The sequence below is a fragment of the Rattus norvegicus genome, chromosome 17 (genome assembly GCF_036323735.1).
Source record: "Rattus norvegicus strain BN/NHsdMcwi chromosome 17, GRCr8, whole genome shotgun sequence".
Taxonomy (NCBI): domain Eukaryota; kingdom Metazoa; phylum Chordata; class Mammalia; order Rodentia; family Muridae; genus Rattus; species Rattus norvegicus.
Window position 1 is genome coordinate 70,841,249 of NC_086035.1, and position 288,358 is coordinate 71,129,606.

The 288,358-nt window shown below is 39.8% G+C and overlaps 7 protein-coding genes, 2 long non-coding RNA genes and 2 pseudogenes across 40 annotated transcripts; 6 read left to right on the plus strand and 5 right to left on the minus strand.

The window, feature by feature from the left end:
- The first annotated feature begins 6,505 nt into the window (after positions 1 to 6,505).
- Positions 6,506 to 17,016, plus strand: Akr1c12l1 (aldo-keto reductase family 1, member C12-like 1). Its single transcript, NM_001135744.1, has 9 exons — positions 6,506 to 6,616; positions 7,930 to 8,097; positions 8,495 to 8,611; positions 9,869 to 9,946; positions 10,441 to 10,563; positions 11,240 to 11,349; positions 11,934 to 12,099; positions 14,808 to 14,890; positions 16,758 to 17,016. Exons 1-9 carry the CDS (start codon positions 6,533 to 6,535, stop codon positions 16,798 to 16,800), a joined length of 972 nt encoding a protein of 323 aa, NP_001129216.1. The 5' UTR covers positions 6,506 to 6,532; the 3' UTR covers positions 16,801 to 17,016.
- A 6,338-nt stretch (positions 17,017 to 23,354) lies between these two features.
- Vdac1-ps6 (voltage-dependent anion channel 1, pseudogene 6) lies at positions 23,355 to 28,134 on the minus strand (annotated as a pseudogene).
- Positions 28,135 to 32,861: 4,727 nt separating this feature from the next.
- On the plus strand, positions 32,862 to 66,270 carry Akr1c13 (aldo-keto reductase family 1, member C13). Of its 7 annotated transcripts, XM_006254191.2 has the most exons (12): positions 37,478 to 37,587; positions 46,103 to 46,267; positions 52,526 to 52,623; positions 53,381 to 53,510; positions 57,444 to 57,611; positions 58,009 to 58,125; positions 59,444 to 59,521; positions 60,014 to 60,136; positions 60,796 to 60,905; positions 61,490 to 61,655; positions 64,007 to 64,089; positions 66,013 to 66,270. In XM_006254191.2, exons 4-12 carry the CDS (start codon positions 53,427 to 53,429, stop codon positions 66,053 to 66,055), a joined length of 972 nt encoding a protein of 323 aa, XP_006254253.1. In that variant the 5' UTR covers positions 37,478 to 37,587; positions 46,103 to 46,267; positions 52,526 to 52,623; positions 53,381 to 53,426; the 3' UTR covers positions 66,056 to 66,270. The 7 variants fall into 7 exon arrangements, with proteins under 7 accessions (XP_017456121.1, XP_006254252.1, XP_006254253.1 ...); XM_017600632.3 differs by lacking the exons at positions 46,103 to 46,267; positions 52,526 to 52,623; positions 53,381 to 53,510 and adding exons at positions 32,862 to 32,945; positions 35,168 to 35,235; XM_006254190.5 differs by lacking the exons at positions 46,103 to 46,267; positions 52,526 to 52,623; positions 53,381 to 53,510 and adding exons at positions 33,110 to 33,778; positions 35,168 to 35,235.
- LOC134482872 (uncharacterized) lies at positions 50,370 to 102,331 on the minus strand. 21 transcript variants are annotated; one of them, XR_010059506.1, is made up of 8 exons: positions 101,938 to 102,316; positions 101,034 to 101,583; positions 67,044 to 67,163; positions 64,448 to 66,199; positions 63,004 to 63,098; positions 61,069 to 61,161; positions 60,319 to 60,394; positions 57,771 to 58,664 (listed from the first exon to the last, which is right to left on the minus strand). It is a non-coding gene; the product is annotated as an uncharacterized LOC134482872 (long non-coding RNA). The 21 variants fall into 21 exon arrangements; XR_010059508.1 differs by having other exon boundaries at positions 66,082 to 66,199; positions 101,034 to 101,175; positions 102,028 to 102,254; XR_010059503.1 differs by having other exon boundaries at positions 66,082 to 66,199; positions 101,034 to 101,175; positions 101,938 to 102,253.
- On the plus strand, positions 72,668 to 93,711 carry Akr1c19 (aldo-keto reductase family 1, member C19). 2 transcript variants are annotated; one of them, NM_001100576.1, is made up of 10 exons: positions 72,668 to 72,779; positions 77,988 to 78,109; positions 80,239 to 80,406; positions 81,182 to 81,298; positions 82,559 to 82,636; positions 83,312 to 83,434; positions 84,770 to 84,879; positions 85,133 to 85,298; positions 92,301 to 92,383; positions 93,436 to 93,711. In NM_001100576.1, exons 2-10 carry the CDS (start codon positions 78,026 to 78,028, stop codon positions 93,476 to 93,478), a joined length of 972 nt encoding a protein of 323 aa, NP_001094046.1. In that variant the 5' UTR covers positions 72,668 to 72,779; positions 77,988 to 78,025; the 3' UTR covers positions 93,479 to 93,711. The 2 variants fall into 2 exon arrangements, with proteins under 2 accessions (NP_001094046.1, XP_038951702.1); XM_039095774.2 differs by lacking the exon at positions 72,668 to 72,779 and having other exon boundaries at positions 72,802 to 78,109.
- An 11,708-nt stretch (positions 102,332 to 114,039) lies between the features above and the next one.
- Akr1c12 (aldo-keto reductase family 1, member C12) lies at positions 114,040 to 130,164 on the minus strand. Its single transcript, NM_001014240.3, has 9 exons — positions 130,052 to 130,164; positions 127,666 to 127,833; positions 127,150 to 127,266; positions 125,784 to 125,861; positions 125,172 to 125,294; positions 124,371 to 124,480; positions 123,624 to 123,789; positions 116,310 to 116,392; positions 114,040 to 114,298 (listed from the first exon to the last, which is right to left on the minus strand). The coding sequence occupies exons 1-9, from the start codon at positions 130,133 to 130,135 to the stop codon at positions 114,256 to 114,258; spliced, it is 972 nt and encodes a 323-aa protein (NP_001014262.3). The 5' UTR covers positions 130,136 to 130,164; the 3' UTR covers positions 114,040 to 114,255.
- A 14,093-nt stretch (positions 130,165 to 144,257) lies between these two features.
- Positions 144,258 to 151,414, plus strand: Slc23a2-ps1 (solute carrier family 23 member 2, pseudogene 1; annotated as a pseudogene).
- A 28,221-nt stretch (positions 151,415 to 179,635) lies between these two features.
- On the plus strand, positions 179,636 to 196,531 carry Akr1c3 (aldo-keto reductase family 1, member C3). The gene is made up of 9 exons (NM_138510.2): positions 179,636 to 179,756; positions 185,576 to 185,743; positions 186,518 to 186,634; positions 187,608 to 187,685; positions 188,663 to 188,785; positions 192,677 to 192,786; positions 193,040 to 193,205; positions 194,108 to 194,190; positions 196,291 to 196,531. Exons 1-9 carry the CDS (start codon positions 179,673 to 179,675, stop codon positions 196,331 to 196,333), a joined length of 972 nt encoding a protein of 323 aa, NP_612519.1. The 5' UTR covers positions 179,636 to 179,672; the 3' UTR covers positions 196,334 to 196,531.
- Positions 196,532 to 224,948: 28,417 nt separating this feature from the next.
- On the minus strand, positions 224,949 to 241,936 carry Akr1c14 (aldo-keto reductase family 1, member C14). The gene is made up of 9 exons (NM_138547.3): positions 241,796 to 241,936; positions 236,751 to 236,918; positions 234,622 to 234,738; positions 232,492 to 232,569; positions 231,847 to 231,969; positions 229,840 to 229,949; positions 229,408 to 229,573; positions 227,730 to 227,812; positions 224,949 to 226,277 (listed from the first exon to the last, which is right to left on the minus strand). The coding sequence occupies exons 1-9, from the start codon at positions 241,877 to 241,879 to the stop codon at positions 226,238 to 226,240; spliced, it is 969 nt and encodes a 322-aa protein (NP_612556.1). The 5' UTR covers positions 241,880 to 241,936; the 3' UTR covers positions 224,949 to 226,237.
- An 8,213-nt stretch (positions 241,937 to 250,149) lies between these two features.
- Akr1c15 (aldo-keto reductase family 1, member C15) lies at positions 250,150 to 276,737 on the minus strand. 5 transcript variants are annotated; one of them, NM_001109900.1, is made up of 9 exons: positions 276,580 to 276,709; positions 272,242 to 272,409; positions 270,968 to 271,084; positions 269,859 to 269,936; positions 268,803 to 268,925; positions 260,062 to 260,171; positions 257,384 to 257,549; positions 253,358 to 253,440; positions 250,150 to 250,476 (listed from the first exon to the last, which is right to left on the minus strand). In NM_001109900.1, exons 1-9 carry the CDS (start codon positions 276,664 to 276,666, stop codon positions 250,434 to 250,436), a joined length of 975 nt encoding a protein of 324 aa, NP_001103370.1. In that variant the 5' UTR covers positions 276,667 to 276,709; the 3' UTR covers positions 250,150 to 250,433. The 5 variants fall into 5 exon arrangements, 3 of the variants coding, with proteins under 3 accessions (NP_001103370.1, XP_063132700.1, XP_038951850.1); XR_010058904.1 differs by lacking the exons at positions 250,150 to 250,476; positions 253,358 to 253,440 and adding exons at positions 261,535 to 261,931; positions 262,029 to 262,262 and having other exon boundaries at positions 257,482 to 257,549; positions 276,580 to 276,737; XR_005495305.2 differs by lacking the exons at positions 250,150 to 250,476; positions 253,358 to 253,440 and adding an exon at positions 261,535 to 262,262 and having other exon boundaries at positions 257,482 to 257,549; positions 276,580 to 276,737.
- On the plus strand, positions 275,736 to 286,086 carry LOC120097737 (uncharacterized). The gene is made up of 5 exons (XR_005495389.2): positions 275,736 to 276,298; positions 276,396 to 276,503; positions 278,339 to 279,252; positions 280,438 to 282,470; positions 284,182 to 286,086. It is a non-coding gene; the product is annotated as an uncharacterized LOC120097737 (long non-coding RNA).
- The last annotated feature ends 2,272 nt before the right edge of the window (positions 286,087 to 288,358 follow it).

Below are 288,358 nucleotides of genomic sequence, written 5' to 3' on the forward strand. Positions count from 1 at the left end.
TTCCCCTCAAGTGTGCCATTGTCCTTTATCTTTTAAGCAATTTGGGCCTTTTCTAAGTGAGGCCATCCCTTAGTCCGATCCTAGTTCTCAGTGGCTGTCTCTTGCAGGCCTGCAACCAGGATAGGCTCCTGCATAGCCATTTCCCGAGCCACTTTATCTGCTTTGTTACTGCCCAATGCCACTGAATCTCTTCCCTCCTGATATCCTGAGCAATGAATAGTACTCACAGTTGTTGGCTTCACCAGGGCATCCAAGAGATGGCAAAGGCATCTGCGACACTGATGTACTGGGGGGTTGAGGTTCAGCCATCCTAGATGACATTGTGTTGTTCACCATGGCAGCACCCACTTATCTCTGACCTTCATGAAGAGAACTGTTCCCGTCTGTGGACAAGGTAGCCTCGGCTTTCAGCAGGGGTCAATCAGCCAGTCGCAGATGTCTTTCCTCCACCCATGGGCTTCTGCCAGTGCTTGACACTCGTGCTGTGGTGGCTCCAGGTCAGATTGGGCAGCAAGGTGACCATATTGCCCCCAACAGGTGGAGAATCTAGTCCATGGCAGCTGACCAGTGGTCCCATCTTTTGGGACACTCTATTCAAAGGCAAACATCAGCCACTCTATCACAGTTTAAGTCCTGGATTGGGTGATAATTGTTAGTGCCCGGCTGGCAGGAGTGATATGTTCCAAGTAGAACAGCGCTAAGCCATTCATCTCCCAGCATCAGGTACTGGTGCACTGAGACAGGTCTTAAGCTCCGCATACACAGTCTGTAGATATGCATACACATGGCCTCACCCAGCCATTTCAGCCCACGCAAGCCATTTTGGGGAGCAATTTTCTCATGAGCAAGGGATGGGGGCAGTCAGGGATGACTATGAACTAGTGGGTTACCCGGCCCACGCCAAGGTCCACTGTTCTTCGGGCAGTCCATAAGTATTGTTTGTTGCCAGTAGGCCCCTGTACCCAAGGTCTTTGGATACTGGCCCACTGGAGCATAGGAGCACAGGGCATTGGGTCCCTGTATCCATAAAACAACTGGGCAGGCTTCCCTCCTATCTCTGCACATAGCCAGCACTCCAGGACCGAGAGGCTCTCCAGTGTCCCCTCTTGTTCTTTCTGGGGCAGTCCCTGACCCAGTGTCTTTTTTTCCTTTGCATTAGGCACACTGATCTTTAGCCAGGAATTCTCTTCTGTTGCCAGGTATTGTCTTCCTAGGTTCCCTAACTACTGTGGCCAGTATATGTTCCTCTCTTGTCTTTTATCTCTCTTTAGCTCTCTAGCTTCCTCTTCTTTTTGTCTCTTTTCTTCCCTAGCTTTCTGTTCTTTTTACCTTCTTTTCTCTTTCTCTTTGTTTAACCTTACTTTCTCTGTAACTTATACTAACTCTCAGCAACTTAGTTTAACCCTTCAAATTTCTGTAGCTTTCTCTTCATACCCTTTCCTTATCTTAGCCAGATTGGTGGGGCATTTTCCAGCCCCTAGGAGACCCACCCTTGGAGCCTGGGGGCAGACCTGGAGCACTCCCTACCTTCAGGCGTATTGAAGTCAACAGTCAGGAGTCTTCCATCCATGTCTGGAACATTCTTTCTGGCCTCTAGCAGGATTCTGTCTTTCCTCGGTGGTAAAGAAGATCTGTAACAGTTACTAACAAGCATCTCACATGGGATGGTGAGAAAACAAGAAGGGAATCTAGAGGAGAGAGGTCCACTGAAGAGGACACATAGCATTTAGTCACACAGCTAAACCAGGAGGCCTTTTTTTGGACAAAAAGGCCACTGTAAATATAAGCACAAGCTTTGTCTATGAAACAGAAAGGCGAGCAGAGAGGCAGCCTAGCTGTTACCAGCTGTCTCTCTGGGCTTAGATTTTCCCTTAAGGAGTACCTACCTCCCTTCAGTGTCAGCTTGGTGGCTTTGCCTCTCAAGAGAACCAGCCTCCAAATGACACTAGGCTTCTAGTAACAACTAATAACAAAAGGATGGAGAGATGGTTAGAACCTGGGTGCTAGATACTAAGCAGCTGACAAAAGAATTGTAACCAGTTCACCTGGGGCTTTCAGGACTTTAGTAACAGCCCTTTACCAAACTGTCTCAGTGGGCTATAGGCCCATGGAAAAGAAAACATTAATCCTGACTGGCAAAACAAAGTTCTTCACAGTTGTAGATTCTTTGAAACTATTTTAGGGGCTCTTTTTGTCCCCCAACCTGGGGCATTTTAACCATAGGGGCAGGAACTGGCTGCTGTGGGGATAGGACCAAAGGCACTCTCCATGTTAATGATGATCAGCGAGAAAAGTAATTTAATGTTGGAGACTGACTCCTCCCTTGGAATAAGGACAGGAGATAAGGCAGGCTTCCTTAAAGAACTTCTCTTAATGAGCGCTCTCCTTCTGTGAGCAAATGTCAGAAATTCCTTTCTTGTTTTCCTTATAGTCCTCTCCCACCTCGCTCTCAGCCTTTTTAGATAGTTCTTCCCTTAGCATTTCTAACACCGCCTGTCCCTTTTTTTATAGCCTGTTGACAGCATTTCTGATCTTTTAGGCAGCTACGCACTAAGTGCCATACCGGCTGAAACTCCGCCTTTAAGATTCCTTACTCCCAAGGAAAATTTAAATCTTTCCCAGTTCATCACAGCTGGCTGCGAGCATAAGCACAGATAAAACACTATGTTTTTGTTTTGTTTTTCTTTCCTTTTTTCAGAGCTGGGGACCGAACCCAGGGCCTTGCGCTTGCTAGGCAAGAGCTCTACCACTGAGCTAAATCCCCAACCCCCAAAACACTATGTTTTAAAAATTAACTTTGGCTATCAACCAACACACTGCCACTAGAGCGGGGTCTACAAAATTAAGTTTCTTACTCACTAAGCATTAAGGGGACCAAGTAAAACTCTTCGACGAACAAAGCAAACAGTTTCATGATTTCAAACACAGTCGTCGGTCCAAGATTTTAAACACAGTCGTCAGTCCAAATTCAAACACGAAACAAAAGTCAAAAAGACACTAACAGACACAACACGTCCAGAAAACCACAGTCAGGTCACAAAGAAGACAAACAATTCCAACAATCAAACAAGTAACAAGCAGACGCACCGCGCGGCTTCAGTACCAAAGTGAAACCAAAAATTCAGACGGTGTCAGCGAGGGTCTTGGATCCTCTACTCCAATAAAATTCAGACAGAGTCATCAAGGGTGCGGATCCCTCCGAAAACGGACGGAGGTGCCACGGATCCGGATCTCCCTCTCCTCCAACCACCCTTGGAACGTCTTCCAGGGCTGCGGGGGAGAAGTCCGAGCTTGTCAGCTCCTTCTCTGGCCCGCCCAGATAGTCCCCAGATCTGAGCCTATTGATCGATCGTTCACAGGACAAGACACAACAGACAAGACAAACGCTGGCCGGCTTACCTCCCGGTGGGTGGTCGGTGATCTCTGGGCGGAGGGTCTCCAAATCCCGGGGCGAGCCCCCATAAAGAAAGACCCCCGGAGAGGACCTTTCCCTCAGGAGGAGTCCCAAGCACCCAATGACCGATCTGAGTCCACTCGGATGCAGTCAGCAAGAGGGTTTATTGGAAAACACAGGTACCTGCGGGCACACAGTCTCTTCGGAGGACTTGCGCCTGGATGAGTTTTAATGATGAAAATTGATTTTATTTGATATTAGAATGGCTACTCCAGGTTGCTTCTTCCAACCATTTGCTTGGAAAGTTGTTTTCCAGCCTTTCACTCTGATGTAGTGTCTGTCTTTGTCTCTGAGGTGTGTTTCCTGTAGGCAGCAGAATGCAGGGTCCTCGATGCATATCCAGTTTGTTAATCTATGTCTTTTTATTGGGGAGTTGAGGCCATTGATGTTGAGAGATATTAAGGAATAGTGATTATTCCTTCCTCTTATATTCATATTTGGATATGAGGTTATGTTTGTGTGGTTTTCTTCTCTTTGTTTTGTTGCCAAGACGATTAGTTTCTTGCTTCTTCTAGGGTATAGCTTGCCTCCTTATGTTGGGCTTTACCATTTATTATTCTTTGTAGTGCTGGATTTGTAGAAAGATATTGTGTAAATTTGGTTTTGTCATGGGATATTTTGGTTTCGCCATCTATGTTAATTGAGAGTTTTGCAGGATACAGTAACCTGGGCTGGCATTTGTGTTCTCTTAGGGTCTATATGATATCTGTCCAGGATCTTCTAGCTTTCATAGTCTCTGGCGAAATGTCTGGTGTGATTCTGATAGGTCTGCCTTTATATGTTACTTGACCTTTTTCCCTTACTGCTTTTAATATTCTTTCTTTATTTTGTGCGTTTGATATTTTGACTATTATGTGACGGGAGGTGTTTCTTTTCTGGTCCAATCTATTTGGAGTTCTGTAGGCTTCTTGCATGCCTATGGGTATCTCTTTTTTTAGGTTAGGGAAGTTTTCTTCTATGATTTTGTTGAAGATATTTACTGGTCCTTTGAGCTGGGAGTCTTCACTCTCTTCTATACCTATTATCCTTAGGTTTGATCTTCTCATTGTGTCCTGGATTTCCTGTATGTTTTGGAGCAGTAGCTTTTTCCGCTTTACATTATCTTTGACAGTTGAGTCGATGATTTCTATGGAATCTTCTGCTCCTGAGATTCTCTCTTCCATCTCTTGTATTCTCTTGGTGAAGATTGTATCTACGGCTCCTTGTCTCTTCTTTTGGATTTCTATATCCAGGGTTGTTTCCATGCGTTCTTTCTTGATTGCTTCTATTTCCATTTTTAATTCCTTCAACTGTTTGATTGTGTTTTCCTGGAATTCTTTCAGGGATTTTTGTGATTCCGCTCTGTAGGCTTCTACGTGTTTATGTTTTCCTGTGTTTCTCTAAGGGAGTTCTTCACGTCTTTCTTGAAGTCCTCCAGCATCATGATCAAATATGATTTTGAAACTAGATCTTGCTTTTCTGGTGTGTTTGGATATTCCGTGTTTGCTTTGGTGGGAGAATTGGGTTCCGATGATGCCATGTAGTCTTGGTTTCTGTTGCTTGGATTCCTGCGTTTGCCTCTTGCCATCAGATTATCTCTAGTGTTACTTTGTTCTGCTATTTCTGACAGTGGCTAGACTGTCCTATAAGCCTGTGTGTCAGGAGTGCTGTAGACCTATTTTCCTGTTTTCTTTCAGCCAGTTATGGGGACAGAGTGTTCTGCTTTCGGGTGTGTAGTTTTTCCTCTCTACAGGTCTTCAGCTGTTCCTGTGGTCCTGTGTCCTGAGTTCACCAGGCAGGTGGCTTGGAGCAGGAAGGTTTGTCTTACCTGTGGTCCAGAGGCTCAAGTTTGCTCGTGGGGTGCTACCTATGAGCTCTCCGCGGGGAAGCCACTAGGAAGATCTGTGCCGCCCCTTCCGGGAGCTTCCGTGCACCAGATTTCCAGATGGCATTTGGTGTTTTCCTCTGGAATCAGTAATGTGGGCAGAGTGCAGTCTCTTCTGGCTTCCCAGGCATGTCTGCCTCTCAGTAGCTTTAGCTCTCCCTCCCATGGGATTTGGGTGCAGAGAAATGTTTATCTAGTCAGTCCCTTCAGGTTCCGGCAGTGTCTCGGGCACAGGGGACCTGCTGCTCCAGTGCCCTTATCTATGGGATCCCAGAAGCCATATACAGTTTCCTCTTGGGCCAGGGATGTGGGCAGGGGTGGGCAGTGTTGGTGGTCTCTTCTGCTCTGCAGTCACAGGAGTGCCCACCTGTCCAGGTGGTGAGGTCTCTCTCCCAAGGGGTTTGGGAGCAGCGAGGTGCTGCGGGCAGGGATCCGCGGGTATGGGGCTCCCGCTAGAAACTGGAAGTGTGATAGTACCATGGATTAACGCTTGCCCATGGTATAGCTCTCAAGTTGTGCAGGGTATTCTTTGGCCATTCTCTCAGTCTTTGTTCCACCTTTGTCCCTGCATTTCTTGTAGACTGGACAAATTTTGGTTCAAAACATATGTGGGTGATTTGTGTCCCTGTCACTTTAAGTTATCAATTGAAGAGTCTCTGTTCTTTATGTTTATATAGCATGCAGTAGCTCATTATTTTCAGTGATGCATGATCAAGTAGAGGCTTCATCATAGCCAAATGAAAATAAGTGTCTTCAGTATTACAATTATTCAACCAATCTCTTCTCTAATAATATATAATATGTGAGATGAAGAAGAGAAAACCACAGAAAACAAATGCTTTATAAGTATACAGTATGTTATTTGAAGTTCATCTTTCATATGAAAATGAAGGACCTCTCTTCTTATATGTGGAATACTGCTTATAATTTCTGATTCCTCCCTTCTGTTGGCTGTCCAGTAGACAGACAATCATAGTATTTAAAAAGTAGGCACACACCGGTGCTGTGAACCATTAGCCAGACAATAGCACTGATTAATCATTAGCTGGAAGAAAAGATGGTTAATATTAGCCAATGAGTAGTGATGGCTAACTTTTAGAAATGGAATGTTACTCATTAAGCATTAGACTGGAAGTTGATATATGACATTTACTCACTTCCCCTTCATGGAAACAGAAGACTCAGTACACGCTTAGGCAGGGGAGGGAGAGACAATGAGTTCCAAACATCACTGTGTCAAACTAAACGATGGCCACTTCATTCCTGCCCTGGGCTTTGGCACCAGTATACCCAACGAGGTAAGAATACTGGATTCTCAGTATCTCCATATTAGAGCTGGGCCATGTACAAGAGAGCAGATTCTGAGGTTTGCCCTGATCAGGGTCTGATTGTGTCCTGCTTGTTGATTATTCTTGTTAAGTAGAAGATATAACAGCAGCTACAAATGGTGGACAGGAGACTGAGCTGTATCCCTAGGTAGGGAGTATCAGGATTCAGGCAGAAGAACAGGGTCTACATTCATGTCTGCTCTTCTCTAAGGAAAGATTCCTTCAGCTCCTTCAGTCCTTCCCATAGCACTTCCATTCAAGTCCTTGGGCTCAAACCCATAGTTGTGAGTCCATGCATCTATATTGCTCAGGTGCTGGTACAACATCTCAGAGAGTCAATTAACTCCCAATTATGGGAGTCAGTTGTGAGTATCTGCATCTATATTGCTCAGGTGCTGGTAGATCCTCTCAGGGAACAGTCATATCAGGCTCCTGTCAGCAAGTACTTCTTGGCATCAGCAATAGCATGGTGGTTTGGTGTCTGGGACTGTAGAGATGATAATCATGTCTTTTTAAGACAGGTAATCTTTGGTTTAAGATGCTGACACTGCAAATGAAGAATGTCCAGCATGAAGTACACAAGTTAATTTGAATACGGATATATTCTTTGGAGAGGTTTTTTTTTATGCCTGGATTTATGTCTGTCTGACAAACCAAAGGGATATATAGAAACACTGACATAGGACATTTTTTTCTGTCCAAGACCCTCTTATTAACCTGGCCTTCTTGGAATCTGTGATCTTTGCTTTCTCATCCCTTTGTAACAGAGTCTTAGCTGGGAGCAAGAAGGAGTGTCTGGGTAATTGTGTCCTGCCCCAAGCAGGCTTCCTTGTGTTCAGTTTGCTGAGTCATCCTGCTACATACGTTTAGTGTGACTTTCTAGCAGGCCACTGAACTCAGGGTGAGCATCCATCCGTTCGAGTAAGTAGACAGGATTGCACAGGTATAAGGAGGTTCTTGGATGCAAAAGTCTTGCATTAATTAAGAAAGACCCCATGAAAGCAATTTTGCCTCATTAGCTTGAACATGGGACAAATTATGGGTAAACATTGGTTCTGTAAAGATACTTTTCTGTGACAATTACAATATCTTTGGAGATTTCATTGTTGTTTTATAGAATAGGATGTGGGAATGAAAGATTGGGGTACTAGGCTCTTCCTAGTCATCTTAGGAAGACTTTAAAAGACAAAGTTCTTTCTAGTATAACAAGCTCCCATCTTGGCTCGCTTTGAACTATCTCTCAGAACATGCATCTCTAAATACATGCTCCGGTTCCTCCCTAGGTTCCCAAGAGTAAGTCACTGGAGGCTGTACACCTGGCTATAGATGCTGGGTACCACCATATTGATACGGCCTCTGCATACCAAATAGAAGAGGAGATAGGACAGGCCATTCAAAGCAAGATTAAAGCTGGGGTTGTAAAGAGAGAAGATATGTTCATCACTACAAAGGTATAGTATGCAAGTATGCAGATGATTAAAACATAGTAAAACAGAGGAAATTATATTACCAAATCAGAAGTTGGTTAAAGATGTCAATTCCATACATGGGTAAAGGAAAGAGAAGGCAGATTTAACTCTATATAAAATTAATTTGGTTATTTGATATTATTTTATTAGTATAGATTTTATTTCTTAAGTAATTTTTACATTGTTTAATAAATGAGCAAACATTAACCCTAAAATTGTAGCTGAGTTCTCATTGCTATGGAAGAGTCAACACTGAGTTTACAGGAATGCTTATAAATTTCATTCAAATACAGAAAATATTTCAGCATTAGGATAAATGACTATGCATATTCAGGTGATCTATTAATCTAGTACAACTTCCATTCTTCCACATCTGTAGCTTTGGTGTACTTGCTTTCGACCAGAGCTGGTCAAGCCTGCTTTGGAAAAATCACTGAAAAATCTTCAACTGGATTATGCCGATCTTTACATTATGCATTACCCAGTGCCAATGAAGGTAGGTGATTGCAATTGTCAAATGTACACATCTTTTCAGAAGGACAGGAATATCATCTTTATGAATGATTGAGATAAATTTCTTTTATAATATTATACAAAGTTAACTTATGGGCCACTAAACCTCCACAAAGTATATATTGGATTATGAAATGAGTTGCCAAAGCAATGTCCAAAATCACAGATTAAAAGGAACTTCCAGGAAAACTTATATTACACATCATTTGCGTTTGCATTACTAGATGTTTGCTTAGATCCTGTCCCTGTTTTCCCTCTTGGTGGTGAAAGTGGCTTCAAGACAGTTTCAGCTTCAAGGTCATTAACACTTAGTAGCTTTTTGGCATCTGCTCTTACTAAAATCTATCTTGTGTAAGGTCCCAATTGGCCATCCTTGGCTCACAATGCCTCTCTCTCAAAACATGTGTACTCATGATTATTATTAATTCTGGGTCAGAAGTGACATAAATTCTTGCTGTATTTCAATGCTCTGCAATGACTGGGTTTCCCAGGGAACATGAAGTCTTTTCTTTTTCTAAAGGAAAGAAGAGACAAACCAAATAGGAGGTGTCATTCAGGTGTTCAAAAATATTATTTATGTGTAGACATAATATGTGTCTGTGTGTGTGTGTGCGTGTGTGTGTGTGTGTGTGTGTGTGTGTGTAAAACAATTAAAGAAAGAGAGGTCCTGGGTTTGATAGACAATAAGGACATGCATGGAAGGGATTGGAGGGCAGAAAGGGAAGAAGAGAAATGATTAACTATATTATAATTTCAAAAATAAAATTCTTATAAGAAAGAAAACATTTCATTATTGATTCAATTAATAGAAGTGAATGCAGCAGACCAGGCTTCCAAAGATAATGCAACTCTACGTGCATATCAGTGTTTAACACAGTGTACAGACTGGTGCCTCACTCACTTATGGCTGCTTACTGTCTTATTTCCAAGATATTCTTTAAAATTTTTAAAAAATATATTTTAGTTTATTGTGAATGGGTGTTTTACTTGTATGTATTTCTGTTTGCTATGTGCATGCCTGGTATGTGAAAGCCAGAAGAGGGCACTAGGTCCCATGGGAGTGGAATGATAGATGGTTGTGACCAACTATGTAGGTTCTGGAAATAAAACCCAGGTCCTCTGAAAGAGTAGCCAGTGGTCACTGGACTATCTCTCCAGCTGCTCCAAGAGAGTCTCGAACACATTACTGTAGACAAGATACATGTTTTGTGAGATTGTTTTAAGGTTGCTTCTCTTTCAGTCAGGGGATAAATATCTTCCAGTAGATGACAAAGGAAAATGGCTATTGGACACTGTGGATTTCTGTGACACATGGGAGGTGAGTACTTTTTGAAACAACAGTAAAACAAGTAGACGTAGGGAGAATCAGCTCATTTTTCCCTTGGGAGTATTAATTCATTTTTACTCATAAATATTTTGTGGAGTAGAAGTAGGGGAATGCATTCCTAAAATGTAAGGGGGTGAAATGAAGAAGGGCAAAGGACAAGAGACATATGGGTATTTTGCCACCTTATATGCTAATAACCATGAAGTCTAGAGATATTGTAGAAACTCCTCTTTCGATGACACCTTCTGCTTCATTATCACCCTATCTTGACCTCTTTGGATTTAAATCCACTGATCACCTGGGCAATACCCTCCTCCCAGCATTAGTGCCTGTGATCAACTTAGGGTCTTTTCTCACTGGCAAGTGTTCTACCACTGAATCTTATGTCTAAGTCTGGATAATTTTTCCTGTATCTGGTCAACATTCTCTTTATATCCACATGGTCAATCATAGGGATGACCATTTATGCCCCTTCTCCTCACCAGATGTTGGAGAAGTGTAAGGATGCAGGGTTGGTCAAGTCCATTGGGGTGTCCAACTTTAACCACAAGCAGCTGGAGCGACTCCTAAACAAGCCAGGACTGAAGTACAAACCTGTCTGCAACCAGGTGAGGATCCACATCCCCTCTCCATCCCGCAGGCTTTTCCTCACTTCTGTACTAAGAAGCCCACTTAGTTGCCTTCTGTCCAAGGGTCCATCTTGTGCAAAAAGACTTCTAAGAGCAGCCTCGTTGTTTTGAAGCCATGGGGAATTCTGACTTTAACCTTGGACTCTTAGAGTATTGGTGAGAAGTAAGACTTACAATGATGCCCAACTAATGTGGAGATTTAGTCTTGGTCCATCAGGCAGAAGTCGAGCGTGGGGAAAGTGAACTTCTCCCTGAAATAAGAATAACGAGTAGACGCTGGATAATTTATTGAAAAAAATGGGGAAAACAAAAATTAGTTAGTGGCCAGGACTCGCATAGAATTTATGCTTCTTGCCATCTTATTATGGTCCATCCTCAGGATTTAATAGGCTTGTATCTTTACACAATGATCTTTCTTGCTATCCACTAACTGTTGCTTTTGACACAAAAACTTGCCCACTCAAATGTTATCAGAAGAATGCTCCCAAATTAGTTCTGTCCTTCAAGAAAATTTTGTACTAGTTTGACCTGTTTAATTCCTGTGTTAAATTACATAAAATTTTCCTTATTTTACTTTACTAACTTTGGCATTTTTATTCATCATAATATGAGCATTTGATAAAGTCCGATGTCTTTTCATCACATTCTATCATAGGTTGAATGTCATCTTTATATGAACCAGAGTAAGCTACTGGACTACTGCAAGTCAAAAGACATTGTTCTCGTTGCTTATGGTGCTCTGGGAACCCAACGATATAAAGAATGGTAATCAGTTTCAAACAGGAAATCTGAAGGAAGACTGTTAATTAGTACCCCAACACTCAGTTCCCAGGGAGATGGGGATCTTTCTTTAGAAAAACCTGGTGAAGCAGTTTCTTAGTTTCTTTTCCTGTTGCTGTAATAAAATACTCTGACAAAAGCTACTTAAGGGAGAAAGAACTTATTATGATTCACAATTCAAGGGCACAAACCACAAAGCTTGGAAGTCAAGGGGTCAGGAGCTTGAAACAGGTGACCACTTCTCCTTAATATCAAGAAGCAAGGAATAATGAACACCAAGACTCACTATCACTTTCTCCCTTTATACAGTCTGGGATCCCCTGCTCAGGGAAACAGTCCCAGGCAAAATTAATATGAGTCTTCCCATATCAGTTTTTCATAACTCTCACACAGGAATTCTAGAGGCTAATCTTCTAGGTGATTCTAGATTTTCTCCAGTTGACAAAGATAGACATAACCATATGTATAACCATCATTCCCAGGCTATAATGGGCCATCTACTGTGGTTTGAAGTACTCTAACATAACCAAATGCTTGGCCTCATGAGATCATTCCTACTTTCCTTCTAGGGTGGACCAGAATTCCCCAGTTCTCTTGGATGATCCAGTTCTTTGTGATGTGGCTAAAAAGAACAAGCGAAGCCCTGCCCTGATTGCCCTTCGATACCTGGTTCAGCGTGAGGTGGTGCCCCTTGCCCAGAGTTTCAAAGAGAATGAGATGAGAGAGAATTTGCAGGTGATGAGCTCTGTTCCTTAGGGTTCTTAAACAGGATCTTCTATATTCTTGCTTCCTTCAAATCTATCAATTTCTGATGTCAAGCCTGTATTCCTAGCATTTCCTAGGCATGTGAGTTCTCAAGTGCATTGAGAAATCTTTTGTTATGAGAAATCTGATGTCTGTGACATAAAGTCACCATGGCTTGACAGATTTTGTGTTGGAAATAATATAGATTTTGGTTTGCATTATCAAACAAGTAATGTCTAACCCTTCCACATGGACTTCTTTATTTTCTGACAAAACGGACTTTGACTCGGTAATTTTCATTCCAGGAATTTCTATGGTGTTTATATTATTTCCCTCCATAGTCAAATAATCTAATATTCATACACATGCATATATACATGCATGTATACATGCATGCATACATATATGCTGATCAATTGTGTATTCCTGTCAAACTCATTTACCTAGGTTATTCTTTTAAAATGTCAAAGAAGTATATTTTATTATAACATATTAGCAGTTACTATAAAAATTATTTTACCTAGAAATTTAATTTATAGAACTTTTATTTACTTTAGTATTCATTAATTTAATAGTTTGCCTTACTTTAGCCTGAACTAGTGAAAATTATCTGTCTACACTAAGTCCCTTCACATATCTTTGAGGAACGATTATACATGTTTCTGGTATGATGAGTCCTCTCAAACTCAGATGACTGACTGAGCTCTTCCTTGGTTTCATATAGGCTTCATGTGACTGACATGTTTCCCAGAGTTTACTCCTGCACTTACCTCTAAACCAAGGCAATGAGAAACCGTTTATGACAAATACAGTGTTGATCCATCATGAGGTCTGTAAAGTTCAAATGTCCAGTGCAAGTCACACAGCAGACAGGAAGGATTCAAGGGGTAGGAATAGACACCATGTCTGTTGCTGAAGGAGATAGAATACTTCAATGGTGTGCCGACCACAACTGTGGATTATAATCAGTCTGCTGCATTTGTAGTCTCAATGGTATTTATTATGTAATTCAGAAGTGGTGGCTGGATTATCTTCTTCCAAGTTTTTATTATTTTTGATTTCTTCTCATGAACAAAGAGGACTTACTAAAGCCTTCATACATTTACTTCCTGTTTGAGATCACATCCTTTCTCTTGTTAGACAAATGAGTCTACTTCAGTATTTTACCAAGGGTTTGTTAATTCCCCCAAAACTATTCTCTAGAACGCAGTTGTGATGAGTTGTGAAATATAAACTCATATATAAATGTAATTTTTAAAGAACTCATGTAGAGTAATTACATGAGTGAGTTCTTTTCTCTGTTCAATTATTTTATTTACTCTCACCCAGTACCCACATTGTGCTTGTAGTAGATTTATCAGTTCTTAAACTGTTGACAAATTTCCTTGTACCGATCTGCAGTTTCTCTGCCTCCATATTGTTAAAATACCAAAAGACTTAACATTGTGTGTGTTTTAAGATGTGAGTATATGTTGAATATCACTTTAAAGTTAAAACATCTCATCTTTTTTCATTATTTTTGACTATTTAATTTATTTACATTTCAAATGGTATGCCCTTTTCTGGTTTCCCCTCCACAAACACCCTATTCCCTCCTACCTTCTCCATGCCTCTATGACAGTGCTCCCCCACCTACCAACACTCTCCTGCCTCAGTGCCCTAGCATTACCATGGGTCATGTAGTCTCCACAGGACAAAGAGGCTCCTCTCCCAGTGATACCCAATAGGCAATCCTCCACTACATATCCAACTGGAGCCATAAATATCTCAAATATATCTGAGATAACAAAACACTGAGGATAGCAAAAACCATTCTCAAAAATAAAAGAACTTCTGTGGGAATCACCATCCCTGACCTCATGCTATGCTGCTGCAGAGCAAGAGTGATAAAAACTGCAAGGTATTGGTACAGACACAGGCAGGTAGATCAATGGAATAGATTTGAAGATCCAGAAACAAACCCACACACCTTTGGTCATTTGATCTTTGACAAAGGAGCCAAAACCATCTAGTGGAAAAAAGACACCATTTACAACAAATGGTGCTGGTTCAACTGGTGGTCCCAATGTAGAAGAATGCAAATCAATCCAATCTTATCTCCTTGTACAAAGCTCAAGTCCACACGATTCAAGGACCTCCACATAAATCCAGATGCAATGAATCTAATAGAGGAGACCTTGGGAAAGAACCTCAAACATATTGATGTGTTGGGGGTGGGGGATGGAGTAATTTCCTGAACAGAACACCAATGGTTTATGCTGTAATATCAACAGTAACGTTTTTAAAAGCCTGCTTATTCATTCATTTTGATGTCTTAACTTGCATAATATGGAAAAAGCATTGTTTACATTTTAATTATTTATTGATGAATTACAGAAATCTAACTCCCCATTCAAGACACTGATTTGTATGTGGAATTTCAAAAATTTCCTCTAAATATGTTGGAAACTATGTATAATAGTCTTTTTATGTTATCTACTTTTCTTTCCAAGCTACTCTCGAGATCATCTCTTGTCTGTGGTGTTATGCAAGTTTAATATCTCTGAAAAGCAATTTCTTTCATTTTTACTTGGTATTGATTAACCATGAATGTTTTGGTAAACCATGTTCATCTTTTTTAGAAATGTACTAATTACATTGCCCTTGAGACATAATATGTGTATCATTCAAGTGCTAAAATATTTGTACTTTTCTGGCAGGTTTTTGAATTTCAGTTGTCTCCTGAGGACATGAAAACACTAGATGGCCTGAACAAAAATTTTCGATATCTTTCAGCAGAGTTGTAAGTAATGTTGAGGAACACCTCAGCTCAATGTGTTTCACTTCAAGTAGTTTCTTCCCTCTTCCATTCATCCCGGTGCAGAAACTAAATGCCCTATTTTCAGCACATTTCCCATGGAGATAGTTAATAAAATATTTGTTTCTGGGTTTCTGAAATGCAGACATGACAGCACAAAACACAGAGAAGGTTTTGAAAGTCATATTCAAAAGTAAGAAGAGAACCTTCCAGAAAAAGTTTAAGAGCTTAAAAAGCCACATGAAGATCTTAACAAGATTTTATACAGGATGCAGGCTTGTTGCAGAGTACTGGATCATGCTTTGAACCCCAAGTTTGAGTTGTTTACTGAAAAATCACCCACCTTTAATCCGAGAACTTTCTGCTCACTGTAAACCAAATTAAATAAAGTCAACCATAGGTCAAGTGGTAGAGCCAGCAACTAGTTGACAGGGAGTCAATCTGAGAGTTCAGGGTTCAATCCCCATGTGGGGCACCCAAATACTGTTTTTTAACAAAATCTCCATCTTTCAGTTTACCAATGAAGACTTGGGAGCTGTAAGCTGGAGTGAAATTCTGCTAACTCAGAGAAGCAGAGCAAGCATCCAGCTGACCTTCCTCCTCAGCTGATGCCTCAAAAGGAAGATTTCCTTGATGCTGTATCAAAAGTCACTCAAACTGAATGTCCTTTCGCTTCCACTTCCTGTGTATCTCTCTATCTATCCTCTTGATTTCCTCTTACTCTCTATGGTTTTTTCTATGTTCACTTCCTTTCAGCAAGTTGTTTGCTCAACCTTCTGACCTATGGTTGGTTTTATTTAATTCTCTTTAAAATAAGCAGAAAGTTCTTGGTTTAATGTAGTGCTAGAGTTGAGCCTCATCGGAACTAAAAAACTGTATTTCCAGTGAACAACAAAATTGCGGGATTCACAGTATGATAAAGTAATCTGCAACATAGATTATGAATGATGACAAACATAGAATGCACATACATGTATACACATGTGCATATGTGCATATTTATCTCAACCTGTTATCTATCATCTATGTAGCATTGTTTATCTACTTATCTGTATATCTATATTCTACCTATCTTCTGCTTATGAACATTTATTCTCAGTAGAAATAACTATGATATTTTTTATATCTACAATATAAAATTGGTGTGTATGTTTATTATCATTAGTAATGTATATGTTACTATAGAGCAGAATAGAGGCACAGGAGAGATGTAACTCAGTGATTGAATCAATGTTATTCATAATAAATGTGTGTTCTCAAATTTCACAAAATAATAATTTTTACCACTGCATTTTTTGTATTGTTAGTCACATGTATAGCAGTTTACCCATTTTGCTGATAGTTCCTTGGACTTGCGAGCCCATTGTTTTTACAGACATTCTTTTTCTAACTCAATCTAATACAATACATTGTAGATGATGGACGTGAGTGAATCATTCATGGATTAATGAGAGTTAGATGGAAGTGAAAACGGTAGGCTTCAATGTGTTCGTTAGGATATTTTTGTATTGAACTAAAGATGACATAATGCTTTTCTCCTAAAGTTGAAAAAATTTTGGCAGTTCTTTGTTTGATTGATACATAAAGGAAACTAAGGGAGATGAGTATTTATGGACACTGGTCTTTGTGTTTTCTGTTCTACGTGAAGGGACATAATTTAAAAATATATAGATAGATAGTATTTTGAAACATTTTTGGTGAAACATTGTAAATGACTTGAGACTCTCTTATTCTACATCTAATCAGAGAATGAAATGATTAGCTCTCACCTTGATTGTGGCTGCCCAGCTGTCACATTGTTACACTGCAGATACAAACCATGGGGCTCATGTTTGTCTTCTTTCCTATTTAGTCTTGCTGGCCACCCAGAATATCCATTTTCAGAAGAATATTAACATGGGGAGCTAATTATGATTTCTGCCTGACATCCCTGTATATGGACAGTGATGCTGATGATGTAGCCTAGATGCTGCTGGATGGACATATTGCTTCAGATCAACCTGGACGGCTCAGCAACTCACATTCAACTGAAGCTCCAGCTAATGGACTCAAAGAAAAGGAAAATAATTTTGATGATGCCTTGAAATATAAAATTTTCTCTTCAAAAATTATTTTCCTTGTTTTTTTTTTGTTTTTGTTTTAGTTATGTTTCTCAGGTCATATGACACAAAAGTTGGTGGTGTTTGTATAACGATTCCCATTTTATAAACATTTCAGTATTGGGATAGGTGGTGTTTTCATTTCAGTGAATGGCTGAATAACATTTTATGAGTCAGCAGTCCTCAATGATTCAATGAGAACACACTGCACATAGTCCAAGACTCTCAAAGTCCAAGACTCCCAGTCTGGAAGGTCAGGTACACTTGGCAAGGTTAACCAACTGTAGCTGCTTAGCATTAGGGTCTTAGAGCTGAACAGAGAAATTCATGAGATAATTTAGGCTAAAGAGAGGGCATGAGAAATAGCCCAGTAGGATCAATAAACCTCAAAATGGGAGACTTCATGAGGAGAGAGTTGATCATAGTTCTACCTAGAAATGACATCAAGGTACAGATACATTTAGGTATATAACATAGTTATGATTTTTTTATCTCTTGGAACTAAAGTAATAGAACAGTAACTTATTACTGGGGACATGGTGAAATTGTTCTTGATGAAGGCATCATTGGACACAGACACAGTTTTAGGGACAGAAGAAGACTTAAGAGTTTACCATATAAGATTATGAGAATTTTAATAATTTATACAAACTACACAATAAAGATCCTTACTTATGGGATACACTTTTCCATTTGTAATCACATTTACATTTTTTGAACATTTGTTTTCAAATTCTCACCATATCCTCAAAGCTTCTACAAAGAAGATAACTTAACAGTATAGATTGTGGGCAGGATAGAGCAACTTTGAAGTTGTTGGACATGGAGCAAAATGTTCTTTTCTTGGGTCCAGGACATTCAAATGGAGATACTGGTATATAGTATAATGCCTAAGTAGATGAAAGGGTACCAGGATTAAAAAAGAAAATATTCAGATGTCCACAGATGTGGACATTGGTTGGAATGTCCTGGAGGTCAGGCAAAAGGAACTCAGGAGTTATCAAAATCCATATTTCCATTTTTGAGAGCAGATTGGAGGAGTGTAACAAAGAACAGAGAAGTGATGGAGGAGGCAGAGGGACACTGAGCTTGTGGTATTGAGTAAACACAGTTGACGTAGAGTTAAGAATGCCATTTTCTGTTTGGGAAATTCCATTCATTCCAATAATTAAAGGAAATTTCTTTAACATTTTTTTTGAGAGGCCGCCAATAGCTGCAGGCCAGCAGAAGACTGTGAGAGGCATATTCAGTGCCTCTATGATGATCAAGTATGTGGTAGAGATGAGAGAGAAGTGAAGTGTTTTGTGTGATATGAAGAGAGGCACTACTGGAGAGATCACAGTAGTGAGAAACAGCCTTATGTGAATAGCCTGCTCTGCCCCCTGAGGCCATGGTGGTGTCCAGGCCCATGCTGCTGCTGAAGGCCATGTCTGGATCCATGGCCTGCAGCATCAGGGATCTGTGGGGGAGAGCTGACTCTGGTTGTAGAGACACTAGAGAGCAGGCAGGCTAAGCAGCCCAGCTACTACCCAGGCCCAGATTCAGGACTTTAAGTTGACCCACCCCAACATCTACTCTACAAGCTGCTGGAGCTTGTGAAGGGGCCAGTTCTGCAGACCTAAACTGGCAGGATCTTCATGACTCGGTACAACAGGAGGATAACAGAGATGAGTCTTGGTGAGGGTCCAGTATTGATAATATAGCAAAAGCCAGAGGCCTTGGAACAGAGCAATGACTCATTGTAATGAACATTTGCAAGAAATGCTGGTTGGGCAAAAGTGTATACTCTGTGACTAAGTGAAATTTACCACAACTTCCATGGTAAGAGTTTTCTAATTTAATATTTTATTTTTTATTTTCTATAGTGTGGGATGTTACAAGGGCAGAGGGAAGATATGGAAGGACTAGGAGATGAGTGTGATTAGGTTGCATGTTTGAAATTCACAAAGAATCAATAAAAATTATATTAGTATTCTTCCATTCATTTTTAAAAGATTTTAATATAATTAGTATCATCTCCTTTCTTTTCTATAAGCAATCCCATATACCATATATGCCTCCTCTCCTCTCTTTCAAATTAATTGTTTTTAATATTGTTGTATACATATATTAATATGTACATTTATTTCCAAACACAGAAATACACTTTTCTGAGTCTATATAATCTTACTTGTATACACTTTTTTGAGACTTACCATTTGGTATAGTATAACCTATTAGTATAGTCTTCCCTGGGAAAGACCATTTCTCCTTCTCTCAAACTTACCTAGTTGTTTGTAAAGAAACCATCCTTAGAATTGGCCATGATAAAATGTGCTTATAGTTCCTGGGAAAGCGAATAGGACATAAAGCAACCATGTACACTTCAAGACTTCAGAAATAATGACTAGGTAAAACTTCAAGTGTTCTTGTTTTTATCACACATACCATATAACCATGTGACAGTGGATGGTAACATGTTCCCTGCTCTTTGAAAAAAATCATTAAAAGCTTTATTCATGTATTTAAACATTCTTCATTAATGTAAAACCTATATGCCCCATTTATGATTATTTCACATTATGACAACAATTCAAATACTATACAAATGCTCTAACATTCACAGCCATGCAATGCTTCTCAATTCTTCTATGAATTATTTTGAATAAGACGACATTACATAGTCTTCTGTGATTTGACCACACCGATAGATTCTGATAGTTGTAGAACAGGTAAAAGTCATAATTGGTGCTAAGGTTCAGTTTGGCACGCAGTTTACAACAGTAGTTAATCATTCTACATCTAATCATGACTCTACTGCTCTTTTACTGCAATGTTCTCACTACACTGTCATGACTAAGCACAATAATTTCAAAGCAAAAATGTACTTGCCAAGTAAGGGAGGTTGAAAAGCTTATTTTTCTTTTTAATTTTCAACTTAGATTCTTGGGAGTCAAAAATCAGAAACACTCAAGTTATTTTAATGCCCTCCCTCTGTGTATTATTGTGAGCATGTCGTGTAAGATATCTGACTGCTTCAGTGCATGCCTGATTAGGAGGAGGCTTTGTAGGCTGAGGAGATGGCTGGGTGGATAAAATACTGTTAGATTACTTTTAAATTATTTTATTGGGTTCATATACCTCTACCTCCCTTCCGATCTTTAATCCACCCTAATCCCTCCCAATCCTTCAACACTAGGTAGGAGAGAAAGAAGGTTACAGGGGAAAGAGGGAGTAGACCTCTATAGGCTACTTACTACTGATTAAGGACTTGGACCTCTGGAGCCTAGTCTAATCATTGTCCATCGGGATATCCCCAGCTTCTCATCAAACTGCAACAACAACTAGGAGCAGCCAGCAGAGCAGTAGCTGGAGTAGTAGAATCAGCAGCAGCTGCATACTCCTGCTCCTCCTCCTCCTCCTCCTCCTCCTCCTCCTCCTCCTTCTGCCTTCTCTTCCTTCTCCTTCTCCTTTTCCTTCTTCCTCCTCCTACTCTTCATCCTCCTCTTCAACCTTCCTCCTTCTCTTCCTTCTTCTCTTTATCCTTCTCCTTTTCCTTCTTCTTCCTCCTCCTCTTCTTTTTCCCTCCACCTCCGCCACCCTCTCCTCCTCCTTTTCTCATTTTCCTCTTGTTTCTTTTCTTACTCCTCTCATTCCTTCTCCTCCGTCCTCTTTTCTTCTTCCATTTTTTTCTTCCTCCCCATTTTCTTTCTCCTCTTCTCCTTTTCTCTTCTTCCCCTTTTCTTCTTTGCCTCCTTTTCTTTCATTTCCTTCTTCCTCTTCCTCCTCTTCCTCATCTTCACTTCTTCATCTTTCTTTTTCCTCCTCCTCTTCCTTGTCTCCTCCTCCTCTTCTTCTGAACACCTATTGATCCTTTCCACTTTACGGCATTAATTCCTTCTCCAATGTATCCAGAATTCAACTATTTGCAGCTGGCAAAAATTGTGCCCCTCCTAGAGCACTAGACAATCATAGTTAATGTCTGTTAACAAACTGAAGAAAACCTACAGTCCACACCTGGGATTAAAACAAAAAATATAATCATATAACATAACTGTGTTTTAAAAGAAGACAAAATTCTCCCTACAGTGCTTCATGTGGAAGTATAAGGATCTGGATTCATATCCCTAGAATCCAGGTAAAAAAACCTGTGGGGTCGCCTGAGTCTTTAATTCCAGTGTCTCTATAGTGGGGTGGGAGACAGAGATGGGAGAATCCCTGGATGCTTACGGATAAGCTAGTCCGGCACACTCAGTAGTGAGCATGAAGAGCAGTGTTTGAAAGAACATGGCAGTTAAGGAGCAAGGACTGGCTCCTGAGGTTGTCCTAGGATCTCCATGCTGAGGCATGTGAATACCCACACTCACACATGTGTTCACGCACAACTCATGTCCACCCTACATCTACAAACAAAGATAAAACAAAGGGATCATGATGACCCCCCCCAAAAAAACCTACGAAAATAGTAGATCAATGCATGGTAGTCTAACAAAAGTTAATTTATTATCCAATAAATACATTGCCTAATTTACTATGATTGGAAGAAAAATAAAAGAAAATTTAGAAAAATTACATTTATCATGATATAGTACTATATTTAGGAATTCTAATTCATATAAAGTAAATAAATCAGTTCAAACTCTGGTACATATGGACTACTGTTTTAAGTTCAGCTCCTGTCATGGCGTTGCTTGAAATGGAACAAGTTTTAGATGTAATGATTTCAGTTATTCTTGTGTCTCGGGGAAAAAGTTAAAGAACCAGGATCTGTTCAGCCAGCTGTGTGACATGAAATGAATTACACACATTGGTTTGTGGCACTTCATGAACCAACAGTAATAATGTTGCTGTTGCAGGATCAATGGAAAAATAGATGGAGCCTGGGTGGGGTCCCAACTAGTTTGCCAGGTCACCTGATTCTGGTTCTGTTTCTTCAAGCTAGGACCCTACAGGAACAGGAGACGAGTTGGGTAGATTTTGCTCCACCTCAAGGTCTGATCACCTGTTGGTTATTCTGAGGACTCTGTTTCCCTAATAAAGTTGATTTTTCATCTTGGCAGAAAAATGAAAATCAACAGTCTAGAGCACAGGCTGCGGGCTTTCTGGATTCGATATGGATTGAAATGTGTTAGGGGTGGATACAGTATTCACATGGGTTCAGGAAATATTTCTTGAGAGTTGACCACTACTCATCCTTTACCAGTTTGTGCAGTGAAATGTAAAATGTTATGATTATGTTTTCACACCTTCTATAACATCTGTGTGACAAATTTTCCACTGTAATGAGAATAAAGCTTTCTTCTGATGGTGACTGTTCTTCATCAAAGTCACAGAGAGAAATCCATTCTTGTTTCAAACAAACTACGATAAATCCCACCTGTAATTTAATTTTTATGTATATCTCAAACTAGAATTTGAACTCTGAAGGATAGGAACAGTCTCTATTAGACAGTGCACTATCTGGTCCCCGAGGTCCTTCCAGACTCTTAAGACAGGGTGGTAATATTTCACCTTGATTTCTCATTCAGAGCTCACTTCTCTATGCATATTTGGAGGTTTCAGTATTTATTAAAGTTTTTATTTTAAGTGATGTTAATTACACCATTTGAAGGGGAGGAGTTAAGTACACACAGAATGGAAGACTCTATAATGTCCCCATTAAACTGTTAAAAAATAATGATGGAGCTACTAGAGGAATCAGTTAAGATTATTGTTGTCATGGTTTGACCACAATCACCTCACTAGCTCAGAGCTGGAGAACCCGAAGCTATTTGAAACTCTGGTGCAATGGCAAAAATGGGAATTAAAAAAGAAATGGAAGAAACCCACACCACAAGGAAGAATTAATTCCTGAATGACTGGCTCCATCATTGCCCACACTCTCCATGGTAAATGGCACAAAAGAAATAGCTAAGCACACCGTAAAGACTACTTTTGGTGTAAAACAGGTAACTGATGGGCTAGGATGGGAACAGGGGGTGACCATCTGTCTAAAAATGTCCCTTTCACATATACATGTACATGTTTCTGAGCAGACAGGATCAGGACACTGGGGTTCGATGTGTGGGAAGTCACAATTTCATCTGGGGACTGGATACAGATTTACAACGGGTCCACATGTTCCCAGCTTCCACTTGCAGCCTGGCATCTCTAGAGGCAATTCTCCCAAACCCACGACTACAGCTTAAAAGGACCCTTCCTGGAATGAGGGTTATGCTGTACCTGTGAAATGGTAAACACCTTAAAGACAAGTCATCCTTAGCCTGAGGTCTAACGTGGTATTTATCAATCTTGCATCCCTAACATATTGAAAGGAACACTAAATTCTATGCTGCAAAATAGTTTAAAAGTAACGATTGTACAATATTCATTTATGCTTGAAATTCCAGTCCTAAACCAAGTTTGTGGTCGGCGGCATTGACGTTCTTGCCATCCAGCAGGGCGGACAGTGTCAGTTTGATGATTTAATTTAGGGTCGGAGTGCACCCTAAGCCAATCAGGTTATAGTTATTCACCTTGGCCAAAAAGCAGGCATGAGGATCGACCTGATACCGGGCTGCTATTCCAAAGCAAGTGTTACTGTTTCCTTCAGTCCAGACGAGACTGACAACAGTCTCCAACTTCTTGTTCATCTTCAGGTAAATGGAGCCACCAAACTCTGTCCCGTCATTCACATTAGTAGGAAACTGGGATTCGTCCACCTTGTAAGCAACTGTGAAGTTGCTCTGGGTCACCCTGGACTGCGAGGTCTCAAATTCATCTGGTAGCCAGACAACACTCATAGCCAAGCACCAGAGTGCCCCGGATTGAGGGCCCAGCGATATCAAAGTCCACTTCACAGCCCAGGTTGACATGCTCCCTCTTGTACCCTGTCTTGATTTTAGCATTTTTCCCCAGTGGTATGCAAGAAACAATAATTAAAGATCAGTCTCGGTCCATGAGCATGAGTCCTGAGTCCATGATCTGTGCCCAGGGTGTCGTCTGTGTTCCACTTCTCAGTAAACGTCAGCCCATTCTCGGTCCATCCTACTTTGGTTTCCAGACTGCCATTCACTGTGGTGGTCTCCATGTTGGCAGAGCCTGAGCTAGTAAATTCCAATGCATTCTCTAACTACATATTCAAATCAAGTTTCACTATGCCAAAGCTGTAGGCCTTTATTAAGACATCACTGGTGGACTTACCAAGATCAGTGTATGTGGGAGACACAGTCCTGTTCTCAGAGGCAATGACAGTGGCAGGAGCAATGGCAGCTAAGGTTGGGGTTGCAGCAGGGAACCTGGGAGTGCAGCCAGTGGGCTCTCTTTACATTGTCTGAAGAAAACAACTGCTAAATGTAAGATGATGTTGGGTCTTTTCTCCCTTGCCATTTAAGCTACAGTAAAGACCCATCTTATTCTCTGTGTTTTACTCAACTTGATAGAAAAAATATTACCTTTCTAGATCTGAATTGATTAATGCAGTTGCTATTCTGTAATCAAATATTCAATTGGTGATAAAAATAATCACATTTAATAACTTGATATTTAGTTATAAAACTTAAGGAAATTTTATTAAGCATTTAAAATTCTTCAATCACACTTCTAGTTCATTGGTATTTGCTGTTTATAAATATGCCAATAGTCAATAAAACTGTTTTTATTGAAAAGTCATAAATGTGCTATTTGGAACTTAATTGAATGTAATTTTTTTCATGTACATGGCCAGAAACTGTAAATGGCAAACGTATGAACCCACAGAACAAGGCTCTGTTCTTGGTCTTTGAGACGCTGTACTCCTCTTTTAACATTTGCCAAAACAGATTAACTTTCACATTTTTAACTGGCTAATCACAACAAAATAGGTAAAAGTGCTCACATTTTACAAACTTGAGTTTATGGAGAGAGGAGAAGACCAAAGCCTAAGTCCAAGGCATCCCTAAGACTTAGAGAGGACTGAGTGAAAAGACACAAGAAGGTAGTCACCTCACAGTTCAAGGTCCAGGGCTAAAGGCCAGAAAAGACAAATGTCTGGAGCCAGATCTTTCAAACAAACAAGGCAAAAACCATTCTCAAAAAGAAAGGAAATTCACCAAGGGAAATAGTCATGGTGGGTGCCTCCACCAGAGACTCAGAGAAGCCCTTACACCATTGGCTGGGGATGAGGAAGGCCAAGGGATCAGTGGACTGTAAGGTGGATTTGCTGCAGGTGGAGTGGGCACATAGGGTCATAGTGTGGTTCAAAAGCCCATGGGAAGAGCACTAGGCACCAGTAGAGTAGAGGCAACCAAGTCATTGGGGCAATGTTATGATTAAGCAGCAGAAGTACCTATCAGGCCCTTGCCAAGGTATGCCATAAAGAAATCACACTAACATACTCATGTAAGAGCTTCGTACAGGTTGGGGGGAACATGAGAAAGAGACACAAAGACAGATAGACAGAGAAGGAGACAGAGAATGAAAGAGACAGGCAAGTCAACAGAGAGACCAGGAGACAGAGAAAATGGCAAAGACAGGCACACAGACTGACTGAGAACAAAAACAAGAAAGAGAATGAGAAAGAGGTAAAGACAGATGGACAGATAGGCAGGAAAGAAGACCAAGAGAACAATCTGTGATGTCCATGGAGGAAGAGGAATTGAAAGGACTGGCAGCTAGTGATGATGGAGATGCTGAGTCACGGAGCCCCTGAAGGCAGGTTTGGGAAATGTCTGATTTCTAACAACCCAGACCGTACGGAGCAAACTTCATCATTTTATACTAAGCAAAGCACTTTCAGAATTAGGCAGCTTAAAGTGTTACGTTTCTACCTGGAAACCCCAAGCAAAGTATTAACTCAATAGTTCCACTGCCTTTTTATATATAACATATTCCTCAGTATCAGAAGCAATATCATTTCATTCTAGAAATGTGAATAATACATGGCATTTTCCAAATCTGCTGTTTCAGGAAGAATAACAATGATTTGCAACAGTGATGCATAAAATATGACCACAATGTTTATTTTTGTAACATTAACAATATGAGAACACAAACAACAAGGAGCAAGAATGTGATGCCCACAAGTAACACACGGATTTCAGTAATTACTTTAAATACCAATGGCCTCATTTCTCCAATCAAAGGATACAGGATTGCTAAATGGTTCAAGGAACAAAACCTACCTACCTGTTGTCTACAAGATACACGTTTTATTTTTAAAGATATGTGTTGACTTAGAATAAAATGTTGGGCAATCAAATGGAAACAGAAAGCAAGCAGGTGTTACTATTCTAATAGCTGAAAAAATAGACTAAAAATAAACAGGAGAGATAAAAAGTACTCTTCATTCTAATCAGGGGAACAGTTAAATAAGAGGGCATTAGTATCCCAAATGTAGATATAGATTAAATATAGATATAAATATCAAACTTTTGGATGCCCAATATCATTAAAAAGAAAACCTATGATTAGATTTAAAGACATGGATTACATCAGATCATTAGTAGCTGATTTGAATGTCCTATTTTCTCCAATAGACAATTAAGGGCCTACAAGAAAAAAATCAGAAGGATCACAAACAAATGCTTTAGTGATACACTCAAAATTTGGAACAACCAATCAATAGATAATATGAAATAATGAAAAACCAGGGCAAATGTCAGTAATAATGAAAAGATAAAATGATGTAAAAAAAAAAGCAATCAATGAATTTGAAGGCTACGGTAACTTACTTTCTGGCTACTTGATTGGGTTCTTTAATCTCTACTTCCCTTCTCCACCCCAATCCTTTCCAATTCTCCAAATCCAGGTAGGCAAGACAGAAGGTTAGAGGGGAAAGGGCATCGATCTCAGACTACATCCTGCTGATTAGGGTCATCAAATTCCTAGGGGCAAATCCAATCTTCATCAGGAGGATAACTATCCAGCAATCCAGCAATCCAGCAAACCAGCAAACCAGCAAACCAGCAAACCAGCAAACCAGCAAAGCAAACCAGCAAACCAGCAAAGCAAACCAGCAAACCAGCAAACCAGCAAACCAGCAAACCAGCAAACCAGCAAACCAGCAAAGCAGCAAAGCAAACCAGCAAACCAGCAAAGCAAACCAGCAAACCAGCAAAGCAGCAAAGCAGCAAACCAGCACACCAGCAAAGCAGCAAACCAGCAAAGCAGCAAACCAGCAAACCAGCAAACCAGCAAACCAGCAAACCAGCAAACCAGCAAACCAGCAAACCAGCAAACCAGCAAACCAGCAAACCAGCAAACCAGCAAACCAGCAAACAACCAGCAAACAGCAAACCAGCAAACAGCAAAAGCAACATCAGTAACCAGCAACAGAGGACACAGCTGCAGGCTAAACAGCAGCCTCCACAAGCTCTACCATTTATACCCTCTCGAGAAAACCCAGAAATCCAAACGTAAACTATCCGCATCTGGCAAAAAATCATGCCCCTCCAAGAGCACAAGACAATTATAATTAGTGGCTGTGGCCACTCTGAAGCATCTCTATATCCCACACCTGGGTTTAAAACAAAAACAATCACATCACATAACTGGGTCTTTTAGAAAATAAAAAAATTATTACTACAGGCTAGTTCTGTGAAAGAAGAAATGTGATCAACAGACCACCCTGGGACCAACTAACCAAGAGAGGACACAAAGTAGAACATTCAAAACTAAAGAGGAAAACATGACAACAGACACCAAAATATTGTTTTGTCTTTTAAGTATTTTAAATATTTAAATTTGTTATTTATTCTTAAAACAACATTTTTGATATTTTTATTATAAAAAGAGTATTTCCAAAACCTGTAGTCAATTAAGCTGAAAAACATAACATAAATGGATTAATTTCAAGGTATATCTAACAAATTAAACTGAGAAATCAACACCCTAAATAGACGTATAATAATTTCTCTATTTGATTAATTTTTCAAAGTCAGCTTCAAGTCTCTGTGTTCTCTGTATCACAAGATCTAACAGACTGAGACAAGGCAGCTTGTCTAGTCTGGGATATAGGCAAGCAATGGTAGATCAGAAATACACGTCCAATACGGCTTTCTAGTTACCATTGTCAGGGCACTCAGCAAGCTCACAGGTCAGCATCATTCTTTGTCCCAGCATCAGCATGTCTCACCAATCACTCTGGAAGCCACCACACTCCTTCAGCATCCTGCAGAAAAAAAACACCGACATGCCTTCTTCCCCATATTAAATACCTGATCAGAATCATGCTGTATGCTAGTATGGGGATGCTTCCATTTCACCTAGGCATGAGTATACCTAGCTGTAGCGTGCCATAGACACTCAGCAAAGAGTTCCTTGGCATTCTAATTTTTAAAAAAAGTACAGCATGACTTAAACAATTGTGTGATGTACAGGAAAATAACTTCCCCCCTTTTTTTCATATATGAAGTTTTTTAAAGTTCTATAATACCTTGTCCTAGAGGATTATAAGGAATCCCAGTAATATGGGTAATATTAAATTGTCCACAAAACATCTCAAATGCTTGACTGCAATAGTCAGTTCCATTATCTGTTTTAATCTGATTTGGAACACCCAGCATAGAGAAACGACTTAAGCAATGATTAATTACAATTTTAGTCGTTTCTCCTGTTAAAGCAATTGCAAGTAGAAGGCCTGAGAAGGTCAATGGTCACAAGTAAATATTTTAATTTTCTAAGATCAGAAATATGGGTAACATCCATTTGTTGCAACTTATGAGGTATAAGTCCTCGACGATTAACACCATTACGTGGTTCAGGTAGAAATTAAGGACATTGAGGACAAGTTTTTACAATTTGCCATGCACATTCTCAAGAAATACCAAGTTGTTGTCGCAAGTTATTACTATTCTGATGATGTAAAGTTTGAGATTTTTGGCTATTGTTCCTGTGTAAGGCCTATAATCTACCTGGTATGTAAATTTTTGGTGGCATTGCTCTCACTAATGGGTTCAGGCAATCCAGTATGAGCTCTTAAATGTCCTATAAAGTAAGGAACACTACATTTTCTTTAGTTGAGCTGTATTTGCATAAATACATGTAAAATTTGAGAATTAGGACCATCTAAAAAAGGAAACAGTTTCAAGTAATTGTAAACCATGAGCTATATACTGGCTATCATTATACAAATTAAAAGCTTGATTTTTCAGCTTTTCAGCAGCTACAGCATGTATTTCAATTATTTCTGCTGGAGCAGGGGGGAACTCCAGAGAATGATCATGTGATCCAATGACATATTCTGCCTTACCATTAGATGAGCCATCTGTAAATAGAGTAAGTGCATTTTCTATGGGCTGCATCCATAAATTTACAGAAAATATAAAAGCACGCATAGAGGAAAATGTCAACCACTTGTCTTTTGGATAGTGATTATAAATTTTGCCTAAAAATTTGCACATGCAATAGGACAAATATCAGGATTTGGTAATAACCAATTTAATTGCTGTTTGGGATAAGGAATAAATATTTCACCAAGTTCTCTCCCAAAATACTTTCGTGATTCAGTTCTACAATTTTGTATTAACAAAGCAACAGCTTCATGATAGGGTGTTCAAACTTTCTTTGGAAAAGAAAGATGAATCCACATTAATGATCCCTTTTTACCAAAGGACTGCTGTGCATAAGAGGTAGCAAGAATGCAACGGCCGACAATTGATCATAGTCTACATATCTATCATTGACTAATAGTTTCTTCTACCTTCTGCAAAGCAACTAATGCTCATCAGTTGTTTGTCAAGAGGAATTAGGCTTTATATCCCTCTTAAGAATATCAGAGGTTTAAGTCCTCCTGTGGTGAGCTTAAGGTGAGGTTTTAGTTAACTAACAACTTTTGAAAAATCATTAAAAGTAAATTATCTTTTCTTATTTGAATTTTCTGTGCCACAGTTTGTTTAGGATATAACTGATGCCCCAAATTTTGAAAAGGATATTGTCTTTAAATCTTTTCTAGAGCAACAACTGTTAGACCCAGAGCCTCCTCTGCCAGTGGTACTTACTTCAAGATGGCGTGTCTCCCCACCCCCAACCTGCCCCCAAGTGAGACACTGAGATACAAATTGATATAAAAGCAAGAGGTTTATTTTTTGGCGCATCAGGGTGGACCCTCAATCAGTCCCTCAAAGCGAGTGAATAGAAGGTGACCCTGGATGGCTATTACAAGCACCTTTTATGCTTTTAGGGGCACAGGTTACCTCAGCAAATCACAGTTCAAACTTATTGGGTAAGCATATTAATTTTTAAATCTGTTAGCTAGCAAACATCATTGAGTACATTCTGAGAATTTTCTACTCAGGAATGTTCCTGAGGGTAGAGAATGGAACTTGGCCTAGGCTCAACCTGAGGTGGCAAGCTGGAACCTGGACTAGCCTTGCCCAGAGGCGGGTGGGTGTTAGGCTGGAGAAAGCCCCGATGGTCCTTCACAACCACTCCCCAATATTTTAAAGCAGAGGCCTGTAATAAAACACCTTCAGAGGGATCAGCTCATAAAATATCCATATAATGAATAATATGCACTAAAAGATTCAAACTCCTAACTACTTGCATTGAAGCAGTGACAAAATTTTTGACATAATATACAGCTATTAGCCATTCCTTGAGGCAAAACTTTCCAATGACATCTATCGCTTCAAGGGTTCTTTAAAATTATAAGCAGACATGCTAAATGCAAACCTTTTACAATCATGAGGATGCAAAGAAATAGTATAAAAACAATCCTCCAAATCCATAACAATTCAATAAGCATTTCCCGGAATAGCAGCTGGATTAGGCACGTCAGGCTGCAATGCCTCCACAAGTTCCATACCCTCACCGACCCTTCACAAACCCTGCAGCAATCTCTACCTGACCAGTGTTTTCTTAATCACAAATATGTGAGAGTTCAAATCCTAAGCCTGTGCTCAAACTGCAAACTGCAGCCAATGGAACACTGTCAGCTCAACCACAATCTTCCAGTTTCCCTTGCGACATCAGAGCACAACCACAGCTCTGGAAAGCAAAACTCAACCTCCAACCAACAATCCAGTCTGTCCAAAGTCAACACCAAGTGCCCCGCCCACATTCTAAAGTTCAGCTGCCAATTTCTGCACATGAATGCACAAGAGGGCAGCCTCCAACACCTCACCCAAGAGACACTGTCCTAAATGCTAACTTTTATAAGTCTGGTTTCTCAGATAAGAATTACATGAAATGTTCCCCAATTTAGAGGTATCTTAAAGACCTGTTTCTCCAGATAGGTTCACGCCAAATGTTGTTCTGAATGACTCCAATCCTGAGTTACCAGTTTTAAGCCAACTTTCTGTTTCCAATGTTATATATTTTTAATCATACCCAATAATTTATAAAGCAATAATCTATAACCAAGACATACAGAGCATATTTATACATTTAAACCAGTCAGAAACAAAAATGAGGTAGCCACACATTTACTTATTTAAACCAGAGAAATTTCTTACTTTCTCTAGTTGTAATTTCAAGAAAGGAACTTCTTGTCATCTGCTGAACCCAATAATAGCAGTCACATAGATTTTTCTAGGAAGGATAGCCATTATCTCTCTTACTGGCCCCTTTAAAATTGACTTGTACAGACAATCAGTACCTAGCAGGGCTTCTCCGGCTGACCTAGACTCCTAGCTACAGTTTCAGGGCTCCAAAGGCCAATCGAGACTGCTTTTTGTTTTTTAATTTTTGAAACAAGTTAAAACTAAATCAAGGGGCGAACAACCAGCAGATAAAGTTTTAAGCATTTTTTTTTTATTTTTAATATGAAACACAGAACATTCAAGCAATGAGACAGAGGCACAGACATAAATCGACAGACATGGACAGATTGGTGCACCAAGAACAGAAAAAAGAAAGAGAAGGAAGAGAATTAGATGATGTCCCACTGAAAGGATGAGAAATCCTGGCTAAGGGACCCAGAACCAGGACTAAGCATTTCTCCAATAGGAGCCATAGAGGACCTCTGTCCTGGTCTCCTCCTGTCCCTAGGAAAGCTCTGAAACAGCTTGCATTCATTTTCTTCCTCTTTCACCGAACCATCCCTGGATAGTTAGGGAGGACTGCTGTCCTGAAACCCATTCTCTCTCATGTCTGTAGTGTAAACTGTCTGTAGTCAGGGTCTAAAGATTAAAAACATCTATAAGAATTACCTTCACTTCTCTAGATTTTAGCATAACTCTAAACACACCACAAACACTTTACCATTACCTTGCCCTGTTGTTATGGGGTTTGTCCACTAGTGGCCCAAATCTTTTATTTTTCTTTGCATGCAATTCCCACAGTGTCACTGCACCCTGCTTACTTGAGCTCCCTCATTGAGCTGTCATCTTTCCAAGCCAGCTCAGTAGGTCAACAGGTTCTGCAGGGCAGGAGGTAGGATTAAAAAGAAAAAAGAAATTGGACAACATTTTAACAAGACCCTAGCCAGTTCTGAGGCTGAGGTGGGATTAACTTTATCCAATCTGCTTTTATATCCTTTTGATCACATGCAAGTTATAAGACCAGTTCTAGGTTAAGGAACAAGCAAGGCGATAAGCAAAGTCATGTGATCACTGTTTCTAAGGGTTTCCCAGGATTACACAGATACATGAACCTACTTCCCTGTCCTAAGCCAAAGTCAGATTCTTGCCTGAAGCCTACTTATTTGTTCTAGCCTAAAATCAGATTCCTGCCTGAGCTAACTTCCCTGTCCTGGTCCAAAGTCAAATTCCTGCCAAGCAGCCCCAAAGACTCCCCAGGATAAAGTTAAAGAAGTCTCCAGTTGTATGAAAAAAAATTCTTTACTGATGCAAAGCCCAGGAGTTGAATTTTGATTCATTTTACAATTTGTCGGTACATCAGGAATACTCAGTTTTAAGAATCTGTTTGCACTGATAATGATTTCCAGGTATAGTTAATAATTTAACATCTACTGAACATCAGCTGTGCTGTTTGATTCTCTGTGGTGTACTTGAACATTTTTTAGTGAGAAGAAGCAGAAGAAGAGGAGAAGGAGGAGGAGGAAGGTACTGAAAATATTTTATCTAGGACATAGTTTAAAACTCAGTTGGTTTTGGTTTTGTTCTTAACTTAATTGTAGACTTTAGAGAGTCATAATGTATGAAATTCTCAGCAGGTTTTCTTAATAAAGTTCTGTATATGGTATAAAATAGTTTATGTTTTAGGGAATATGTAATTAATAAACAAACTCATTATAATGCAAATTTTATACCAAGAACAACAACAAAAAAAATCTGGTGCTGGCAACACAGCTTACATTAAGAGAGCTTGTTCTGTGTCAGAGGACCAGAGTTCAGGTTGGCTTCTCTGGCAGGCCACGTCCAAACACTTAAAACTGCAGCTCCAGAGGATGTGAAGTCTCCTTCCCACTGCCATGTTCACTTGCATACACAGAGAAATGGGAGAGGAGAAATAAAATAAATGTTAGGAACAGTTCTGACAGCTTCTGCCTGTTGGGAATTATTCAGTGTTACTGTTATGATAGTAATGTGTAAACCATAACGAGAAAAATTATTTAAAACTAACTGTTTCAGTGTCAGTAGCTGCACCCTAGGGAAAAAACTACAATCATATAAATCATTTAATGGGTTCTGACTGCTCTCCATGGCTGCTTTGCACCAACCTCTCCCCTTCCACATGCTAATGATTAAACACTGAACAGATGCTAGAAGTAGGCACTGCCCTTCCTTTTTAACCATGTATAAAGGAAAGAAAAAATTGTGCACCCTGTGCACAATCAGAAGAGTGAAGAGCAATGAGTTTCAAACAGCAGTGTGTGGGACTCAGTGATGGCCGCCTCATGCCATTACTGGGCTATGGCACTTTTCAAAATCCAGAGGTAACAAAAGACGAAGGGTTAAGGGTGGAGGGTTTCCAGAGAAAACTGACACATGATATGTGGGAGCTGAACTCTCCCTTGTCATCTCTGGTTCAGAGTTTCTGCTAGCTGGGGCTACTCCATGGTAAGAACAAAAATAGGCAGAACTTATGTAACAGGGTCCAATAAGACTGTTTGTGATCAATTGTTCTGAGCCATTGTTAATCAGTTGTTTATGGGTATTGGTGATCGATTATTATGGGCACTGTTTCCCCCCACTTCAGTTCATTCCCCAGCTTCATTCTAAATATGAAAGTCACACTGCACAGAATAGTCTCACAGCTCCCTTGACTTGATACTAGTTAAATTGGGAGTTATTTCTTGGTTTGTTTCTACAGTACAGGACATCTTTCTTCCTTGTTTGCTTGCACTAAGGGAAAACACTAGAGAATAGGTGTATCAGAACTTACTGGACATGAGAAGCATAGAATCATGGGATGCCTCCAGCAATTCCTGGTAAATGTTGAAATTGAGATAAGTAAAATTTCCCATGTAATACCAAAAACTGGGAGATTTGTATGCATTAAAATATAAAAACTGGGTGAACTTTGACCTTATAGATTCTGTGAATTATTGGGTCCTGTAAAGTGATAAAGGTGACACTACAATGTGAAGTGTGTTATAACCATGAAATAAGTGGAGAACTTATTAGCCTAGAAGCTAGTCTAGAGTCTACAATCTTCCTCAGACTATTCGACAGTGTGACATTGGAGAGGTTAGCTGAACTTTCATTCTTGTGAAAGCTTTCATCCTTCTTGCACCGCTGTGAGGATTATAACAGAACTTTATTGTTTCTCAGTAACCAGAGTAGTAGAAAAGGCAAGAGAAAGCAATGTGTCCTTCTCAAGTTCCACCTTGATAATCCCCTCCCACCTAAGAAAGTCAGGCTGGGGTTGGGAGAGGAAAACCACCATCCTTTTATTGTAATTTATTAAGAAAATAAAGTTTCTAAAATTATTAAACTGTGTGGGCATGCATGTATTTGATTTTCTGCTCTACCCTTAAGAAATAAACTCTAGAGCCATGACCCAAATGTTAAGAAATGACAATAATTTAAAATGCTACCTTAGACAGATGTCTGCAAAGAATAAACTTGTGCTTTAAGTGATGACAGATACAGCAAAAGTCTCTTACATAATGACAGGGAGTCACATTTCTACATGCAAATTTAACGACTATAAATTTTCCCACCTGTAATTTGTTTTGTGACACGGAGTAAAGGTCTGTGTTCCAAAGATTTAAAGTATCACAGCAGAATCAGTTCAAGTCCTCTTACTGATCTCACTCTTTATTGACTTTCTATTTTATACATACTGGGAATACTAACTGTGTCTTGATTATCTCTCCTAGCAGTGAATATGTGAATCAGATTTCCTTTGGACAAGCAGAATATGTGGCATACTTACAGAGGGCTGAAGGTAATGATAGTGAGACATTTTAGTATGTGATGTAAGAGATTTTATTGCCCCTGGGGAAGAGAGCTGAACACCCAGAAGTGCAGACATCCTGAGACCTCAGGACAGACTGCCATTTCTGCACACTTCTGCCCACATTCCTTTTGACTCTGGACACAGGAACAGAGGAACAGTCAGCCTCTGGTACCTGCGGTTCTAGTCTGCGTGCCGGACTGAATGGAACCGGCCAAACAGCTCCCTGTACCCAAATCCCACGTGGGAGATTTCAGAAGGGTTCTGATTGCTCCTAGGTCGTTGCACCCAGAAGGCCCAGTTGGCACTAGGCGATTCCCTCTTGGGTCTGAATGTGGCCAGCGAGTAGTCTCTTCTGATTTCTCAAGAGTGTCCTCACTTCTGAGGGTCTGGCACCTATAGCTGAAAGACAGTCACCAGGAGCACCTACACACCTGTGATCAGAGCACCTTGTCTCAGAAAAGGCTGAAAGAAAACAGTTCTACAGGAGTGCTGACACAGAGGCCTAAAGGAGGGTCAAGTCACTCTCAGAAACAGCAAGACAAGCAAACACCAGAGACCACCCAATGGCTAGAGGCAAGCGCAGGAACCTAAACAACAGACACCAAGACCACTTGGCATCATCAGAGCCCAGTTCTTCTACCAAAGAAAATACTGAATATCCAAACACAACAGAAAAGCAAGATTTAGATTTAAAACCACTTTTTATGATAATGATGGAGGACTTGAAGAAAGACCTAAATAACCCCCGTAAAGAAATGCAGAACAACACAAGTAAACAAGTAGAAGCCCTTAAAGAGGAAACACAAAAATCCCTGAAAGAATTGCAGGAAAACACAACCAAACAGATGAAGGAATTGAACAAAACCATCCAGGATTTAAAAATGGAAATAGAAGCAACAAAGAAAGCAAAAAGGGAGACAACCCTGGAGATAGAAAACCAAAGGAAGAGCAAGGAGTCATAGATACAAGCATCACCAACAGAATACAGAATACAAGAGATAGAAGAGACACTATAATGTGAAGATACCATGGAAAACATCGACACAACTATCAAAGATAATGTGAAACACAAAAAGCTCCTTTCCCAAAACATCCAGGAAATCCAGGTCACAATGAGAAGATCAAACCAAAGGATAATAAGTATCGAAGAGAGTGAAGACTCTCAACTTAAAGGGCCAGTAAATATATTCAACAAAATTATAGAAGAAAACTTCCCTAACCTAAAGAAAGTTATGGCCTACAGAACTCCAAATAGATTGGACCAGAAGAGAAATTCCTCCTGTCACATAATAGTTGAAACACCAAATGCACAAAACAAAAAAGGATAGTAAAAGCAGTAAGGGAAAAGGGTCAAATGATATATAAAGGCAGACCTATAAGAATTACACCAGACTTCTCACCAGAGGTAATGAAAGTCAGAAGATCCTGATGTCATACAGACCCTAAGAGAACACAAATGCCAGCCCAGGATACTAGATCCAGCAAAACTTTCAATTAACATAGATGGAGAAACCAAGATATTCCTTGACAAAACCGAATTTATACAATATCTTTCTACAAATCCAGCCCTACAAAGGATAATAGATTGAAAACTCCAACATGAGGTGCCTTAGTAAAAAAAAAAGACAGGGTGACATTAGTGTCCAAACAATGCAACAGTCTGTGGATATGAATGTGAGCCAAAGGCAAAAGCATATTCCTGTGTGGAGACTGTATAAAAAGTATGTATGTCAGACAAGCAAGTTACCTACTTACAAGATTTTCAACGGTAGATGAAGCCCACTCATAGATCATTAGCTGACCTTGTTCCTCACCACATCTTAGTCCTCATCTCTTTCAGAGCTTCTGTAATCAAATCACCCATTGAAGTATGTTTGTCTTTTATTCTAACTTATTTCTCAATAACTTTCAATCACTGGTATAATCACTAATTGTGTTGTAATGTTGCATATATTTTCTTAAGTTGTATTTATTTTTCATATTACTATTGACACTTGGGGGGCTAGCGAGATAACAAATCAGTTAAGGTGCTCTTCTAAAGCTTTGATGGATCTAATACCTTCTTTAATCCTTAAAGAGCACACACACACACACACACACACACACACACACACACAGAGAGAGAGAGAGAGAGAGAGAGAGAGAGAAGAGAGGGAGAGAGAGAGAGAATAAAAATGTATTAAATGGAGTTTCTTATACTACAATATATTTCTATATTGCTCATCCATAGGTAGAATGTCACCCTTATCTGAACCGGAGCAAGCTGCTGGATTTCTGCAAGTCATGAGACATTGTTCTTGTTGCCTATGCAGTCCTGGGGTCTCAGCGTCCTATAAATTGGTAATAAGCACAAAAATATTATTTAAAATTGTAACTTAATTATAACATTTTCCCTTTCCTTTCACCAAACTCTTCAATATGCTCTTCCCTTCTTTCCTTCAAATTCATGGCCCCCTTTTCACTAATTATGATTTATTTAGAGCTGATCACTTGACACTGGACAACAAAATAGTGTGCTTTTCCCTGGGGAAGGCCACCTCTACTATTCCCAGTTTTCCTTATATAGGTCTTTATGTAGGTTTGAGGACTCAGGGATTTTCTTCATCCAGTTTGATATAGGCATTGAACTCCATTTAGTTCATAGTTGGCAGTCCTATTGATGAAACTTTATGGATGTAGTTTTGGTGTTACTAGGTTAAACAGTTTTATGAGTTCCCTGATTCTCTGACTCATGCAATCCTCTGCCCCTTCTTCTGCAATGTTCCTTGTGCTTTGTGCTCTGGAGTATTTTGCAGATGGATCACAGGGACCGGGCTCCACAATTCTTAATTGGTTGTAGTTTTCTATAGTGGTCTCCACCTGTGGCAAAGAAAATTTTCTTTGATGAGGAGGGAAGATAACACTTATGTGTGGGTACAAAGAAAGATGTTTAGATTCTTAATAGAGGTTTTGCTATTTTAGTAAAGTAATAGTTGTAAATTCTCTAATATCCATGACTTTATTAGCAATAACTAATTTGCTAGGTTTCATGTACAGGACAAGATTTCCTTATCGTTTGATGGGTCTTAAGTCTAATTATGGAATTACTGGTTATTGCCAAGGCATTTGTATTAGTTCAGGATTTACTGCTGTGAACAGACACCATGGCCAAGGCAAATCTTATAAAGGACAACATTTAATTGGGGATGGCTTACAGGTTCAGAGCCTCAGTCCATGATCATCAAGTCAGGAACAAGGCAGCATCCAGGCAGGCATGGTGCAGGAGGAGCTGAAAGGAACCTTCATATGAAGGCTGCTAGCAGAACACTGTCTTCCAGGCAGCCAGGATGAGGGTCTTAAAGCCCACACTCACAGTGACACACCTACACCAACAGGGCCACAACTTCTTTTTTTTTTACGCTCCAGAGATTTATTTCTCTTCTCTCTCTCTCTCTCTCTCTCTCTCTCTCTCTCTCTCTCTCTCTCTCTCTCTCTCAACTTGAGTATTTCTTACATACATTTCGAGTGTTATTCCCTGGCAAACATCCCCCAATCCCTCTCCCTCCCCTTCTTTATGGTTGTTTCCCCTCCCCACCCTCCCCCCATTGCCGCCCTCCCCACAACAATCACATTCACTGGGGGTTCAGTCTTAGCAGGTCCAAGGGCTTCCCCTTACACTGGTGATCTTACTAGGATATTCGTTGCTACCTATGAGGTCAGAGGCCAGGGTCAGTCCATGTATAGCCTTTAGGTAGTGGCTTAGTCCCTGGAAGCTCTGGTTGGTTGGCATTGTTGTTCATAAGGGGTCTCGAGCCCCTTCAAGCTCTTCCAGTTCTTTCTCTGTTTCCTTCAACGGGGGTCCTATTCTCAGTTCAGTGCTTTGCTGCTGGCATTCGCCTCTGTGTTTGCTGTATTCTGGCTGTGTCTCTCAGAAGAGATCTACATCCGGCTCCTGTCGGTCTGCACTTCTTTGCTTCATCCATCTTGTCTAATTGGGTGGCTGTATATGTATGGGCCATATGTGGGGCAGGCTCTGAATGGGTGTTCCTTCTGTCTCTTTTTTAATCTTTGCTTCTCTATTCCCTGCCAAGAGTATTCTTGTTCCCCTTTTAAAGAAGGCGTGAAACATTCACATTTTGATCATCCGTCTTAAGTTTCATGTGTTCTATGCATCTAGGGTAATTCAAGCATTTGGGCTAATAGCCACTTATCAATGAGTGCATACCATGTGTGTTTTTCTGTGATTGGGTTACCTAACTCAGGATTATATTTTCCAGTTCCAACCATTTGCCTATGAATTTCATAAAGTCATTGTTTTTGATAGCTGAGTAATATTCCATTGTGTAGGTGAAACACATTTTCTGTATCCATTCCTCTGTTGAAGGGCATCTGGGTTCTTTCCAGCTTCTGGCTATTATAAATAAGGCTGCTATGAACATAATGGCATCTTTGTTATATCTTGAGGCATCTTTTGGGTATATGCCCAAAAGAGGTATAGCTGCATCCTCAGGTAGTTCAATGTCCAGTTTTCTGAGGAACCTCCAGACTGATTTCCAGAATGGTTTTACCAGTCTGCAATCCCACCAACAGTGGAGGAGTGTTCCTCTTTCTCCACATCCTCCCCAGCATTTGTTGTCACCTGAGTTTTTGATCTTAGCCATTCTCACTGGTGTGAGGTGAAATCTCAGGGTTGTTTTGATGTGCATTTCCCTTATGACTAAAGATGTTGAACATTTCTTTAGGTGTTTCTCAGCCATTCGGCATTCCTCAGCTGTGAATTCTTTGTTTAGTTTTGAACCCCATTTTTAATAGGGTTATTTGACTCCCTGCGGTTTAACTTCTTGAGTTCTTTGTATATTTTGGATATAAGGCCTCTAACTGTTGTAGGATTGGTAACGATCTTTTCCCAATCTGTTGGTTGCTGTTTTGTCCTAACCACAGTGTCCTTTGCCTTACAGAAGCTTTGCAGTTTTATGAGATCCCATTTGTCGATTCTTGATCTTAGAGCATAAGCCATTGGTGTTTTGTTTAGGAAATTTTTTCCAGTGCCCATGTGTTCCAGACGCTTCCCTAGTTTTTCTTCTATTAGTTTGAGTGTATCTGGTTTGATGTGGAGGTCCTTGATCCACTTGGACTTAAGCTTTGTACAGGGTGATGAGGATGGATCGATTTGCATTCTTCTACATGTTGACCTCCAGTTAAACCAGCACCATTTGCTGAAAATGCTATCTTTTTTCCATTGAATGGTTTTGGTTCCTTTGTCAAAAATCAGGTGCCCATAGGTGTGTGGGTTCATTTCTGGGTCTTCGATTCTGTTCCATTGGTCTATCTGTCTGTCTCTGTACCATGCAGTCCAATACCATGCAGTTTTTTATCACTATTGCTCTGTAATAATGCTTGAGTTCAGGGATAGTGATTCCCCCTGAAGTCCTTTTATTGTTGAGGATAGTTTTAGCTATCCTGGGTTTTTTGTTATTCCAGATGAATTTGCAAATTGTTCTGTCTAACCCTTTGAAGAATTGGATTGGTATTTTGATGGGAATTGCATTGAATCTGTAGATTGCTTTTGGTAAAATGGCCATTTTTACTATATTAATCCTGCCAATCCATGAGCATGGGAGATCTTTCCATCTTCTGAGGTCTTCTTCAATTTCTTTCTTCAGAGTCTTGAAGTTCTTATTGTACAGATCTTTTCCTTGCTTGGTTAAAGTGACACCGAGGTACTTTATATTGTTTGGATCTATTATGAAGGGTGGCGTTTCCCTAATTTCTTTCTCGGCTTGTTTCTCTTTTGTGTAGAGGAAGGCTAATGATTTATTTGAGTTTATTTTATACCCAGCCACTTTGCTGAAGTTCTTTTTCAGCTTTAGTAGTTCTCTGGTGGAACTTTTGGGATCACTTAAATATACTATCATATCATCTGCAAATAGTGATATTTTGACTTCTTCTTTACCAATCTGTATCCCCTTGATTTCCTTTTGTTGTCTGATTGCTCTGGCTAGAACTTCAAGAACTATATTGAATAAGTAGGGAGAGAGTGGGCAGCCTTGTCTAGTCCCTGATTTTAGTGGGATTGCTTCAAGTCTCTTTCCATTTAGTTTAATGTTAGCAACTGGTATGCTGTATATGGCTTTTACTATGTCTAGTTATGGACCTTGAATTCCTATTCTTTCCAGGACTTTTATCATGAAGGGATGTTGAATTTTGTCAAATGCTTTCTCAGCATCTAATGAAATGATCATGTGGTTTTGTTCTTTCAGTTTGTTTATATAATGGATCACGTTGATGGTTTTCCGTATATTAAACCATCCCTGCATGCCTTTGATGAAGCCTACTTGATCATGGAGGATGATTGTTTTGATATGCTCTTGATTCGGTTTGCCAGAATTTTATTGAGTATTTTTGCGTTGATATTCATAAGGGAAATTGATCTGAAGTTCTCTTTCTTTGGTGGGTCTTTGTGTGGTTTAGGTGTAAGAGTAATTGTGGCTTCATAGAAGGAATTCGGTAGGGCTCCATCTGTTTCAATTTTGTGGAATAGTTTGGATAGTATTGGTATGAGGTCTTCTATGAAGGTCTGATAGAATTCTGCACTAAACCCGTCTGGACCTGGGCTCTTTTTGGTTGGGAGACCTTTAATGATTGCTTCTATTTCCTTAGGAGTTATGGGGTTGTTTAATTGGTTTATCTGTTCCTGATTTAACTTCGGTAACTGGTAACTCTAGGAAGTTGTCCATTTCCTGCAGATTTTCAAGTTTTGTTGAATATAGGCTTTTATAGTAAGATCTGATGATTTTTTGAATTTCCTCTGAATCTGTAGTTATGTCTCCCTTTTCATTTCTGATTTTGTTAATTTGGAAACACTCTCTGTGTTCTCTCATTAGTCTGGCTAAGGGTTTATCTATCTTGTTGATTTTCTCAAAGAACCAACTTTTGGTTCTGTTGATTCTTTCTATGGTCCTTTTTGTTTCTACCTGGCTGATTTCAGCTCTGAGTTTGATTATTTCCTGTCTTCTACTCCTCCTGGGTGTATTTACTTCTTTTTGTTCTAGAGCTTTTAGGTATGCTGTCAAGCTGCTGACATATGCTCTCTCTGTTTCTTTCTGCAGGCACTCAGCGCTATGAGTTTTCCTCTTAGCACAGCTGTCATTGTGTCCCATAAGTTTGGGTATGTTGTACCTTCATTTTCATTAAATTCTAAGAAGTCTTTAATTTCTTTCTTTATTTCTTCCTTGACCAGGTTATCGTTGAGTAGAGCATTATTCAACTTCCACATATATGTGGGCGTTCTTCCCTTATTGTCATTGAAGACCAGCTTTAGGCCGTAGTGGTCTGATAGCATGCCTGGGATTATTTGTATCTTTCTGTACCTGTTGAGGCTCATTTTTTGACCAATTATATGGTCAATTTTGGAGAAAGTACTATAAGGAGCTGAGAAGAATGTATATCCTTTTGCTTTAGGACAGAATATTCTATAAATATCTGTTAAGTCCATTTGGTTCATGACTTCTCTTAGTCTGTCTATATCTCTGTTTAATTTCTGTTTCCATGAACTGTCCATTGATGAGAGTGGGGTGTTGAAATCTCCTACTATTATTGTGTGAGGTGTAATGTGTATTTTGAGCTTTAGTAAGGTTTCTTTTACGTATGTAGGTGCCTTTGTATTTGGGGCATAGATATTTAGGATTGAGAGTTCATCTTGGTGGATTTTTCTTTTGATGAATATGAAGTGTCCTTCCTTATCTTTTTTGATGACTTTTAGTTGAAAATTGATTTTATTTGATATTAGAATGGCTACTCCAGCTTGCTTCTTCTGACCATTTGCTTGGAAAGTTGTTTTCCAGCCTTTCACTCTGAGGTAGTGTCTGTCTTTGTCTCTGAGGTGTGTTTCCTGTAGGCAGCAGAATGCAGGGTCCTCGTTGCGTATCCAGTTTGTTAATCTATGTCTTTTTATTGGGGAGTTGAGGCCATTGATGTTGGGAGATATTAAGGAATAGTGATTATTGCTTCCTCTTATATTCATATTTGGATGTGAGGTTATGTTTGTGTGCTTTTCTTCTCTTTGTTTTGTTGCCAAGACGATTAGTTTCTTGCTTCTTCTAGGGTATAGCTTGCCTCCTTATGTTGGGCTTTACCATTTATTATCCTTTGTAGTGCTGGATTTGTAGAAAGATATTGTGTAAATTTGGTTTTGTCATGGAATATCTTGATTTCTCCATCTATGTTAATTGAGAGTTTTGCAGGATACAATAACCTGGGCTGGCATTTTTGTTCTCTTAGGATCTGTATGACATCTGTCCAGGATCTTCTGGCTTTCATAGTTTCTGGCGAAAAGTCTGGTGTGATTCTGATAGGTCTGCCTTTATATGTTACTTGACCTTTTTCCCTTACTGTTTTTAATATTCTTTCTTTATTTTGTGCGTTTGGTGTTTTGACTATTATGTGACGGGAGGTGTTTCTTTTCTGGTCCAATCTATTTGGAGTTCTGTAGGCTTCTTGTGTGCCTATGGGTATCTCTTTTTTTAGGTTAGGGAAGTTTTCTTCTATGATTTTGTTGAAGATATTTACTGGTCCTTTGAGCTGGGAGTCTTCACTCTCTTCTATACCTATTATCCTTAGGTTTGATCTTCTCATTGTGTCCTGGATTTCCTGTATGTTTTGGACCAGTAGCTTTTTCTGCTTTACATTATCTTTGACTGTTGAGTCGATGATTTCTATGGAATCTTCTGCTCCTGAGATTCTCTCTTCCATCTCTTGTATTCTGTTGGTTATGCTTGTATCTACGGCTCCTTGTCTCTTCCTTCGGTTTTCTATATCCAGGGTTGTTTCCATGTGTTCTTTCTTGATTGCTTCTATTTCCATTTTTAATTCCTTCAACTGTTTGATTGTGTTTTCCTGGAATTCTTTCAGGGATTTTTGTGATTCCTCTCTATAGGCTTCTACTTGTTTATTTATGTTTTCCTGGAATTCTTTCAGGGATTTTTGTGATTCCTCTCTGTAGGCTTCTACTTGTTTATTAATGTTTTCCTGTGTTTCTCTAAGGGAGTTCTTCATGTCTTTCTTGAAGTCCTCCAGCATCATGATCAAATATGATTTTGAAACTAGATCTTGCTTTTCTGGTGTGTTTGGATATTCCGTGTTTGCTTTGGTGGGAGAATTGGGTTCCGATGATGCCATGTGGTCTTGGTTTCTGTTGCTTGGGTTCCTGCGCTTGCCTCTTGCCATCAGATTATCTCTAGTGTTACTTTGTTCTGCTATTTCTGACAGTGGCTAGACTGTCTTATAAGCCTGTGTGTCAGGAGTGCTGTAGACCTGTTTTCCTGTTTTCTTTCAGCCAGTTGTGGGGACAGAGTGTTCTGCATTCGGGCGTGTAGTTTTTCCTATCTACAGGTCTTCAGCTGTTCCTGTGGTTCTGTGTCTTGAGTTCACCAGGCAGGTCACTTGGAGCTGGAAGGTTTGTATTACCTGCGGTCCCAAGGCTCAAGTTTGCTCGTGGGGTGTTGCTTATGAGCTCTCCCTGGCAGCAGCAACCAGGAATATCTGCGATGCCCTTTCCGGGAGCTTCTGTGCACCAGGGTTCCAGATGGCATTTGGTGTTTTCCTCTGGAGTCAGAGATGTGGGCCGAGTGTAGACTCTTCTGATTTCCCAGGCGTGTCTGCCTCTCTGAAGGTTTAGCTCTCCCTCCCACGGGATTTGGGTGCAGAGAACTGTTTATCTGGTCGGTCCCTTCAGGTTTCGGTGGTGTCTCAGATGCAGCGGATTTCCTGCTCCTGTGCCCTTATCCAAGGGAACCCAGAGGCCGTATACAGTTTCCTCTTGGGCCAGGGATGTGGCTAGGGGTGGCCAGTGTTGGTGGTCACTTCCGCTCTGCAGTCTCAGGAGTGCCCACCTGTCTGGGCGGTGAGCTCTCTCTCCCACTGGGTTTGGGAGCAGTGAGCTGGAGGCAGGGAGCACGAGATTGGGACTCCCGCTAAAAACCGGAAGTGTGCAGTCCTAGAGGAATTTTGCCTCTGTGTGTCCCAAGGCCACCAATCAGGTCACTTGCAGCAGAAAAGTTGGTCTTACCTGTGGTTCCAAGGCTCAAGTTTGCTCGTGGGGTGTTGCTTATGAGCTCTCCCCGGTGGCAGCAACCAGGAAGATCTGCGCCACCCTTTCTGGGAGCTTCCGTGCACCAGGGTTCCAGATGGCATTTGGTGTTTTCCTCTGGAGTCAGAGATGTGGGCCGAGTGTAGACTCTTCTGGTTTCCCAGGCGTGTCTGCCTCTCTGAAGGTTTAGCTCTCCCTCCTACAGGATTTGGGTGCAGAGAACTGTTTATCCGGTCAGTTTCTTCAGGTTTCGGTGGTATCTCAGATGCAGCGGATTTCCTGCTCCTGTGCCCTTATCCAAGGGAACCCAGAGGCCGTATACAGTTTCCTCTTGGGCCAGGGATGTGGGCAGGGGTGGGCAGTGTTGGTGGTCACTTCCGCTCTGCAGTCTCAGGAGTGTCCACCTGTCTCAGCGGTGAACTCTCTCTCCCATGGGGTTTGGGAGCAGTCAGGGCCACAATTTCTAATAGTGCCACTCCCTGGGCTAAGCATAAGCAAGCCATAACAGTATGTGTGCCACAACTGGTTATTGAGCCATACTGGTCATTGATATGGTAAATAGGTGTCAGTTAAGCACAACTTTTATTTCTATAATCCTCCCTTTTCAGGACTTCACTCTGAACTGATTCAGAGAAACAACAGAAAGTCTTCTCATAATATTGATTCTTCTGATTCAGGGGAAATTTGTGGCAATCTCTGGTCCAGAGAAATATCTTGATGTGTTTGGAAGTCCCCTGGGAAACCAAACACTCAGCTTCTGGAGTTCAGTATTTCTGCCTTTTCTTCTAGGGTGGACAAGAATGCCCCATTTCTTTTGAATGACCTAGTTCTTTGTGCTATGGCCAAAAAACACAATCAAAGTCCAGCTCAGATTGCCCTTCGCTACCAGGTGCAGCATGGAGAGGTTGCCTGACCCCTACTTATGAACAATAGGAGATAAAAGAGAACATTCAGGTAACATGGAGCTCCCATTCTGCTTACCCTTTGCTTTTAGTTTCACCAGATACCACATATTAATTTTTCTTAATGCCTGTGCCAATAGTGTCATCTAGAAAGTTCTTTCCTGTGCCAGCGAGTTCAAACTAACTTCTCAATTTATCTTATATCTGGTAAAGGGAATCTGGTTTTACATTGAGGTCATTGGTTCACAACGTAGAGAGATTAAAGGACCTTGCAGCATTAAGGCTCAGATAGGATGTCCTTATCAACCCCCTCCCTTCAGGTGTGGAGATCTATGAGGAAGAGGAGGAAGAAAGATCGTAAGAGCCGGAGAGGAGCATGACTTTAAGGAATCTATCTTCCAGACACAAGACTGGTACACGTGTGAACACACAGAGACTGACTGCATATAGAAGACTTGAATAAGTTAAAACAAGACAAAATCCCAGCACTGAGGAGAGGAAATAGACACAAAGTCCTACCCAGAACCAAAAAGCTATCTTCAATCGATACTTGCTGGGAAAGGGGAAATCTATATTCTCCAGTTGAATATCACCTGACTAACCACACTCCAAAGTAGTCCCCATGCCTAGGTAGTGTTGGCCAAAACAAAATGGCATCCATAATGGATGCCATGTTTTGTTGTTGAGTGTGTGTGTGTGTGTGTGTGTGTGTGTGTGTGTGTCTACATGCACACATGTATATATTTTTTCTGATAGTTTTGTATTGTTAATTTTTGTAAAAGTTTGTTTGTCCCTTTTTTTCCCCACTCTGGACTTTTTTTTTTAATTTTTAATTTCGATGAGAGAGAAAGAAAATGAAAGAACATTAATTTGGGTAGGTTGGTAGTGGTGATGTTCCCTAAGGAATTAGAAGACAGAGAAGAATATGATCAAAACACTGCATGAAAACATTTTAAAATATTTTTTAAAAATATAAAAGACCAGACTTTTACACAGTACACTTGCTTTCCACACAGAGTCTGAGATTTTGGCAGAAGTTAGGCACACAGTGCTCACATGCCTAGTTTCAAACAAAAGACACGTGAGACCCTACTGACTTTTCTCTGTGGACATTTAGCATTCTCAAATGGTGACTATGGAGGATAAAGCAGATTGTTTTTTATGTCCTCAGAAAAGAACTGAGTGCTAGTGTCTCACCTGTTCAGTGTTCATATCCATATCTCTTTATTTCTTAGACTTTATAGTGTTCTTTCATTGAAAACCTTTATATCAAAAATTTTAAGCCTTGGTAACAGATACTTACAGTAAATACTTGAATGTATGTCTATGTGGATGTCTTGAAGTTGATCATCAACTAGTGGTCCTTTAGACTGAAGGACTTCTAAGAATGGAAAACTCATGATTAACTCTCCCAAATGTCCCTCTGAACTAGGATTTGGGTCATTTGCCAGTATAGAAAAACTCAAAGAAAGCAAAGATACTGGGAAGGTCATTGCATGTGGCATGAATCACCCAGTTCAGTGGGTAAAAGCACATTTTGATTCCATCCCAAGAGTACAATTGGATCCCAAGAGTAGCTGAGATGTTAATAAGTTAGCTACTTGTATTGACTTCTGACGCAATGATCCTGCTCATGCATTAAATGAAGAATAGATTGGTTGGGCCATTGGCGCAAAGTGGCAGATAATGGGAGAAAAAGTGAAGACACATTCTGTACTTCGAATGTTGGTATACACTGTGTGTTTATGTACCCATGTATAAAACATGATTTCGCCAAGAAAAAAATTATAGTATTAGATCTATAGTTTTTGGTGAGTTTCGGTTTTTGGTGTAAACTTAATTCAAATATATTCATTTATTTTAAATGTAGAGTTTAATAAGGAATCCTAATAACTGTTTATGTGTTAAAATACAACTCATTTAAGTTCTCTCTCATTTTAAAACTGTATTTCCTAGAAGGCAATTTATTTGAAGACTTTCCACTTTAAAATTTGTTAGCAAATGTTATCAGTGAGTCTTCTGTCTTGCAGACACAGAGGCAGTCCCCAAAGTTATCCTAATAGGCATTCTTTGTTTCCAGCTAGGAATTTATTGTCAAAATGCTTTAGTATATTGCTAACCAGTAAGTAAATGAGTAGGGCCCAGCATCATTTTCTACAAGTGCATTAGGGATGTATCCAAGAATAACTGTTAGAAGGAAAGGGGCTGCCATATGAGATCTCCTTTCTCAGTCTTCATTGCATGGGAACTTTTCCCATATGTAGTACTGAAAATTTCACATCATGAATAACTTTGTCCTTCACAGAAGCAAATCAAGGATTACTGCTTACATGTACTGAAAGTTGTCCTGTTTGTGACATGTTAAAGTATGCCTCACAACAATTTATTATATCTAGCTTAAATACTTTAATTTTCTGCTAAAAAAAACAACTAAAACTTAACCAAACCAAATTGTTGATGAATTATGTGACTTGACACTCTCTTCTTTCAGGTTTAGTATTTTACTTTACTTTGAGTTATTGGCAATCAAATTGCTGTTATGTTGTAGAGTCCTTTTAGTCACATATCATCAGTTATAAATATCTCTTGCTTATGTTTAGGTCTTTCTCAGGATTTGAGAGACTTTTTGCTGTTTCTTCATAGAATATATTTTCTATGATCACAACTTGTTATTTGTGTCCCTCAGAGATATAGTAATGGACAATACATATGACCGTGTGTGTGTGTGTGTGTGTGTGTGTGTGTGTGTGTGTGTGTGTGTGTGTGTCTGTGTGTGTCTGTGTCTGTGTCTGTGTCTGTGTGTCTGTGTCTGTGTCTGTGTCTCTGTGTGTGTGTGTCTGTGTGTGTGAGAGACAGAGACAGAGACAGAGAGAGACAGAGGCAGAGAAACAGAGAGACAGAGGGACAGAAAGAGACAGACAAAGATGAATGTAGAAGCAAGATGTCAAGGTGTTTGTCATTTTTAAAGCTCTACCACCTTTCTTTCATCCTTTCTTATTGGCCTGGAATCTCCAAATGAGACCAGGCTGATTGGAAAACCAGTTTTCAGGTGTCCTTCTATATCTGCCTCTAGAGTACTGTGATTATATGTAGATGCTTTCACCTAACTCTTTTTTTGTCACAGTCATTACTCAAAACAGAATAGCACTAACTAATGTGCTTAACTTAATGTGTCTTAACTCTGAGGTGAAGAATGCCAGTAAAGGTATACAAACATATATCTTCTTGTTATTCAATAAGAAACTACAGACACATGCCTCACTGTGGTCAGGTCACAGGGCAGAGCAAAGATCATACTGTGGTCTGCAAGTTTCCTCTGAACTCCAGTTGATTTCACTCTTCCCAAAGACTTTCCATGTTAGCTTGGAAAAGTTGTACTGCTAGGCAGGTATTTGAAACATCTGCCTTAAAAAATAATGTTCATGCCACAAACAATAGGATTCAGTCCATTAATAGGCTCATTCTCTTTGCTGTTTGAGAAGGGATAGGGAAGAATCAGAATGTTTCCTAAGTAAAGGAATCACCAAAAGGTTGAGATTAGCTAGGAGTCACCAAGCAGTGGAAGTGGAAAAGCCAGATCCTGCAGGAGCTTCAACTGAGATCCTAACTGTAGTACTCTCCTTTCTCACCCTGGAGGCACATGGAGGAGAGGGCTGTGAATGAGAAATGATACATGCTCCCATATGAGAAAAGTGAAGTCTTGTCTCGCCTGGACAGATATGATCGTTTTCACTATCTTATTCATTGAAGCTCTTCCCATTCACCATGTTGTAATTAGTAGCACAAAATCATGTGGAGTGTGAGCCTTTTGGTAGTGACATTTAAGATTGGCCTCTCTAGGAGATATGGAATATCCACATTCACTTCCAAAGGAAACTATACTCTGTCTATCTATCTCTCCCAAGACAACCAAAAAGTATATCATGGTACAATTAAAAAGAATTTTCACGTGTGCAGAAAGTGGATTAGCTTAAGTTTCCCTCAGTAGGGGCAGGTCCAAATAATATGTGGCATACATGTAAACAAATGCAACATTACTAAGCAACAACAGAATGAACTGCAGGTACTTTAAGTCACATTAATGGATCTTACAAATATGCTGCACAGCAGAAACTAGGCACAAATGAAATATAACTGATACTTTTAATGGTTCTTTAAAATACCATAGTTTATTTATTAATGTTCATTAGTTTTTCACTTTACACACTGATTGAAACCTGCACCCTTCTCCCAGTCTACCCACATGTAGCCACTTCATGTGTCCTCTTCCACTGAGGCCAGACTAGGTGGCCCAGTTAGGGGAACAGGATGCACAGGCAAGCAACAGTTAGGGACAGCCCCTGGTACAGTTGTTGGGGAACCTGCATGAAGACCAAGTTGCACATCTGCTATGTGGTGGGTGGTGGGAACAAGTTCCCAGGCAGGCTTGCTCTTTGACCGGTAGTTCAGTCTCTGAGATTCCCCAGTGTTAAGGTTAGTTGACTCTTTTGGTCTTCTTATGTAGTTTCTATCCTCGCTGGGTCTCTCAATCCTCCCTTCAACTCTTCCAGAAGACACCCTGAGCTCCAAGATGGACGGAGCCTCTCAGAGGACAGCCATACTAGGCTCATATCTGCAAGCATAACAGAGTATATTATACAGTGTCAGGGATTGGTGCTTGCCGATGAGATGGGTCTCAAGCTAGTCCAGTCATTGCTTGGCTAGTCCCTCGGTCTCTGCTCCATCTCTGTTCCTGCATGTTTCGTAGGCAAGACAAATTTTGGGTTGACGTTTTTTAGGTGGGTATTTTTATGTGAATTTTTATGTGAATAGATACTTTGCCTCCTGTGTCTGTCAACCACATGCATGTAGTGCTCATGAAGGCCAGAAGAGGGCAATAGGTCCCTGTATAAAAGAACTTTGTAAGCCACCAAGAAGTTTCTGGAAACAAAGTTGGTCCACTGGAAAAGAATATGATGTTCTTAAGAGTCAAGCAATCTCTTTTGTCCTTATGTACTTCTTAGTAAACACCTTCTTCAGATTCCAAATTGATAGACATTAATTCTAGAATATTGGATAGCCTACAGAAAAGTTATTAATAACAGTAATTGTTTCTTTGAAAAATGTTTTATAAATTTCAGGCTGCCTTGTATGTAATGCACATGAGATGGCAACTTGATATTAAAAATTATCATGTATTCTAGCCCCATATGTGTTGTTTTAGTGGAAATCTATGCATTCTAGGTTTAATTGAATAAAAAACCTTTAACATCAATACTTTCTTTATATTTATTCTCCCACTCTAAATTTCATAGTAATTTGATTATTTTCAAGTTCGCTCTTTTGTAATTAATTGTAGGATGAGGACATAAATTATAAAATATTGATCTACCATTTAACATCTTATCATAGTTATCTAAAATCAGGGACTGGAGAAATGGCCCAGTGGTTAAAAGCAAAGTCCTGGGACCAATGTTTGTATCCCAGCACCCACATAAAAAGCTAGGTTTCACATGAATACTGGTTATTACATCATCAAGTAATTAAACACGTTCTTCTGGTATACCCAGCATATATAAACACAAGTATTTAATATTTGAAGCAAATATTTTAAATTGGTCTAAGAAATGAATGCAATAGTAATGTTTAAGCCGTGTTTCATTTTGTAGGAAAAAAATTCAGTAGCTGCCAACTGTTTATGAACCAGTAAGCACTATTCTGTGCTGTCCCCTTTACTATGTCTTTCAGGATTACACTTCTGAAAATGACAATAGAAAAATTCAGGAAAAAAATTGCAGGGAGAAGAATAAGGATTTCAAATTTAATTGTTGATCTCTTTTTTATTTTTATAAAATTCTGAGAAGACTAAATTTACTTCATGAGGTATTGTTTCCTGTAATTAATTTATTTATTCACTTCACATTTTGATTGCTGTCCCTGCACCCTAATCCACATAACCCCACGCCAATCCTTCACAAAGTCCCTTTTCCCTCCTCTTCTCTTCTGAGAGGGTGAAGGTACCCTGGTATCCCCCAACCCTGGCACATCAAGTTTATACAAGGCTAGGTGCATGCTCTCCCACTGAGGCTAGACAAGGTAACAGTTACAGGGACAGATTCCACAGAAAGGTCACAACTTTAGGGGCATTCGTCGTGTTCCAGTTATTGGGGGAACCACATGAAGATTGAGTTGCACCTACTACATATGTAGGGGGGAGGGGCTAGGTCCAGCCAGAGTATGCTCTTTGGTTGGTAGTTCAGTCTCTGAAATCCCCAAGGGTCCGGGTTTGTTAGTTTTCTTGGTCTTAATATAGAGTTTTTATTCCCTCCAGGATGCTTAGTCCTCCCTTCCAACTCTTTCACAAGAGTACCTGAGCTCCATACAATGCTTGGCAGTGGGTCTCTGAATCTGTCTCACTCACATGCTGGGGTAAGCCTCAAAGACATCAGTTATGGTGGCTTCCTGTCTGCAAGTGTAACAAATTATCTTTAACAGTGTCATAGATTAATGCTTGCCCCTGGGATAGCTCTCAAGTTGTGCTGGATATTCCTTGGCCATTCCCTCAGTCTTAGTTCCACCTTTGTCCCTGCATTTCTTGCAGACTGGACAAATTTTGGGTTGAAATATATGTGGGTGGTTTATGTCCCTGTCACTTTAAGTGCTCAGTGTGGCTTCTCTGTTCTTTATGTTTATATAGCATGCAGTAGCTCATTATTTTCAGTGATTCATGATTATGTAGAGGCTTCATCATGGCCAAATGAAAATAAGTGTATTCAGTATTAAAATTATTCATCCAATCTCTTCTCTAATAATATATAGTATATGAGATAAAAAGGAGAAAAACTGCAGAAAACAAAGGCTTTATCATTATATAGTACGTTATTTTAAGTTAATCCTTCATATGAGAATGAGTAACTTTTTACATGTGGAATACTGCTTTAAATTTCTGACTCCTCCTTTCTGTTGGCTGTCCATTAGACAGACAATCGTAGTATTCAAACAGTTGGCACACAACAGTACTGTTAACCATTAGCCAGACAGTAGCACTGATTAATCATTAGCTAGGGAATAAAGATGGTTAAACATTAGCCAGTGAGAAGGCATGGCTAACTTCCAGAAAGGGAGTGTCACTTGTTAAGCATTAGACAGGAAGTTGATATATGACGTTTATCCACTTCCCCTTCAGGGCACCAGAAGACTTAGGACGTGCTTAGCCAGGGGAGGGAGAGACAATGAGCTCCAAACAGCACTGTGTCAAACTAAATGATGGCCACTTCATTCCTGCCCTGGGCTTTGGCACCTATAAACCCAAGGAGGTAAGAATACAGGCCTCTCAGTATCTCCAGGTTAAAGCTAAGCCATTTACAAGAGAGCAGATACTTAGATTTGCTCTGCATCAGGGTCCAGTTGTGTCCCGACTTGTTGATTATTCTTGTTAAATAGAGCTTACAGCAAGAGCTGCGATTGGTGGCTGTGGGTAGGAGACTGAGCTGGCTCCCTAGGTAGGGTGCATCAGGATTCAGGCAGAAGAACAGGATCTATATTCATGCCTGCTCTTCTCTAAGGAAAGATCCCTGCTCCTGGTGAGTCAGTAGGGAGACTAGCTTAATGGGCAACAAAGGGAAGGCCAAACTCTTAAAACATTTTCTCTGATGGTGCGTTCTAGTTCAGCATATAGTGGAGGTACAGGGTACATGCCTCAGTGGCATTGGGACATTAGCTCTAATTCAGTCAGCAACTTCAGGGACACGGAGAAAGTTTGTTTACCGTCCCTGCTATTTTGGCTGTGAGTGGGGAATCTGGGTTTCTCACGATGTGGCTGTGTTCTTTTCCTTGGATTTACTTGTCTGGCTTAGGCCTGCCTGTGAGTTTACTGTTCTCATTTGGGACCTGCCATCTGTAAGAGTGAACTTGGCTGTGAGCTCTGGGCTTAAAGGGACAGACCCGTGACCTAGCAATTCCAGACACTATGCTTTTCCTATGGCCATGTTTCACAGCTTCATAGAGAAGAAAGTCACCAGATTGCCTATCAGCATTCTTGGCTGCAGTATCAGAGGGGAGTCTCTGTGTCCACAACCTATGACACCGTTTTTCATTGCAAAAAGGCAAGATGCAGGGAAAGGAACATCATAACTCTGGGTGGCATCCTGTAGATCAGTGGTTCTCAAGTGTGGGTTGCAAACCCTTTGGACTTTCACAGAATTTGCCTATAAGATATCCTCGTTATCAGATATTTACCTTATATTACATAATAGTAGCACAATTACAGTCATGAAGTAGAAACAAAATTATTGTATGGCCAGCGATCACCGTGAAATGAGGACTGTATTATAGGGTCTTAGCATTGGAAATTGGGAACCTCTTCTGTAGAGTAATGCATGAAGCAAATATTTGAGAAATACTTCGGTTTGTTTCAGTGTAGCCATCAGCATCTCACAGTGCAGGTTCTACCAGAACTAAGTGAGGTCTGCCATGTCTAACTCTCAACTGTGGAATACTTATTGGTATTTATAATGCATCATTTTGATGGGGAGAAGGAGGACCCAGTAAAGATAATTATGAATTATTTGTATTCATTAGTGTATGTTGGATTTAGAGCCTGGTTGTCCTCAGTACGAAAAACATCATGATGGAATGTTTGCTAACCTGGAAGGACCTTCTTACTTTCTAGTCCTCATAAGACCATTTTATTGTGTGCTAAAGGACTTTCCCCTTGACTTCAAATTTATCCATCTCCTTCCTGTTTGACTCCAGAGTAATCTGGAGATATGAATAGGATTTGTTAATTTTGCAAAGTTGTAAAAAAAAAAAAAACAGGTCAAGGCCACTACTGGAGCCTCAGGTTGATCACTCACAGGATGGCCTTATTCTTGGATAAGTCCAGGCCGCTTTCCAGAACTGGTGGTAGAAACCAGAATTTTAGTCACTGTTTTTATTGTGAAAAGATAACTGTAGAGATTCTTTAAAAGATCACAAAAGTTACCTTGATTGACTTTTCAAACCCCTGTAAGCATTGTATGATTGTACATGCATTTGTGTGCTTATAAACAACGTATGAGGAGCTTGACATCAAAGCGATCCTCCACTGCTCTCACTTTTGTTTCTTCCTTCTTTTTATTGGATAAAATTTTTATTTATTTGCATTTCAATTGTTATCACCTTTCCTGGTTTCCCATCCATAATCCCCCTTTACCATCCCCCCTTCTTCCATGTGCGTACTATTCCACCCATCTACCCACCCCTACCTGCCTCCCCACCCTGACATTCCCCTACACTGGGGGTTCCAGCTTTGGCAGGACCAAGGGCCTCCCATTGGTGCCCAACAAGGCCATCCTCTGCTACATATGCAGCTGGAGCCATGGGTCTGTCCATGTGTACTCTTGGGTAGTGGTTTAGTCCCTGAGAGCTCTGGTTGTCTGAACGGATGTGCAAGCCCATAAAAAAAGAAAAAGAATACCGACCAACATTGCTCTCGCTTTATTCTTGTGAGGTCGGGTCTCTCACTGAGTGTGTAAATCAGTGAGTCAGCTCTCCTGGCAGGCCAGTGAGCTCCAGGGCTCACCCTGATGCTTCCCCCTCAAGCACTAGGACTGCATGCCTTACTCTGCTTTACCAGAGTCCTGAGAGTCTCAACTAAGATTCCCATAGTTGTTTGCAAGAGTGTGGCTGAGTGAGACATCTCCCCAGCTCACACCCTAAACCTTTAACAAAAGCCCAGTCATATCATTAGCCAAATATGGCAGCCAAGGAAATAATTTTAGATTTAATTCTAATCATGTCTTTATTTTTCATTTTTTTAATCATTTCATTCATTTACATTTCAAATGATATCTCCCTTCTCAGTTACCCCCCCACATACCCCCCACCCCATCCTCCCTCTTCTCCCAACCTTTTGTCTCTATGAGGGTGCTCCCCCACCTAATCACCCACTACTACCTCACTGTTGTAGCATCCACCTTCAAGAGCATCAAGCCTTTAAAAGACCAAAGGTTTCCCCTCTCATTGATGTCAGATGAGGCCATCCTCTGCTACATATATATCTGGAGTCATGGCTTCCCTTCCATATATATTCTTTGGCTAAGGGTTTAGTCCCTAGGATCTCTGGATGGTCCAGTTATTTGATATTGTTCTTCCTATGGAGTTACAATTCCCTTCAGCTTCTTCAGTCCTTCCCCTAACTCTTCTATTGGAGTCCTTGGGCTCAATCCAATGGTTGGCTGTGAATATCTGGATCTATACTGTTCAGGTGCTGGTAGAACCTCTCAGGGAACAGCCTTATCAGTCTCCTGTCAGCAAGTACTTCTTAGCATCAGCAACAGTGTGGTGGTTTGGTGTCTGTGGCTGGAAAGATGGTAATCATGTTCCTTTAAGACAAGTAATCTTTGGTTAAAGAGGCTGACATTGCAAATGAAGAATGTCCAATATGATGTATGCAAGTTAATTTGAATAAGGATATATTCATAGGGGAGGATTTTGTATGCCTGAATTTATGTCTGTCTGACAAAGCGAAGGGATATATAGAAACACTAACATAAGACATTTTTTCTGTCCAAGTCCCTCTTATTAACCTGGCCTTGCTTGGAATCCGTGATCTTTGCTTTCTCATCCTTTTGTAACAGAGTCTTAGCTGGGAGCAAGAAGGAGTGTCTGTGTAATTGTGTCCTGCCCCAAGCAGGCTTCCTTGTGCTCAGTTTGCTGAGTCATCCTGCTACATACGTTTAGTGTGACTTTCTAGCAGGCCACTGAACTCAGGGTGAGCATCCATCCGTTCCAGTAAGTAGCCAGGATTGCACAGGTATAAGGAGGTTCTTGGATGCAAAAGTCTTGCATTAATTAAAAAAGATCCCATGAAAGCAATTTTGTCTAATTAGCTTGAACATGGGACAAATTATGGGTAAACATTGGTTCTGTAAAGATACTTTTCTGTGACAATTACAATATCTCTGGAGATTTCATTGTGTTTTATAGAATAGGATGTGGGGTTGGGGATTTAGCTCAGTGGTAGAGCGCTTGCCTAGCAAGCGCAAGGCCCTGTGTTCGGTCCCCAGCTCCAAAAAAAAAAAAAAAGAAAGAAAAGAAAAAGAATAGGATGTGGGAATGAAAGATTGGGGTATTAGACTCTTCCTAGTCATCTTAGGAAGACTTTAAAAGACAAAGTTCGTTCTAGTATAACAAGCTCCCATCTAGGCTCTCTTCGAGCTATCTCTCAGAATATGCATCTCTAAATACATCCTTCGGTTCCTCCCTAGGTTCCCAAGAGTAAGTCACTGGAGGCTGCACACCTGGCTATAGATGCTGGGTACCGCCATATTGATACTGCTTATGCATACCAAATAGAAGAGGAGATAGGACAGGCCATTCAAAGCAAGATTAAAGCTGGGGTTGTAAAGAGAGAGGACATGTTCATCACTACAAAGGTATAGTATACAAGTATGCAAATGATTAAAACATAGTAAAACAGAGGAAATTATATTACCGAATCAGAAGTTGGTTAAAGGTGTCAATTGTATACATGAATAAAGGAAAGTGAAGGCAGATTTAACTCTATATAAAATTAATTTAGTTATTGAACATTATTTTATTAGTATGGATTTTATTTCTTAAGTAATTTTTACATTGTTTAATAAATGAACAAACATTAACCCTAAAATTGTAGCTGAGTTCTCATTGCTATGGAAGAGTCAACACTGAGTTTACAGGAATGCTTATAAATTTCATTCAAATACAGAAAATATTTCAGCATCAGGATAAATGACTATGCATATTCAGGTGATTTATTAATCTAGTACAACTTCCATTCTTCCACATCTGTAGCTTTGGTGTACTTGCTTTCGACCAGAGCTGGTCAAGCCTGCTTTGGAAAAATCACTGAAAAATCTTCAACTGGATTATGCCGATCTTTACATTATGCATTACCCAGTGCCAATGAAGGTAGGTGATTGCAATTGTCAAATGTACACATCTTTTCAGAAGGACAGGAATATCATCTTTATGAATGATTGAGATAAATTTCTTTTATAATTTTATACAAAGTTAACTTATGGGCTACTAAACTATACAGTAAGTTCCGCAGTCTATATTGGATAATGAAATGAGGTGCACAAGCAATGTCCAGAATCACAGATTAGAAGTAACTTCCAGGAAAACTTGTATTACACATCTTTTGCATTTGCATTACTAGATGTTTTCATAGGTCCTGTTCTTGTCTCCCTTCTTGGTGATGAAAGTGGATTCAAGACGGTTTCAGCTTCAAGGTCATTAACACTTTGTAGCTTTTTGGCATCTGCTCTTACAGAAATCTATCCTGTGTAAGGTCCCAATTGGCCATCCTTGGCTCACATGCCTGTCTCTCAACACATATGTATTCATGTTTATTACTAATCCTGGGTCGGGAGTGATATAAATTCTTGCTGTACTTAAATGCTCTGCAATGACCGGATTTCCCAGGAAACATGGAGCCTTTTCTTTTTCTAAAGGAAAGAAGAGACAAGAGAATAGAAGCCAAATAGGAGGTCTCATTCAGTTATTCAAAAATATTATTTAGGTGTAGACCTTATATGCACATATGTGTGTGTGTCTATGTGTGTGTGTGTGTCTGTGTGTGTGTGTGTGTGTGTGTGTGTGTGTGTGTGTGTGTGTGTGTGTGTATGTAACAGTTAAAGAAAGAGAGGCCATGGGTTTGAGAGACAGTAAGGACATGCATGGAAGGGATTGGAGGGAGGAAAAGGAAGAAGAGAAATGATTAACTATGTTATAATTTCAAAATTAAAATTATTACAAGAAAGAAAACATTTAATTATTGATCCAATTAATAGAGGTGAATGCACCAGACCAGGCTTCCAAAGATAATGCAAGTCTACATGCATATCAGTGTTTAACACAGTATACAGACTGATGCCTCACTCACTTATGGCTGCTTACTGTCTTATTTCAAAGATATTCCTTAAAAATTTTTAAAGAGCATATTTTAGTTTCTCGTGAATGGGAGTTGTTCTTGCTTGGATGTCTATTCCTTATGTGCATGCCTGGTGCATGCGAAAGCCAGAAGAGGGCATTGGATCCCATGGGACTGGAATGACAGATGGTTGTGACCAACTATGTAGGTTCTGGAAATTGAATCCATGTCCTCTAAAAGAGCAGCCAGTGGTCACTGGACTATCTCTCCAGCTGCTCCAAGAGAGTCTCAAACACATTGCTGTAGACAAGATACATGTTTTGTGAGATTGTTTTAAGGTTGCTTCTCTTTCAGTCAGGGGATAATGATTTTCCAGTAGATGAAAAGGGGAAAAGTCTATTGGACACTGTGGATTTCTGTGACACATGGGAGGTGAGTACTTCTTAAAACAACAGTAAAACAAGTGGATATAGGGAGAATCAGCTCATTTTTTCCTTGGGCAAAGAAATTCACTTTTACTCATAAATATTTTCTGGAGAAGAGGGGGAATTCATTCCTAAAATGTAAGGGGGTGAAATGAAGAAGGGTACAGGGCAAGAGGCATCTGGGTACTTTGCCACCTTATATACTAATATCCATGAAGTCTAGTGATATTGCAGAAACTCCTCTTTGGATGACACCTTCTGCTTCATTATCGCCTTATCTTGACCTCTTTGGATTTAAATCCACTGATCACCTGGGCAATACCCTCCTCCCAGCATTAGTGCCTATGATCAACTTAGGGTCTTTTCACACTGGCAAGTGTTCTACCACCGAATCATATGTCTAAGTCTGGATAATTTTTCCTGTAACTGGTCAACATTCTCTTTATATCCACGCGGTCAATCATAGGGATGATCATTTATTGCCCCTTCTCCTCACCAGATGTTGGAGAAGTGTAAGGATGCAGGGTTGGTCAAGTCCATTGGTGTGTCCAACTTTAACCACAAGCAGCTGGAGCGACTCCTAAACAAGCCAGGACTGAAGTACAAACCTGTCTGCAACCAGGTGAGGATCCACATCCCCTCTCCATCCTCACTTCTGTACTACTGATGCCCATTTAGTTCCCCTATGTCCAAGTGTCCTCTTGTGGAAAAAGACTTCTAAGAGCAGCCTCGTTGTTTCGAAGCCATGGGGAATTCTGACTTTAACCTTGGACCCTTAGAGTATTGATGAGAAGTAAGACTTACAATGATGCCCAACTGATGTGGAGATCTAGTGTTGGTCCATCAGGCAGAAGTCGAGCGTGGGGAAAGTGAACTTCTCCTTGAAATAAGAATAATGAGTAGATGTCAGATAATTTATTGAAAAAAATGGTGAAAACAAAAAATAGTCAGTGGCCAGGACTTGCATAGAATTTATGCTTCTTGACATTTTATTATGGTCCATCCTCACTCAGGATTTTAATAGACTGAGGAGCTGGTGTCTTTACACAATGATCTTTCTTGCTATCCACTAACTATTGTTTTTGAGACAAAAACTTACCCAATCAAATGTTATCAGAAGAATGCTCCCAAATTAGTTCTGTCCTTCAAGAAAATTTTGTACCAGTTTGATCTGTTTAATTCATGTGTTCAATTACATATAATTCCTTTATTTTACTTTACTGACTTTGGCATATGAGCATTTGATGAAATCCGATATCTTTTCATCACATTCTATCATAGGTTGAATGTCATCTTTATTTGAACCAGAGTAAGCTACTGGACTACTGCAAGTCAAAAGACATTGTTCTCGTTGCTTATGGTGCTCTGGGAACCCAGCGATATAAAGAATGGTAATCAGTTACAAACAGTAAATTGGAAGGAAGACTGTTAATTAGTACCCCAACACTCAGTTCCCAGAGAGATGGGGATCTTTCTTTAGAAAAACCTGGTGAAGCAGTATCTTAGTTTCTTTTTCTGTTACTCTGATAAAATACTCTAGTGAAAGCTACTTACGGGAGAAAGGACTTATGGTTCACAATTGAAGGGCACAGACCATAAAGCCAGGAAGTCAAGGTGTCAGGAGCTTGAAACAGGTGACCACTTCTCCTTAACATCAAGAAACAAGGAATGATGAACACCAAGACTCACATCACTTTCTCCCTTTATACAGTCCAGGATCCCTTGCTCAGGGAAATGAGCCAAGGCAAAATTAATATGGGTCTTTCCATATCAGTTTTTCATAAGATAGTCTCACACAGGAATCCCAGAGGCTCATCTTCTAGGTGATTCTAGATTTTGTCCAGTTGACAAAGATAGACATAACCATATGTATAGCCATCACACCCAGGCTAGAATGGGCCCTCTACTGTGGTTTGAAATACTGTAACATAACCAAAACCTTGGCCTTGTGAGCTCATTCCTCCTTTGCTTCTAGGGTGGACCAGAACTCCCCAGTTCTCTTGAATGATCCAGTTCTTTGTGATGTGGCTAAAAAGAACAAGCGAAGCCCTGCCCTGATTGCCCTTCGATACCTGGTTCAGCGTGGGGTGGTGCCCCTCGCCCAGAGTTTCAAAGAAAATGAGATGAGAGAGAATTTGCAGGTGATAAACTCTGCTCCTTAGTGTTCTTATACAATATTTTCTATATGCTTGCTTCCTTCAAATCTATCGAAGTTTTTCTGATATCAAGCCCATATTCTTAGCATTTCCTAGGCATGTGACTTTTCAAGTACATTGAGATATGTTTTGATATGAGAAATGTTATGTCTGTGACATAAAGTCACCATGGCTTGACAGATTTAGTGTTGGAAAAAATGTAGATATTGGTTTGCATTGTCAAACAAGTACTGTCTACCCTTTTCCCATGGACTTCTTTATTTTCTGAAATAACGGATTTTGCCTCAGAAATCTTCATTCTTATAATTTCTATGGTTGTTATATTATTTCACTGCATGATCAAATATTCTAATATTCATACACATGCATGCCTACATATATACTTACAGAAATACAGGCATATGCAGGTGCATACAGACAGACATAGTACGTTCGTACATACATACATATGTGCATATATGCTGGTCAATTGTAAGTTCCTGTTACATACATTTACTTGGGTTATTCTTTTAAAATGTCAAGTAAATATATATTTTTTTTCAGAGCTGGGAACCAAACCCAGGGCCTTGCGCTTGCTAGGCAAGCGCTCTACCACTGAGCTAAATCCCCAACCCAAGTAAATATATTTTATTATTACATATTAGCAGTTACTATAGAAACTACTTTTACATAGAAATTTAATATATAGAATTCTTATTTACTTTAGTGTTCATTAATTTAAAAATTTGCCTTAGTTTAGCCTGAAGTTAGTGAAAATTATCTGTCTGCACTGAGTCCCTTCACATATCTTTGAGGAACAATTATACATGTTTTTGGGATGATGAGGCCTCTCAAGCTCAGATGACTGACTGAGCTCTTCCTTGGTTTCATATAGGCTTCATGTGACTGACATGTTTCCCAGAGTTTACTCCTGCAATTACCTATAAACCAAGGCAATGAGAAACCGTTTATGACAAACACAGAGTTGATCCATCATGGGGTCTGTAAAGTTCAAATGTCCAGTGCAAGTTACACAGCAGCCAGGATTCAAGGGGTAGGAATAGACACCACATCCGTGGGTGAAGGAGATAGAATACTTCAATGGCGTGCAGACCAAGAACTGTGGATTATAATCAGTCTGCTGCATTTGTAGTCTCAATGGCATTTACTATGTAATTCAGAAGTGGTTGCTGAAATATCTTCTTCCCAAGTTTTTATTAGTTTTGATTTCTTCTCATGAACAAAGAGGATTTACTACAGCCTTCACACTTTTACTTCCTGTTTGAGATCACATCCTTTTGCTTGTTAGACAAATGATTCTACTTCAGTATTTTATCAAGAGTTTGTTATTTACCCATAAACTGTTCTCAAGAATGCTCCCCTCCAAGTGATTCCCAATAGGCAATCCTCTATTGCATATCCAGTTGGAGCCATAACTCTCAAATGTATCTAGGATAACAAAAAAAAAACAGGATAGCAAAAACCATTCTCAATAATAAACGAACCTCTGTGGGAAGCACCATCTCCGACCTTAAGCTATGTTACAGAGCAAGAGTGATTAAAAACTGCACAGTATTATTATAGCCACAGGCAGGCAGATCAATGGAATAGATTTGAAGGTCAAGAAATGAACCCAAATACCTTTGGTCACTTGATCTTTGACAAAGGAGCCAAAAACATCTAATGGAAAAAAGTCAGCATTTACAACAAATGGTGCTGGATCAACTGGTGGTCCACATGTAGTAGAATGCAAATCTATCCATTCTCATCTCCTTGTACAAAGCTCAAGTTCATGCGATTCAAGGACCGCCACATAGATCCAGATACAATGAATCTAATAGAGGAAAACTTGGGAAAGATCCTAAAACACATTGGCAGGGTGGGGGTATATTTCCTGAACAGAACAACAATGGTTTATGCTGTAATATCAACAATAATATTTTTAAAAGCCTGCTCATTCATTCATTTGGATAAGTCTTAACTTGCACAATATTGAAAAAGCATTGTTTAGATTTTAATTATTTATTGATGAATTTCAGAAATCTAACTCCCCATTGAAGACACTGATTTGTATGAGGTATTTCAAAAATTTGCTCTAAATATGTTGGAAACTATGTATAATAGTCTTTTTAGTGATCTACTTTTCTTTCCAAGCTACTCTTGAGATTATCTCGTCTGTGGTGTTATGCAAATTTAATATCTCTCAAAAGCAATTTCTTTAATTTACTTGGTATTGACTAACCATGAATGTTTTGGTAAACAATGTTCTTCATTTTTAGGAATGTACTACTTCCATTGCCCTTGATTCATAATATGTGAGTCATTCAAATGCAAAAATATTTGTACTTTTCTGGCAGGTTTTTGACTTTCAGTTGTCTCCTGAGGACATGAAAACACTAGATGGCCTGAACAAAAATTTTCGATATCTTTCAGCAGAGTTGTAAGTAATGTTGAGGAACACCTCAGCTCAATGTGTTTCACTTCAAGTAGTTTCTTCCCTCTTCCATTCATGCGGGTTCAGAAACTAAATGCCCTATTTGTCAGCACATTTCCCATGGAGATAGTTAATAAAATATTTGTTTCTGGGTTTCTGAAATGCAGACATGACAGCACAAAGCACAGAGAAGGTTTTGAAAGTCGTATTCAAAAGTAAGAAGAGAACCTTCCAGTAAAGGTTTAAGAACTTAAATAGCCACACGAAGATCTTAACAAGATTTGATACAGGCTGCAGGCTTGTTGCAGGGTACTGGATCATGCTGTGACCCCCAAGATTGTGTTGTTTACTGGAAATCACCCACCTTTAATCCGAGAGCTTTCTGCTCACTGTAAACAGAATTAAATAAAGTCAACCATAGGTCAAGTGGCAGAGCAAATAACCAGTTGACAGGGAGACAATCTGAGAGTTCAGGGTTCAATCCCCATTTGGGCCACCAAATATTGTTTTTTTAACAAAATCTCCATCTTTCAATTTACCAATGAAGACTTGGGAGCTATATGCTGGGGTGAAATCCTACAAGCTCAGAGAAGCAGAACAAGCATCCAGCTGACCTTCCTCTTCAGCTGATGCCTCAAAAGGAAGCTTTCCTTGATGCTATCTCAAAAAGTCCTTCAAACTGAATGTCCTTTCACTTCCACTTCCTGTGTATCTCTCTATCTATCCTCTTGATTTCCTCTTGCTCTATATGTTTTTTTTCTATGTTCACTTCCTTTCAGCTAGTTGCTTGCTCAGCCTTCTGACCTATGGTTGGCTTTATTTAATTCTCTTTACAGTAAGCAGAAGGCACTTGGATTAATGGAGTGCTAGAGCTGAGCCTCATCAGAACTAGAAAATGTTTTTTCCAGTAAACGACAAAATCATGAGTTTCATAGTTTGATCAAGTATCCTGAATCATAGATTAATAATGATGACAAACATAGAATGCACATATATGTACATATGTGTACATATATGTGCATATATGTACATATATGTGCATATTTATCTCAACCTGTCATCTATAATCTATCGAGCATTGTTTATCTACTTATCTATCTATCTACATTCTACCTATCTTCTGCTGGTGAGAAGTTTTTGTTCTCAGTAGAAATAAATATGATAATGCTTGAAGGAGGATTTGAATATCTACACTATAAAATGGGTTATATGTTAATTATCATTATTAATGTATTTGTGACTATAGAGAACAATAAAGGCACAGGGAAATTGTAACTCAGTGATTGAATCAATGTTATACATAATGAGTGTGTGTTCTCAAATTTTACAAGTTAATAATATTTATCACTGCATATTTTGGATTGTTAGTCATATATAGCAGTTTACCCATTTTGCTGATAGTTCCTTGGACTTGTGAGCCCATTGTTTTTACACACATTCTTTTTCTAACTCAGTCTAATACAATACATTGTAGATGATAGACGTGAGTGAATCATTCATGGATTATTGAGAGTTAAATGGAAGTGGAAGTGGTAGGCTTCAATGTATGTGTTATGATGTTTTTGTATTGCACTAAAGATAACATAATGCTTTTCCCTCTAAAGATGAAAAATATTTTGGGAATTCTTTCTTTGATTGATACAGAAAGGAAACTAAGGGAGATGAATATTTATGAACACTGGTCTTTGTGTTTTCTGTTCTAGGTGAAGGGACATAACTTAAGAATAGATAAATAGATATAGATATAGATATAGAAAATATTTAAAATTTTTGATGGAACATTGCAAATGACTTGAGACTCTCTTATTCTACACCTAATCAGAGAATGAAATGATTAGCTCTCACCTTGATTGCGGCTGTCTAGGTGTCACATTGTTACATTGCAGATACAGACCATGGGGCTCATGTTTGTCTTTGTTTCCTATTTAGTCTTGCTGGTCACCCAGAATATCCATTTTCAGAGGAATATTAACATGGGGAGCTAGTTATGATTTCTACCTGCCATCCCTGTGTGTGGACAGTGATGCTGATGATGTAGCCTAGATGCTGCTGGATGGACATATTGTTTCAGATCAATCTGGACGGCTCAGCAACTCACATTCAGCTGAAGCTCCAGCTAATGGATGCAAAGAAAAGGAAAATAATTTTGATGATACTCTGAAATATAAAATTTTCTCTTCAAAAATATTTTCCTTGTCCTTTTGTTTTTGTTTTTGTTGTTTCTTGGATCATATGACAAAAAAATAGGTGGCGTTTGGATAACAATTCCGATTTATAAACATTTCACTATAGGGAAAGGTGGTGTTTTCATTTCAGTGAATGGCTGATAGTCATTTATGAGTCAGCAGGCCTCAAGGATTCAATTAGAACACACTTCACAGAGTCCAGGAGTCTCATAGTCCAAGACTCCCAGTACAGAAGGTCAGGCAAACTTGGCAAGGTTAACCAACAGTATAAGGGCTCTTTACCTGCTTAGCATTAGGATCTTAGAACTGAACACAGAAATTCATGAGATAATTTGTGCTAAAGAGAGGGGATGAGAAATAGCCCAGTAGGATCAATAAACCTCAAAATGGGGGACTTCAGGAGGAGAGAGTTGATCATAGCTCTACCTAGAAATGACGCCAAGGTATATATACTTTTAGGTATATAACATAGTGATGTTTTTTTTTTAATCTCTTGGAACTAAAGTAATAGGACAGCAACTTATTGCTGTGTACATGGTAAAATTGTTCTTGATGAAGGCACCATTGGATACAGCCACAGTTTTAGGGACAGAAGAAGACCTAAGCGTTTATCATATAAGATTATAAGAATTTTAATAATTTATATAAATTACATAATAAAGATCCTTACTTATGGGATACAGTTTTCCATTTGTAATCACATTTAAATTTTTTAAACATTTGCTTTCAATTTCTCACCATATCCTCAAAGCTTCTACAAAGAAGAGAACTTACCAGTGCAGACTGTGGGCAGGATAGAGCAACTTTGAAGTTGCTGTACACGGAGCAAAATGTTCCAGTTCTTTTCTTGGGTCCAGGACATTCAAATGGAGATACTGGTATATAGTATAATGTCTAAGTAGATGAAAGGGTACCAGGATTAAAAAAGAAAATATTCAGATCTCCTCCAATGTGGACAATGGTGGGAATGTGCTGGAGTTCAGGAAAAAGGATTATGAGTTATCAAAATCCACATTTGCCTTTATGAGAGCAAGTAGGAGGAGTGTAATAATGAACACGGTAGTGACAGAGGAGGCAGAGGGAAACTGAGTTTGTGGAGTAAACACAGTTGACATAGAGTTAAAAATGCCATTTTCTGATTGGGAAATTCCATTCATTCTCATAATTAAAGGATAAGCTCTTTAGCTTAATTTTTTGAGAGGCTACCTATAGGTGCAGACTACTACAAGACTGCCAGGGGCACATTCAGTGTCTCTGTGATGATCAAGTATGTGGTAGAGGTGGAGTGTTTTGTGTGATATGAAGAGAGGCACAACTGGAGAGATGACAGTAGTGAGAAACAGCCTTATGTGAATAGCCTGCTCTGCCCCCTGAGGCCATGGTGATGTCCAGGCCCATGCTACTGCTGAAGGCCATGTCTGGATATATGGCCTGCAGCATCAGGTTCAGTGGGGGAGAGATGACTCTGGTGGTAGAGGCACTAGAAATCAGACAGGCTAAGCAACCTAGCTTAGCCCAGATCCAGGCCCAGATCCAGGCCCAGATCCAGGACTTTAAGTTGACCCACCCCAACATCTACTCTGTCTATGAGCTGCTGGAGCTTCTGAAGGGGCCAGTTCTGCAGACCTAAACTGGCAGGATCTTCATGAATCAGTACAACAGGAGGATAACAGAGATGAGTCTTAGTGAGGGTCCAGTATTGATAGTATAGCAAAAACCAGAGGCCTTGGACCAGAGCAATGGCTCACTGTAATGAACATTTGCAAGAAATGCTGGTTGGGCAAAAGTGTATACTGTGTGACTAAGTGTAACTTACCACAGCTTCCATGGTAAGAAGTTTTTATTTAATCTTTTATTTTTTATTTTCTATAGTGGGGGATGTTACAAGGACAGAGAGAAGATATGGAAGGACTAGGAGATGAGTGTGTTAGGTTGCATGTTTAAAATTCACAAAGAATCAATAAAAATAAATTAATATTCTCTCATTCATGTTTTAAAGATTTTAATATAATTAGTACCATCTCCTTTCCTTCCTCTAAGCCTTTTCATATACCATATATGCCGCCTTCTCTCCTCGCTTTCAAATTCATACTTTTTTAAAATTGTTGTTGTATACCTATATTAATATATACATATATTTATTAATACATAAATACCTTTTTCTGAGTCTATATAATGTTGCTTGTATACACTTTTTTTGAGACTTACCATTTGGTATACTATAACCAATTAGTATAGTCTTCCCTGGGAAAGACTGTTTCTCCTGCTCTCAGACTTACCTAGTTGTTTGTAAAGAAACCATTTTTAGAATTGGACATGATAAAATGTGTTTATAATTCCTGAGAAAGCAAATAGTACATAAAGCAACCATGTACCCTTCAAAACTTCAGAAATAATGACTGCTTAAAACTTCAAGTCTTCTTGTTTTTATCACACATACAATATAACCATGTGACAGTGGATGATAACATGTTCCCCGCTCTTTGAAAACATTCATTAAAAGCCTTATTCATGTATTTAAACATTCTTCATTGATGTAAAATCTATATGCTCCACTTACAATTATTTCACATTATTGCAACTTTTCAAATCCTATACAGATGCTCTAACATTCACAGCCATGCAATGCTTCCCAACTCTTCTATGAATTACTTTTATGAGCTCTAACATTACATAGTCGTCTGTGATTTGACCACAGTGATAGATCCTGATAGCTGTAGAAGAGGTGAAAGTCATAATTGGTGCTAAGGTTCAGTTTGGCACGCAGTTTACAACAGTAGTTAATCATTCTACATCTAATCATGACTCTACTGCTCTTTTACTGCAATGTTCTCACTACACTGTCATGACTAAGCACAATAATTACTAAGCAAAAATGTACTTGCCAAGTAAGGGAGGTTGAAAAGCTTATTTTTCTTTTCAATTTTCAACTTAGATTCTTGAGAGTCAAAAAGTCAGAAACACTCAATTGTCATTTTAATGCCCTCTCTGTGTGTACTACTGTGAGCATGTCCTGTAAGATATCTGACTGTTTCAGTGCATGTCTGATTAGGAAGAGGCTTTGTGGGCTGAGGAGATGGCTCTGTGGATAAAATGTTTTGTTGGCTTACTTTAAATTATTTTACTGTGTTCTTATACCTCTACCTCCTTTCTGATCTTTTCTCCACCCTAATCCCTCCCAATTCCTTAAAAGTAGATAGGAGAGAAAGAAGGTTAGAAATGAAAGGGGGAGTTGACCTCTATAGGCTGCTCTCTGCTGATTAGGGACTTTGTCTTTTGGGCCTACTCTAATCATTGTCCATCAGGATATCCCCAACTTCTTGTCAAACTGCAACAGCAAGCAGAAGCAGCCAGCAGAGCAGTAGCAGGAGTAGTAGAATCAGCAGTGGCTGCTTTCTTCTTCTTCTTCTTCTTCTTCTTCTTCTTCTTCTTCTTCTTCTTCTTCTTCTTCTTCTTCTTCTTCTTCTTCTTCTTCTTCTTCTTCTCCTTCTTCTCCTTCTTCTCCTTCTTCTCCTTCTTCTCCTTCTCCTTCTCCTTCTCCTCCTCCTCCTCCTTCTTCTTCTTCCTCCTCCTCCTACTCCTCCCCCACCTTTTCCTCCTTTCCTCATTTCCCTCTTCTTCCTTTTCTTCCTCTTCTCATTCCTTCTCCTCCTTGCTCTTCTCTTCTTCCACTTTGTTTTTCTTCCTCCCCATCTTCTTTCTCCTCCTCTCCTCCTCCTTTTCTCTCCTCCCCTTTTTATTCTTTTCCTCCTCTTCCTTCCATTTTCTCCTTTCTCTTCCTCCTCTTCCTCCTCTTCCTCCTCACCTTTCCTTTTCTTCCTCCTCCTCCTCTTCTTCTGAGTACCTATTACTCCTTTCCAATTTGTGACATTAATTCCTTCTCCAATGTCCCTAGAATTCAACTATTTGCAACTGGCAAAAATTATGCACCTCCTAGAGCACTAGAAAATCATAGTTAATGGCTGTGGACAAACTGAAGAAAACCTACATTCCACACCTGGGATTAAAACAAAAAAATATATTCATATAATGTAACTGTGTTTTAAAAGAAAACAAGGGGTTGGGGATTTAGCTCAGTGGTAGAGCGCTTGCCTAGCAAGCGCAAGGCCCTGGGTTCAGTCCCCAGCTCCGAAAAAAAGAAAAATAATTCTCATTACAGTGGTACATGTGTAAGTATAAGGATCTGAATTCAGATTCCTAGAATCCAGGTTAAAAGCCTGTGTGTAGCCTGAGTCTTTAATCCCAGTGTCTCTATAGCTGGGTAGGAGACAGAGATGGGAGAATCTTTACATCCCATCTCTGTTGGCCCAGGTGAAATAACTACTAACATTGTGTAGAGCATGTAAAACTATTTACTGTGGTTCAAGATATGGTCTTACTCTCCTGAAAGATGTTCTAAATATATCATAAATCTTTCTCCTGGGGACAAGGTTTGTCACCTGGCTAATCCTATAATCTTAGCCCCTCCTTCTCCAAGTGTAAGGTTGCTGGGAGGAATTCTAACTTCTTGTAGTCCATTGTTTTTAATATTCTTATAGCTGCAGAGGGACAAAGTAACTCTGTAGAATATCATAGCTTCTGTGAGACCTATAGTTGTGGCTCATTGTTTCTTGTATTGTGTAATCAAGTGTGGAGAGTTTTGGGGGGCCACTTTTAGAAACATGGCAGAGATTTGACATCAGGCCAAGACAAAAGAAGTGGGAATCTGACTTTTGTCCAGGACTCAAGAAATAGGCTCAGATTAAGAACATGTACATTTGCATTAATGCAAAGCTCAGAGTATGCTCTAGTGAGGTCTGTGTGGCAGTCCTTTTGCCTTGGTCATCCTGACTAGCTTCTAGAAAGTTGTTTAAAGGATTTTGTTTATTGCCTTGCTTGTTCCTTGACCCAGAAATGATCTTATTATTTTGCATGTACTTAAAGGTGGTATAAACACGACTGGACAAAATCAACTGTCTTGAGCCTCAGAATTGGCTGGGGTCACACTACAGTGTTGTCTAATTGTCACTTTTCTTGCTCCTGCCCTGGAGAACCTGTTGATTGACTGAGCAGGCTTAGTCAAATGGCACCTCAATGTTGGAGCTCCAGTAAGGAGGACACAGTGAAGAACACTGCAGGAGGAAGTGCACAAAGTAAAGTAAAGATTTGGGACAGTGGTAATTGTAAGAAGGGACAAGGTAGTGGTAAAATGGTGTGTGTGTGTGTGTGTGTGTGTGTGTGTGTGTGTGTGTGTGTGTGTGTGTGTGTTTAGAGGAGCCAAGATAATTCTCATAGATGCTTTAAGTCTTTGTACCCCAATTAGAGATAGTTAAGTCTCTAGACTTGAAAGAGAGAGAGAGAATGAGTTTGAGAAGAGCACTCCTTCCCACCTATCCAAGGATACTTTGGTGAAAGAGAAGGAAAATGAATGTAAGCTGTTTCAGAGCTCTCCTCTGGACAGGAGGAGGTTGGGAGACATCCTGCTTCCTCTCTGGCTCCTACTGGAGGAATGCTTAGTTCTGGTTCTTGGTCCCTTAGGTAAGATATCTGGGTCCCTTTGGTGGGACATCTAGTTCTCTTCCCTCTGTCTATTGTCTGTCCTTGGTGCACCAATCTGTCCATGTCTCTGTTTTTGTTTCATTGTTTGATTGTTTGTTTTGTGCTTCATGTTCCAAAGGAAAAATGGTTGGTCAATCAACTGTTAATTTAGTTTTAACTCATTTTCAAAACAAAAGAGCAGCAGCAGTCTCAATTGGCCTTTGGCCTTTGGCCTTTGGAGTCCTGGAGTCCAGCACAGCTGCAGAAGCCCTGGTAGGGACTGATTGTCTGCACAAGGCACTCTTAAAGGGACCAGAAGTTTCTTGGCTTCTATGGTAAGAGAGCTAATGGATGTTTTGCACCTAGAAAAATCTCTGTGACTGTGATTATTGGGTTCACATAACAAGATGCTCCTCCCTTGAAATTACAGCTAGAAAAAGTAAGAAAATTGTGTTTGGTCTAAATATATAGCCACTTCTTCATGGCAAAAAGATTTGAAATTTAAACAAACATAAAATTTAGGCAGGAGGGACAAGTCCATGCCTATACCCATGAACAGGACATAAATAAAAATAGTTGGTAGTTGTTGGGTCAGCCTAAACAGGCATGCCCAGGGAAGCATGCACAGTGAATTTATTTAATTTTATGTGTAATTAAAATCCTATACATATTCTTGAACTTCCAACAACTCTTTATACAGAGGAAAAAATGGGCTTCTAAACAAAGCCTCTTTTCTAGAAGTGCCCTCCCTGGAAGAGAGGCAGAAAAAGTGTTAGAGGAGAAATAGAAGTCCCTGCCTGCAAGGCTCCAGGCATTGCTGCTGGGTTCAGCCTGCTCTTATTCTGAAGAGAAGTCTTGCTTCCTTGTTTTCTAATATGAAACTCTTGGCTGCTCTCTCTGTTGTGCATTCCATCTACATTATTCACATTGGAATTCAGAAGAACCAAGAGTAAAGCTGGAGACCTCCCCCAGGACATCTGGTGCTCAATACAGGTTCAGTATCTTTAGCTGAAGGGGACCTTTCTCCCCTCCCTAGCCCACCCATCCTAAGGACTCTGCTTCTCTTTGCTACTTGTCTCTTCTTACTTCTTTCATGTTTCCTACGTGTACTGAATAACTTCTTCTTGTTGCTTTTTCTGATATGAGACTCCTTTAGCTTTAGTGCTTTTCTCTCTCTGCTTCCTCTTCTGTCACTACTTATAATCCTTTTTTAATTGCCTCTGCCACCCAGTCTGTGGGTTTCTTTCTCTCTTTCTACTCCTTCTGCTATGGCTGCTGCTTCTGCTTCTGCTGCTGCTGCTTCTTCTTCTTTTTCTTCTTCTTCTTCTTCTTTTTCTTCTTCTTCTTCTTCTTCTTCTTCTTCTTCTTCTTCTTCTTCTTCCTCTTCCTCTTCTTCTTCTTCCTCTTCCTCTTCTCTTCCTCCTCCTCCTTCTTCCTCTTCCTCTTCTTCCTCCTCCTCTTCTTTTTATTTTTTTCTGTCATTTTTTTTGAAACAACAACCTAAGGACAGCTGCCTTTGGTTTGTTCTTAATGTGATACTTACTGATAATTTGGAATAAACAAGGACATCAACTTGTTCCTTTTCCTACAGCCTTTGCCCAAATGAAACCCTTTTACTTCCTCTCTCATGTCAAAAGTCTCCAGAGCTGGTTTTTCTGATGCTGCAATCTGCTACCTGGGAAAGATACAAGTCTTTAAGTATAAGGATGAGGTCTGGAGGATCTTTGTTCTCAGAGCTGCAGAATGCAATGTCTTTTTAACCAAGCAACCTCCCTTTCTTATGAAACCCTGGCATAGCCTTAGGAAACTTGAAGGTTGTTGACCCTTAACTGCCTTCATCCCTTACAGGGGGATTCTTACTCCTACTGCTCAGATACTTGTGGTTTTCTTTGAAATTACTTTATTATTCTTAATTATTATTATGTTCATTACTTTTGTGTCTGAACGTGCATGGTGGTTATGCCTCATGTATGCCATGGCATGCATGGAGAGGTCAAAGAATGGTTTTGGAGGTTGGTTTTGTGTTTCCATCTTTATGTGAGCTCTGGGGGATCAATCTCAGGTTTCCAGTTTTCCACAGAAGTTGTCTTTACCAACCAAGCTACCTCAGGAGTTCAAATAATGGGAATTGAGCCCAGAGCCCTGTACACACTAGCCACAGACTATGCCACTGAGCCATGCTCCCAGCTCATGTGTATTCTATAAAAAGTCTATTAAATCCTCACCCCTAAACAAAGTAGGGACCCCATTGTTTGATGACAGGGTACCAGCTAAGTTGTGAGGAAACTGGCAAGCTAAAACACTAGGTCTAATCACTTGTAAAGGGAGACCATTATTTTGAAGGAGAAACTCGGATCATCGAGCTTATGTTTGAATGGGCTGGTCGATGATAGGAAGGATAGGCCAAGCATGATGGGAGAGAGTTGAGGATCAAGAGAGTGGTCACTGTTCAGTCTCAAGAGGAAGTTCCCTGGTGACACCTAAAGAGATCCAGAACTGCCCCCTGGAGGCTAGAGCAGGCATAGCAAATATGTGACCCCAACCACAGTTGGAGGATTGCTGAGTGGACAGGGTCACTTCACTTGAGGTGGTGCCTCTACCTTTCTGATTCATTTTTCCTCTATTTGTAAGACGGGGAATCAGGCCTATCCTATCCCATTGGATACCCCCTAGGCTCCACCCTGAAGAACTGGGGCAAGGCAACCTGTTTCCTTTTGCAATAAAGCCTGACTCTACTATGAACTGGGGGTAAAAGACTTGTCTTTAAATGGAAGCCAAAATAAATACCATACTACAATTATTGACATGTTTTTCAGGCATTGAAAAAAATAGCAACTTATAAAAATAAAGGCTTATGTTTAAGTCTCTTATGTTAAATACATTACCATCATCCTGCTTGATCTTCTTTGCAAGGGAAAAAGAAAGAAAAAGGTTTTCTTTGTTCTAATTTGTATCCTTAAAGGAAATTCCAACTTCTGCAAAAGCTGCAGATTGGATCACAATATGAAGTTTTTATTCATGTGAGCTAGTCTCTTCTTTTTTTAGCACTTACAAATGATATTAATTAAAAAGTTCTGTGGGGAATGAAATTCAGTACAATCTGGTCTTATTGCAACATGGAGGTCATTAAACTATTTGAAATTTGAAAGGGTGGTAGCCCTTCAATATTAAGTGTACCCTCTGAAAGTCTTATTTATGAATGAGAGCAGTGATCACTCTGAGCTGAGAAAGAACTGGTTTCTGTTGCTCATTGATACCCATTTTAATGTCTGGGAAATGCTTTGCATGTTGGTGGTAGCACAAGGGTCCTGGGTACAGCCTGCTATCACTCATCAGCAAGTCTGTCCAGCAGGCACCAGTAGTTTCTCTGTCCTTGCTTGACCCTCCATGCAAAAGTAACCATTTGCAATCATCTCTCAAAGTCCTTCACTGGGACAGACATTTCGTGTCCCAATCTGCAATTAAAAGATTAGCAGACAAGTAGGTTTTGTTCTCTCTCTCTCTCTCTCTCTCTCTCTCTCTCTCTCTCTCTCTCTCTCTCTCTCAATCTCTCTGTGTGTGTTAATGTGTTCTCTTGTGTGATAATTCATTGTTCAAGGTCTTTGGGAGCTCTTATAATGGCCACACCCATCTGGAATATAAGATTCAGTAACACTCAGAATCGTATGAAACCAATAATCAATATGAAAAACAGAACCAGGTGATTCCTAGAGTCACATGGGAAGTAGGTAACTTGACAGCTTCATCTCCTCCACCCACTCTAACCTCTGGCCTCACCAGATAAATCCTTTCTTGATTCCCATAAAATATTTTCAGATGTTCTTCTAACATTATTTACACAGGGATGGCCCTGGATAGCCTCTCATTTCTTATGTTGTTGTCCATATTCAGTCCCTGCCCCTCTTTTGATGGGCAATCAAATTGGTTTGTTCCAGAATTCAACAGATTACTTTTTAAATAGTTATTCAAAAGGTATTATTGAACTGGCTGCTATTCCAGAGGACCTGGGTTCAATTCTCAGCACCCACATGGGAGCTCACAACTGTCGGTAACTCCAGTTCCAGAGGATATGGCATTCTCACAGAAACACGCATGCATGCAAAAAAGCATCAATGCACCTTCAAAGATTCAAGGCAAATCTTTGTGCTGGAGAGACGGCTCAGGATTTAATACCGTCTGCTCTTCCAGAGTCCCTAGTTCAACTCCCAGCAACCGCATGGTGGCTTAAAACCATGTATGCTGGATCCGATACCCTCTTCTGGCATTCAACTGTACGCCTCTCCTGGACCACATCAGACACATCATAGCCTACACTGGATTAAATGAAACAAGTCTTTTTTAAGTTAAAAAATAAATTACGTGTTACGTATACTAACCGGCTCGCACGATCTTTCTCATGTTTGATTTTTGTCTTGTGTCTTTGATCCTTGTTTTATTTAGTATTCTGCTACAACTGGTGTCTTCAACACCTCCCATCCCCAAAATGTGACTGCTGGTAACTGAGTGATGCTAACCATGACCATCACAATCACCTTCTTTGGAGAAGTCTATGCTTCCTCATCTGGATGTTCTTTGTGACTGTGCCCTCACCCTGCAAGGAATAGGAAGTGAACCACTGACCCTATTCCCTAAAATTTTCAAGAGCCTAATGTTGAAAGTAGGCTAGCTGACCAATAGTGTCTTCAAATCAGGATATAAGGAGTCTTAGGTAACCCCTGAGGCTTAGGTACCAGAGTTATGTTGTAAATATGTTAGTTTGGACTGGGCTCCACAGATTGTGTGTGTGTGTGTGTGTGTGTGTGTGTGTGTGTGTGTGTGAATGTGTGTGTGAATGTATCTATATGTGTATGTGTTTGAATATGTGTGTGTATGTGTTTGAATATGTGTGTGTGAGTGTATGTATGTGTGTGTATGTGTTTGAATATGTGTGTGTGAATGTGTATATGTGTGTGTGTGTGTGTGTGTGTGTGTGTTGGTTACTTGTGATTTTCTCTCTATAATGGCCTAAATCTGCTTCATAGAGAAGTTTTCTTGATCAGGAATACAGATTAAATTTAACTCTGAGAATAAGAACAAGTATTTAGAATGTAGTTATGGGTTATAATGGTTTAATCAAGTGGTGGTTATAGGTTCGGCTCAAAGGTCTATGATTTCACTGTTCCTAGGTAGTTGGCTAGGCTTTGAACACCAGGACTGTTTCCCCCATTGTTGAGTGTGCCTTAAGTCCAATTAGACAGCTGGTGGTTATCACCAAAGTATGAGTGCTCCTACTGTGCACTCAGGGTTATTGAACCACGGTAGTGGTCACTTTAATTGAAATAACTCTGAGCCCTCAGTAGGTTCTGTAGATGCTGGTGGTGGATGAAATAGGTTTTAACATTTGTTCACTCTCACCGGGTCAGTGCTAGGCTTCCCAAACAGGACAGAAAGAACAAGGATGGTTGGCTTTACCTGGATAAGGTCAAACTGCCTTCAGGAATGTCGTCGTATGAGAGTGTATGCCTAGTGGTGTTACACTTTTTCTTAGTGAGCTTTTCAACTTTATGGTTATCTAAATTCTATCCCTTATTTATTACACTGAGTTTTGGGTAAAATAGACTTTCAAAGGATAAAGACCCCTTTTCTAAAAGTGGCCACACATAGGAAAGAGACAACAGAGAGAGAAAGCTGTGCCCGTCAGAATCAAGACCACTGTTGTCCAGCTTGGTGTGCTTTTATTCTGAAGTCTGTCCTTGCTTTCTTGTTTGCTAAACTTCAATGCTAGACTGCTGGCTCAATCGTTGTGCATAAGAACTTAGAGTGCTGTTGAGCTTGAAACAAGGGGAGACTTGAGACACTCCCATCCCTGCAAGATTTCCATCTTGAAAACAATTAGCGATTGTCCCTTAACCTGACAGTAATTCATACATCAAAAAGAAAAGTTTAATTAAAACAAATCATGGATATTAATGATTCACCACAAAATTCTCTTTTATCTTGGTACCATGATCTGTACGGTACCAAGTCACAGGTGAAGTAGTTCTAAATTTCCTATCTTCCCTTTTATATTGGTTAACCATTAACCTGTCACTAGTTAACCATTAGACAGCCATAAGTATTGTTTAATCATTAATCATAGAATAACAAAGATTATTGTCATTAGAGGAGGTGTGCCTCTGGTTATCCATTAGCCAAGAAGTTGATTGTTTCACAAATGTTCAGGAGCTGCAGAACCTGCTTAGAAAGAAGAGTGGTAAGCAATGAGTTCCAAACAGCAACTTGTAAAACTGAACGATGGCCACTTCATTCCTGCATTGGGCTTTGGCACCTATAAACCGGAAGAGGTAAGAATAGTAGTATTGTGGTGGATAGGTCAACAGACAATTGTCTGAGGGTGGGTAGAATCGATGAAGTTGTCAAGTCACTTACTTCCTATGTGACTCTGTGGGAATCAACTGGTTCTGTTTTACTGTGCAAGGTAGAAGATAGTTTGACTTTGCTCTGTATCAAGGTCTTACCAATAATTTCAATAATTGGTCTTGGCTTCTTAGAAGAATCAGTTACCAGTCCAGAACACCATCACCTTCCTTGATTCTCTGCTAATAGCGGAGGAGGGAGGAGGGTCTTCCTCTGTTTATATATTTTCCCCTATTAAATAATATAAGACTGAGGGAAATCAGCATGTTGAATGTTTATAAAATGTTCAAGGACTATTGCAGATCTATGTTAGGGAGCTGTCAGTAAAATTCACAGGTAATGCTGCACTTGGGTTAAGTAAATCCTCCATTTATGACTTTCAACTGTGGGGACTGAGGGGACACTGCAAAGGGATGATGGTGGAAATGGTAAGGGTGACATGCTGGCTGGTTTTTGCTACTGTGCCTTCAGTGTAGAATTCAGTAGTCCAGAAAGTTCTCTGAAATGAAGTGACCAAAGAGGAGAGTCTGCACACCTGGAAGGAATTTCATATTTTCAAATCTTCCTTAGATCCCGGAATTTTAAAATAAGTGAATTATTCCTTTAACTTTGAATTCGTACGTTTCTTATCTCTAAGATTGACAAAGATATGTAGGGAGGACCAATGGCCAAACTGCCCTGAATGCAATTTACCATGTCTGAAATATTCAAAGAGCAAGAGTGAAGAAATATGATGAGACTTAATTACTTTATAGGATAAAAGTAGACTACACAAAGGGAAAGAGGCAAGGCTGGAGAGCTGGCTCAATGGTGAAGAGCATTGGCTGCTCTTGCAGAGACCAGGGTTCGATTCCCAGCAGCCATATGGTGGTTTACAACCATCCATAATTCTAGTAATCCAACATGGGCCTCCAAGGGCACAGACTGCATGTAATTCGCAGACATAATGTAAGGCAAACAATCACACATAAAATTAATCCAAAATATAGTTTAGAAAAAGAAAGAGAAGACAAGTGTCACGAGGTCTCAGCCTGAGTAGGTTTGCAGCAAGACAACCTGAGGAGGCTTCAGGGCTGTGCACTGAGAGTCACCATTTAACTTACTATAACTTCATGGAGAGAAGAACTTATAGACCAGGTGGACCTTGTACTCACAGAGATCGACTTTCCTCTGCTTTGTGAGCATTGGTATTCAAGGTAGTGTACCATGCTCTTCTCTGAAGTTTTTAATATAATTGCAAAAGAGGTTTGACTCTATTCTTTAACATATGACTGTTTGCAGCATTACTCAAATCTGGCAGAGTAGGCAATAATTTTAAATTTAAGTCAGGTTATATCTTCACTAAATAAAGTAACTTTTGTTTTAAGGACCAACAACCCAACATGGATAATCATTTACAAAATGAGGAACAACCAGCTCTCTCTAAACAGATGAGATTTCCCATATATTGTTACAATTGGATGCAGAAAATAACTCAGTATTTCCTAGGAGTTTTCACTAAGGGAAGACAGATAATCTAGCACTAAACTTGTATTTCTTCTCTGTTTTGTTCCAAGCACCCTTCCTCTGTGGTGTTGTATCTGTGACCCACTGCATAAATTGTAACAGGACTATTCCTATATACTCAGTCCCGTAAACCTTTCTAGAATAATCACTGAGTGTGAGGTCTATTTGAGGTGATCTGATGTCACTGATGGACAATTGCTATGTGGGTATGCAAAGGTCATGAATGTGAACTTCTGGTGATTACCCAGGAAAGACCCAGTGAAATTAACACTACCTCAAAAGCTCACCTAACCTGAGATATGAGGAAAAGATGATTCTCCTGAATCACTCTTGTGTATTTGATCTCCACAATTCCTGTTGTAGATTCTGTTATTTTACAGGCAGTGGACAGGGATTTCAGTGGACAGGAGCAAGACTCTTATTAAGCACTAAGGCAGTATGAAAATGCCCTCAGAATGTATAATTCCTTCTACCTTAGAGAACTGACCGTTGGATCTACTTGTGCCACTCTCCTTTGTGTCTTTAAATACTTCCTTTGTTCTTCCTTCAGGTTCCTGAAAATAAACCACTGGAGGCTATCCATTTAGCTGTAGAGGCTGGGTTCCGCCATATTGATACTGCCTATGTGTACCAAACTGAAAACCATGTAGGGCAGGCTATTAAAAGCAAGATTGCAGCTGGCATTGTGAAAAGAGAAGACATATTCATCACTACAAAGGTATTGTGTGTGCAGTGCTTAGGTGTACAGATTAGTTACAATGTAATATAAGCAAGCAAACACTTACTTGATTGGATTATTAATTTGGAAAATATACATTCTTGTTCAACTCTTAATTGCATATAATTCATAGGTGAGTTCCAATAGGAAAAGCAAAAAAGAAGATTATGGCTTCCTACTATCTATGAATGCATAGTTCAAAGTCCTTTGTTTTTCCAAGCCTTGATTATATTTTATCATGGGCTATGGATTCAATAAACCATGACATTGTGACTTTTAGATCTCCTAGATAGCTTTACAATATGTTGTTTTCCAAAAACTATCTTTTACCTATAAACATCAAATAGCAATAAAAAGCAACTTTCATATTAATGATTAAAGTGAATGTACTTGTATCCATCACAGATTAGAACATTCACATGGTGCTTCTGTTCAATGGTATAGGCTGCCAATTCCTTAATGGAAGAAAAGATTGAATAATTAGATAAATAATCGGTTTCTTATCTCCGTAGGATACAATCCAGAGGCTGAAGATTATTATTAGTTGATGGGAGTTTGATCTGTTGAGAAAATGTCTTTCATTTTTGAAAGATTGAAAGCATCTTATAATGATGATGATATGGATAAATCACATTAATGGAAGCCACAGAACAAAAAAATGTATTTATTAGTACTTTCTGTATAGTGCAAAATGTATCACTATTATGTAACACAAAACCTCCACATGTGAAGAATTTACTAATCCAGGATTACTTTCACTCTTTTATGCAAGTAGCTTTGGTGCACTTTCCATAGACCAGAGATGGTTCTATCTAGCTTGGAAAAATCATTGAAAAACCTCCAGCTGGATTATGTTGACCTCTATATTATACATTATCCAATGCAAATGAAGGTAAGCAATTTAAATGACCAGACTTGATCAACTTTGGCAAGGGCGGGGCTACTATTTTTCCCAATGATCAAGAAAGGTTTCTATTATATTTTCCTGTAATCTCAGTTGCTGTGTTATGTAGTCTATTTGATGTAGATTAGACAAAAGATCATAACATGGGAAGCCCAAACAATTTCTAGAATTATAGATTTAGAACTGATCTTCAAAAATGCCACTGTTGAAGCATTTCTTATATTGCATTAGTAGATATTTGGATTTATTCAGTGTTTCCTTGTGACATTGAGATAGTTCAAGTTTCTGGGTTATTACCTTCTTATAGCATCTGTGAATTTTCTACCCTCAAAATTAGTATTGAATATCACCCTGATTTACATCCTTAGTGAATCTAGTTGCCTTTTGCCCAGATAGAGAAAGACCACTGATGGCCAGGGTCAGGACTCAAATTCATTATTGCTGGAAATAATAGGAAGTTTGTATGACTACTGAATTTCTCAAAGATAGAGAAATATCTCAGCAGATACTGTGTACTGGTCCTGCCAGTACAAAGTTGAACAGTCCTCTGAGGCGGGAGTGAGGATTATAGAAAAGACAGAAAAGAAGACTCCGAGACAAAGGTTAGAAATGGGAGGACTGTCCAGTCGGTACTGCAGCAGATTTGAGTTTAGCTCTCTTAGGCTTTATATACTTTACAGCATCGTGGTTTACAATGTCACCACCCACAGAGACAATGGCTGGTGTATATTCGATATCTGTACGCATCCCAAGGCCTCCCTATTCCTCCCTGTTCCTTCCTCCAAGATTAACAGAACATTCAGCCCCTTTCCTTGAGCTTCAAGTGTATCCTCTCTTATTGTTTTATGTATCAGCAGGCCAGGAAATCTGCTAGCAGACCCTGACCTGACTTGACTCTGCCAGACAGGCTGTCACAGAACTAGGCAAAATGGCTCCCGACACAGAAGTATCAATGAGAAGTGACAAAATAATAGATATCAGCTAGGAGACCACAGGCAGATCTGTGAGAATACTGTATAATAATAATAATAATAGTAATAATAATAATAGATATTTAAAAATGCATGATTTATTCAAGAGACTAAATCATGCACCTAAAAATACTCCTTATAATTCCATATGCAAATCATTCTGTAAATATAAATATGTAGAATGATGCTCTGCTTAATATTTAGTGTTCCAGTTCTAGCTATTCCTATGAGACACCCATGTTTACTCAGATCAACATGCAGACTGCTTCTATTCCAGTCGGGGGAAGATATGTTTCCAGAAGATGAGAATGGGAAAACATTATTTGACACAGTGGATCTCTGTGCCACATGGGAGGTGAGTAGTTGGAAGAGGAACAACGGAGGTGAGGAAGGGACCGCGGGGTATAGGAGAATATTGGAATGTGCCTATGGGTGTAGGCTTTCTTCAGATTTACAGTTTGTGTTATTGGAGTTCGTACGACATTATAGTGGGAAGTGGAGTATTCAGGACAACAGGAATGACTAGATTCTACCATGATACTCAGTGTGATCATCACTGCTTCTTAGGAGGGACCCAGGGATTCTGTATGGTTGACACTTCCTTCCTCTGTTATCTTCAGGGATCATTCAGTCAGTGTCTCCCCAGGTCGACTTTTTCAGCATTAGTGTGATGATCAAATTCAGAGTCTTTCACACTCTGGCAAGGGCTCTGCCAATGAGCTATATGTGAAGAGTTGGATACTGTTCTTTTAACTATCTTGATAAAAATACAACTCTTAACAACTTCTTCCGGGCTGGGACGATGGCTCGGTGGTTAAGAGCACTGACTGCTCTTCCAGAGGTCCTGAGTTCAATTCCCAGCAACCACATAGTGACTCACAACCATCTGCAATGGGATCTGGTGACCCCTTCTGGTGTGTCTGAAGACAGCGACAGTGTACTCACATAAATAAAATAAAGAATTTATCTAAAAAAAACAAAAAAACAAAAACAAACAAACAAACAAACAAAACAACTCTTTCATTCCTAGGCCATGGAAAAGTGTAAGGATGCGGGATTGGCCAAGTCCATTGGGGTGTCCAACTTTAACCGCAGGCAGCTGGAGAAAATTCTGAATAAGCCAGGCCTCAAATACAAGCCTGTGTGCAACCAGGTGAGAACTCTTTACCTCACATTTCCTATTTCTATTCTGATGCCTCCAGTCTGGTTGCCGCTTTTTAATTCATCTTATTTTCATAGAAAAGAAGATTCTAAGATCAGTGATACTTAGAGATTTTAAAATATAGTCTTGGATTATTAAAATTTTGTGAAAATGAGGGCATACATTGTGCCCAAGAGGTACAGAATGTGAAGATTTTAAGTGTTCCTGGAAGCAGTTGTCAGTAGGCGTATTTAAGGATAAAAGTAGATTCATCCTGATCTGGAAAATATATCTCCATATATACATATATATGTATATGTACATACATTTCTTACTACTTTTTAATTAAATAAAATGAATATACATTTATTTTTGTAATATATATTAAATATACATTTATATATATTTATATTATTTGAATTATAGTTATGATATAAAATATTTAATTATAGTTATATAAATATTTCATATCCGATTTAAAAAAACAAAGAGAAAAGATATAATACACAAGAGTTTAAATGTTTGTACCACAGAGAAGCAATAAATGTTTAAGATTACCAAAAAAATAATTATAAAAATATAATATATACACCATGTAAAATATGTAATAATATAGTAAATACAAATTAAATGTAAAACAGAAATATAAGTATTTTCTTTAATTTTTAAAATTGCATTTGTGTGTATGTGTTTATGCTTGTATGTGTGTGTGTTTATGTTTGTGTGTGTGTGTGTGTGTGTGTGTGTGTGTGTGTGTGTGTGTGTGTGTGTATGTCTGTTATGGTAGATATGTGGAGGACAGAAGATAATATGTGGGTTTCACGGAGCAAGCTCAGTTCTGGCTTGGCAGCAAAGATCTTAACCCACTGCACCATGTCACTGGCCCTATTACTGCAACATTCTTATGAACTTGCTCAAAGCAGATCCTCTGATTTTCACGTTCAGAGAGCTTAGAAAACATCTCCCAAGAGTGAAGATGTTATCAGACACTGTTAAATTTCTGTTTAGAGACATTAACAATAGTTCTCTTACATAATTTGAATATGCCTATATTTAAATTTCTCAGTGATTTCTAGAGGCATCTTCAAGCCAGCACTATGCTTTCTGTTTGTAATGCAAGATAGAATTAAACTCCAAGATATGATTCATAGAATTGGATTGTCACAGGAAAATTATTTTGTGTCATATCGATCATATAGAAATGAAATTAAGTGTTAAAGACACAGAGGAAATTATATTGATAAACTAAACACAATACATTTTCTTATTAAGCTACTTACCTTTAATGTTTCTCTGTTACATTAACGTTAGCATCTCATATAATCATATATCTTTGTCCGTCTACAGGTGGAATGCCATCTCTACCTGAACCAGAGCAAGCTGTTGAACTACTGTAAGTCAAGGGACATTGTTCTAGTTGCCTACTGTGCTCTTGGATCTCAACGACCTAAACGATGGTAAGACATTTATTTCAAACACCAGTTGGGGAAGTCTTCCCAGTACTATAAACTCAATTTTCAGAAGCTCAGTTTGAACTTGCTCAGAGAGAGGGTAGAATTTGCATTTTGTGGGAGATCTCAATGGTGGAAATATAGCTGGTCCAAGGAGTCCTCTGAAGACCCCCTGGATTTGAGAAGGTACCCTATGAGTTCCAAAGCCTCCTAAAGACTCTCAACTTTTGAAACTAAAGATTTCTGCCTCTTCTTCCAGGGTAGACCCAAGCTCCCCAGTTCTCTTGAATGATCCAGTTCTTTGTGATGTGGCAAAAAAGCACCAGCGAAGCTCTGCTCAGATTGCCCTTCGCTACCAACTTCAACGTGGAAATGTCGTTCTTGCCCAGAGTTACAAAGAGAATGAGATAAAAGAGAACATACAGGTGAATAGGGAGTCCGTGGACATCTGGGACTCTATACACTGTCTCACTATCTCGCTACTATTTTCTTCTTTGAAATCTCTCAAGGCATTTTTGTTTTTTGAGTCAATCTCCTTCGCATTTCCTAAACATGTGAAATTTCATTTGCATTCAGAAGTGCTCTGAACTAAGCTCAAATGTCAAGCTAACCTTGATAGACTTAGATTTAGAGAGAGCACAAAGATTTAGGATCCAGCATTAAGTCAGACTTGCACTGTGAACAGCACCTTTGCAGTGGATCTCTGCACTTTGCTGAAATGAGACTGTAAGTGTGGATAGCTATTTTGATATGATTATTGTTGCTTTATTTTGTACTCTGCCTGCATAGTCACATATTTTATTTTTTATTTTATTTTTGTTATTCATTTTTAAGTTTATGTATATAGATGTTTTGGCTGCATATATATCTATATAGCTGTGCATGCCTGGTGCTTGCTGGCAGAAGGCAGAAAATGGTATCATACATACTAGAACTACAGTTGTGGATGGTGGTGGGCTGCCCTGTGGGCACTGGAAATCGAACTTGCCCAGAAAGAGTAGCTGGTGCTCTAAACCACTGAGCCCTCGCTCCAGGCCTGTACTCATACATTGTAATGTGGATGTATTTATTTCTTGTGAACTTGCTTCACTGACTAAGTGAATATTCTTTTCTTGAAGATTTGCCTATGCAGATGATCTTTAATTTTCTTTTTATTGGATATTTTATATATTTACATACTGAGTAGATTAAGCAGGGTGTATTTGTGTGTGCGTGTGTGTATTTGTATATGTGTAGTGATAGAACAAGAGAACATGAATATGGGAGAGACTAACAGGGATACATGTGAGACTCCTAGAGAGGAAGAGAAAAGTGGTAGTGAAAGTATGTAATTATATTTTAATTAAGAGTTAAAAATATGGGCTGAGCCAATCCCACAGCTTTCTGTACCCAAATCCCATGGGGGAGAGAACTGGACTCTCAGAAGTACAGACAACCTGAGAGCTCAGAGGAGACAACTACTTTTGCTCATATCCCTGGCCCAAGAGGAACCCACCTAGTGCCCTCTGTGCCCTCTGTGCACAGAAACCTAGGAGCAGTTAGGGGCCGGACTCTTCCAGTTTTTGCCACTCCCAGAGCTGAAAACCAGTCATCAGAAGTGCTGACACGCCTGAAAGCAGAGGTAAGACCAGTTCTTCTGTTCCAAGCAACCTGCCTAGAAGCCTCAGGACTTATAGGAGCAGTCTCAAACAGGACCCTTCCAGTTTCTGCTGTGCCCAGAGCTGACCCAGCCCCACAGCGATCTGTACTGAGAACTGGCTGAGAGAAAACAAGAACATAGGCATGCTAACACACAGGCTTACAGGTGGGTCAAGTCACTGACAGAGACAGCAAGACAAGCTAATACCAGAGATAACCTGATAGTGAAAGACAAGCACAGGAACCTAAGCAACAGAAACAAAGATTACTTGGCATCATCAGGGCCCAGTTCTACTACCAAAGCAAATAATGGATATCCAAATACACCAGAAAAGCAAGATTTGGATTTAAAATCACATCTTATGATGATGATAGAGGATGTTAAGAAGGACAAAAATAACTCCCTTAAAGAAATGCAAGACAACACAGGTAAACAAATAGAACCCTTAAAAAGGAAACACAAAAAAATCCCTTAAAGAATTACAGGAAAACACAAGCAAATAGGTGAAGGAATTGAACAAAACCATCCAGGATTTAAAAATGGAAATAGAAGCAATAAAGAAAGCAAAAAGGAAGACAACCCTGGAGATAGAAAACTTTGGAAAGAGATCAGGAGTCATAGACACAAACAACACCAACAGAATACACGAGATAGAAGAGAGAATCTCAGGAGCAGAAGATACCATAGAAAACATTGACACAACTGTCAAAGATAATGTAAGATGCAAACAGCTCCTAACCAAAAACATCCAGGAAATCCAGGACACAATGAGAAGATCAAACCTAAGGAAAATAGGTATAGAAGAGAGCAAAGGGAACTTAAAGGGAAAGTAAAAATCTTCATTAAAACTATAGAAGAAAACTTCCCTAACCTAAAGAAAGAGATGCCCATAAATATAGAAGAAGCCTACAGAACTCCAGATGGATTGGACCAGAAAGGAAATTCCCCCCATCACATAATAGTCAAAACACCAAATGCACAAAACAAAGAAAGAATATTAAAAGCAGTAAGGAGAAAAGGCCAATTAACATAAAAGGAAGAACTATCAGAATTGCACCAGAATTCTCAACAGAGACTGTAAAAGCCAGAAGACCCTGGGCACATGTCATACAGACACTAAAAGAACACAAATGCCAGCCCAGGATACTATATCCAGCAAAACTCTCCATTAACAGATGAAGAGAACAAGATATTCCATGACAAAACCAAATTTACACAGTATCTTTCCACGAATCCAGTCCTACAAAGGATAATAGATAGAAAACTCCAACCCAAGGAGGGAAACTACACCCTAGAAAAAGCAGAAAAGTAATCTCCTTGTAAAGAAACCAAAAGAAGAGAGCCACACAAACATAATTACACTTCTAATGCCAAAAGTAACAGGAAACAACAATCACTATTCCTTAACATCAATAGACTCAATTCCCCAATAAAAAAGAAAACATAGACTATCAGACTGGATATGTAAAGAGGATCCAGCATTTTGCTGCATGCAGGTATCACACCTCAATGACAAAGACAGACACTAGCTCAGAATAAAAGGCTGGAGACAATTTTCCAAGAAATTGGTACCAAGAAACAAACTGGAGTAGCCATTCTAATATTGAATAAAATCAACTTTCAACCAAAAGTTATCAAAAAAGGTAAGGAAGGACACTTCATATTCATCAAAGGAAAAATCCACCAAGACAAACTCTCAATCCTGAACATTAATGCTCCAAATGCAAGTGCACTTATATTCATAAAAGAAACCTTACTAAAGCTCAAAGCACACATTGAACCTCACACAGTAATAGTGGGAGACTTCAACACCCCACTCTCAGCAGTGGACAGATCATGGAAACAAACTAAACAGAGACACAGTGAAACTAACAGAAGTTATGAACCAAATGGATTTAACAGATATTTATAAAAAATTTCACCTTAAAACAAAAGGATGCACCTTCTCAGAACCTCATGGTACCTTCTCCAAAATTGACCATATAATCTCAACAGATACAAAAAGATGGAAATAATCCCACGTACCCTATCAGGTCACCACAGACTAAGTCTGGTCTTCAATAACAACAAAAACAAAAGAAAGCCCATATATACATGAAAATTGAACAATGCTCTACTCAATGATAATTTAGTCAAAAAAGAAATAAAGAAATTAAAGTCTTTTTAGAATTTAATGAAAATGAAGGCACAACATACCCAAACTTATGGGATACGATGAAAGCAGTGCTAAGAGGAAAACTCAGCTCTGAGTGCCTGCAAAAAGAAACTGGAGAAAGCATACATTACCAGCTTGACAGCACACCTAAAAGCTCTAGAACAAAAGGAGAGAAATATATCCAAGAGGTGCAGATGGCAGGAAATAGTCCAACTCAGAGCTGAAATCAACGAAGTAGAAACAAAAAACGTATACAAAGAATCAACAAAACCAGGAGCTGGTTCTTTGAAAATATCGACAAGGTAGATAAACCCTTAGCCAGACTAACCAGAGGGCACAGAGAGTATATACAAATTAAGAAAAATCAGAAATGAAAAGGGAGACATAACAACAGAATCTGAGGAAATTCAAAAGATCATCAGATCCTACTAAAAAAGACTATATTTGACAAAAAATGGAAAACTGGAAGAAATGGACAATTTTCTAGGCAGATACCAGGTACCAAAGTTCTATCAGGATCATGTAAACCATCTAAACAGTCCCATAACTCCTAAGGAAATATAAGTAGTTTTTAAAAGTCTCCCAACTGAGAAAACCCCAGGACCAGATGGGTTTAGTGTAGAATTCAATCAGACATTCATAGAAGACCTCATACAATATTGTCCAAATTATTCCACAAAATAGAAACAGACAGAGCACTAGCTAATTTCTTCTATGAAACCACAATTATGCTTATACTTAACAACACAAAGACCCAACAAAGAAAGAGAACTTCAGACTAATTTCCCTTATCAATATGAAAACAAAAATACTCAATAAAATTCTTGCAAACAGAATCCAAAAACACATCAAAACCATCATCCATCATAATCAAGTAGGCTTCATCTCAGGAATGCAGGGATGGTTCAATATATGCAAATACATGAACATAATACACTACGTAAATAAATTCAAAGAACAAAACCACATGATCATCTCATTAGATGCTGAGAAAGCATTTGACAAAATTCACACCCCTTAAGGTCTTAATGTTAAAAGTCTTAGAAAGATCAGGAATTCAAGGTTTATACCTAAACATAATAAAAGCAATATACAGCAAACCAGTAGTCAACTTCAAACTAAATGGACAGAAACTTGAAGCAATAGCACTAAATCAGGGACTTGACAAGGCTACCCACTCTCTCCCTACTTATTTAATTTAGAACTCAAAGTCCTAGCCAGAGCATTCAAAAACAAATGGAGGTCAAAGGGATATAAGTTGGAAAGGAAGAAATCAAAATATCACTATTTGCAGATAATATGATAGTATACTTAATTGACCACAAAAGGTTCACCAGAGAACTACTAAGCCTGGTAAGTTTCAGCAAAGTGGATGGGTGTAAAATTAACTCAAACAAATCAGTAACCTTCTTCTACTCAAAGAATAAACAGGCTAAGAAAGAAATTAGAGAAATAACAACCTTCACAATCATCACAAATAATCTAAAAACCTCTGTGTGACTCTAATCAAGCAACTGAAAGATTTGTATGACAAGAACTTCAAGTCTTTGAAGAAAGAAATTGAAGATTTCCAAAGATGGATAGACCTCCCATGCACGTGGATTGGCAGGATAAATATAGTAAAAATGGCCATTTTGCTGAAAGCAATTAAATGCAATTGCTATCAAAATTCCAACTCAATTCTTCATAGAGTTGGAAAGAGCAATTTGTAAATTCATTTGGAATAACAAAAGACCCAGGATAGTGTAAACTATCCAAAACAATAAAAGAACTTCAGGGGGAATCACCATCCCTGACCTCAAGCTGTATTACAGAGCAATAGAGATTAAAAAAACTGTGTGGTATTTGTACAGAGACAGGCAGGTAGATCAGGGGAATACAATTGAAGACCCAGACATGGCCCCACACACCTATGGTCACTTGATCTTTGACAAAGAAGCTAAAAAAATCCAGTGGAAAAAAACATTTTCAACAAATGATGCTGGTTCAACTGGAGGTCAGCATGTAGAAGAATACAAAATGACCCATTTTTTCTCCTTGTACAAAGCTCAAGTCCAAGTGGATCAAGGACCTCCACATAAAACCAGATACACTGGGACTAATAGAAGAAAAAGTGGGAAGAGCCTCCAACACATGGGCACGGGAAAATTTCCTGAACAAAACACCAATGGCTTATGCTTTAAGATCAAGAATTGACAAGTTGAACCTCATAAAACTGCAAAGCTTCTGCAAGGCAAAAGACATTGTCGTTAGGACAAAACAGTAACCAACAGATTGGGAAAAGATCTTTACCAATCCTACATCTGATAGAGGGCTAATATCCAATATATACAAAGAATTCAAGAAGTTAAACTCCAGAGAGCCAAATAACCCTATTAAAAATGAGGTACAGAGCTAGACAAAGGATTCTCAACTGAGGAATATCAAATGGCTGAGAAGTACCTAAAGAAATGTTCAACATTCTTGTCATCAGGGCAATGCAATCAAAACAACCCTAAGATTCCACCTCACACCAGTGAGAATGGCTAAGATTAAAAACTCAGGTGACACCAGATGCTGCCGAGCATGTGGATAAAGAGAAACACTACTCCATTGTTGGTAGATTTGCAAGCTGGTACAAGTACTCCAGAAATCCGTCTGGAAGTTCCTCAGATAATTAGACATCGCACTTCCTAAGGACCCAGCTATACCACTCCTGGGCATATACCTAAATGATGCTCCAACATATAACATAGACACATGCTCCACTCTGTTCATAGCAGCCTTATTTATAATAGCCAGAAGCTGGAAAGAACCCAGATGCCCTTCAACAGAGGAATACAAAAATACAAAAAATGGATACAAAAAATATTGTACATCTACTCATCTATCAAAAACAATGACTTAATGTATTCTCAGTTCTTTAGTTCTTTAAAATCTAAAGAAAAGTTCACTCACTGCTTTTTACTAGGTGGATCCACTGTTAGAGTGTTGACATTTTCAGCTTGCTTTCTTCCCTTCTTCCCTTCTTTCTTCCCTCTTTTTTCCCTCCCTCCCTTCATCCCTTCTCATTTCCCCTTCTGTTTTCCTTATCTCTCCCTACCTTCCTCTGTTGTATTTATTTATCACTAATTTTTAGAGAAAGAAAAGGATTAGTTTTAAAAAAATTAGTAAAAATTATTTTATATTCATGGAGGATATCCTCTACAAGTCAAACCCTTTGTTCCTTGGAAATTATAAAATTAATACTTGTCTAATTCTTGGATGAAGTTGTGTTGTAAAGAACATTGTTAATATTTTGACAGTTCATCATGTGGATTATAGAAAGCTGATTGCACTCACATAAATATTCAAATTTTATGGTTCAGAAAATTGCTTTAGTGTCCTTGGAAACCATCTCTGTGGTCTTTGAATAGCATCAAATTTGCATCAGCTGAAGCTCCCTTTGTCTATATTGTGCTGCTTCATCATGTGAGAAAAATGATTTCTTTAATCTGCTATCTGACACGCTTTGAATACTCGACATCTTTAATACATTTTAGAACATGTTTTGTATATTTTTAAAAAATCGCCTTCCAGAATGAAATGTGATTCACTTGGGTTTTGAGAATCGCAAATGTGGAGTGTCCTAAAGTGTTGCTAATTCTTCAACAGGTGTTTGAATTTGAGCTGCCTTCAGAAGATATGAAAATCCTAGATAGCCTGGACAGAAATTTAAGATATGCACCTGCTCCATTGTAAGTCACTCTGATTAATATGCCACAATTTATTTTACTTTGTGTCTTTTCCTTTCCAGTGAATGCTTGTTCAGAAAACCAAAAACTTCATTAGTGTTTTGAAAGCTGCCATTAATACAGTTATTTTAACAATTGTTACTTTTCATTTTTGACTTAAAAATGTTAATACTGAAGATAAAAGTTATGCAGAAAGAGATGTAAAACCAAGGGAAAAATAATTGGGGCAGGGGCAACCCCTCATTGATTAAAGACAGTCACTAAAAATGTTTCTCGCCAGGTTTTGACACATATTGTCCCATGGAGGCCATGGTATTAAAGGGGTAAATGGTTTGCAAAGACAAACATGTGTACTATCATTGCTAAATGTGTTGTTTATTAATAGACCAAAATGAAGGATAACATGGGACATTGGGTGGAAAGTCAGAGAGTGGCAAACACTCAGGAATTCCGACCACCTATTAAATAGTTTAGTAAGTAATGATTTTTGTCAGTTTATGGTTTTTAAGGTTGCTAAGGCATAAAGATCTACAAATTATCTGATAACCTTGCTCATTAGACAGAGAAATCTATCTTATCAATGACATTCTTTATCCGAATGAAACAAAATGTGTTGCATTTGATGGGTAGTGCATAAAAATGAATGAATTAAAAGCTGCATTATCCACATTACTGTGTAATGGCTAATGTTCAGACTCGATATAACAGGATATTCCCTTTACGCCTTTACTGGCTGAATGAAATGTGGCCCGATCTTGCCTCTGTGCTTTGGCAGACTGACTGTAGAAGCCAAAAGAAAGGAGCGTTTTGTGAATGTCTGTCTCCCTATATCATTCTGATCTTGGCAAGGACATTTAATTTGAAATTTTCAGTTATAATATTTTTAAAACATTTCCTTCATAGTCAAGTTTATGAAAATAAAAAAATAGCATATTCCACAATCGGGCAGGAAAACAACGTGGTCAACTCGAGTGATAACGTCATAGATTTCTGCTTTTGCCACCATAGAAATAAATCCAAGTGTTAATGTTTTACACTTTTCTTTTCTTTTTTAGTGGCCAGGGACACCCGGAATATCCCTTTTCTGATGAATTTTAATGTGGAGACCTGTGACCTGATTTCTCCACACAGTCTCAATGTCCCCAGTGCGAATGCTGATAGGCATTACATCCCAGATGCTGCTGAGTTGACATATTCTGTCACTTCTACTCAGACTGAGCTGCCTGACCAGACTCTTTCATCCAGAACTGGGTCCACCAGTCCAGAATATAAATCATTACATTTTCAACATTCTTTGAAAGAACGCTTGTTATAAAGTTCTTTGGTCAGGATTGTCAGTGTTTCTTGTGTGGTTTGTTTCTTTTTGAATCATTGATACCAAAGATTAACTTCTGTGGAAGCCTGGGGATAGAGTTTAGGAAGGGATAACCTATGGGGAAGTGGTGGATGGAGACATTTGGGTCTAGGGAAATTGCACTTAGCAGGTATTTAGGAAAGGGCTCATCTGGCCTGTGACACATTGCATGTAGTTCATTGTTCTCAGTATGGAAGGTGAGAAATTCTTAGAAAGACAGACCAGAAATGCCTGGCTTTCCCTCACAGCATCTAAATAATAGAGTTCTGGATTGGTGGGTGAGACACAACAGAAATAGTATGGACCCATGAGGTGACAGGAAAGTTGAACAAGGGCCTGATCTTTGGGTATAGCAATATTTCATTCAGAGTCATTCTGATGCTATGTTGCTTTAGCAGGGTAAGAGTTCTAAGTTCCCCCTGGTTCCCAGGACCTATCTAGTCCCAGGTTCTAGGCCTCACAAACAGTGTCAGGTATGGGTAGAACTTGTAGAGTAGGCCTTAATTCTAACAAAGCATAGTTGGCTCCTTCCATAACAATTGTACCACTGTTCCACAACTATGTCTTGCAGGCAAGTTACTGTTGCAGGTTTCAGGGTTGTAGCTGAGTGATATTTATTGACGATCACTTTTCTCCTCTGAGAGCATAAAAGGTACTCTCTAGCACCGTTAATGCTATTCAGTAGGTTGAAACTCATAGTTGGGCCCCAGATTTATTCCTCCATGTTACCTGACATAAGTATCCTCTTATTTGGTTTCATTTTCATAATAATAAAGTACAACTTCAAGTAAATGCAACTTCCATAAAAACACCAAAAAAATAATAATAAAAGTGTGGCAGTATGAAGTTTCACATTCACTTATGGAAACATCAATGATCTACTTGATGTTGGCTAAGTAACATTATCCAGACTCTTGAAAACAGCCAAAAGTCTACAGCAATAAAATAAATTGCCAAACAAGAAATGAGATTTCACTTGGTAGACAATATGACTGTGTTATACCCAGCCTTACAAAACATGCCCAGTGAGATCTTCACCCTGGGTCCCATCCACAGCTGCATTAGTCAGGGCTCTCTAGAGTCACAGACCTCATAGAATGAATCTCTCTATAGGAAGGGAATGTATTGGAATGACTTACTGGGCACAGTCCACTTAACCCAATAATGGCCAGCTGTGAATAGGAAGTCCAAGAATCAAGTAGTTACTCCGTCCCAGGAGGCTGAGTGGTTCAGTTGGTCTTCTGTATAAGCTGGAATCCTGAAGAAGTAGGTGCCAACAGATGTGTTGGCAAAGTAAGTGCAAGCAGGCAAAGAAGAACAAAGCCTTGCTTCTTCCATTGTTCTTATGTAGGTCTCCAGCAGAAGGCATGGCCCAGATTAAAGGTGTGCCTCAAGATCTAGATTAAATGAGTGCAATTTCCAGCCTCAAGATGTGGGTTGTGCCTTCCATTTCTAGACTGTGGTTTATTCCAGATACAGTCAAGTTGTCAGCTAGAAGGTAGTCATCACAATGGTTAACTAATTGCCCTGGAAGTTGCAATAATTATCTTTTTGGTCCCAGGCTTTGAACATGCATCAGAGCAAAGTTTATCATCTGTAAGATGATATATCTTCTTCTCTCAGCCCTGGAATCATTCATAGAAAACTGATGAAACCAGGAATAATGTCTTTGGCTTATGATGTTTTATTTATTTATCTTGGAAATAATTTACCATAGAATCTTCATAAACTACAGAAAGTAGATGCAAATAAACTTGGACTGTATTTACCCCTGAGAAAATTATTGACCAATATCTGTTATTAAAATATGAAAAATAGAATCAAGAAGGAGACAACAGAGTAGGATGGTCTAGGTCCAGGTGGATTGGGTGGATTTTGTCTTATCTTGGAGGGCAGTTTAAATCTTTATTAATTGGCAGTGAATTTGTTGTATGTATGTATTGTGGAACGGGAATTCAACGTATAAATCTAATTGCTAAATTACAAGTTTCTGGAACCAGGCTAAAGAGGACAGCATGTGAAAGAAATGACTGAGAGACAGTTAAGCATCTGGTTCTGTTGCCTGCAAGGGCCTGCAGAATGATGTGTGTGTGTGTGTGTGTGTGTGTGTGTGTGTGTGTGTGTGTGTGTGTGTGTGTGTGTGGTGTGTAGTGGTGGGAACCACATGGAAAGAGCGGCTAAAGGGAGACAGCCAGAAGAGGGCAGTTTGTGGACCTTGTGGTAGGGTAGCACCTGGGGTGAGTGGATCCAGCTCACAAGAACTGATAGAAAATGTTCCTTTTTAATCTTACCACAACATTCTCCATTTTGCATCTCCACCTGAAGTCCTTATTTTCTCTTGTTTTGGGTTTTAATTTATCTTGGCCCCTCTTCCTCCCCTCTCACATTTTACAGCTCCCACCCCACCTCTTACTTTGTGATAAACAGCTGCCCTCTCTCTCTTCAGCTCAGGCAGCAGTAACATAATAACACAGACAGGAGGCAGAAACAGTCACTGAAGTCCACTGCTGGCAAGTCTAGAAAGGCCAAACTCACGCCTAGTTGAAGCCCAGTGTGGTGATGCATGCCTCTGATCCCAGCACTGGGAGGCAGAGGTACGAGGATGTCTGAGTTCGAAGCCAGCCTGGTCTACAAAGCAAGTTCTAGGACAACTATGGCTCCACAGAGAAACCATGCTTGAAAAACCAAAAATAAAACAAATGAGTAAGCAAAACCCCCACAAAATGAAATGTGTTGAGTTGGCTCCTTGTGGGTTACCCAGTTTGGATGGCTGCCATCTTGCTGCTGTGTGGTATCCCTTACGTGGTAGAAAGACAGATTAGCTTTTCTTCCTTCAGGTAGTCTTCCCCTGAGTTACATCTCCTATCCCTTCCTCTTCCTACAAGGGCTCTAAACAATCCTAGGGTGTGCTCCCGTGATCTTTTCTTCACCAAACTGCTCCCCAAAAGCCGCACCCCTGAGTGTCATCATATCAGGCTATAATGTTATAGTTTCAACATGTGCTTGTTTGTTTGTTTGTTGGTATTGAGACAGGGTCTCATCTAACCCAGACTGGTCTTGAACTTAATATATAGTCAAGATCGACTTTTAACTTTGAATCCTCCTGTGTCTAACCCCTGAGCACTACCTTCTCCAATTTATACAGTGCTGCAGACCAAATTCAGAGAGCCAAGCATGCTAGGCAAACCCTTCCTCAACCAGCTACACCTCTAGCCTCATGTATGGATCTTAGAGGAGGTCACTTCCCTAATACAGAGGCTTATTACAAAAAAAATAATTTAAACAACCTTGGCCTGGTGGCTCACATACATACATACAATCCTAGTATGTGAGAGGCCAGGGTGGAGGGAGTCTCAAAAGTTAGGAGCCAGCCTGGAGTACAGGGTGACTTTCTAGCAAACCTGGGAGACCAAAGTAAACATGGAGAGTTGGGTTTGGGTTGACAGCTCAGGGGTTAGTGGCATTTGCTGCTCTTGCAGGAGACCTGAGTTCTGTTCCCAGCACCCACAATGGGCAGCTCTCAACTCTCTATGGTTCCAGTTCCACGAGTTCTGATGCCCACTTCTGGACCTGCCTGACCTTTCACATACATGGTGCACATACAGACAAGTGGGCACACACATGTGCAAATAAAGAAAAAGTATATTAAAGTAAAATAGAATACTGTAGGGAATCTGGGCTTAGCGGCACAGGCCTGTAGCACCTCAGCTACTTGGGAGCCTGAGGCAGAAGGATTCGAGGTTCAAGCCAAGCCTGGTCCAATTATGGGGTGGCTGGAGATGTGTCCAGAGATAAAAGATCCTGCCTAACATGTATAAGGCCTCTAGGTTAAATCTCCAGGTCTGCACCCCATTCCCAAAAATATTCCGTGTGGTGGGGGGGTGTTGTGTGTGTGTTATGTGTGTGTGTGTGTTATCTTTTATATACCCATGTAGATACTGCAGCTTCTAATTACTCCCTTAAAGAAGAGTCCCCAGACTGGTAAAACCATTCTGGAAATCAGTCTGGAGGTTCCTCAGAAAATTGGACATTGGACTGCCTGAGGATCCAGCTATACCTCTCTTGGGCATATACCCACAAGATGCCCCAATATATAAAAAAGACACGTGCTCCACTATGTTCATAGCAGCCTTATTTATAATAGCCAGAAGCTGGAAAGAACCCAGATGCCCTTCAACAGAGGAATGGATACAGAAAATGTGGTACATCTACACAATGGAATATTACTCAGCTATCAAAAACAATGTCTTTATGAAATTCATAGACAAATGGTCGGAACTGGAAAATATCATCCTGAGTGAGGTAACCCAATCACAGAAAAACACACATAGTATGCACTCCTTGATAAGTGGCTATTAGCCCAAATGCTAGAATTACCCTAGATGTCTAGAACACATGAAACTCAAGACAGATGATCAAAATGTGAATGCCTCACTCCTTCTTTAAAAGGGGGAACAAGAATACCCTTGGCAGGGAATAGAGAGGCAAAGATTAAAACAGAGACAGAAGGAACACCCATTCAGAGCCTGCCCCACATGTGGCCCATACATATACAGCCACCCAATTAGACAAGATGGATGAAGCAAAGAAGTGCAGACCGACAGGAGCCGGATGTAGATCGCTCCTGAGAGACACAGCCAGAATACAGCAAATACAGAAGCGAATGCCACCAGCAAACCACTGAACTGAGAACGGGACCCCCGTTGAAGGAATCAGAGAAAGAACTGGAAGAGCTTGAAGGAGCTCGAGACCCCTTATGAACAACAATGCCAAGCAACCAGAGCTTCCAGGGACTAAGCCACTACCTAAAGACTACACATGGACTGACCCTGGACTCTGACCTCATAGGTAGCAATGAGTATCCTAGTAAGAGCACCAGTGGAAGGGGAAGCTCTTGGTCCTGCTAAGACTGAACCCCCAGTGAACGTGATTGTTGGGGGAAGGGCAGCAATGGGGGGAGGGTGGGGAGGGGAATATCCATAAAGAAGGGGAGGGGAAGGGATTAGGGGGATGTTTGCCCTGCAACCAGGAAAGGGAATAACATTCAAAATGTAAATAAGAAATACTCAAGTTAATAAAAAAAATTAAAAGAAAAAAAGAAAAAAGAAAAAAATAAAGGAATCAAAAAAAAAGAGTCCCCAGATATTTCAAAGGAATTTAATAAGAAATGAAATCTCAGTCTCAGCATATTAGAATTTACTGGCTACCTCCCAAGAAGGCTCAGAGGCATAAACAAATTGATCCCTAGGGGTGAAAAGAAGAGGGTTTGGCCACACCCCCTAGATTATCCTACAGAGCCAGAATGCTAGTTTACTAAAAAATGGGTCAGTAGCATGAAGACCAGAAAGAAGGCCTGCCCCCAGCCAGAGCATCCTCTGCTCTTCAGCGGAGGAGCTGTGGAGAGATTGACTGGGGATCTGGAGCAAGGGTTTAAGTAGCCTTAAGTTGCATACATCTATGGGGCCAATGGGACTGGGGATGTAGCTCAAGTCAGAGCACTCACCTGGATGAATGGCTGCAGCAGTGGGCTTGATGCTCAATGCAGAGAAAAGGGAAAATGACATCAGGGGCTGGGGAGATGGCTCATTGAGAAAAGCGCTTTTATGCAAGATGAGTTCCAACCCACCCCTCCCCCATGCCCTATGTCCCCTATAAAAAAGCTGGGGGTGGTGGCAGATGTTTGCTTGTAATCCAAGCATGGAGATGGAGACAGGACCCCTGGCCAGTTAACCTAGCCTGCTTGGCAAACTTCTGGCTAGTGCAATGGCCGCCATCTCAAAACACACATCCAAAGTTGACCTCTGACCTCCAGAGACTCATGACAATGTGTACACATGCATATGTACACACACCAACATGCATACATATAAACACGCACAAAAAGAAAAGAGGAAGACATCAGCCAAAGACTCTACTGAATATGTTCATGGTAGTACGAAGCCATTGCTGCCAGGGACAAATGCAGGGGCTTAGGGGTCAGGGTACCACTCCCTCTGCAGTGCTTGAAAGGGCCATCCTATATTGGTCTGTTTCTATTTATGGGATTCAGTGGTTTGCTGACTCCTGTCCATAAACACATTGTTCCTTCAGGCATGTGAATATTTGGCAGTAAAGCTATTTATCCTGTCTCCTAGCACTTGTACCCAAATCCCGGTTCAGTAGGTTCCTAAAGACTATTCACTAACTGCAGACAAAACAGGTCCTGGTCAAATGTGTATTTTCGGGGGAGTTTATAGTGTTTACCAGAGTTTTAAGAAGAGATTTCTATTCGATAGTGGGGAGTGTTTGCCACTCTCTCACTCCATCCCCCACCATGCCAGTCTTTGACAGGAATTGGGCTTTTCTGGATGTGATCCCATCTAATCCCCACTGAGCGCAAGCCTGAGCAAGCTGAGGAAACATCTCCCTAAAGTGACTTAGAAAATATCTTACCTGGACTAGTCAGTGTTTGTGCTGTGGGTGAGCCTTCCTTATCCTTTGGTATTTCTGCATGAAGGGGCAGAAGAAACACAGGCAACATATGCCACATGGCACTGTGGATTTGTTCTAACCAGAGGCTGGGCCAGGAACAAACTCCTGTCACTTGTTTTCTTTTCTTGTTCACTTGGATCTGTCCATGCTGAAGTTACCTTGTGAAAGAGCACCTCCTGGCCCATCTCATGTACTGTGTTCTGGATGCCACCTTCTGCAGACACCCTTCCTTCCCAAGGCGCCCTGCTCTGTTCTTCCTTCTATCCCTGCAGTGTCTAGAGTCTCTAGGCTCTCTAGACCTTGTTGGGTTGTTATTTATCAAAAGTGGCAAGCACCAGTGATCCCCATTGTCTTAGCCACTGTTCTATTGCTATGAAAAGACAGGCTCTTTGGAGGCTTGCTTACAGTTTTAGAGGTTTAGCCCATTGTCATGCTGGAAAGCATGGTGTCACACAGGCAGACACGGTACTGGAGAAGTAGCTTAGAGTTCTACATCCAGATCCACAAGCAGCAGAAAGAGAGAGACACTGGACCTTCCTTGAGCTTCTTTCTGAAGCATCAAAGTCCACACCCCCCCGCCATGGCACACTTCCTTGAAGTAGAAACTTAAGGGTTCATTGGAAAGTCAGTTGGATGGTGCTTTGCTGGGGCAAACACATGAAGGAGTGTTTTCCTGAAGAGGACACAGGTGAAAGGCTAAGGCAGACTTGTGAAGGAACGTTTCACTGAAGCAGATACAGGAGAGAGGATGTTGTGCTAAAGCAAGCATATGAAAGGACACATGATGAAGAATTCTATGCTAACGACATGCATGATGGTCCAACTTACATTGTGTAGCTGAGATGCACTTGTCAAGGTGTCGTAGACAGAAATGGACCAAAAAACTTCTGGGGGTGTGCTGCAGTTTCTTGCTGCTTCCTCGGACTCAGGCTGATTGGCAGAGTGATGTCAGCTGAGATAGATGCATGTGCTGAGGCAAGTCCCATGGAGGACAAATGATGTTTGGAGAGTATAAATAGGACTTGCCGGACAGCTACTGAAACAGAGCTTGGCTTGCTATATAGCTGGCTATGCAAAACTTGTGGGTCTCGAGTCTTCACTGATCTTCACTCAAGAGAGGCACAGCTGAGAACTTCTCCTGCTGTCCCTCTTGGTCCCTCCTGCCAAGGCCTGCCTATCCCTGCTAGGTCATGCCACCACTTCTGATTTATGTTTGCTATTCTGGCTCTAACCAAACTGGACTGCTAGTATATCCGTAAAGTGTTTGCGAGTGGATTGAGCAGCCGCTGCTAATCTGTGAACTGAACTGCTGATTTCCAGACAACAGAGATGGGACTTGCTCCAAAGAACCTGTATCCTTTCTTCGGTGGGTGGTGGGCTACAAGGGAGGTTAAAGCATTTAAGAACCATCATGAAAAATAGGTTTAGAAAAGATTACAGTTATACTTCCTCCTAAAAAAATATGGAAAATAGATCATGATTCTACATTTGAAGAGAAAATTTGATAGCCTTTTGGATATCAAACTGTCCCCTCCTCATTCTTTTTTCTTCCTCTTTTAAGAATGTTTCCTCTTTTATTTAAGACATTCTTTTCTCAAACAATATGTCCTGATTACAGTTTCACCTCCTTATACTCCTCCAAGTTCCTCCCAGCCTACCCTCCCCTCCCATCCACTCTCCAGCTGTCTGCTCCTGATTACTGGGTTTCTTTCATTGACTCTTATCTTCTTACCTTAGCTCTGAGGTTGTTTTACTGCTGAGAGTTTCCTCTGGGATGGGCAGTCACTTTGTGTCACTGCTATTTCTGACAACTGTTTCATACCTGTGTGGGGCTCCGGCTTTAGATGGAAGCATTGCTTTGGCTCTGGCTCCAGAGCAGGCTGTGGTTTGGGCTCTAGAGCTTGAAGACTGGAAGCAGGTAGACAAGTAGATTCTACAGTTTACAGTAAGCATGTGACACTGAGCTGTGTGAGTTCTTGGCTTAGTCTAGAGGGCATTCTGGCCTCTGTAAGGCTAGATGTCCTAAGAAGACACATGGAGATTTTGCTGGTCAGGTGATCTCAATTTGGCAAGTGGATTTGCATAAGACTTCCCATAGTAGATGATTTCCTAGAGGCTGGGGAGGGATAGTGTGCTGGAGTTGCAGTTCTCCAACCTCACATTGATCTGTCTGATATGGACATTATGAAAGAACTGTACTTGAAGGTCTCAGACTTTAGGTGAAAGTCCAAGTTTGTGTTGAGAGAAAACCAAGGTTGTGGTGAAAGACTGAGAATGGGCTGGGGTTGGGATTACAGGCCTTTGACCTTACACAGAGCTGGTTGAGTTCACACAGGCTCAGGCTTTAGTGAACTGCTAAGCTGTTGCAAAATTCTATTTATTTTCTGAGCTGTTTCTTTCATTTCTGTGGACATAACTGCTTAAAGGAGCCTGAATACTGTTAATTAGCAAAAATCAATTGGTGGGTTTTTGGTGTTTCTGAGATTGAATTTGTAATTTCATAAGTCAGAATTTGTTAACATCATTGTACAGTAGATACGCAAGATTCTACTGAGTCATGACCACAAGCTACAAGTATTTTCAAACCTAAATGTTTCACTCCTCACTTTTAGGAAAGGTAAGGGGAAGAATAGTATATTTATATTTTAATTAACGTAATTTTAAATCAAGGCTTATGAATAACTTGCTTGCTCTTGTTTGTAACAATTGAGTCTGTTTCACATTCTAAAGTAGAGAGTGAAAGGTGAAAAACATTTTGATGATTATAAACTCCTTTTAGTGACTGAACTTCTGGATAAATATGCTTTCCTCTCTTTGAATCTCTCATCAAAATTTCCTTTAGCCTCTTCATGGAAACCTTTGTATCTACAAAACTCAAAACCAAAAGATCCACTGTGGGCTTCTGAACAGTCAGGCACCAGTGGAAAAGAGAGGCTCAACATTAGGCAAGTTGATATAACATGTTTGGTGCATAACCTTCTGTCTTTTATTGAAGTGACTTACATGTCCAGTTGAAAAATATGTGAAGTTTCTGTTCAGGCCATCTAGGACTTCCATATTTTCTGGAGGCAACTGGTTTTCAAATACGAATTTCACAAGGAGAAAATGTTTTCACAAATTTAACTTATAAACATGCCAATTTTGAAAACATAAACTAATTGGATTGGTACAGATGCAATTTTCAAAATATCTGATAAATCTGTAAAAGTAATGAAAGGCATGGAACAAAATAAACAGGTTATCAGGAACTATTAGTCAGAATTTTTAAAATTAGTTTTTTTGTGCATCTTTTAGTTAATACTTTCAGAAGTTCACATGATCAACGGATTATTCCCCAGCTACCACCCCTCCCACTTGCTACTTTACTCACTCTCTCTTCTAACTGAGAGTTTACTTTTTCTTTATCATCTTTTGTCATTAAACCCATTTTGTACTGTCTACTTATTTTTGGTATTGAGATAGCCATACTGTGTGGTCAACTATCAGTGGTTACATCATTAAGGCAATCAAATACACCAATAACTGCCCAATTGGTAACTTAATTACATGTGCACCTTACCCCTTCTTGCTAGAATTTTGTCTAGCTGGAGCTTGTAAATGTCTTGTGTATTCTGTTACAATCCCTGTGAGTTTAAGTGCACATCTGCCCTGTTGTGTCTGAAAAACACTATTTCCTTCATGTTATCAGCACATCCATTTTTTTTTATAATCTTGCTGCCTCTTCTTCTTCAAAGATCCCCGAGCCTTTGGGTGAAATATATTGAAAGTATTCTCCCTGAGGAGACTCAAACCTAGCTGTAGAATAAACAAAAATGATGTCATTCAATGACCACAGTGCTGTGTAACCTAAAAGTTCTGAAGAACCATGAACAAAATTTTTAAATATAGAAGTTCATCTACTAATTTGCCTAAATAGAGTTATATTTGAACAATGTGCTTTCAAGTAAACTTTAGGACAGGAGATGTCCAGATACAAATTATATGTCAGGATACAATAACTGACTTGAAGAACACCTCATTCTCTAAATATGTGGCATTTTAAACCTCAAAATGACTTTCAAGAAAAAACCCAAAAAGGTCTTAGGGAGAAAAGTCAAGGATCATCAATCAATTAGACTGAAAAAGCATGAACTGACATTCATTCAAGACAAATAAATGCATGAGCCCTGAAGTGTGTGAAAAGTTAGGGGAATTCAAAGATATGAATAATAATTTATAAAATATAATCACTCAGTAGAAATCCCCGTTTCTGAAAACAGAGCTGATATTTGTACAAATCTGACTTAGTGATAGATATAAATCTCTATGTTTTCTTTCAGATGATGCTTCCTCTATTATTTGGTATAATCTGGGAGAAGAGTTTAAATAAAAATAATTAATTTTTAAAATTTTATTTAATCTTTTTTTACACTCTAAATTTTATCCTCCTCCTAGTCCATCTGACCCCACCCCCCTCTCCACGAGGATGTCCCCACCTCCCCATCCCATTCTCCCTATCCCCTATCCCTGGGACCTCCCTTCTCTTGAGGGTTAGATACATCTTCTCTGACTGAACCCAGACCCAGAAGTCCTCAACTATATATGTGTTGGGTGCCTCATCTCAGCTGGTATATGCTGCCTGGTTAGTGGTCCAGTGACTGGGAGATCCCAGGGATCCAGGTTAACTGAGATGGCTGGTCCTCCTACAGGGTGGTCCTCCTCCTCATCTTCTTCCAGCTTTTCCCTAATTCAACCACAGAGGTCAGCAGCTTCTGTCCATTGGTTGGGTATAAATGTCTGCATCCAACTCTTTCAGCTGCTCATTGGATCTTTTGGAGGTCAGTCATGATAGGTCTCTCTTTGTGAGCACCCCAAACCTATCTGGGCATGTCACTGTACCTCTTTTTCCTCAGGCTCTTCTCCACTTTTCCCTGCAGTTCTTTCAGACAGGAACTATTATGTGTCAGAGTTTTTGACTGTGAGTTGGCAACCCCATCTCTCACTTGATGCTCTGTCTTTCTGCTGGAAGTGAGCTCTACAAGTTCTCTCCCCATGATAGAGCACTTCATCCAAGGTCTCTCCTTTTGAGTCCTGAGGATCTCTTACCTCCCAGGTCTCTGGTACATTCTGGAAGGTCCCCCTACCTCCTACCTCCCTTTTTTTTTTTTCGGAGCTGGGGACCGAACCCAGGGCCTTGCGCTTCCTAGGTAAGCGCTCTACCACTGAGCTAAATCCCCAGCCTCCTACCTCCCAAGGTTGTCTATTTCCATTCTTTCGGCTGGCCCTAAGGACTTCAGTCATTTCTCCCCCACCTAATACCTGATCATGTCCACCTCTTCCCCTCCCTATCCCTCTTTTCACCCAGATCCATCCCTCCACCATCCCATGATTGCTTTCTTCTCCCTCCCAAGTGGGATTGAGGCATCCTCACTTGAGCCCTATGGCTTGTTAAGCTTCCTGAGTTCTGTGAACTGTGTCTTGGATATTCTGTACATTTTTGACTCATATCCACTTATAAGTGAGTACATACTATGCATATCCTTTGGGGTCTGATTTACGTCACTCAGGACGATATTTTCTAGTTCCATCCATTTAGGATGTCCTCATTCTTCATTTTGAAAAACAAGGACAAATAAGTTATTTAAACTACAGAAAAGTTCTATTGAGAAGAATTTTATTCTACCAAGCTGAAATTCATCTGAAATAGCAAAACAGAGTTCCATAATAACCAACAGGTGATGATGTGATATGACCCTGAGGTGGAGTAAACTCTACCCATCTTGTCTCCTATTCCAGCATGGTACTAGCCTGAAGAGACAGAACTGGAATCAGGTGACTGGGCAAACTAGTTGGGTCCCCACTCCACCTACATCCATTTTCCATTGATCCTGCAACAACAACATCATTAATGTTGCTTCATGAAGTTCCACAACCTGATGTGTTAGATTTATTTCCTCTCATTGATCTGACTGAACAGATACTGTTTCTTTTTCTCTTTCCAAGACACGAGAATAACTGAAATCATAACATCTAAACTTGTTCCAATTTCAAGCAACAGAATGAACCCTTTTGTTTTATCTTTGTATTTGCAGGTTTGGGAATGTGCATGAACATGTATGAGAGTGCAGGTATACACATGCCTCAGCATGGAGATCAGAGGACAACCTCAGGAGCCAGTCCTTGCTACTTAACTGCCACGTTTTTTTTCAAACACTTCTCTTCATGTTCACTGCTGAGTGTGCCAGACTAGCTTAGCCACAAGAATCCATGGATTCTCCCATCTGTTTCTCCTACCCCACTATAGAAACTAGGATTAAAGACTCGGGCTACTACATAGGCTTTTAACCTGACTCTAGGGATTGGAATCCAGATCCTTACGCATGAAGCACTGTAGTGGGAATTTTGTTTACTTTAAAAACCCAATTATGTTATGTATGTTTTCTTTGCTTTAATGCAAGGTCTGGGATGTGGGTTTTCTTCAGTTTGTTCGCAGCCATTAACTATGATTGTCTAGTGCTCTCAGAGGGGCATAATTTTTGTCAGCTGCAAATAGTTTAATTCTGGGGACAATGGAGAAGGAATTGATGCCATAAACTGGAAAGGATCAGTAGATGCTCAGAAGAAGAGGAGGAGGAGGAAGAAAAAGAAATCCAGCCCTACAAAGGATAATAGATGGAAAACTCCAACACAAGGAGGGAAACAACACCCTAGAATAAGCAAGAAAGTAATCTCCAGCCATTTGCCTACGAATTTCATAAAGTCGTTGTTTTTGATAGCTGAGTAATATTCCATTGTGTAGATGTACCACATTTTCTGTATCCATTCCTCTGTTGAAGGGCATCTGGGTTCTTTCCAGCTTCTGGCTATTATAAATAAGGCTGCAATGAACATAGTGGAGCACGTGTCTTTTTTATATGTTGGGGCATCTTTTGGGTATATGCCCAAGAGAGGTATAGCTGGATCCTCAGGCAGTTCAATGTCCAATTTTCTGAGAATCCTGAGTGAGCTAACCCAAACACAGAAAGACATACATGGTATGCACTCACTGATAAGTGGCTATTAGCCCAAATGCTTGAATTACCCTAAATGCCTAGAACAAATGAAACTCAAGACAGATGATCAAAATGTGAATGGTTCACTCCTTCTTTAAAAGGGGAACAAGAATACCCTTGGCAGGGAAGAGAGAGGCAAAGATTAAAACAGAGACTGAAGGAACACCCATTCAGAGCCTGCCCCACATGTGGCCCATACATATGCAGCCACCCAATTAGACAAGATGGATGAAGCAAAGAAGTGCAGACCGACAGGAGCCGGATGTAGATCGCTCCTGAGAGACACAGCCAGAATACAGCAAATACAGAGGCGAATACCAGCAGCAAACCACTGAACTGAGAATAGGACCCCCGTTGAAGGAATCAGAGAAAGAACTGGAAGAGCTTGAAGGGGCTCGAGACCCCATATGTACAACAATGCCAAGCAACCAGAGCTTCCAGGGACTAAGCCACTACCTAAAGACTATACATGAACTGACCCTGGACTCTGACCTCATAGGTAGCAATGAATATCCTAGTAAGAGCACCAGTGGAAGGGGAAGCCCTGGGTCCTGCTAAGACTGAACCCCCAGTGAACTAGACTGTTGGGGGGAGGGGGACAATGGGGGGAGGGTGGGGAGGGGAACACCGATAAGAAAGGGGAGGGGGGAGGGGGATGTTTGCCCGGAAACTGGGAAAGGGAATAACACTCGAAATGTATATAAGAAATACTCAAGTTAATAATAAAAAAAGAAAGAAAAAAGAAAAAAAAATTAACGAAAAAAAAAAAAGAAAGTAATCTCCTTGAAACAAAACCAAAAGAAGAGAGAGAAACAAACATAATTCCACCTCTAACAACAAAAATAGCAGGAAACAACAATCACTATTGCTTACTATCTCTTAACATCAATGAACTCAATTCCCCAATTAAAGAAAATAGAATAACAGACTACATATGTAAAGAGGACTCAGCATTTTACTGCATACAGGAAACAAACCTCAGAAACAAATAAAGACACTACCTCAGTGTAAAAGTCTGGAAAACAACTTGCCAAGCAAATGGTCCCAAGAAACAAGCTGGAGTAGCTATTCTAATATCAAATAAAATTGACTTTCAACCAAAGGTTATCAAAAAAGATAAGGAAGGACCCTTCTTATTCATCAAAGGAAAAGTCCACCAAGATAAACTTTCAATCATGAATATTAATGCTCCAAATGCAAGGGCACCTACACTCATAAAAGAAATCTTACTAAAGCTCAAAGCACACATTGCACCTCACAAAATAATAGTAGGAGATTTCAACACCCACTTTATCAATGGACAGATCGTGGAAACAGAAATTAAACAGAGACATGGAGAAACTATTAGAAGTTATGAACCAAATGGACTTAACAGATTTTTATAGAACATTTCATCCTAAAACAAATGAATAAACCTTATTCTCAGCACCTCATGGTACCTTCTCCAAAACTGATCATATTATGAGTCACAAGACAGGCCTCAACAGATACAAGAAGATTGAAATAATCCCATGTATCCCATCAGATCACCACAGTCTAATGCTAGTCTTCAATAACAACAAAAAGGACAGAGAGGCCACATATACAAGGAAGTGGAACAGTGCTCTACTCAATGATAACTTGGTCAAGGAAAAAATAATTGAAGACTTTTTAGAATTTACTGAAAATATAGGAACAAAATACCCAAACTCATCAGATACAATGAAAGCACTGCTAACAGGAAAACACATAGCTCTGAGTGCCTCTACAAAGAAATAGGAGAGAGCATACATCAGTAGCTTGACAGTAAACCTAAAAGTTCTAGAACAAAAAAAAATACACCAAAGAGGAGTAGAAGGCAGGAAATAATCAAACTCAGGGCTGAAATCAACCAAGTAAAAATGCAAAGGACTATACAAAGAATCAACAAAACCAGGAGCTTGTTCTTTGAGAAAATCAACAAGATATATAAACCCTCAGCCAGACTAACCAGAGGGCACAGAGAAGGTATCCAAATTAATAAAATCAGAAATCAAGAGGGAGACATAACAACAGAATCTGAGGAAATTAAAAAAATCATCAGATCCTACTACAAAAGCCTGTATTCAACAAAACTGGAAAATCTGGAGGAAATGGACAACTTTCTAGAAAAAAACCAGGTATCAAAGTTAAATCAAGATCAGATAAACCATCTAAACAATTCCATACTGCCTAAAGAAATAGAAGTAGTTTTTAAAAGTCTCCCAACCAAAAGAGCCCAAGACCAGATGGGTTTAGTGCAAAATTCTTTCAGACCTTCATAGATGACTTCATACCAATACTGTCCAAACTATTCCACAAAATAAAAACAGACAGAGCACCTACCAAAGTCATTCTATGAAGCCACAATTATGTGTTTACCCAAACCACACAAAGACCTCACAAAGAAAGAGGACTGGAGACAAGTATCCCTTATGAATATCAACACAAAAGTACTCAATAAAGTTCTTGCAAACTGAATCCAAAACACATGATCAAGAAGTCTTCATCCCGGGTTGGGGATTTAGCTCAGTGGTAGAGCACTTGCCTAGCAAGCGCAAGGCCCTGGGTTCGGTCCCCAGCTCCGAAGAAAAAAGAAAAAAGAAAGAAAAAAGAAGTTTTAATCCCAGGGATGCAGAGATGGTTCAATATTTGCAAATCTATCAATGGAATCCACTATATAAACAAACTCAAAGAATAAACGACATAATCATTTCATCAGATGCTGAGAGAGCACTAAACAAAATTATACACCTCTTCATGATAAAAGTCCTGGAAAGATCAGGAATTCAAGGGCCATGTCTAAGCATAGTAAAAGCCATATACAGCAAACCAGTAGCTAACATTAATCTAAATAGAGGGAAAGTTGAAATAATCCCAAAAAATTGGGGATTAGACAAGGCTGCCCACTCTCTCCCTAATTATTCAATATAGTACTCGAAGTCCTAGCCAGAGCAATCAGAAAACAAAAGGAGACCAAAGGGATATAAATTGGAAAGGAAGAAGTCAAAATATCCCTATTTGTAGATGATATGATAGTATAATTCAATGACCCCAAAATTTCCACCAGAGAACTACTAAACCTGATAAACAACTTTAGCAAAGTGCCTGGGTATAAAATAAACTCAAACAAATCATTAGCTTTCCTCTACTCAAAGCATAAACAGGCTGAGAAAGAATTAGGGAGACAACAACCTTCACAGTAGTCACAAATGTCGTAAAATACCTTTGTGTGACTCTAATCAAACAAGTGAAAAATCTGTATGACAAGAACTTCAGGTCTCTGAAGAAAGAAATTGAAGAAGATCTCAGAAGTTAGAAAGATCTCCCATGCTCATGGATTGGCAGGATTAATATAGTAAAGATGACCATTTTGCCAAAAGAAATCTACAGATTCAAAGCAGCCCCATCAAAATTCCAACTCAAATTCATAGAGTTAGAAACACCAGTTTTCAAATTTATTTAAAATTACAAAAAACCCAGGATAGTGAAAACTATCCTCAACAATAAAAGAACTTCTGGGGGGATCATCATCACTGACCTCAAGCTGTATTACAGAGCAGTAGTGATAAAACTGTATGGTATTGCTACAGAGATATGCAGGTAGATCACTGGAACAGAATTGAAGACCCCGAAATGAACCCACACACCTATGGTCACTTGATCTTTGACAAAGGTGCTAAAACCATCCAGTGGAAAAAAGATAGTATTTTCAACATATGGTGCTGGTTCATCTGGAAGTCAGCATGTAGAAGAATGCAAATTGAACCATTCTTATTCCCCTGTACAAAGCTTAAGTCCAAGGGGTTCAAGGACCACATAAAACCAGATACAAACTAATAGAAAAACAAGTGGGGAAGAGTCTCAAACACAAGGGCACTGGGGAAAATTTCCTGAAAAGATCACCAATGACTTATGCTCTAAGATCAAGAATATACAAATGGGATCTCATAAAACTGCAAGGCTTCTGTAAGGCAAAGGAAACTGTCATTAGGACAAAATGGCAACCAACAGATTGGGAAAAGATCTTTACCAATCCTACATTTGATAGAGGGCTAATGTCCAATATATACAAAGAACACAAGAAGTTAGATTCCAGAGAGCCAAAATACCCTATTAAAAATGAGGTACAGAGCTAAACAAAGAAATCTCTGCTAAGGAATATTGAATGGTTGAGAAGCACCTAAAGAAATGTTCAACATCGTTAGTCATCAGAGAAATGCAAATCAAAACAACCCTAAGATTCCCCCTCACTCCAATGAGGATGGCTAAGATCAAAATTCAGGTGACAACAGATGCTAGCGAGGATGTGTAGAAAGAGGAACATCCTTCCATTCTTGGTGGATTTGTAAGCTGATACAACCACTCTGGAAATCAGTCTGGAGGTTCCTCAGAAAATTGGACATTGCACTAAGTCAGGACCCAGCTATACCTCTCCTGGGCATATACCCAAAAGATAATCCAACATACAACAAAGACACATGTTTCACTATGTTCATCGCAGCCTTATTTATAATAGCCAGAAACTAGAAAGAACCCAGATGCCCTTCAACACAGGAAAGGATACAGAAAATATGGTACATCTACACAATAGATTACTACTCAGCTATCAAAAAAATGACTTCATGAAATTCATAGGCAAATAGATGGAAGTAGAAAATATCCTGAGTGAGGTAACCCAATCACAGAAAAACACACATTTTATGCACTCACCGATAAGTGGATATTAGCCCAAAAACTCGAATTACCCAAGATACAATCCAAAGACCACATGAAGCTCAAGTGAAGGACACACAAAGTGCAGATGCTTCAGTCCTTCTTAAATGGGGGAACAAAAATATTCATAGGAGGAGATATGAAGGCAAAGTTTGGAGTAGAGACTGAAGGAATGGCCAATCATGCCTGCCTTACCTGGGGATCCAGCCTATATATACACAGCCACCAAAACTAGACAATATTGATAAAGCCAAGAAGTGCATGCTGAAAGGAGCCTGATATAGCTGTCTCCTGAGAGGCTCAGCCAGAACATGACAAATGCACAGGCGAATGGTAGCAGTAAACCATTGAATTGAGAACAGAGTCGCCATTGGAGGAGTTAGAGAAAGGATTGAAGGAACTGAAGGGGCTTGCAACCCCATAAGAACAGTAATGCCCACCAACCAGAGCTCCCAGGAACTAAACCACTACCCAAAAACTATACATGGACAGACCCATGGCTCTAGCTGAATATGTAGCAGAGGATGGCCTTGTTGGGCACCAATGGAAGGAAAAGCCCTTGGTCCTGCCAAGCTGGACACCCCAGTGTGGGAGAATGTTGGAGGGGCATGAAGGTGGGGTGGTTGGGGAGGGGGAACACCCTTAAAGATGGAGGGGAGAGGAATGGGATGGGGGCTTCTGTCTGGGAAACTGTGAAAGGGAATTTACATTTGAAATGTAAATAAAAAACCAATAAAAGAAAAATAATTATTACAAGAAAGTTTATGGTGTATAAAGGGTAGCTATTGCTCTCCTAAAATAATAAAATTTGGTCAATTTTATAAGAATTGAGAAAGACTGTTGGTCATCATTTTAGTCATTCTAAACTGTTGGTCATCATTTTAGTCATTCTTTCTAATGCAAAAAAATAAAATTTATTTTCATATATTTTCTATGGTACGTAAAGATTCTGTAGGAAATAATTTGTAAAATTTCTAAATAAAGCATCATAACCTAGACTTGCTATCTAATGCTAACTGATATTTATGAGGTTAGCCTGTATGTAGAAAGTATTTAGAAAATTGTTCTGAAATTATAAGCATAGGTTTGGTATGATGGGTCTGTCAAATATTGTGACCTATAACATCAGTTGCAGTAACTGCTTTGAGGAAAAAAATAAACAAATAGTAACTTTTGATGCCACCTACATGTCAAGACTACTAAGGCAGTTTTCAATGTAGGATATAAAACACAGTAAAACTACCTACTTTGGGGATCCTATTGTAACTAAGTATTGGTTCTTTACTTGCTTTGTGTAGACAGCTGACAGATTACCAGAATCTGGATGATGTCAGTTAGCCAGGGCCACGTGGTTTTCTGATGTTTCCATAGGGAAAATCTTGAAGCTTCCTAGTCTAACATTTCATGAACATCTTTACACATCAAATCTCAGGAACTCTTAAATACCATTCCATCACAATTTTCGTAAGTATTTTTAAAATTTTATAATTAATGTTGGTTCTGTTCTTTTCTTTTAAAAAACAATGCTGAGAATAACTCTCCCATGCAATTGGATTATATATGTAACATTGATCTTGTATGGTAAAATGTAAATACATTACATGATTATAATATTTATAATATTATATAACTACAACCTTGGCAACATAAGTATACGTGTGATCAACTCTCTCCTCCTGAAGTCCCCCATCCTGACTTTTAATGATCCTACTAAGCTAGTTCTCATGTCCCTTCTTTAGCCTAACCTATCTCAGGAATGCCTGACTCTTCAGTTCCAAGACTGTAATGCTAAGCAGCTAGAGAGAGTCCTTACACTGTTGGAGAACCTTGTCAAGTGTACCTGATCTTCCAGACTTAGATGCCGTGTATTCTTATTGAATCATTAAAGATCAATGACTGATAAATAATCACTATCAGCCATTTCCTGGACCAAAAATGCCATCTACTCCAAATCTGAAATGTCTATAACATGGGAATCATTATCTGAAAACACCACCCACAGTCTACCAACAAAACAAGTCTTGTACCATCATAACTCAAAAAAAAAAAAAAACAAAACAATAACAAAACAACAAAACCAGAGAAATGTATTTTAAAGGAAAATTTTATATTTATTTCAAAGAATCGTGAAAACGATGTTCCTGTTCTTTGAGCTGATTAACTAAATCTTCAGTTGAATATGAGTTACTAAGCAACCCAGATTGATCAGAAATGACATTTCCATCCACCAGCATCTGAGTCTCATCACCAGCATCATGGTCAACACACAGGGATGTCAGGCAGAAGTTATGATTCAGTCCCCATGCTTAATATTCCTCTGAAAATGGATATTCTGGGTGGTCAGCAAGACTAAATAGGAAAGAAGACAAACATGAACCCCATGGTTTGTATCTGCAATGTAACAATGTGACACCCAGGCAGCCGCAATCAAGGTGAAAGCTAATTATTTCATTCTCTGATTAGGTGTAGAATAAGAGAGTCTCAAGACATTTACAATGTTTCACCAAAAATGTTTTCAAATAACATATATATATATATATATATATATATATATATATATATATATATATATATATATATATATATTAAACTATGTCCCTTCACCTGGAACAGAAAATGCAAAGACCAGTGTTCATAAATATTCATCTCCCTTAGTTCCCTTTATGTATCAATCAAAGAAAGAAATGCCAGAAAATCTTTCTAACTTTAGGAGAAAAGGATTATGTCATCTTACTGGTTGCTTACTCTGCCTCTTGACCTATAGTTCACTTTATTAATTCCTTTATTTAGTTCAACACTAAAGCATCCTAACACATACATTGATGCCCACCACTTTCACTTCTATTCAACTCTCAGCAATCCATGAACGACTCACTCACTTCCATCACCTACAATGTATTGTATTAGATTGAGTTAGAAAAAGAATGTCAGGAAAAAAATGGTTCCCATGTCCAAGGGACAAACAGTAAAATTTGTAAACCTCTCTATATGAATAACAATTCAAAATATGCAGAGATGAAAATTTGTAATTAATAAAATTTGGCAAGAAACACTTATAAGTGACTCAATAACAGATATATCTCTTCCTATGCCTTCATTCTGCTCTATACTAACAAAAATAATAATGGCGATAATATATACACCAATTTTATACTGTAGATCTTCTAATTCTCCTTCAAACATTATCACATGTATTGCTGCTGAGAATGAAAATTTTCAAAGCCATTAGATAGAAGACAGGTAGGTAGGCAGTAGCTAGATGATACATAGACAGAGACAGATGATAGATCGGTAGATGATAGATAGATAGATAGATAGATAGATAGATAGATAGATAGATAGATAGATAGATAGATAGATAGGGTAAATATTTACATATTCACATATACATACATATGTGCATTCCTTGCTGATCATCATTTATAACCTATATTGCAGGATATTTGATCACGTTATGTACCTGGGAAAAACTATTTCTAGCACAGCCCTAAAACACACCTTTAATCCAAGAGCTTTCTGCTTATTGAAACCAGGATTAGATGAAGTCAACCATATGTTAAGAGGCAGAGCAAGCAACCAGTTGACAGAGAATGAACATGAAAAAAAACATTAAGAGTGAATCTGGAGAACAGAGAGTAAGATACACAGGAAGTAGAAGGGAAGAGAAGGACATTCAGATTGAAGGGGGTTTTCTGAGACAACATGGAGGAGTACTTCCTTTTGAGACAACAGTTGAGGAGGAAGGTCAGCTGGATGCTTCCTCTGACTCTTTGAGCTAGCAGGATTTCACCTTACCATCTGCCTCCTGAGTCTTCACTGGTAAAATTGAATGATTGGGATATTGTTTAAAAAAAATTTGATGCCTAATGTAGGAATTGAACCCGGTACCCTCAGACTAACTCCCTCTCAACTGGTTGCTTACTCTGCCACTTGACCTATGCTTGACTTTATTAATTCCAATCAGCAGAAAGCTCTTGAATTAAAGGTAAGTATTTTCCAGTAAACAACACAACCTTGGAGTTCACAGCCTGATCAAATATTCTGCAATAAACCTTCGAGTATCAAATCATATAATCATAGAAGGGAAACTAAAGATCTTTGGGTAGCTATTAAAGCTTTTAAATTTTTTCCAGAAGGTTCGCTTCCTATTTTTAAATCTGACTTTCAAAACCTTCTTTGTGTTTTGTGCTGACATTTCCACTTTCAGAAACTTTGAAACAAATATTATATTAACTAACTCCATGAGAAACATGCAGCAGAAAAAAATAGTCATTTAGTTTCTGAACAGACATAATGGAAGAGGGAAGAAACTACTTGAAGTGAAACACATTGAGCTGAGGTGTTCCTCAACATTACTTACAACTCTGCTGAAAGATATCGAAAATTTTTGTTCAGGCCATCTAGTGTTTTCATGTCCTCAGGAGACAACTGAAATTCAAAAACCTGTCAGAAAAGTACAAAGGTTTTAGCATTTGAATGACACACATATTATGTCTCAAGGGCAATGTAATTAGTATGTTCCAGAAAATGAAGAACATTGTTTACCAAAACACTCATGGTTAAGCAATACCAAGTAAAAATGAAAGAAATTGCTTTTGAGATAATTTAAAGTTTCATAACACCACAGACAAGAGGAAATCTAAAGGGTAGTTTATGAAGGAAAAAAAGCTGATATCATAAATAGGCTATGGTACATAGTTACCAAGAAATCAAGAACAAATTTAGGAAATACCTCACAAAAATCAGTGTCTGGAATGGGGAGTTAGATTTCTGTAATCCATCTGTAAATTATTAAAATGTAAACAATGCTTTTTCGATGTTCTGTAAGTTAAGACTTATCCAAAATCATATAGAACAAGAGAGCTGGCTTTTAAAGATGTTATTTAAATTTGGAACATTTTTATCGTTAAAATGATTTTCAATATATGCTCACATCTTAAAACATACACGTTGTTAAGTCCTTTAGTATTTTAAAAATATGGAGACAGAAAAAGATGGAGATCGGGACAAGGAAATTTGTCAACAGTTTAAAAACTAATAAATCTACAACAAAGCACAATGTGGGTACTGGGTGAGAGTAAATAAAATAATTGAATAGAGAAAAGAACTCACTCATGTAATTACTCTACATGAGTTATTTAAAATTTACATTTATATATTGGTTTATATTTCACAACTCATCACAACTGTATTCTAGAGAACCGTTTAGGGGGAATTAACAAACCCTTGGTAAAATACTGAAGTAGACTCATTTGTCTAACAAGTGAAAGGATGTGATCTCAAACAGGAAGTAAAAGTATGAAAGCTGTAGTAAGTCCTCTTTGTTCATGAGATATCAAAAATAAACTTGGAAGAAGATAATCCAGCAACCACTTCTGAATTACATAATACATGCCATTGAGACTACAAATGCAGCAAACTGATTATAATCCACAGTTCTTGGTCTGCATGCCATTGAAGTATTCTATCTCCTTCACCCACGGATGTGGTGTCTATTCCTACCCCTTGAATCCTGGCTGCTGTGTAACTTGCACTGGACATTTGAACTTTACAGACCCCATGATGGATCAACTCTGTGTCATAAACGGTTTCTCATTGCCTTGGTTTAGAGGTAAGTGCAGGAGTAAACTCTGGGAAACATGTCAGTTGTATGAAGTCTATATGAAACCAAGGAAAAGCTCAGTCAGTCATCTGAGCTTGAGAGGCCTCATCATCCTGAAAATCTGCACAATAGTTCCTCGAAGCTATGTGAAGGGACTCAGTGTAGACAGATAATTTTCATTAAGTTCAGGCTAAAGTAAGGCAAGTTTTTAAATCAATAGACACTAAGGTAAATAAGAGTTCTATATGTTAAACTTCTCCAGAAAAACTTCCTTTAGGACTATACATGGACTGACCCTGGGCTCCAACCACATAGATAGCAATAAATAGCCAAGTAAGAGCACCAGTGGAAGGGGAAGCCCTTGGTCCTGCCAAGACTGAACCCCCCAGTGAACTAGATTGCTGGGGGGAGGGCGGTAATGGGGGGAGGATGGGGAGGGGAAGCCCATATAGAAGGAGAGGAGTAGGGGTTAGGGGGATGTTGTACCAGAAACTGGAAAGGGGAATAATAAGCGAAATGTAAATAAGAAATACTCAAGTTAATAAAGATAAAAAAACCTTCCTTTAGTAACTGCTAATATCTTATACTGTAAAAAAGATACTTCCTTAACATTTTTAAAAAAGTAAAACTAGGTAAGTGAGTATGACAGTAACATGCAATTAACCGGTATATGTGTGTGTGCATGTATGAATATGCATGTGTATATATGCATGTGTGCATATGTGTTATACATGTATGTATATGAATATTAGAATATTTGAGCATGCATGGAAATAAGAGTAAACAAAAAGAAATTTCTAGAATCAAAATTAATGAGTCCAGATCCCTCATTTCAGAAAATAAAGAAGTCCATGGAAAGGGCTAGACGGTACTTGGTTGACAATGCAAACCCCTTTCTACATCATCGCCAACACTAAATCTGTCAAGTCATGCTGGAGTTTTATTGGATATTTTATGTATTTACATTTCAAATGTTATCCCCCTTTCATCCCTCTCCCATACCCCTCCCCCCCCTGCTTCTATGAAGATGCTCCCACACCTATCACAACAACCTGGCATTCTGCCACACTGGGTAAATGAACCTTCAAAGGATCAAGGATTTCTTCTCCTATTGATGCCAGATAATGCAATCCTCTGCTATACATTCGGCTAGAGCCACGGGTCCCTACATGTATACTCTTTGGGTGGTGGTTTAGTCCCTGAGAGCTCCAGGGGGTCTGGTCAGTTGAAATTCCTATGGGGATGCAAACCCCTTCAGCTCCTTCAGTCCTTTCTCTAACTCCTCCACTGGGCTCCCTGTGCTCAGTCCAATGCTTAGCTGCAATAATCCTCATCTGTATCATTAAGGCTCTGGCAGAGCCTCTCAGGAGACAGCCATATCAGGCTCCTGACAGCAAGCACTTCTTGGCATCAGCAATAGTGACTGGTTTTCGTGGCTACATAGGGCATCCCCAGATGGGGCAGTCTTTGGATGACCTTTCCTTCGGTCACTGCTCCACTCTTTGTCCCTATACATCTGTGAGTATTTTTCCCACTTCCTTTTTTTGTTTTTTGTTTTTTTTTCTCCATCTTTATTAAATTGGGCATTTCTTATTTACTTTTAAATTGTTATTACCTTTTCCGGTTTCCAGACAAACATCTCCCTAACCCCTCCCCTCCCCTTCTCTATGGGTGTTCCCCTCCCCATGCTTCCCCCATTGCTGCCCTCCCCCTAGCAATCCTGTTCACTGGGGGTTCAGTCTTGGCAGGACCAAGGGCTTCCCCTTCCACTGGTGCTCTTACTAGGCTATTCATTGCTATCAATGAGGTTGGAGCCCAGGGTCAGTCCATGTATAGTCTTTGGGTAGTGGCTTAGTCCCTGGAAGCTCTGGTTGGTTGGCATTGTTGTTCATATGGGGTCTCAAGTCCCTTCAAGCTCTTTCAGTCCTTTCCTAGATACTTTCAACGGGGGTCCCGTTCTCAGTTCAGTGGTTTACTGCTGGCATTTGCCTATGTATTTGCTGTATTCTGGTTGTGTCTCTCAGGAGAGATCTACATCCGGTTCCTGTTGGCCTGCACTTCTTTGCTTCATCCATCTTAACTAGTTTGGTGGCTGTATATGTATGGGCCACATATGGGGCAGGCTCTGAATGGGTGTTCCTTCTGCCTCTGTTCTAAACTTTGCCTCCCTATTCCCTCCCAAGGGTATTCTTGTTCCCCTTTTAAAGAAGGAATGAAGCATTCGCATTTCGGTCATCCTTCTGGAGTTCCATGTGTTCTGTGCATCTAGGGTAATTGGAGCATTTGAGCTAATATCCACTTATGAATAAGTGCATACCCTGTGTGCTTATCTATGATTGGGTTACCTGACTCATGGATGATATTTTCCAGTTCCATCCATTTGCTTATGAATTTCATAAAGTCATTGTTTTTGACAGCTGAGTAGTATTCCGTTGTGTAGATGTACCACATTTTCTGTATGCATTCCTCTGTTGAAGGGTATCTGGGTTCTTTCCAGCTTCTGACAATTATGAATAAGGCTGCTATGAACATATGGGAGCATGTGTCTTTGTTATTTGTTGGAGCATCTTTTGGGTATATGCCCAAGAGAGGTATAGCTGGGTCCTCAGGTAGTGCAATGTCCAACTTTCTGAGGAACATCCAGACTGATTACCAGTCTGCAATCCCACCAACAATGGAGGAGTGTTCCTCTTTCTCCACATCCTCACCAGCATCTGCTGTTGCTGGAATTTTTGATCTTAGCCATTCTGACTGGTGTGAGGTGGAATCTCAGGATTGTTTTGATTTGCATGTCCCTTATGACTAAAGATGTTGAACATTTCTTTAGATGCTTCTCATCCATTCAGCATTCCTCAGCTGTGAATTTTCTGTTTAGCTCTGAGCCCCATTTTTTAATAGGGTTATTTGCCTCCCTGCAGTCTAACTTCTTGAGTTCTTTGTATATTTTGGATATAAGCCCTCTATCAGTTGGAGGATTGGTAAAGATCTTTTCCCAATCTGTTGGTTACCGTTTTGTCCTAACAATAGTGTCCTTTGCCTTACAGAAGCTTTGCAGTTTTATGAGATCCCATTTGTCCATTCTTGATCTTAGAGCATAAGCCATTGGTGTTTTATTCAGGAAATTTTCTCCAGTGCCCATGTTTTCAAGATTCTTCCCCATTTTTTCTTCTATTACTTTGAGTGTATCTGGTTTGATGTGGAGGTCCTTGATCCACTTAGACTTAAGCTTTGTACATAAGAATATATTGATTTGCATTCTTCTACATGTTGACTTCCAGTTGAACCAGCACCATTTGCTGAAAATGCTATCTTTTTTCCATTGGATGGTTTTGGCTCCTTTGTCAAAAATCAAGTGACCATAGGTATGTGGGTTCATTTCTGGGTCTTCAATTCTATTCCACTGGTCTATCTGTCTGTCTCTGTACCAATACCATACAGTTTTATCACTATTGCTCTGTAATACTGCTTGAGATCAGAGATAGTGATTCCCAGGAAGTCCTTTTATTGTTGAGGATAGTTTTAGCTATCCTGGGTTTTTTGTTTTTCCAGATGAATTTGCAAATTGTTCTGTCTAACTTTCTGAAGAATTGAATTGGTATTTTGATGGGGATTGCATTGAATCTGTAGATAGCTTTTGGTAAAATGGCCATTTTTACTATATGAATCCTGCCAATCCATGAGCATGGGAGGTCTTTCCATCTTCTGAGGTCTTCTTCAATTTCTTTCTTCAGAGGCTTGAAGTCTTATCATACAGATCTTTTCTTGCTTGGTTGAAGTCACACCGAGGTATTTTATATTATTTGGGACTATTATGAAGGGTGTCGTTTCCCTAATTTCTTTCTCGGCTTATTTCTCTTTTGTGTAGAGGAAAGCTACTGATTTATTTGAGTTAATTTTATACTCAGCCACCTTGCTGAAGGTGTTTATCAGCTTTAGTACTTCTCTGGTGGAATTTTGGGATCACTTAAATATACTCTCATATCATCTGCAAATAGTGATATTTTGACTTCTTCTTTTCCAATCTGTATCCCTTTGATCTCCTTTTGTTGTCTGATTGCTTTGGCTAGGACTTCAAGAACTATATTGAGTAAGTAGGGAGAGAGTGGGCAGCCTTGTCTAGGCCCTGATTTTAGTGGGATTGCTTCAAGTTTCTCTCTATTTAGTTTAATATTAGCAACTGGTTTGCTGTATATGGCTTTTACTATGTTTAGGTATGGGCCTTGAATTCCTGTTCTTTCCAGGATGTTTATCATGAAGGGGTGTTGAATTTTGTTAAATACTTTCTCAGCATCTAATGAAATGATCATGTGGTTTTGTTCTTTCAGTTTGTTTATGTAATGGATCCCGTTGATGATTTTCCGTATATTAAACCATCCCTGCATGCCTGGGATAAAGCCTACTTGATCAGGGTGGATGATTGTTTTGATGTGCTCTTGGATTCGGTTTGCCAGAATTTTATTGAGTATTTTTGTGTCGATATTCATAAGGGAAATTGGTCTGAAGTTCTCTTTCTTTGTTGGGTCTTTGTGTGGTTTAGGTATAAGAGTAATTGTGGCTTCATAGAAGGAATTCGGTAGTGCTCCATCTGTTTCAATTTTGTGGAATAGTTTGGATAATATTGGTATGAGGTCTTCTATGAATGTCTGATAGAATTCTGCACTAAACCCATCTGGACCTGGGCTCTTTTTGGTTGGGAGACCTTTAATGACTGCTTCTATTTCCTTAGGAGTTATGGGGTTGTTTAACTGGTTTATCTGTTCCTGATTTAACTTCGGTACCTGGTATCTGTCTAGGAAATTGTCCATTCCTGCAGATTTTCAAGTTTTGTTGAATATAGGCTTTTATAGTAAGATCTGATGATTTTTTGAATTTCTTCTGATTCTGTAGTTATGTCTCCCTTTTCGTTTCTGATTTTGTTAATTTGGACGCACTCTCTGTGTCCTCTCGTTAATCTGGCTAAGGGTTTATGTATCTTGTTGATTTTCTCAAAGAACCCGCTTTTGGTTCTGTTGATTCTTTGTATAGTCCTTTTTGTTTCTACTTGGTTGATTTCAGCTCTGAGTTTGATTATTTCCTGCCTTCTACTCCTCCTGGGTGTATTTGCTTCTTTTTGTTCTAGAGCTTTTAGGTGTGCCATCAAGTTGCTGTTATATGCTCTCTCCTAAGAAGGACTGAACCATCCACATTTTGGTCTTCCTTTTTCTTGAGCTTCATATGGTCTGTGAATTGTTTCTTGCGTATTCCAAGCTTTTGGGCTACTATCCACTTATCAGTGAATGAATACCATGTGTGTTCTTTTGTGCTGAGTTAACTCACTCAAGATATTTTCTAGTTCTATTCATTTTTCTAAGAATTTCATGTAGTCATTGTTTTTAATAGCTCCATTGTGTACATTATACCATGTTTTCTGTATCCCTTCCTCTGTTGAAGGATATCTGGGTTCTTTCCAGCTTCTAGCTATTGTAAATAAGGCTGCTATGAACAGCATGTGTCCTTGTTATATGTTGGATCATCTTTTGGGTAAATGTCGAGGAGTGGTATATTAGGTCCTCGAGTAGTACTGTGCCCAAAAAAATCCCAGGACCAGATAGGTTTAATGCAGAATTCTATCAAAGACTTTCAAAGAAGACCTAATATCAGTGCTCTTCAAATTATTCCACAAAACATAAACAGAAGGAACACTACCCTATTCTTTCTGAGAAGCCACAATTGTGCCTACATCTATACCAAAAACCCTACAAAGAAAGAGAACTTCAGACCCATTACCCTTATGATTATCAGTGCAAAAATACTCAATAAATTTCTTGCATTCCAAATTCAGGAACACATCAAAACGATCATTCACCATGATTAAGTAGGTTTCATCCGAGGGATGCAAGGATGGTTCAATAAATGGAGATTAGTCATGTTGGATTATGTCATAGACAAAACATTTCTCAATGCATTTGAAAACTCACATGCCTAGGAAAAGTTAGAAATATGAGATTGATATCAGAAATGTCTCGATAGATTTGGAGGAAGCAAGAATATGGAAGATACTGTATAAGAACACTAAGGAGCAGAGCTCATCACCTGCAAATTCTCTCTCATCTCATTCTCTTTGAAACTCTGGGCAAGGGGCACCACCCCACGCTGAAACAGGTACCGAAGGGCAATCAAGGCAGGGCTTCGCTTGTTCTTTTTAGCCACATCACAGAGAATTGGATCATCCAAGAGAACGGGGGAGTTCTGGTCCACCCTAGAAGGAAAAGAGGAATGAGTTCACAAGGTCAAGCGTTTGGTTATGTTACAATACTTCAAACCACAGTAGAGGGCCCATTCTAGCCTGGAAATGATGGTTATACATATGGTTATGTCTATCTTTGTCAACTGGACAAAATCTAGAATCACCTAGAAGATGAGCCTCTGGGATTCCTGTGTGAGACTATCTTATGAAAAACTGATATGGTAAGACATATTAATTTTCCCTTGGATCATTCCCCTGACCAGAGGATCCCAGACTGTATAAAGGGAGAAAGTGATGTGATCTTGGTGTTCATCATTCTTTGCTTCTTGACGCTAAGGAGAAGTAGTCCCCTGTTTCAAGCTCCTGACACCTTGACTTCCTGGCTATATGGTCTGTGCCCTTGAATTGTAAACCATAAGTCCTTTCTCCCTTAAGTAGCTTTTGTCAGAGTATTTTATCAGAGCAACAGGAAAAGAAACTAAGATACTGCTTCACAAGGTTCTTCTAAAGAAAGATCCCCATCTCCCTGGGAACTGAGTGTTGGGGTACTAATTAACAGTCCTCCTTCATATTTACTGTTTGTAACTGATTACCATTCTTTATATCGCTGGGTTCCCAGAGCACCATAGGCAACGAGAACAATGTCTTTTGATTTGCAGTAATCCAGTAGCTTACTCTGGTTCAAATAAAGATGACATTCAACCTACCATAGAACAAATAATATATATCATATCAGATTTGATCAAATGCTTGTCCAATGATGAATATAAATGCTTAAGTCAATAAAATAGAATAAGAAAATTATATATGATTTCACACATGAATTAAAAAGATCAAACTGTTGTAATTTTTTCCTGAATACGAAAGAACTAATTTGGGAATATTCTTCTGATAACATTTGACTGGGCAAGTTTTTGTGTCAAAAAAAATAATTAGTAGGTAGCAAGAAGGATCATTGAGTAAAGATGCCAGCTCCTTAGACTATTAAAATCCTGAGGATGGACCATAATAAGATGGCAAGAAGCATAAATTCTGTGCAAGTCTTGGCCACTGAATAATTTTTGTCTTCACCCCTTTTTTTCAATAAACTATCCCATGTCTACTCACTATATTTATTTCAAGGAGAATTTCACTTTCCCCACCCTCAACTTCTGCCTGATGGACCAACACTAAAATTGTCTATCAGTTGGGTACCATAGTATGTCTCCATTTTCACCAATACTCTAAGAGTCCAAGGTTAAATTCAGAATTTCCCATGGCTTCGAAACAATGAGGCTGCTCTTAGAAGCTCTTTTCTACAAGATGGACACTTGGACAGAGGGCAACTAAGTGGGCGTCAGTAGTACAGAAGTGAGGAAAAGCCTGCAGGATGGAGAGGGAAAGCAGATCCTCACCTGGTTGCAGACAGGTTTGTACTTCAGTCCTGGCTTGTTTAGGAGTCGCTCCAGCTGCTTGTGGTTAAAGTTGGACACACCAATGGACTTGACCAACCCTGCATCCTTACACTTCTCCAACATCTGGTGAGGAGAAGGGGCATAAATGGTCATCCCTATGATTGACTACATGGATATAAAGAGAATATTGACCAGTTACAGGAAAAATTATCCAGACCTACACATATTGTTCAGTGGTAGAACAGTTTGCCAGTGCATACAAGACCCTAAGTTGATCACAGGCACTAAAGCTGGGAGGAGTGTATTGCCCAGGTGATCAATGCATTTAAATCCAAAGAAGTCAAGATAAGGATGATAATGAAGCAGAAGATTGACTGATGAGAGATTTCTGTAACTTCACTAGAAAATCAAGGATATTCCTACATAAGGTGACAAAATACCCTTATGCCTCATGTCCTTTATCCATGTCACCTAATTACATTTTAGTAATGCATTCTTCCCCTCCCACTCCAGCAAATATCTATGAGTAAAAATGAGCTTCTCCACACCAAGAAAGATGATCTGATTCTCTCTTCCTCTGTTTGCTTTACTGTTGTTTTGAAAAGTACTCACCTCCCATGTGTCACAGAAATCCACAGTATCCAATAGAAATTTCCCTTTTTCATCTAATGGAGATTCATCAACACTTGACTGAAAGAGAAGCAACTTAAAACAGTCTCATGAAACATGTATCTTGTCTACAGTAATGTGCTGAAGACTATCTTGGAGCAGCTGGAAAGATCATTCAGTGACCACTGGCTGCTCTTTCAGAGGACCTGGGTTCAATTTCCACAACCTACATAGTTGGTCACAATCCTCTGTCATTCCAGTCTCGTGGGACCCAATACCCTCTTCTGGCTTTCACATGCCCCAGGCATGCACATAGTGAACAGAAATACACACAGGTAAAACACCCATTCACAGTAAACTAAAATATGCTTTTTAAAAATTTTAAAGAATGTCTTGGAAATAAGACAATAAGCAGCCATAAGTGAGGGAGGCATCAGTCTGTATACTGTGTTAAACACTGATATGCACATAGAGTTGCATTATCTTTGGAAGCCTGGTCTGCTGCACTCACTTAAATTATCTGGATGAATAACTAAATATTTTCTTTCTTGTAATAATTTTAATTTTGAAACTGTAATACAGTTAAATCATTCCCCCTTTCCCTTTCCCTTTCCCTTTCTCAATCCCACCCTACATATTTTATTTGCCTACATATGTCCTTGACATCCCTCAAATTCATAGCCTCTCTTTCTTTAATTGTTATACATACACATACAAATACACTCACTTATATGTTACTAAGCTTCTGAGTAAGTGTGTATGTGGATATGTATTCCCTATATCTAAATATTTCCAAGCAATGAAAGTTGACCTTGTAGTTGACTTATATTGTTTCTTTTGGGAAAAAAGGCTTCATATTACCTGGGAAACCCAATCATTCTACGGCCTTGACCTACGACAAGAATTCATATCAATCCTGTCCCAGAATAAGTAATGAATATGAACAAATGTGGGCCCAGGTACAGATATGTGAGCCAAGAATGGTCAATCGGGACTGTACACAAATTTGATTTAAGTAAGAAAAGATGCTAAGAAGCTATGTGATCTTGAAGCTGAAACTGTATTGAGGCCACTTTTACCACTAAGAGAGAAAAATGGGGGAAAACGCTAAACAAACACCTAGTAATACAAATGGAAAATACATGTAAATACAAGTTTTCCTGGAAGTTCATTTTAATCTGTGATTCTGACATTGCTTTGTCATGTCAATTCATAATCCAATAAAACCTTTGGGGACCTTCTCAGAAATTGAGTAACATATAAGTTAATTTTTATGAAGTTATAGTAGAAACCCATCTCAACCACCCATAAAAATGATATCCCTGTTCCTATCCAAGGACATGTACATTTGACAATACAAATCCCCTACCTTTATTGGCACTGGGTAATGTATAAGGAAAAGATCAACATAATCCAGTTGAAGGTTTTTCAGTGATTTTTCCAAAGCAGGTCTGACCATCTCTGTTCGAAAGCAACTGCACCAAAGCTACACATATTGAAGAACAGAAGTTATGCTGGATTAATAGACTACCCAAATAATCATAGTTATTTATCCTAATGCTAAATTTTTTTGTACTTGAAGGAAAGTTATAAGCATTCCTTTAAACTCGGTGTTTACTCTACTCTTCCTTAACAATGAGAAATCAGCTATAGTTTGGGGGTTAATGTTAGCTCATTTATTAAACAATGACAAAATTACTCAAGAAACAATATACATACTAATAAAGTAATGCCCAATAACTAAATTATTGTCATATAGAATTAAATCTGCCTTTACTTTCCTTTACCCATCTATGCAATTGACATTTTTAACCAATGTCTGATACAGTAAAATAATTTTGCTGCCTTACTATATTTCAATAATTTGCATACTTGCATACTATACCTTTGTAGTGATGAACATGTCTTTTCTCTTTACAACACCAGCTTTAATCTTGCTTTGAATGGCCTGTCCTATCTCCTCTTCTACTTGGTATGCAGAGGCCGTATCAATGTGGCGGTACCCAACATCTATAGCTAGGTGTGCCGCCTCAAGTGACTTACTCTTGGGAACCTAGGGGAGGAATCAAAGAAGGTATTTAGAGATGCATGTTATAAGAGCCACCTCAAAGTAAGCCTAGATTGGAGTTAACTATACTAGAAAGAATTTTGTCTTCCAAACTCATCCTAAGATGACTAGAAAGAGCCTAGCACCCTTATCTTTCATTCCTACTTCCTATTCTATAAAAGTGAAATGTCTCAGTCAGCCATACCCTTACAAACAACTATGGGAATCTTAGTTGAGACCCCTAGTACTCTTGAAAATCAGAGTAAGGCCTGCAGTCCTGTGCTTGAGGAGGCAGCAACAGGGTGAGCCCTGGAGTTCACTGGCCTGCCAGCATAGCTAACTCAGTGATTTACAGACTCAGTGAGTGACCCTGCCTCACACAAATAAGGTGAGAGCAATGGAGGATGGCTTTGATATCTAACATCCTCATACATTGTTCACAAAAATATGAACACATATACAATCGTACAAAACTTACAAGGGGTTTAAAAAGTCAATCAGAGTAGCTTTTGTGATAATTTTAAGAATCTCTACAGTTATCTTTTCACGATAAAAGACAGTGATTAAAGTTTTGGTTTCTACCCCTATTTCTGGACCCAGCCCTGATGTATCCAAGAATAAGGCCATTCTGTAAATGATCAGCCTGAGGGTTCAGTAGTGGCCTTGACCTGTTCCTGTTTTTTTATTTGTTTGTTTGTTTGGTTGGTTGGTTGGTTGGTTGGTTGGTTGGGTTTTTTTTTTGTGCAACTTTGCAAAATTAACAAATCCTGTTTATACCTCCAGATTATTCTGGAGACTAACAGAAGGAGATGGACAAATTTGAAGTCAAGGGGAAAGTCCTCTAGCACACAGTTAAAAGGTCTAAGGAGGACAGAAAATAAGAAAGTCCTTTCAGGTTAGCAAACATTCCACTATGATGTTTTTCGTACTGAGGACAACCATGCTCTATATCCACCATACACTAAAGAATACAAATAATTCATAATTATCTTTACTAGTTCCTCCTTCTCTCCATCATAATGATGCACTATAAATACCAGTAAGTTTCCACAGTTGAGAATTAGACATGGGAGACCTACTTAGCCCTGGCAGAACCTGAACTGTGAGATGCTGATATTTACACCAAAACAAACCAAAGTATTTCTCAAATATTTGCTTCATGCATTTGTCTAAAGCAGCAGTTCCCAACCTTCAAATGCTGCGACCCTCGAAAACACTTCCCCATGTCATGGTGATTCCCAATCACACAATGATTTTGTTCCTACTTCATGACTGTAATTGTGCTACTATTATGTAATATAAGATAAATATCTGATAATAAGGATATCTTATATGCAACCTCTGTGAAAGTCCAAACGGTTTGCAACCTACACTTGAGAACCACTGATCTACAGGAAGCCACCCTGAGATACATGTTCATTTCCAGTCTCTTGCCTTTTTGCAATGAAAAATGGTGTCATAAATTGTGAACAAAACAGAGACTCCCCTCTGATACGGCAGCCAAGAATGCTGATAGGCAATCTGGTGACTTTCTTCTCTATGAAGCTGTGAAACATGGGCATAGGAAAAGCATAGTGTCTGGAACTGTTAGGTCATGGGTCTGTCCCGTTAAGCCCAGAGCTCACAGCCAAGTTCACTCTTAGAGCAGGCAGGCCCCAAATGAGAACAGTAAACTCACAGGCAGGCCAAGGACACAAAAGTAAATCCAAGGAAAAAAACACAGCCACATCCTGCCAAACCCAAATTCCCTAGCTCACAGCCAAAATAACATGGAAGAAAAACAAACTTTCTTACTGTCCTTGAGGTCACTGACTGAATTATAACTAATGCCCCAATGCCACTGAGGCATGTACCCTGTACCTCCATTATATGCTGAACTAGAACGCACCATCAGAGAAAATGTTTTAAGAGTTTGGCCTTCCCTTTGTTCCCCATTAAGCTTGTCTCCCTACTGACTCACCAGGAGCAGGAATCTTTTCTTAGAGAAGACCAGGCATGAATATAGATCCTGTTCTTCCTGAATCCTGATGCTCCCTACCTAGCGAGCCAGCTCAGTCTCCTACCCACAGCCACCAATTGCAGCTCTTGCTGTAACCTCTATTTAACAAGAATAATCAACAAGTCGGGACACAACTGGACCCTGATGCAGAGCAAACCTAAGTATCTGCTCTCTTGTAAATGGCTTAGCTTTAACCTGGAGATACTGAGAGGCCTGTATTCTTACCTCCTTGGGTTTATAGGTGCCAAAGCCCAGGGCAGGAATGAAGTGGCCATCGTTTAGTTTGACACAGTGCAGTTTGGAGCTCATTGTTTCTCCCTCCCCTGGCTAAGCGTGTCCTGAATCTTCTGGTGCCCTGAAGGGGAAGTGGATACACATCATATATCAACTTCCTGTCTAATGCTTAACAAGTGACACTCCCTTTCTGGAAGTTAGCCATGCCTGCTCACTGGCTAATGTTTAACCATCTTTACTCCATAGCTAATGATTAATCAGTGCTATTGTCTGGCACAATACAGTTAACAGTACTGTTGTATGCCTATTGTTTGAATACTGCGATTGTCTGTCTAATAGACAGCCAACAGAAGGGAGGAGTCAGAAATTTAAAGCAATATTCTACATGTAAGAAGTCACTCATTCGAGTTCTCTGCATCCAAATCCTGTGGGAGGGAGAGCTAAACCTTCAGAGAGGCAGACACGCCTGGGAAACCAGAAGAGACTGCACTCTGCACACATTACTGATTCCAGAGGAAAACACCAAACGCCATCTGGAACCCTGGTGAACTGAAGCTCCCGGAAAGGGCGGCGCAGATATTCCTGGTTGCTGCTGCCACAGAGAGCTCGTGGGCAGCACCCTGCGAGCCAACTTGAGCCTTGGGACCACAGGTAAGACCAACTTTACTGCTGCAAGTGACCTGCCTGGTGAACACAAGACACAGGCCCACAGGAACAGCTGAAGGCCTGTAGAGAGGAAAAACTACACGCCCGAAAGGAGAACACTCTGTCCCCATAATAGGCTGAAAGAAAACAGGAAAACAGGTCTACAGCACTCCTGACACACAGGCTTATAGGACAGTCTAGCCACTGTCAGAAATAGCAGAACAAAGTAACACTAGAGATAATCTGACGGCAAGAGGCAAGCACAGGGACCCAAGCAACAGAAACCAAGACTACATGGCACCATCGGAGCCCAATTCTCCCATCAAAACAAACATGGAATACCCAAACACACCAGAAAAGCAATATCTAGTTTCAAAATCATATTTGATCATGATGCTGGAGGACTTCAAGAAAGACGTGAAGAACTCCCTTAGAGAAACACAGGAAAACATTAATAAACAAGTAGAGGCCTACAAAGAGGAATCGCAAAAATGCCTGAAAGAATTCCAGGAAAACACAATCAAACAGTTGAAGGAATTAAAAATGGAAATAGAAGCAATCAAGAAAGAACACATGGAAACAACCCTGGATATAGAAAAACCAAAAGAAGAGACAAGGAGCTGTAGATACGAGCTTCACCAACAGAAAACAAGAGATGGAAGAGAGAATCTCAGGAACAGAAGATTCCATAGAAATCATTGACTCAACTGTCAAAGATAATGTAAAGCAGAAAAAGCTACTGGTCCAAAACATACAGGAAATCCAGGACTCAATGAGAAGATCAAACCTAAGGATAATAGTTATAGAAGAGAGTGAAGACTCCCAGCTCAAAGGACCAGTAAATATTTTCAACAAAATCATAGAAGAAAACTCCCCTAACCTAAAAAAAGAGATACCCATAGGCATACAAGAAGCCTACAGAACTCCAAATAGATTGGACCAGAAAAGAAACACCTCCCGTCACATAATAGTCAAAACACCAAACTCACAAAATAAAGAAAGAATATTAAAAGCAGTAAGGGAAAAAGGTCAAGTAACATATAAAGGCAGACCTATCAGAATCACACCAGACTTCTCGCCAGAAACTATGAAGGCCAGAAGATCCTGGACTGATGTCATACAGACCCTAAGAGAACACAAATGCCAGCCCAGGTTACTGTATCCCGCAAAACTCTCAATTAACATAGATGGAGAAACCAAGATATTCCATGACAAAACCAAATTTACACAATATCTTTCTACAAATCCAGCACTACAAAGGATAATAAATGGTAAAGCCCAACATAAGGAGGCAAGCTATACCCTAGAAGAAGCAAGAAACTAATCGTCTTGGCAACAAAACAAAGAGAAGAAAAGCACACAAACATAACCTCACATCCAAATATGAATATAACAGGAAGCAATAATCACTATTCCTTAATATCTCTCAACATCAATGGCCTCAACTCCCCAATAAAAAGACATAGATTAACAAACTGGATACGCAATGAGGACCCTGCATTCTGCTGCCTACAGGAAACACACCTCAGAGACAAAGACAGACACTACCTCAGAGTGAAAGGCTGGAAAACAACTTTCCAAGCAAATGGTCAGAAGAAGCAAGCTGGAGTAGCCAATCTAATATCAAATAAAATCAATTTTCAACTAAAAGTCATCAAAAAAGATAAGGAAGGACACTTCATATTCATCAAAGGAAAAATCCACCAAGATGAACTCTCAATCCTAAATATCTATGCCCCAAATACAAGGGCACCTACATATGTAAAAGAAACCTTACTAAAGCTCAAAACACACATTGCACCTCACACAATAATAGTGGGAGATTTCAACACCCCACTTTCATCAATGGACAGATCATGGAAACAGAAATTAAACAGAGACGTAGACAGACTAAGAGAAGTCATGAGCCAAATGGACTTAACAGATATATATAGAACATTCTATCCTAAAGCAAAAGGCTATACCTTCTTCTCAGCTCCTCATGGTACTTTCTCCAAAATTGACCATATAATTGGTCAAAAAACGGGCCTCAACAGGTACAGAAAGATAGAAATAATCCCATGCATGCTATTGGACCACCACAGCCTAAAACTGGTCTTCAATAACAATAAGGGAAGAATGCCCACATATACGTGGAAATTGAACAATGCTCTACTCAATGATAACCTGGTCAAGGAAGAAATAAAGAAAGAAATTAAAAACTTTTAAGAATTTAATGAAAATGAAGGTACAACATACCCAAACTTTTGGGACACAATGAAAGCTGTGCTAACAGGAAATCTCATAGCTCTGAGTGCCTGCAGAAAGAAACAGGAAAGAGCATATGTCAGCAGCTTGACAGCACACCTAAAAGCTCTAGAACAAAAAGAAGCAAATACACCCAGGAGGAGTAGAAGGCAGGAAATAATCAAACTCAGAGCTGAAATCAACCAAGTAGAAACAAAAAGGACCATAGAAAGAATCAACAGAACCAAAAGTTGGTTCTTTGAGAAAATCAACAAGATAGATAAACCCTTAGCCAGACTAACGAGAGGACACAGAGAGTGTGTCCAAATTAACAAAATCAGAAATGAAAAGGGAGACATAACTACAGATTCAGAGGAAATTCAAAAAATCATGAGATCTTACTATAAAAGCCTATATTCAACAAAACTTGAAAATCTGCAGGAAATGGACAATTTCCTAGACAGATACCAGGTACCGAAGTTAAATCAGGAACAGATAAACCAGTTAAACAACCCCATAACTCCTAAGGAAATAGAAGCAGTCATTAAAGGTCTCCCAACCAAAAAGAGCCCAGGTCCAGACAGGTTTAGTGCAGAATTCTACCAGACCTCCATAGAAGACCTCATACCAATATTATCCAAACTATTCCACAAAATTGAAACAGATGGAGCACTACCAAATTCCTTCTATGAAGCCACAATTACTCTTATACCTAAACCACACAAAGACCCAACAAAGAAAGAGAACTTCAGACCAATTTCCCTTATGAATATCGACGCAAAAATACTCAATAAAATTCTGGCAAACCGAATCCAAGAGCACATCAAAACAATCATCCACCATGATCAAGTAGGCTTCATCCCAGGCATGCAGGGATGGTTTAATATACGGAAAACCATCAACGTGATCCATTATATAAACAAACTGAAAGAACAAAACCACATGATCATTTCATTAGATGCTGAGAAAGTATTTAACAAAATTCAACACCCCTTCATGATAAACATCCTGGAAAGAACAGGAATTCAAGGCCCATACCTAAACATAGTAAAAGCCATATACAGCAAACCAGTTGCTAACATTAAACTAAATGGAGAGAAACTTGAAGCAATCCCACTAAAATCAGGGACTAGACAAGGCTGCCCACTCTCTCCCTACTTATTCAATATAGTTCTTGAAGTTCTAGCCAGAGCAATCAGACAACAAAAGGACGTCAAGTGGATACAGATCGGAAAAGAAGAAGTCAAAATATCACTATTTGCAGATGATATGATAGTATATTTAAGTGATCCCAAAAGTTCCACCAGAGAACTACTAAAGCTGATAAACAACTTCAGCAAAGTGGCTTGGTACAAAATTAACTCAAATAAATCAGTAGCCTTCCTCTACACAAAAGAGAAACAAGCCGAGAAAGAAATTAGGGAAACGACACCCTTCATAATAGACCCAAATAATATAAAGTACCTCGGTGGAACTTTAACCAAGCAAGTAAAAGATTTGTACAATAAGAACTTCAGGACACTGAAGAAAGAAATTGAAGAAGACCTCAGAAGATGGAAAGATCTCCCATGCTCATGGATTGGCAGGATTCATATAGTAAAAATGGCCATTTTACCAAAAGCTATCTACACATTCAATGCAATCCCCATCAAAATACCAATCCAATTCTTCAAAGAGTTAGACAGAACAATTTGCAAATTCATCTGGAATAACAAAAAACCCAGGATAGCTAAAACTATCCTCAACAATAAAAGGACTTCAGGGGGAATCACTATCCCTGAACTCAAGCAGTATTACAGAGCAATAGTGATAAAAACTGCATGGTATTGGTACAGAGACAGACAGATAGACCAATGGAATAGACTTGAAGACCCAGAATGAACCCACACACCTATGGTCACTTGATTTTTGACAAAGGAGCCAAAACCATCCAATGGAAAAAAAGATAGCATTTTCAGGAAATGGTCCTGGTTCAACTGGAGGTCAACATGTAGAAGAATGCAGATCGATCCATGCTTATCACCCTGTACAAAGCTTAAGTCCAAGTGGATCAAGGACCTCCACATCAAACCAAACACACTCAAAGTAATAGAAGAAAAACTAGGGAAGCATCTGGAACACTTGGGCACTGGAAAAAATTTCCTGAACAAAACACCAATGGCTTATGCTCTAAGATCAAGAATCGACAAATGGGATCTCATAAAACTGCAAAGCTTCTGTAAGGCAAAGGACACGGTGGTTAGGACAAAACGGCAACCAACAGATTGGGAAAAGATCTTTACCAATCCTACAACAGATAGAGGCCTTATATCCAAAATATACAAAGAACTCAAGAAGTTAGACCGCAGGGAGACAAATAACCCTATTTAAAAAATGGGGTTCAGAGCTAAACAAAGAATTCACAGCTGAGGAATGCCGAATGGCTGAGAAACACCTAAAGAAATGTTCAACATCTTTAGTCATAAGGGAAATGCAAATCAAAACAACCCTGAGATTTCACCTCACACCAGTGAGAATGGCTAAGATCAAAAACTCAGGTGACAGCAGATGCTGGCGAGGATGTGGAGAAAGAGGAACACTCCTCCATTGTTGGTGGGATTGCAAACTGGTACAACCATTCTGGAAATCAGTCTGGAGGTTCCTCAGAAAATTGGACATTGAAATGCCTGAGGATCCAGCTATACCTCTCTTGGGCATATACCCAAAAGATGCCCCAACATATAAAAAAGACACGTGCTCCACTATGTTCATCGCAGCCTTATTTATAATAGCCAGAAGCTGGAAAGAACCCAGATGCCCTTCAACAGAGGAATGGATACAGAAAGTGTGGTACATCTACACAATGGAATAATACTCAGCTATCAAAAACAATGACTTTATGAAATTCATAGGCAAATGGTTGGAACTGGAAAATATCATTCTGAGTGAGCTAACCCAATCACAGAAAGACATACATGGTATGCACTCATTGATAAGTGGCTATTAGCCCAAATGCTTGAATTACCCTAGATGCCTAGAATAAATGAAACTCAAGATGGATGATCAAAATGTGAATGTTTCACGCCTTCTTTAAAAGGGGAACAAGAATACCCTTGGCAGGGAATAGAGAGGCAAAGATTAAAACAGAGACTGAAGTAACACCCATTCAGAGCCTGCCCCACATGTGGCCCATACATATACAGCCACCCAATTAGACAAGATGGATGAAGCAAAGAAGTGCAGACCGACAGGGGCCGGATGTAGATCGCTCCTGAGAGACACAGCCAGAATACAGCAAATACAGAGGTGAATGACAGCAGCAAACCACTGAACTGGTTGAAGGAATCAGAGAAAGAACTGGAAGAGCTTGAAGGGGCTCAAGACCCCATATGTACAACAATGCCAAGCAACCAGAGCTTCCAGGGACTAAGCCACTACCTAAAGACTATACATGGACTGACCCTGGACTCTGACCTCATAGGTAGCAATGAATATCCTAGTAAGAGCACCAGTGGAAGGGGAAGCCCTGGGTCCTGCTAAGACTGAACCCCCAGTGAACTAGACTGGTGGGGGGAGGTCGGCAATGGGGGGAGGGTGGAGAGGGGAACACCCATAAGGAAGGGGAGGGGGGAGGGTGATGTTTGCCCAGAAACCGGGAATAACACTCGAAATCTATATATGAAATACTCAAGTTAATAAAAAAAAAAAAGAAGTCACTCATTCTCATATGAAGGATGAACTTCAAATAATGTACTATATAATGATAAAGCATTTGTTTTCTGTGGTTTTTCTCCTCTTTATTTCATATATTATATATTATTAGAGAAGAGATTGGTTGAATAAATTTAATACTGAAGACACTTATTTTCATTTGGCCATGATGAAGCCTCTACTTGATCATGCATCACTGAAAATAATGGGTTACTGCATGCTATACAAACATGAAGAACAGAGAAGCCACAACTGAGAACTTAAAGTGACAAGGACACAAACCACCCACACATATTTCGACCCAAAATTTGTCCTGTCTACAAGAAATGCAGGGATAAGGATGGAGCAAAACCTGAGGGGCTGGCCAACCAATACCCAGCCCAACTTGAGTCCCATCCCATGGACAAACATCAATCCTTGACACTATTTATGACGTTTTGTTATGGTTGCAGACAGAGGGCTAGCGTAGCTGTCCTCTGAGAGGCTCCATCCAGCATCTGACTAAAACAGGCGCAGAGACCCACAGCCAAACATTGAATAGAGCTCAGGGAATCTTATGGAAAAGTTGAGGGAAGGATTGAGAGCCCTGAAGAGGGTAGAAACCCTATAGGAAGACCAATAGAGTCAACTAAAGTGGACCCTTGGGGGCTCTCAGAGACTGAACTATCAACCAAAGAACATACTCAGGCTCTACCTAGCACAGCCCCTCACACACACACACACACACACACACACACACACACACACACACCCGTAGTAGAAGCACAACTTGGGTTTCTTGTGGGTTCCCCAATAACTGAAGTGGAGGGCTTTCCTTAAAACTGTTGCCTGTCTGTGGAATCTGTTCTGCCAACTCAGCTACCTTGTCTAGCCTCATGGGAGAGGATGTACCTAACACTGAAGAAACTTGGTGTGCCAGGGTAAGGGAATAACCAGGATACCTCCCCCATCTCAGAAGAGAATGGGAGTGGGAAGAAACAGTGTAAGGGGGGGAGACAAGGAACAGTAGCAATCAGGGTATAAAGTGAATAAATAAATTAATTAATGGGAAAAATATCTCATGAACTGAATTTAGTGTTCTCAGAATTTTATTTTTAAAAAAAAGAGGCCAACAATTAAAATTGAAATGGTTGATCTTTTTGAAATTTCTCACTGTAAATTTTTTCTATTGTCATTGTCACAATTGTAATCCTGAAATACATACGTAAAGGGGATAGCACAGACTAGTGCTTAGTGGTTGACAAAGGATTAGCAGCTACTGGATTTATTTATTTTGCAACATGCAACATGACTTAAACATTACTAACACATTTATTTCTTAGGTCAGTTTACAATATTTGTTCCAAATTTTAAATACTTTTGTATATATGCTGGGTGTACCAGAAGAATGACTTGAGGATGTAGTAACCCACATTCATGTGAAACTTAGCTTTTTATATGTATATGGTTGCTGGGATACACACACTGGTCCCATGACTTCAAGCAATCACTCAACCACTGGGCCATTTTTCCAGTCCCTAATTTTAAATAACTATAAATAAGATGTTAAAATGCAGATCAATAGTTTATGTCCTTGTTCAACATTCATAAAAGGTCTAATTTGAAAATGATCAAATTTTCAATGATCAGATTTAGAGTGGGAGAATAAATTTAACATATTAATGAGATAGATTTTTTTATTCAAGTAAACCTAGAATATATGGACTTCCACTAAAGCAGAACATGAGTCTAGAATACATGATAATTTTTAATGTCATATTGATTTCAAAGAAACAGTTACTGTGATTTATAATTTTTCTGTATGCTTTCTAATATTCTAAAATTAATGTTTATCATTTTGGAGTCTGAAGAAGGGGTTAACTAAGAAGTATATAAGAGAACAGAAGAGATTGCTTGACTCCTAAGAGCATCATCTCCTTTTCCAGTGGACCAAGTTTGATTCCAGAAACTTCTTGGTGGGTCACAAAGTTCTGTTATACATGGATCTAATGCCCTCTTCTGACCTCCATGAGCACTACCTGCATGGGGTTGACAGACACAAGCAGGCAAAATATCTGTGTACATAAAAACACAAAAACCCACCCACAAAACCATCAACCCACAATTTGTTGTGCCTACAAGAAGTGTAGGGACAGAGATGGAGCAGAGACTGAGGGAATAGCCAAGCTAAAACAGCCCAGCTTGAGACTCAATTGGACAAGAATCAATCCCTGACTATTGATAATACTCTGTTATCCTTTCAGACAGAAGCCTAGCATAAATGTCTTCTGAGAGACTTCACCCAACCTGGAGCTCAGGGTTTCTAGTGGAAGAGTTGGGGAAAGGATTAAGGGACCTAGAGGGGATCAGGACTCCACAAGAAGACCAACAGAGTCAAATAACATAAACCCTTGGGCGTTCCCAGAGACTGAACCACCAACCAAAGAGTGAGCCTGGCTCAGACCTATACCCTTGCACATATGTAGCAGAGGTGCAGCTTGGTCTTCATGCAGCTTCCCAACAACTGGAGCCAGGGCTGATCCTAACTCTCTTGCCTGCCTTTGGATCCCATTCCCCTAATTGGGCTGCCTTGTCTGGCTTCCTTGGGAGAGGATGTGTTTAGTCTTGCAGTGACTTTATGTGATAGGGTGGGTTGGGTCCTACTTTCTCAGGAGAGAATGTGATGAAGAATAGAGGGAGGGGTTCTATGAAGGGGGACTGGGAGGAGGAGGCAGGTTGTGATCAGGTTGTAAAGTGAATAAATAAATTAATGAAAATAAATAAATTATAGTATTTTAAAAGAAATATAAAAAAGTATCAGTTATATTTCATTTGTTCCTAGCTTCTTTTGTGCAGCATATCTGTGAGATCCATCAATGTGACTTAAAGTACTTGCAGTTCATTCCATCAATTGCTTAGCAATGTTGCACTTGTTTACATGAATGCCACATATTATTTGGCCCTTCCCTTGCTGGTGGAAATTTAACCTATTCCACTTGCAACATACATGAAAATCCTTTTTAATGGTATAATGATATATCTTTTGATTGTCTTTGGACAGATGAATAGATATATAAATGATAGCATAGTAGGTAGATACTAGGAGATATGATAGAAATAGATGATAGATAGGTAGATAGATAGATAGATAGATAGATAGATAGATAGATAGATAGATAGATGATAGATGAGAGAGAGAGAGAGAGAGAGAGAGAGAGAGAGAGATGACAGGTAGGTAGGTAGGTAGGTAGGGTATGGTTGATGTGAATATTCTTTATCTCCTAGAGAAGTCAATCTTAAATGTCATTACCAAAGGCCACACACTCCAGACCACATGGTTCTGTGCTACTAATTACAATATTGTGAATGTGAAGAGCCTCAATGAATAAAGAATCAGATAGTGAAAACTGGAACAGATTTGTCCAGGTGAGACAAGACTTCAATTTTCTCATGTGGGAGCATGTATCATGTCCGATTCACAGCCTCTCCTCCATGTGAGAAAGGAGATTATTACAATTAGGATCTAAGTTGAAGACCCTGCAGGAGTTGGCTTTTATATTTACACTGCTTTGTGACTCCCAGATAATCTCAATCCTTTTGGGGTTGGGTGATTCCTTTACTTAGCTAAGAATATTAAGGATTCTGACTCTTCCCTATTTGAACCTTCTCAATGAATACTCGTGTGTTTTCTTACACCAGAAAAAGAGGAGAATAAACATAACTTCTCAACATAGTTGATATGTGAGAGGTGTGTTTTCTTGCTTTTTTAAAAATTATTCCTTAATCTATTTTTATTTTGTAATCCAGATGTTTCCCCCCTCCTGGTCCACCTTCTGACAGTTCCTCATCCCACACCTACTCCCTGCCATCTCCAAGAGGATGTCCCCACCCAGCCCAACTTCACCTGACCTCTCCTATTCCTGGAGCCTCAAGTCTCTCTAGGGTTAGGTGCTTCTCTCGCTGAGGCCAGATGAGCCAGTCCTCTGCTGTATATCTGGCGGGGCTTCATATCAACTAGTATGCTGCTTAGTTTGTGGCTCAGTGTCTAAGATATCTCAAAGGTCCAGGTTAATTAAGACTGCTGGTATTCCTATGGGGTCACTCTCCTCCAAGACGTCTTCCAATCTTTTTCTAATTTAACCACAGGGGTCTCTGGCTTCTGTCCATTGGTTGAGTGTTAGTATCTGCATCTGACTATTTCAGCTGTTTGTTGGGTCTCTTCGAGGGCAGCCATGCTAGGCTCCTGTGTATAAGCACAACACAGCGTCAGTAAGAGTGTCAGGACTTAGAGCCTCCCCTTGAGACGGATCACAATTTGGGTCTGCCACTGGACCTCCTTTTCCTCAGTCTCTTCTCCTTTTTTGTCCCTGCATTTCCTTCAGGTAGTAACAATTTTAGGTCAGAGGTTTTGACTATGGAATGGCAACCCCATCTCTCCTCTTGATGCCCTGTCTTTCTACTGGAGGTGGACTCTACCAGTACTCTCTTCCCACTGTAAGGCAGTTCATCTAAGGTCCCTCCATTTGAGTCCTAAGAGTCTCTCACCTCCCAGGTCTCTGGTACATTCTAGAGGACCCCCCACCAACTTTCTACCTCCCAAGGTTGCTGGTTTCTATTCTTTCTGCTGGCCCTCAGTGATTTCAGCCCCCCACCAAATGCCTGATCCTGTTCCTCTTTTCCACTCCCTGTCCCCTCACCCACCTAAGTCCCTCCCTCCCAGTGCCTCCTGTGATGGCTTTCTTCTCCCTCCCAAGTGTGATTGAGGCATCCTCACTTCAAAGAAAAATGGGGGATAGCACTAAAAAAAAGAATTCACAACAGAAGAATCTTGAATGGCTGACTTAAAAAATTGTTCGAAGTCCTTAGTGATCAGGGAAATGCAAATCAAAACAACCCTGAGATTCCACCTTATACCAATCAGAATGGCTAAGATCAAAAACTCAGGTGAAAGCGCATGTTGAGGAGGACGTGAACAAAGAGAAACACTCCTCCATTGCTGACTGGTGTGAGCTGGACTCTGAGGGTTGCTTTGATTTCCATTGCCCTGATGACTAAGGATGTTGAACATTTCTTTACGGACTTCTCAGCCATTCACTATTCCTCATTGCTGGTGGGATTGCAAACTAATACAACCACTCTGGAAATCAATCTGGATGTTTCTCAGGAAACTGAAAATAGATCTACCCGAACATCCAGTTATACCACTCCTGGGCATGTTCCCAAAAGATGCCCCACCATGCCACGTGGACATGTGTTTCACTATGTTCCTAGCAGCCTTATTTGTGATAGATGTCCCACAATGGAAGAATGGATATAGAAAATGTGACTCATCTACATAATCAAATAATACTCAGGTATTAAGAACGAGGACATAATGAGTTTTACAGGCAAATGATTAGAACTAGAAAATATCATCCTCAGTAAGGCAACTCATACCCAAAATGACATGCATGGTATGTACTCACTAATAATTAGATAGTAACCAAAAACGTACAGAATACCCACCATACAATCCACAGAACTCAAGAAGGTTAACAAGTTGAGAAGTGTAATTTCTCAGGGCCCTTGGCCTCTTAAAGAAGATGTTGCAGAAGATTAAAACAGAGACTGAAGGAACACCCATTCAGAGCCTGCCCCACATGTGGCCCATACATATACAGCCACCCAATTAGACAAGATGGATGAAGCAAAGAAGTGCAGGCTGCAGGAACTGGATGTAGATCGCTCCTGAGAGACACAGCCAGAATACAGCAAATACAGAGGCAAATGCCAGCAGCAAACCACTGAACTGAGAATAGGACCCCCGTTGAAGGAATCAGAGAAAGAACTGGAAGAGCTTGAAGGGGCTCGAGACCCCATATGTACAAGAATGCCAAGCAACCAGAGCTTCCAGGGACTAAGCCACTACCTAAAGACTATACATGGACTGACCCTGGACTCTGACCTCATAGGTAGCAATGAATATCCTAGTAAGAGCACCAGTGGAAGGGGAAGCCCTGGGTCCTGCTAAGACTGAACCCCCAGTGAACTAGACTATGGGGGGAGGGCGGCAATGGGAGGAGGGTTGGGAGGGGAACACCCATAAGGAAAGGGAGGGGGGAGGGGGATGTTTGCCCGGAAACCGGGAAAGGGAATAACACTCGAAATGTATATAAGAAATACTCAAGTTAATAAAAGAAAAAAATTTAAGCATCAAAAAAAAGAAGAAGAAGAAGATGTTGCAGGTGCAGAGGAAAACAAGTTCTCTCAAGTTCCACACAGTTAGTAAAGTTCTCTCAGGTTTCTCACAATTCATATTTAAATGACACAGACTTGGAGCAGAACACCAGCAGGGAAAAAATGGCTATTTTTCAAGAATAGAGTCAACAGAGCTTTCTAATATAACCCATCCACACCAAGGAAGGAAGCACTGGACTCCAGGCTAACTCCCCAAATTTAGTGAGACCAGAAAAGGAAGGATGAGAGGATGAGAACAGAGCACATTTTCCCAGGATGATGATGAGTTGAATTTCACACACACTACATTTTAGTTTCCAGGAGGTCACCTGAGTACATAAGAGGACAGTGTGTCGGGTAAGTCTACAGCTATGCCAATGACACCTATTTAGAGTCAGTTGGAGCATAATTTCTAGTTTAGACATCCTGAAATTAAAGATTGTAAAATAAGCAGGTTAGTATGGACATTGATGAAGTGAGACCTGACACACTCCGTGAGTGAGTTAATGAAGGGCAATTTAAAAGGAGCAGAGACAGGAATAGAACCTGAGAAATACAGGTACGGGGATGCAACCACATGTGTGAGGGTGTCTGTTCCTTATTTCCCCCCACGTTTGCAATGAGCAGCAGTGTGCCTTTTCGTAACATAACCCACATACTCAGACAAAGTCCTAGTTGTTTGTGGTTGTTCTTTATTGTGAGGTGTAAGCTGGCACCAGAATAATGAGAGGGTGGTAACAATCATAAACTTCCAACAGTATTTTATAACTTGGGGACAAAATACAGGTTATAGCTTTGGTCCCAGATCTGGCTTATTTGACATTTCCTCAGACTAATGATGGAGACTGAGCAAGCATCTCATCATGTGGCAATGAGTCTTACTTCTACCCCCATAAGCCAATAGAGAAACAAAAAAGCCACAAGGTTTAAAAATACCACAGCAGCTAAGGTCACCTCCTCCACTGTTTCTCTTTGAATCCCAACAACTGGTCTAGAAATCAAAACCATATTCCTCATAGATTGGAAGTGTACATTCCATTAAAATGTACAATTATACCCTTTAAATTTAGAAAGCAAACCTAAAGCATTTCTCCCTGACCTAGAACCAAACAACAGACACACAGCCGAATGCAGATGTGGGAAGCTGTGAATGAGACAGGAAACGTGGGGCTGGAGGGGTGGCTCAGTGGTTAAGAGCACTGACTGCTCTTCCCGAGGAACTGAGTTCAATTCCTAGCAGCCACATGGTGGATCACAACTATATGGGAAATGGGATTCCTTTCCTTGTTCTGAGGACAGCTACAGTGTACTCACATACATAAGGTAAATAAAGGAATCTTTAAAAGAAAAGAAAAAGAGAAGTGAAACACATACGTAAAACAGGGAAACCTCAAGATTCATAGAGTACCCCAGCACTTGAGGCAGAGAAACACTACTAGAGATGGCAGAAAGGGAGTACACCCATTTAGAGAAGTGTGCAAGAAGAGGGCCCCAGTAAGTTCCCCACCATAGAACTTGCTTGTACTCCTTCTAAATCAAATATTAGGCCTGGAATCTGTATGCGTCTTTTCTGTTATTGTTAATTTTTTTCCCTTTGGAGTTTGTTTATTTGTTTTGTCGCACTGGGCATCAATCTCTCAACTTCACAGCACTTGGGAGGATGCTCCTCCACTTAACAACACTGTAAGCTACCAGAAAGAAATGTCCAGAAGTTGCAGCCATAAGCCAATCGCAAACTTAGATGGATAATCATCTTCAGAAAAGGTCAGTAAGGTTGCGGAGACCATGGATGCACTCACTTGTTATGATACTAGCACAGAAGCCTGCTGCAAGAATATTAAGAAGACCACTTTGATATTACAATGAGTAACCTCCAGACTGATTGCCAGAGTGGTTGTACCAGCTTGCAATTCCAGTGGAGGAGTGTTCCTCTTTCTGCACATCCTTGCCAGCATCTGTTGTCACCTGAGTATTTGATCTTAGCCATTCTGACTGGTGTGAGGTGGAATCTCAGGGTTGTTTTGATTTCCATTGCCCTGATGACTAAGGATGTTGAACATTTCTTTAGGTACTTCTCAGCCATTTGTTATTCCTCACTTGGGACTTCTTTATTTAGCTCTGAACCCCATTTTTAATAGGGTTATTTGGCTCTCTGGAGTCTAACTTCTTGAGTTCTTTGTATATATTGGATATTAGCCCCCTATCAGATGTAGGATTGGTAAAGATCTTTTCCCAATCTGTTGGTTGCCGTTATATCCTAATGACAGTGCCCTTTGCCTTATAAAAGCTTTGCAGTTTTATGAGATCCTATTGGTCAATTCTTGATCTTAGAGCACAAGCCATTGGTGTTTTGTTCAGGAAACTTTCCCCAGTGCCCATATGTTCAAAGCTCTTCCCCACTTTTTCTTCTATTAGTTTGAGTGTATCTGGTATGATGTGGAGGTCCTTGATCCACTTGGACTTAAGCTTTGTACAGTGTGGTAAGAATGGATCAATTTGCATTCTTCTACATGCTGACTTCCAGTTGAACCAGCACCATTTGTTGAAAATGCTTTCTTTTTTCTACTGAATGGTTTTAGCTCCTTTGTCAAAGATCAAGTGACCATAGGTGTGTGGGTTCATTTCTCGGTCTTCAATTCTATTCCATTCATTTACTTGCCCATCTCTGTACCAATACCATACAGTTTTTATGACTATTGCTTTCTAATACAGCTTGAGACCGTGATTCCCCCAGAAGTTCTTTTATTGTTGAGTATAGTTTTCACTATCCTGGTTTTTTTGTTATTTCAAATGGATTTGCAAATTGCTCTTTCTAATTCTATGAAGAATTGAGTTGGAATTTTGATGGGATTGCATTCAATCTGTAGATTGCTTTTGGCAAAATGGCCACTTTTACTATATTAATCCTGCCATTCGTGAGCGTGGAAGGTCTTTCCATCTTCTGAGATCTTCTAATTTCTTTCTTAGCCTGTTTATCTTTTGAGTAGAGGAAGGCTACTGATTTCTTTGAATTTATTTTATACCCAACCACTTTGCTGAAGTTGTTTATCAGGCTTAGTAATTCTCTGGTGGAACTTTTGGGGTCACTTCAGTATACTATCATATCAAATAGTGATATTATAGCCAGAAGCTGAAAAGAATCCAGATACCCTTCAATAGAGGAATGAATACAGAAAATGTGGTACATCTACACAATGGAGCTATCAGTTATCAAAAACAACAACTTCATGAAATTCATAGGCAAATAGATGGAACTAGAAAATATCATCCTGAGTGAGGTAACCCAATCACAGAAAAACACACATGGTATATACTCACTAATAAGTGGATATTAGCCCAAAAGCTCGAATTACCCAAGATACAATCCACAGACCACATGAAGCTCAAGAAGAAGGACGACCAAAGTGCGATGCTTCAGTCCTTCTTAAAAGGGGGAATAAAAATATTCATAGGAGGAGATATGGAGACAAACTTTGGAACAGAGACTTAAGGAATGGCCATTCAGAGCCTGCTCCACCTGGAGATCCAGCCCTTATGTACAGATACCAATATTAATGAAACCAAGAAGTGTATACTGACAGGAGCCTGATATAGCTGTCTCTTGAGAGGCTCATCCAGAGGGGAATGCTAGTGGCAAACCATTGAACTGAGAACAGGGTCCCCATTGGAGGAATTAGAGAAAGGATTGAAGGGGCTGAAAGGGGCTTGAAACCTCATAAGAACAGCAATACCAACCAACCAGAGCTCCCAGGGACTAAACTACTACCCAAAGAGCACACACGGACAGGCCCATGAATCCAGCTGCATATGTAACAGAAGATAGCCTTGTTGGGTACCAATGGGAGAAGAAGCCCTTGACCCTGCAAAGGCTGGACCTTACCCCCCCCCCTCAGTGTAGAGGAAAGTTGGTATGGGAAGGCAAGAAGGGTGTAGTTGGGGAGGGAGAACACCCTTATAGAAGAAAAGGAAAGGGGCTTATGGATGGGAAACTGGGAAAAGGTATAACATTTGAAATGTAAATAAAAAAATCCAATTAAAAAAAATACCTCTTTGGATGGTGGGAATGATAATTGCTATGGTTCCAGGAATCATCACATTGGCTACCAAAACTGGAGATGCTTTTTATAAAAAAGTTCAAAACTGCTGAATTTGTTAAAGACTGGTACATGCAGTCTCATGAACTTTGGACTCAATAAAGTAAGATAGACAGAAAAATAGTTGATTAAATAGCTAAACTGAGACAAGCAGTCACGTTCATTGAATATCGATTAGAACTATTAAAGGAACAAATGAAATTCAAATGTGAGTGAAATGTTACTTCTTATTGAATAATGCCTTTAAGATTCAATGACAGCAAACAAGATTGGGAAAAGGTTAAAATGCATTTGTTGGATCATCCTAACTCTTCTTAAATGATTTATGATTTGCTTCAAAAAATATATAAAGCCATTTTCAAATAACTGCCTAAAATAACAGGGAAAAACGTTAAAAAATGTCTTCTAGATGTTGTAGAACATGAATCATTTTAATAAGTTTCTTGTTCTTGTGATTTTTTTATAGTTCTCTTTGTAGTGATAATTTTACTGGCTTTAAAATGTATGTTGCTATATTTGCATAAAACTCTTATACAATGACATAGGCAAAAGACTGTATTTAATATACAACTTTATGCTTCTCCAACAGTAATGGCTATCACAACAAATATGTTTGAAACAAAAAGAAAGAAGATACAGTAATATTTATAGTAAGCCTTTATTTCTGCCTTTAAGTGAACTGCAGAGTAAAGCCTTTGTGTCTGGCCTTGAATAAAATGTTCCAGCAATGTCTTTTCTATGTTTGGGTCAATCAGTAGAGGCTGAGAAATTGTTAAGAAACTGTTTAAACCTTGAAGAAATGTTGTCTCTCTTAAAGGTCTACATTGGTGCTGCACGAGAGCTTGCAGCTGTACTATTCTTGGTCCTAAGACACTCCTGGGAAACCTTACGTTTTATTATAGCTAGCTATGGTTTTAAAAGGGACTGAGATTCATGTGAGTTCTCGGCTCTCATGAGCATCAAAGGGCACGATAACTTTAGTAGCTGGAACTTTTCCCCGCCCCAATTAACGTTGTATAGTGTTCACATAGAGTAACTGGAGTGAGCTACCTTGGTGTCAGTCTTCCCTGAGAGGCTATACTCCTCTGTTCATTCAGAAAAATGAAGGCTTAGCATCTTGGTGAGCTTCTCTCTCTAACACCAACATCAGTCAATACATAAATTATTAATTTATGAGAGAGAGATATTGAAGGACAAACAAAAGAAATTTTAGAAATAATGGAATTCATTAGTGCAATAAAAAATTCCAGTTTAAGTCAAAAACAATGGAACAATGAATATTAGATACTGGAGGTAATTCTTCAAAAAATTACTTTCAAAAAAACTTCAGTAGTGTGTGTGTGTGTGTGTGTGTGTGTGTGTGTGTGTTATGGTTAGTTAGATATCTCTCTCAGAATGAATAAAGAGAACATAAAAGATCTCTAGGACATTATTAAAAGACTGTTCATAGATTGGTGAAGTAGCTTATTTGGTAAAGCACTTGCTTGAAAGCAAGAGAACCTAAATTTAATTTCTAGTACTCAGATTAAAAAGGTGGATGCAGTCTCTGCCTTCTAGAGTGAGGGCAGCCCTCTTCTGCTGCCTTCAAACAACAAAGGTTCACTTTCCCAGGAACTCAGACTCAGGTCGAGTTACACCACCAACTTTCCTGATTCAGCAGCTTGTAGACCATCATCAGATATTCTGATGCCATCATTGAGTAATAAGAGATGAGGTTTATGAAGCTAATCTCTAAGAATCCAGTGTTCCAGTTACTAAAAGAGCTGTCTCAGCTCCTGAGCTCCTGACTTGTACAAACCTTTACCACAGCCACTCCAGATAAATGGTTGTTTAGATTTCTTGGATATCAACAAGAATACCACATCCAATTTTGTGGATTCTGCAGATTGCTCAGAAGGCACATATGAAGAAGAAGCCAAAACATCCTAATTTCTTTTTTTTTTAAATTAACTTGAGTATTTCTTATTTACATTTTGAGTGTTATTCCCTTTCCCGGTTTCCGGGCAAACATCTCCCTAATCCCTCCCCCTTTATAGGTGTTCCCCTCCCCATCCTCCCCCCATTGCCACCCTCCCCCCAACAATCTAGTTCACTGGGGGTTCAGTCTTAGCAGGACCCAGGGCTTCCCCTTCCACTGGTGCTCTTACTAGGATATTCATTGCTACCTATGCAGTTGGAGTCCAGGGTCAGTCCATGTATAGTCTTTAGGTAGTGGCTTAGTCCCTGGAAGCTCTGGTTCCTTGGCATTGTTGTACATATGGGGTCTCGAGCCCCTTCAAGCTCTTTCAGTCCTTTCTCTGATTCCTTCAATGGGGGTCCTATTCTCAGTTCAGTGGTTTGCTGCTGGCATTTGCCTCTGTATTTGCTGTATTCTGGCTGTGTCTCTCAGGAGCGATCTACATCCAGTTCCTATCGGCCTGCACTTCTTTGCTTCATCCATCTTGTCTAATTGGATGGCTGTATATGTATGGGCCACATGTGGGGCAGGCTCTGAATGGGTGTTCCTTCTGTGTCCAAAACATCCTAATTTCTTTATTATCCTAGTGGTGATCTGTTCTGTGACCTTATCCAGAGGTGAGCAGGACAACTAGACACTGAGTTCAAGGCAATCGACACCATGGAGAATAGTGTTGTACAGAAGCACTCTCTTCTGGAGACCCTGGATAACACTGGGAGTCTGGAGGCCTAGAAGTCAGATATGATCTAACCATAGATGATTCTCCCAGGTACTTATGCATATTTCTGAGGTTGCAGTACTGTAACCTCATGGTTCAGCAGCATGACTGTGGGACCCTTTCTGTTGGACGATGCTATGTGTCTAGGATATGAGCAGTGGACTACAAGCCAACTCCTTGGGCTCATTTTCTTCTGTGTAGTAATGTATACAAGGTTGGGGACATTTGGATGCAGGTTATTCCTGTTTCAGTCCAGAGCTTTTGCATCTGGGGACCATACTTGGGCTATCTTGCCTTTAGATGAGTGGAAATCTAATGCCTCTCCAGTTGCCAGTGGAACCACAGAGCTATTCCACATGGATATGTGATATCTTCACATCCAGCAGATCCAGGAGGCTATCATCATTATTATGTCTTCATTAATAGAAGTGGTCATCTAGCTCCTTAGCCTGCCTGGGTCTTGGTTGAGGTACAGTTGTTGTGTAACAGTTTGAGGTACAGTCTCTGTTGTGTAACTGTTTCCTCCAAGACTTCAGTATTCCACCCTGCTGGGACACTCTTTAAGCAGGAAGGCAAACAACCTAAAATAGAATCAGGAAGTCACCTAAACTGATTGGATTCACTACCCCCCAACACATAGTAAGCAATAAGAGCTGATAGTCTCTCTCACAAACTGGAGAAATAGAGCTGCCAAGAAGACTCTCAGAGAGGAAAAGCTGCAAAAACAAAAGACCCCAAGACCAGATCAGCTAAGCAGAAACTAGTTGAGCTACCTGGAAGAGATTAAGACCAGAGTCATTTGGAAAGGATGCTCTCTAGAGTTTTCTGCGAAGTGTGCAGTGTGCAGTGTGCAGTGTGACCCAGGTTTCCCAGCTTTCTGAGCTGTCCTAGATATTCTCGCCAGTACCCCTGAGTCTGTTTGGTGACTCCTATGCCTGTGCCAGGCTTTCCTGCCCCCTCCCCCACTATTATGAGATCTCCTTAAAACCTACATAACTCAAACACAAGGTCAATGCAGATGACAAAAATGTTGTAATCAAGACACCACAGATTGATTAGGGCTGCAGAACAGACTCAGAAGATGAATTGCTACAAGGAGCCAACATATCACAGAAGCCTTTTCAGCTATTGGGAAGTTCACAACTCTCCTAGGGCCTGGGACCTTGAACTTAGTTTCACCCTGTGAATAAATGAAGTCTGAAAACAAAATGGCAGTATTTAGAACAAGTTGTTTTTATTGACCTTGCTTTTTGCTTGTTCCCAACACTCACTACCTCCTGTTGATGTAATAAACAGGGGTATTTTTCTGAGGGATCTTTCCTGTATTCTCCACAGTATTTTTGGTACTAGGAATGATTCTACCTCCTCCAGTCCCAGTGTAGAAATTTTGGACATTGTTATGGTTGACAACTGCTGAGAGACACAATAAGGTGCAGCACTCATGCTGGGCTGGGGCACAATTGGCACTCTTCTTGTCCTCACCAGACCATGCTCTGAGCCCTGTTCTGCATACTCTTTAGCGTGATCAAAGATGTTGGCCTCTCTAACCTACAGTTCACTGTTTGAATTCTTCTTAGAACCTATTTGTACTTGGAATTTTTTATCTTCTTTGGACTTGTTCTTCCAAGTTACCTCAGACAAAATCCTCTAGTGACAGGTGTAACATGAATTGGTCATGTGCCGAATTCCCCCCTTACAACTATGAGGTTGGTAGGAGCCATGTGGCTTGTGTTTTGGACAACTCTTTCCCAAGAACCCTAGAGAAAATAGAAAGCAGGAAATGGAAGATGGGTGTGAGCAAAGGGAATAAATCTATTGATGGAAAATAGAGTCCTTCCACCTCCTCTTCCTCTGTCTTCCTTTGTCCTCTCTATCTCCTCGTCTCTCCTTTCCCCTTACTCTCTCCCCTCTCTAAAACCTCAGCCCCATCCTTTCCTTCCACTGCCCAATCAGAGGCTCTAGCCTTTATTTAACTTAAGGGGAAGAAGGTTTACGTGGAATCACCTGAGTATGTGATCCACAACTCTTCTGGGCAGCCCATCTTGAGGAGGCAGAATTAGCATCAAAATACAAAGATAGCCAGAGCACCCCACAACAGCAGGCTAATGTGAAAAGTCTTTGGGAAGAGTGGGAACAACTGGAATTTAGAGGAAAACTTGCAGACCACAGTATAGTCTTTGTTCTGCCCTGTGACCTGGCCACTGTGAGGCATGTATTTGTAGTTCCTTACTGAATAACAAGAAGATATATTTGTATATCTTCATTGGCATTCTTCCCCTCAGAGTTAAGACAGATTGCACAGTGCTATTCTGTTTTGAGTAATGATTGTGCAAAAAAAAAAGTTAGGTCTAGGCACCTGCATGTAATCTCAGTACTCTAGAGGCAGAGAGAGGAGGATACCTGGAGCTCGTTGTCCAGTCAGCCTGGCCTCATTTGGAGGCTACAGGCCAATGAGAGAGGATCAAAGAAAAGTGGATAGAGCTTAAAGAATGACAAACAACTTGACATCTTGCTTCTACTGTCGTGTATGTCTCTATCCTTCTCTGTCTCTCTATCTCTGTCTCTCTCTGTCTTTCTCTCTCTCTCTCTCTCTCTCACACACACACACACACACACACACACACACACACACACACGGTCTTATGTCTAGTCCATCACTATATGTGAGGGATACAAATAAGAAGCTGTGGTCATACAAAATATATTCTACAAAGAAATAGTAGAAAATCTCTCAAATCCTGAAAAAGACATAAACATAAGCAAGACATATTTATAACTCTGATGATATATGACTAAAGAGACTCTACAACATAATAGTAATTTGATTTCCAATAACACAAAGTAAAGTAAAATACTAAACCCGAAAGAAGAGAGTGTCAAGTCATACAATTCATCAACAGTTTTGGTTTGGTTAGGTTTTGGTTGTTTTCTTGGCAGAAAAATTAAAGTATTTAAGCTAGATATAGTAAACTGTTGTGAGGCATAATTTAACATGTCACAAACAGGATAACTTTCAGAACATGTAAGCAATAATCCTTAATTTGCTTCTGTGAAGAACAAAGTAGCTGTTCATGATGTGAAATTTTCAGTACTACATATGGGGAAAGTTCCCATGCAATGAAGACTGAGAAAGGAGATCTCATATGGCAGCCCCTTTCCTTCTAACAGTTATTCTTAGATACATCCCTAATGCACTTGTAAAAGATAATGCTGGGCCCTACTCACTTACTTACTGGTTAGGAATATACTAAAGCATTTTGACAATAAATTCCTAGCTGGAAACAAAGAATGCCTATTTGGAAAACTTTGGGGCTGCCTCTGTGTCTGCAAAACAGAAGACTCAATGATAACATTTGCTAACAAATTTTAAAGTAGAAAGGCTTCAAATAAATTGCCTTCTAGGAAATAAAGTTTAAAATAAGAGAGAACTTAAATGAGTTGTATTTGAACACAAACAATTAGGAAGACATCATCTCTCTTTATAAAACTATAAGTTTAAAATAGATGAGTGTATGTGAATTAAATTTACATAAAAACCACAACTGGACAAAGAACTACTGATCTAGTAATATAGTTGTTAGGTTGGCAAAATCTTGTTTTACAGATGTGTACACAAACATACTCCGTAAAGAGGCATTTGAAGTATGGAATATGTCTTCACTTTTTCTCACATCATCTGTCACTTTGTGCTAAGGGCCCAACCAATATATTCTGCATTATAGCACGGGCAGAATTATTGTAGCAGAAGTCAATACAAGTAACTACCTTATTAACTTCTCGGCTACTCTTGGAATCCAATTGTAGATGGAGTCAAAATGTTTTTTTACCCACTGAACTCGGTGATTCATGCCATATGCAATGACCTTCCCAACATCCTTTCTTTGAGTATTTCTATACTGGTGAAAGATTCCTATCCCAGTTCAGAAGGAAATTTGGGAGAGTTAACCATAAGTTTTCCCTTCTAGGAATTCCTTCAGTCTCAAAGGACCACTAGTTGATGATCAACCTTAAGATATCCACATAGACGTATATTCAATTACTTACTATAAGTATCTGTTACCAAGGCTCAAAAGTATTGAAATGGTGATTTTGCACTGAAAGAACACTATGAAGTCAAAGAAAAACAAAGGTATGTGGTCATAAACACTGAACAGGTGAGATACAAACACTCAGTTCTTTTCTGAAGACATCAAAACAATCTGCTTTAACCTCCGCAGTCAGCATTTGAGAATGCTAAATGCCCACAGAGAAAAGTCAGTAGGGTCTCGGGGTTCAGTCGTTTGTTCAAAATTAGGCATGTGAGCACTGTGTGCCTAACTTCTACCAAAATTCCAGACTCCATGGGGAAAGCAAGTATACTGTGTCTTTTATATTTTTTTAAAAAAATGTTTTTAATGTTTTCATGCAGTATTTCCTGTCCTTCAATTATTGACTGATCACCTCTAATGCCCACCTACCCAACTTAAGGTTCTTTCATTTTCTATCTCTCTCTAACCAAAATTAAAAATTAAAGAAAAATCCAGAGAGGGGTGTAAACAAAACAGACCAACAAACTTTAAAAAAAATACAAAAATATCAAAACAACAAAATGTATACATGTGTGCATCTTCACACACACACACACACACACACACACACACACACACACACACACACGCCTGTGTGGAAACCCAAAATCACATGGCATCCAATATGGAGTCCATTTTGCTTAGGCCAACACCACCTAGGCATGGAAACTATTTTGGAGTGTGGTTAGTCAGGTGATATTCAACTGGAGAAAATTTATTTCCCCTTTCCCAGCAAGTAACAATTGCAGATAGGGTTTTGGTTCTGGGTAGGACTTTGTGTCCATTTCTCTCCTCAGTGCTTGAAGTTTTTAATGTTTGAGCCTATTCAAGTCTTTTATATGCACTCAGTCTCTGTGAGTTCACATGTGTACCAGTTTTGTGTCTGGAAGATAGATTCCCTAAAGTCATGCTCCTCTCCGGCTCTTACAATCTTTCTTCATCCTCTTCTACATAGATCCCAAAGCCTCAAAGGAGGGGTTTGATAAAGACATCCTCCAAGGTCCCTCACTCTCTGTATATCATGAACCAATGGCTTCAACATAAGACTGGATTTCTTTTACCAGATATAAGATGAAGTAAGAAGTAAGCTTGAAGTCTCTGGCACAAGAAAGGACTTTCTAAATGGCATAATTGGTATAGGCATTAAGAACATAAGAGTGAGAGGAATATTGCAGCCCCTTAAAGGATAGAAACTCCACAAGAAGGCCAACAAAATCAACTAATCTGGACTCTTGTGTCTCTCAGAAACTAAACACCATCCAAAGTATATACACAGGCTGAACCTTGACCTCCATGCACAAATGTAGCAGATATGCAGCATGGTCCATGTGGGTCCCAAACAGTTGGATCACAGGCTATCCCAAAAGCTGTATGTGGAATATGTTCTTCTACCTGGGTTGCCTTTTCTGGCCACAGTGAAAGCGTATGCACCCTAGCCTCATAGAGACTTGAAGTACCTGGGTGGGGGGATACCAAGGAGGAACCCTACCTGCTCAGAGGGAAAGCAGAGAGTGTATAGGGGAAGAATTGTGGGAGGAGGTGACTGAGAGGGAGGCAGTAAGAAGGATGTAATGTCAATAAGTAAAAATTAATTAATTAAAAAGAACAATTAATATATGGGACCTCATGAAACTAAAATACTCTATACAGCAAATGATACTATCACCAAGCAAAGTTGGGAACCTATAGAATGAAAAACATCTGTAATAATTATACATCTAATAGAGGATTAATACCTAGAATATATAAAGAATAGCCACAACAAAAATGCTGAACATCAGGAAAACAAATAACTCAATTAAAAGTGGGATATAACTCTAAACAGAGAGTCCTCTTCTTCATTGTGGGTAGGACTTTAAACTTATATAGTATAGCCTCTATGGAAATCAGTTTGACAGGTCCTCAATAGACTGAAAGTTGATATGCCTCATGATACAGCTATAACCATCTTGGATATATACCTAAAGGACTCTACACGTTACTACATAGATCCTATCTCATCCATGTTCAGTGCTTCTCTACTCATAGTAGCTGGAAATTAAAAAGCAGTCTAGCAGTCAATCAACTAACAGATGAATAACAAGAATGTGGTATATTTGCACAATGAAATATTATTCAGCTCTAAACAAAAATGACATTTTCAGATAAATGGATGGAAATAAAAACACCTCTCCTGTATGAATTAACACAGACCCCAAAAGACATAGATGGTTATGTTTCCCTTATACATGGATGTCAGCCTTTAAGCTTAAAATATGTGTCTCAACCCAAACAACTACAGAAATTAGCTAGCTAGTAACAAACTTGGGAGAGAAGAGGATCTCCAAAGAAAGGGGAAAAGGATATAGTGTTATGAAAAAAAGAGGAAGAGTAGAATAGGAAGACTACATTGTGGGGGATGGGACCTCGGAGTAAAGGGAGAAATATGGAGAAGCACAACTAACACAGGACCCCAAGCACATTTGCAGGTAAAGAAGGGTGGAGAAGAGGTTATTGTTGGAGTCTTTGTTTTATTATTTATTGGATTCTTATACCTCTACCACCCTTCAAACTTATATCACCTGAATCCCTTCCAATCCCCCAACAGTAGGTAGGAGAGAATATAGACTATGGAATACTCCATGACACAATACACTTTCCCCAAGAATTGTTTTTTTCTTTTAGGGAGGAGGTTGCAAGGGCGAAGGGCAGGTATTAAGGAATGAGGACATAAGTGGGCTCAGGTGCATAATATGAAAACCACGTGGAATCAATAAAAAGTTAAATAGTGAAAAACTGTGGAGTGCTAAGACCATTCCCAATCTTAGTTGACAGAACCACAAAAAGCACTACATACATAGGTATGTATGGGGTGTGTGTGTGTGTGTGTGTGTGTGTGTGTGTGTGTGTGTGTGTGTTGTGTGCAGGTTCATGAGGAGACCTCCGATGTAAGATCCCTTGGAACTGAACAAATAAAGCTCAAATCTCATCTCTGGCACTTTAACAGAACACCAGCTGCGTCCTCTTTTCCCCTGCCTACGTCTCCTATGGATGCAGATGCAAATGAGCCCTTCCCAACCCCCACCCATCACTGACCACTCATGGGAACATCCCAGGCTCAACTGCAGGCCACACGTTCCAGAAGATCAGGTGGCCTGTCAGCTACTCTGTGTTCTCTGATCCCATAGACCATCCATCTCCTGACCTCCTTCTCCTGTTATAGCTACAGCCCAGCCTCAAACACCAGCAGGTATTCCCTGTGAACATTGCAGCTGAGCATGGAGACAAAACAGGCAACACACAGCCATCACAGCCTCGGAAAATTCAGAGATGAAATCAAAGGACGCGGAGTAACTCCTCCATTGCTGGTGGACAGGCACTCTAGAAATCAATCTGGCAGTTCCTCAGAAAAATATGAATGTATTTACCTCAAGACCCAGCTGTGCCATTATTGGGCATATACTGAAAAGACACTTCATCCTACCACAAGGACACTTACTCAACTAACTATGTTCATCGTGGCTTTACATGGGAAACAACTTAGATGTCCCTTAACCAAATAATGAATAAAGAAAATTCTTTAAATTTACACAATATAGTTTTACTCATCTGTTCAAAAAAAAAATGACATCATGAAATTCCAAGCCAAGTGGATGAAACTAGAAAATAAATCATCCTGAATGAAGTAACCCAGACCCAGAATGTCACATATGATATTATTTGTTTATTAATGGTTAATAGCAATTAAGTAAATAATAACAAGCTAAAGTCCTTAGACCCAGAGAAGTTAAGCAAAGAGGATCTAGGGGGTATGCATGGGTCTCCCTGGGAAAGGGACATAAAACAGATATTGTGAGTGGACTAAGAGCAGGTTGGGAATCAAGTGGTGGGGATCCAGTGTGGGGTGGGATGGAGGGAATGAATTCAGGGAGAAACAGAATCAGGACATTTAGGAGGGGAGTCGAAACCTAGTACACTGGAAACTTCTTGGAATCCATGAGGGTGATTCTAGTGAGGACTCCTAGAAAAGGGGGATGGTAGTCTGAACTGGCCAGCTGTAGTAGCCAAGCAAGGTTCCCAATGGTGGCACATTGTGCCAACAACGGAAATCAAACTCTAATGCTCAGCCACAGAAGAAAGAGCTTTTAACTGCTGAGTCATCTTTCCAGTTCCCAGTGTCAATTCTACAAGAACTCTTACATTTTGTAATGATATTTTTCTCAAGATCACTGTTCATAAAAAGAAGTAAGTATGCTTTAGGGACACATAAGAAATTACCTGCAATTTTAAATTAATAGAAATTTTAAAACAAAAGCCAGTTCTGAAAAGTAAACTGTAATTATAGTGATGTTTGGAATTTTAGCCTGTTCTATAAACACTTCAATGAAATTGGCCTGACCAAGTATCCACAAAGCAATCTATTTCCCATTTTTAAACTTTAATCAGAGAAGTTTTCATTTTGTAGTAGGACTAGATGGTGATTCCTACCACCCTCTCCCATTGCTAACTTTGCTGTTTCTGTATTGGTAGCAACACTTAAATCTTCTGAATTTGTCCTGCGTCTTCAATTATATGGGTCAGAACTTGGCTTAGTATCAAAATATATAGGGCATTCCACAACTCCCCTTCCTTCTGCCCTACCTGGGAGTAGACACACTTACATGTCACCTGTCAGCTTTGCTTATCTGTTCTGCTTTCTGATCACTCGACTCCTTTGTCACCTTTTCCCATTGGCATCCCATGCTCAGTGTTGAATGTGCTTCTAGAATGTTCAAACTTAGGGCCTCCTAGTTATGAATGGTTTCCTAACATGGAGAACATTTAAGAAATGATGAACATCAGAGTAAATTGTGGCTTCTGTGACTATTTTGTGGAATATTTTGAGGAATATTGGTATCAGGTCTTCTTTGAAGGTCTGGTAGAATTCTGAACTAAATCCATCTGACCCTGGGCTTTTTTAAGTTGGGAGGTTTTTAACAACTTCTTTTATGGGCCTGTTTAGAAATAGGCCTACCTAAAGACTCAGAAATTCCCACTCTTGGGAATATACCCGAAAGATGTCCCACCATGCCACAGGGGCGCATGTTTCACTATGTTCATAGCGGCCTTATTTGTGATAGCCAGAAGCTGGAAGCGACCCAGATGTCCCACAACAGAAGAATGGATAGAGAAAATGTGGGCCATTTACACAATGAAATACTACTCAGCTATTAAGAATGAGGACATCATGAATTTTGCAGGCAAATGGATGGAACTAGAAAAATTATCATCCTGAGTGAGGTAACTAAGACCCAAAAGGACATGCATGATATGTTCTCACTAATAAGTGGATATAGTCCCCACACCCCAAAAAAGTACAGAATATCCAAGGTACAGTCCACAGAACTCAAAGAGGTCAACAGCTGAAGGGCCCAAATGAGGACACCTCAGTCCCACTTGGGAGGGAGAAGAAAGCAACTACAAGCAGGGAGGGAGGGAGGGAGGGAGGGAAGGAGGGAGGGAGGGAGGGAGGGAGAGACGGGAGGGAAAAAGTATGGGGGTGATCGGAGAGGGGAACACGATCTGGTATTGGGTGGGAGTAAAGGATTTCAATCCCTGAGAGCCAGCAGAAAGAATGGAAATAGGCAACCTATTGGGAGGAAGGAGGTTGGAAGGACCCTCCAGAATGTACCACAGACCTGGAAGGTGAGAGACTCTCAGGACTCAAAGGGCAAACCCTAGATGAAATGCCCTACATAGGAGAGGGAACTTGTTGAGTCCACCTCCAGCAGAAAGACGGCGCTAAGTGAGAGATGGAGTTGCCATCTCACAGTCAAAACTCTGACGCATAATTCTTCCTGTCTGAAAGAAATGCAGGGATGGAAATGGAGAAGAGCCTGAGGAAAAGAAGGTCCAGCGACAGGCCCAAAGTGAGATCCAGCTCAAGGGGAGGCCCCAAGACCTGACATCATTACTGAGGCTATGGGGCACTCACAAAACAGGACCTATGACGGCTGCCCTCCTAACCCAACAACCCGCTGAAAGAGTCAGATGCAGATATGTGCACCCAACCAATGGACAGAAGCTGCTGACCCCTCAGGTTGAATTAGAGAAAAGCTGGAGGAGGCTGAGGAGGAGGGCGACCCTGTAGGAGGACCAGCAGTCTCAATTAACCTAGATCCCCGAGATTTCTCAGACACTGGATCACCAACCAGGCAGCATACACCAGCTGAGATGAGGCCCCCAACACATACACAGCAGAGGACTCCCGGGTCTGGGTTCAGTCAGAGAAGATGCACCTAACCCTCAAGAGACTGGAGGCCCCAGGAAGTTTAGAGGTCGGGTGGGGTGAGTGGGGTGGGGACATCTTCATGGAGAGGTGAGGAGTGGGGGTAGGGAGGAGGTATGAGATGTGGAACAGTAGGAGGGTAGACCAGGAAAGGAATAAAATCTGGAGTGTAAAAATAAATAAATAAATAAATAAATAAATAAATAAATAAATAAATAAATAAATAAAAGAAGAAATGATGTGTAAGTACTGGGTTGTGGCAGATCTTTTGATTTTAACTTCAATGAATATAAATTTTCATAAATTGCTTTCCCAGATTTCAAAGATTAAATGTTGTATTGTGAGAGGAAAACTGCTGCAATTATTCTTGTCTGTTACAAAACCAGAGAGACAAGCCATGCACCAATTAAACAAATATATCCTCATGCTCTATAGCTAGCAGTGTGGTGCTATGACCATAAATTAATTGGACTTGGGTCTCACTCCAGTATCTTCCTTTCATACTGTTTCAGAACTAATTAAGAATGTAAGGGGGCAGCTAAGTCAAGAGCAGGAGAGAGAGACATAGTTTATGCCAGGTAACTGCAATTCCTTACACACTAATGTTTGTGCCATATAAAGGTGTCTGCTAGGTATTATTAGATGTTTTAAAGTAAAACCCACTAATTAGTCAAAAGTCCTCAAAGATACTTCCTAAATATAAAACCATAAAGCAGCTCCACCATACCCAGCTATTAAATCATTTTGAAATACATAGTTTTGTCAGAAAATAGCTACATACTCTTCTATATACTCTGTATACATGTTAGAAGTATTTGGTCAAACTAATTAACATAGCCAGCATTTCATTTCACCATTTTTATTTTCTTCACGAGAAAAACGAAAACTCTGATTTCTGGGCCCACTTAGGGATTTAAGACATATGCACACACACACACACACACACACACACACACACACACACACACACACACACACAGAGAGAGAGAGAGAGAGACAGAGAGACAGAGAGACACAGAGAGACACAGAGACACAGAGACAGACACAGAGACACAGAGACAGAGACAGACAGACAGACACTGACACAGACAGACAGAGAAACAGAGATGAAGACAGACGGACCAAGGAAAAGGAGGTAGCTGTTCGGGTGGGATCTAGCGTTAGGGTAAGACCTTTGGCAGTGAACTCTAAGATAAATTACATCACTGGTCCACAGCTGTTCTTCAGCTTCTTATCAGTGATGGAATCTTTGCGTAAGAATTTTTCCACGCTGAGCTATCAAACATGTGGTCCTAGTCAGAGATGAATCATGTCATCACCATGCTCTTTCGCCTCCCAAACTGTAAACTAAATAAAAATAGAGAATACACTGTTCTACGGAATGTGAATTTACCACAATTGTTAAATAAAACATAATGAAGCTTCCTGTGCCCTCCTGTGAAAAAAAATATTAAGCTAAGCTAAGTAGCAACCCAAAGGGTAGCCAGCCACTGATGAGTAGCCATTGTCTCAGTAAGAATATAGAATGTTCGGGGTAGATAGAAATGCCATGTGTCTTGATTGTGTCCGATTGTAGATTATATGGGATACTAATTGATCAAGACTAGATATATGTACTCTAGAAGAGTAAAGCTTACAAAAACTGAGTTGAAAATGATTGAAAAGGATGGACAATAAGGATAAAAGTTTAGACAAACAGAATGTTTACACATCTGGACATATTGTTGCTCTATTCGATATAGCAAGGAAATAAACACAGCCTGGAAGTCCTCCAACAGATGAACAGATAGCAAGACTGTGTACATACAAACAATAGAATATTCTTCAGCTGAACAAAAGACAAAATGTACCAGAACATAGACGGACTGGGAAAGTGTTACACAAAGCAAGGTGACGCAAATTCAGGGGGACCCTAGCCTATAATATATTCATGCACATATATAATCAGATGTAAATATGGGTGAAGTCTCAAAATTTAGAGAAGAGACCAGGATAAGATAGTGTTATGAGATGGGAGAGGACAGAATATAGGCAAGACACATGCTTCAGAAAGGGAATAGAAAGTTAATTTTTTTTCCAGTTCCAACCATTTACCATTTACCATTTTGTTTAGCTCTGAACCCCATTTTTTAATAGGGTTATTTGTTTCCCTGCGGTCTAACTTCTTGAGTTCTTTGTATATTTTGGATATAAGGCCTCTATCTGTTGTAGGATTGGTAAAGATCTTTTCCCAATCTGTTGGTTGCCGTTTTGTCCTAACCACAGTGTCCTTTGCCTTACAGAAGCTTTGCAGTTTTATGAGATCCCATTTGTCGATTCTTGATCTTAGAGCATAAGCCATTGGTGTTTTGTTCAGGAAATTTTTTCCAGTGCCCATGTGTTCCAGATGCTTCCCTAGTTTTTCTTCTATTAGTTTGAGTGTGTCTGCTTTGATGTGGAGGTCCTTGATCCACTTGGACTTAAGCTTTGTACAGGGTGATAAGCATGGATCTATCTGCATTCTTCTACATGTTGCCCTCCAGTTGAACCAGCACCATTTGCTGAAAATGCTATCTTTTTTCCATTGGATGGTTTTGGCTCCTTTGTCAAAAATCAAGTGACCATAGGTGTGTGGGTTCATTTCTGGGTCTTCAATTCTATTCCATTGGTCTATCTGTCTGTCTCTGTACCAATACCATGCAGTTTTTATCACTATTGCTCTGTAATACTGCTTGAGTTCAGGGATAGTGATTCCCCCTGAAGTCCTTTTATTGTTGAGGATAGCTTTAGCTATCCTGGGTTTTTTGTTATTCCAGATGAATTTGCAAATTGTTCTGTCTAACTCTTTGAAGAATTGGATTGGTATTTTGATGGGGATTGCATTGAATCTGTAGATTGCTTTTGGTAAAATGGCCATTTTTACTAAATTAATCCTGCCAATCCATGAGCATGGGAGATCTTTCCATCTTCTGAGGTCTTCTTCAATTTCTTTCCTCAGTGTCTTGAAGTTCTTATTGTACAGATCTTTTACTTGCTTGGTTAAAGTCACACCGAGGTACTTTATATTATTTGGGTCTATTATGAAGGGTGTCGTTTCCCTAATTTCTTTCTCGGCTTGTTTCTCTTTTGTATAGAGGAAGGCAACTGATTTATTTGAGTTAATTTTATACCCAGCCACTTTGCTGAAGTTGATTATCAGCTTTAGTAGTTCTCTGGTGGAACTTTTGGGATCACTTAAGTATACTATCATGTCATCTGCAAATAGTGATATTTTGACCTCTTCTTTTCCGATCTGTATCCCCTTGATCTCCTTTTGTTGTCTGATTGCTCTGGCTAGAACTTCAAGAACTATATTGAATAAGTAGGGAGAGAGTGGGCAGCCTTGTCTAGTCCCTGATTTTAGTGGGATTGCTTCAAGTTTCTCTCCATTTAGTTTAATGTTAGCAACTGGTTTGCTGTATATGGCTTTTACTATGTTTAGGTATGGGCCTTGAATTCCTATTTTTTCCAGTACTTTTGTCATGAAGATGTGTTGAATTTTGTCAAATGCTTTCTCAGCATCTAATGAAATGATCATGTGGTTTTGTTCTTTCAGTTTGTTTATATAATGGATCACGTTGATGGTTTTCCGTATATTAAACCATCCCTGCATGCCTGGGATGAAGCCTACTTGATCATGGTGGATGATTGTTTTGATGTGCTCTTGGATTCGGTTTGCCAGAATTTTATTGAGTATTTTTGCGTCGATATTCATAAGGGAAATTGGTCTGAAGTTCTCTTTCTTTGTTGTGTCTTTGTGTGGTTTAGGTATAAGAGTAATTGTGGCTTCGTAGAAGGTATTCGGTAGTGATCCATCTGTTTCAATTTTGTGGAATAGTTTGGATAATAGTGGTATGAGGTCTTCTATGAAGGTCTGGTAGAATTCTGCACTAAACCCGTCTGGACCTGGGCTCTTTTTGGTTGGGAGACCTTTAATGACTGCTTCTATTTCCTTAGGAGTTATGGGGTTGTTTAACTGGTTTATCTGTTCCTGATTTAACTTCGATACCTGGTATCTGTCTAGGAAATTGTCCATTTCCTGAAGATTTTCAAGTTTTGTTGAATATAGGTTTTTGTAGTAAGATCTGATGATTTTTTGAATTTCCTCTGAATCTGTTGTTATGTCTCCCTTTTCATTTCTGATTTTGTTAATTTGGACGCACTCTCTGTGTCCTCTCGTTAGTCTGGCTAAGGGTTTATCTATCTTGTTGATTTTCTCAAAGAACCAACTTTTGGTTCTGTTGATTCTTTCTATGGTCCTTTTTGTTTCTACTTGGTTGATTTCAGCTCTGAGTTTGATTATTTCCTGCCTTCTACTCCTCCTGGGTGTATTTGCTTCTTTTTGTTCTAGAGCTTTTAGGTGTGCTGTCAAGCTGCTGACATATGCTCTTTCCTGTTTCTTTCTGCAGGCACTCAGCGCTATGAGTTTTCCTCTTAGCACAGCGTTCATTGTGTCCCATAAGTTTGGGTATGTTGTACCTTCATTTTCATTAAATTCTAAAAAGTTTTTAATTTCTTTCTTTATTTCTTCCTTGACCAGGTTATCATTGAGTAGAGCATTGTTCAATTTCCAAGTATATGTGGACATTCTTCCTTGATTGTTATTGAAGACCAGTTTTAGGCCGTGGTGGTCCGATAGCACGCATGGGATTATTTCTATCTTTCTGTACCTGTTGAGGCCCGTTTTTTGACCAATTATATGGTCAAATTTGGAGAAAGTACCATGAGGAGCTGAGAAGAAGGTATATCCTTTTGCTTTAGGATAGAATGTTCTATAAATATCCGTTAGGTCCATTTGGCTCATGACTTCTCTTAGTCTGTCTACATCTCTGTTTAATTTCTGTTTCCATGATCTGTCCATTGATGAGAGTGGGGTGTTGAAATCTCCCACTATTATTGTGTGAGGTCCAATGTGTGTTTTGAGATTTAGTAAGGTTTCTTTTACATATGTAGGTGCCCTTGAATTTGGGGCATAGATATTTAGGATTGAGAGTTCATCTTGGTTGATTTTTCCTTTGATGAATATGTAGTGTCCTTCCTTATCTTTTTTGATGACTTTTAGTTGAAAATTGATTTTATTTGATATTAGAATGGCTACTCCAGCTTGCTTCTTCTGACCATTTGCTTGGAAAGTTGTTTTCCAGCCTTTCACTCTGAGGTAGTGTCTGTCTTTGTCTCTGAGGTGTGTTTCCTGTAGGCAGCAGAATGCAGGGTCCTCGTTGCGTATCCAGTTTGTTAATCTATTTCTTTTTATTGGGGAGTTGAGGCCATTGATGTTGAGAGATATTAAGGAATAGTGGTTATTGCTTCCCGTTATATTCATATTTGGATGTGAGGTTATGTTTGTGTGCTTTCATTCTCCTTGTTTTGTTGCCAAGACGATTAGTTTCTTGCTTCTTCTAGGGTATAGCTTGCCTCCTTATGTTGGGCTTTACCATTTATTATCCTTTGTAGTGCTGGATTTGTAGAAAGATATTGTGTAAATTTGGTTTTGTCATGGAATATCTTGGTTTCTCCATCTATGTTAATTGAGAGTTTTGCAGGATACAGTAACCTGGGCTGGCATTTGTGTTCTCTTAGGGTCTGTATGACATCAGTCCAGGATCTTCTGGCCTTCATAGTTTCTGGCGAGAAGTGTGGTGTGATTCTGATAGGTCTGCCTTTATATGTTACTTGACCTTTTTCCCTTACTGCTTTTAATATTCTTTCTTTATTTTGTGCGTTTGGTGTTTTGACAATTATGTGACGGGAGGTGTTTCTTTTCTGGTCCAATCTATTTGGAGTTCTGTAGGCATCTTGTATGCCTATGGGTATCTCTTTTTTTAGGTTAGGGAAGTTTTCTTCTATGATTTTGTTGAAGATATTTACTGGTCCTTTGAGCTGGGAGTCTTCACTCTCTTCTATACCTATTATCCTTAGGTTTGATCTTCTCATTGAGTCCTGGATTTCCTGTATGTTTTGGACCAGTAGCTTTTTCCGCTTTACATTATCTTTGACAGTTGAGTCAATGATTTCTATGGAATCTTCTGCTCCTGAGATTCTCTCTTCCATCTCTTGAATTCTGTTGGTGAGGCTTGTATCTACAGCTCCTTGTCTCTTCTTTTGGTTTTCTATATCCAGGGTTGTTTCCATGTGTTCTTTCTTGATTGCTTCTATTTCCATTTTTAATTCCTTCAACTGTTTGATTGTGTTTTCCTGGAATTCTTTCAGGGATTTTTGCGATTCCTCTCTGTAGGCTTCTACTTGTTTGTTAATGTTTTCCTGTGTTTCCCTAAGTGTGTTCATGTCTTTCTTGAAGTCCTCCAGCATCATGATCAAATATGATTTTGAAACTAGATCTTGCTTTTCTAGTGTGTTTGGATATTCCATGTTTGTTTTGGTGGGAGAATTGGGCTCCGATGATGGCATGTAGTCTTGGTTTCTGTTGCTTGGGTTCCTGCGCTTGCCTCTCGCCATCAGATTATGTCTAGTGTTACTTTGTTCTGCTATTTCTGACAGTGGCTAGACTGTCCTATAAGCCTGTGTGTCAGGAGTGCTGTAGACCTGTTTTCCTCTCTTTCAGTCAGTTATGGGGGCAGAGTGTTCTGCTTTCAGGGTGTAGTTTTTCCTCTCTACAGGTCTTCAGCTGTTCCTGTGGGCCTGTGTCTTGAGTTCACCAGGCAGCTCTCTTGCAGCAGACAAGTTGGTCTTACCTGTGGTCCCGAGGCTCAAGTTTGCTCGCGGGGTGCTGCCCAAGGGCTCTCTGCAGCGGCAGCAACCAGGAAGACCTGTGCTGCCCCTTCCGGGAGCTTCAGTGCACCAGGGTTCCAGATGGCCTTGGTGTTTTCCTCTGGCGTCCGAGATGTATGTACAGAGAGCAGTCTCTTCTGGTTTCCCAGGTTTGTCTGCCTCTCTGAAGGTTCAGCTCTCCCTCCCATGGGATTTGGATGCAGAGAACTGTTTATCCGGTCTGTTTCCCTCAGGTTCCAGCAGTGTCTCAGGCAGGGGTCCTGCCGCTCCTGGGCCCTCCCCCACGGGAGCCCAGAGGCCTTATACAGTTTCCTCTTGGGCCAGGGATGTGGGCAGGGGTGAGCAGTGTTGGTGGTCTCTTCTGCTCTGCAGCCTCAGGAGTGCCCACCTGATCAGGCGGTGAGGTGTCTTTCCCACAGGGTCTGGGAGCAGAGAGCTGCTGCGGGCCCGGGATCCGCGGGCGTGGGACCTCCGGCAAACACAGGACGTGCCCGGTCCTAGATGAACTCTGCCTCTGTGTGTCCCATCTCACCAGGCAGCTCTCTTGCAGCAGACAAGTTGGTCTTACCTGTGGTCCCGAGGCTCAAGTTTGCTCGCGGGGTGCTGCCCAAGGGCTCTCTGCGGCGGCAGCATCCAGGAAGCTTCTTCTATGATTTTGTTGAAGATATTTACTGGTCCTTTGAGCTGGGAGTCTTCACTCTCTTCTATACCTATTATCCTTAGGTTTGATCTTCTCATTGAGTCCTAGATTTCCTGTATGTTTTGGACCAGTAGCTTTTTCCGCTTTACATTATCCTTGACAGTTGAGTCAATGATCTCTATGGAATCTTCTGCTCCTGAGATTCTCTCTTCCATCTCTTGTATTCTGTTGGTGAAGCTTGTATCTACAGCTCCTTGTCTCTTCTTTTGGTTTTCTATATCCAGGGTTGTTTCCCTGTGTTCTTTCTTGATTGCTTCTATTTCCATCCTCAATTCCTTCAACTGTTTGATTGTCTTTTCCTGGAATTCTTTCAGGGATTTTTGTGTCTCCTCTCTATGGGCTTCTGCTTGTTTATTTATGTTTTCCTGGAATTCTTTCAGGCATTTTTGCGATTCCTCTCTGTAGGCTTCTACTTGTTCTCTAAGGGAGTTCTTCACGTCTTTCTTGAAGTCCTCCAGCATCATGATCAAAAATGATTTTGAAACTAGATCTTGCTTTTCTGGTGTGTTTGGATATTCCATGTTTGTTTTGATGGGAGAATTGGGCTCTGATGGTGCCATGTAGTCTTGGTTTCTGTTGCTTGGGTTCCTGCGCTTGCCTCTCGCCATCAGATTATGTCTAGTGTTACTTTGTTCTGCTATTTCTGACAGTGGCTAGACTGTCCTATAAGCCTGTGTGTCAGGAGTGCTGTAGACCTGTTTTCCTCTCTTTCAGTCAGTTATGGGGGCAGAGTGTTCTGCTTTCAGGGTGTAGTTTTTCCTCTCTACAGGTCTTCAGCTGTTCCTGTGGGCCTGTGTCTTGAGTTCACCAGGCAGCTCTCTTGCAGCAGACAAGTTGGTCTTACCTGTGGTCCCGAGGCTCAAGTTTGCTCGCGGGGTGCTGCCCAAGGGCTCTCTGCAGCGGCAGCAACCAGGAAGACCTGTGCTGCCCCTTCCGGGAGCTTCAGTGCACCAGGGTTCCAGATGGCCTTGGTGTTTTCCTCTGGCGTCCGAGATGTATGTACAGAGAGCAGTCTCTTCTGGTTTCCCAGGTTTGTCTGCCTCTCTGAAGGTTCAGCTCTCCCTCCCATGGGATTTGGATGCAGAGAACTGTTTATCCGGTCTGTTTCCCTCAGGTTCCAGCAGTGTCTCAGGCAGGGGTCCTGCCGCTCCTGGGCCCTCCCCCACGGGAGCCCAGAGGCCTTATACAGTTTCCTCTTGGGCCAGGGATGTGGGCAGGGGTGAGCAGTGTTGGTGGTCTCTTCCGCTCTGCAGCCTCAGGAGTGCCCACCTGATCAGGCGGTGAGGTGTCTTTCCCACAGGGTCTGGGAGCAGAGAGCTGCTGCGGGCCCGGGATCCGCGGGCGTGGGACCTCCGGCAAACACAGGACGTGCCCGGTCCTAGATGAACTCTGCCTCTGTGTGTCCCATCTCACCAGGCAGCTCTCTTGCAGCAGACAAGTTGGTCTTACCTGTGGTCCCGAGGCTCAAGTTTGCTCGCGGGGTGCTGCCCAAGGGCTCTCTGCGGCGGCAGCATCCAGGAAGCTTCTTCTATGATTTTGTTGAAGATATTTACTGGTCCTTTGAGCTGGGAGTCTTCACTCTCTTCTATACCTATTATCCTTAGGTTTGATCTTCTCATTGAGTCCTAGATTTCCTGTATGTTTTGGACCAGTAGCTTTTTCCGCTTTACATTATCCTTGACAGTTGAGTCAATGATCTCTATGGAATCTTCTGCTCCTGAGATTCTCTCTTCCATCTCTTGTATTCTGTTGGTGAAGCTTGTATCTACAGCTCCTTGTCTCTTCTTTTGGTTTTCTATATCCAGGGTTGTTTCCCTGTGTTCTTTCTTGATTGCTTCTATTTCCATCCTCAATTCCTTCAACTGTTTGATTGTCTTTTCCTGGAATTCTTTCAGGGATTTTTGTGTCTCCTCTCTATGGGCTTCTGCTTGTTTATTTATGTTTTCCTGGAATTCTTTCAGGCATTTTTGCGATTCCTCTCTGTAGGCTTCTACTTGTTCTCTAAGGGAGTTCTTCACGTCTTTCTTGAAGTCCTCCAGCATCATGATCAAAAATGATTTTGAAACTAGATCTTGCTTTTCTGGTGTGTTTGGATATTCCATGTTTGTTTTGATGGGAGAATTGGGCTCTGATGGTGCCATGTAGTCTTGGTTTCTGTTGCTTGGGTTCCTGCGCTTGCCTCTCACCATCAGATTATGTCTAGTGTTACTTTGTTCTGCTATTTCTGACAGTGGCTAGACTGTCCTATAAGCCTGTGTGTCAGGAGTGCTGTAGACCTGTTTTCCTCTCTTTCAGTCAGTTATGGGGACAGAGTGTTCTGCTTTCCGGCGTGTGGTTTTTCCTCTCTACAGGTCTTCAGCTGTTCCTGTGGGCCTGTGTCTTGAGTTCACCAGGCAGCTTTCTTGCAGCAGAAAAGTTGGTCTTACCTGTGGTCCTGAGGCTCAAGTTCGCTCGTGGGGTGCTGCCCACGGGCTCTCTGCAGTGGCAGCAACCAGGAAGACCTGTGCCGCCCCTTCCGGGAGCTTCAGTGCACCAGGGTTCCAGATGGTCTTTGGCTTTTTCCTCTGGCGTCCGAGATGTGTGTGCAGGGAGCAGTCTCTTCTGGTTTCCCAGGCTTGTCTGCCTCTCTGAAGCTTTAGCTCTCCCTCCCATGGGATTTGGGTGCAGAGAACTGTTTATCCGGTCTATTTCCTTCAGGTTCCGGTGGTGTCTCAGGCAGGGGTCCTGCCGCTCCTGGGCCCTCCCCCACGGGAGCCCAGAGGCCTTATACAGTTTCCTCTTGGGCCAGGGATGTGGGCAGGGGTGAGCAGTGTTGGTGGTCTCTTCCGCTCTGCAGCCTCAGGAGTGCCCACCTGACCAGGCGGTTGGGTCTCTCTCTCACCGGGTCTGGGAGCAGAGAGCTGCTGCGGGCCGGGATCCTCGGGTGTGGGACTTCGAAAGTTAACTTTTTTTTAGTTTAAACTCTATCATGACAGATATGCAAATTCTGCACATCTGTATATTAAAGTAGCAAGAACCATTTTTACATTCCAGAAGAATCTGACACGTGAAGCAGATACTTTACTAGTCTCTGATTTTTTTTTTGATCCTCTTGACCATCAATATAGTAAGAATTAAACATGATTCACTCCTGAACACATTTAGTATATTTCCATGAGTCAATACTCATTGAAGACATTTCCAACAACACTAAATAATTCTTAAAATATTATTTGATACATACATTTTACCATTGTGTGTAAAATAAGCACACGGGATTTTTTAAATTTAATTTTTTGATGAATGTAGATGATCTTTGAACTTCGATGATGGGCACGTGGAACTTTTTGTTATAGTTTTGTTTATGTTCTTTATATTTGACATTTTCATTAATATACAAGAAATAATTCAGAGGATGCAAGGAAACGAAGCCCTTGATTCTATTCATAAGGGTCTACATTAGTTAAGCCACTAAGGAAATCAGCCCAGAATTTTACCATAAAATTAGAGCTGCTATGAGATCAATCTCAGAGACCTTACATCCAGGCCTTACTTCCAGGAAGACACAGTTGAGCACATGAGACATTGTCCAACCCCCAGGAGCCATGTTGCTTTTCTTGATTTAGTAAACTGGAGGGAAGTTTCCACCGCTACTGTCCCCAAGGCCTATGCCCCCAAGGTGTCACTGTTGGGGTCTCACTGTTACCACTTTCCCTGCTTCCCTATTGATGGATGACCTCTGTTTTGGCCTTTAATTGCCCAAGTGTATTTATAGCTTATTGGGTCACCAGGCCGCAAAAACCTTTTGCAAATGATTATGTAGTTCTTTTCAGTGTTAAAATAAAAATTTGTGTAGATTTCAGTTTTTCTAATCGGATATCCCCTTCGGGACAGTCTTCTCTTCAGCCTTCTTAAACCCATGTGGAATTCAGATCCTCAACCATTATAATGGGTCCTGGGCTCTACCTGTCTTGGGACTTGACTCAGGTGTTTCTTGACATTAAGGGCTATTTTGTAGGGAGTTATGTTGGAGTTATGTCATGTATTCAAACTTCTGAACTATATAAATAGACATATGACATCTAAAAATTATAAATAAAAAGACTCAGTTCTGAAACTTCTTAGTATATATTCCAATGAATCAAAATCCACCTGCACTAGAGATATATTGGTATTTATTTGGGTGCTATGCACAAGAACCAAGTTTAGAAAAAAATGTTCATCAAAAATAAATGGGCAAAAAATTGTGCAATGCATATACAATAGAGTTAGTCAACCATAAAGAAGAATACCATTATGTCATTTTCATGAAAACAGATGGAAAATAATACTGTTTTCTTTTCTTATTTTCTCCTATGGAGGTTAGAGTTTTGTTCTTTAAAGTCTTAAATCCACTGAGAGATAACTTGTGTTTTTGCTGTGAGGGAAAGTTTCAATTTCACTACTTTATTTGTAGATATAAGGGTTTCTCCTGCAATGTTTTCAAAGCAGTTGTTCCCTCCCTGTTGAATGGTGTTAGCACCAATGACAAGAAACAGAATATACATGTGTGACAGTCTATCTCTCCATTTTCTGTTCAACTCTACAGATGTATGCATCTGATGTATGTATGCTGCCAGTCCGGGGTAAATTGTGAAATGAGGAAGATGGCGCACCACCAGATAACCTCTTCCACTCCACTTGTTCTTTTAGATTTCATATCTACTCTGATCCAGTGAATTTCCCCCTTCCCAGTGGCACATCGTTTGCAATGGGACAAAAGCTGATCTGTTCAGACGAGTGAGGCTAGCCAGACTCAAAAAGAAACAAATGTTCTTTTGAATTGACAGAATCAACAGGTCAGGGGAGAAGATGTCATAAACATTAAAAGCTGATTGGATGAGAGGAAAGAAATCCAAATGAAAGGAAGGAAGGGAAAGTTCATTTAGGATAACAGGAGTGTGTGCTGTATGTATTCAACAGAAACCTCACTCGCGAAACTATAATCTATGTTCTGTAAAATTGTTACACACTAATAAAAAGTATTCAATTCAGAAAAATACCTGCATGTCCTGATGTTGTCAAACGGTGTCTGAATTTCTTCACTTCGTAAGACTGATTACTATTGAAACATCTCTATTTACCATATTGCTAATTCTCTTTATTTTCATATTTTCCATGTATTTTGGGTTTTTAAGTAAGGCTGCCTTGAACTTTGTCATACAAATATCTCTTTTAGTCCCTATTTTGAAATCTTTTTGGAATATATACCTAGGTGAGCAATGGTCTTGTGTAGTAGTTACTACTTCGTCTTCTGAGCAAAGTTTATTTCCCTTCACAAGAACATCATCTTTTAAACACAAACAATTTAGTCATGAAATGGTTTCATATATGCAAATGATAGTATATCTAGTTATAATATTCGTCAAATATTCTTATGGAATGGATAATAAGATCTCTAGAGCAGATACCACAACCTTTAATGAAGTTTAATTTGAAAATTAAGCAAAAAATTAATAAGCAAATTAGCAAGGGTAGCTCACAAAATAAAGTATGAGCACATTGTGCAGTAAGTTTGGGGTTTTTTTTCTAAAACCTAATTTCCTGCCCTGCACTGGTTTTTGTGACATGAGAAGAAGCCAATGCCTGCATGATAACATGGTGAACTGAGTAAGGTAGCACTTTAATGGTGAAATGTTTTAAGCTAATAAACCAATGTTACTGCAAGGCAGCCATTGAAATATCACCGAGGTCATCTGAAAGCAACATGCCAGTAAGTGACTTAGACACAAGTTGTTTACATGGAAGAAGAGGCTATTCCTCAGTCCCCCAGAACAGAGAGGGTTGGCACCGATTTCACCAGACTAAGGAGGACACCTCTCAAGTTAAGGCTCAAGGATTATTTATTTCAGTAATTCTATTGAATGAAATTAAACAACAGATTATTCTTGGTAACCAAAACTGAAGAGGCCAGGGGAGGAATCTGATCATGTATATGTTAGATCGATCACCTCACACTGTGACATCTGTAATACTCATTATATTGTTTAATTGCCATGTGGTGCTTAAGCTCAATGAGAAGCTGGCTCTGGAGACAGTATTGACCCCATGGATCTGTGACCTGACCACATTTGTCTCTAAGAGTTCTCCAAGATGGCTTGTTTAGGAATGAGTTGTGTCCTCTACGCAGTGATAGGGGAAGAAGAAAGAAAAGTCACTTGCCTACTTGTTCCTGATTCATGATGGGTCTGATCTAGCATTCTCTATTCATCTTCCTGTTACAGTTTTATTCTTTGGCTAGAGAGATGGTTCGGTGGTTAAGAGCACCGACTGCTCTTCCAGAGGTCCTGAGTTCAAATCCCAGCAACTACATGGTAGCTCGCAACCATCTGTAATGCAATCTGATGCCTTCTTCTGCCATGTCTGAAGACAGCAACAGTGTACTTATACATAATAAATAAATAAATCTTTTTTAAAAATGTTTAGTCTTGTTCTCCTTCTTGATATATAAGAATAAGCTCAATCAAAACCCAAAGTATGGGTATCAGGAATCATTCTCGTTACAGAACAGAACCCCTTTTCATTTCCAACATCTGTCCACATAAATTCTATTCACTTGAAACATTCTTTAAGTAGCCTTTTTTTTTTGAGTACCCACATAATAATCGCAAAATTATATCTCATTGTGATTTTGTTGTTCTTTTTCATAGTTTTTTAATAGAACATTAATAACTTGAACATTGTCTCTTAAAAAGAAACATATTAAGTTTTTGCAAATAAACAACTTGGCAGGTTGACATTTTTGGAATTATATTAATAAAGATCTTTCATATTCTTTGTACTGATCCCTCATTATATACATGTTTGGGGATATTCATCCATGCTATGAATTGCCATTGGACACCCTGGATAGTCTTCTTTGGTGTGAAAAAGTCATTTGACTGTTTGTTTCTACATTTCCGAACATCTTTTTTGATTATTTAATAGTTTCAGATATTTATATAATTAATTTTAATGTCTTATCCCTATTCTCTTTTCTCCTCTTCTTCCTTCATCCTATAAAATCTTTCTTCCCAACAGTCACCCCTTCTACTTTTATGATCTCTTTCCTCAACATGGGTGGAAGTTTGTCTGAGCAAGGACAAGTCTCCAACAGCTACACCACTGAAGAACATGGCAGTCCTTCCTTCAAGAGCCATTAGTTGTCAATAGTGCCTCAGGGAGGACTGGAATCTCATGGTTCCCTCTTGATCATGGCTGAGTCCTGTTCAGCCATGGCAGGGACAGTGTAACATGGTTCCTGCCCCTGGAACAGAACCAGCAGAGCATGAGCCTCCAGGATTGCTGACGGTTGCTGTAAGATAAGTCTTGTTTGTATACACACAAACCTACAGACACACACACACCACACACACACAAGCACACAACACACACACACACAAGCACACAACACACACACACACACAAGCACACACACCACACACACACAAGCACACACACCACACACACACAAGCACACAACACACACACACACAAGCACACAACACACACACACACACAAGCACACAACACACACACACACAAGCACACAACACACACACACACAAGCACACAACACACACACACACACACACACACACACATTATTTTATGTTCCTCTTTTGGGGAATGTCCTCTCTGTCAAAGTTATCAATGACTCCACAACAATTCAAAACAGCATGAGTCCAAGACTGAGGGTGTGTCTGTGTCTCAGCAAAAGTGGTAAAGGCTGAGAGCTTCAAGACAGCCTTTAAGTCTGTGGGAAAGAATACTGAAAACATAAGTTCAAATATATATATACATATCTATATATGTATATATATATTCTCAACTATGCAAAATATAAGGATGCAATGTAAATTATATGAGGGGCTTCATGGACTTAGACAAACAGAGGCAACTGTTTTAGGAGCCACCTTGTCAAAAAGATACTAAGGAAGGAGGCTTAGGGAGTGGTGATTACAAGGCGAGATAAAACCCAACTAATTTTTTTGATTTATGCTTAGAAAGAAATGCAAGCAGGTTCCTGAGTTCAGGACCAGGCACTGTAGAAATGGCAATTTGAGGGTAGGGTCCCAGTCAGCTATCTTATTGTCTGTGCTTAACAAAGGCAGGCAGATCTCTGAATTCTCTTGCAATATTAAAAACAAAGTGCTTGTAGTCTCTTTCTAAAAGACATTATTGTTGATGCCAAGAAGTGTTTGCTGGCAGGAGCCTGATATAGCTGTCTCCTGAGAGCATCTGCCAGAGTCAGACAAATACAGAGGCAGATGTTTGTAGACAATCATTGGACTGAGCATGGGAACCCCAATGGAGAAGCTAGGGATAGAACTGAAGGAGCTGAAAAGGTTTGCCACCCCATAAAAAAAGCAACAATATCAACCAACTGGACTCCCCAGAGCTTCCAGGGGCTAAACCACCATCCCAAGAGTACACAGGAATGGACCTATATCTCCAGCCGCATATGTAGGCCTTGTCAGGCATCAATGGGAGGAGAGGCTCTTGTCCCTAGGAAAGCTCAATGCCCCAGTATAGGGGAATGTCAGAGCCGGGAGGTGGGAAGGAGTGGGTGGGTGGGTGAGGGAGCACCCTTATAGAAGCAGGAGGAGAGGGGATGGGAGAGCAGGTTTCTGGAGGGGAAACCAAGAAAGGGGATAACATTTAAAATGCAAATGAAAATATCCAATAAAAGAAAAAAGATTTATAAAAAAGAACATTTACCTAAACACTAATAGTAAATTCCTTCCCAACCACAGGGTCTTCTTGACCAGATTTATAAAACCAGCCTGTGTTCTTCCTGTGGAAACAATTGGTCACGGCCTAACAGTCATGCCACTAGTTAGCAGGAAATCACATCTTGTCAATCAAATCATTATTGAAGACGGCAAGAATCATAACTGGGTAAAATTCCAATGACTTTTCTCCACCAGTAACCTGCAAAGCGCCTTCTGGAAATATGAAGGGTAGCCAGCCCAGAAAAAGGTTCTAGCTCAACTCCACCTTGATTTCTTTATGCTCTGTGACCTAATTGTGTAACACCTTGAATAATAAACTCTTAATGAGTGCAGGCAAGAGCAACGGCAATCAGCTGCATTGTTTTGAGAGCTCCTGGAACCTTGCTGACAACAACTCATGGGAATATATATGCCCTTCGTTGTAATAAACGTTAAGCTTTGATGAAGTTAACCCTACCTGGGTGGAAGGCTGAAGAGAGAAGTTGGTGTCTGACAGCATTTGCTGCTCCTGCAGAGATATGCAGTTCTCTTCAGAGCACCCGCAGGGTAGCTCACAACTGCCTGCACCTCGAGTTCTGTGGTATCTGACACCATCTCCCGAATTTCATGGGCTCCAGGCTTGCACGTAGTTCACAGATCTGCTTGCAGACCAAACACTCATACACATAAAATAAATACCATAGAAAATCTAATTTTTGCTTTTGCTGCCTGTTCTCAGCGTCCTACCAAGAAAATCACAGTCAAGTCAAGTTTTACTGAAGTTTTTTTCCTTATGTTTTCTTTCCTGGGTGTTGAAAGTTTTGTTCTTATACTTAGGTCTTTGGTCCATTTAAATATATTTCCTGTTTGTAAGCTGTGAGACAGTTTGAAGCTCCCTGTTTAACATGTGCATGTCAAGTTTCCCTAGCAGCACTTTCTGAAAGATGATTGCTTCCTCACCGGGTGGAGTTGGTAACAGTGCTGTGCATAACACCACATAAATAAGGGTTTAATTGCATATATCTTTAATCCCTCGGAAAGGCATATTGTCATACTCTTCTGATCAAGTTTGTGGTAAATTTCGACATAAGGACGTGGGAGTACTGCTGTGCGATTACTTTTCCAGTTTGTTGAGGCTTCTGAGGTTTTGTGCCCCCTCCATATGAATAACAGGAAGAGATTTTCTGGTTTGAGAAGTAAAAGTGTTAATATCGTGGTGAAAATTGAGGTTAGTCTATAAAAATAAACAAAGAAGCACAGACTCAAAGGAATCAGATAGAACTTCTATACTTGGACTCTATGAGGCAAATGAGTCATGAAAATTCAAGGGAGATATTAGATAAGAGGAAAGGGATTCGAGCAAGGGAAAGGAGGGTGAAGTAAGTTGGTGTCGTGTGTAGACATTATCTCATCAAAGCACACCACTGCACGTGCATGTGAGACTGACGTCTTATGGAAGCACATGCATTTTCTATAGTATACTTATTCATTCATAAAATGTTCAACTTCAGAGAAATGTCTTTATGTCTCATCCATGTGATTGGATGTTACCTGAACCTCTTCTCAAAGGCTAAATGATATTGCACTCATAGGCAGCAGTTCTGCATTCACCTCTTTGTCCTAACGTTACCTGTCTCCCACTGTTAGGAGTTTAGTGAGTGAGGCTCCTCGAACACTACCATGCAAACATCTTTCCGATGACTTCCTCTGAAGGTTTTGGCTGCAAACCTACAAGTAGAATATCTTATGGTATTTGATATTTAGTCTCAGAGAACACTTCTCTTTTCTCTCAAAGGGGCTATTTTGAATCACTTAAACATATTCAGTTAATACCATAGAAATATTATCATTATCTTATTTTTAAAGTTTTATGTGCATTGGTGTTTTGCCTGTATTCATCTGTGTGAGGGTGTTGGGTCCTCTAGAAGGAAGTGTACAGAGAGTCGTGAGCTGCCATGTGGGTACTGGAAAATGAACACAGATCTTAGTGAAAAGTAGCTTATGCTCTTAGCCATGCTCTCTAGCCTCTTAAATGGTCATTATAATTCACAAGAAAATCTCCCTGATCTAGGCCTTTTCTTAGTTGGGAAATTTTCCAAGTTATGATGGATCAGGTGTGTGATAAAATAGGAGAGATGGCACTCAGCTGTCAGCGCCACTCATAAACTTCCCCATACCACTTTGGAGTCTAGATGGCAAGATGTTTATGATGATGGTATAGCCTTAGGACAGTGTCTCAGGGAGAAAATGCCTATTATTTGAAGATTCATGGAAGGTTTGCAGACAAGGAATTTTCTCCACAAATCCAAGTTTATGTATGTAGGACAGGCGACTCCAAAGTGACTGAACAAGTTAGGACAGTGAAGTGTCTCCAACAGCAATGAACAGAGGACAATTCAAAACTTTATTTCTAAACTGCAAAAACAGCAGAATCCTCTCCTAAATATTTGTGAAGAGTGAAGATATTTCCCATAGTGCTGAATGCAAGAAAATTAAAAAAAAATCTTTGTTTTCCCCCACATGATTTTGAGGGCGGAACCCCTTTACACAATACAGGGATGACACATTAACTTGGATGTTTGTTCATGGATGTGGCAAACTGAGCTCAGTGAAAGTATGTTGCCTCAACACCAGTATGTAGCTTTGTGACAATGCTGTAACAACATTTTATGTATTGTTTTCCATACATAAAACCTCTTGTGAAGGTAGCCTTTTGACTATGTTGTAACACCAGTATTTTAGATACATAAAACCTCTTCTGAACTTAGCTTTTGGCAATGTTGTAGTTTTCTGTAGGGATTAACACATGTGTTTGTTTAATTCTACTGCATTTAATCACTGGTATAACCAGTTTTATGTCTCTTTTGTTATGTCAACCAACCTAAAATTTCACTTCCATGTCCAAAATACTCTGTGTGAGAAGTTGCAAGGATATGTCTCCAATTCTTCATTTCTCCCAGGAGTATAAACCACAAAAGGGGGAAACTACATTAAAACTGCAAACTGCAGAAAGAAGATAACAGAAAAGGAAAATAAACAAGGGAAGAGGGAACCCGGATTACCTTGGCACAGAACTGGGGATCATTCTGGCTAGAAAAGTAGTAGTAGGAAAGAAGTGGAAAGGGTTTTGTAGACACTGCCTCTAAAAAAACCAAAGAACCAAATTAAAATGGAAGAGAGACAGATATCACCATTGTTGGCTTTGACGTACTTTGCTATGCCACGTCTTGCATGTACATAGTGTGTTTTTATAACAACAGACAACTAAAGCAATAGCAAGCTTGCCACTCTAGAAATTGTCAATAATCACTTGGTCTCTTATAAAGCAACTTAAAATAATGCATGGGGTATTCCAACGACAACATTTATTAAATAAATCATTAATGGGTCATTACGTAGGATTTTTTTTCCTAGCAAATTATCTTTCATATAAAAATAAATGGACTGGTGCCAATTCTTTCCTCACAAGTAGAATACTGTCCTTGGAATTCACCCCGCCCACATGCCATTGACTACCGATTACTCACTTACTTGAAGCTATAATTCGCACTTGTTCATTGACTTGAGAAAGCAGAGGAAGAAAGCGACTCTTCTAGGGAAGAGCAGCATCTGAGAATGAATTCCAAAATTCAGAAGATGGAGTTAAACGATGGTCACTCCATCCCTGTACTGGGCTTTGGCACCTATGCAACCGAAGAGGTAACAAAACTGGTTTGGGGGTGAAGGGCTGGTGAAGAAATACCTAAAAGGATGAAGCTTACCAATTCCTGTGGCATTTTGGTAGGCTCCTCTGCCTCACCAGGTTAGAGCTGTGCTATGTAGAAGAGAGGCAAACTGTGTGTGCTCTGCCAGCATTTGATCGTTAACTATTCTGGTCTTTGGGTCTTCCTTCTGGTTTGATCTGCTTCTGAGAAAAGGAGAAAATTTGAAATTTAGTTAATATCACTGTCTGATACTATGCATTACATGAGCATTTTATTTGTTAACCACTGAAATATGCCTATTCAATCAATTCATGAATTATGGTTTACTTGGTTTTTTGTTATCTCTGTTTGATATAAGTTCTGTGCATTAGTCTTTATGAAATAATTGGGTGACACTTTTTTCCTATTCTGTAGATTGTTTCTTTACTCTGTTGACTGTTTCTACTATGATAGGAAAGCTTCTTAACTTGACATACTATCATTTTCTGCTTTTGCTATTGTGTCTTGTACTTTGAAGAACGTATCTAAAAATCGCCTATGCAATGTTTTAGAGAGATTCCTTGATGTTGTTTCTGGTGCTTTTTAACATCTCAGTTCATATGCAAATGTTTTTTGTTCATTTTGATTGATATTTATACCAGGTAAGGAACTGCAGCCACGTTTCCGTCCTCTCTGTAGGGACATTCAGAGCTCCTGGGGTCACTGGTTGAAAATCCCCTGCTTTCTCTTAGCCTTGTTTTAGTGCCTTTGTTGAGCATCACTTTGGACCATGGATTAACATCAATGAAATCTATTCCATTCCCTTCGCCTATGTGCCCAGTTTTATACCAATGCCACTGCTTGATTTATTTTCCTACAGAACCACTAATATATATATATATATATATATATATATATATATATATATATATATATATATAATTACTTGGATATCCCATTTCTTGGTATATATAAAAATAAGTATATGGGTATAGCAAATCAATACTAACATTCATAATAAATCAATTCAGTGTGCAGCAACTAATGAAAGATAAAAGAAAGCATGAGACAGACAAATTGATAGAAACACATAGGCAGGCAGACAGACAGACAGACAGATATAGATGATATAGACAGAGATAGAGATGGTGATGATACATATGTTAGGCCAGTATGCATAGAGAAAAGTAACTGTTATGTGCAGCTGAATAGATGGAACTCTGAGATATTGTGCTAAGTGAACTGTCCAGGCACAGAAAAACAAAGGTCACATGTTCCTTTTCATAAGTAGAAACTAAAAGAGTCTACTGGAATATATAATATATAATGTATAATGTACACTGTATAATGTATAATTATAATGTATAATGTATAATATAATATATAATACATAGTACATGATATAATTAATATATTATAATGTACAATAATAACATATAATTAATATATGATATGTGATATATGGTGTATGATGTATGATATATGATAAATTATATGTGATTATGATATGCAATATATGATATACAATGTTGATAACTAGAGGTTATAAAGGATAGAGACTAGGAGAGAAGGCTGGATAAAAGTCGTATAACTTAGATATACACCCAATTAGATCAAGGGAATAAACTGTGTTTCCCCAAACACTGTGGGATTGAGTATAGTGCCCAAGAGCCTACCACATTTCATAAAATATGCAAGAAAAATAAAAGTTTGTTAAAAGAAACTATATGCAGGGGAAGTGCCAATTTGAATAATTTGACTAGTGCATACTACATACAAAATGCTGAAATATGACAATTAACATCAGTGATGTAAAGTCAGTACATTAATCAAGGCAATGTTTTCAAATAATACACACATCATTGTAAAATTGTTATGCACTGAAAACCGAATGGCACTGGGTTTCACTGTACAGTCACCCTAGCTGCTCCGTGTTTGAAGCTTCCACATTCAAAGGCAGTGTCTTCCAGTCTCTAGAGGACATTTCACTTAGCACAATATCCCCAGGGTCCATCTACTCAGGTGCAGATAACAGTTGTTACAGTCAGTAACCTGGACCTTTCATGCAACTAGCAAAGCTGTAAACAGTGAAATCTATTTCAATTTGAAGATTTTTTTTTCAGTTGAGCCTTGTCATCGTAGAAATGCTCTATTAATAAAGATGACATTGACTCATTTAATGAATAATGCACCAAACCAAATTCATACGCAGTGTGCAGTTTTCAACAGACATAGGATATGGGGACACAAAATTTATGTGCAATAGAATAGACGGCTCTGCTTTTGAGAAAGGTGTGAGCAAAGTCCTTTGGTGTTTGTAGAAAGTGCTAAGCATGTTCTCTTACTTTACATTTTTAACCGACATACGGTTCTCATCTATTTCAAACGCAAATTTTACAGATTTAAAAGTGGAAATAATTGATCTGGGCCACTCATAAAATGACCAGGGAATACAAGTCAGAACTAACGGGTGGAAAGAAATCAAGAGAAGCTGCATAAGAGGCCCTGCTCAGTGGCAGGCTCTCGCACACATGAATCTGTATCATTTTCTCTTTTCCCTGAAAGAAAATTGTCCCTCAGACTTGAGGAGGAAGGGGAAAGCACGGACCTAGAGATTTTGAATCCTGAATTTAAAGTAATATTTAGGTAATAGCAATTTGGTCAGGTGTTACATCTGACAATTGTTAGTGACAATTGTTAGCTTGAAGAAACCCAGATGCCCTTCAACAGAGGAATGGATTCAAAAAAAATGTGGTACATCCACACAATTCAGTACTACTCAGCTATCAAAAACAATGACATCATGAAATTCATAGGCAAATGGAATGAACTAGAAAAATATCATCCTGAGTGAGGTTACTCAATCACACTTGGTATGCACTAATTTATAAGTGGATATTAGCCCAAAAGCTCGAATTACCAAAGATGCAATCCACAGACCACAGGAAGCTCAAGAAGAAGGATGACCAAAATGTGGATGCTCACACTTCTTCTTAAAGGTGGGGGGAAATATCCATAGGAGGGGATATGAAAGCAAAGTTTAGAGCAGCAACTGAAGGAATGGCCATTCAGAGCCTGCTACCACATGTGGCCCATATATATCCAGCCACCAAACTAGATAAGATTGATGAAGCTAAAACGTTCATGCTGAAAGGAACCGAATATAGATCTCTCCTGAGAGACACATCCAGAGCATGTCCAATACAGAGGTCAATGCTAGTAGCAAACCACTGACCTGAGAACAGGACCCCCTTTGGGGGAATTAGAGGAAGGCTTGAAAGAGCTGAAGGGACTTGCAACCCCATAAGAACAGCAATGCCAACCAACCAGAGCTTCCAGGGACTAAACCACTACCGAAAGATAATAAATGGACTGACCCAGGGCTCCAACTACATATGTAGCAGAGAATAGCCTTGTTGGAGCACCAGTGGAAGGAGAAGCCCTTGGTCCTGCCAAGGTTGGACCCCCAATGCAGGGGAATGTTGGGGGAGGGGAGGTAAGGGGTTGGATGGGGGGAACACCCATATAGGAGAGGGGGAGGGGATGGGGGCTTATGGACAGGAAACCGGGAAAGGGAATAATATTTGAAATGTAAGTAAAGAAATATATCTAATCAAAAAAATTTTTTAAAAGCATTCTTGGGTCAGCAAAATGGCTGAGCAGTTAAGGTATTTTCTGCCAAGCTTAGAACCTGACTGTCCCACCCAGATGAAGAGAACCTACCCTAGAAAGTTGTCGTCTAGCCTCCATATATTCTCTCTCTCTCTCTCTCTCTCTCTCTATATATATATATATATATATATATATATGTGTGTGTGTGTGTGTGTGTGTGTGTGTGTGTGTGCGTGTGTGTGTGCGTGCGTGTGTGTGTGTGTGTCTTCTGTCTCTCTGTCTTTCTCTCATACACACACATACACAGACTAAATAAATAATAAATAAATAAACGGTGGTATCTTTAAAAGTTATTCTTACTACAACCTCTTTTAGCAATCACTAGCAGTCACACAGTTTTCCCAAGTTCTCTTCTATTAACTCTGTATAGGTTTTATAACGCAAGCCACACAATAACATCATGAGGTAATACAAATATCTATAAATCAATAGAGTTTTGTGTATAGACTCTTTAGGTTTGCTGGAGGCAACACATAACCCATGAGTAACTGATAACTGGCGAGGTCAGAAGTCAGGTAGCATGGGACTGGAGTTAGAGCTGCCATGTATGCACTGAGAACAAAACATGGGTCCTCTTCAGGAGCAGCAAGTACTCCTCACCTTGCTATAACTCTTAACCTTAGCTATAACTTCACCCTTTCCCAAAGAAATGCATTGCATTTATTGTTAATTTCATACTCCAGAAATTTAATTTACATTTATTTAAGGATTGGGCAAAATTTTCACTTTGAGAAATGACATCTTTTTCATGATTTCTTTTTATTTTCGAGATTATAATAAAATATGATTATGTCATTTCCCTCCCCCCGCCCCAAGTTCTCTCGTATACACCTCATTATTCTCTTTCAGGTCCATGGCTTTTGAAAAAATAATTGTCGTTGAGAACATTCCCTGATTAATTTCTCAGGTGACAGTTGAGAGATTCACTAACCTCTGGATAGAAGGATAAGTGGTCAAGAGTCAGTTCAATTCTATGGCTATTCTTATAAATAAGTTAATAAATATTCTTATAGATAAGTTCTTATCTAGGGCCTATGGCCTTTCTGATTACAGGTTCATGACCCCAGTAAGGATATCTACTCTTGGGGAGTAGGGCGGGCTTACATCCAGAAAGTAGTTATTCTCATACTATCTATGCCCCTATTGTAGCAGTGAGCATTTATTGCAAAGACCAGTCATTACTGAAGCTTGCAAGGTTCGCAGATAAATAAAATTGGTGATTAGTTTTCTGGTAGTTAAATTATTGATTTAATAATTATAAAAACACCTTTAGAACTCTATGAAATGTCAAGGGTAAGAACAAGCAGTTTTTGTATATTCAACTGGTAAATTTCTACTTTTGGCTTCTAAAGGGCTTGATAAAACATGGAAAATTTTTCTTATGGGCTTTATTGCTTCTGTCTCTCATATGCAGGGTTGTCCTAATTACACAGATGCCTGCAGGAGCTCCTGAAGCCAGAACACACATTCAAGAGTTCTAGCTATGTCCCTTTGAGGCTCTCCCTTTAGGGCAAGCAACATCTGTTCAACTGGACCCTGTTTACAAACTATTATGATTTTTATTATGATAACTTGTCTTGCAAAACCTTCAACACTACATCATAAAAGAATATTTACATTTATTTTATTCTTCCTACCCTCAAAATTGAATTATGAAATAAATGCTAATTTTAATTAATCCATAACAAATAAATGATGTATTTGGTTCACAATTTTTTATTTTTTAACCAAACTTGGTGCACAAGACAATAATTTTAAATATTGCTTTATATATAATTTTCCTAAAATTATTACTTTTAATGTAAAATCTGACAATTAAATTTTCCTTTATGATGTAGATAATTTATTATGCATAAATCTGTCTTCTGAGTAATCATTTTCATTGAGCATTTTTATTTCTGATACATATATATATTACATATATATAATTTAACTGCTTATAAAAAAGATTAACAGAGCATATTAGCCACTTTTTTTAGAGTAGAGGTTGCTGTTTTCTGGGAAATGATATCTCTCATCAATGTGCTTATCGAGTTAGGAAAGACCCAATAAAACTTGGCTTGATTTATTACTCCAAGCACAACTAACTAAAAACATGGGGAGGGTTTGATTCATGACTCAATCATACAGATCTCTAAATAGTATTTGTTTCTGTTTCTTTAGAATCTCAGAAAAAAGTCTATGGAGTCCACGAAAATAGCTATAGATGTTGGGTTCCGCCATATTGATTGTTCTCACTTGTACCAGAATGAAGAAGAGATAGGTCAGGCCATTGTAAGCAAGATTGAAGATGGCACTGTGAAAAGGGAAGATATATTCTATACTTCAAAGGTATGCTCTGTATACCCTGCCTGACTTTACAGATTAATGAAAAGGGATTTAGAAAACACTGTATAACTAAACCTGTAGTTGGTAAATTGTGCTTATTGACCATCTTTTGTTCATGCATATCCACACATTGCGTTCAGCCTTGAACATGGTTAAGGGTGATGGCTTCTCATAATTACTATGTTTAAATTCATAAGCTTAATATAGAGTCCAGTTGTTTTTCTGAGGCTCGACTGATAGGACTACGGTTTAGACGTTATCAGGGAGGACTCTGCTGTGACTACACATTCCCTTGTGAGCTAAATTGTTTGCTAAAACTTATAATTATGAATATCAATCATCATATATTTAGATAAGACAGAACATTATAAAAGAACCCTTAGGTATGAAATTAAGAAATAGTTACACTACTGTGTCTACAATATATTAAAATACTGAAAAACTTCTCTTTAGTTATACAAATTAAAGGGCTATTAAATCGTTCAGTGGATGAGAGAATTAAAATATTAAACTGTTTTCTAGTGCATAATTCCAATGTGAATTGACTATGTATTTATATCTTAAGAAATCCCCTTCAATTTTTGTCATATTTACTAATAATATTTATGTATATGAGTTTATATAAGTGGACACTATTTTAAAACAGATATCTAGGGGAAAATGAGTATATTTTTTGTGATCAGTTTTTAACCACTTGAAATTTCACAATATCAGGTGATAGAAAGCCACTGAGTAACTTATTAATCCAGCACAATTTCCATTATCCATCCTCTGTAGCTTTGGTCAACTTCCCATCGTCCAGAGTTGGTCAGACCCAGCTTGGAAAATTCACTGAGGAAACTTAATTTGGACTATGTAGACCTCTATCTCATTCATTTCCCGGTATCTCTGAAGGTAGGCAATTTGTAATGGTTACCTAACTTTAGCTATCAACATGACCCTCGTTTGTGAGCACATGGATTTAATTTCTAAAAGTGTATAGAATTCTTGGTGTACTTACATGAGTTATAAAACAACAATGTATTGCTCAGAAATAATGGAAGGAAAGACCTAATTCCTATGCACATGCGCACACACACACACACACACACACACACACACACATACACACACACACATACACACACACACACTCACACACACACACACACACACACACTAAAAAAATGAATAAAATGCAAAAAAATTATAAAACACTACTCAGGATAACTTATGTAAAAAAAATTTACCACACCATGTAAATGAGCAAAGCTAAGGATATATTCACTATTAGGAGTATTCTTTGGGAATATCTCCACTTATCCATACCTTGCTTCTATATTATTAAAGGTTTGATCAGCTTTTGTTTCAGACACCTCTAATGATGGTAAACATTGCCTTTCACTCCAAGTTCATGCTCATTAATATTTGATGGCTTCCTAAATGTTCCAACATCAAAGTTCATCTTGCAAAGCAATGATTAGCTTTTTCTTACTCTGAGCTCTCTATAATTTATGCATGCAGAGTGCTGAAGGCCATCGATAAGAACCCTGATTGTCCTGGGTTAAGGTTACAACACACAATTATCTGAAATCAAAGCCATGTCACAAGTGACTTTTTCAGAGCAAACTCAGCATTGCAACACAAGTCAACAACATTACAACATATGACATGGAATTACAGTTTTTATGATCACACAGAGCATATGAAAATGGAAAGAACTGTTGCTGAAGGACTTCACTTACAATTATGCACAAAAAGCACTGTTTTAATATGTCAGGAGATGTTTCATCTATATTAGGGATTTAATTCCCAGACATAAACTTGTGTGGGAGCATAACTCCAGGAGGAAATGCTACCATGTCTCTAAAGGCTACTACTATTCCAGCCAGGGGATGAGCTTTTACCTCAAGATGAGCATGGAAACTTAATACTTGATACAGTGGATCTCTGCGACACCTGGGAGGTGAGTGACAACACTAATTGCCACTGAAAAAAATAAAAAGACAACCAGAAAATGTTATGGTTGATTATCAGCCATTCTAAGACTCAGAGAATATCTCAGGGAAGGGCAAGAAGAATTTAAAAGCCACAAGAAAGAAGCCCTGTGAAATGCTGTCTTCTGGACCTGATATAGGCAATGCAGACATGGTCTCACACCAGGTGGGCCCCATCCCCTTTGAGTAGGCCTGCACAAGATTAAACCTGTCATCATGGAGGGACACATGGAGGCCCTATCTCTCCCTGCTGAACTACTGACTATTGATGATAAATTCTTGGAAAGGGACAGTTATTGTCTTCATCTGGTATCCACTCAGGAACTCACCAGGCACCAATAGGTTCTTCCAAAGCTGTGGTCATATAGATGATCCTGGTTAAATTCTGAGGGCCTCAAAACAAAAGGATATCAATGTGGAAAGGAGGTTTGGAGGGAAGAGGGACAGGTGGTAGATATGGGAGGGAGGTTAGAGTGGGTGCAGGTTACAGTAATTTGAATGCACTATCTAATACTTGTCAACAAACCAAGTCTGTGAGTGTTACTGAAAAACAGAAGAGAAAAAGCTAGGTCATGCAACTCCACATGTAAGAAAGAGATATGTGCCCTTTGCTGTGGATATTACAGTCTTTCTCGTGACTCTTCTGCTTAAGTAATAGGGGAATTCAGGGCAGAACAAAGTGTAATAGGACTGGGGAATATAGCTTTAACCCTGTGCTCCTCCCTATATGATAATCATGATTGCCTAAGGAGAGTGCGGGCACTCTCTATCTTATAATCATGGTCTTTTCTGCCATTTCCTTTATTAATTTTCACTTCTTAACAATAAATAACCGTTAGTTGCATTTTCTTTTCTTAGCACTCTTCTTTCTAGCAACATAGCTTTGCATTCCTGTCACTGGATTCCAATTGCATATGTTATTCTTAACTAATGTCTTATACCCCAGGCCATGGAGAAGTGTAAGGATGCAGGATTGGCCAAGTCCATCGGGGTGTCCAACTTTAACCGCAGGCAGCTGGAGAAGATCCTGAATAAGCCGGGGCTCAAGCACAGGCCTGTGTGCAACCAGGTGAGAATCTTTCCCTACTTTTCTTCAGGCTTTCTTTCCTTTCTTCTTGTACTATTGACTGGTGTCTGTGTGTCCTCCCTACATGTTTGCCTTTCTTTTATATCTTTCTTCTAAGGTGGCTAAGAGCAGCACTCTCATCCAGGGTTCTGGGAGGACCAATAATTGTGTCTTTGCTTGGTAAAGCAAAACAATGACTAAGGGAGACCACAGCACTGAACTATGTGAAATAATTTAGAGAAGCCAAGGCTAACATTGGGAGAGGAAGCCATTAGTCACACTTCAGAACGAAGGCGCATTTAGTCCTGAGTTATTAATAATGATGAGACACTGAATCAGGAAAAATGGAGAGAGTATGGCAATACTGGCGTAACGTGTAGAGTTGATGCAGTACCTGAAAACATCTATTGTGTGCTGGTTGTATGATCTGACGTATTTTCATAACTTTCATAAATGAAATGCATTCTTGGTTGAAAGAATGTGACTTATATATTTATGCCTTAGATACTTAATGACATTATTTTCAAATATAAATGTCAAAGAAACAACATGAAAATAATTTTACATTGGTTTTATAATGAACCACATTCAAACTTTTATAATATTTGGAGGAATGATAAAAATAATACTACTTAGTCTAAACCACTGGTTCTCAGCCTTTCTAGTGCTGTGGTCCTTTAAAACAGCTCATGTTGTAGTGAACCCCAACTGTAGAATTATTATTATTACTACTTTCATAACTGCAATTTTGCTACTATTATCATCTGTAATGTAAATATCTGATATGTAGGATATCTGAAGTGCAACCCTTGTAAAGGGGTAACTTGACACTCCCACAGAGGGATCACGACCTACTGGTTGAGAACCACTGGTTCAAAAGAGGTTAAAAATTAAGTGTTTCAAATTTTAACTGACAGCAAGCAGCTGGAGAGAATCACAGATAAGCCAGAACTTGAATAATCTAACAGCTAGTGACATGAGACTTGATCACTTAATAAAATTAAACCTAGCCATATATCTTCTTTGTAAAGGTAAGATTTCTTTCTTTCCCCTTTATTTAGGATATCTTTTTCTCACATAATATTTCCTGATTATGGTTTCCCCTTCCTCTACTCCTCCAAGTTCCTCCCCACCTCCCTTCCTATCTGGATACAATCCCATTCTATCTCTCATTATAAAACAAAACGGCTTCTTTTTATTCTAATAAAATAAAATGGGATAGAACAACAAGAAATATGCATGAACAGAGCAAACAAACAAATGAACTAATGAACAGAAGGATCGCATACTAAGAAAAGGCACAAGAAGCTGATATAAATAGGGAGAATCACTCATTCACACACTCAGAAATCCCATAAAAAACCACCGAATCCATAATATGTGCAAAGGACCTGTGGGGTGTGTATTTTATTTATATATAAAAATATAGATATAGATAGATGTTAATGACTGACAGATAGTAGATCATAGATACATAGATATATATACAGATAGATTATGTCAGTAGATGATACATACATACATACATACATACATACATACATACACACACACACATAGGTGAATAGATACATAAATAGAAACAGGATAAACTTTTTAAAAACATGACATTATAAGACAATGAGCCTACAAAGATGAAGTTGAATTTGCTTTCTTTTGGCCACCTACTTCTGAGCATGTAGCTTTCCCTAAAGAGAAGTTTGTTTCCCCAATGAGACTCCCTCAGAGGAAACCAAATTTTCATTTGCAAGTGGCTATCAACTGAAGACAGCTTCTTGTTAGGGATGGGATGTGCCCACTTCTCTTTTCTGCTCTAGGACTCCATCTGCTGCAGACCTGCACAGGCCCTTTGCATACTGCCTCAGTCTTTGAGTTCGCTTGCATATTGATCCTATTGAACCAGCGAGCCCAGTTTTCTCAATGTAGTCCATCCCAACTGGTTCTTTGGCTCTGTCCACCCTGCTCTTCCACAGGGTTCCCTGAGCCCTGTGGCAAGGAATTTGATGGAGAGATCTCCATTAGGTCTGGGTGTCCCAAGGTCTCTCACTCTCTGTAAAACGTCCAGCCATCAGTTTCTGTATTTGGTCACATTTACTGCAGGAGAAAGCTATTCTATTGATGGCTGAGCAAGGCCCTGATCGATGATTATAGCAGAATATTATTAGAACTCATTTTATTGCCATGATCTCTCAGTAGTATTTGGCTTTAACTTAGGTCCCTGGCCAATCTAGTCTTGGTTCTAGACCCCTCAAAAAATGTCTGGAATGAGTCCCATCTCACTGAGTGGGCCCTAAGTCAAATCAGACATTGGTTGGTTACTATCACAAGCTTTATGTCACCATTGCACTAATATACCTTGCAGGGAGGCCACCATTGTAGAACAAAGAGATTGCACCTGGGCTGATGTTTGCATCTTTCCTGTGGCAGCCTGCAGGGTACCTTCCTGTACCAAAGATACTAGAACATAGGAGTAAAGGCTCTGTTGGGACACCAACATAACTTCTCCATGTTCAGTGAGTTGTGTAGGTGTTGTCTTCAACCATGAGGACTTGCTGTCGGTTTGTGAAGAGCAACCAACTCTTGGCTACAGCCTGGGTTGTATAAGAATCCCATGGACTCCTTTGGCTAACCATTCAATTAGACGTATCCCAAACCCAGTAGTGGGAGCTACATTTGCTAACAAGAGATGACCAGTTAGGACTCTGTCTCCCCCCATTGTTTGTTGATTTCATTTAGATCACCTTCACATATGTTCATCTTTTAGGAAGCCTCTGTTGTATTGGGTTTATTTTCTGCCACTCAAACAGCTCCTAGTTTTACCTGTCTCTCCCTGTATTTTCCCCTCATCACCTGTTCCTCTGTGCCTCCCCACGTGATCCTCCCATTCTAGTCCTCTGCATTTATGTTTCTTCTCTTGAAAATTCTGATGAGATCCGCACCCCATTTTTTAATTGGGTGGCTTTCTTGGTATCTAGTTTTTGAATCTGCCTTTCTTAATTTTATGTATATGGCTTCGGCTGACCACTCTGCATTAGACAACCAGTAAGGGAGCTCATCCCAAGGAGGCTAATCATTCCTCCAACATCTTTAGTTGCCTGTGTTTGTCTAGGACTGAGACCTGCGAAATTTCCCCTCTTGGACATTAATGATTCTTTTGATACTGCTATTCACTTTCTTACATGATATATTAGTGTAAAAGAACTTGATTATAAAGATCAAACTGACTGTATGATAAGCTGTACTTTGATTTCTTTTCTTTAATTATTAATGCTGTAAGAAAGGAGTTACTATAATAAACAATATCATTAGAGGACAATACTTTTGTGTTGCCTCTCTCTCTCTCTCTCTCTCTCTCTCTCTCTCTCTCTCTCTCTCTCTCTCTGTGTGTGTGTGTGTGTGTGTGTGTGTGTCCCTCCCTCTTTCCTTCTTGTGCTTATTTTAATTGTTCTTCTTTTGATATAGAAATCAACTCAATATCACTGGTCTATGTTTTTAACAATTTCCTTCAGACTTTACTTCTACTGAGTATTTGATCAAATCCTCGCTTTAGTCTGCTGTTCATTATCCAAACCTCTGTGAATTCATTCTCCTTCCATATGAAACGACATGGAACTTGGTATATCTGCCATAGTAGAAATTGGTATTAAGCATCCGAGACCTGGTTACCACAGGGTTACCGAATCTCGAGAATGCTATTTGTTTTATTTTGACTTCCCAAGAGAGATGATTCATTTATTTGAAAAAAAAAATCATGATATAGTATTGATACTTTCCATTCAGATTTCATGTTGATATTGGTTATTTTTACTCAGCTTCCTACCCTTTAATATTCCTCTTTGTTACCAATGTGAGTTTTTATATACTTTGATACCTTTCTATTCTCTTTATGTACAGGTAGAATGCCATCTTTATCTCAACCAGAGCAAGCTGCTCGCTTACTGCAAGATGAATGACATCGTTCTGGTTGCCTATGGTGCCCTGGGAACTCAGAGATACAAATACTGGTAACAACAGCTGTAGAATTCACCTCTTAGTCACAGTTGCTAACATATTCTTCATTCTACAATTGTCAGGTTTCTGGAAGTCACTCGTAGTCAAAGTGGGTGTTATTTTTGAGAGGTCCCAGAGGATGATCAGCTGCTAGTCCACTGACCACATCTGAGAATTCATGGGATTCTTGCGGCCATTTTCATCTGTGCTCAATCCTGGCACAAGAGAAAAAAAAGTGAAATTTCTGGAATTTGTCTTTCCTTCCAGTATTAATGAAGATACCCCAGTTCTCTTGGATGATCCCATTCTTTGTACCATGGCAAAGAAGTACAAGCGGACTCCAGCCCTGATTGCCCTTCGCTACCAGCTGGAGCGTGGGATTGTGACCCTAGTCAAGAGTTTCAATGAGGAGAGAATCAGAGAGAACCTGCAGGTGATGAAGAGATGGGGCATCAGGACTCTTCCTTCCTTCCTTCCTTCCTTCCTCCCTTACTTCCTTCCTTACCTCCTTCCTTCACTTTCATCCCAATACCAGTTCCCCTCCCCTCCCAGTACTTCCTCATGCAGATCATAGATGCTCCCCACCACACTCTCATCCCCCTAGCCCCACCTGATGTCAAGTCACTGCAGGTCTAGGCGCATCCTCTCCCACTGAGTGAGTGCACCAGGACTCTTAAGCTGCATCTTCCTTGCTCCCCACATCCTTCTCATTTTTGTTTTGGAAATTTTCAAATGTACAAAAATATATAAATTAAGTAGTACATGTCTTACCTAAATATGTCAGCTTTAAAATTGTTGCTATTTTTATTATTTCTCACACTAGTTTGGAATAACACCAATGAATTATGGACCCATGTGTTTATCATCATCTTGATAAAACTGGTTGGAATGATTTACAATGAGGGTCCTCTTCAAGTCAGTCCTTTGACCAGGAATGATCAATAATTGGGCAACTGCTATTTTAAATAATATGGAAGTTGACTTTTTTCTCATCCTACCTCTTCATGTATGGGATATACAAATTCAATTGTATCCATGAAAATTACTGAAGGACGTTTTCAAAACTATCTCTGCACTTTTGCATACATGACATTATCTCTTTTGAATCACATCAGCTTCATTTCTTCTTTTGCCTGTAGTATTACATACTGTGTGTGATGAAGTATTTCCACTTAATTTTTAATCTGGTCTTTAAGATTCACTTGAATGTTTTGCTTGATGGCTTTGAGAATTGGGGAGAACTTCACAGATATTTTTAATTATTGTCTCTGAAAAAGGTTGACATATATTTTTCATAAACAAATATTTAAGGTAACATTTCTTCTTCTATAACAGGTCTTTGATTTCCAGTTGGCTTCAGATGACATGGAAATTTTAGATAACCTGGACAGAAATCTTCGGTACTTTCCTGCTAATATGTAAGTAACTTTCATAGCTTTTTATAATTTTGATGGTTCTCTATTTATTCTCTTAGGAGAGTATTTTAATAGCATGTTTGTCAGAAGTGACCTCAAGATGAGGACATCAAAAACCAGTGAGTCAGAGAAGACACAGATTTGTAGAATGCTCGTTCTAGACTCTCAGAGGTTTACTCTTGAGCACAGCCAATGGGTGATGGATACAGGATCACCTTGATCTGATGCACCTGCTCCTCCTACATCCATTGATTAGAGGGCACTGGGTCAGCCAGCATCATTGCTAAGTCTTTATTCTTCCTGAAGGTCTTTTGAGTCTATGTGTATCCTGTGCATATTTCAATGTCACATGTTTGAATATTGTAATGATCAGTTTCAAAATGCCATTTTAAAAATCAGTTCCATTCCTTATCAGACCAAAGACGAGGCCACCATCGCTGTGGTACTTGGTCAACGGCTCTCACCCCTCTCCATATATTTTCTCAAGAATGTCTGGATTGCTGTGGTCAATAGAACACTTGGTATTGATGTTCTTCAGTCTGAGTATCCGAAAGCAGAGTCTGAAGAGGCTGTAGTGATAAGACATTTAGAAATAGTGTGCAGCAAAATGCCTGACTGCAAGAAACACTTTCTAATTAGCATGCAAAGCAGCAGATTTCCTTATGGCATTTTCACATAAGCTTAGTTCTGACCAAACCTCCCCTCACATTCCATTTTCCATTTCCTTGTCCTTCCCCACTTGTCCCTTTTCCCCTTCCTTGTCAAGTATGTGTTTTCAAATTCCCCATTTTCCCTTATTACACTTTCTTCTCCACATTCACCAGCCTCTCTAGTTGTCTGACTTCTGCTCGCACCCACCCTCACTTCAATACGCGTTAGTATTGAAAGTTAGTATCTAGAATCTACATATGAAAGAGAACATGCATGAACAGTCTTTCTGTGACTGGGATGTAGCCCTTAGTGTAGGACTTTGCACTTTCCTCCATTTCCTTTCATTTTTCGTAACTTTATTATTCTTTACATTTGGATTAAATTACATTGTACAAATGTACGTACATTTTCATCATGTGTTCATCTGTTGGTGGACATCTATACCTGTCCTGGAAAAATTTATAATCAATGAGAGATCATAGCTCTCCTTCATGTTACCTCGGAGTCTGTAGGATTTGAAAAAGATATAAAAGAGGTTAAGCAGGGAATTTCTTCTCCGTGTGAGAAATTTAATCATAATTAATTTAAATTAAGCAAAATAACAGATGAAATGTACTAGAATGCACAATTGCATGTGATCCAAAATCATTACCTACAATTAGCAAAACATTGCTAACATTCCAATGGTATGGAGGAAAACAATGAAGTAAGCAAACCTTTTCAAAGAGATGGAAATAATGGCAAACAATCCGTGATTTTTACTCTTATTAAAATGATAAATCATTTTATCCGTTTCTTGCTACGTCATAAGTTTCATACAGTTAAGTCCCTTGGAGAGGGAACTTCAGTCTCATGAATGACATCCCTGCTAGGTGGAAATCTAACTGTGTCGTAAGTAGCTAGTGAATAATTGATGATATTTTTAAATGACACTGGGCTGCTATCAGTTTCTTTGTCGCCTAAAAGTATTTTTAACTTTTTGTTATTTTTTTAAATCGATGTGTATTTAATATGATGTGCATAAGAGTCGGAAGACAACTAGCAGAAGTTGATTCTGTACTGCCATCATGTGGCCAGGGATATAAGTCAAGTCACCTGGGATGGCCCCAAGCAAGGTTATCTTTTGAGTCATCTCACAGCCCCTCAGAGGTATTCCTTGTCGTCAAATACATAACTAGATTTACCCAATTCAAAACAAAGCAAAAATCAGTTACTGCTTCATTGAGAATTTGCAGTAAACGTCTCTTTGCTTTATAGAAAGATGTATATCTTCGATTGTCTCTGGGCTCTCTATGTATTAAGTTCCAAGGGAAATATAATTTGAGCAGCTCACTTGTTCTTCTGGCTTTATCAAAAAACAGCTTTCAATTTTCCCCAGTGGCATCTTTGTAGAAATCTTATACTATATAAGCAGACACCAGAAACATTGTGTGTTGTTCTTTCTTATTGTAGGTTTAAGGCTCACCCTAACTTTCCATTCTCTGATGAATACTAAGATGGCAGCCCTAGCCATGAGTTCTGCTCGAAGCTCCTTTGTGTGATGCTGGACTCTCAGAGGCCAATAATACAACACACTGACTCCAATCCATACTGCTTAGCAACTCACCCCCAGTTTGAGCTGTGTCTGTACATCGGGGAGCAAATTCACTAAATTTTCCTGCTTTTCTGTAAATAAATAAAAATATTTTGCTTCAGCCTCACCTCCTCCTATGTATGACTTGAATGTTTTACTTCCTCCTGTCCCATCAGAACTCAAACTGATTCATCTGGCAATGTATGTGTGGTGTTTGAGAGATAAAACCCATTCTGCTGACATTTCTAGGGTAGGTATGGATAGAGTGCTCAACTTTTATGGAAGTAGCAATTAGAAGGGGGTTTTATCAGTCTGTGTTTCTCCTTGTGTTCAAACAACAAGAAAATATACCACATGTGGTCTAGAAGGCAAGACACACATAAGAACAGCCAGAAGCCAGAAGAACAGGATCAAGGAATAGAACTCCAAGAAACTGAGAAAGCAGCCTCTGTAGGAGGCTGAGAGGGAGCCCAGAGAGGAGTCAAACTGCAAAGAACTTGAGCTCTTTAGAATATAAACAGAACCAAACTCTGGTGTGTCCTTATTCCAACAAAGTCATCAATGGTGCCCTTCTGTTGAAACAACTCAAGGAATTCCCTTGTTTCTTCCAAGATACTTTAAAAGGCCTGTGATTTTAAAATGCTTGTGGAAAAAATGATCTTGTGGCATATGAATCTGTATAATTGTGTGTGTGTGTGTGTGTGTGTGTGTGTGTGTGTGTGTGTGTGTGTGTTACTTCCTTATAAGCCAAGTTGTAATGAAGGACTTATCTGCAGGTGTCAGTGGATTTGCTCATTCCATTTAGATTACAGAATCTTGGGCTGGAGAGGTGGCTCAGCGGTTAAGAGCACTGACTGCTCTTCCAGAGGTCCTGAGTTCAAATCCCAGCAACCACATGGTGGCTCACAACCATCTTTAATGGGATCTGATGCCCTCTTCTGGTGTGTCTGAGGACAGCTGCAGTGTACTCACATACATGGAATAAATAAATAAATATTTAAAAAATAATAATAATAGATTACAGAATCTTTACTCATACCACACCAGAGGATCACACAATGACGTAGCATACATTTTATCGGAAACCTAATTTATATTGTGTAGGTCAGAGTCCCCCAGTCACTAAATAAGCCTACCTGGTCGTCTGAGCTGATTTTACCTCTAGTCAAAACATCAGGTGATGACTGTACTCCTCTATGCTGGTTAATTTTTCTAAAGATAATCCTGGCCATAAAGATACCCAAGCTCCAGATAACTGGGACAGACATAGAGGTCACCCACGGTGACATTCTGTAGCCAAAAATAGCCATCCATAAGGATGCCTTTTGTAACAAAACTCAGCACTGATGGCTTTCTCGAGAGGAGGTCCACTAATAGATGCATTTTCTAGGTGGTGAATGAATTATATATTCTCATTGTATCACACATCAGACGCCAATGATGTGGTCAGACTCTCACTGAACAGCTCTAGCCCACTCTACATGACTCGTCTATGAGGACTCCGTAATTAAGGACCTGCTAAATCCATAACAGTTCTGTGTGCTGCATGTATTATAGATTCTCATCACAACCCCTGGCCTTTATGAGTTTGCATCTCCGAATAAGGCATACAATGGAATTTTTGACCTGCTGGATCACACTCCAGGACTATGTTGAATGGAGCACACACCATCTCTTTGAGTAAACACTCACTATATAAATGATAATCAAGCGAACAGTTCTACAAATGGTTCTTCCTCGTAACTCGGGCCTTGGCACTATTAAGTGCTAAATTTCAAGGACATTTACAGATCATCACATGCTCCCTTTAAGTTTCAAGAAATATTCTTTAAAGTTCCCATGTTCTCAGAGATGTTATCGGTATGGAACACACTCCCTTCCTCCCACCCTCCTTTATAAGTCATTCTATCTTCTTCTTACAGAACAGATCACATAACTGAGGACAGATGTCATTCTGTGTCCTAATATCAACACACTGTTGGAAAGGAATCCCAGTGGACCTTTATGGGACCCCCACACAAGGACATAACTTCACTTTGCTAGTCCTGGTACCTTTGTAAGTGATCACATGGTTCATAAGGTTCAAGCCCCACCTCTTGAAGGAAACTTTTAAAAATTGCAACTAAGACAATACCAGAACAAAGATGAGAAACTCAATTTGGTAAATTCCAATCATATGAGGAAATAATCAGGAAAGAGCTTCTTATACTTTTTGTAGAATACCTCCCAACAACACCTCCATATTCACCGGGGTCCTTGTGCTTATGTATCAGGTATTACACCTTGCCCTGGGTTAATACAGCTCCATAGAGGAAAGGCTACAAAATCAAGAGGCGAGTGTGTCAAATGTTTTCAAACTTAAACAGGAAACACACAAATTTGACAAAGAGTAAGTATGCCATATGCTCTTATGTTTGTCAAATGTCCTATCTCTCAAATAATTATATAAAAGGCATTCCATGTCTCCAATGGGACTAGGACAATACAGGAAACTTACAGAGTCCAATACCAAGCACAAAGGTTTTAAGTTCTTCAAGTGATACAAATATAACCAACTGTTGACTTCTGATGATCAAAGGCCAGAGATCACAAGATAAAACCATCCCAAGAAACACTCGGTTTTGACTTCCCACAGAATAAACAGAAGTGTTTCCAAATCGCAAGGCCCTCCTGTTCTATGTGTCTTAACGACATGAGTAATACCACCTACCTAATCAAAGATGGTTAAAGAAGCCTTCGCATAACCGTGCCTAAATCTGCATTTCCACAGTCACCTTACCCAGAACACAGACACTTTTCAATACATGATAAATTTGTTCCATGGTTTCTGCCCACCAAACTGGGGTGCCTTGCTGTACTTTCTGATGCAAGACATCATTGTTACTATTTTTATATGATACCTGTACTATGCTTCATTTAAATGTAATGGATATGTGTTGAACTTGATCTTGCTCTATGCCCTATAAGTGTTCTTTCCACATAGGTCTCAGCTGTCTGGTCTCCTTGATCTATAATCATTTCCCAGTTATACTAATTGTCAATAATGGTGCTGACCTCCACAGGGTGGGTTGTATTACCTGGGTGTTAAAACTTTACATATCAAAGCTGTGACATTCACAAAACAAGACACTTTCCTCATATAAACCCCGATTTGCCTAAAAATATATGGAAAGTTTAGAACACACCCTGTAAGAAGAAGAATGAGCATGAAATTTCCAGGGCTGACACATTCACCCACAGCTAGCCAGCATTAGGAAGTATTGAAAGAGGTGAAGGAGCTTGCAACCCCATAAGAACAACAATGCCAACCAACCAGAGCTCCCAGGGACTAAAGCACCCCGGAAAGACTATACATGAACTGACCCAGGGCTCCAACTGCATATGTAGCAGAGAATAGACTTGTTGGGTCACCAGTGAAAGGGGAAGCCCTTGGTCCTGCCAAGATTGGACCCCCCGTGCAGGGGAATGTCAAGGGGTGGGGGACAGTAAGGGGCATAGATGCGGGGAACACCAGTATGAGGGAGGGGGAGGGGATGGGGGGGTTGATGGACAGGAAACCGGGATAGGGAATAACATTTGAAATATAAGTAAGAAAATACATCGAATGAAAAATTTAATTTAATTTAATTTAATGTAAAAAAAAAAAAATCACTGATCTGAAGTTGTTTCCTCCAGTAGAGAAACAGTGTTGATGCTTGCCTACAATGTGAGATTTCTACCGCCACCTAGTGGCTTGGCTGTACTTCCTACAATGGGGCTGTTCTCAGGGAACTGTCCATATAATAATCCTTCTAAAGTACCCAGCCATTCTGAGTTGTGGGGAGGCTTTGGGTCCTTTATTCTCATAAATTTATGCTTTCTGTAGATAAAACAGATATATCCAAAAGGCGACTTAACCTCCATCTTTTCAAGTATTTATCCGAACTCAAACAAGTCTCCTGAACTGAGAATGTTCACCACCAATACAACACATAGGCTTTGTAATAAGATCTGAAGTCCAGGGAAACTAACGTCCCTTATATTTTTGTAAGCATGTATACAGATATATTTCTGTCCATTATTAATGTTTTATATACATTTGATGAAAATTGAATCTCGTTAAAAATAAGACTACTAGAATATAAAAACGTATGAATGTATTACTTTATATAAATTTATATTTTATTATGTCATCTTCCCTGTCACAAAAGTAGAGTACATTTTCTTCCACGTGTTCAAATATAAAACAAGGGCCCCCAGGGACTGCCTCCAAAAGGATATCACTGTTTAAATTTGTAACACTTTAAGTATCAAAGTGATTTTTACTCATTACTAAACCATCAGTCTTTAAAGAGAAAGAAAGAGAAACAGCAAAAGGTATCCCTAATTTATTCGCTGATGAATCTGAGTGATCAGTATCATTTTATTTAAACTAACTTTTTTTGTAAATTTGAATAGTATCAAAGCAAAATGATCAAAGCAAATCGATCAAAATTTTTAAGTACGATCTGACAGAATAAATACTAATGTTTCAGTGGGCAAAGTAAAAACGTTTTTAATAATATTAAAGGGTGATATGAAATTTAGAAATGTATACCAAAATCATATTAGAAAGATTAACTTTGTAAAAAATTAGAAAAAAATTAAATTAAAATTTAAAAATTTTTTTTAAAAAATTAGATTGTGTTTCAATGCAGTAAGACACTATTGGGAGAAGGCGACTCTACAATTTATCTAACCAGAGGAAGTCAAGTAAAAAGTAGGGGGGGAAGTAGCAATACTGCAAGCTTGGTGACATCACTCAGTGGTAGAGAACCTGCTGTCCTGCAGGAAGCCCTAGGTTCAATACCTAGTACTAAATTGAAAGTAACAAATCAAACACTCAGTTTCTAATATAACAGAGAAAGGTAATTGCATTAGTCAAAAAGGAAAGTAGCCAATTTTATTCCTAGAAACCTTTAAATGCCATTTAAAGGTTACGTTTCATTACAGTCATCCTTAAAACTCAAAAACTTCTATTTGGAATAAAGACAAGTTGGGAAAATTATCACCTGTATCTAACGTAACAAAACTCATTTTGCTCTCCATATAAGACATAAATACTCAATGGCCACAAAGCGAAATCATAAAAAAACTGTAGCTACAATAAGGGAGAGATTTTCGTACACAAAAATATATCATGAAACTAGTGAAAATGGGTAAATTGTGGGGAAATAATTTTGGATGTGAAAATCAAATATTCAGAATATATAAAGGTGATAGACGGAGAGTAAAGCACACACCCCACACACATGCAAATTCTTATATCTGAGGGTGTGCACTTTTGTGATATGAACTTGCAAATCTTCTCAGTATAAAGTGGCATCTCTCTCCCCATCTCTTGAGTCTTACCTGGCCTGGAGCTTACAATGACCCATGGAGCATAACAAAATGATTATGTGATCATCTTACATCTACACATGAAATGAGTTTCCAAATATTCAGTGACTAATATTCATGTGACTAAATAGGACTAAATCAGTAAGACGGTCATGATATGGAACAATTTCAGAACTGTAGATTTCCCTTCCTCCTTTGAGCTTGTTGAGTTAATGCCAAAATCTGGAGTTGCAAAACTAAAATTATACTAAACTCGGTGTGTAGCACACTTGTAAACCCAGTTCTTGGGAGGCTCAGTGTAGAGAAAAGTGCATCTGAGGATAGCCAGGATTGCCTACAGAGATTATGCCTGGCAAAGAAACAGAGGTAAAAGGGGCTTAAAAATTAATGTATTTGTTTTAAACATATATTAAAATTGGCCAAATGAATAACTATTAAAAGTAACAATATTTTCTTACTTGAAAATAAAGATAATTAATCCACAGACTGGATCAATACATGAATACTATTCTTTATGATCATCAAGGATATACATAATAAAGTTTTAATATGGGTGGATGTCTTAGTCAGGGTTTCTATTCCTACACAAACATCATGTCCAAGAAGCAAGTTGGGGAGGAAAGGGTTTATTCAGCTTACACTTCCACATTGATGTTCATCACCAAAGGAAGTCAGGACTGGAACTCAAGCAGGGCAGGAAGCAGGAGCTGATGCAGAGGCCATGGAGGGATGTTACTCACTGGCTTGCTTCCCCTGGCTTGCTCAACTTGCTCTCTTATAGAACCCAAGACTAGCAGCCTAGGGACAGCACCACCCACAATGGGCTGGGTCCTTCCCCCTTGATCAGTAGTTGAGAAAATGCCTTACAGCTGGGTCTCATGGAGGCATTTTCTCAACTGAGGCTCCTTATTATGATAACTTCAGCTTTGTGTCAAATTAACACACAAAACGAGTCAGTACGGTGAAAAATCACATAGTTCAGATCCCTCAGTGCAAGGAATGAATGAAAGGTGTTCACTTGAACAAGACTACTGAGTACATTGCTAACTTAAAGATGAAACCCTGTCAATCCTAATATCTACAGCCATGATCCAAGGGTGCTACTTTAGAGGAGAAAATTCTCATGCATCTAGATGCCTAGGGAATGCCAAGTACATTCACTCAACAAGGGAAACTGGGAGCTTGCAAAGAGGTCTTTAAGAGAGAAACACTGTACAGGAGCCCTGATGCCTGTAGCCTGCTCTTTGCATTCTTGATCCTCTTCTCTTTGAAACTCCTGGCAACAAGTACAATCCCACACTGAAACAAATACCAGAGAGAAATTAGGGCTGGAGTTTGTGCTTTTCTGTCATAGCACAAAGAATTAGATCTTCAAAAAGATATGGGGCATTCTTATGTATTCTGACAAAAAGGAATATTGGCTATTTAACATCAAGATATAATGTGTTAGGAGGCTGACAAGACACATGAATGAACCCACCCTAGAGCCAGGACTCTTAAATGTGACTAAATAGGACTAAATCAGTAAGACTGTCATGATATGGAACAATTTCAGAACTGTAGATTTCCCTTCCTCCTTTGAGCTTGTTGTGTTAATTCCAAAAACTGGAGTTGCAAAACTAAATTATACTATATTTGTCTTAGGTCTTAGGTATGATTAAGGCACAATCCTTCTTACCAGCTCTTATATCGTTATATCGGCCTAGAGCACCATAGGCAAGCAGAACAATATCTTTTGACCTACAGTAACCCAGTAGCTTGCTCTGGTTCAGATTAGAATGGCGTCCCATAGGGGGACAAGATAGAAAGATATCAGATTATAGAATAACCTTGTATGACTATGGGGAAGAAGAGACATTTACAATTGGGGTCACCATAACTCAAGGAACTGTTGATTAAAGGGTTGAAGCATTAGGAAGTTTGAGAACTACTGATTTAAGGTGACAGGTTTCTTTTTTTTTAATTCTTACTTTTATATTTGTTAATTCACAGCATTTCCCTAGGCCTTAACAGGTATCCTATTTCACTTGCTAACTGTTTAATGCCAGTGTGCTTTTCCCTGGAGAAACATCTGTCACTGAGAAAAATCCGTAGTTAGGTGGTCGTGACATCAGCAACTAAACAATTGTAATCTCTGGTTATAGAATCAATGTTTTCAATAGTGTTCATTTCCCTGAGCATAGCAAAGGTCAAAGGTTAGAAATGGCATCTAAACATTGTCTATCAAGGAACTGGGGATACAGCTTAGCTGGTAGGTAGAGTGTTTGGTATAGTATGCACAGAGACTTAGATTTAATCCCCAACGTTGCTTATATCAAGTATGATAGCAAGTGGTTATTGTTCTAAATCTTAGGAGAAGTAGATAGAGAGAGGAGAAATTCAAGGATATCCCCCACTACTTGGTGAACTGCATAAGACCTTGTCTCAAAAATAAGGAAGTGAATAGACAAATAAATACTGGGACCTGTGGACTTTTTTCAGTTATAAAAAGTATAAACTAAGAAAAGAGAGGCTATGGAAATAGAAAAATAGATAGGACACTGGGATCAGAGTCCCTCTAGAATAATTTTCTCTAAAATCAGATAATTAAGTCAGGAGAAAAAAATGAATAGCAAAACTTCTCAGCTGTAGATTCTAGAACTTACAAAAACGCCTCAAGATAATAAGTGCTAATTATAGCCCTTTCAATGGTAGACAGATTATAGGTAAATTCTGGTCCACCTAGAAAGTGTGACCCACTAATTAATTCTTGGGGCTCTGGATTCTGTTAGGAACACTAAATGAACATATTTACTGAGGAATTTGTTTTCTAGGTCATAAGATCAAATATTTCAATGAGCAAATATTTTCTTAACCTTAATCAATGTCTTTCAAAAGGCGACATTTCAATGACTTACATTTGTCATCCTTTCTCTGATTGTAAGGTTTGGTTTTGTTTTAATTTTTAGTCCAGCATGTCAAGTGGACTGAATCATAGGAGAAACATCTGTAGTAAATGTCATTTTTTTATTGACTAAACAGTATCAAGATAGTTAGATTTTCCACTATTTCTAGACATGGACTAAGTTTATCATTTGTTTTGTTGCATATTATTTTACAAATATTAAATCACATACATTTACCAACTTCCTGGCACTATATTAATTCACTTTAAGCTACTTTTTCCCTCTGTGAGTTATGTGGTATTATTATTATTGGTATTTACAGATAAGAAAATTGAGTCATGGGTTTTAAAGGACTACTCAATGTAAACCAGCCAACTAAAACAAAAACTTCAATAACATTCCGAATGAGCCTAGCCAGTTGACACACATCTGTCATCTCATGACCCAGATGATTGAGAAAGAATAATCAAAAGCTTCAAACCAACATAGTTAGGACCCATTCAAATACAAGATTGTTCAGTCTGCTAGGGCAGTGCTCATATCAAAGAGACACCATTTTATTTATTAAAATCCTCTCTTGCTGACTACAAGTCACCTACATTTGTGCAGTTTTCAAATGCTAGAAGGCAAAATTTTTCAAACAAAAACAGGTCAGTGGGCACAATAATACATTTCCATAGCCCTAGCTATGGAAATGTGGAGGCAAGATAGAATATATTCAATGTTAGCCTTGGCCTAACAGCAAGTTCAAAGCCAGCCCCATCTCAAAAAAAAAAAAAAAGATGAACTTTAAAATAAAAATTTAAAAGAAGAGGTTATTTTCAGGATTAATCTTTACACTGGAAGATGTAAATAAGTCACTGAATATAAACAACTGTGAACTATGAACAAGCTGTATTTGTTCCCAATGGAAAAGGAAGGAAGCAATGAAAGAAAGCCCTAAACTAATAGGTTTAAAAAATGATAAACAAACACATTTCTAAAGACTTTTCCAAATACATCAATCTAGTGTGATCAGGGTTTCTTGTCTTTCACATAAATTATCTGGAGTAGTTCCCATGACACATGCATTAATGTTTTATCAGTTTATCTAGGTTGAAATAAATCATCCATGAGACTAATGGCCATGCTGACCTCTGAGGTAATGTAAGGATGACAATGCCAATTACTTATCTTCATTGCACTGGGAAGTGAATAACACAACCAAAGGTCAAGATAACCCAACTGAAGCTTTTTCAATGGCTTTTCCAAGCAAGGTCAGTCCACCCCTAGTCTATGACCAGTGGGGGAAAGCTGCAAATATTAGAGTCAAAGTCGTGCAACATTAACATATTGTCCAAATTTGGGGATTTCTTAAACCCAAATTTGAGACTTTTTCAGCAGATCTGATCAGAATCTGACAACCGCAGAGCAAAAATATTCTGTCCAGTCTTGAATTCTCCTTTGTATAATCTATTAATGTCAAGTCTGATACGTACTTAGATTTTATTAGTCTATAGAATAATGGAAGGAAGTTATTAATACTTGTGTAAAAATCAGATCTAATAATAATAACAACCATTCTCTGAGTTATATTTCACAAGGGTTTACAAACTTTTCACTATTCACTCAATAGGAAATAGTTAATAGTCCTTTCATTTACATGAATGAAAGGGAATAATTCTGTCATTTTTAATATATACTGGACAAAATGCAAGAATTGAACAAGGCTTTATGAAATACTCAAGAAGCAAATTTTTGTTCATCTCTAACACTTAACGGAAGCAAAAAAAATGGATGTTCAGAATCCATTTAGAATTGTGAATCATGAATTTTGCTGGAAGATGGGTGGCACTTGAGAATATCATCCTGAGTGAGGTAACCCAGAACCAGAAAGGCATATATGGTATGTACTCACTTATAAGCAGACATTAGTCATAAAGGTCAGGACAACCATAAAACCAAAGAAAAACCAAAGAAAAACCCAAAGAAAGTGGGTAATAAATAGAATTATGTATGTTTAACAAATGTGTTTTTACTTTTTTGATGGTAATGTTAAAATACATAATTTTATTATTTTTTTAATTTTGAGATCATAATATAGGGTTAACATTTCTCCCATTTTTCCTCCCTCCAAACCCTCCTATGTAACCCTTTCTTCTCCCTTTCAACTCCTTCATTAATTGTCATTAAGTGAAATTTATGTATAGCACTTGAACACTATATCACATGTATCTGCATATACATATTTTCTTCAATATAATCTGCTCAGTCTGTATAATGTTAATCCTATGTAAATTTTCAGGACTGAACATTTGGTCATGGATAACCAGTGAGTGTGTTCTTCCCTGGACAGGACTATTTCTCACACTCTCAATACTCTTTACTTGCCTGTAGGGTTTGTATGCAGCAAAGGGAACAGTAGAATGAAGAAAGAACAGGTGAGAAGAAAATCCTTGACAACCGCCCATCTATTCGGTTTCACTTTGTTGGCTTGATTTAAATATTTTTTAAGGAACAAAGCTCCCAGGGATTCCTGAGATACACATCTGGATTGGTGAGTCATGCTGGCATTTACAGAGGTAATTAGAGCAACAGGACTCTGGCCAGATCATTGCATTGATATATTGATTTAATTTTCTTGTTGGGGGGTGTGGGAAGTAGGGGTGTAATCTATTTGGAGAAAGTGAGATCCTGGGGCTGTATCCTAGTATCCTTGAACGGTATCTTGCCTTAGCTACTTCCTTTGCTTCTCTTCTCTCTGCTCTTTTCCACCAAGAGAAGAGCAGCTGCCTCCACATGACCCTACCTTGATCTTCTGCTCAGTCAGAGCTGGTCAACCAACAGTGGACCGGAGCTTGGGAACCATGTGGCAAAAATCAAAAAAAAAAAAAAAAGAAAAGAAAAAACAAACCACCAATCCCTTCTTTGGTTTCTGTGAGGTATTCTGACCAGTGAGGCAAGCATAACTAAAGTGTTAACTGGAAAATGAGTACTCTTCAGGGCACAGAAAGAAGTCAGAAAACTTTATAACAAAATAAGTTAAATAGAGGGGAAGTGACCTGAATAGGTATCTCTCAAAAAAATGAAAATATCCCACAGATATTGAGCTACATGACACTCAGTGTGACTAGCAATCTCCTCTTTTGTGCTTACCTAGAAATGGGTTTGTTTCAGGCTTAAAACTCAAGTGAAGGGCTGGAGAGATGGCTCAGTGGTTAAGAACACTGTCTGCTCTTCCAGAGGTCCTGAGTTCAATTCCCAGCAACCACATGGTGGCTCACAACCATCTGTAAGGGGATCTGATGCCCTCTTCTGGTGTGTCTGAAGACAGTGACAGTGTACTCACATATATACAATAAATAAATAAAGATCTTTAAAAAAAAAAACTCAAGTGAAAGGCAGTACTGAGAATTACAGTCATTAACCCCGTGGTCAAACTCTCAGATGCCACTGGTCCTGTCGGCTTTCTTCTGACCTCCAAAACCACCATCCTTACCTCTTCTGAGGCAAAGGCTCATCCCACACACAGTCACAGCCAAAGAACTAAGCAAATGGGAACTGGATAGGTAACTCGGTGACTAAGAGTGTCGTACTCGCTACACAGCACGAGGGCTGCAGTTCAGAGCCTCCACAGCTACAGAACAGTCAGAGCGTGGCTGTGCAGACCTATAATTCTAGAGATGCCAGGCAGGGACACAGGAGAACTGCTGGTCAGCCAATCAGGCTTCTGCTACAGTAAGAAACTCTGCCTCAGCAAGTAAAGAAGTGAGTAACAGAGCAATATTCTCACAATTTTCCTCTGGTCCACACACTTTCATACACCACCTATGAATACATTGCATGTGCATAAACCCACACAAACACACTAAACATATACACATACTACACATGCATATGTATACACACATGTATATGCAAATACATGTGTATACACAACACACCTACACGCATGCACACATCATCACACATATACACATACTCACATGCATAGACATGCACGCATAGAAAAATATACATACACACATGCATATATATATACACATATCAGATTTGTATTTTGTATACAATCATACACAGTCACTTTCAGCAATTCAGACACACTTGTACCACTCTTCTCTCTCACAGACATAGCATATGCTGACACTTACACACACATACACATATATACACATCAGATTTGTACACAACTGCACACAATCACTCTCCATAATTCAAACACACACTGAAGAGACACTCATCTCTCTCACACACATTAGCACCACTGACACACATGAACACACTCAAACATGCACATGCTAGCACACTGGTGTGCTTATACACACTTATAATCACAGACACAGACTCATAAACATACACTAACACAGTGCCCACTTGTGAATAATAGTCACACTCACTGAAGTACTAAAACGCCTTACAAATACACTCCACACATTTCACACACCTGAACACACAGTGCACACATACCCATGTATGAGAATACATTCCTACAAACTCACTCATCTTCTCACACACGTATGCACTAATGTGACACATACATATAAACAAACTAAAAATACACTACACACCTATTGGATTCCAAAGATTGAGCTTGGGTATCCAGGATTGTGTGACAAGCACACACTCAGACATCTTGGAACTCAATTTTTACCTTTATATTTACTTCTCTCAGTTTAAATTTCCACTTGGAAGAAGTTGCTATAACCTTTTATCAGTAATGTGGAAAAGGCAAGCTTCCCTAAGAGGCTGATTCATACTTTAAATGTACTTTCAGGTAGTGACTTCTATATTTACTGCTTGGGATTCTTTTACAAGAAAAATCTTAACACAGCACACTGAGCAATCCTTTTGCTCTGTGGTCTCTCCTAAGCCTCCATTCATCAAGTTCTAAATTCATTAAGAGCTGCAACAATTGGGCACCACTTCCTCTGCTCATTCTTTTATTCTCCAGCCTTTCATTCTCATTAGATTTAAACTATCATTCAAATGAGATGTCACCATATCCCACTTACCCTCTCTATGATTCCCTTCAAAGTAGATTTACTGCAGGGGTCCCCTGTCATTCTGTCATTGTTCTCTCTATGTATGACCTGTGTAGGACCAGTGCACACAAGAGCAAATTGTTTTGCTTTTGCAAATAGGGATTGTTTTAGCTAACCCTGAAGCCACTCCTGCTGTACAGTAAATCTAGATATTTCCAGATCTTCAGACCTTGCCAAGTGGTCTGACAACTCTCCTTCAGGAGGGAGGTCAGAATGCATATGAGCTATTCATTATTTGAAGTTCAAGGATTGTATTACTTCCGACTAAATGGATCAGATTCTCGTCTGCTCTCCCTCCTCTCTGCTCCTGCTGTCCTAGCTCCCTTCTTCTCTCTTCCCTGGGTGTTTTGTTTTGTCTTGTCTTATCTTGTTTTGTTTCTGTCTCCCATAAGACGCGGAATTCCTTAAATCTCTTCCTTCAGTGGAGCTCCTCCTGTTCAACGAATTCTACAAAAACAGAACTGAATCCTTGACAATTCCATCAAAACAGATCAAGCAGGAAAGCAGGCCATCTCCTGAGACTCAGGCAGCTGCAGGTTTGTTAGCGTGTTCTAATCTGTACTGTATGCATGACCTAACGCAATTCCTGCCCTGCCCTGATTACATGCTGCGTGATGTGGCCAGATTCTTCTACACCCATATCTTGTTTGCTTTTGAAGGAAGATATCAAAAGCACAAAAAAAAATATTTAAAGTAGGTTAGCCAATATCTGTTTGAATCTAGACAGCTTGCCACTTTGTAATTCAGTCCATGTGGTGCATGTACATATACGAGTGACGCTGAGCATAAATATTTCCCTTTCTCCCCTACATTCTTCCATCATCTTATGTGACTTCTGCCCCAGTGATCCAAAAAAACATACTGTGAGTCTCTTGTGTCTGCTTCACATACCCTTGGGCCAAGACTAATTTTCCTCACAGCTAAAGCTCACCCTCAGTTACTGATTCTGTGTCTCCCAGAAGGAGAAGGCACCCTATGTGGTATCACACTTGGTCACCATTCCATGGTTAGTTATTGCAGAAAGTGCTACATAGAGAGAAATGACTCGTTAGGAGAGTTTTGAGTCTGAGCACTGTTTAGCATATGCTCTATCTACAAAGCTAGAGTTTACTCTAGAGATATTGAATGGTCAGCCATCTGAAGCTTAGCCCTTCCTTCAAAATGTCTGGATCCCATAAAGGCACAAGTGGAGCTTGGGGTGTATCTCATTTGGTAAGATGCTGTCCTCACATGTGCAAAGCCCTGTGGTTAATCTCTAGCACTAGATAAGCAGGAATACTAGCTCATACCTATAATCCAAAGCACTCAGGTTCAAGGTCACCCTTGGCTACTTAGCAAAGGTAGAAGTCAGTCTGGATATATGAGACCCTACATCAAAGAAAAAATTTTAGAAAAAACAATAAAGGCAGAAGTGGCCAAGTTTCTTGTGATTTCTCCCTCTCCTTTCTCCCTTAATGCAAGAACTCATCACAACCCAGAGTCCTTCACAAAGTCCTTTGGTCTGAGCTCACCCTTTAATCTGTGTACTCAGCTAGAAGCAATGTGGCATTGGAGGTAATTGTACCTGATAGCCACAATCATAAACTAACTTCATAAAAAGCTTTCCAAATTGGCAGGAAATACACGATGTACCCTGTGCCCAATTCCAGACATGCTTGAGAAATCTTCAGATTGACTATGGACACCATCACTTCGCCAAAATTCATGAACTCTTACTTATACCAGCTTCAGCCTGAACTTAAGACGAACCTGGAAAACAGCTTATAGCAGCAAATTGTTTCTTTCTTTCTTTTTTTTTTTTTCTTGTCCTCCGATTCTACATAGGAGCCCAGAAATCAGAACCTGTTGTTCTTATAATGACCACATAATTTGATGCTGGTCTGGATAGGTTACTCACTTGATTAACTCTTTCAATAATGCACATAGATATCATGGGTCCTCAGTTCTTGCTGTGTCCCAGGCCCTGACAAGCCACAGGCAACGCCTACCAGAAGACCAGTAGCCTGCCCAAAGACCTTCTCTGATCTCTCTAATCCCACAGACCATCCCCAATGACTTCCCTCTCCTGACTCTTCCCTATATTCCAGCCTCCAATACCAGTAGAAATTCCCTGTGAACACACTAACTGAACAGAGAGACAAAACAGGTAACACATAGCCATAGCACTCTTAAAATCTAGTGAGGAAACAGAAACCAAGGAACAAAGCACACATGCAACAAAAATAAACCCGGAAATCAACACATAGGCCTATAGTCACACCAACCCCATATACTCAGACACCAGCATAATAACACGCTAACCGCCAGAACAATGCCTCCACTAGATTCCAGATATCCTACCACAACAGGCACTGAATTTTCAAACATAGTTATAACCCAAGAAAAAGACCTTAAAACCAACTATGTGAAGATAATGAAAGTCATTAAGGAGGAAATGAATAAATCTCTTAAAGAAATTCAGAAAAATACAAATAAACAATTGGAGAAAATGAATAAAACACTTAAAGAAAGCCAAAAATCAAACAAACAGGCAGGCAGGCAGACAGACAGACAGACAGACAGACAGGCAGAAAGACAAAACCTACGAACAAACAGTTGAAGGAAACAAAATTCAAAGCCTAAAAAAAGAAATAGAAATGATAAAGAAGACACAAATTGAGGGAATTCTGAAAATAAAAAAATGTAAGACTTTGGAACAGGAACAACAGAGGCAAACTTTACAAACAGAATATAAAAGATGGAAGAAAGAATCTCCAGTAAGAAAGAAATGGTTACATCAGTAAAGGAAAAATTTTAAATCTAAAAATTTTCTGACACAAAACATCCAGGAAATGTGGGACACTATGAAAAGACAAGACCTAAGACAATAGAGGAAAGAAGAATCCTGGCTCAAAGGTATAGAAAATATTTCCAACAAAATCACACAAGAAAAGTTTCCTAACCAAAGTAAGGAGATGCCTATCGATGTATATAGAACATGCAGAACATGAAATTTATCAGAAATTTCCCTCAGCACATAATCAAAACGCAAAACATACAGAACAAAGAAAATATTAACAGTTAGAATGGAAAAAGACCAAGTAACATAAAAGCAGATCTATTAAGGTTATCCCTCAGTTCTCAATGGAGACTATAAAGCAAGAAGGGCCTGGACAGAAATGCCACAGATTCTAAGAAACCAGAGATGCCCACCCAGACTATTATACCAAGCAAAACTCTCATTCACTATAAAGTAAGATATTCTGTAATAAAGTCCAATTTAAACAATATCTATCTATAAATCCAGCCCTACAGAAGGTGTTAGAAGGAAAACTCAAACCTACACCCATGAAAACACAAACTAACAATATCACACCAGCAAAACCGAAAGAAGGTAAACACACACACACACATACACACACATACAGACACACAAACAACAGCAAAATGACAGGAATCGACACCTAGTCATTGATATCTCTCAATATTAATTGTCACATTTTCCTAATAAAAAGTCCCAGAATATCAGAATGGATGCAAAGACAGAAGCCTTCCTTTTGTAACCTTTCTTTCCTGTCCTTATCATGAGAGTTGCATATATCCTATTTCTGACTCATTCTGTCAAATCTCTCTCTGATTCATCACTTTTTCTGCCCCTCTGTTAGATGACATTGTTTGGGGTTAAGGTGTATACTAAAGGTGTATTTGCAGTTCTCTGCACCCAAATCCCGTGGGAGGGAGAGCTAAACCTTCAGAGAGGCAGACACGCCTGGGAAACCAGAAGAGACTGCTCTCTGTGCACATCCAGACGCCAGAGGAAAACACCAAACGTCATCTGGAACCCTGGTGCACGGAGGCTCCCGGAAAGAGCGGCGCAGATCTTCCTGGTTGCTGCCGCCGCGGAGAGGACTTAGGCAGTACCCCACGAGCAAACTTGAGCCTTGGAACCACAGGTAGGACCAACTTTTCCCCTGCAAGAAACCTGCCTGGTGAACTCAAGACACAGGCCCACAGGAACAGCTGAAGACCTGTAGAGAGGAAAAACTACACGCCCGAAAGCAGAACACTCTGTCCCCATAACTGGCTGAAAGAAAACAGGAAAACAGGTCTACAGCACTCCTGACACACAGGCTTATAGGACAGTCTAGCCACGGTCAGAAATAGCAGAACAAAGTAACACTAGAGATAATCTGATGGCAAGAGGCAAGCACAGGAACACAAGCAAAAGAAACCAAGACTACATGGCATTATCGGAGCCCAATTCTCCCACCAAAGCAAACATGGAATATCCAAACACACCAGAAAGGCAAGATCTAGTTTCAAAATCATATTTGATCATGATGCTGGAGGACTTCAAGAAAGACATAAAGAACTCCCTTAGAGAACAAGTAGAAGCCTACAGAGAGGAATCGCAAAAATCCCTGAAAGAATTCCAGGAAAACACAATCAAACAGTTGAAGGAATTAAAAATGGAAATAGAAGCAATCAAGAAAGAACACATGGAAACAACCCTGGACATAGAAAATCAAAAGAAAAGACAAGGAGCTGTAGATACAAGCTTCACCAACAGAATACAAGAGATGGAAGAGAGAATCTCAGGAGCAGAAGATTCCATAGAAATCATTGACTCAACTGTCAAAGATAATGTAAAGCAGAAAAAGCTACTGGTCCAAAACATACAGGAAATCCAGGACTCAATGAGAAGATCAAACCTAAGGATAATAGGTATAGAAGAGAGTGAAGACTCCCAGCTCAAAGGACCAGTAAATATCTTCAACAAAATCATAGAAGAAAACTTCCCTAACCTAAAAAAAGAGATACCCATAGGCATACAAGAAGCCTACAGAACTCCAAATAGATTGGACCAGAAAAGAAACACCTCCCGTCACATAATTGTCAAAACACCAAACGCACAAAATAAAGAAAGATTATTAAAAGCAGTAAGGGAAAAAGGTCAAGTAACATATAAAGGCAGACCTATCAGAATCACACCAGACTTTTCTCCAGAAACTATGAAGGCCAGAAGATCCTGGACAGATGTCATACAGACCCTAAGAGAACACAAATGCCAGCCCAGGTTACTGTATCCTGCAAAACTCTCAATTAACATAGATGGAGAAACCAAGATATTCCATGACAAAACCAAATTTACACAATATCTTTCTACAAATCCAGCACTACAAAGGATAATAAAGGGTAAAGCCCAACATAAGGAGGCAAGCTATACCCTAGAAGAAGCAAGAAACTAATCGTCTTGGCAACAAAACAAAGAGAATGAAAGCACACAAACATAACCTCACATCCAAATATGAATATAACAGGAAGCAATAATCACTATTCCTTAATATCTCTCAACATCAATGGCCTCAACTCCCCAATAAAAAGACATAGATTAACAAACTGGATACGCAATGAGGACCCTGCATTCTGCTGCCTACAGGAAACACACCTCAGAGACAAAGACAGGCACTACCTCAGAGTGAAAGGCTGGAAAACAACTTTCCAAGCAAATGGTCAGAAGAAGCAAGCTGGAGTAGCCATTCTAATATCAAATAAAATCAATTTTCAATTAAAAGTCATCAAAAAAGATAAGGAAGGACACTTCATATTCATCAAAGGAAAAATCCACCAAGATGAACTCTCAATCCTCATCTTCGATTGGTTTATATACAAGTGTGCAATTTCTAGGCTTAAAAGTAAAATAATGCTATCTGGTGCTGGATAGAGGAGCCTTATTTTTTATTATGGCAACTTGCTATTTTTGTAACATGGTGATTTGGTTGAACACAATAAAGTACAGTAGTAACTGATCTCCCCCTCTTCCTGGATGAGTGAGGAGATGATTAAATGTTGATGTCAGCATCCATGAGCATATTCAGATGAGCTTCTGCTTCTGTTGAAAAGGATGCTGTGTTTGATTGTGGTCCGAAGCTTTGAAGCACTACTTGGCATCTCCTTCCTTGGAGGTCTCACTGTTTAAACATAACAGATTTGATAGCTTGTTGGTAAGGTGAGGTCCAGCTTGTCTCCACTAGGTCATCTTCATGTGAATCCGGTGGTTATACGGTTTTGTTCTAGGGATATTTCATTTTTTTAATAACGGTTTTAGCTGACATTCATGAAGAGAATGAATCCTTAGAAGTGTGCCACTAGTGAAAGGAAATCCTGTCTAGAGTATGTTTCTTTACAAAGCTGTGTCACACCATCCTTTGGGCCCTCTGTTGGAAAAGTAGAATCAAGTCTCAAATAATGCCTTTTAAATTGTATCCTCTAGTATTATAGATGTAGGACAGTACTGTATCATACCTCTGTGGATGTCAAATAACTTGTACCTGCTTTATGATACGTAGTAGTGACCGTGCTTTATCAGAGCTGTTTTTAATGATGTTGCTCAGAATGTTTTCTTTCCAGATGATGATTGAGAAGCTAATTTAAAAAAAAAATGGTGCCAGGTACCACAAGAGTAACAGAACTGTGCTGTTTTCTCGGGTTTTGTTTTTTTCCTTTTTTTTTTTTTAATGGAGTATGCTGGATGTCTCTACAGTTTTGTTCAGATGACTGCAGAACCTGGAAAAGCTGTTGCTGCTGTTGATGCATAACACACTGCTATTATTGGTCTTTTTATATAAATATAAATATATATACAGATATATAATTTGAATTTTTTGAAACTTTACCTGTGCTGTCAACTTTGGAAAAAAGTATCCCCGTTTACTGTGTTGAGTTGGCACTGTACAGAAATTAACAGCCATATTGGTCTAGAAATGTTGAACTTAAGTTTTTTCCATTTGTACAGGGGTAACACACTGTATTAAATATGTAAGGTCTTATATACGTGGGTTTGATTACAAAAACTAATAAAGTATTCTCTAAATTAAAAAAAAAAGATGGGAACTATTTACACAAACGAGGCAGGAGATTCTTGGTATTAGCATTACAGTGCCATGCTCAGGTTGAAAGAAGAGATGAGGGCCAAGAAACCAGCCTTTGAAGAACCCAACAGCCAACGTTACACAGTGTCCAAAAAACATCACCCAACAGCCACAGTGTCCAAAAAACATCATGCCTACAGATACCCAAGCTGCTTTACCCATTCAGCTAGTTAACAAGTCAAGGACTGGGAAGACCAAAGTGTGTTCACCACTGTAGAGAGCAGGTAAATAGGAAATAAGAACAGAACTGAGGTGGATGTTAACAGCAAGCAGCAGCCAGCTCCTGTCAGCTCCGTGTGTAGCAGATAGAATGAAGTACAATTTAATGATGTAATGTTAGAGCGTGATTGGCTAGATTGTGATGGCCCCTTTGCCGCAGGCAGGCAGACCTTGATGCTGTGACAATGAAGACCCTTGTGCTGTCTTGCTTTCTGACCAGAGGATAACTTACTGCTGCCCCTGGCTGCATCGAGATAGAGGATCCAGAGGAAGGAGCCACCACCCAAGACACGCTGAGGGACAGACAGATTGTGAACCTGGCCTGTGAGCCTCTCTGCCACTTGCTTCTGAGTCAGGTACCTCATGCGTGTGCTGTGGACTGATTCTTGTCATTGTACTGAATAAACCTTGAGACAAAAAAAAAAAAGTGTATTTGCATTCCAGCCAGATATGTAATCCCTTGTTAGAGCAGCCATGTTGCTGGATGAAAATTCCTCTACAATTATATCTCTCCTATCTAGTGTTAGGGGGTAAAATTGGGTAAATAAAAGGTAAGAGGGAAGAACCCACAAAGTATCAAAAAATCAGCTAAAACTGGTGCCCAATGGGGGCTCAATAAAGAAAAAAATGGAAATCTGATTTCAAATGCCATCGAGGAAACAACAGGGGATAAAGGGATGTATTTTTTTTTTCAAGAAGCCAGCAAAAAAAAAAAAAAAATATCATGGCTACTATCAGTGTGATATCCCCAGGTTTGCTCTCACAGGGAGTTTTCTGGGTTTTTTTTTTTCTTTCTCTTCTTCATATATTCAAATTTTAGAAAAGGTTGGAAGACTGGATGAGCAGTTGTAAAAAATTATGGGTGGAAATGGAGGGACCTGGCAAACAAAAAAATGTCTGAAATGGAAAAACAAAAGGGGTCAATCTGCTCTCTCATTTCTGAAAGGGTTGTAGAGTTGGCTTTGCAACTGGAACTCTTGGGAATTGAGGAGCACCACAGAAAAAAGAACAAAAAGTCTAAGTCCCTGTGACTGAGCAAGAGAGCAGGAGTTTCCTTTTGAAGGAAAGAGGAAAGGAAATTGCTGGAGGCTGTTCAAGAAAGACAAAAGCTGATGAACAATCTAGATGGAGAACCATCTGGTAAAATAGACTGGAATGAACGGGTTGATTTTGTTTTGTTTTTTTTTTTCCATTTTTCCCTTTTCTGGTTTCCCCTCTGGAAACCCCTATCCTACTCCTCACCCCCTGCCTCCATGAGGGTGCTCCCTCCCTCACCTACTCCTTTCCTTCTCTTACATGCCCTGACATTCCCCTACACTGGGGCATCCAGCCTCTCCACCCATTGATGTCCGACAAGGCCATCCTCTGATACAGATGTAGTCGGAGCCATGGGTCACTTCATGGGTATTCTTTGGTTGGTGTTTTAGTCCCTGGAAGCTTTGAGGGGGGGGGGGGTCTGGTTAGTTGATATTATTGTTCTTCTTATGGGGTTGCAAACCTCTTCAGCTACCTCAGCTCTTTAACTCCTCCACTGGGGACTCCATTCTCTGTCCAGTGGTTGGCTATGAGCATCCACCTCTGTATTTGTCAGACTCTGGCAGAGTCTCTCAGGAGACGGCTTTATCAAGCGCCTGTCAGCATGCACTTCTTGGCATCCCCAATAGTGACTGGGTTTGGTAAGTGAATGTGGGTCTCCATGTGTGGTAGTCTCTGCTCCACACTTTGTCTCCATATTTTAAACCAACTGCACTGTCAGAATCAGAGGAGAGACAGCCTGGTGTTTTAAGACTACCATCAGCTTTTCCAGTAGTCATGCATCATATGCCTGCTAAGAGTGTGGAACGAGGTTATGACAAGACAGGGTGCCATCCTATACAAACGATAGTTCTAAGGCATTTTAAAGATTTCCTATGGAAGGTACTTGCCTTATGGGAAACAAATTCTAAATAACTGGGCCACTCAAAGTATAATTACTCCCCAAGACTGGAAGGGATTGGTAAGGGCTGCACCAGAAGCAGGTTCACAGTTGCAATGGTTAACATAAGGGCAGAAAGCCATGAAAATTAAATAGTGAAGCAGTGTGAGGGGAATGGATATAGAAAAAAGGTGAGTTGCTATATGAAGAGCGATATGCTGATATACAAGAGCAGATTCAATTTGATTATGCTACTTTGCAGCAGCTCCTCTGCCCTCCTTTGTCCAAGTCACTTAGAGGCTTTAAGAGCTTGGGACAAAGGTGAGTATCCTGGGGGAAAGTTCAACTCATTACAAAGATTGTACAAGCACTGGAGAGGGCTTCACTGTTTTGTTTTGTTTTGTTTTGTTTTGTTTTGTTTTGTTTTGTTTTGTTTTGTTTTGTTTTTACAAAGAGTAGTCTGTAGTCTGAACTATGAACAAAACTGTATCAGACTGTGACACAAGGTCTCTTCCCCTCTTTCCTTCTGTGGAACCTCCTGCAGAATCTCACCAGGACTGAGACTTTGTGTTCTCTCCTTTCCAGTGCTCCACGCTTGGCAAGTGCTTCCACCCACACACACAACCTCTCCAGTTACTCAGCCAGCTCTGCAGCCCTTTCAGAAATGAGAGAGCAGAGTGATCGCTCTTGCTTTCCCATCTCAACTATTTTTTGTTTCTCCAGTCCCTTCATTTCCAATCGCATTCTTTCCAACTGCTCAGCCAATCTTCCAACCTTTTTTGAAACAGAACCTAACATATAAACAAGAAAAAGAAAAAATATAAAGTCTCTTCTAGAAGCCAAACACGAGATATCCCAGCAATATCAGCCCCAATAAAATTTTACGGCCACTTGAAAAACTATTTTTATGGACTCTTCATCCCCTGTGGTTTCCTCTACAGCATTTGAAATCAAATTTCCTAGAGAGAAACCTTGGCATTCGAAAATGTGATTATTGAATGTTAAAAAGGTATTAGATCTGGGCTGGAGAGATGGTTCAGTGGTTAAGAGCACTGACTGCTCTTCCAGAGGTCCCAAGGTCAATTCCCAGCAACCACAGGGTGGCTCACAGCCATCTGTAATGGGATCTGATGTCTTCTTCTGGTGTGTCTGATGACAGCTACAGTGTACTGATATACATTAAATAAATATTTTTTAAAAGGTATTAGATCATTAAAGGCACAAGCAGAGTCTATAGATAAATGGATAAGGGATGTGACTGATATTGGTGCTAACAAGTACCATGCTAATATAACAGGTCAATCTATAGCTAGAGATCCCCAATATCAAAATTCCCAGTGCTTCAATTATGGTAAATAATGGTAATTTGCAAAGAGACCGTAACCAAGCCACCAAAGGTCTCAGATTTCAAAATGCCCAGTCCTTTAACTGTGGAAAATATCCTTACTTACAGCAAACAAGTTACCTCTAAAGGGAATGGTTTTTTTCAGACTTAAACCAGAAAGGAAGCCTAGACGTTCCAGGGATATGCTGGTGATATGTCAAGATTACCATTGGACCACTGAGTGTAGGCCCCAAATAGATATCCAAAGTAATTTCTTATCATCAGGAAATGGTCTTGGGACGGGCCAGTAAAAATTATGAGTCGCTTTAGCAAAGGAGTGACATGCACCCTCGGCACTGGGGATTTAATGCATGTCACTGTAGACAACGCAGCTCAGGACTCGGCCACAGGTAAGCATCTTACTTTATCCCTCAAAACTCAATGCTGTAAAATCACCACTGGAATTTATGCTCCTTTGCCCTCACAGACACTAGGGACAATCTTGGGAAGGAGTGGGTTGACTTCCCAAGGATTCATGGTTCATCCAGGAATAATAGGTGAAGATTTCAACGAAGAAATTAAAATTGTGGCCTCTGTAAAGAGAGATGTGATTTTACCCAGGTCATAGCTCAGCTGCTACTGGTTCCCTAGATCAAAGGTAAAGCCACTCCATTAGAAAGAATAATGGGCTTAGAAGTACAAGAAAATATGTGCTCTGGCAAATACTTGTTAATGATCAGAGGCCAAAATTAAAATTGCAAGTAAATTATATTAAAATAGAACGTTTGGTGGATCCAGGACCTGGTAAATCTGTCATCTCATAAAAATCTTAGAATTCAGAATGGACTTCAAAAGACTTAGACTCAGTTTCTAGGAATGGAAAGTGTCTTGTTTAGGGTTTTACTGCTTCGAACAGACACCATGACGAAGGTAACTCTTCTAAGGACAACATTTAGTTGGGACTGACTTATAGGTTCAGAGGTTCAGTTCAGTATCACCAAGGCAGGATCATGGTAGCATACAGGCAGACATGGTGCAGGAGGAACTGAAAGTTCTAGATCTTCATATGAAGGCTGCTAGCATTAACAGGCTTCCAGCAGCTAGAATGAGGGGTTTAAAGCCCAAGCCCACTTTCTCTTCCAGTCCCAGGCACTGCGGGTTACCGTGAAGACATGGCCAAGTCCAAGAACCACATCACACCACACCACACACAACCACTCTCGCAAGTGGCACAGAAATGGCATCAAGAAATCCAGGTCACAAAGATATGAACGTCTTAAGGGGGTTGACCCCAAGTTCCTGAGGAACATGAGCTTTGTCAAGAAGCATAACAAGAAAGGCCTGAAGACAGGAAGATGCAGGTCAACAAAGCAAGGGCAGTGAGTGCACTTGCAAACGCCATCAAGGCCCTTGTGAAGCCTCAGGCCATCAAGTCCAGGATGCCAAAGGGCCCCAGGCGCAAACTCAGCCATCTGGCTTTCATGGCTCACCCCAAGCTTGGAAAGAGGGCTCAGACTCCCAAAGTTGCTTAGGCCCTGTGAAGGCTCCATAGAAAAGGCTCCTGCCAGTGTGAAGACAGACGGACCGCTGTGACACACCTACCTACACACTATTTGCAGACGACCAGTGTCCTATGCCATTTTTACAAGTAAACTTAAGACAAGAAAAAAAAAAAGCCCAAGCCCACAGTGACACACCTACTCCAACAAGGCCACACCTCCAATTAGTGCCACTCCCTGTGCACCACAGAAAGTTATCTTGGATTATGTTTTAAGTGTGCAAAAGTCATATAGGAACAGTAAGACCTCGTGTGCTTGATATACCATAAATTTATGGGGAAGGGATCTTTTACAACAGTGGGGTACTCAAATATAATATTCCTGCAACCCCAGAGACAGTCCATGATGAAATAAGGGGTGAAATGGCAGATGCTTCTGGGGATGTTATTGATGTGTCATCAAAAACGACCCCAGGCGGTGGCAATTGTTGAAACACAGGAGGTAACAATGATTGAGTTTCCAAATTTATAAGGAGGGGAGGAACTGCTGAAATACCAATGGCCCTACTCTAAAAATGGTTTACAGATAAAGCCTTGTGGGTAGATTAGTGGCCCTTAACTAAAGACACTGGACCAAGGTAAGCTGAAGACTCGACATTTAAGAATCTACCAGCTCATGGAATCCCTTTGTATTTGCAAAGGACATAGTCAGTAGGACAAATCATCAAACTACAGATTGGGAAACAATCCTCACTAACCCCACATCCAATAGAGGGCAAATAGTCAAAATACATAAAGAACTCAAAAAGCTAACCTCCAAAAAACCAAACAACCCAATCAAAAAAATGGGGTATAGAGCTAAATAAGAGGATTCACAGCAGAGGAATTTCCAAGGGCTGAGAAGCACTTAAAGAAAGTTCGAAGTCCTTAGTGATCAGGGAAATGCAACTCAAAACATTCCACCTGAGATGCCACCTCACACCAATCAAAATGGCTAAGATCAAAAACTCAGGTGATGACACTTGTTGGTAAGGGTGTGGAGAGAGAACACTCCTCCGTTGCTGGTGGAATTGCAAACTGGAACAACGCTGGAAATCAATCTGGAGATTCCTCAACATTAAAAATAGATCTACCTAAAGACCCAGCTATACCACTATTGAGTATATACCCAAAAGATGCCCCTCCAGGCCACAGGGACACATGTTCCACTATGTTCACAGTGGTCTTATCTGTGATAGCCAGAAGCTAAATGCAACCCAGATATCCCATGACAGAAGAATGGATACAGAAAACGTGGTACATCTACAGAATGGAATTCTACTCAGCTATTAAGAACAAGGATATCATGAGTTCTACAGGCAAATGGATGGAACTAGAAAATATCCTGAGTGAGGTAACTCAGACCCAAAAGGACATGCATGGTATGTACTCCCTAATAAGTGGATATTAGCCAAAAAAGTACAGAATACCTAAGATACAATCCACGGAACTCAAGAAGGTAAACAAGCCAAAAGGCCCAAGTGAGGATGCTTCAATCCCACTTGGGAGGGCGAAGAAAGCAATCATGGGAAGCAGAGGGAGGGAGGGATCTGAGTAGGAAAGGGGAGGGGGAAGGGGGGGACATGATCAAGTATTAGGGGTAACAGGAGAGAAGCCCTGAGGGCCAGCAGAATGAATGGAAATATTCAATTTCGTCAGGGTGTCAGGTGCGGGGATCCTCTAAAAAGGACCAGAAACCTGGGAGGTGAGAGACTGACTATCAGGACTCAAAGGGAGGGACCTTAGACGAAATATTCTACAGTGGGGAGAGGGAACTTATAAAGTCCACCTAAAACTGAAGTCTATATGATCGAGCTACAAAATTTATATATTCTAAATATTATTCCTTTTAGAACATCAGCAATACTTATTGAAATATTTTCTCGAGTAGATTTTTACTTGTTCATTTTTTACATGGCATATCTTATGAACAATACTTCACCCATTTGTGTGTACGTAAGTGACTCAGGTTCGGTTTTTGCAATATGTTTATATGTTATATATATATATATAGTTATATAGTTTTATGTGTGCGTGTGTGTTTGTGTGTGTGTGTGTGTGTGTGTGTGTGTGTGTGTATGTATGTATGTATATATTGTTCTTTTGCTTAGCAGTTATTTGGAAAATTCAAGCAGTTTAACCAAAGCTGAGAAAAAGTAGCTGGGGCCTCCTGACCTTAAGTTCCTAGAATAGAAAGTTGCATAATTTTCCCACAGGTCTTCCCATCAAGGAGATGAATTTCTAGTTAAACCTAAAATGGCCTCGGCAAGAATAAAAGATAGATGAACTTCTGCCCTGTATTTGTGTTACACTGGCCTCTCTTATTCTGGTTAGCATATTTAACTTTGTTGTGTACATGTGTGTGCACATGTGCATGTGTGGGTGTATGGAAGACAAAGGACAACCTTAGTTGTTATTTTTAATGCTATATTCATTTTCTGTTTGGGGTTTTGTTTTATTTTTGGATTTTTTTTTATTGACACTCTCACTGCTCTGGAATCTGCCAAGTAGGCTACAAAGCCGTGGATATACCTGTCTCTGCCTCCCCAACACTAAATTTACAAGTGTGGTGTTTCCATACCTGGTTTTTGAAATGTGGATCCTGGGGTCAAACTCCAGTCTTCATGACCTCAAGGTAAGCATTTTTTTGAATGAGCCAGCACTCCAGCCCTAATGTATTTAATTTCTGTACAGTCTTTATATCTTGAAAGGCAGCCTTGTTATATAGAATACAAACATCTCCATAACTCTTTCTATTTAAGAGTAACTTTATTTTTGATTTATTAATATGTTATGTAAAATTTTTATCCAACTACCTTATCAACCTCCACAAAAGAGTCTATGATCATAATATAAGTGTCTAGCTTTTAATCTGTTGTTAAATTCATTTTGAGACATTTTGAGACATATACCCTGTTATAACATTTACATATTTTATTCCATTTATTAATAAAAACATGGCACATTGTATCAGCACATTTTAATACATTTCATAGAATTTTATTATGCTATTCATTCATATTTTATGAGTTATTATTAAACAACTAGAAATTTTATTGCTTTTTGATAATTTTTTTATAATTTTTTATAAACATATAAGATCAAGTTTCACAAAACCAAGTTTTAAGTCTGCGAAAACTTGATGAATATGAAGTTTATACTCCTGTGAATTAGTTTTTCTTTCCATAGCTCAATAATGCAACTACTGAAACCCTTGAAAATATAAAGATCAAGTATAGCTGTCTGTCTTGGATGAAATATGTAGATTTCCCTTTTACTTGTCACATGCAATTGTCAATGAGGGTGCTGAGGGTACCTGGAAGAGAATGGGGGACAAGAGACGCAAAGAAGGACGCCAAGACAAAAGTCTGATCAAGGCGACAATTTTATTTTTTACCAAGGCTGAATTTATACCATAACATGGGTAACAGAGGGAGGGGGGAAGTGTGAAACATTTACACAGGCCAAGGGCACAGTATACATGTAGTCAGCTGATGTCAACAGGATGTTGGTTTTTCAGAAAGCTTACAGGTCATCACATTGGGTATCTTGATGTCAGATGTATTTCTCAGCAAGGTCAGAACTTTATCATATCATTATTCATCCTGACCACCAGATTTGTATTAGTCTTCTGCAGCTGGCTGGGGATTTTCCATGAACCCAGTCATACTTAATTCTAACCATAACATCAATAATGGAGGGTTTCAAGGGCATTGCTCCCAACATGTAATTACAAAAAGAAAAAAGATGATATATTTCCCAAAAAGAGAGACACATTCAAATTTCCTCTCAAACTCCCCACATCTGAATCATGATGATGCTTTTAGATTGGTTCTCTTCTTACCAACATTCCAACCTTCCCACAAGAACTTGCTCTCCAGGTTCTTGGAGCTCTGGTTCTTGGGCTGTTGGAGAGAACCCTGGGTCTCTTGGTCACTCCTGCCACAGGTGCCCTACCTCAAAACTAAGAAAAAGGGAAAATCTATGGAGTACTTTCTTCTTCCTCAAAGAATATGGGGAATATTGACTAATCAATAACCTCGAACAATTAATTCCCTGAATGTTGAACGTTCTTTCAACTCCCACCCAGAAATCCCTTTGCAATAACTGTCCTCAACACCCACTTCATGCCCAAGACTTCTAGCAAATCAGCTTGGTGTCAGAAGTCAGGAGAAAACAAAACATTGAGATCACAGAAATAGTGGCAGGCAAGGATCTTTAGGGTTGGACCTAATGAGATGGCTCAGCATTCAAAGGCACTTGCTAGTCTCACAGAAGACCTAGGTTTGGCTCCCAGCACCCACATGGTAACTCCATAATCAATGTAACTCCGGTTCCAAGTGACCTGCAACACTCTTCAACCCTGCATGGACATAGACATTCATGAGATACACATACATGTAGGGAAAATATTCATATATGGAAAGCAAAATAAATGAATATTTAAAAACACAAGGAAAAGCAACGTGATGTTCCATTTCAGAGTGTGACAAAAACATGGCTTCCCTCATAGCACTGTGGACATTGCTCCAGCTGACTGTGAATTAACAGAAACAGTGGTCTGATGCGTTCAGTCACCAGTATCCAAGATATCTTTCAAATCACAATGCATAAACAGATCTTCCGATAGAAATGCTGACAAAGTCCACCATGTTACTATTCATCAGTAAATGGATGATTGGGATGGTCATCAAAACTAAAATTAGAAAAAAAATGTATAGTGTAAGAAATTAATTCCTTGTTTTAAAGAAGGTAAGTCCAAATGTTGGTCAGTACTAAAGGCTAGATCAATAAACCTTTTCCTCCCCAGGTTTCTTAGGTCATGCTATATCTTCACAGCAATAGCAATGCTAACTAACATAAGGACTTAATATGTTAAGTTTATAAATGGAATATTTTTTCAGTTTTATACACAGGGTCTCATATAACCCAGGCTGGCCTCAAACCCATCTACAGCTAACAATAATGTTAAGCTTATGACCATCTCGCCTCCACCACCCAGGGTTAGTGTTACAGCTGTGTACCACCATGCCCAGTTTAAGAATGTTGAGTTCCTTACTTCAGAAGCATACTTTGGAATTTGATACTGAACCTTTACTAGTGACACAAAGCACAGCTGACAACGATCATTCTTTATAGTTTAACACTTAAAAGATTGGAACAATTCCTCTCTGCTTGTCATTCTATTTTTGTGTTATTGTCTCTACTTATCTCTTATCTGCCCTCTGTACAAATCAAAAGATTATTAATGCTGTATTAATATAAATTAAAAATAGCAGTATTTTTAAGCACATATAATTTTCCATCAGGCTATTCTCACTTCATGTACATTCTATCATTTCAATTGTGAATTTAAATTCCCATGAGCAGAAGAATTATCCCTGCCTACTCTCTTTGATAGGGTATGTGTTTGCTCAGTTCCTACAACCTTACGACAGGAAGGAGACTAGAAACCATCTGTCGGCTTCAGATTTTTCCAACAGTGACAATCTCTTCAAGATCTCCCTTTGATTTCTTATCTCACTAATCTAAGATTCCTCTGTTCTCCGCACTGAGCTCTCTGTCTGTCTGAAATGTAAAACAATGGTTTCTATTCGACTCACAAAGATTGGCTGGTTTTCATACAAATGTAGCTTTGAGAACCAAACAAATGTGAAGCCAAAGGAATTGAGAGGCCCAAAATCTATTAAAAACATCAATTTTCAAGGTGTAATTACCAATCCCATATGAAATAGATAAGAGAGTCTAACCAGGACAATAGCATTGAAAGCAACCCTTCAATCCAGTTAACAGGAAGACTCAGGAGATATTCAGAAGCAACTGTCATTAGCTGACCTTTAGAAACATTTCATTTCTCCGTATGATAATGTACATGTCTTGTGACATCGTTGTAAAAGGCAGAAACCTATACAGGGGCTGATTTCTATGAGGGCATTGTATCATGCAGAAGTTCAGTGACACGAGACTGCGGAAAAGCTAACCCTAGTTCCACCATTGGATAGAGCTCTGGAGATAATTGGTAAGAACACCCAGAGCAGCTCCTTCCCAACTCATACTAGTCTCTGTCTTACAAATATTGACTATTTTAACACGTGACAATCCTACTCAAAAAGCAAATTGAAGTAGTGCAATGATCAAAGTTACTCACTATTTTGCATTGTTGTATCTGAAATTTCTGTTCAAGCCATCCAGGGCTTTCATGTCCTCTGAAGCCAACTGGAATTCAAAAACCTATCACAAAAGTAGAAATTTTATTATTTTTATATTACATATTGCTAGTCTGGAAAATCCAAGTGAATTCAACAGAGTGTTGCAGTGGCGATATTGAAAACATAGGAGGCACATTCCAAATATCTTGAAGATACCAAACAAGCATCCAAATTATTAAAGGATAACAGGTGGAAAAGACAGAAACTCAGGTTCTTATGTAAGAGATTGAAACCACACGACTACAAGCCAAAGGAAACCTAGAGAAGAAAGAGAGATAATGAACTTAGAATACCAGAAAAAAAATTTAAAACTGAATTTTAGTACAATGTATGGGCAGAGACTCCTATATCCCATTAGTAATACAATGAGAAAATTAGGTTTATGTAGTTTAATTTATAAATTGTCAAATACTAATGAAGTCATCAGCAAAGAGCATAGGAATTGGCCTCAAAATATCTTATCTAAATTAGGGAGATTAAACATGAATATTATCATCACTAGCACCCAACATATTCAGACTAATGATCTTATGGATCTACAGTATTCCTATAAAGTATGTTGGAATTCAGTATCTGAGCAGCTGAGAAAACTATTAAGGATAAGACGCGCTGTGCTTTTAATGTGTAAGCCAAATAAACCCTTTCTGCTCCCAAGTTGCTTTTGGTCATGGTATTATGCCAGCAACAGAAACCAAATTATGACATTAAATTAACCCAATGTCAGCCATGCGCAAGAGGGACTCTGTATCAAACAAGGTGAAAAGTGAAAACTAACACCCAAGGTTGTCCAACATCTATGATATATACCATACCATGTCCATACACAACAGAGAGAGAGAGAGAGAGAGAGAGAGAGAGAGAGAGAGAGAGAGAGAGAGAGAGAGGAAATAGCAGCCATCTTTAGAATAGCCCACTCCACAACAAGTAACAAGATGCAGCCTAAGCTAGTTAGCTAAAGAGTAAAGAAAAAACTATATGAAAGAAAACTTAGGCAGCACTGACAACAGACCAGTCAATAAAGAAGCCTCACTCTCTTCCAAATGTAAGAGTGGACAGAAAAGACATGCCAAAGGTCAGCCCAGGCCAGCAAAATGGTTTAGCAAGACCCAAATGCAATCCTGGAATCTATGGTGGGAAGAGAAACTGACTCCTGAAAAAGCACAGAAATAGTCTGAGAGATCATGGAGGACCCATGTTAAGGACATGTGTTAGCTTGTCTTAATGTCAAACTTGACACAAGCTAGAAAAGTGGGAACTTCACTTGAGGAAAAATACCACCATAAGATCCAGATATAGCTTCTTAATTAGTGATTGAGCCTAGCCCATTGTGGGTATTGCCATCTCTGGGCTGGTAGTCCTGGGTTCTATAAGAAAGCAGGCTGAGGAAGTCATTAGGAACAATCCAGTAAACAGTGTCCCTGCCATGGCCCCTGCCTCAAATGTTGCCCTGAGTGAGTTCCTATCCTGACTTCCTTTGATGGTGCCCTGTGTTGTGAACGTGTAAGACAAGCCCTCTCCTCCATACATTGTGTTTAGTCGTAATGTTTCATGTCAGCAATAGTAACCCTAAGACGAGATATTTCACAAGCACTTCAAGGCCGACAGCCCAGTCGTCACCTGTGTTAGCTCTTTGATCCGCTTCGCGTTGAAACTCCTGATCAGGGGCACAACCCCACGCTGCAGCTGGTAGCGAAGGGCAACTAGGGCTGGGGTTTGCTTGTACTTCTTTGCTATGGCACAAAGAACTGGATCATCTAGGAGAACTGGACTTTTCTGATCCACCCTGGAAGGGAAGGTTAAAAGAAAATGCTGAACCCCTGAAATGCAAATTACCTTTATGTCAGGAGACTTACAAAAACAGGAAACCAGACCATAGATAGACAACTGTTCTTTGCCCTCCCCTTTGCAGGGAGAGTTAATATCATCTCAGATCTTCTCAGAAATACCAATCCCCCTGAGTCCATTGGGAATTCAATCTAGACAGTGCTATGGAACTAAACATAGTTTCAGCCATGATGTTTGAGATGCTCTGTCACCTTTGGTACTGACCATGTTTTGTCTCGTGAACTTCCCAGCGTGCAGTAGGAAACCAGAATGATGTCTTTTGACTTACAATAGTCCAGCATTTTGCTCTGGTTGAGATAAAGGTGACATTCCACCTGACAAAAGACAGTCAGATTACACGAAGCTTTGTATTAATACGAAATGGAAACACCAAAATGAAAGAACTCGAATTCTTGAAAAGCAAAATATGAAATTTGAAGTAAAAAAAAAAAAACATTAAGTAGCAATCACTTTAACAAAATGAATTTAATGTGTCTTTCTTGTAAAAAGTTTTGTTTTTAAATATTTACCTGAGAAGAAACAATTCTATAGACCATTACTTAGATTCTAAGTAATCATTTACTAGTCAATATCATCACAGATCTTCAGAAATTTAAATACCAACGCCTCTAAGCCTGTTGAGAGTTAAATCTAGAAAATTACTGAACTAAACTTAATTTGTTTAGGATTGACATATTCCAGGGTGGGAACAAGGAAAATATTCTTGCAAACTTGTACAGTATACCACAGTAGAGGCAACACTTCGGCCAAAGGCCCATAATAGCACGTGTGAAGACCAAAGTGATAGCACCCACATCAATATAAGAAGTCCATAAGTCAGCCACAAAGAGGAGAAAAGAGAGTACACAAATCCCTTTGCTCACCTTCAGTTTGGTGCTTTAGTCAGAACACCAGTATTCAAAGGCAAACTACTAATGTTTACATTAGCTTATATAGAAGTGAGTTGGGTCTTACATGTAAAAAAAAATCATATATAGCAAAATATCATGTAAGAAAACTAAAAGGAGCGGGTGCAATGGCTTAGCAGATTAAAGCACTCGCCATCAAGTGCTGATTTCAACTCCTGTGACCCACGTGGTGGAAAGAGAGAACCAACCAATTCTTACAAACCTCCAGATATGTGCTGGTCTGTGTGTGTGTGTCTCTGTGTGTGTCTTTGTGTCTGTGTGTGTCTGTGTGTGTGTGTCTGTGTGTGTGTCTGTGTGTGTGTGTCTGTGTGTGTGTGTGTCTTTGTGTCTGTGTCTGTGTGTGTCTGTGTTTGTGTGTCTAGGGGGTGGTGTGTGTGTGTCTTTGTGTCTGTGTCTGTGTGTGTGTCTGTGTCTATGTGTCTGTGTGTGTGTCTGTGTCTGTGTGTCTGTGTGTGTGTCTGTGTCTATGTGTCTGTGTGTGTGTGTGTCTGTGTGTGTGTGTCTTTGTGTCTGTGTCTGTATGTGTCTGTGTGTGTGTGTGTCTTTGTGTCTGTGTCTGTGTGTCTAGGGGGGTTGTGTGTGTGTGTCTTTGTGTCTGTGTCTGTGTGTGTCTCTGTGTGTGTCTGTGTCTGTGTGTCTGTGTGTGTGTGTGTCTGTGTGTGTGTATGTGTGTGTTTAAACAGTTGATTTGCTGTTAGAAAGCAGAAAGGAATCAACTCAAAGTGTTCTGCCCAAAATCCCCCGATACGGTTTCATCATACCCAGATAAGATATCTCACAAATTCAGATGAGTCTGATAGCTACCAGTTAATTTCCCTGTAACTATGACTTTGGTTAATCAAACTGAAGTTGAATGTGTCAGGACCAAGAGTGCAGCCATCAAACACGCATGGCTGTACCTTTGATCTTTCCTTGGACTTTATCACTATTTACTGCCCACACTGTGTTTCCAGGGCCACTCCCCCTGAACACAGTTCCCTCCACAGCACCTTTCTTCCTCCAATCTAATCTCATAGACGGAGAAGAAAAGCAACGTGCTCTCAGAAGTCACACTATAACTGCTGCCTCCTGCCCTTGACAGCATTTCCCTCTTCTCCTTCTTATAACCAGTTGGCCAGGTGGTATCCCTAAGCCCACTGGCTTTCTCACAGAGTTGTAATGAAGAGATTTTTATGTCCTCTAAGAGACTCCACTCTGAGAATTTCCATCCTAGGAAAGCGAAATGAACAGGACTAGACAACAAGTCAGTGGTACAGGAAGAAAAAAATTAGGAATGAAAGGCCAAGAGGTGGAAATAGCTCACCTGGTTGCACACAGGCTTGTATTTGAGCCCTGGCTTATTCAGAATCCTCTCCAGCTGCCTGCAGTTAAAGTTGGACACCCCAATAGACTTGGCCAATCCTGCATCCTTACACTTCTCCATGGCCTGTAGAGAAAGAGAGGGTGGAGGATAAGTTGTGCAGTTGTTCCAAGAAGTAGTGTTAAGAGAGAAGTTTTCGAGCAATGCTGAGGGAGCCGCTGGCTCTGACTGTCTAGAGGAAAAGAATTGGTGGAGAAAAGAAAGGGCAGAGGAATAGAAAACAAACAAATGAACAAACAAAAAAAGAAGTCCTGAGTCCTTAAGAAATAGCTGACATTACAACATGTGCTTGGAAAGAGACTCCTAACCTCAGTTCTCCTCCCCTAGTACTTTCCAACAACAAATTCCTCTAGCATCCCCATAGCACCACTTGTGAAAATTATACAGTTCTAGATCAAGAAAGGTACATTATGTTCTTTTTTTTTTTTCGGAGCTGGGGACCGAACCCAGGGCCTTGCGCTTCCTAGGTAAGCGCTCTACCACTGAGCTAAATCCCCAGCCCCGGTACATTATGTTCTTACAGGCGGACATCATACCTGATCCTCTCTCCCAGTGTCCCCTTCTGTGCTCTTTCTTCCAAGGACTCACCTCCCATGTGTCACAGATATCCACTGTTTCAAACAATAGTTTTCCATGCTCATCTCGTGGGAAAAATATATCTCCAGGCTGGAATAGAATCATTCATTTTAGAGACCTCTCTGAAGTCAGGTTACTATACTTAGCCACACTGCCAAGTCCTTCAAAGTCTGGACAATAAAGCCTTCTTGAGTGAGTAGGACATTATTTTAGCTACTTTACATTTGGAGTGACAAGAGGCCACTCTTTAAAGATTGGCCTCCTCTAATCTTTTATATTTTCCATATAATTAGAAATGCTTTTTTCCCCTGTCTGATGGAGTCTTGTGTGATTTTTGTCATTATTTCAGCCCCTATATTATATTTTCCTATAAAAAATGTCTCTATATTTTTGATAAATCAGATAATTACATAGACCATATATCATGTGATAATGTACTATGTTCATGACAGTTCCTTATCATATGTGTGTGTGTGTGTGTGTGTGAGAGAGAGAGAGAGAGAGAGAGAGAGAGAGAGAGAGAGAGAGATTATATCCGGATTAATGTGGCTATTAAGAAAACCAGAATAGCTCTCAAGTTCTACTAACCATGACTCTTGAATTGCCACAAGCCCATATTTTCTACCAATAGCAAATGATAGCCCCATATTAAATAAACATGATGTAGAGCTACAAGATGGAGAAATATTTCTGAAGATAGGCTACTTCATGCCTTTAAACGTAGTCGCCATGGCTTGGACTTCCTGGTTATATAACATAATCACTTCCACTGTACAAACTAGCTTAAAGTTTTGGTAATTTTATAGCAAGAATTCTGCATGACACAGTTATTTTGGGCTAAGTGCCATCTACAAAGCCCTACCACGAAGCTATCCAAAGGAATACTATTCGCCAAATCTCCAAGGGCTGGTAATATGAGAACCAGATGTTCTAGTTTTCTTTCTGTTTCTGAGAAAAACACCATGACTGAAAACAACTGGAGAGGAAAGGGTTTACTTAACGTCTTACACTTCTAGATCACGACCCATCATTGAAGGAAGGCAGGACCAGGATTCAAAAACAACAAAAACAAAAACACTGAAGCATTAAAAATGGTGGTACACTGCCTACAGGTTTGCTCCCTTCCTCAGTCTTAAGCTAACTTCCTTATACAGGCCAGGACTGCCTGCAGAGAGATGGCACTTCCCACAGTGGGGTGGGCCCTCTCCCATCAACCCATAATCAAGATCATTTCTCAAAGACATGGCCTTTGGCAAATATGAACTGAGCAATTTCCCAACTGAGACTCCCTCAGATGACTTTGGGCACTGTCAAAAATGACAGCTAAAACTAATGAGGACACCCAGGGTGTGTAACACCAGATCTGCTCTTAGAGCACAGTTATGAGAGATGATGTCATCTCAGTATGAAGCCTATGTATGGCAGTTTGATTAATCTCCACAACTGCATGTACACACCTTCCAAAGACTAAGGCGGACTGAGGAGATGGCCCAGAGGGTAAAGCATTTGACTTGAAAGCCTAATGACCTGAGTTTAAACTCAAAAAGGTAAAAAGGTGGAGACAGGTGGATTACTGGGCAGTCTACCCTACTCAGAATTCTAGACCAGTAAAAGACCTTGTCTCAAATAATCTTTGGACAGCATCTAAAGAACATTAGTGGCTGTGTTCTGTCTTTTATATCCATTAGCACACACAAGCAATGTGCAGTCACACACACACACACACACACACACACACACACACATGTGCACCTTCATATACATGAACACCCACAGAAAAATACACACACACACACACACACACACACACACACACACACACACACACACACACACACAAAGAGAGAGAGAGACAAAATAGGGACCAAGACCAGAAGTATGCCTTGAATGTAGCTATTGGGTTTTTTCCAGGTTTCTAATGCAGACGCCAGCTAAATTATTTTCTTTCACAAGCAGAAAGCATGGTTTTGAGGCTTCAAAAATAACATTAGGAAATGGGACTTAGGGATTACTGTGTCTAATTTTCACTAGAACAATGATTATCCATATATTTACTCAAGAAGATGAATCTCGAATTGTCCGATAACTGTTGGTTGTAGCAGCATCACTACTGAGAAAATTTTAAGCATAGCAATTGCTCACCTGCAAAGCCATTGGGAAATGAATAATATAAAGATCCACATAGTCCAGTTGAGTGCTTTTCAGTGTCTTTTCCAAGCAAGTTCGGACCAGCTCTGGTCTATGGAAAGTGCTCCAAAGCTGCAAAGTTAAAGAATGATGCTTTAACCTCAGAACGCATCTTCTTTGGTTGGGTTACTTTATCGAATGTGGAGACACTTTTATCCACACCTAAAAACAGCCTCCCTGCTTTCCTTCCTTTTCCTTAGGTTTTTCACATGTCAACTTCCCTGAGTGTATAGTCCAATGCTATGTCACTATGACATGTTAGGATACTGTCACGTATCTATTGAACATGGAATGGAACGTTTAAGAGAGAGTTGTTTTCTCTAATAATAAGGCTCAGTTTTCAAAGTAAGGGACAGCTTGGTCTAAGTCACTCAAACATTTGAATACACAGGGAAGAGGAATTATTCACTCACAGTACATAACTGAAGGTTATAGAGAACCATCTTGGGGCCGTGTGAGTGTGTGCTGGACTTAACTGTGTATACTTCAGCTATGAGTGAACAGAAACTCCTGCAGAGTGCTTAACTGTTTAGAACTTCAGCATTGGGGTTGGGGATTTAGCTCAGTGGTAGAGCGCTTGCCTGGCAAGCGCAAGGCCCTGGGTTCAGTCCCCAGCTCCGAAAAAAAGAACTTCAGCATTGTGGACAGGTTGGAATGTCAAATGTCCAAAGGTTAATTATCTTATCTAGTCGAGCCCTCTGAAACAGCCATTCCTTATCATCTCTGTGTGAACTAGATCTTGTGACTAAGAGATTAAAAAAAATCCTTTGAGAATATATTAACTTAAGGGAACTACTAGCTTCCAGCGATCCGAAATTTAAGAAGTCATCAACTGCATCTTGGGCCCACAGACAACACGCCCATCTCACTGTACCTGTCTCTCTGACGTACCCATCAATGTGTTTTAAATGTGCATTATGAGTTTCTTTGTTCTGTGAAAATATAAAACTTTCACGAAACTACCTCTATGTTGGAACATAGAACTTCGGGTAACCTACATCTAAGTTCCTAAGCCAGGGTTACTCCAAATAGCTCCAGAATAATCTGTCTCTTATTCCCTTTAAGATTCGAAGTATGGCTCCTGTAGCCTGCACACAATAGATTTTTATGTACTAGCCTGCTGTGTGAACTCTATCCCCACAGAACTTTTTTTTTTATTTTCCTGGGGGGAGTGCCTCTGCCTGCCTAAGAAATGCCTCAGGCAAGACATTCCCTCCTTTTCCCCTCCTCAGTGATGAAACTCAGTGTGCTCAAGGGCATGGTGCAAATACCCACATTTATCCACTGGACCTTGTCTTCTGAGCAAGTCTGGTGATAGTGATGAGAAAGATTCTGCTGTTGTTTCTCTCCCTGAATTAACTTGAAAGAAGTTCCCCAGAATGCCATGTAAAGTCACCCAGGAACAGTATAACCTACAGTCCCCTGCTACTGTTGCTTCTCAAATTCTCCTTCAGTTCCTCAGTAGTGGTCACCATTGGGTCATGGTTGAGTTCGGTCTGACTGTACATTTCATGATGTGCCACTCTGCTTTGACCTGAGACTCAGAACAGTATATTTACATGAAAGTCACACATTCTGACTCCACAGAGGTAACAAAGAAGTATTTATCTATTTTTGATCCTAGCTTGAATGCATGAATGTGTGTGTGGGATGGTTTATATATGCTCAAACCAGGAAGTGGCACTATTAGAAGGTGTGGTCCTCTTGAAGTAGGGTTGTCACTGTGGGAGTGGGCTTAAGACCCTCATCCTAGCTGCCTGGAAGCCAGTATTCTGCTAGCAGCCTTCAGATGAAGATGTAGAACTCTCAGCTCCACGCCTGCCTGGATGCTGCCATGTTCCTACCTTGATGATAAAGGACTGAAATCCTGACCCTATAAGCCAGCCCCAATTAAATGTTGTCCTTATAAGAGTTGCCTTGGTCATGGTATCTGTTCACAGCAGTAAAACCCTAACTAAGACAGTGCATGACTAAACCTTGTAGTATTTAAAAATGATGTAAGAAACAGGTATTGATCCAAACACATATTATCCCTATAGTTCTATCACATTAAATAGTCCACAAGCATCCCATATACAAAATACCTTTGAAGTATAGAATATATCTTCTCTCTTCACAGTGCCGTCTTCAATCTTGCTTCTAATGGCTTGGCCCACTTCCTCTTCTACTTCGTACAAATAAGCAGAGTCAAAATGGCGGAATCCATTATCTATAGCTATTTTAGTAGCCTTGATAACTTCATCCTTAGCAACCTAAAGGAGCAACCAAAAATAGTATCTATGTAATGAAAGATATTTCAAATACAATCAATGTTTCTCCAGTGAATCAACTTCTTCTGTCTTGGGGTTGTTATGTATGTGTAGAGACAAGCTCAGTACAACTTCCCTGGGTCTCTTCCAATCAGTCCTAGAGGTAAGCATTCCCCACAAACATGCTCAGTCAATCACTGCATTACTGACATTGTCAGTCCTGAGTAGTATCTCCTGATGCAGTCCTTTGATCAAAGGAATCACAGACTCAATTGAGGCAGTATAGAAATATAGGACAACTTATGGGAATGGAATACAGGAAGAGAAAGGAGCCTCTCACCCAGAAATCAGCCTCTTACCAGCTGAAAACCAAGAATACCATATCAGTTAGCAACATATGCTATGGTGGCATATTCAGCTATATTATGTTAAAATAACAATAAAATTGGATTAAGTCCAGACATGTATATGACCTTGAAGAAGACACTGTTTCCTTTCCCATGTATTTTCTAGGTATCTCTAATAAGACTGTTACCTTTGTATACAGTAAAGATGTCCTGCTTGATGGATTCCTGTGAACTAGATTCACCTTACCAACTGTGACCCTGCCATATTCATGTACCACTCTGTGAACTCATTTTGTATTAACTCTCTGAAGATAATAACTTCAGTTAAATAGTATATGCAGCTATTACACAATCCACAGACCACATGAAGCTCAAAAAGAAGGAAGACCAAAGTGTGCATGCTTTAGTCCTTCTTAGAAGGGAAAACAAAATATAGGAGGAAATACAGGGACAAAATGTGGAGCAGAGACTGAAGGAAAGGCTATCTAGAGACTGCCACACCTGGAGATCCATCTCATATACAGACACCAAACCCTGTCACTATTACTGATGCCAAGATGTGCTTGTTGACAGGAGCTTGATATAGCTGTCACCTGAGAGGATTTGGCAGAGGCAATGCTTGCAGTCAACAATTGGACTGAGAACATGGTCCCCAGTAGAGAAATGACTGAAGGAGCCAAAGGGGTTTGCAACCCCATAGAAAGAACAATAATATCAACCAACCAGACACCCCAGAGCTCTCAGGGACTAAACCACCAATAAAAGTGTACATAGGGATGGACCCATAGCTCCAGCCACATATATAGCATTGTCAAGCATCATGAGAGGAGATGCCCTTGCTCCTGTGAAGGCTTGATGCCCCAGTGTAGGGGAATGCCAGGGCAGAGAGGAAGGAGGGAGTAGGTGGGTGCATGGGAAAGCACCCTCATAGAAGCAGGGGGAGGAGGAATGGGCTAGGGTTGCAGGGGGGGAAATCAGGAAAAGGGATACCATTTGAAATGTAAATAAAGAAAATATCCAATAAAAGGAAAAAAATGATAATGGGTGATTTTTTCCATGAAAAGCCCATACCTATATTTGGGTGTGTCTTCTTCTTGCTTTTAATAGCCCATGTTTAAATATATGCTTTAAAATGTGTTTTAGGACTAGGCAAATGGTTCAGCCAGTAAAATGCTTGCTGCACAAGATGAGACCCTGAGGTGGACCCCCGGAATTCATGTAAAAACAATGGGTGTAGCTGTGCATGCTTTTGATCCAGGCATTGAAGAAGCAGAGGCAGGCAGATCTATCAGGCCAATTTACCCTGCCTGGTGAGTTCCGGGCATGTGAAGGATTCTGCCCCAAATAAACAGCAAGGTGAATAACATCAGGAGAACAGCACTTAAGGTCGATCTCTGGCCTCCTCATGCATACACCCACATGCATGTGCATGTGTGCACACACATACACACACATACATACACACATATACATTCACACATACACACACTTATATATACATACATATATATACACACACATAATTATATACACATACACATATATACACACACATACATACACACATATACACACAGAGCTATTGTAAAGAAAAATAAGAAACTATTTTATATCTGTAAGAAATTTTAGATGATTTTCAATGAAATTACAAAGGTTATATAGCATCTTATAGTTCTCTCTCTCTCTCTCTCTCTCTCTCTCTGTGTGCGTGTGTGTGTGTGTGTATGTGTGTGTGTGTGTGTGTGTGTGTGTGTGTGTGTGTGTTCCCAGGAGTAATTATTTTCAATTCTACAAGACATAAAGATCATTCTCTAATTACATCTACATTGATAAGAACAAGTGGCCAATGGCAATGCATGTCAATGCGTTGCATTCTAGCCCAAGACTCTCTCATGTAGAAGTTGTAAGAGGACAATAAAATAGCCATGGCTGCTCATAAAATGACCCTGCACTGAAGTCAACACTATATCAATGCTTAACAAAATGTTCCTTTGCTTAGAAAGCACAAACCTTTGAGTCATGGTCAGAGTCCTCTATCTATTGATTCAGGATCAGAAAGGGGGGGGCGGGGAGCTAACAACATTCTTCAATGTTTTGAGTTCACATTCTGTTGAAAACATATCTCATGAATGACTGGCATAAACAGGAACTAACTTAAAAAAAAATCTTGTTTTGCTGAGTGATGCACCAAGGTGCGTTTTGATCATTGGTTGCAAGAGGAAGTGTGGTTAGAAGTCATTTCCACTGAATCTTTTGCATTAGATCACTGTTAGGGAGCCTAAAAACTGAGTTATGTGTAAACTTGACTGCTCTGGCTTTATTTATTGACTGAGCAGCTTAGCAATACAGGAATAGCTGGATACAGATGGATGCTATGTCATGTGTTAATTTGACCTGCATTTGTACAATTCACAAAAAGTGAAGCTGCATCTCATTAACCCCAGAGCCTGGCTTCCCTACACACCTTCTTCTGGCCTCAGGGCCATATGTCCATACTCACACAGAGACACACATACATTCACACACTGAAATTAAATCTTTGAAAATATGAGCAAGTATGATGCTACTTCAAAACTCTATGGAACTCGAAATGTTGCATTTAATGCAAATAAAATGAAATGATAATGCTGTAAATTACTAAGAAGGCTTACATAAGCTAGCAAATGTCACATGGAAATATCTATTCCCATAAATATTTGTTCTGGCTCTGTTGTGAGAGAAATCAGTCTTAGGGATAAAGCTCACATTACCTCTCCTGGATAAAATTGCCTCTAATACCCTTGTGTTTTATGTGGCAGCTTTACCATCACCATCACTCTTTGTTGTTGTTAATTGTTGTTTTCAGCTCAAAGTAAAAAATCAGTACTTCAGCTATTATTCTCTATACATAATTTACATTCCATAATGTTAAGAAGTTCCACTTGTGAAAAATATAACCAAAATGAGTCTGTTTTCAATACAGCATGGATCTGATTCATCTTAACAGCAAAGAAGATAATAGGAATAAAATGGAGGATGGGGAAGGGAACACCCATAAAGAAGGGGACGGGGAGGGGTTAGGGGGATGTTGACCCGGAAACTGGGAAAGGGAATAACTATCGAAATGTAAATAAGAAATACCCAAGTTAATAAAGATGAAAAAAATAAAAAACGAATAAAATGAATTATAGAATTTTTCTAATATTTTTATTATTTGCACGCATGCATATGAGTGTGCGTTCATGCATATGTTCTTGTGTGTGTGTGTGTGTGTGTGTGTGTGTGTGTGTGTGTGTGTGGTACATCTGGAGGTCTGAGGGAGACCTTTGAGTGGCAGTTCTCTCTTTCTGCCATGTGATCCCGGGAACCAACCAAACTCAGTTCATCAAAAACCCTACAAAATTTTTCAGGAATTGTTTTCTCTGGTGTATTCAATCTACCTAAAACAGTATAATTCACAGTTTTCCATTCTTTTTTTTTTAAATTATTTTCTCTCACGTGTTTTGCCTGTATGCATGTCTATCTGTGTATCCCTCGTTGTCTGCTGCCAGCAGAGACAGGAAGAGAATGTTCAATCTCCTGGGCCCCGAGTTATAGACAGTTGTGAGCCACCATGAGGGTGCCGGAGCTTGAACCCAGTTCCTCTGCAAGAGGGGGCACTCCTCTTAACCACTGAGCTCAAAGACTGAGTTCCAATTTAAACAGTTTTCCCTGTGGCCTCTCTTGAGCCCAGCCCTGCCCTTCTCTAAATTGTTCTGAGCCCTACAGATGTATTGAGACCTCAGCTGCTGTGATATCTTTCCTCCTTACCTCTCTTTCAAGTATGTATGCTATGAAGTAAAAATTCCTATCAAAAGAGGTCAAAGTGTCTCTATGATCCTGTCTTCTGCAAGAGAAAATTGTGACTCAAGCTTAAAGTGCTAGTCGTTGCCACTCACTGAGGACTAGATCAGAATGGAAAATGTTTCCCAGAACCTCCTGTTGTGTTTTGATTCAAATGTCATGAATAGGAACATGCAGCAAGGGTTTAGAGTCGCCTTGTTAAAGTAGAGTTCACCTCAAAAATAGTGTTCTATTTTCTTTTTAGGTAAATGTTTGTGAAGCGAAAGTAGGAAAGAAATCCTATTTCAATATAGGTCTGGAATTTGTGCTGTGGATTTAACCCCTGCTCCCCAACTGCTCATTTGACATAGACCACAACTCAGTAAATTCTACCACAAATATTTCTCTCCGGCTCACGTCTACCTGAGAGGAGTAGTTATCTGAATTGTAGAAATAATCCATGTGGCTAATCATTTTGTAACAAAACTCAAAGCAGAGCAGTAGCACTGATTATTTTTCATTTTCTCCCAAACAGACTGAAACTAAAAGAGAAGCAGAGCCCAGAATAAACAACATTGTCCACATGATAAATCTCCAAGGGACAATAACAAGTCTGACTTCTCTATTACACATGAAGAACTCTAATCTGCAGACCCTGAGGCAAACAGGAGCAGATCTGAAAGCACATCCTTGATCTCCTATAAACCCTTAAGCCCAAGACCCAATTGTTACCTTCTCAGGCACAGTGGTTCCAAACCCCAGTACAGGAATGAAGTTACCATCATTTAGTGCTACACGCAGAGATATGGAATCCATCGCTTGTTACTCATGCAACCAAGCAGGTCTTGGGTCTTCTTTTTGCACAGGATAAAAGCCAGCGAAATTGTTACAGCTCCTTAAATATCTCCTGGAAAGTTAAACAATGGCATGTGGGAGGAGTCAGCTTAAAGCAATAGTCCACAGAGACTGAAAACTAGAGGCTTGCTTGCATGTGTGTGTGCACACGAGTGTCCAATAAATTAATGAAACATGAAAATGAAACCAGGAATTTCTTGTAGAAGGAAAGGTTCTGTTCACAATCCAGATTTACTTCTGTAAATTGTTAAGGGGAGACTGACCGATGGTAATCAATTATACGTTACCTAAAACGTAACTTCAGCTACTGGACTCTGGTTTCTCATTTGAAAAGGATATCTCTTCTTTACTTTCTAAACAGTAAGAGTCTCATTGTAACATTTCCATACAGACACAATGTTTCTTGATCACCCTTACCTCTCCCACTGCTCCTTCTGTTCCCTCTCTGCCCCCCTAAATTGTCTACCTTCTCCTTTCATGTCTTTTTCAAAGACTAGACACCATCTGTAGGGATGCTTGAACTATTTGCCTTTCTGAGTTGGAGGTTTTATGTTTAACAAGATGATTTTCACAAAGCTCCATCCATTTTGGTGCAAATGATATTATTTGTCTCTCCCAAATAAAACTCTATCTTAAATAGGTACCACACTTGGCTTTATCCATGTATCCATCAATTGGCACCTGGGCTGATTCCACATCCTGGACATTGTAAAAATAAAAAATAAAAAAGCACTTTAAAGAGAGTGGATGTATACTGTGATGATTTGCATATGCTTGCTCCAAGGAATGGCACTATTAGAAGGTGTGGTCCTGTTTGAGTAAGTGTGTCACTGTGGCTTTAAGACCCTCAACCGGGGCTGAGGATTTAGCTCAGTGGTAGAGCGCTTACCTAGGAAGCGCAAGGCCCTGGGTTCGGTCCCCAGCTCCGAAAAAAAGAACCAAAAAAAAAAAAAAAAAAAGACCCTCAACCTAGCTGCCTGGAAGTCAGTATTCTGCTAGCAGCCTTCAGATGAAGATGTAGAATTCTCAGCTCCTCCTGAACCATGCCTGCCTGGATGCTACCATGTTCCTGCCTTGTTGATACTAGACTGAACCTCTGAACCTGTAAGCCAGCCCCAATTAAATGTTGTTTTTATAAAGCTTGCCTTGGTCATGGTGTCTATACATAGCCATGAAACCCTAAGACACATGGATACTTTTATTATACTGACTTTGATTATTTCACATTTATATGAAGGAGCAGAATATCTGCACCAAAAGGAAATTCTGTTTTTAGCTTTCTGAAGCTAAATTTATGCTGATGTCCATAATGGCTAAAATAATTTACCTTTTTACCAGCCATGTAGAAGGCCCCCACCATCTCCCTTCCTCATCAGCATTTATTGGTTCATATTTTTCTTAATGTCAGACATCTGATTGGTATAGGACAGCTTTGATTAGCATTTTCTTGATTGCTTTAAACAGTGAATAACTTTATATTTCTTTTGGACATTCTAGAGCTGTTTACTTTTCCATTCATGGTTGGCTGAATTATTACTTCAATTATAGATTTTTCAGATCTTTAAATTTTCTAGATATTTATGCTTTGGGAGGGAGTAACTGGTAATGATTCCCATATATTCCATAGGCTTTTCCTTTACCTTATTGATACTTTCCTTTTTCTTATGTTATATTTTTCCATTTCCCCTGTATTTGAAACTGAGATTTGCATAGAAGTTAGGAAAAATATCTCTTCTACTTTTATGTAAGGATTGTATTAGTAGCCAGCATTCTCTTCAAGACTTCTTTCTCAGGGCTGGAGAGATGGCTCAGTGGTTAAGAGCACTGACTGCTCTTCCAGAGGTCCTGAGTTCAATTCCCAGCAACCACATGGTGGCTCACAACCATCTGCAAAGAGATCTGATGCCCTCTTCTGGTGTATCTGAAGACAGCTACAGTGTACTTATAAATGGATAAATCTTTAAAAAAAAAAAAAAAAGACTTCTTTCTCTATTCCATTCAGAGAAGAGAAAACAATCTAAAATAACAATCCAGCATTTTTATTTGCATTTTTATTCTCATTTCTTGTGCATTGGTGCTTTGCCTACATGTATGTCTGAGTGAGGATGTCAGATCACTTGGAAGTGGAATTATAGATAGCTGTGAGTTGCCATGTGGATGCTTGGAATAAAACCTGGGCCCTCTGGCTGACTGGTTCAATTCAGCCGTTCTGGTCCAAACTCCTCTCCAAGCTGACTGATTCAAACTTCCTTCTCTGGCTTGTGCTGGTTTTACCTGTTCCAGTAATACTATGCTCCCTCCCTCCCTCCCTTCCTCCTCCTCCTCTTCCTCCTCCTCCTCCTCCTCCTCCTCTTCTTCCTTCTCTCTCTCTCTCTCTCTCTCTCTCTCTCTCTCTCTCTCTCTCTCTCTCTCTTTCCTGTCTGTTTTTGTGAGAGTTGGGCAGTTGGGTATATCCTATCTCTGACTTATCTGACTCATTTTGAGAGTTGAGCATATCCTATCTCTGACTCATTTTGTCAAAGCTTTCTCTGTTCTGTCACTTTGTCTGCCCCTCAATTAGACGTCACTTGTAAACATGGCTATTTTTTTTATAAGCTAACCTTACGTTCATTGTTAGATGTGTACAAAGGCACATCTGTATTCCAGCCACATCCTACTGTAATCCAGGATGTGCCTGCCTTCCAAGCCAGACCATATCTTTGGATGGGATCCCTTGCCAGAGCAACCATGTTGCTGGATTAAAATTCTGTAGTGAGCCGTATCGGATTTGGGCCTGGCCGTTTTGTGACTGTTTAGCTCAAAGTGGCTACGTGACTCTTGGCCACACATACTCCTCTAAGAGCCTCTCCCATGAATTACGGCACAGGAAGATAACATTCACGTGATGCTTCAGCCTAAGCAAAAATCAGTTATCTCCTCAGTCAACACCTGGTGTCTCCACCACCTGACCTCATCGCCTGACCTCTTTGCCTCCAGCTATCACTGCCTATACCCTCATCTCCCCCTCCTTCATGTTTCACAAAGGTCACTCCCCCTACCTGAAAGCCTTAAAAGCTGTAATGTTCATCCCAATAAACGAGACCTTGACAAGAGAATCTTGCTTGGTCTCCTTCTTCTCTCGCCCCCCATTAGGCCCAAGGGTAGCGCCCCTTCGGGCCTGAATAACTGGGTCCCCACTGGCGGGGACAAAATTCCTCTACAATGAGGGAAAATTCCAGCGTGGCCATCTTTCACTATGTAGCATAGACAGCCATACTTCCTTAAGGAATGGGCTATGCTTCATGACTATGGAGGTTCCCCAAAGCAACTGAGGAGCTAGATAATAAACTACAACCTCTGAAAGCAATGCACACAGCATGAGATTGCAAGCAAGCTGTGACAGACATTAGCTCTTGCTCTGAGCACTAAGACATGCCACTGAGCTGTTGGCTCAGGAAAAATAAATAAATAATAAAGATGCGCCTGAATAAGAGAGGAATTCCAAAGAGAAAAAGACAGGTGGATACAAGGACTATCTATAGTAACAATGAAAAGAGATGACAGTGTCCTGAATAGAAATCTAAACTGTGAGGATCAAAGGAGTTGGCCAAGTAGTGGGGAATATAAAACAGGATGATAGCAGCTTAAAAACATAATCTCATAGAGGTCTTTTGTCAGACCCTGCACGGAGCCATATTGGATTTGGGCCTAGCCGCTTTTTGACTGCATGGCTCAAAGTGACTAGGTGACTCTGGGCTGTTTGGCCACAGAGACTCACCCCTAAGATGACTGCCTTAAGTCTTAAGATTGTTGGATGAAAGCCTCTCCCATGAATTTACGGCACAGGAAGATAACATTCAAGGGATGCCTCAGCTCCCTAGCAGATACCAGTTATCTCCTGAATCAACACCTGGTGTCTCCACCGCCTGACCTCATCGTCTACCGCCTGACCTCTTTGCCTCCAGCTATCACTACCTATATCCGCACCTCCCCCTCCTCTGTGTTTTACAAAGGACACCACTCCCCCTACCTGAAAGCCTTAAAAGCTGTAACGTTCACCCCAATAAACGAGACCTTGACAACAGAACTTTTGCTTGGTCTCCTTCTTCTCTTCACCCCCATTTTGGCCCACAGGTAGAAAGCCTCTTCGGGACCCTGAATAACTGGGTCTCCTGATGGCAGGGACAAGACCCTCCTGGGCTCCCTCAGTGTTTGCCCCCTGCTGAGCCTTGCTGATGCATGTGGAAACTTTTGTTCTTAAGAAAAGAACATTTTGGCCTTTTCTGTTTGGCTAATGGGCAATGGGTGGTAACACCATTGAGTCAGTTCCTGGGTTTTTTCCTGAGGGCATAAACATGTTTTTCCACTGTGCTTCCTGGGTTTTTCCACCCAGTGGACTTGAGGTATGTATTCTGTGAACCTCAGTAAAGCATTGGCATTCTCATAGCACAAATGAACCGAAATCTCTGTCTTTTGTTAAATCCCTCAGGCCTACGCCCAGTTCTTGGTACCATGGCAGTGTGGGCACCATCAGTCTTTCCAACTTGATACATGAGGCAAGAGCTTATGTATTCACTAGGGTTTAGTGAGTAGAATTACTGCTCATAGTCGGGTTCCAATGGAATCATCATTGCCCAACCTACTGAAAATAGGGCCCACTCTTAGCTGATGAGCTACTGATAGGTGATGGCTGGTTTGGGGAAAGACATGGAGTTTTCATTAAGTGTGTGACCCCTGGTAGGTGAATTATGCTGAGTGTATAGGCAGTATAAACTCTACCCAATGAGTTCCAATACTTTTTAATTAAAAATGAAAAGGAATACATGAAGTTAGGCAAAGTTAGCATGGCTCTAGGAGGAATTAGGGGAAATGGAAGGAACAACCATGATCACAGTATGTAATATGAATTGTGGCATTCCCAAAAGATTAAAAAAAAAACTATATTGCGTTAAAAGAAAGAAAACACAGCCAGGCATAATTGCTCACACCTTAAACCCAGTACTCAGGAAGCAGAGAGAGGCAGATCTCTGTGAGTTTAAGGCCAACCTGCTCTACACTATAAGTTCTAGAGAAAACTCTATAAATCCAGAGCTTTGTAGAGAGACCCTGTTTCAGAAAATGAAGGAAGGAGGGAAATAGCACATAATACTCCCATTCTACCACAACTATTCATTCTTCCTGCTCTGGAGTCTTCTCCAAATAACTGTCAAGAATATTAAAGAGCTGATATTTTAATCTGACTTGCAAACTAATAAAGTAGCTTGATATGTTTTGATATGTGTGGCAGTGAAAACTCTTAACATTCTCAGTTAGTATGGTAGTGTGAGTGAAAATGCCCCTAAAGCTCATAGGGACTGGCACTATTGGGAGGTCTTGCCAGAGTAAGTGTGATCTTGTTGGAGGAAGTGTGTCACTTTGAGGCCTCAGATGCCCAAGCTAGCCCTAGTATTCTAAATCCCTGCTGCTTGTAGATCCAGAGGTAGAACTCTTGACCTCTCAGCGACCTCTGCAGTACCACAACTTCCTGTATGCCTCCATGCTTCCCACCATGACAACAATGGACTAAACCTTTAAACTGTAAGCCAACACCAATTAAATGTTTTTCATTATAAGAGTTGTCATGGTTAAAGACAAGTAATAGCTTGTTACTCATGACAATATCTGTGGCCAAAATCAGGTCCCTTTTGAGATGGTTCCTGCATCTCTAGTTTCCAGAACATGAAGTGAAGCAATTCAGTGGCATTTGAACACTCAGTGGATTTAGAAGAAAGAAAAAAGCTTTTGAGCACTGGGAACCCAGCTTATTTGCAAGGGATGGTAAGCATAGCTGCCCCTTTGACAAGAAGGAAATTTGTTGCTTACTTTATTAGACACACTTCATATTTCCTTGAAGGGAGCTACAGTCACTACACGCCATGACTGTTCACTATACAAACTTCTTGAACAACTGACATAGAATGTGAAAGACCCCCGAAGTGGAGAGACCCTCACTCAAGCCTCAGGATGATGCGATCCCCCCCCCAAGAACTCACGAGAGACCTCCTTGCTGTAATCTCACAAGTTTCATTGATGTGCACTGGGGTCAAGACTCATATCCCATGCAGGGGTAGAGGAGTTCGACCCCAAGTAGCTGGGAGAAGAGGTATTTAAAGGGAAAAAAAAAAAACACAATCCAAGGGGGTAGGGTTGGCGTCATTGGAAAATGTCGAGAATAGCAGCGGAAAAAAAATCGAAAGGAGAAGCTCCCTGTTTCTCAAGATTGTTCTTTAAGATTTTAATCTAACTTTATGGTCAGCTGGTTCCTGGGAGAGAGTTGTTGAACCAGCTGGTGTAATCATCAGTTATATGGTCAGTTAAGTTCCTGGAGCAGAGTCACTGAGCTGGTTAATCTACATTTTTGGCTCTACTCTGTTCGATAGGGGGTCTGAGTTTTTTCCTGGTCTTTCAAATGGACAACTGGTCCCTCTGTTTGTCACATGTAAAATAGCCTAGAAAATCCTGACAGGTAAAGGGTCACACAATCCTACCTCCACACTCCACTTTATTTGACAGCACAAATTGACCTTGACAGTTGTTCGGTTTGGTTGGTTTGGTTTGGTTTGGTTTGGTTTGGTTTGGTTGTATGGCTAAAGAAAGAGAAAGGGATATGTGAAGAGTTGGGGGACCGGAAAGTCTGAACACAACTTACACAAAATTCTTAAAGAATTGATTTTAAAAAGGAACACATACAGAAAATAAATTAAAACAAAGACAAAGAAAATGAACTGGTATTTAAAAGAAAAAAATGTAAGAGACCAGGTAGAATTACTATCCAATAGATACCTACTGATTTCTCTGTCTTTTTAAGTGTTGTTTTTACTTTCTAATTATATGGATTTTTTGGGGGGGCGGGGGCTGACTGCTTTGTGTGTCAACTGAACACAACCTGGAGTTACCACAGAGAAAGGATCCTCCCTTGAAGAAATGCCTCCCTGAGATCCAGCTATAAGGCATTTTCTCAATTAGTGATCAAGGATGGGAGGGCCCAGTCCATTGTGGGTGGTGCCATCCCTGGGCTGGTGGTCCTGGGTTCTATAAGAAGGCAAGCTGAGCAAGCCAGGGGAAGCAAGCCAGTAAGCAGCACCCCTCCATGGCCTCTGCATTAGCTTCTACCTCAAAGTTCCTGCCCTGTGTGAGTTCCAGTCCTAACTTTCTTTGGTAATGAACAGCAATGTGGAGGTATGAGCTGAATAAACCCTTCTCTCCACAACTTGCTTCTTGGTCATGATGTTTTGTGCAGGAATAGAAACCCTGACTAAGACATGGGGCAGGTAGGTTCACATGATTACATGTGCCCATAGACACAAATACTCAGGTGTCCTAGAGCTGGAGTTACACTTGTATCGCACCAGTGTGAGTGCTGGGAATCAAACAGCAAGAGCAGCCCACACTTTTAACCTCTCAGCTGCCCCATAACTGGGCGGGGACCCAGTTATTCAGGGTTCCGAAGGGGCACTACCCTTGGGCCTAATGGGGGGCGAGAGAAGGAGACCAAGCAAGATTCTCTTGTCAAGGTCTTGTTTATTGGGATGAACATTACAGCTTTTAAGGCTTTCAGGTAGGGGGAGTGACCTTTGTGAAACATGAAGGAGGGGCAGATGAGGGTATAGGCAGTGATAGCTGGAGGCAAAGAGGTCAGGCGGTAGAAGATGAGGTCAGGCAGTGGAGACACCAGGTGTTGACTGAGGAGATAACTGATTTTTGCTTAGGCTGAAGCATCCTGTGAATGTTATCTTCCTGTGCCGTAAATTCATGGGAGAGGCTCTTAGAGGAGTATGTGTGGCCAAGAATCACATAGCCACTTTGAGCTAAACAGTCACAAAACGGCCAGGCCAAATCCAATACAGCTCCCTACACTCAGCCCTCTCCAATACACTCACCCCCTCCCCATTTCTCATTGAATGCTTCTGTTTTATTTTGTTCATAACCCACTTATTCTAATAGACTTATATACTCAAAATATTTATGTTTCCTAGTTTATTACGAAAACAATGCCTGAAACTCAAAAAGAAAGTTCAAAAATAAACCCAAAAATAAAACTTCAACAAAGCTTAATTAGAAAAAAAATGAAAGAATGTATGTTACTGCCAACTAATAAAATTATCCAAACCTGCTTAAATTAAGTTGATAATATCCATTTCTTTACAATCAAAAAGGTTATTTAAAATAATGTTCAATAACTTGAAGAAAAAACATTCAAAAAGAAAACAGTCCAATTGTTGAAATTTATTTTAATTTTTGTAAATAAAAAATACACATGAAACATATAAAAATCAAGGACACTACATCAAATATTTCCTTTTATTTTGTAAATTCTCTGTAATTTTTCTGTCATTTTTAATCATCAGGAAAAACAAATGTCCCTCTTGTGATTCATAGTTTTGTGACATTAGACAAGCACAAGGCAACAAGGATACTGCTTCTTAGCCACCCCACCAAACACAGCTACACACTAACTGGAAGGAGGAAAGTCTCCATAATGTTTAGCAGCTCATGTTCAATATTCTTCCAAAAATGGATAATCAGGGTGATCCAGAGCACTGAAAGAGAAAAAGAAATATGTGTTTGTTCTGATAGACAAAATAATGGGTGTCCAAAATTTGAGGACCCAGCAAAACTTCAGTGGACACTATCTGGCCATATGAAATGGGATACATCAGTGACTGAAGTTGTGGATCAACTGATTTCTTTCTTTTTAAAATTGTGTTGTTGTTGTTGTTGTTGTTGTTGTTGTTGTCATCCTTGTTGTTGTTGTTGTTAACATATCTGTGCCAAGACACGCATATGGAAGTCAAAGGACAGCTCTGAAGAGTCAGTTCTCTCCTTCCACCTTCCAGGAATTGAACTCAAAGTTGTTGAGTTTGCAAGACAAGTTACTCTACCCACCGAGCCACCTTTGTCCCACCCTCCTGGGCCCCATCAGTGTTTGACCCCTGCTGAGCCTTGTTGATGCCTGTGGAAGCCTTTTGTTCCTAACAAAGGAACATCCTGACCTTGCTGTTTGGCCTGGGCGGTACACCTGGGTGGTATACCTGGGTCCATAACACTGTTAAGTCTGTTCCTGGTTTTTGTTCCCATTTTTGTTCCTGAGGACTTAAGCCTGTTTTTCTACTGTGCTTCCTGAAATTCTCCACCTGGTGCACTTGGGGTACATATTCTGTGAACTCAGTAAAAGCTTGGACATTCTCCTAACAGGAATGACGAAACTATGTGTTTTTCTTAAAAAGTTGCAGGCCTATGCCCAGTTCTCAGTATCGTGGTAGTACGGGCACCAACAATCCTGTTAGCCCCATTTTGTGGTCTCCTATATTTCAAATTAGTAAGAATATTTGCTAAAGAAATGGGCTTGTGACAGGAGAAAAAGGCTGAGGAACGTTTGGGAATACAGGGTGTTCTTGGAAAAGGACTGCCACAGGGCAAATGCCCTTCATTGGACAGAGAGAAGAGGGGGCTGAAAGAGATTCTTTCCCTAAGGTTTACACTTATCTTTGAGAGCCCATCTTCCACAAAGTTTAGTTGAAGTTCATGTTACACGGCTTTGGTATAGACAAAGTCAGAATAGGCTTGATATATTACTGTGTTCCTTGTTGAATTCTTTCTTTTGATTTTAATTCACATTAATGAGAAAACAGTTTCCTGGGCCTCTTAATATATCTTGAGCCCAAGTTAGTCTGCTCTCTGTGTCTGATAGACAGGTTAGCCCTGAAGACATTTTCTTTGGCCACAGGTCATGAGGGGATGATTTAAAGCCAGTCCACAATGATGCAACTTTGATCTTTAGACATGCTTTCTGTGTTTACCTTAAACTTACTGAATAAAAGAGGATGACATCAAAGTACTGCCGCAGCCCCCCCCCCCCCGTTTCCACCTCCCAGGTGCTGGAAATCATTAATGGCATAGGCTACTGTGCCTGGTTTTCTACAGTGCTGGAGATCAGAGCGAGAGCTTTGTGAATGCTTGAGAAGCATTGTATCAATGGAGCGACAACCCCAACATGACCAATTTTTGGTTTGTCCTGAGTCTGACTACACGTTATGAACTTCAGAAGCAATCTCTCTCTTCTGAGGTCTATAGAGGTCTATAGTGAGGCATTTGTCCCACACCTATTCTGAAAACCAGGCCTGTCTTCTGTAATGACATTATATTGAAAAGTTATCCTACATTGTTTGAGCTTACTGGGAAGCTGGCTCTTGAAGCAGAGTTTTCCATTCCCTTATTTAAGACCTAAAGTATTTTGTCTCAACCTTTCCTCCAAGGCCCCTCATCTAGGGTCATTACACTACCACCACCACCACCATCACCACCAGTACCACCACCACCCCCTGCCAAACTCTTACAGGGAAAGGAGAAAGCAATGAAAGAACCCACGAGTGAAAACATCATGCCTTTGAGAACAGATAGAGGTTTCCAGAATATAAACGTGCCTATAGTGGGAAAGAGAAGCCAGCTCAGCCATGGGAACTACTTCAGCTTCCCCTGTGACCTGCATATAATAGACTTTCACATACCGTCCTGCTATGGGAACTCCAGTTCCCATAGAACTTTGTTTACTCCCATGAGAAGAATGCCTGCACCTGCCAAGGAATGCCAAGGGCAAGATATGTCCTCTCCCATCCTCAGCTGTGCTGCTTAGAGTGCTCAAGGACGCTAGGCAGACAGCCCCCATCCAGCCAAGAGACCTTCTGTCTCCTGAGCTCATCTAGTCATGAGAAATACTCTGAATGGTTTTCATTGTTTCTCTCTCCTTGCTTTGAACTCTGAACTGGCCAGAAAAACATTTCAAAGAATGCTAGTGATGATGCTGTTAAGCAGCAAAGCCTGGAGTCTCCTGGTTCTTTTATGTCTTGAATTTGACTTCAATTCTTCACCACCAGTCACTGGTGGATCTTGTTATTCCCCAGTTGGTTTGTGCTAGATGTTGTAAGCACCCATTTTGATAATGCAATCTCTGTCTTTGACCATTTGTTCTACTGGGAATTCTCATCCAAGGGGTTTGACTACTGCTCTGGTCTCTCTATTAAGGAACTCTGGTTGATGACCTTGACTTCCCCGGGTGGTTTTTGCTTTCCCCGGTTTAATAATGTTACCTTTCTGCTGCTATTTATCCTTTTTGCCTAGACACCTCATCTGAGTGGACCCTGTGCTCTAATCAGGACTTTTTCTATTGAGAACTCAGGCTGGTTGCTTTTAAAGCATTCTCTCAGTCAACTTCTGGATATTTAGAGGGCAGGGTTCAATAGTGTTTGCTGTTTATCACTATTCTTTTACTTTGACTTGCTGTATATGTAATAAACTCACCCATTCAAAAGCAAACATTTAGCTACACTGACCACTCCCTGGATCATACAGAACATCTTCAAGGCTCACCTACACGTTACAAAATGCAAACAAGCTATAAAATGGTCTAGAGGAGTCACTTACAATGCCATTTGAGAATATCGAAAATTTCTGTTGAGGCTGTCAATTGTTTTCATGTCCTCTGGGGTCAATTCAAAGTCAAACACCTAGAAAGAAAGACCAAGTCATAAATAAATAAATAAATAAATAAATAAATAAATAAATAAATAAGTAAATGTTGTAGAAATTTTTAATCCCAATACAGGGTTTCTACCCTGCCTTTGATCATTTGGTCCCCCAATAAAAGACACGTAACTTTTATTATTAACAATAAGCCTTGATTAGCACTAGAGCTTGGCAGATATCTACCCTCTATGGTATTAAAATCTATTACCCTATCTATAATCCCAAGTAATTACTTACTATGTTTCATCTGGACTGTTCTTAACTCCAATTGGCCAGCCCTCAGGGCCTCATTTTCATGAAGTCACCTAACACATGGTGGCTTCTCCTCCATTCACCTTCTTCTCTCCCTCATGGTCCTCCTCCAACCACCCGAGTTCGGGAACCTTAAACCCCACCTATGTCTCTTCTGCCAAACTATTAGCTGTCAGCATCTTTATTCACCAATCAGAAATAACTTGGGGACAAAATCACATAACTCACTTGGCTCTACTGCAGACTCTCTTGTATCATGGCAACTAGGTCTTTGGGGCCCCACACTTAACATTACAATATACAGCAAAAGACCAAACCTCAACAAAGAAATAAACAAATAACCAAAGTTACATTCTAGTTGGGGATATAAAGAGATACAACGAAAGGTGGCTTTAAGAGAAACTTTTCTGTCACATTGGCTTCCAGATGGTCTGGGTCTGAGAACATTTGGTTGAATATTCCTACCCTGATCCACCTCACAAAAGAAAAAGTCATCAATTGCAAATCCTCATAACTAAGGCAGGGAAAAAAGGACTCCCAGATATATTTTCATATCTAGATTAAATACTAGATTGAGATTCACCAAAATTTTTTCTTCACCACCCTGGAGTTTGATCTAGCTTTAAATAGAATGCAATCTTAGGGCATAGCGTAACTCCTCTCCAAATCTTGACTGAGTTGAAGAAAATTGTCCCTTGATAACTTGTTCAATCATACTACTAGATTACCTCATAGTTCTCAAACATTATCTATGTCTATTCTTCCTTATCCAAAGAACCGTTCTGACTATCACTGAGTTAATGGGTCCTGTATTAATCATTTTCTCCCATTTGAGCACAACTCTCTTACTCCAATCCATCTTTCTTTGTATTTGATAACATGGAGTTCCCAGTAAAGTGTATTTTTTTACAGAATAAAGTTTATTCAGGGCATGGAGAGGGGGAGTTGAGAGTATAATAGAGACAGGGAAAGGCAGAAAGAGAGAGAAGGGGGAGGCAGGCCATGAGCACTTGGAGAGAGAGGGAGGAAGAAATTGGGTTAGGGTTAGGGTTAGGGTTAGGGTTAGGGTTAGGGTTAGGGTTAGGGTTAGGGTTAGGGTTAGGGTTAGGAGCAAGACCTCAATAAAGTGTTTTAATAGAAAAGCAGAGATCTTTGGTTAAAAAATTTCAAGATCTTAGGATATAGTCATAGCTTAGTGGGTGAGATCACTTGGTTCACAAGCATGGGGGGAACCTGAGTTCAAATCTTCAGCACCAATACAAAAATAAGTCATGACTGTGTCTATATCCCCAGTATTACAGGGTGAAGGACACAGCATGAACTACTCAGGCTTACTGGCTGTCAGCCTACACCCAGATCAGTGAGAAAGCCTGCCTCAAGATAATAAAATAGAGAGTAGAGAAGAGTACCCACTAAAGAACATACACAACATGCATTCACATCAAAAACAAAACCAAAAAATCCTGCAGAGTCTCTACATCTGCGTCTGTCCACCTACATACTATGTATAATAGGTGATTCCAGTAATTTGGGAGAGAATCTCATGTAGTCCAACTGGCATCATATATAAAATGTATGTATGTGTGTGTGTGTGTGTGTGTGTGTGTGTGTGTGTGTGTGAAAATTAAATATATAGCTATCTATTCATTTGTCTAATAAAAGTATCTATGGTCGTTAATGTTCATTGTCAACTTGGCAAAATCTAGACCCATCTGTGAGATTGATCTTAGGATATGCCCATATAGGATTATATCAATTGATATGAGAAGACTCATCTTAATTGTGGGTAGGATCATTCCCTAGACAGGGCATCTTGGATGCATAAAGCAGAACAAGAAGAGCTGAGCATGCATTCAACCCTGTCTACTTTATTTTTCTTTTTCTTTTTTTTCAGAGCTGGGGACCAAACCCAGGGCCTTGCGTTTGCTAGGCAAGCGCTCTACCACTGAGCTAAATCCCCAACCCCTCATGTCTACTTTTTAACTGTAAATACAATATGGTCAGTTCCCTTGGGCTCCTGCCACTAAGATTCCCCTACCACAGTTGACTATACCCTTGAACTATGATTCAGACTAACCCCTTTCTTCCTGGAACTGCTTTGTCCAGGCACTTTATCACAGCAACAGAAAGAGAAACCAAGACACTGTCCATCCATCTATTTACCAGGAGTCTATCTTAAAAATGTGTTCTTTAAGTAACAAGGCTGCCATAAAGATATCTATTAACATGTTGAATTTTAAAATAAAATTATTTTTCTGATTTAACAATAAAATGCATACTCATGTATTAAATTCATTCATGAGAATAAATTTAACCATCAGCCACAACATTTTTAATAAAATGTTCCAAATTCTTACTGTGATGGTTTGTTTATGCTCAGCCCAGGGAGTGGCACTATTAGAGGGTGTGGCCTTGTTGGAGTAGGTGTGTCACTGTGCATGTGGGCTTTAAGACCCTCCTCCTAGCTCCCTGGAAGTCAGTATTTGCTAGCAGCCTTCAGATGAAGATGTAGAACTCTCAGCTCCTCTTGCACCATGCCTGCCTGGATGCTGCCATGTTCCCGCCTTGATAATAATAGACTGAACCTCTGTAAGTCAGTCCCAATTAAATGTTGTTCTATATAAGACTTGCATTGGTCATGGTGTCTGTTCACAGCAATAAAACCCTAACTAAGACACTTACCTTTTATAAATATTGTACTCATGATGAAATTTTTGGCTCTCATTTTAAAATAATTCAAATACTTGAATCTATGGTGAATATTTCTCATTGAAACCAGCAGCAGGTAACAGTGTTCACTGCCACCTCCCTGCACCCCTGAGATCCTCATGGTAAAAGTGGAGTAACAATTTCATGACTTACCCTCTGACCACCCATTGTGTGCTGAGGAGTGTACCTTCAAGCATACACACACAGAGAAACTAAATTAAATGGTATTTTTTAATCTTATAAGATTAAAAACAAAATAAATTTAAAAACCACTTATTGGTAGGAAAGTTCTAGCTAGTGCAGACATAAGAAAGGATTTAAGCATAACTTTAATCATTGATTTCTTTATGCGGTCAGTCTGTAGATTTATCTAGACTTTCCTCCCAAGAGACACACCAATGTTAACAGTGAAAGTGGCCACATGTAACATTCCACACTCCGGAAAGCACAGTAACATATAACTAAATAGCTGTAAGCTAATGAAAACCTCACACAGAGCCATGCCCAGTACAATGGAGTTAAAAAACAAAAACAAAACAGGAAACAAAAGTGTATTGGAATATTCCAGTGGTTTAACCAACCAGCAATCCTACTTGGATTTAGTCTGAATCCAACTTGTTGTCTTTAATACAAATGGTAATTTGTAAAGCAAAGAATATGAAGAAGAGAAAAGGAGGTATTCCAGGTTAGCTCTCTACCATCTAAAAAGACTCCCAAAACCAAATGAGGTAATGGAGTGGAGATGTACCGTGTTAAAGAACTTGTAAAAGGTGAAGCCTAGTGCAGAGGAAGCAAAACCCAACCTTTCACCCGGTACTTTCTCTGTTGCCTTCGCAAGCACACAGAAGCCATGTGTCTGTGGCACTCAGAAGCCAGGCACCGGGATGAATGAATGGCAGGTACTCCCATTTGAAGGAAAATACCTCTATGTCTCATTCTGGAGAGATGATCTTGGGCTTTTACCTGGAAGTTCTCTTTGATTCTCTTCTCATTGAAGCTCTTGGCCAGAACCACCACCCCCCTCTGCAGTTGGTAGCGCAGGGCAACCTGGCCTGGAGTTTGGTTGTGTTTCTTGGCAATGGTCATTAAGACAGGATCCTCCAGGAGGTATGGGCTATCACTGCTGACCCTGAAGAAGAAAGAAAAGAAAAAGAACACACACACATACTCAGAGAAAGATGAAAAATCTGGAATAGATGGCCCATCCCCCTTACCCATATTCCCAGAGACCAGTGACAAGCATAAATAAAATTCAGCATATTTAAAGCAGAATCTGGTGACTATTCATAGGGATCTGTTTTTTTTTTAATTGTAGCAACTGTAAACAACTAAGTTGTCCATCGATAAGTGAGAAGTAAACACTTTGTAGGACGTGTGTCTATGCAATGGAATATTTCAGAAATACAGGCACTCCCCATTATGTTTGGGGGGATCTGGAACGGCTCTGATCCCTAACAGGCATTAAACATACATATATGATGTGCTACCTTTTCCAAATTCAGTAAGTGCACCTTACATTTGGTGGCATAACAAGGCTAGCATGAACTTTCTTTTTTTTTTTTTCTTTTTTTCCGGAGCTGGGGATCAAACCCAGGGCCTTGCGCTTGCTAGGCAAGTGCTCTACCACTGAGCTAAATCCCCAACCCCTAGTGTGAACTTTCTTTTCCTTCTTGGCAACTTCAGGGATTGAAGATTCATTCTGAGCATGGGTCTTAGCAACCTCCTGCATACATCCTCTCTTTCACTGAGCTGAGAACTTTCCCATTCTCACAGGAAGCAGGTGCTTTCCTTTGTCCTGGGCCTTCATACGTAAAATAACGGTCAAGTGAGTGCAAGCCCTACCTTGCTAAAACTGTTGTCCGAATAAAGCAGACATGTGACAAGTGATTAGCAAGCATGGAATATATCTGATAAGGACTCTCAGCATAATATGAAATTTAAAGTTAAAAAAGTGCTTATCTCTAGAATTTTTCCTTTGGTAACTTCCAACCACCATTAATTAATAGCTGAAAGTATGGGAAACAAAATTAACAAGCAGTAAGTCATGGAGATTGCTATAAAATTTAATGAATCCCAGGTAGTTGTGGTCACAGTGGCTGCAAAAGCATAGATATGTGAATTCTAGATAGGGATGGTGGGCGGCACACGTCTATAATTCCAGCATTCTATCAATGGTTCCCATCCATGAGCTTGCAGCCAGTGTGCTCTACATAGCATGCCCTATTTCACACCATGCCCCTCACACAATAGCACAGGATTTCTGTAGAACAGGCAAAACTTCTCTAGAGCAAAAGAAATAGTAAAGAAACTAATTGTCTAAAGGTGATAAAAAACAAAACTGACCCCAAAAGAAATAAGAACTTCAAAAGACATATACAAATTTACTACTACTATTACTACTACTACTACTACTACTACTACTACTACTATTACTATTACTATTACTATTAATTAACCTCTGTTTCATTTTGTTTTACTTTAGAAAATCAAGCTTCCACATTAATCATTACACTCTATTAAAAGCAAAGGATAAAAGACCATGTCTTCAATGGCCATCAAAACACCTTTTTTCTTGCGCCCCATCTAGGTCATGGTTTCTATGGCTGTGATAAAGCACCAAGACTAAAAGCAACTTGGGAAGGAGAGAACTTATCTTACACTTCCACATCATGGTCCCTCATCCAAGAAAGGCACAGCAGGAACTGAAGCAGAGGCCATGGAAGAATGTTGCCAATGGCTTTCTCAGTCTGCTTTCTTACACAACTCAGGATCACAGCAGGCTGGGTCCTTCCACATTGATTAGTAATAAAAATACCACACAGTCTTGCCAATAGGCCAATTTTATGGAGACTTTTTTTTTTATTAATTGTGATTCTTTATCCTTCTTACCATGTAAGTCTAGGCTTTTGTGAAGTTGATAAGAAGTCCAGCAATGCGTGCATATACAAATAAAAATCTCTTTACCTACAAATAGGTATCAGAATTCGCTGATAAGCAAGCAGTACTGTCTTCCTAAGCCTATGGATTTTTTAATTATTAATTACTTTTAATTATTAATACATTGATTTAACTTGTTAATTATTGATTGTTAATACATTCATTTTAATTTATTAATGTACATATAATCAGACCCTCATGACCTCAGCCCCATTCATCCTTTGTAAAGTCTTGAATAACATGCTGCCTACCAGGCAATGTCAATATCACTTTAAAAGACAGTCATATTGTCTCCTGAGAATTCTCTCTTTTTGGCTCCCATAAAACATCATCTCTGATATTATGAGAGAAAATAGTTCTAAGCCCCTCCTAAATTAAAAATTAGATGTTGTAGAAACAACATTTCTGGAAATGGTATGAATGTGGGTTTTGCATTCTACCCACGTGTCAAAAAGGCTAGTTAGTACATATGCCGTCTAATCTCTGTACACTGTGTCTTTAAATCCCTTTTGGAGTTATACATTGAGGAAACAGGTAGACACAGAGAAAGCCAGAGTAGGAGAACACTAATGAATTTGAGGTTCAGCCAAGGCTCACGAGAACTGGCTGCACTTTTGGCTTGAACTTTGCCATGGGGTCAAAAGTTAATCTTTATCAACATAAAATTATTGGCCGGAGGAAATAAAGTCCACGAGTCTCATTACCAGCTTGAGTCTCTGTGGGATCCCAGAGCACTATAGGCAACGAGAACAATGTCTTTGGACTTGCAGAACTCCAGGAGTTTGCTCTGGTTGAGATACGGGTGACATTCTACCTGTAAATTTCCAAAAGGAAATGTCATCAGAATACATGTAGCGACAATGTCATGCAGGTTTGAAAAATGCCTTAAGGACTGCCCTGCTTCTATACTGACTTAAGTACAGTATGTTTCAAATTGATCATTTTTTTCCCTGAAATACTTTCCCCCCTGTCCTTTTGTAAGCATTTTCAGACTAAAATCTCCTGTTTCTGATGAGTGGTCTCTGTCACTTTCTATAGAATGAAGCCTAATGCCCTAATAGACTACTGGCTGAGTATAGCCCTAGAGGAGAAGGCTGCAAGCTGAGCCTGAAATTGTTTGCCCTCTAGGCAGGAAAGAAGTTAGTGTCTTGCAGAAGGAGCAGAGGGCTCAGGAGAATAGATGAGGTGAGCGGGTAGACTACACTGGATGAGAAAAATCCGTTCTTTAACGCCCATGGACTCAGTGGATTTTAATCTTCTGTTATCAAGGTCTTTGCTCTGGTCCATATAAGATGTTCAAAAGCAATATCCCAAACTGTCACAGTGATCGGCAACTAATTTCCCCTATTTGGGGAGATTTTATCTTTCATAATGAAGTCAAAGGAGAAAGAGAGGAAGAGTGGAAACTAAGACCCAGGGTTAGAGTTGGGGCAGAAAAGAGAGTAAGAAAGGGGAAGAGAATCAAGAGAGAACCTATTGGTGTAAAGAAATCTTTAACAGTCATAACACCCAGCTGCAATGGAGAGACTGTCCTTCCTCCCTACTTTGAACTAATCGGTTATTTAAAAAAAAAAAAAGTCACAGCTAGGCATAGTGGAAAACATTTAGCTACTTGGGACACTGAGACAGGAAGGTTACATTTCAAGGTCAACTGGGGCATTCAGAGAGATCCTACCTCAAAATAATTCGTTAAGGATCCAGGATATAACTCAAGGTTACAGGATTTGCCTACTGTGTGTGAGGTCTCTGTTTCAATCCCACGTAACAAGGGAATAAAACGACATGATCACGTTTTAACCCTCAAAATGTTTAGTGATACCGAGCATTGCTAAAAGTGTAGGTGTTTTAATAGTATTCTAGTAACATTAACTTCTTTTAAAACCATGTGTTTTTAAAATACGGGGTCAAAATGGCAGAAGGCCTGCTCAAGTGTGGTGATGGCTGTATGTGAAAAATTCGCTGTGCAATGCTTGGTACCTTTTGTAGCTTTAAATTTTGCAAAAGTTGGGGTTGGGGATTTAGCTCAGTGGTAGAGCGCTTGCCTAGGAAGCGCAAGGCCCTGGGTTCAGTCCCCAGCTTCGAAAAAAAGAAAAGAAAAAAAAATTTTTGCAAAAGTTAAGGGGTCTTGAAAGTTATTTAAAAAGTGTTTTCAATCTTTTCTAGAAAAAAAAACCCACCACGAATTTTCTAGATTGCCACCAGAACCATGCAGCAGCAGTAGGATTTTGCTGGGCTTCACTTCAATCTGTTTTTCACTTTCTAGGACTTTATATGATTTTAAGGACAGCACACGGAATGAGCGTTATTGGGCAGCTTTTCTAAGAGCCATGAGTTTACTCTATCAAACTTGCTTTCATGGGTTTCCAGCCTTGGCTCTCCAGATGAAGCTGACGGTCCAGATGAAGAATAGGTCCATTGTGCTACGAGTCCATGACACTTAAGAATAAAATATGCTAGCACATTTATGTAAAAACGTTCCCTCTGCCCTTAGAGGCAGCCCCAGAAGACCCCTTTTTTGTGAAGCTGTTTTACAACAGCTTATGTTTGTTTCCAGGATACGACGTATCGCAACATCTAAAGGAAATAAAATACAAAGAGTCTGTGAGGAAACCAACAGTTTCCCTTTCGCCACTTCGTTTTTTTGAAGACCTTCTCTCGTCACCAGGCTGACCTTAGACTCAGTCTGTAGCTGAGGGAGCTTGAACTCGTGATCTTCCTTCCTCCGGCTCCTAACTGCTTGAATTGCAGGCCCTTGCTGCTGCACCCAGCTTCAGCGTCCTCACTAAGCCAACTCGGGCTGAGTTTTCAGTTTCTTGTGAAAGAAGCATCACACTTGAGCAGGAAGCGTGTTATTTGATATGGTTTTCCTCGATTATTGAAGCCACAGTTTTTTTTTCCTTCGAGTCTAAGTAGCAAGAATGAATGAATGAATGAATGAATGAATGGTTCCATGAATCCACTATATGTTTAAACATTTCTCTATTGTAAGATATGTAAAATAAGTTAATATGAGAATGTTCATCAAATATGAAAACACCGAACTAGAAAGATGGTTCAGCAGTTAAGAGTGCAGATGGATCTAACAGTGGACCTGAGTTCTGTACCCAGCATCAAACCAGGGAGGTCACGACCAATTACAACTTTAGCTCCCGGGGAACCTGACACTCCTGGCTTTTGTAAGCACTTGAAGAACTTTCCTCCCTCCCCGACCCACCTCTCTCTCTCTCTCTCTCTCTCTCTCTCTCTCTCTCTCTCTCTCTCTCACACACACACACACACACACACACACACACACACACACACATGCAAGCACACTTAAAAACGAATCGTCTAGAAAAAATAAGCAAAAATAAAATAAGAAAAACCAGAAGCCACGTGCATTGTTGTGAAACTGTAATCACAGTGCTAGAAACCCTAAGCCAGGGCTGGAGAGGTGGCTCAGCGGTTAAGAGCACTGACTGTCACTTGCCTAGGAAGCGCAAGGCCCTGGGTTCGGTCCCCAGCTCAGAAAAAAAGAACCAAAAGAAAAAAAAAAAAAAAAAAAGAGCACTAACTGCACTTCCTAAAGGTCCTGAGCTCAAATACCGGCGACCACGTGGTGGCTCACAACCATCTGAAATGGGATCTGAAGCCCTCTTCTGGTGTGTCTGAAGACAGCTACAGTGTACTCACATACAGTAAATAAATAAATCTTATTTTTTTTAAGTTTTTTTTTTAAATCTTGAAAGAAAAAAAGAAAGAACGAAAGAACGAAAGAGAGAAAGAAAGAAAGAAAGAAAGAAAGAAAGAAAGAAAGAAAGAAAGAAAACAAGCCAGCCTAAGCCAGAAAAATCTCAAGCCTTATTTAGTTTAGCCTGGACTGTGTACCCAGACTACAACTCAAAAACTGAAAACAGAAACAAAATGAAAATCAAAATGCGATACACCCACGTATGTACGTGCTCCCCCTCCCCCGGATTTTAATATTCTAAAACTAGATTCCTAAAGGCGGCTAAAGCAAAAGATACTAAAACCTGGATCACCTTTTGTATGATTATCAGAATATTTTTAAGACTATCAAAATTTTATAATAACCATTCACATAGTGTTCTTGATCTCTGTGTGGTGGCAGGGTTTTCTCTGGTCCGATCTATTCGGTGTTTTGTGAGCTTCTTGTATGATCTTAGGCCTCTCTTTCTTGAGGTTTGGGGAATTCTGCTCTATCATTCTGTTGAAGGTATTTTCTAGGCCTTTGAACTGGGAGTTTTCTTCTTCTATTCCTATTATTCTTAGGTTTGGTCCTTTTCATAGTGTCCCAATTTTTCTGGATGTTTTGTGTCAGGAACATTTTAGCTTTAGCATTGTCTTTGACCAACATATCAATCTCTTCTGCCATAACGTCTATGCCCGAGACTCCTCCATCTCCTGTATTCTGTCGGTGATGCTTGTATCTGTTGCTCTGTTCTTTCCCTAGGTTTTCCATCTCCAGGATTCCCTCAGTTTGTGTTTTCTTTATTTCTTCTATTTCCATTTTCAGGTCTTGAACAGTTTTATTCATTTGCTTCGCCCTTTTGATTTTATTTTTCTGTATTTCTTTATATTTACAACCATTTCCTCTTCGAAGACCTTCACCTGTTGGACTGTATTTTCCTATGTTTTGTTAAGGGATTTAGTCATTTCCTCTTTAAAAGTCTCTATCACCTTCATAAGATTTGATTTAAGGTCATTTCCTTGTGGTTCCGTTGTGTTACAATATCCAGGGCTTACCGTGGTAGGATAGCAGGGCTCTGGTGGTATCATTTTGCCCTGGCTTTTGATTATGTGCTTATGCTGGCCTCTGGATGATAGATAGCGTTGATTGTCCCTGATGGTAACCGGCTTCCAGAGATGCAGGCAGAGCTGGTGGTCCTTGATGACTACAGGCCTCTACGGTTGCCTAAGTAACCATTCGTGACTGCAAGTATTGGGAAGGGGTTTTTGTACCAGTTTCGACATGTGTATGTTTTATTTGTTTGTTTTTCATAGCTTTGATGGTGTAAGGCCTTGTACATGCAATGCAAACAATCTACCACAGAGACACTTTTCCAGCCCCTCGAGTGTCTTTCAAATAGTTATGTGGATTAGGATCTGTACGCTGGCTCACCCTTCCCTCCCTCTTTTTGACCTGCCATCTGTTCGCACCACTTTGTAGCCATGTATGTTAGGCTCCACCTGAACTCAGGCACCAAACCCATCTATTGTTTCCTATTCCTCTTGGAATAGAGGTCTGCTGCAAGATCCCGTTCATTCTGACTTAGCCTCTTCAGACACTTTTGCGTCCTGTGGTTTCCATGTATCGTTTTCCCTCAGCCTAACACACAGTCCCTGTTCCATCTCCTGGCCAGAAGCTCTTGCCATGTTTACTGTCCTGTCCTCTGCCTTTCCTTTCCTTTTTTTCTGTTCCTATTTTTCTTCTTTAACTGTGGAGTCTATTAAATGTTTGTTGCTCAACTGCTCCTAAACACGATGTCTGTCCTGCAATACCTGATGTACTCAGGGTTGTTCCCATCGGAGAAAAGCGATTTTTCCCCTCCCAACAGAAATAAATGACAACTCCATAGTTAGCCTTTACCCTAGTGGCTAGACTTACATTCATTCATTCATTTTTAATATAACAAAATAAAATATAAAACAAAAACTAGACTGACCAACAGAAGTAGCCCAAGGGAGGGCACAAGAATCAGAGACCCACTTGTTTGCACACTCTGGAATCCCATAAAAGCTCGACTGGAAACCATAATGTAAGCACAGAGGACATAGTGCAGACCTGTGCAGGCCCTGTGCAAGCTACCTCAGCCTCTGTGAGTCACAGGAGCTTTGCTCATGATGATTTAGAGGGCCTTGTTTACTTACTGTCGTCTACCTCATCTGGGAGAGGCAGGTGAAATCAAATTACTTGAGGGGTAATATGGGAACCTAATAGAGTGGAGCCTTCATGTATAAATAAAGCAAAATTTTATATATATTAATTTATATTTATATATAAAACATACATGTATGAATATATAAATAATTAATAATGTAATTATATATAAAGTACATATAATACAATCTATGTTTATTATATTACATATATTTATTATACATTGTATATTTATTATATTTACATATGTTGTGTATTTATTATTTATTATATATTACACAAAATATGCCATTATTAATAATATATTCTATTATGAGGTATTAATAATGTAGTTACTATTATAATAATACAACATTAATAATATTAATATATCATATTATATATTACTATACAGCTTTTGCATGGCTAAGGACGCCATCAATAGGACAAAACAGCAGCCTACAGAATGAAAAAAGATCTTCCCCAACCCTACATGCGACAGAGAATTAATATCTAAAAGACATCAAAAGCTCAAGTAATTAGAAACCAACAAACCAAATAACCCAATTAAAAAATGGCATACAGAGCTAAACAGAGAAATCTCTAATGACTGAGAAGCACATAAAGAAATGTTCAACATCCTTAGTCATCAGGGAAATACAAATCAAAACAACCCTGAGATTCCACCTCACACCTATCAGAATAACTATGATTTAAAAAAAAAAAAAATTAGCAACAGCACATGCTGGCGAGGATGTGGAGCAAACGGAACACTCCCCCATTGCTGGTGGGAGTGCAAACTTGTACAATTACTCGGGAAATAAATTGAGTGGTTTCTCAGAAATTTGGGGATAATTTTATCTCAAGGCCAGTGCTGGGCATACGCCCAAAAAATACTCCACCATACCACAAGGACACTTACTTGGTCAACTATGCTCATAGCTTTATTTGTAGCAGCCATAAACTGGGAACAACCCAGAAGTCCCTCAGCCAAAGAATAGATAAAATGAGGTTCATTTACACAATGGAATGCTACTTGGATATTAAAAACAAGGAGATGATGAAATTTGCAGGCAAGTGGATGAAATTAGAAAATATCATCCTAAGTGAAGTAACACAAACACAAAAGAACATGCACGGCACATACTCACTTATAAGTGAGTGTTAGCCATAGAATACAGGATACCCAGGCTACAATCCACAGACGCAAAGAAGCTAAATAACAGGTGGGCCCAAGGCAAGATGGTTGAATCTTACATAGAAGGGGAAACAAAATAGTCATTGGAAGTGGATAAAGGAAAGAAACTCAGTAGGAGAGGGGAGGGGGGAGGGGTGATCAAATGTAAGGAGAGCCAGAGAGAGAGAGGAGAGAGAGAGAGAGAGAGAGAGAGAGAGAGAGAGAGAGAGAGAGAGAGAGAACAAACTAGGAGAGCAAGGAGAATGAACAGAAGTTGGCAGGGAAGGGGGTGGGAGTGTACCAGAGAACTCAGATATGGGAGGCTCCAGGAAGTCTACCAGGGTGACTTTAGCTGAAACTCCTAGCAGTGAGGGATATAGAGCCTGAAGTGGCCACTCTCTGTAGCCAGGGAGAACTCCCAGTGGAGAGATATGAAATGCCAACCTACCCATAACACTTTCAACCCAAAATTTGCCTTGCCTCCAAGAAGTGTAGGTACAAAAATGGAGCAGAGACCGAGGGAATGGCCGACCAATGAGTGGTCCATTGTGAGATCCATCCCATGACCAGAACCAATCCCTGGCACATTAATGATACTCTGTTATGCTTACAGACACAAGCCTAGCATAACTGTCCTTTGATAGGCTCCACCCAGCAGCTAATCAAAACAGATGCAAAGACCCACAATCAGACATTAGATGGAGCTTGGGGAGCCTTATGGAAGAGTTGGGGGACGAATTGAGGGATCTGGAATAGGAACTCCACAGGAAGACCAACAGTCAACTCTCCTGGACCCTGGTGGGCTCACAGAGACTGAACCAACAACCAAACAGCATACGTGGGTTGGACCTAGTTCCTGCTTCCCCTGTACATATGTATCTCATGTGCAACTTGATCTTCATACAGGGACTGTCTGTGACTCTGTTGCCTGCCCATGGATCCTTTTCCCCTAACTGGAATCCTCGTCAGGCCTCAGTGGGAAAGGATGTGGCAGGGTGGGTTGGTACCCAAAGGGACCTTCCCATTTTCAGAAGAGAAGGGGAGGGAGGAAAGGGGAGGGATTCTGTCAGTAAGAGGACAGAGGGCTATAAAATGAATGCATAAATAGATTAATGGAAAAAATTAAGTATATATTATTATTTAATATATAATAAATATTATACATTATATAATACATAGTATATATTTTATATGATTATATATTATACAGTATATAGTACACTATTATATACTATATATAGTATACACTATATACTATATATATTACATATATTATCTTGCTCCTCACAAACTGACAGCAAGGCTAAAAACAATACACACACAACTCACTGAACATGGAGAAGTCAAGCCGGTACCTACATAGAGGCTTCACCCCTATATTCCAGTATTTTGTTCCAGGGAGGTACTCTGCATACTACCAAAGGAGAAATGTAAACACCAACCTAGCTACAATCCCTTTGTTCTACAGTGGTATCCCACCTGTAAGATATACTGGTGCAGTGATGGTACAAAATCTTGTGAAAGTAACCAAGCAGTGTGTGATCTGACTTAAGACTCATGCCATGAGATGGAACCCATACCAGACACTGCTTGAATGACCAAGAACCTGAGACTAGATAGCCCAGGGACCTAAGGTAAATCCAAAAAATACTGAAGAAAGAGAAAGAAAGAAAGAAAGAAAGAAAGAAAGAAAGAAAGAAAGAAAGAAAGAAAGAAAGAAAGAAAGAAAGAAGAAAGAAAGAAAGGAAGAAAGGCAGGCGAGGGGAGGGAAAGGAAAAGAAAGGAAAAGAAAAGAAGAAATAAGATGTAGAGATAAAAAGACTCCTAATAACATTCTGCTATACTCGTAGATCGGACCCTTGTTCAACCACCATCAGAGAAGCTTCCTCTTGCAGCAAATGGGAACAAATACGGAGACGCACAGTCAGACATGATGCAATGACTGAGAGATCTTGGAACCCATGGGTCAAAATGGGATATTTCCATCAAGTCCTTTCCCTCAGAGCTCAAGGAAGCCAAAGGAGAGGAGGAAGAAAGAGTTTAAGAATCCTTTTCATTACTACAGGATGGGAGAACCCGTCCATCCTGTGCCCTTAATGACCATCCATGAGGCAGCGACACAAAACATTGGTACATCTATCCCTAACCACCTTGAGCTTCGAACTAACAGATGCTTTCAACACATCTTCACCTGGGTGTCTCATAGAACCCTCAGGTCCACGCGGGATTTAGAGGGCCTTGTTCTTAACACTCTAGTTAACCTGAACCATCACTGATATTTCCTGTCTCAGGGCAAATAGTCATGATCCAATTAGCTAATTCGAAACAGAAATTTAAGAAGCATTGAGTATGGAAGAAGCTTGGGAAGAACAAAGGTAAGGGATGGCCAAGGTGGACTAAGAGCTCACCTGGTTGCAGGTGGGTTTGTATTTCAACCTTGGTTTGTTCAGAATCAGTTCCAGCTGTTTGTGGTTGAAATTGGACACCCCTATAGACTTGGATAGACCTGCGTCCTTACACTTCTCCAGTGCCTAGGGAGAAAGAAAACATGTATCATATTCTGTTCTTTGGTGTTTCTCCTTGAACATTTTTTGAACACTTATATAACGATTTCAGCTTCTCAAAGTGATGTTGTCACTTGAACATAGCCTTGACTAATGCTCTCACCTGCTATGAATATGTACTTGTCTGCTCGTTCAATAACGTGCACATGGAGAACAGCAAATACAAGTCCCCTTTTACCTCCCTCCACATCTATTTTGATGCCAGACATACAATGATTTCTTCAATAAATGCCATCATAGTCAAAGACAAAGAATTCACAGATCTTGCGCTAGTACAAAACATGTTGTTATATTTTTCCTATAATGTCGAAAACTCTATATGAGATAGGATGCATAATTGCGTGTTTCATTCTCAAGTATAGCTTGCTCTGTACTAAGGCAGATTACGCTTCTCTACACTTGTGTTTCTCTGTCCTGGAGTAGTGTTGTAACCCTTGAGTTTCTTTCTGTTGACCACCTTTATCCGGCTTCTATCTTTGATCAGCTCTATCAGGCAAAGAAATTACAACATCAAACTATAATTGAGATTAAAAATTAAAGTCATGCTACACAACTCTTACTTTACAGCTGAGATTACAGTAATAGAGAAAGGTTTGTTTACATCCCAACCACAGTTTCCCATCCTTCACTCCCTTCAGTTCTTCTCCCCCACCTCCCCTCTCCCCAGATCTACTCCTCTTTTATTTCCCTACACAAAAGAGCAGTCCATCCAGACATATCACCCAAACATGGCATAACAAGTCACAATAAGACTGGGCATTATGATATGTCTTAGGTTTGTCAACTAACAGAAAAAAAAAACTCTCCTGATTATTTAGATTGAAAAAAACCCTTCTGATTATTAATTAATTTGTTTCTACCCTGCCCATAATTCCTTGGGCATTACACAGCAGTACATACCTCCCAAGTATCACGAATGTCCACTGTATCAAAAATGAATTTTCCATTAGCATCCTTTGGCAGAAGTTCCTCTCCAGGCTAGAATGAGGAGAATAGAGAAGCTAACAAATATTTTCCATAATAGTCAATTTCTAGTTCCTAATGTGCTAAACTTACCCAACACTCAGGAGATTATATTAATCACTTTGTGTGTATTGTGCATATGTGTCTGTAAAGGGAGATGCGGGAGAAAATTGAATTTATCTAAGAGATTATAGCAGAACATCTTTCCCCTTGATTGCCTCCACTTTCTTTCCCCTTCCCCCTTCCCCCCTACTAAGAAGTCCTAAACTTGATCAATTATGAGAGCTCCTTCAACAGAAATTTATTTCATATCCCAAAAACAGAATGATGTTAAGGCTAGAACTTAGGATGTTAATCATGAGGTTTTTCTCCACTTTGTGATAGTCAATTCTGAGTTAATGAGTCTACCAGATGTAATCAACAAACATGTACCATGATAGAAAGAAAGAAAGAAAGAAAGAGAGAAAGAAAGAGAGAAAGAAAGAAAGAAAGAAAGAAAGAAAGAAAGAAAGAAAGAAAGAAAGAAAGGAAGGAAGGAAGGAAGGAAGCCACAAGGCCCAAAGGAGCCCAATCCCAAATTGAACCCAAATTCCGATCCCTTTGTCTTAGTGTCAAAGGTACACATAGGCAAGAACATTCCCTAAGAAGGTGGAGAAAGCCCAGACTCTTAATCACTTAGACAAACTCCACTGAAGAAAAAAATATGTGGTAAGAAACCTAATATAGTATTACTAACCAATTCAATGTTTAATACAAATATTTGTCAGTTAAAAAAAAAGAAGGTGGAGAAGCCTCTAGAGTCTCAGCTGTTTCCACATTTGGGGAACTCTGATAGCTAAAAGGCAGTGAAGTCCTCAAACTTCAACCTTTCAGAATACTAGAGGTTGGGCGTTAAGAAGTTCCACCTGTGGGTCACTCAGCTGTCATGGAGAGTCATAAGCATTTACCTCAGATACAGATTGATGCATCTCTCTTGAGGAGAGCTCAGAAAAACTCACTGGTCTGACATAATACAACAGTCAAAGGCATAAAAATCTAAAACTGACCTTCATAGCAATCGGTATATGAATAATGCAGAGATCCACATAATCCAGCCCAAGTTTCTTCAGCGATCTCTCCAGGCACTGACGTACCAACTCTGGTCTAAGGAAAGTAATCCAAATCTGCAATTTCCAAACAAAATTATACTTTATAATGAAAGGATAGGGATGCTCTATCGTGGTCTTGGCTCAGCTAAGAACAGCTGGAGCTAAATGTTTAGTGATCTTTTATTTAAAAAAATCTCAGATAATATATTTTGATCATGATTTTATTATCACCCAACTTTTCCCAGATCCTCCCCCATAACCCTGCCCAGGTTTATGCTGCTCTGTGTAGAGCACATCGTCAATAGAGTATTAACATTTACTTCAATGGTGACAAAGTGAAGGACTTTAACAGGATCTAGAAAACAACCAACTTAAGTATTTTGAGATTTAGAAGCTTGGGTCTCAAAGAAATGAAGAAATGATGGGCTACTGGGGATGGAGTCACTGTCCTTAGTAAGTCCAGAACAAACTCCAAGAAAGCCAATCTAAAAACAAGTTGTCACCAGTGTTGATAAGGAGGAGACATCATTAGGACCTCAGCTCAGATCATGTCACGAGTGATCTGAGAGAATGTGACAAATTTCAGTCTAGTCAGTGCTGATTTGAAAAATGATTTTTCCCTTTGTGAATCTCAATAGCATGTAGTAATAATCTCTTTAAGAAATAGTTACTACCTAGGAAGCGCAAGGCCCTGGGTTCGGTCCCCAGCTCCGAAAAAAAAAAGAACCAAAAAAAAAAAAAAAGAAAGAAATAGTTACTCAGATTCCAGAGAGGCCAGATAATCCAACAGAACTGTTTTCTTATTTTAAATCTAAACAGTGTCTGATACTCAAAAACACTGAGTAGCTATATTCCACATTTAATACAAGTTAGAGCAAAGGAAAATTTTTCTTTTTTAATTTTTTTCATTATGGGTGTGTGTGTGTGTGTGTGTGTGTGTGTGCGCGCGCGTGCACTCTTCTGTATGTGCACATTCATGGATACCACAGATGTAAAGAATATCACAGATATCAAGAATTACTTCTTTTCTACCATGCACATCCCAAGGGTCAAAGGTTGCCAAGCATAGCAACCCGCATCTTTTCCCACTGAATCATTTTGCTGGCCCTTATATGATGGGTCTTTGCAATAAAGAAATTATGCAAATTGATACCAAAATGATGGTTTCTCCCTCCCCAGTAATATATCTAAATTGGCAGTGGCCTCCAAACATTCTGGCCCCAAGTGTGCACCTTGGTGGTGTAGAATAAATCCTCCCTCTTCACAGTCCCATCAGCCATCTTGTCTCGGAGGGCCTGTCCAACTTCTTCCTCATTTTGATAGAAGTATGCTGCATCTATGTGACGGAAACCCACATCAATGGCTACTTTTGTGGCCTCGGCAGCCTTGCTCTTTGGAATCTATGAAACAAGAATAGGGAAGGTTGGGGATGTGGCCAATTAACAAAAAACCATTTATCTCTTCATAGTATGTTCTCCGAGTTGCTGCCAGTGCCATGGTTGATCTTTTTTGATGACGAAAACCCTGATAATAGACTTGCAATCTATCTGAAGATACAGACTACAACAAGACTAACTTCTAAATCATGACTAAATGGATTAGTGATATAGGATTCACGTGAAGTATGCGAGTGCAAGTTTCACTCGATAAAGATCAGCTGTGGGAACTAGCTAGCAGGAAAGCAAGCACAATGGAAGAAAATTTCTAAGGCACCCAGGAACAGGACAGGTGTACATACTCACAGGTATGGTTGGGGTGACAGCTGAAAACTAGCTCCTATTACCCATCATTCCCAATTTCTACCCAAATAGGCTCTTTAGTTCATGCAAGATTATTTTATACCCTTCGTTTTTTCCAGTCCTTGCAATCAGCACTTATACAATAAGCATTTACTGAGTGGCCTCTTTTTGCCTAACACTATGCTAGATTCTCAAGTCCTGGATATTTTTCCATAAACAAAAGGACTGCTTCCCCTTCTTTTAAGAGGTATTTGAGAAGAGGGTGGAGAAGGTGATTAATACACAAGGAAGTATGAAAAGTGGGTGTGGTAGCCCACAGCCACAATCCTAGGACTTAGGAGGTGGAGAGGCAGGATGATCAGATGGTCAGGATCTCCCTTATCTATAAAGTAAGTCTAGGAACTTGTCACCATCATCATTATCATCACCACCACCACCACCATTATAACACTGCTGTCTATACATGCTTCAAATACCTCTATCTTATTGTGAAAGCCACACAGCAGTGGATCTTTAACTGTTGAAGACTCCTACCATTGCCAAGATGAATTTTAATACCAAGTAGAAGTTTAATCGTAAGGGGTTGGGGATTTAGCTCAGCGGTAGAGCGCTTGCCTAGCAAGCGCAAGGCCCTGGGTTCGGTCCCCAGCTCCAGAAAAAACAAAACAAAACAAGAAGTTTAATCGTGAACACTGGATTTGTTAGTTATCGATTTATAATTATATAAAAGAATATGCATAAATTTATATCATACATTATGTTGGTAAATATTCATAGGCTCTTAAAAGCTCATTGAGAAGCTGGCTCTGGAAGCAGACTTTCCTCTCCCCTAACTTCAGACCCAAGTATGTTCGTGTTAATTCTTCTCCAAGACTCTCTGCCCCAGGTCAGGTTGACCCACTGGCTTTGTACCATGAAGAGGGAAAAACTCAAGTGGTATTGAAAACATGTGTCTTAAAAACGGCTAGAATATAAATCATTCCTGTCAGAAGTGACTGTTGTTTATCCCATGATATGAAAACAAACCACTACTTGGAGAAGGACGAGAGGAAGTAGAAGAGGAACAAGAAGAGAGAGGAGGAAAAGGAACAAGAGGAGGGGGAAGAGGAGGAGGAGGAGGAGGAAGAGGAGGAGGAGGAGGGGGAGGAGGAGGAGGAGGAGGAAGAGGAGGAGGAGGAGGAGGAGGAGGAGAAAAGAAGAAGAAGAGGAGGAGGAGAAAGATGTGACACTGACATGAAGGGTCAGTCATGGGAAGTTCATTCATGAAAAAAGAAAGCTAAATCAGGAACTCCAACTTACCACCTTGACTTCTCCAGTGGATTCCTGCTGGATGCTGCAGGCATCCAATTTGATGTCATCTCTATCTGCTGCTTTTTGTTCAGTTACTTGGAAGCCTCACCTAAGAGGGTACTTCATTCTGCCCAGGAGGGAACTACAACAGGGAAATTCCAGCTGGCTGCCTCAATGGTACTCTCAGAGTTCATTTCTACTAGATGTTTGTCAACCCCCTGATTTAATAATGTTTTACTACATATTTGTTTCTATTTCCTCTTCATAATTCTTTCTTTTACTTTTGCCTGTAAATACTTAGTAAATTGCTCACTCAGAACCAAAAGTATGGCCATCATAGGTGATATTCCAGACCAGTAAAATGGGTATATTTATTCCTTTTTATTCACTCTACTAAACACTAGTTTGTTTATTCTACGATTTGTTTACTGACAAAAATTGACCCACTATTTTTGCATGAAGGAAATTTATATGAGTCTGTCCCTTTGCGCACATCAAAACTGGGAGGATTGAAGAGCAGGATGCTAGATTAATACCCAAAAAAAACACAGTGAGAGAGTAGCAGATGCCCAGAGAGCTGACAACTACCTACCTGACCCACTACAAGGACCACACCTCACTGAGATCCTGTTGGGAGGCAAAGTCAGGACAATAATATTTACAGATTTTCCTCGAATTTCAATCAGTGTATATTTTAATGATTTAATCTGCTATCCTGTGTTTGTGTTCCTCCCAGGAAACAAACTTGGCTGGACAAATGAAGTCACAAGACACACAACTTGGCAGGCTTTTGTTCCAGCAATGACCCATAGAAGGTCATTGGTGGAGTTAGAGTCACAGACAGGATAAAAACTTCTACTAGATTGTGAGGGAAGCTTCTGTTTGTTCCTTTCTATTTCTCAAAGGCATGTGCTACCTTTACTTTTGTAAGTGAGGGCATTATGAAATGCTTCTGTTCTGTTCCCTGAGACACAGGTTTGTCTTTGACAATAGTAACAGATGTTGGCTAAAAGCTACAGAACATACTATATGCTTAAATCTATCACAAAGGATCAATATACCATTGGAAATAAGCTGGTTCTATCAGATGCTAGTATTTTATCATCCTTCCACCAACATTGAGTATCTTGATATCTTTGTCATTTGGAGACAAACCTTCCTAAGCCACCCCCAAAGCTTCTATTTCCTGTGACTAAACTTTGATACTTTGAATTCACTGAAATGAGCTGTTGAACGGGTATATAATGTGTTTGATAAGAAGTGTGACCGAACCCCCATTGTTACTTTATGTTTTGTAAGTCTTCAATACTAATCTATGAATAGAATGACTGTAGCCTATCATAGACATTTTTTTAAAGTTTGACTGCACTCTAAATAGGTATCTTTATGCCTGCTTATAAATGCATCTCTCAGTCTTCATCAAAGAAACCTTGTTTTTCCATTAACAGTGACTAATAACAAGACCCACAACTAGTCAAAGTTGAATGTCTAGGTTTCTGTGAAATACTTAGCCATAAATGGAATATCTATTTCTTACCATGTCTTAAAGAGGCTCAGAGAACATCATAGGAAAGGAGGAAGAAAAATAGTAAGAGCTACAGGTTAAGGGAACAGGAAAACTACCATATACGTGTCTTCTGGATGTGACAGAACCCCTAGTATTCAGGAGCTGACAGCAGCTGTGGTTGTCTGTGCAAAGCTTGAACAAGTCACTACTGCAGCATGCACAGAGGATGGGATGACAAGACCTCACCCCTACCTAAACTGCTACTGACAGTTGATGGCTTCTTGGAAAGAGAGAATCTATTTCCTTCAGGCATATGACCCCAAATAGGTTGGCCATGTTCTATTTATAGAAATTTAATCAGTATTAATGGACTGGGTTATTAAAACGAAAGGCCATGATGTTTGGAGGAAGATGTGAGAATGTCTGAGAAGAGTTAGAGGTATGAGGTGAGTCATGGCTATGGCCAAAATATGTTGCGTACATGTATAAAACTTTAAAAACCTGTTCAAAGAGTTGAAACTCTCTAACAAATATATCTTTGTCTAAAACAAACAAAAGCAAATGAACAAACAAAAAACCTCATAGCAAAACTGTTATCCAATGTCTCCACTGTTAGCCATTTTCTCCCATAGCTATTTACCATGGGAATGTCTAGCCAAGAGCAAAATGCTGGAGAAGAGCCTGAGCTTTCGAAGCTAAGAATGCAAAGGTTAATAAGAATACTTACATCAGGGATTCAATGCACTCAACCATGTAAGTACTCAAAATATATGGTAAGCATCAAGATTTGTTGGGAAATTATACTAACAAAATGAAAAATAGTCCACTAACAGAATCATCTACTTCCAAGTCTACAGAACTAACATCTTGTCATCTCGCCACGTACTGAAGGTGATCACCAAGCATTAACGGAAGCAAGCTGTGTGCAGTCAAAGAAAAGTGCAGAATCATCTATCAGGTACAGGTCTCCTGCCTTCTTACTTGCTTCCAGAGTAGGTAGTTTCCAGCCCTGTGGTTCCAAAATATCCACTTACCTCTTTAGAAGCAAATGTGCCAAACCCAAGCACTGGCATCAAGTTTCCATCATTCAGCTTCACTGAACGACTATGTTTGAGATCCATGATATCCACAGCCCAGTCGATTAGACTGTGCCCTTTCTTCCCTTGACTAACCTGAGCTGAATACAAAGCAAGGCTCCAGCACTCTTTATTTCTGTCAAGATGGGCGGGGTCAAGATTACAGAGGTTCTAAAATAAAGTTGGAGTGAGTCCATTGACTTTCTTGTAATCCCTTCATGACTCTGCAGAAATATCTTAAGGGAAACACACAGAGAAAGTTCACATGTTAGAAGATGCTGGATTTTTCAGCACCTAAACTAAAAAGCTAACTGACAGTCTACCTCTGATAATTAATTACACCAGACTTACATTATAAGATATAAAATTATCACCACGGTGTTTGTTTCTAAACATGAATTCTGCTACAGAACCTGTTCCTTTCCTCACCCTCTGTTTGTTTTATGAATCACTTCAAAAATTACATTATAGAATTTCTCAAAGAGAATTTGATGTCTGGGCCCAAGCTCCTAGAATATCAAAATTCCTTTGGAATCTTCACCTTTAATTTCATTATTTTCCTCTCTGTCGTAAGTCTTCATTCAAAATTCAGACTCTCTCTATTTTGCTTCTTTAATGGATAGAGCTCTGTCTTGTTGCCTTTGTTGAAAATTGTTGAAATAGTTGCCTATTTCCAGAAGAGCCTACTCTCCCCCATCACAGTCGCTATTAACCTAGTATGTACTTTTGCTCATTATGTGCAGCATATGTACATGAGCCTCCGGTTCCTCATGACTCCCACAGGCTTGTTATGAGTTATATTCTAAAGTAATTCAAAAACTCAGCTAGGATCAGAAAACCCTAAACAGCACTTTGCTTGGGGTCCCAGTTGTGTCAAACTTCCTTGTCTTGAAATTCTACAAGTGCTTTTCCAACAGCATTATAATCTGTCTTGTTATTTCAGTCCATCCCCATTGCTTGGTAGGGGATTAATCCTTTTTTTTCTTCATCAGAATGTTTATTAAAAATATAGACTGTGCTTAAAGTCATTGTGGGTGTATGCTGACTTCCAAACAGATTCTTCACAAGTAACACTTTGAACAGAAGTCGTAAACAGAAATGACTATTCATCCTTTTGTTGTGTATTATATGCCAGCATAAATTTAATGAGCACACACTTTGTCTTTCCTTTGGTTCAACTATGAAACTAAACACAAATAACGCTCTGTTCCATGAAATGCTGGACACTAGTATAGCCCTGACCACAGAATAGTGGTCACCAAAGAAGAAAAGGCTCATCCTAGACACAAGAAAAATCCAGTAGATGAGCCAGTCTATTGTGAAGATGGACAGAATGAGGATTTGCGTCCCTCTTCACAGTGAATCATAACACTCTTTCTAGGTGAGCAAGAAGCCGTCACCTAAGGTAGACAGATGTACGGTCCATGCCTACATAGTTTCTATTTTTCTCTTTCAACTTGGAGGTTAGAAGAAAAACCTACCAGAAGAAGCAAGAAACCAAAAGCATTCTGTGCTTTCCTATGGCAAATTCCTGATAAAAGGCTAAAGGGTAGAAAGCAGTGAGTCCCACAGAAATCAAAGCCAAAAGCCAGGAGAAAACTTCCATGATGAAATGTCACACTGTCTTCACTTTGCTCATGTCTTGCATGCTGATTACTGTCGCTCAGAGATAGCGACACGGCTGTGGGGACCATTGATCACTTGCCTCCCTTGACAGCTGGCGTGGCACCTTCTGACACTCTGGACGCTAGATCTGAAGAAGGAGGCTTTCAGGACACATCCAGCTCTAATCTTCTAAATCCTTCTTCCTAAATGTGTGGTGTCTTCAGCAGTAGGGTTTGACCTTCAGCCTCTGGGAGGGGACCACGGCAACAGCAACAGCCGGTATTGTTTTGAGAGTTTCTTGGGCTATCCTGACCTACAGCTTGAAAGGTGGTTCCTCATGCCTGAGAACCGGGCTTTTGTGTATCTATGGTTCTTGTGAGGCACACTATCAGCCGTGTGTGTGTGTGTGTGTGTGTGTGTGTGTGGTGTGTGTAATTTTATATGGTAAATATAAAACAATATGAGTTAAGGCTTTTTAAACAATGTTAGTGTTGTTTGTCCTTTCTCTCCTGTCCCCCTTTCATTCTGTATTGACCCCTCCCTCTACCTCATTAAAGCTCCAGCCCTGTCGCCCCCTTTACATCATCTGTATCCTGATATTAGTACTGCCCGAGGAGGTGGTCCTGGGTGTACATGGAAGCAGGTTGAGCAAGCTGTGTTCCTCCACGACCTCTGCTTCGTCTCCAGGTGCCAACCCTGAGCCCTGCGTGACCTCCCCCTGTGATGGGCCTCTAAGTAAGCTGTATGATGAGTAAACGCTTCCCTCTAAAAGTGGCTTTGGATCATAGCAATGGAAAGCAAACTAGGACAATATTCAATCTTGGAATGTGCCTCAGTTTCTTCATCTGTATAATGGACCCTGTCAACACTTGTCTATATGGTTGCCTTGAGAATTAAATAGATGGATATATTTACTAAAAAAAAAAAGAAAAAAAGAAATGTCACACTGTGTCCAAGCCTCAGAGGACAGGAGAAGTAGGCGAGAGGCTTCTGCCTGACTTAGAGCCTGGAAGACGCTGAGGCAAGGTGAGTTAGGAATATACAAAATTTTACTTAGTCATCTAGCTGTATAGAAGCTGAGAAATCATGAAATGTCATAAGTCCCTGACCATTTTTCCCTTCATTCTGGGTGTTCCTTTTTTGTCGTAGTTTTTCTCTGTGATGCTTATTGCAGTATGAAATGTTCTTGGTTTTAGCTAATTTTAACTCATTATAAGAATTTAAGACATACTTAATGTGTATTTTAAAAAAAAGGTTGTACTAAGAATCTCAGAAAGACAAATATCATGAGTTCTCTCATCTAAGGCTCCTGATGTTAGATTTCTTTCATAGAGATATGTAAAGTATGATAGATAATCATACTTATCGTATGATTATTCTAAACATATGATACGTACATTTACAGAAATTTAAGATAACTAAAACACAGAATGCTGAAAATCAGACTGAGAGATCCAGCTTTCCCTTGATTAATCAAATAGGTCCGAATTTTTCTTTAGGGAAAAGGGAATGTCTCCCAGTCCACAAGCCACCTAGAAAGAGAGTTTCATAAAGCACAGAAAGAGAAGCTTGCGGTAAAGGCAAGCATTTCAGTCACATCAAGCAACAAGCATAGCAGCCCATCTTCTATCAAGTGATAATGTTGGCTTTGGATGGCACAGCTAACCTCATCTAAAGGGAAAAGAGACCTAAGGAGAGGCATGCCAAAAACCCTTTTCCCAAACTCAGAGGGAGTCAACAATAGTCAGGCTTTATTTACTTCTATGGTCTTACGGAACCTGAGCAACCGTTGAATGCTAATAAGATTAAAGTTTCAGTTAAGCGTGGTTGACTTGAACCCAATAATAGACTTGGAGTCGCCAATACTGTGTTGGTATCTCCAACTGTTGTCATCTATTGTGTGAGTTTAAATCTGTGCCTGCCTGAAGGTCGTCTTAAGAATCTGTCCCTAACTCTTTGTCTTTCTCTGTATCCATTGTGTCCATCTGTGTCTAGTTCATTGTTTGGAGAAGGAATAAAAGATACTTTACAGAAAACCCTAGTTTTACAAAGGATTAAGTCACTGACTCCAACTGTCCCCAACTGACCCAGACGATAAACAGTATTACAAACACCACTGTTTACCAAGCAATATCTATATGCTGTGTTTAACATTTATGGTGGATATTCATTTTATAAATTGTTTTCAACTGTTTCTGTTGTTGTTTTCAGCCAATGATTATGAGAACACATGTTCACGACACTGGGGCAGGAACTGGGAAGATACAGAACGTGAGATTACAGCTAAGCACTGGCTTAGGTTGTAAAATCAAAGTTGATTACTGGGAAATCCAAGGCAAGTAAGGTCACTTCTTACATTGTTCTCTTAAAGGCAGATTGAATAAACAGGATGGGTGTGCAGGGGTAACAGTCTTACATCTTGAGTGATCTCAAGATTTGTTATTAACTTCCGTTATAAAGTCCAGCGAAGTCCAAGTCTCTTAGAATATGAGCTGGTGTCATGCACTATGTTACCACAGTTAATAACTTCATTAAGATAAAGACTATAAGCTCTCTTTCATTTGTGGCCCCTAGATTTTACATATCTGTATAAAATCCTTCACATGAGGGATCTCTCTGTCTGTGGCATGAAAAGTAGAAGTAAAATGTGCAGGGAGACAGAGGAAATTCATGGGGATGGGAGTGGGGGTGCCTGGAAGAGGGGTCAAAAATGGGGGGGAGGGAGTTTGAGGGAATATTCTCAATATAAAATTATGCACGTAGAAAAACTTTAAACAATGAAAATAGTTTTAAAAACTAGACTAAGCGAAACTTGGGTAAGCAAAACTCTAGGTATCCAGTTCTTTCTCTATTCAATATGTCTACTGAGTCCAATAAGGCCTGTCTTTTACCTATCTACTCTATTAAAGCTGTACCTTGATGTCCTCCTTCTCCTCCCTTTTTCTCCTCCCTCCTCTCAAAATCCTCTAATCAGCCTACCCTATTGTTTATTCTAACTCCAATAAAGCCATCTTCAAGTTCTCCCTTTTGTGGTCTCAAAAATTCATTCAGCAGGATCAACAACGGCAAGATCAACAAGCTACAAAACTGTGTTCCGTTTCCACAGCAAGAAGAGCGACAGAGGCATATTATTGTCAACTTTTAGAATGTCTTGCTCAGACTCCCCAAACCACCTGAAGGTCTCTGGTCATTGCCTTAAATCTTTAGTCACCTCGTATTGCAGAAACCACAGGTCTGGCCTATAAATCCCTTTCTCTGGATTATCTTCTTCCAAATGAGGATGATCACCTGTGAATAGAACTCACTGTGGGCCCTCAATAAGTGATGACAGTGTTAACTCAAATGCCCTTACTAAGGCAGAACTGACATATTAATCAAGCAACCATATTTTGACCAAGGCTGCTTAATCTGGTTACCACTCACCAATTGCCTCAGCTCTTCCTCTGTTTAAACCTGAAGCTCATGTCACTTCTCAGAAGCCAGACTTGGGGTCCACCGGATGCCATTATCTGCTTCTCTCCCGCACTGGGATCACAATAGTAAATCTGTCTTCCTTGCTTTGGGCCGTAATGGTTTCGTTCACCGATGTGTTGTAGTAAATCTTTTGGATATCACACAGCTGGGCTTTGTCTTTGCCCCACCTGGGCCCTGGAGATAACCCTGATATGAGCAAAACCTGATCCTAAAGAATGGCGAGAGTAAAGACAAAAGTGTGGATGTCAGGATGGGTAATGGGTTAACGAGCTACGGGCAAGAAAAGAACAAAATCCCATACATATTCCTGAATATGTTAAAACCTTCATTCAAATCCTATCAGGATCTATAAGCGCCAGGAAGACCCTCCCCAAAACTCAACAATCCATGAGTACTTCGCCTTTATAGATTATCTTCATGTTCTAAGTCTATCCATTTTGTCCTCTTGTTCTATTGCCAGTTGTAGGCTATCTGTTATGGTGATCACACACTTTGACAAACTTTACCTGACTGGCTGGGTTCCTTTCATCACTGAAACACATGTAAAAGAACTTCTTGCCATTCATCTGTCTCCTAGTAGTCCAAACTTACAGGCCTACCCCCAAGTTTAAGATATATAGAATGAAAATATTTTCTTTTCTCCTGTGCCTAAGTGAACCATCCTGACGTTCCTGGATGTCCTGGCCCTAGAATTGAGGTCTGACAGGAAATCCTGCTGATTATGGATGCTGGAGGTGCTGTGTACCACAGGATTGCCTGCTACCTGAAAAGTGGGTATCAGACACATGTGCCTGGAGATACAGACAGCTGTGAGGCACCATGAAGGTGCTAGAAATTGAGACAGACAGAGAGAAACACAGAGACACAGAGACACAGAGAGAGGACAGAGAGACACAGAGAGACAGGCACACAGAGACAGAGACAGACACAGACACAGAAAGCACAACAGAGAATTGTTTGACAAGTGACTAACAACTTTTTTCTTGAAGGTCAATCCAAGAAAGAAAATTATTTCCCAGAAAAACTTTCAGGCAAATCAGGCAAATCGGTGTGTGTGTGTGTGTGTGTGTGTGTGTGTGTGTGTGTGTGTCCCCGACTGAACCAGGAAAATGACTCTAGGTTTGTATAAATATTTAAATTTCAGATAAGCTTATCTTACTTGAAGTATCCTAGGGCAGTGACTGCCTGAAGTATGGCACTTCAGGATAGGAATCTCATAAAGAAATCATAATTTTATGAAAATAAAATTACATGACTTGTCAGGGTAGGTTTTTTGATCTTGTTGCCAAACAGCTCTGTAACTGGGTGCCTCCCCTGGGGAGTAACCATCTGCACATTTACTGTCTGGCAGAAGCAAGAAACTAAAACCTCACATTTTGAACTGTGTACATAAGAGAGCCGACCAGCCAGAGCTCCCAGGGACTAAACCACTACCCAAAGACTACACAAGGACTGACCCAGGGCTCCAACTGCATAGGTAGCAGAGGATGGCCTTGCTGGGCACCAAGGAAGGAGAAGCCCTTGGTCCTGCCAAGGCTGGACTCCCCAGTATAGGGGAATGTCAGGTGGTGGGGGTGGGGAGGGGAACACCCTTATAGGAGAAGGGGGATGGGATATGGGGCTTATGTCTGGGAAACCAGGAAAGGGAATAACATTTGAAATGTAAATAAAAAAAATATCCAATAAATAAATAAATTAAATTAAAAAGAAAAAAAAGGACAGCAAACTAGGAATGGCTTTGAAATCTCAAAGGCCACTACTAGTATTCAGTCTCCTCAGAGAGGCCCCATCTCTGAGACCTCTCCAAACAGTGCTACCAACTGGGAAACAAATGTTTAAATGCCAGAGCCTAGGGGAGATATTACTGGTCAAACTACAACAGCTGGTTGGCAGATTTTGTTTTGTTTTGTTTTGTTTGACTTTTTTGTGCTATCATACAACAAACCCTTTAAGAACATTTTGAATAGAAACTCAGCTATTTTTTTAAGATTTATTTTTGTTTATATGAGTACACTGTTGTTGTCTTCAGACACACCAGAAGAGGACATCATATCGCATTACAGATGGTTGTGAGCCACCATGTGGTTGCTGGGATTTGAACTCAGGACCTCTGGAAGAGCAGTCAGTGCTCTTAACCACTGCGCTATCTCTCCAGCTGGAGGTTCAGGTATTATTAACTTGCAATTTCTAACTCAAGCTGGGCCAGAAGGCCATACAGAAGACTAATGCTAGCAATGACCACTGAGAATGCAGTCTGAGAAATTAATAAGCACCCTTAAAGAAAGGTGGGGTGCAGGGTTGACTCTGTATGTTGTCATAAGGAAGAGTGTATGAATATTCCAACTACTTACTTGCAAAGTTGAGCCTCCGCTGGTTGCAAAGTGAATAGAGTCTGTGCATGGTGGGCGTGGAGACCCCTCCTCACCTGAATCTTGTGGCCTTGACAATTTTAATGAAGATGTTAATGTGCTCGTCCTGCAGGGTGATGGTCAAATGATCCCAAAGATTTCTACCCTGATCTGTGAAGAAACATGATGACATCACAAATTTCCCATCATGTTAAGCAACCCAGACACCATCAAGAAAAAACTGCATGGTATTGGTACAGAGACAGACAGATAGACCAATGGAATAGAATTGAAGACCCAGAAATGAACCCACATACCTATGGTCACTTGATTTTTGACAAAGGAGCCAAAACCATCCAATGGAAAAAAGATAGCATTTTCAGCAAATGGTGCTGGTTCAACTGGAGGTCAACATGTAGAAGAATGCAGATCGATCCATGCTTATCACCCTGTACAAAGCTTAAGTCCAAGTGGATCAAGGACCCCCACATCAAACCAGACACACTCAAACTAATAGAAGAAAAACTAGGGAAGCATCTGGAACACATGGGCACTGGAAAAAAATTCCTGAACAAAACACCAATGGCTTATGCTCTAAGATCAAGAATCGACAAATGGGATCTCATAAAACTGCAAAGCTTCTGTAAGGCAAAGGACACTGTGGTTAGGACAAAACAGCAACCAAAAGATTGGGAAAAGATCTTTACCAATCCTACAACAGATAGAGGCCTTATATCCAAAATATACAAAGAACTCAAGAAGTTAGACCGCAAGGAGACAAATAACCCTATTAAAAAATGGGGTTCAGAGCTAAACAAAGAATTCACAGCTGAGGAATGCCAAATGGCTGAGAAACACCTAAAGAAATGTTCAACATCTTTAGTCATAAGGGAAATGCAAATCAAAACAACCCTGAGATTTCACCTCACACCAGTGAGAATGGCTAAGATCAAAAACTCAGGTGACAGCAAATGCTGGCGAGGATTCTGAGAAAGAGGAACACTCCTCCATTGTTGGTGGGGTTGCAGACTGGTACAACCATTCTGGAAATCAGTCTGGAGGTTCCTCAGAAAATTGGACATTGAACTGCCTGAGGATCCAGCTATACCTCTCTTGGGCATATACCCAAAAGATGCCCCAACATATAAAAAAGACACGTGCTCCACTATGTTCATCGCAGCCTTATTTATAATAGCCAGAAGCTGGAAAGAACCCAGATGCCCTTCAACAGAGGAATGGATACAGAAAATGTGGTACATCTACACAATGGAATATTACTCAGCTATCAAAAACAACGGCTTTATGAAATTCGTAGGCAAATGGTTGGAACTGGAAAATATCATCCTGAGTGAGGTAACCCAATCACAGAAAGACATACATGGTATGCACTCATTGATAAGTGGCTATCAGTCCAAATGCTTGAATTACCCTAGATGCCTAGAACAAACGAAACTCAAGACGGATGATCAAAATGTGAATGCTTCACTCCTTCTTTAAATGAGGAAAAAGAATACCCTTGGCAGGGAAGGGAGAGGCAAAGATTAAAATAGAGACTGAAGGAACACCCATTCAGAGCCTGCCCCACATGTGGCCCATACATATACAGCCACCCAATTAGACAAGATGGATGAAGCAAAGAAGTGCAGACCGACAGGAGCCGGATGTAGATCGCTCCTGAGAGACACAGCCAGAATACAGCAAATACAGAGGCGAATGCCAGCAGCAAACCACTGAACTGAGAGTAGGTCCCCCGTTGAAGGAATCAGAGAAAGAACTGGAAGAGCTTGAAGGGGCTCGAGACCCCAAAAGTACAACAATGTCAAGCAACCAGAGCTTCCAGGGACTAAGCCACTACCTAAAGACTATACATGGACTGACCCTGGACTCTGACCCCATAGGTAGCAATGAATATCCTAGTAAGAGCACCAGTGGAAGGGGAAGCCCTGGGTCCTGCTAAGACTGAACCCCCAGTGAACTAGACTGTTGGGGGGAGGGCTGCAATGGGGGGAGGGTTGGGAGGGGAACACCCATAAGGAAGGGGAGGGGGGAAGGGGATGTTTGCCCGGAAACCAAAGAATTATTATTAAGTATTAAATAAATTTAAAAAAATAAATAAATAAAAAAAATAAAAAAAAAGAAACCCTATTTTGCTTTCTTTGTTGTTGCTGGCGCCATTGTTGTTTGAGACAGGGTCTCCCATAGTAGTCCAGGCTAATCTTGAACTCCCATGATCTTCTGACTTTGGTCTGTCAAATGCTGATATTGACACATTGCACTGTGATGTGTTGCTAAACTTTGGTGCCTTACCCCATCTTACCTCACTGACCTCATGTGGAAGCTAAGCAAGCAAGATTTCTCAACAGAGGGCTTTGTGGAGAATAATTACAATTACATGATTTCTCTGAGGCAAGTATTTAGCTGAAAACTTAATTGTATCATGAAAGCCAGAAATAAATTATACAGTTGCTGAGGCAAAGGTAATACACCCTGACACTAGCTAAGGTTAACATTTGTTTTTAAAGACGGGGTTTCACTGTCTTTAAAAGTCTAAACTAGTCTCAAAGTTGAGCTTCTCCTGCCTCTGACTCCAATGTGCTAGCAATACAGGTAAGTACCAGAGTAGGGCAGATTTTAATCAACAACACACCACTGTAGTAAGGAAAAGATGCTACTGGGTAAAAGATCTTAGATAAAGAGAAAATTCAAGGGTGTTTATGGCAGTGATTTGTCGGGGTATTAGAGCAAGGTGAAGGTCTACTTCCCAACCCTACCTAGGAGGGTTTGGAGTCTGGGTTTTTATTGGGGTACATACTTGTGGCATAGACAGATCTTTCATGGAATTGGGAGGGAGTCTCCCAGAATCAGTCCATTAGAGCTTTATGGGGAATAATTACAATTACATGGTCTCTCTGAGACAAGTATTTAGCTGATAGCTTAAATATCATGAATAGAAATGTGGATTTTCCAGATTTGGGTAATCAGGACCAACTATCCTTCTAACGCACTGAGTGGGTAGGTTTTAACTCTGTTTGGTCCTAACTGAGGGTGTGGAGGAACTCAATGTTACAGAATTTGCTGTACTGCAATATGAACCACAGGTTTGTTTACCAACCCAAAGGTCACTCGCAAGAGCCAATTATTTCCTAACTCCCGAAAAGATACTGAGCTCGACCTCAGCCAACATCCATGAGTACAGAAGTGGCCCAGCACGCATAAGGCCTTGTAGGGGAGGTAGGAGCAGTGGTTGTGGATCCTGTGGAGTTCACAAAGTGAGAATGGCAAGCCTGTGGGGTGATTACTAAGGCAATCAGTCAAGGTAATTTAATAACTAGCACTGATCAATGTTAAGCTCTGAACTTCGCAAGGAGACTGGGAAACAAGAGTGCTGTTTCCAGATGTGGGCTGGGCTGGGCAAACAGTAAATTCCTTAGATAACCCTAAGTTTTCTCAAGCAGGCACTTTCGAATGGCTTTGAAGGTGATCCTGGTCTTTACCCACTCTGGCTATCTTTATGAGAGCAATTATTGTTCTGTCAGCAGTGGCAGATATCAAAATACACCATCCCCACAACAGTCTTCTGAGAAATCCGGTTTATTTTTACCAATGTTGACTTATTAAAACTGAGTCCACGACTGTTCTACCAAAAAGAATTTCAGAATGAGCCAGTATTAAGCCAAGTTGGAGATAATTAAACCTAGATATAGGTGTACCGGGAAAGAACATGGCACATGGAGAGTATAGGTGTGGGCTTTTCAAGACCTCTACTTAAATGCCTTAGCCGTAGTATGTATACCATGTTGGCGACATTTACTTACTTCGCATCTTGAAGGATCTCTAGGAAACTTTTGTTCTTGCTTTCTTTTGTTTTCACTTAGATACGTGCACTATAGAGTAAATCGGGAGGTATCTTGAAAGGTAATAATCATCAAAAGGTAAGAGCCACTAGGAATATACAATGGAGATAGAGCATGTCTTCTTACTAGAAGGGATGCTTCTGTAATTGCTTTCTAGAAAACTGTGGGTTGACGGCATTGAGCAAATGCTACTATGTTGAAGCTCTTGGCTCCTAGTGGGTGAGAAGTTTCAACCGAACTCCTGGGTAAGGGCCTCCTTTTCCTTCTCTGGCCCACACCTTTGTTTCTATCTTGCCTTGGTAGGTATACTTCAAGAGCAACACAGGCTTCGCCCTTACAGCAATATTCTTCTGTAGCCACTCTAAGCATTCCTAAGGAATGTTGGAAATAGCCAGTGGACCGTGAGCTCTAATTCTCCTGGAGTTCTCTCTTGGAATGGCTGGGATCCTCCCATTG

Excerpts from the sequence above, each read along its gene's own strand:
- Akr1c13 (XM_006254190.5), top strand. The coding sequence starts at position 33,729 with ATGGCCGCCTCATGCCATTACTGGGCTATGGCACTTTTCAAAATCCAG. Across the intron at positions 61,656-64,006 it reads AGATGAGAGAGAATTTGCAG|GTTTTTGACTTTCAGTTGTC; the intron begins GTGATAAACTCT and ends CTTTTCTGGCAG. Across the intron at positions 64,090-66,012 it reads CGATATCTTTCAGCAGAGTT|TCTTGCTGGTCACCCAGAAT; the intron begins GTAAGTAATGTT and ends TTTCCTATTTAG.
- Akr1c12l1 (NM_001135744.1), top strand. The coding sequence starts at position 6,533 with ATGAGTTCCAAACATCACTGTGTCAAACTAAACGATGGCCACTTCATT. Across the intron at positions 10,564-11,239 it reads ACAAACCTGTCTGCAACCAG|GTTGAATGTCATCTTTATAT; the intron begins GTGAGGATCCAC and ends ATTCTATCATAG. Across the intron at positions 14,891-16,757 it reads CGATATCTTTCAGCAGAGTT|TCTTGCTGGCCACCCAGAAT; the intron begins GTAAGTAATGTT and ends TTTCCTATTTAG.
- Akr1c3 (NM_138510.2), top strand. The coding sequence starts at position 179,673 with ATGAATTCCAAAATTCAGAAGATGGAGTTAAACGATGGTCACTCCATC. Across the intron at positions 186,635-187,607 it reads ATTTCCCGGTATCTCTGAAG|CCAGGGGATGAGCTTTTACC; the intron begins GTAGGCAATTTG and ends CTACTATTCCAG. Across the intron at positions 194,191-196,290 it reads CGGTACTTTCCTGCTAATAT|GTTTAAGGCTCACCCTAACT; the intron begins GTAAGTAACTTT and ends TTCTTATTGTAG.
- Akr1c15 (XM_063276630.1), bottom strand. The coding sequence starts at position 276,666 with ATGGATCTCAAACATAGTCGTTCAGTGAAGCTGAATGATGGAAACTTG. Across the intron at positions 271,085-272,241 it reads ATTTATTCTACACCACCAAG|ATTTGGATTACTTTCCTTAG; the intron begins GTGCACACTTGG and ends TGGAAATTGCAG. Across the intron at positions 268,926-269,858 it reads ACATTCGTGATACTTGGGAG|GCACTGGAGAAGTGTAAGGA; the intron begins GTATGTACTGCT and ends CTTTCTCCCTAG.
- Akr1c19 (NM_001100576.1), top strand. The coding sequence starts at position 78,026 with ATGAGTTCCAAACAGCAACTTGTAAAACTGAACGATGGCCACTTCATT. Across the intron at positions 81,299-82,558 it reads ATTATCCAATGCAAATGAAG|TCGGGGGAAGATATGTTTCC; the intron begins GTAAGCAATTTA and ends CTTCTATTCCAG. Across the intron at positions 92,384-93,435 it reads AGATATGCACCTGCTCCATT|TGGCCAGGGACACCCGGAAT; the intron begins GTAAGTCACTCT and ends TTTCTTTTTTAG.
- Akr1c12 (NM_001014240.3), bottom strand. The coding sequence starts at position 130,135 with ATGAGCTCCAAACTGCACTGTGTCAAACTAAACGATGGCCACTTCATT. Across the intron at positions 127,834-130,051 it reads GCACCTATAAACCCAAGGAG|GTTCCCAAGAGTAAGTCACT; the intron begins GTAAGAATACAG and ends TTCCTCCCCTAG. Across the intron at positions 127,267-127,665 it reads ACATGTTCATCACTACAAAG|CTTTGGTGCAGTTGCTTTCG; the intron begins GTATAGTATGCA and ends CAATATGTGTAG.
- Akr1c14 (NM_138547.3), bottom strand. The coding sequence starts at position 241,879 with ATGGATTCCATATCTCTGCGTGTAGCACTAAATGATGGTAACTTCATT. Across the intron at positions 232,570-234,621 it reads ATTTCCCAATGGCTTTGCAG|CCTGGAGATATATTTTTCCC; the intron begins GTGAGCAATTGC and ends ATTCTATTCCAG. Across the intron at positions 226,278-227,729 it reads AGATACAACAATGCAAAATA|TTTTGATGACCATCCCAATC; the intron begins GTGAGTAACTTT and ends TTCTAATTTTAG.